This window comes from Molossus molossus, unplaced genomic scaffold (genome assembly GCF_014108415.1).
Source record: "Molossus molossus isolate mMolMol1 unplaced genomic scaffold, mMolMol1.p scaffold_m16_p_21, whole genome shotgun sequence".
Taxonomy (NCBI): Eukaryota; Metazoa; Chordata; class Mammalia; order Chiroptera; family Molossidae; genus Molossus; species Molossus molossus.
The window spans coordinates 17,256,844-17,471,695 of NW_023425357.1; the positions used below are offsets into that span (position 1 = coordinate 17,256,844).

The 214,852-nt window shown below is 45.3% G+C and overlaps 6 protein-coding genes across 6 annotated transcripts; 3 read left to right on the top strand and 3 right to left on the bottom strand.

The window, feature by feature from the left end:
- The first annotated feature begins 6,964 nt into the window (after window positions 1-6,964).
- On the top strand, window positions 6,965-52,352 carry LOC118638718 (b(0,+)-type amino acid transporter 1-like). Its single transcript, XM_036274850.1, has 13 exons — window positions 6,965-7,051; window positions 9,468-9,615; window positions 9,893-10,135; window positions 10,376-10,501; window positions 10,734-10,833; window positions 11,562-11,606; window positions 12,097-12,220; window positions 12,989-13,092; window positions 17,065-17,161; window positions 18,274-18,423; window positions 22,253-22,427; window positions 24,347-24,450; window positions 52,301-52,352. Exons 1-12 carry the CDS (start codon window positions 6,965-6,967, stop codon window positions 24,409-24,411), a joined length of 1,464 nt encoding a protein of 487 aa, XP_036130743.1. The 3' UTR covers window positions 24,412-24,450; window positions 52,301-52,352.
- On the top strand, window positions 41,909-57,543 carry LOC118638717 (b(0,+)-type amino acid transporter 1). The gene is made up of 12 exons (XM_036274849.1): window positions 41,909-41,995; window positions 44,732-44,879; window positions 45,157-45,399; window positions 45,640-45,765; window positions 45,994-46,093; window positions 46,822-46,866; window positions 47,347-47,470; window positions 48,232-48,335; window positions 52,301-52,397; window positions 53,770-53,919; window positions 55,401-55,575; window positions 57,479-57,543. Exons 1-12 carry the CDS (start codon window positions 41,909-41,911, stop codon window positions 57,541-57,543), a joined length of 1,464 nt encoding a protein of 487 aa, XP_036130742.1.
- A 3,888-nt stretch (window positions 57,544-61,431) lies between these two features.
- TDRD12 (tudor domain containing 12) lies at window positions 61,432-133,399 on the bottom strand. Its single transcript, XM_036275378.1, is given in 33 exon segments — window positions 61,432-61,523; window positions 61,950-62,016; window positions 62,095-62,248; window positions 62,331-62,444; window positions 62,536-62,596; window positions 63,642-63,751; window positions 65,881-66,053; window positions 67,895-67,987; window positions 69,989-70,199; window positions 70,948-71,135; window positions 80,395-80,494; window positions 83,527-83,747; window positions 83,867-84,006; window positions 85,519-85,636; window positions 86,119-86,247; window positions 86,488-86,679; window positions 87,606-87,644; window positions 87,647-87,738; window positions 88,219-88,375; window positions 90,209-90,394; window positions 92,560-92,667; window positions 93,007-93,067; window positions 95,510-95,590; window positions 99,985-100,061; window positions 100,696-100,793; window positions 112,565-112,657; window positions 113,605-113,794; window positions 116,033-116,118; window positions 117,354-117,409; window positions 120,596-120,715; window positions 122,754-122,890; window positions 125,381-125,539; window positions 133,373-133,399. Coding segments are annotated over 33 exon segments (3,927 nt in total). The 5' UTR covers window positions 133,397-133,399.
- A 4,612-nt stretch (window positions 133,400-138,011) lies between these two features.
- On the bottom strand, window positions 138,012-145,000 carry NUDT19 (nudix hydrolase 19). The gene is made up of 3 exons (XM_036275283.1): window positions 144,257-145,000; window positions 139,801-140,008; window positions 138,012-138,914 (listed from the first exon to the last, which is right to left on the bottom strand). The coding sequence occupies exons 1-3, from the start codon at window positions 144,968-144,970 to the stop codon at window positions 138,709-138,711; spliced, it is 1,128 nt and encodes a 375-aa protein (XP_036131176.1). The 5' UTR covers window positions 144,971-145,000; the 3' UTR covers window positions 138,012-138,708.
- An 11,271-nt stretch (window positions 145,001-156,271) lies between these two features.
- On the bottom strand, window positions 156,272-158,308 carry LOC118639074 (regulator of G protein signaling 9 binding protein). The gene has a single exon (XM_036275273.1). It carries the CDS (start codon window positions 157,863-157,865, stop codon window positions 157,158-157,160), a length of 708 nt encoding a protein of 235 aa, XP_036131166.1. The 5' UTR covers window positions 157,866-158,308; the 3' UTR covers window positions 156,272-157,157.
- Window positions 158,309-158,916: 608 nt separating this feature from the next.
- On the top strand, window positions 158,917-211,974 carry ANKRD27 (ankyrin repeat domain 27). Its single transcript, XM_036274769.1, has 29 exons — window positions 158,917-159,034; window positions 165,512-165,643; window positions 170,763-170,873; window positions 173,144-173,300; window positions 173,917-174,071; window positions 174,422-174,481; window positions 174,566-174,619; window positions 174,719-174,784; window positions 174,872-174,948; window positions 175,912-176,033; window positions 177,668-177,746; window positions 178,496-178,628; window positions 183,620-183,712; window positions 184,758-184,885; window positions 185,425-185,507; window positions 186,837-186,952; window positions 187,361-187,453; window positions 188,867-189,064; window positions 191,165-191,224; window positions 191,324-191,440; window positions 192,708-192,752; window positions 194,316-194,438; window positions 203,309-203,506; window positions 204,878-204,997; window positions 206,025-206,186; window positions 207,526-207,637; window positions 208,652-208,730; window positions 208,917-208,989; window positions 210,328-211,974. The coding sequence occupies exons 2-29, from the start codon at window positions 165,542-165,544 to the stop codon at window positions 210,559-210,561; spliced, it is 3,150 nt and encodes a 1,049-aa protein (XP_036130662.1). The 5' UTR covers window positions 158,917-159,034; window positions 165,512-165,541; the 3' UTR covers window positions 210,562-211,974.
- The last annotated feature ends 2,878 nt before the right edge of the window (window positions 211,975-214,852 follow it).

The window sequence follows — 214,852 nt, forward strand, 5'->3', positions numbered from 1 at the left end:
GTGTTTCCCAGTATTTTTGTCTTTTCCAAAGGACCCTGCCTTCTCGTGATGTGCCCAAAGTAGGACAACCAGTTGATGTATCTCATATCGATGTTTCTCTCTTCCTCCCTCTCTAAAAAATCAATTTAAAAAAATCCTTCCCTGACCCAAAGTTATGAATTATCTCCTAGGGGCTTAGTGTTGTTTTCACATTTCAGTCTATATGGCACTAAGAGGAATATAACGTGAGCCAGACTGTGCTCACCTGCAAGTGGAGACAGCAGCCAAGAAATCCCCAGAAGGGGGAGACTCGGAAGGGCAGCAGCGGAAGGAGGAGGACAGACACCAAGAGCACAGATGTGTCATTAGAGACCAAGGCCAAGCTCAGCCCACCCCCGTGTTCCTAATCGCTGTATGAATGTGAAGTTTGGACAATGAAGGAGGCTGATAGGAAAGAAGTCGGTTTATTTAAAATAGGGTGTTGGAGTCCAGCCGGTGTGGCTCAGTGGTTGAGCGTCGACTCATGCACCAGGAGGTCGCTGGTTCGATTCCCAGTCAGGGTACATGTCCAGGTTGTGGGCCCGATCCCCAGTGGGGGGCATGCAGGAGGCGGCCAATCAGTGTTCCCTCTCATTGATGTTTCTATTTCTCTCCCTCTCACTTCCTCCTCTCTAAAATCAATAAAGGGGAAAAAATAATAAAATAAAATATGGTGTTGGAGGAGGGTTCTGTGGATACCCTCGACTGCCAGAAAGATGAATAAGCAGTTCCAAGAGCAAATGAAACGTGAAACTTCACTGAAGGCAAAGATGACAAAACTGAAGTTGTCCAGAGAAAAAACCTGCCAGCTCCGGGGGGAGGAAGGAGGCATTACTAGCTGCCCCGCTGGGGGTGGGGGCAGCCGGGACTGCGACCCTGCCTGACTTACCCGCCTCTTCTCAGGCTGTGCACCTGCAGAGCCTGAGTCCCCGAGGATCCGCAGGAGACTCCGCTCACTCCATGGTGCCCCCGCAGCCCACACAGCCCTCCCTCCCTGTCTCTCCACCTGAACGTGGGTGAACATTTCACCATGCAAGAGGCCACTGTTCTCTAGAGCTTCCAGGAGAGGGCGAGGTATGTTCACCCCTGGTCGGCAGGCCCGGTCAGCCTAGTGGAGGCCAAGCCTCTGTGGAGGGAGTGCTCCCAGGTCCCAGGACAAACCGGCTTGCCCTGGGTGTGGACTGCTGCTGGGCAACAGGAGGCATCCTTGGTGGGGTCCCGGGGAGCGCATGCTGGGCCAGGCAAGGCTGACATGGAGAAACCGCTGATCGCATTCAAAACCAATGCTGGGAAGGAGCAAGGTGAGTCCCCTGTGAGGAATAAGTGCATTAGTGTTAAAGAAAAGGCTTCTGCCTGGAAGAGCCTTTGCAATCCAAGTAGAACTGTTATAGGCGAGGGCCCAGTGTCCTGGCTGGCGGGGGAGGAGGCGGGGAGGGGTTTGAGGGAACCTGAGGGCAGGGAGGGCAGATGTCGCCTTGCAGGCCCCTCCAGCTTGTCCCCTGCCTCAGCCAGCCATCTGTGGCTGCTCTGTAGGGGCCCTGTGATGCCCAGGGTAGATGCAGGCTTTTCAAAGTGGGACCAGCAGAATGGGCAGAAGGCAGGAGAGAAATAAGTGGACCCCAGAGATTTAAAAGACTGGACCCTGAGATGAGCCAGCACCAGAGCTCAGCAGAGAGAGAGGAAAAGGGGAGGGAGAGAGAGGGGGAGTGAGAGAGGAGAGAGGGAGGAAGAGAGGAGACAGGGAGGGAGGAATGGGGCAGAAAGAGATTGAGAGAAAGAAAAAATGAGACAGAGAGAGGATAGAAGAGCAGGGGAGAGCCTCAGGGTGGGCTCCCCAGGCCTCAAAGGCTCCCAACCCCGTTTCCCATCATGCAGAGCTTGTGAACTGTCCAACATAGACTGGTTGTCCCCCTCAGTTCAGAGATGACCGGGTGACCATCACCTCAACTCCTCAGCAGCTGGGCTCAGTGGGAGGGTTACCTTCACGCGGAACACAGGCACACTCCTACACACTCCTAGACTGACACCTGGGTCACTCCGGGCAACCCTCAGGTTCTGCACAGCTTCCCATTGGCAGTAAAGGCTCCTCAGGTTCCTGGGCCCCACGTTCCACGCTGCCCATGGAGAGCCAGCCCCTGCCCACCCTCTGCACCAGCCTGGCTACTGCCTGGCCCTCTGGCGCTGCCTACACCAAGCAGCCCTGCCTGGGCTCTCTCCTGTTGCTTCTTCAATCCTCAGCCGTTCCTGTGTCACCGTCCCCAGCTGTGAACACACGCTCTCAAAATCACCTGCACTTGGATTGTGAAATTGTTCCTGCTCGAAGTCAAGAACCCAGGAACTACAGGCTGACCTGAGGCAGTCCCGCTCCAGGCAGGTCCCTTTCTGGTAACAGTGGGACTCACATCACGTCACACACACACACCAAACTCATATAGAGAGATGATAGATAGATATAGATATAGATGATGTAGATACATAGATATAGATATAGCTATAGATAGATATAGATATAGGTATAGATATAGATATAGATGATATACATATATAGGCCGGGGTGGAGGAGTAGGAAAATGGATGCCAGGGTTCAAAAAGTACAACTTCCAATTATAAAATAAATAACTCCTGGAAATGTAATGGGCAACATGGTGACTATAGTTAGTAATACTATATTGTATATTGAGAGTTGCCAAGAGAATAGATATTAAAACTTCTCATCACACAAAAATTTTCTCACTATTGATTTGAAAGAGACTTATTGTGATGATCATTTTGCAATATATACAAATATTAAATCACGTCCTGCACCTGAAGTGAATATAATGCTGTCGATTATATCTCAAAATTAAATGGGCAAAGTTCAAAGGCAGTATCACACTGTTCCAACAGCTCCCAGAGATACATAGATTTTGATTGTTTCCCAGATGAGTTTTTAAATTGTGCTTTCCTTGCAGATTGTTTTATGGTTAGACTGTAAATCCTTGATGCTGGGAGATGTTGCTTGTTCCCCTGACTCCACAAGTTCCTCTGGTTGGAATTCAGATAAGTGAACACCTGCTACCTGGTCTTTTGCGTCCCCAGAAGCTCTGAACTACAGCCAGCACCAGTGGGAAGGAATATTAGACCCATTAAACCAGGAACAGAAGAAAGGTTAACAACTCAGAAGCAGGTCTGGATCAATTTTTTTTTTTTAATGCTCACTCAAATACATTTTTGCATTCATCCTCAGATAGAGCAGGAGCGAGAGAGGAGGAAGAGAGAGAGAGACACATCGACTGGATGCCATCCACACAACCCCAATCAGGGCCGAGGACACACTGCAACCAAGGTACATGCCCTTCATGGGAACCGAACCTGGGACTCTCTGGTCTGCGGGCAGATGCTCTAACCGCTGAGCCAAACTGGCCAGGGCTGGAACAAATTTTTTATCCTCACCCGAGGACATTTTTCCATTTTTTTGTTCAGATAGAGTGAGAGGGAGAGAGAGAGAAACATCGACGTGAAAGGGACACATCGAGTGGCTACCACACGCAGGACCCTACCAGGGCCGGGGACAAACTGCAACCCAGGTACATGCTCTTAGCGGGAACCGAACCCGGGTCTCTCGGGACTGCAGGCCGATGCTCTAACCGCTGAGCCAAAATGACCAGGGCTGGAACAAATTTTAAGTGGTGAAGGAAGGTCAGCACTGTCTGGGGTTTGACGGCCTTCATCGTGGAGTAGGGCAAAGCAGAGGACTCGAGGCCAAAAGGCTGCGAAGAACTGGATTCACACCACCACGCTGACATGCACCAAGTAAAATAGGATAAAATAAAATGCTGACGGTGTTCATATCTTCAAACCACAGGCACCTTTGCAATTGGAAAAAGCACAATTTGAAAGTGCTTCTTAAAATATTTTTTTTTCTTCATTGATTTGAGAGAGAGAGGAAGGGAGAGGGAGATAGAAACATTGATGAGAGACAACATTGCCCCACACTGGGGGGTCGGCCCCAGGAATTGAACCGGGGACCTCTTGGTGCATGGGTCGATGCTCAAACACAGAGCCACACCATCCTGGCAGTCAAGGGCTTTTTTAGCAGAAACGTTACTAATGGAGTTTATGGAAAAAAATAACATGAAACTTCTTAGGAAATTAGCTGTAAGAGGGGCTTGACCGCAATGAGGTAAAACTTCAGCTGTGTGGTAGAAGAACAAGACACAAAATAAGTCAAAGATTTTGAAGAAGATGGGGGGGAGGTGTTTTTAAAATACATTCAGATTATTTTTTTGGGGGGGAGACTTACAATAATTGGTAGAGCTCTTGTTCTATTGGGAAGGGGGGGACAATGGCTTTAAGAAAAGAAATGCCCAGCCCCAGCCAGTTTGGCTCAGCGGTCAGAGAGTCGGCCTGCCAACCTATGACTTGCGGGTTCGATACCGGTCAAGGGCACGTACCTTCATTTTGGTTCGTCCCGGGCCTTGTCGGGTCGTGAGGGAGGCAAGCAGTCAATGTGTCCCTATCACACTGATGTTTCTCTCTCGCCCTCCCACTCTATCTGAAAACAAATAGAAAAATATCCTTGAGTAAGGATTAAAAAAAAAGAAAGAAATGCCCACAATGGACCAATAATTAACTGAAATATACTTCTGACCCTCAACAGAGGATCCTCACCCCCAGATATTCCAAACTCAGGCCATGACAGAGGCACAAGAAGAGAGGGGCGCCTCTGGGCTAACTGGGCTGGCATAGACGGGTCACCTTCTGGAGTCCTTGCCGGTCCACGAGGGGCGTGCCCCTAGCAGCTGCATCATACAGATTCAGAACTTGGTGCTTTGACAGAGGCTAAATAACTCTGAAGGCACATGTCTGGGGACAGAGCGGGGGGAGGGGCTGCGGGGGTTTCCATCCACCACCACACTCTGCCTCCTCTTTTGGTTCTGTTAGAACATCAGCCCTCTGGAGGCAACCGTGACCCAGGGGTATTCTGCAGTGATTTGGCTGTGTTTGAGTGCAGCTGCCGGGGTAGCCAACACTCCGCTCTGCAGAGACTTCAGCATGCCTGTGAGCAGGTCCTGTCTCAGGCTGGCAGGTCCCCCCTGGCCTGGGCCTCTGCTCTCTGAGGAGCAGCCCATGAACGAGCATTCTGCTGGGGGCTCTGGCCTTGGCGGGCACCCTGATGAGCATGGGTCCCCTCACTGAAGGGCAGGCAACAGACTTCTAAATCCGGACCCTGACTCTGGAATAGCGAGGGTCCCACATTCTCCAGGAGAGAGACAACCCTGAGAAATCTGCCCTTCTCTCAGATTAGCCTGTTCCAAAACGCTTCCTGAATGGCCCCTGGTCACTAGCTCTGTCCTGTGACCTTTGGTCTCATCTGGATATCTGGAATGCAGTTCAATTCACCCCAACAGGAAACTGCCTGGGGGGGGGCTGTGATAGCATCAACAATGCTTCAGACTGGGGTCTCCCACCTCAACCCCCCAGGAAGGTCTTATCTGAGATAAAGGACTAGAGCCTTCACCTGAACCACCTGTGGTGGGAAGGGGTGAGTCTGCCCCCAGCTGGAGGCACAGCCGAAGCACCTCTGCCCCTCAGAGAGCCTGACCTCCAGTGTGTGCGTGGGGTGGGGGGACAGAGCTCTGTGGCCTTTCTCAGGGCCTCGGTTTCCCCATTAGGTAGGAGAGTGTGGAGCAGATGACGTTTTGTGTCCCTTTTCCACTCCACAGCGGCAAGCACAGGACAGGGCTACTTGAACAGCAGCGTGGAACTGAACCGGCCAGCAGGTGTGGGTGCGGGTGCAGGTGGGCTGGGACCTGTGGAGGCCCCATGCTGTGTCTGCAGGTGCCAAACTCTCTTGCAGCTCCAGGTGGTGCCACACCCAGTCCGTGGCCAACCTGAGTGGCAAGGACTCACCACCAGCTTGGTGGCCTCCAGGAGGAAACTCCTGGCTGAGGGGAAAACCTCTGCCCTGACTGGTGGTTCCTAGGTGTGCTGCCTGACTGTAAACAGAGCCCGTTAAGGTAATAAAAGAGTTGGTTAAAAAGGTTATTTCCTCTGGTTCCAGTCCTTAGAGAGATTTCTTCCTACAGGATGTAGCCAATTTGGGGGAATCTAGTTAAAAGAAAAACAATCATCTAGACAGAAATGAATAAAACAAAAATGTTTCTGGAGAGAAACTGGCTTGCCTCACCTTTTGGGGTGGTTTATCCAAGCTTCATTTATTTATTTTTTTAAAAGTGATTAACTATTACCTTTGTTGACCTCTGTACCTTCTGACTCCCTCCGCTCTGGGGCACAAGACATGAACATTACTGCAGACGGGCACGCATCCTCGTGGGCAGCTTCCTGGGCTCTGCAAAATCACAGAGGTAAGATGATGCCCCTCTCCTGGCAAGGACTGGGAGGGACTTGATTTCGAGAAAGGACATAGGACATCAGCTAGTGAACGCGTGTACCGGGTTTCTGCAGCATTTTTTCCACTTCTTGCATCCTTCAATGGAAAACATCCGCATGGCGGCAGTTATGTGCCTTCATCGGGGGAAGTAATGAGAAAAACATTCGACTAAAATAAAACCTTGGACTAAGTATACTCCATGTTGACTACTAGATACAATGTATCTTTTTACTTTGGGAATAAATGAAGTGGGACCATGGTGGCAGTGGCTTTCCAAGCATGTCAGTGCTGTGGTTAGGAACCCAGAGGTGAGGCATCTGCCAGGGAGGTCCAGTTCCCAAGGCCTGAACGGCAGTCATGCAAACGTGTTATTCAGTGGCCTGAGCCAATGATCCCTAAGGGGTCGACACCTTACTCTCCTGAAACAGTAGCTAATAATTTGATTTGGAGTCCGGTCCCACTGCCCAAGTGCGTTAGCAGAGCCTGGCCGTGCCCTTGGCACCGTCTGCTGGAGCATTTGCTCAACAGTCCATTGCCCTCCTCGCAGCCTCCTAGAACGGGCAGGAGGAAACGATGGAGGAGACGAGCCTGAGAAAAAGGACAGGGGATCAGAAGTCCATCCAGAGTAATGAGCCCAAGACCACCAGTCTCCAAAGGGAGGTAAGGCGGTCCTTCTGGGCGGGCACTCTGGGAGGGTGTGTTCATGGGGAGCAGCCTGGGAAGTCCCTGCTGACCTCTGACTTGCAAAGAGGGTCTCTAAAGGAAAAAAAATTTTTTTGAACTTAACATCCCTCCCTGCTGATAGCAAGCTCAGCATTTTCCTGTGAAGGTAATCCATGCATTCTGTGCACTGGGCAAGCCTGGAGGAGCTGGCGTTCGCTCAGCCCGATGTCCTCTTCAGGGACGGTCAAAGTGGACCTTGTGTTTGAGTCCCCTCTGTTAGCGTCTTCCCCAAATATCTGTCCCACTAGATCCAGCGATATGAAATTCTCACGCCTGCTTACTGAGTGTAGCTGGGGTGCCATAGGTGAGCCCCCTGAAATGGAACACAATAAGGGCTAGACTCAGGGGAGCTTGCAGCCTTGGGGGCCCAGGGCTGTGCAAGATACAGGTGGCACGAGGGGTGGGGGAGTAAGGGCAGAAAGCAGCTGGACACTCCACCCTGAGCAGCCCTAGTCCACACTGAGCTGGGAGCTCCAGCTTAGGCTCACAGGATGAAGAGTGAACAAGATTAGGATGGGATTCCAGAGCCCAATGAATAGGCTGAGCCCTGGACCGAGGCTCAGAGAGTGGGGGCTCCCCCACCTGGCAGTACATGGGACAGAGAGAGGAGGGATCTGAGGATTGACAAGAGGGGTGGCCTGGGATCTTGGGTCCCCAAGAGTCAGCTGATAGGCAGCAACAGCCTCCCTTTCAGCCATAAAAAGCACAACCGAGTTAACCCCCAGTGAGTCCTAAACTCAGGAATTTGGGGTGAATGCAAACCTCAGCAGGAAGAAGATTCTGCAGGACTCCAAGGTTGGTGAGCCAACCTCCATTCGAGGAGGGCAGCTGAGACACACGACTCTGGGGGCTCACCCTGGCCCTGAGGCCAGAATGGAAGCTGACTCTGCTCCTCGGGACCCCTCCTTCAAATGTGTGTCCCTGGGTGGCAGCTTTGTTCTATGGGCTCTCACCCTGAGCGCTGCCTCTCCAGACAGGCAAACACAGCCCTGTTCACCTGGGGCTCCAGAGACAAGGAAGGTGGCTTCTGAGGGTTGATGTTAAAAGCAGGGGCGTGAATCAGACATATTCTTCCTTAAAAAAGTGTTTTTCTTACTTGATCCATGTGTAATTAACACACAGTAAAATGTACAGATCTTCAGTGTTCAGTTTGATGGGTTTTGACAAACTGATCACCCCCAGAAAGTTCCCCCTTACCCCTTACCCCGCGGGCCCCACCCTGAGCTCTGTGCCTGCAGATTAGTTTTGCCTGTTCTGGAACTTCACAGGAATGGAACCAAGCGCCGTGTGCCTGAGCTGGGTCTTGCTGGTAGGAAGCACATGACCTATAAAATGACATCAGAGTCCGGCCATGTGGCTCAGTGGCTGAGCATCGTCCCATGCACCAAGAAGTCACCAGTTCAATTCCCAGTCAGAGAACATGCCCAGGTGTGGGCCTGCAGGAGGCGGCCAATCAGTTTTCTCTCTCATCAATGTTTTTCTCTCCCTCTCCCTTCCTCTCTCTCTAAAAATCAATAAAGAAAATGATGATGATAATAAGTAAAAGGGCATCAGAGAAATTTCACAGCCCCCCGGTGTCTCTGTCCTGGGAGCCTCCATTGCTCCCTCCCATCCATCCTGTGATACCCCTAACCGAGGCTCCAACCCTGATTTTGCTATCATTTCTTGGGGTGAAGCTTTGTTCTGCTCTGCCCGGTTATTAGGCATGTCCCAGAGCCGCCTTCTTTTTTTTTTAAATTTGTCAATTACAGTTGACATTCACATTATTTTAAGTTTCTGGTGTACAGTCTAGTGGTTAGACATTTCTATAGTTTACGAGGTGATTCCGCAGCATAAGTCTGGTACCCACCTGGCACCGTAGACAGTTGTTACAATATAATTGACTATATGCTGTATTTGACATCCCCGGGACTATTTTGTAACTCACTGCAATATGTGTAGTTCTTAGCACCTAGAGCCTTTGTTGTTGGGGACTGTTTGCTAAATCAGCCTTTACCATCAGACCCTCTGGTCAGGGCAGCGAGGGCAGTACTGGGACCTGCACCAGGTCTGCCCGCACTGGCCAAATGACCCTGGGCAGGAGCATTACCTTTCTGAGCCTCTGTTTTGTCTTCTGTGAAATGGGTGTGACATGGTGTTCCTGCCTCACGAGGCTGTTGTGAGGGTTAATGGACTCTAGGAGCAAAGCTCCAGCAGCAGCATCCGGGTGTCCTGCAGCAGCCCGGCGAAAGCACCTGGGAGAGGGCTTCCTTGGGGCTGTGCTGACCCCAGGGAGGAAGGAAGTGGGCTCCAGCTGGCCATCGGGCTGGATCCGGTGCAGCATCAACTCTCCTCTCCTTCCTCTACATCCCAGGTGGGCCTGCTCAGTGGCATCTGCATCATCGTGGGCACCATCATCGGCTCCGGGATCTTCATTTCCCCCAAGTCTGTGCTCAGCAACACGGAAGCTGTGGGGCCCTGCCTCATCATATGGGCGGCGTGTGGGATTCTTGCAACACTGGGTAACAAAGATGCTGCTTCCGGGCCCGGTGTCCTGTTGAATGTGGGGCCAGGCTATCTGAGCACTGTTCTGTGCCCGAGCCTTGCTGCTGCTGGGTCCCCTTCAACGCTGATAAATAGGAGTCAATCAGGCTACACCCAAATGTCCAATGGCAAGAACTCAGTCAGATGAGAGCACCATGGTGGACCTGTGAGCATGGGCCACAGAGGGGGGAAGGGCTCCCTCCATCTGGCCACACCTCACCTGGGTGCTGGGGGCCCCTCCTATCTGTGTTCCAGGTGCTCTGTGCTTTGCGGAGCTTGGTACGACGATCACCAAGTCGGGAGGCGAATACCCTTACCTGATGGAGGCCTTTGGCCCCATCCCTGCCTATCTCTTTTCCTGGACCAGCCTGTTCATCCTAAAGCCCTCATCCTTTGCCATCATCTGTCTCAGCTTCTCTGAGTACGCGGCGGCGCCTTTGTACACAGGCTGCAAGCCTCCCGAAATCGTTGTCAAGTGTCTGGCTGCTGCTGCCATCTGTGAGTACGCTCGTCTGGGACCTCCGGCGGGAGTCCGGAAAGGCCGGGCACAGATGAGGACACTTTTGTCTTCCCTGCTCCTCCACGTGGGAGCTGTCAGGGCGGGTGGCTCTGGCTGAGCACTCTCGGGCTTCAAAATCATCATGAGAGGAGGTTGGGGGGATGGAGAGGAGCCTCCCTCCTTCCAGGCTTGAGAATGGAGGTGTTGAGCCCTGACCCAGCACGTTGTGTCCCTTTCAGGGCTCATCATCATGGTGAATGCGCTGAGTGTGCGGCTGGGCAGCTACGTCCAGAACGTGTTCACAGCGGCCAAGCTGGTGATCGTGGCCATCATCATCATCAGCGGACTCATCCTCCTGGCCCAAGGTGACCTACTCGGGAAGGGGTGGCCCTGCAGGCACTTGCCTCCTGTCCATCAGGAGGTCTGACTGAGGAGCGTGTCTCGAAAGCAAAACTCAACAGAAAGACTCCCTAGTGTCCCAGCGTTTGCGAGTTTGTGTAATAACCTGAGGTCCTACATCTTCTTTCACACGGAAATAATGCCATGTCCCACCCTGGTCAGAAGACACCCACTATTTGCTGTCTGACTTCATTACAGGAAATACGAAGAACTTTGAAAATTCTTTTGAGGGCACAAAACTGTCCGCGGGCGCCATCGGGCTGGCATTTTATAATGGACTCTGGGCGTACGACGGATGGTAAGGCGGCCAAAGGTGGCGTGTCTGCGTGGGGGTTTCTTAGGCTGTCATCACTGAAACTGGGTGGACAGCAATGGCTTCTCCTTTCTGGGCTTTGCTGGGACCCTAAAATTCACCTTCACGTCTCCCTCCTGTTCTCCTGGGACCACAGACACACCTGCCCCTTTCCCATCCCTCTTGTGGCACTCGCCCTTGACGCAGTGGCCTGCAAGCAGGCCCTGGTGGGGCCCCATACCAGAAGCTTCTGCAGAAACACACAGGCTCCGCCCATCTGGAGGGAGTCAGGGCAGCCCCGGCACTCGACAAGGCGAAGATATTCAGCAACACTTCTATCTCTCCCTCGAAAGGACGAGGTTTCCTAGATGAGATTCCATTTAGGCCCTTTAAGGAAGAAGCGGGGCCGTGCACCGTGCTGTCTTTCCCTCCCATACAGCTGCTCAGGTCTCATTCTCTTTTCAAAGAACTTTCCATTTTTTCAAAGCACCTTGGGGACGTACTACTGCCGGTAATTCTTGAAAATTCGCGTGATTCCGGTGGAGGGCAAAGACTTAGTGACTGGGAAATGAGCAGATCTTGTAGCCCCGCCGTCAGGGCTCCTTCTAGGGAAATGCCACGGAATTCCCGCAGGAGTTCCCTATGGTGCAGGGTCTGAAATGAGGCCAACATCTATTGTGTTGTATTTCACAATCTCAGCAAGTCAGGTTACCTTGTGACTTTCCTTTCTGTAGGAATCAACTCAATTACATCACAGAAGAACTCAGAAACCCTTTCAGGTGAGAAGAGCAGTTAGGGCAGGAGGCTGTGGGCTGGCAGCTTATTTCTCTTCTTCCAAGAAAAAGGGGAGCTGCTTCCTCCTGTTATCCCAGTCCCCCTACCGGACGCCGAGTGGTTTCCTATAAGCTCATGTTCACTCGTTAGACTTGGGTTGGGTTGGGTTTGAGTAGTGGAATGGTTGCTGAGAGGAAGAACTCCAACTTGATCTCTGGCTTATTTTGCCTGCAAACAATTCAATTGTCCTGCCTGGGAGTCAGAGAGAGGGAGAGTTCTTTCTCATTTGAAGACGGCACAGGTGCCGCTGGGACTGTGCTGTTTCACTAGTCGCCCGCTGCCTGGGCCTCAGGGGCAGCTGTGTCCCCAGCCCAACAGGGAGCAGACGGAGGGCTGGCCAGGACAGGTGGGAAGAAAAGACCTGATGAAAACACTTGTGAGTCTCAAGGGATGCTCTGATCTGACCCTGGGCCCCCGGGGTTCCCACCCTCCCAGAAACCTGCCCCTGGCTATCATCATTGGGATCACGCTAGTGACAGTGTGCTACATCCTCATGAATGTTTCCTACTTCACTGTGATGACAGCAACCGAGCTCCTGCAGTCACCGGCAGTGGCCGTGGTGAGTGCCCAGGGCTCTGGGGAAGGGTGCTGCGTTCTGTGGGAAGGGACAGGCAAGCTATACATGCTGAAGCTGAAGACCCTCACAGGGGAGGAGGGACGTCATCTGGGAGGTGGTGTCCAGAGAGAACAGGTTAGGGCAGCACCTTTAAAGACCCACCTGAGCCATGCTGGAAGGTACCCACACACACACACACAGCAGGGCCCTGGGGGCAGGGCTGGGGCTTTGACAGACAAGTATAAGGGAGAGAAATGCAAGGGATCCACTGAAGGAGGGAGTTGTAATAATACATTGTGAGTAAGGAGGGAAGGGAAGACTGTGTGAGGGACAGTGGAAGAGGTGTGCGGGATCCATGTGCTGGAGGCCTCGTAGAGTTGGGGTACGACAGGAAACCAACTAGAAACAGACGCTGAGGTGACAATGATGGGGAGCATGGGGAGATGACTTCACCCAGCTGCGGCGGGAGGGAGAACAGGTCATTCTGAAATAGGGGCCAGGGTGTCCAAATGATCTGCTGATGACTGAGAATTAGAGAGAGGAGGAGGAGAGATTTCTGAGACCATCAAAGTTGCGGGGACACTCTGGAGAGCAGAGAAGAGGCCCAGTTGACCCCTCCAGAGGGGCTCATCCCTTTTCTTCTCCAGGAGTCAGGGCTGCGCGCACCTCGGGGGTGGGGGCCGGGCCCCCATGGCACAGCTGCTTTCGTGGGACCCCTGGCTCTCAGAGGCCACGCGAGACCTTCAGGACTCATCTCGCTTCTCTCCCCAGACATTTGGTGACCGTGTTCTCTATCCGGCCTCTTGGGTGGTTCCCCTCTTTGTGGCGTTCTCCACCATCGGTGCCGCGAATGGGTCCTGCTTCACAGCCGGCAGGTAGGGGACCCGGACACTCATCCCCGGGACAGGGGCACCAGAGATGATTTCACACCCAAGGAAGACAGCCTCGGGGCCCACATCCTCAGGGCTCTGCAGGCTAAACCCCTCAGGGTACAAGCAGAAACCTGAGGTCCAGGGAGGGGAGCAGAAAGCGTGGGCCAGCTGGCACACTGTCCCTGGACGGCCCACCGGAGAGAGGCCCTGGGTTTCTCCAGCACTAGGCAGTCTGGTGACACAGGGTGAGCAAGGCATTGGGGCGCATGTAGTACTTTTCACCTTGTACTTCTTTCCCACCTAATGATAGTTCTTGAACATGGTCTCCTGTTCATTTATACACAGTCTAGACCCGGGGATGGGCAGACTTTTCCTTAAAGGGCCAGGCAGTGAGCATTTAGTCTTGCAGGCCATTCCAGTCTGCACAACTGCTCAGCTCTGCTTTGCAGACTGAAAGCAAAGAGAGGTTATGATTGGCACAAACCCAAGGTCGCAAAGAGTTTCTCTTCTGCTTTATCCTAGAAGTGTTACAGGTTTGTCTTTTACATTCAGGTATATGACCCATTTTGTTTTATCCTCACCCGAGGACATTTTTTGATATTTTGTTCAGATAGAGTGAGAGGGAGAGAGAGAGAGAGAAACATCGACGTGAAAGTGACACATCGAGTGGTTGCCACCCACACGACCCAACCAGGGCTGGGGACAAACTGCAACCAAGGTACGTGCCCTTAGCGGGAACCGAACCCGGGTCTCTCCGGACCGCAGGCTGACGCTCTAACAGCTGAGCCAAACCGGCCAGGGCATATGACCCATTTTGAGTTCATTTGAGATAGTTCTGTATTGGGGATTGGAGAGGGATTTATGCTATACTTGGTTATGTTGGATATAATTTTTGAGGGGTCAAATTTAAGTTCTTAAATCTGGTTTTCAGTGTTCTATCTCACACAGACACGCCTTCTTCTCTCCATCCAGGAACACCCACCTGCTTTCTCCCAGAAGTTTGGTGTAGCTCTTTGACCAATCTGGAATATATATATATATATATATATATATATATATATATATATATTTATATATTTATATTTATATTTATATTTATATATTTTTTTGAATCCTCACTCAAGGATACTTTCCCCCCATTTATTTTCAGATAGAGTGGGAGAGAGACAAGGAGAGAGAGAGACAGTGACATGAGAGAGACACATTGATTGGTTGCCTCCTGCACGACCTGGGCCAGGGCTGGGGACTGAACCAAGGTACGTGCCCTTGACCAGAATCGAACCTGCGACTCTTTGTTCCGTGGTCCGATGCTCTAACCGCCCAGCCAAATCGGCCAGGGCTATCTGGAATATATTTAATGTGAGGCATAGATCTCACTGCCCCCACCCCAAACCTTTACCTGTCGTCCAGTATTTCTTCCTGAATAGTTTACCCTTTCCCCGACTGGGCTGAAATGCCACCATCAGCGTTCCCAATGTACGTGGTTCACTTCGTCCCATGTACAGGTCTCTTCCTGACTATTATCACACTTAGACACCCCGCAGCTTCAGTCAGGGTAAATCTGGTAGGACCGGTGTGCCCATGTCAGACTGCTCCCTGACTGTTTGGCATTCCAGATGCACTTGCAACATCTTGTCCAGTCCCGAAAGTCCCACTTGAATTCATAGATCGATTTGTGGAGATCTGAGGGGATTTGAAGAGTGAATTCACGGCACCTTCCTGAGTGCGAGTGTCCCAGCTCCCTCTAGCAGCTCCTTTCCTCCCACTTTCACTGACTGTTCTGGGAATTAACTGGAGACCATGTTTATATCTTTTCAAAGTTCCTCCGTGAAGTTTTGAATAGATGGTCCTTTTTGGCCTTTGTTTTCCTGACTTCTAATTTTACTGGGTTGTAGTCAGAGTATGTGCCCTTCATGCCATCACTTCCCTTGTAAATTTTAAGATTTCCCTTGTGGCTTCCTGCAATTTTGGTAAATATTTCCTATGGTCTTGGAAATAACGGGTATTCTATTATCTTCTTCTAGATTGTTGTAAAAATCAAGGTTGTTCCTTGGCTGTTGAAATCTCCCACTGTCATAGTTGTCCATTTTTGCTTTTCAAGAAATGTTATGTATCTTCTTGGTAGGCTGTCCCCCTTTTCAGTATGAACTCTTCGCTCTCTTTGCCTTAAATGCTATTCTGTCTGATGTTGTACTGCTCGATGAGCCTCCTTTAGGCTGCGGTTCCTGGTAACATGTCCCACACCTCTCATCTGCAGCCTCTCAGGGTTCCATCACCATGGCTTGTGTCTCTTTCACCAAACCCCACTCTAACCGGGCCAGGTGCATCGTGCCACATTTAATGTGATTACTGATACAGCTAGATTCACGTCTAACAAATTCTTTAAGTATTCCTCGTTTAAAAAATATATTATCCTGATTTATTACGCATCAAATTATCTTTATTCCTTTTCTCTTCTACTGATGTGGAAGTTACAGTTCTATTCTTTCAGCAATCACCCTTAAATTTTCACATGAGTACCTAACAGAGTAACAGAATCTCAATCCTCTTCCCTCCTACGAAGGCTCTGCCTCGCATATCATCTAGTGCATCAGCTACATGGTGTTTATAAACCCATTCCTCCATACAGAGCTCATGACAAACGTTAAAAATCCCATACTTATACACATACATGTCTTACTGCTGTTTTTAACATTGCTTCTTCAACCATTAACGACTGCATTCAGTTACTTTTTGTGTTCTAGTTTTTTAAAAGTTTCCAAAGAGGATTGAAGAATAGTAAATGTCTCCTAGCTATTATTCACCTAAAAATGTATTGATTTTGAATGATAGCTTCGCTATAGAGATTTTTAATCTGAAAATCCACTTACCTGTTCACTGAAGAAGTGATTTTCATGAGATGTCTGCTTATTGTTCTGATTGTCCTAATTTTGTAGTTGTTTTAAATTCACTAGCTTAAAATTAATTTCCCCCACCCAGCCGGTGTGGCTTAGTGGTTGAGCGATGACCCATGCACCAAGAGGTCGCTGGTTCAATTCCCGGTCAGGGTACATGTCCAGGTTGTGGGCCCTATCCCCCGTGGGGGCCATGCAGGAGGTGGCCTATCGATGTTCTTTCTCATGGATGTTTCTATCTCTCCCTCACCCTTCCTCTGTCTCTACAATCAATAAAGGAGAAAAATTGCCCCCCCTCACCCCCTGGAGCATGCTTATATCTGAGTATATTTCTATTTTTCTAGAACTGGGTTCAATCTGAACCCTCTGCCACCTCTGGGAAAGCTCTTCTCTCAATTCACCTGACCCCTGCCAGTGTATTTGAGCTTCTTCCTGTTTCCTCTCTCAGCTCCATCCACTTTCCATTTCTCTGTGCTTCATGCTTAGTCTCGTTTTTCACTTGTATCTGTCTGTTGTCGATTGCATTTTTAATTACAGCAACATTCTCTCTTTGGGAAATGGTTTAGCTCTTCTTCCTTCTCCTCTAACATTTTACATCCAGTGTCAGATCTGAGCCATCAGGAGTCCGTGGGTGGAACCAGGCCGTTGTTTGCATCTGCTGACTTACCCTGACTTTGCCTGACTTCCTTCAACATGGAAGTTCTGGATTTAGAGAGTGCAAGGCCCTTCTGTGTTTGCTTCTGTCAGGTGTTCCAAGCACTGGGGTCACCTGGCCCTGGACTACCTTTTACATTTATTTCTTGTGCAACTTTCAGGACTCAGCTAAGGTAGCTCCTCTTTGAAAGAGCCTCCCCCAGCCACCCCTGCCCTTTCCCCAGGTTAGGTGACGCACCTGCACGGGATGCGGTTCTCTCGCTCATGTCTCCAAATTCCCCCACCTCCAGAGGCCAGCCCCTGCCTGAGCACATCAGGGTCACAACTCAGTCCTTCCCTGTGGCCTCGGTAGTATAGCCGAGAACACACCTGCCCAGCGATGGTGCAGCGGCCTGCATGCTAATCCACTGGCTTCCATGTTTTCCAGACTCGTTTATGTTGCAGGCCGAGAAGGCCACATGCTCAAAGTGCTCTCGTACATTAGTGTCAAGCGCCTGACGCCAGCCCCTGCCATCATCTTTTATGTAAGTATAAATTCTGCCATGAAAACACCCCCTTAAAGGCAGAGGGTCCCTAATTTGTTTGCTGCAGTAAACCTGTGTGGCTAAGCCCAGTGGTTTCCAAATGACTCAGGTTCGCTTAGTCCTCGAACTGACAGTATATAAAAAAAGCCCAAGGCCTTGGCCGGGTGGCGGGTTAGACCATCATCCTGCTATGCCAAGGTTGAGGATTTGATACCTGGTCAGGGCACCTACAAGAATCAACCAATGAATGCATAAATAAGTGGAACCACAAATCAATGTTTCTAAAATCAATCGATAAATAAAAAGAAACAGCAACAAAAAAGCCCAAGACAATTCAAACAATTTACTCAACCTCTGGCTCTTTGCTCTGAATTTGTCTGAGAGATACCTTTGCACCTTCCAAGCTGTACCCTCTATGCATCTTTCATGTACATCTGTATGCCCTGGGTCCCTGGTAATAAACCACAAACTTATGGGGAAGGAGAGTCAGGCATTTTACAAGGAGGCTACTGGCAACAGCGTCCCATGACGGCCCAGTAATTTAGAAGCCGTGGGATCCTTACACAGTAATGGCCCTTTGACCGCTTCTCAGTGGGGGATAGGCCTTGGTTGTGTGCGACAGTCTTGGGTGCCCCCAAAGTATCCTCCTAGCCTCAAGGCCAGACTCCTCCTCCACCCCCAGAGGAGAACTACTGTTCTCTGTCAACCTGCTCCCTTTGAAGATGAAGAAACAGCAAGGTGCAGGTATTGCAGGTGAAGACCAGAACTAGACAGCCTGCGTTTCAGAGCCCAGGGCCCTTCCCCATGAGGAAAACTCTCTGGGAGGAAAATTCATCCTCAGGAAGCTGATGCAATATACACACCTTTACATTTTATTTCCTGCTTAAAATCACCACTTCAAAGAATCACCGATTTCCCAAATCCTTTCCATCAGGCCTCAAAGAGAACACCCGTCATAGCCAGTCCAGCCTAACCCCCAAAACAATGGGGTACAGTTCTCTCCCACCCTGAAGTTTTTATCCACAGGGAAAACTGCTTCTTCGGTCTTGGGAAGGGACAAGGATGGTGTTTTTATGTACTAGTGACCTAAGAATTCTTCCTCTTTCTCCTAGGGTATCATAGCCACTATTTACATCATCCCTGGTGATATCAACTCATTAGTCAACTACGTCAGTTTTGCTGCGTGGTTCTTTTATGGCCTGACAGTTCTGGGGCTGATCGTGATGAGGTTCACGAGGAAAGACCTGGAAAGGCCTATCAAGGTAGGTTAGTGCCCCAAATGGTACATGTGCCTTTGACTTCTTGAAATGAAGGACAGGTCACTATTTTAAACTCCAAGGGTATGCTGTTTCCAACGCTACTCTTCTCTGGAATAATGTGGTTTTTGTTAATCCTCTCCCGAGGACATTTTTCCATTAGTTTTTAGAGTGTGGAAGAGAAGGAGGGAGTGAGTGAGAGAGAGAAACATAAACGTCAGACACATCGATTGGTTGCCTCCTGCATGACCCCGACAGGACCTGGAGATCGAACCTGCAACCCAGGTATGTGCCCTTGACCAGGAATCAAACCTGAGATCCTTCAGTGCCCAGGCCAGTGCTCCAACCATTGAGCCACACAGGCCACGACTGGAATAACATGTTTTAAAGTGGAGTTTGCTCTTCATTTCATATAGTTTATGATCCAGGTAGCTATCTAATTATTAGGTTGCTAAGTTCTCAAGAATACCTGTGGCCTGTCTAATCTGAGCAAGATATCCGGTTCTGACAGTTCTAGTATCTATCAAGCACAGGCTTTTCATAGACTGAGGGAGACTTCAGAATTCTGGCCCCAGACCCAATCCTGTGCTCGCGACCACAAATAGTCACATCTGCACTATTTGGGCCCCCTCCCACCTCCCTGCATGGCCCCAGGAATCCATAGCTGGCAGACTGAACTCCCCCGGCCCTGAACCTACTGATGGACCAGAGACACAGAAGTAGGACAATCAGACACTTGGTGCCCCTGATGTGACGCCAAAGGAAGGCAGCGCCAGCTCCCCAGTGTTCTCGCCTCCAGCTCTTCCCACCAGCTTAAGGAAATTCGAGGGATCAGAACAGCAAGTTACCAGGCAAAGGTGGAATTAAAGCGTTGCATAGAGCCCTGGCTGGTTTGGCTCAGCGGTTAGAGCGTCGGCCTGCGGTCCGGAGAGACCCTGGTTCGGTTCCCGCTAAGGGCACGTACCTCGGTTGCAGTTTGTCCCTGGCCCTGGTTGGTCGTGTGGGTGGCAGCCACTTGATGTGTCCCTTCACGTCGATGTTTCTCTCTCTCTCCCTTCCTCTCTCTCCCTCCCACTCTATCTGTACAAAAAATGGAAAAATATCCTCGGGTGAGGATTAAAAAAAAAACAAAAAAACGTTGCATAGAGACTTCCGGTCAAGATGACGGCGTAGGGAAACGCAGTATCGCGTCCTCCCACAACCACATCAAAGTTACAACTAAACTACAGAACAACCATCATTCAAAACCACCTAAAATCAAGCTGAATGGAAGTCCTACAACTACAAAGTTAAAGAAGCCACATTGAGACTGGTAGGAGGGCGGAGGCAGATGGGCTGGTCCCACACCCACATGTGGTGGATAAAAATCAGAAGGATACCTCGGCTGCGAAGGTCCTCCCTGAGGACTGAGGGGTCACCATCCTACACCAGGCACCCCGCCCAGGGTTCCAGTGCCAGGAAGAAAAGGCCCTATAACTTCTGCCTGGGAAAAACCAGCGGGAACTGAGGCTCAGGGAGGCTGAGGCGGCTGGGGCCCCAGGCAGCTCCTCTTAAAGGGCCCACATATGTACTTATTGGACGCACTCCCTCTAAGCTCCTAGGGGAAGCAGCTCCAGGGGCGCCAGAGACCTACATGGAAAAACTGAGCTGTTTGACATTGGAGCGAGGGCTGGAGAGGGGCTTTCACCGGGACAAACTGCTGTCAGAGGCCTTTGTTCCTTTGGTGAGCCCTTCCCTGCTGTGGCAGCAACCTGGCTCATACGGGTTGCCCTGCCCTGTTGATTCCCTGAGGCCCTGCCCCAATCAACTTTCAGCCCACCCAGGCTGTTGCCAGTTGTTTAACCATAGGATTGACCTGTCTTGGATCCTGCTTCAGGTTTTCCTAAATTCTTTCAAACAAGCAGCATCTGGTCTCAGCGAGCCCCATACCTCTCATTAAGTAATACACAGAAACAAACACAGGGAGGCAGCCAAAATGAGGAGACAAAGAAACATGTCCCAAATAAAAGAACAGAAAAAATCTCCAGGAAAAGAACTAAGTGAAATGGAGATAAGTAACCTAACAGATGCTGAGTTCAAAATACTGTTTATAAGGATGCTCAATGAACTTAGTGAGAACCTAAGTGAACTTAGTGAGGGCCTCAAGAGCATAAAAAAGGACCAGTCAGAAATGAAGGAGGCACTAACTGAAATAAAGAAAAATTTACACAGATTCAATAGTAGAGTAGGTAAAGCCAAGAAGCAAAACATCGATTTGGAATATCAGGAAGCACAAAACACCCAATCAGAATAACAAAAAGAAAAAAGAATTCAAAAAAATGAGGATAGCGTAAGGAGCCTCTGGGACAACTTTAAGCGTGCCAACATTCGCATCTTGGGGGTGCCCGAAGGAGAAGAGAGAGAACAAGAAATCAAAAAACTATTTGAAACAATTATGGCAGAAAACTTCCCTAACTTGGTGAAGGGAACAGACATACAAGTCCAGGAAGCACAGAGAGTCCCAAACAAGATGAACCCCAAGAGGCCCACACCAAGACACATCATCATCAAAATGCAAAAGGTTCAAGACAAAGAGAGAATCTTAAAGGCAGCAAGAGAAAAGCAGTTAGTTACCTACAAGGGAGTTCCCATAAGACTGTCAGCTAATTTCTCAAAAGAAACTTTGCAGGCCAGAAGGGAGTGGCAAGAAATATTCAGAGTGATAAAAAGCAAGAACCTACAACCAAGATTACTCTATCCTCAAAGCTGTCATTTAGAATCGATGGCCATATAAAGAGCTTCCCAGACAAGAAAAAGTAAAAGGAGTTCATCACCACCAAACCATTATTATATGAAATGTTGAAGGGTCTTTTTGAAGAAAAAGATAAACTATATGAACAAGCAAAATGGCAATGAATACATATCTATCAACAATGGAATCTACAAACAAAATGAACAGGCAGAACAGAAACATTCTCCTAGATACAGAGAACATTTTGTTGGTTGTCAGATGGGAGGGGGTTTGGGGGAATGGGTGAAAGAGGTGAAGGGATTAAGAAGTACAAATTGGTAGCTAGGCTGACAAACCTCAAAGACAAGGGGGTTGGAGGATAGGAAGAAATAAACCAAAGAACTTATATGCATAACCAATGAACACAGAAAACAGTGTGGGAAAAGGCGGGAAGGGGGCGGGAGTGGAAAGGAGGGGGTCGATGGGGGAAAAATGAGGAACATTTATAATACTTTCAACAATAAAGATTAAAAAAATAAATTAAAAAAAATAAAAACATTGTATAGGGCCCTGCCGGTGTGGCTCAGTGGTTGAGCGTTGACCCATGCACCAAGAGGTCACCGGTTCAATTCCTAGGCAGGGCACATGCCCAGGTTGTGGGCCTGATTCCCAGTGGGGGGCATGCAGGAGGCGGCCAATCAATATTCTTTTTCATCGAAGTTTCTCTCTGTCTCTCTCCCCTTTCCTCTCTAAAATCAAATCAATTAAAAAACAACCACATTGCATAGGTTAAATTCCTGACACAAATCCACGACCAGATAAAAACAGAAGGGAGTAAACATGTTAAAAACAAAGTCCTCACCGGTTAGAGATGTATACTGAATATGTTGTAGGTAAAATGATACGAAGTCTGCCATTTTCTTTGTATTCTAGGGAAACAGAAAAAAAAAAGGTAGATGGGGAAAAATTGGCAAAATTACTTAAATAATATTGAAATTGGAGGAGAGGGGGCATGGAGTTCTTTAATTATTCTTTCTGTATCAATGTTTTGGTTTTGCATAAACGATTTCCAAGAGAAAGTGAACGCACACGGCCAAGTTATGACACCTGTCGCTTTGCCTACAGGTGCCCATCCTCATCCCCATCGTGGTGACCCTTATATCTGTGTTTTTGGTTTTGGCCCCAATCATCAGCCAGCCCGCATGGGAGTATCTCTACTGCGTGATATTTATACTCAGCGGCATTATCTTTTACTTCCTTTTGGTCCACTACAAGTTCCGATGGGCGCAGAAAATCTCAAGTAAGTGTCCACAGAGGGAGGTGAAGCCGACAGGCTCGGCATCCGGCAGCCACGCCTGTCCGGGCTCTGACAGGCTGTCCGGGATCTCAGGAGACCCCTGCCCCTCAGTGTCACAGCTGAGGGCCCACCTGGGGCCTCCTCCTTTGTTTCATCAATTACTGTAACACATAGGCAGGGAAAGCACCATCTTGTTTACATAAACTTGACCACTGTAATCATTTTTAAGTACACAGTTCAGTAGTGTTCGTCTGTCCCCACTGTTGGGCATCATCTCCGGAGAACTCCTCTCTTTTGCCGGATACACAGACAGCATCTGGGAGGGTCAGCAGCAGCCCAAAGATGCCCCAAAAGCAAGAGTTGAGACAAGGGCCCGAGCCATCGATGCCAAGGCTGCAGCTTGCTTTCCACTCTGCAGTCCTGGCTCCTCATCGAGCTGAGAGACAGCTGTTTAAAGGTTTAGCTAGACAGCCACTTCCACTTTGAAAAGTCAGCAGTGGCTCCGAAGTACATGGAGGACTCTGCAGGCCACCTGTGTGGATCCACAGTGTCCCCTGCATGGCACACCCACTGCAGGGAGCTCCATCTAGAAAGCCTCCCGGGCCCCGCACGACCTCCCCAGGCCCGTCTCCTGCTCTCCCTCTTCCTGCACCACAAGCTCCTAGAAAGCAGGAATCCTCTGCAGCCATATACAACAGCCACTTACTCTTATTGAATAACTGTGATTAAAAATCTGCCTCTTCCTTTCTCCTTCAGCTGGTCTGAACAGGGACGTACACCCTCCCTCAGGCACTCCTACGTGGTGCCTAGGCGCAGGCAACCTAGGCAGACGTACAGGGTAGGAAAGAGCGCAACCCAGTGGGAAGGGGAGGCTGCCCTGAGACCTTGTTTAGACTGAGCCAGCAGGGACTGGCTGGGGGCCTCTCCCCAGTGCTGCCAGGTCCAGGTCCTCTCTCAGCCCCATTTTCTCACCCGTGCAGTCAGGTCACTGCTTACCTGACACAGGTGTCATAAGCAAGAGAGCATGTGTTTCATGTTGATTAACAAAGCGAAACCAGAAACTAAATAGAGCTTTATTATTTCCACCAAGGACTTTTTTCCTTTCCTGAAACAGCTCAGCCCACCCCAACCTCTTTGCTTCAATCTAACCCTAAGCTGACAGCGCCCTAGAAAGGAAAGACGGTTTATTACCCTAAGAACAGCAGCTGCTTTATCCCCTGCCTCTGAAAATAAACTTGGATCTCATCACACTGACAGTCTAGCCAAGATGATGTAGAACCTAAGGTACAAGATATGTCTTTTCCCCCACCGTTCCTTTATTTTTTTATTGACTTTATTGGGGTGACATTGGTTAACTCGAAAACTATACAGGTTTCAGGTGTACAATTCTACAATACACCATCTGGATATTGGGTGTTCACCACCCCAAACTGCCTCCTTCCATCCCCATGTATCCCCCCTTTACCCTCTTCTACCTACTCCCCCAAATACGTCTTATTTCATATTTAGCCAAGCTCCTCCCTACAAAAACCGGTAAGAAGTTGGAATTGAGCAGGTGAAAAAAAGTGAACAGTTGCGTTTTAAACAAGGTGAAGTCTTCATGACTTCAGACTAAATATTCAACTCTAGGTTAGTGGTCAACACATACGTATAATTGAGTCATTTATATTTTTCCTATAAATTGGTGACAATAAAACATTTAGCAGGTTCCTAATGCTTTATGGGAAATAATTTGTGCCCAAAGAACCACTGTGGTTGCCAGGATGGTTCTGACGAGCTCCAACCACTGCGTCCCCTGAGCGCCGGCCTAACGGGACACAGCACGGGTGACAACAGCACGGGTGACAACAGCACTGCTCACTGACAGCACGCAGAGCTAACTTACCTGGTGTCCTGACTGCGCCCTCTGACTCTCCCCACAGGGCCTCTCACCATACACTTTCAGATGCTGATGGAAGTGGTCCCAGCAGAGGAGGCTCCAGAGTAATGTGTCTCCTGCAACAGGTCCAGCTGCGGTGGCTGTTTTGTAAGCAATATTAGTAGTTATTTCCTCCTGATGTTTTCTTTTTTTTTTTTTTATCCTCACCAAAGGACTTTTTTTCCATTTTTTTTGTTCAGATAGAGTGGGAGGAAAGAGAGGAAGAGAGAGAGAGAAACATCGACGTGAAAGGGACACATCGAGTGGTTGCCACCTGCACGACCAATCAGGGCCGGGGACAAACCGCAACCGAGGTACGTGCCCTTAGTGGGAACTGAACCCGGGTCTCTCTGGACCACAGGTCGAAGCTCTAACTGCTGAGCCAAACCGGTCAGGGCTCCTGATATTTTCTTAAGAAAAAAAAAATGTATTGAGATGTCTGTAATACCACCTTTGTCGTCCCTGTCTTTTTCCCCGCCTTCTATGAGAACATTTTATTCCTTGAGAAGTGGACATTTTTACTTTCCTGCCTTCAGTTTGTTACACACTACAATGTACTTTGCAAGGAAGGCTGCTTAACAAGGCAGCTGAGGCAGACAAGAGACTGTTGGATGCTCCGGGCAGAGACTAACACCCTGGCCTTGCAGGAGGGGCTGGGGCTCAGGAGCTGGAGGACAGAGGGAGGGGAGCAGAGGCAAGAACTCAGGAGCGGAGGAGGGGCTTTGGGCCTGGGGTTTGGGGTGGGCAGTGAGGCCAGACCGGTCCACGGAGACCTTGGACTGCTCAGAAGGGGGCACCTGTTCCGATTCGTCATGCAGGTGTCCGGTCAGAGCAGGACCCGTTCCACTCTTTCTTGACCCTGGGGAGGCTTTATCTGGCTGGAGAAAGGTCCTGGTCAAGCTGAAAGTGACCCCAGGCACACAGCGATCAGACACGACCCAGGAGCTCGAACGGCCCCGCTGCCTTTGGTACCACTGAGCAGCAGTCCTGGGGAGGACTGAGTGGACAGAGCAGGTTGGGGCACAATTTTGGGTTTTGGGGTGTGAGTTTGGCGTGAGAGCAGGTGAGAGGCTGTCTGTCTGCAGTTTTTCATCTCGGTCTCTGAGAAGAAGGGGAGACGCCACCCTTTCCCAAAAGTTTCCTTCTCTTTAGAGTGGTGAGGTTATCGAACTCTAAAGAGAAAGGAGACACTTCTGAATTCTGTTGGTTTTGATTGATTTATTGCACAAATGTACTTTCAGTGCGCATCCCTGCGCTGCTTGTTGAGAACTGGGATGGCAAACAGATGTAGTGACAGCCCACGTGCGCTCGGAAGAGAACAACTGGGCCAGACCCGAGCCCCGAGTTTCCAGAGCCAGTAGGTCTCTGCCCAGAGGAAACCTTAGAGCCCATGCGAACACGGCCTCCCTCTTCTACAGATTTTATGACGTCTAAATATTGATCATTTCTGATGAAAATAGCCCAAAGTGAAATGTGCTATAAGCATAAAATATACACCATAATTTGAAGACTTAGCATGAAAAAAAGAATGTAAAATATCTCACTAGTAATTTTTTGTTGTTACGTACCCGAGGAGATTTTTCCATTGATTTTTAGATAGAGTGGAAGAGGGAGGGGGGAAGAGAGAGAGAAAGAGAGAGAGAGAGAGAGAGAGAGAGAGAGAGAGAGAGAGCGACGTTGATTGGTTGCCTCCTGCATGACCCTGACCAGGGCCAAGGGATTGAACCTGCAACCCAGGTATGTGCCCTTGACTGGAATCTAACCCGTGACCCTTCAGTTTGAGGGCTGATGCTCTAACTGCTGAGGTAAACTGGCCAGGGCTCACTAGTGATTTTTAGGTTGGTTTTATGTTGAGATAACATTTTGTATCTACTGGGTTAAATAATTAAAATTGATTTCACTTTTTTTCACTTTTAATAAAATGTGGCCACTAGGGATGTTTACATTACATAATTACATACATATGTGTATTTGGTGTGCCATTGAGTTGGGCCCGACTCCCTGTGGATGAGTGATGTCCTCACAGCCCTGCTCAGCTCCGGTGGGCTCAGGCGAGTGGAGTCTTTTATGGAGTCGATCCACCTCGTGTTCGGTCTTCCTCTTTCCCTGCTGCCTTGTGTTTCCCAGTATTTTTGTCTTTTCCAAAGGACCCTGCCTTCTCGTGATGTGCCCAAAGTAGGACAACCAGTTGATGTATCTCATATCGATGTTTCTCTCTTCTTCCCTCTCTAAAAATCAATAAAAAAAAATCCTTCCCTGACCCAAAGTTATGAATTATCTTCTAGGAGCTAAGTGTTGTTTTCACATTTCAGTCTATATGGCACTAAGAGGAATATAACGTGAGCCAGACTGTGCTCACCTGCAAGTGGAGACAGCAGCCAAGAAATCCCCAGAAGGGGGAGACTCGGAAGGGCAGCAGCGGAAGGAGGAGGACAGACACCAAGAGCACAGATGTGTCATTAGAGACCAAGGCCAAGCTCAGCCCACCCCCGTGTTCCTAATCGCTGTATGAATGTGAAGTTTGGACAATGAAGGAGGCTGATAGGAAAGAAGTCGGTTTATTTAAAATAGGGTGTTGGAGTCCAGCCGGTGTGGCTCAGTGGTTGAGCGTCGACTCATGCACCAGGAGGTCGCTGGTTCGATTCCCAGTCAGGGTACATGCCCAGGTTGTGGGCCCAATCCCCAGTGGGGGGCATGCAGGAGGCGGCCAATCAGTGTTCCCTCTCATTGATGTTTCTATTTCTCTCCCTCTCACTTCCTCCTCTCTAAAATCAATAAAGGAAAAAAAATAATAAAATAAAATATGGTGTTGGAGGAGGGCACTATGGATACCCTGGACTGCCAGAAAGATGAACAAGCAGTTCCAAGACCAAATGAAGCCTGAAACATTGCTGGAGGCAAAGATGACAAAACTGAAGTTGTCCAGAGAAAAATCCTGCCAGCTCCGGGGGGAGGAAAGAGGCATTACTAGCTGCCCCACTCGAGGTGGGGAAAGCCGGGACTGCGACCCAGCCTGACTTACCCGCCTCTCCTCAGGCTGTGCACCTGCAGAGCCTGAGCCCCCGAGGATCCGCAGGAGACTCCGCTCACTCCGTGGTGCCCCCGCAGCCCACACAGCCCTCCCTCACCGTCTCCTCTCCACCTGAATGTGGGTGAACATTTCACCATGCAAGGGGCCACTGTTCCCTAGTGCTTCCAGGAGAGGGCGAGGTATGTTCATCCTGGGTCGGCAAGCCCCGGGGCAGCCTAGTGGGGGCCAAGCCTCTGTGGAGGGAGTGCTCCCAGGTCCCAGGACAAACCGGCTTGCCCTGGGTGTGGACTGCTGCTGGGCAACAGGGGGCATCCTTGGTGGGGTCCCGGGGAGCGCATGCTGGGCCAGGCAAGGCTGACATGGAGAAACCGCTGGTCGCATTCAAAACCAGTGCTGGGAAGGAGCAAGGTGAGCCCCCTGTGAGGAATAAGTGCATTAGTGTCAAAGGAAAGGCTTCTGCCTGGAAGAGCCTTTGCAATCCAAGTAGAACTGTTATAGGCGAGGGCCCAGTGTCCTGGCTGGCGGGGGAGGAGGCGGGGAGGGATTTGAGGGAACCCGAGGGCAGGGAGGGCTCCAGCTTGTCCCCTGCCTCAGCCAGCCATCTGTGGCTGCTCTGTAGGGGCCCTGTGATGCCCAGGGTAGATGCAGGCTTTTCAAAGTGGGACCAGCAGAATGGGCAGAAGGCAGGAGAGAAATAAGTGGACCCCAGAGATTTAAAAGACTGGACCCTGAGATGAGCCAGCACCAGAGCTCAGCAGAGAGAGAGGAAAAAGGAGGGGAGAGAGAGGGGGAATGAGAGAGGAGAGAGGGAGGAAGAGAGGAGAGAGGGAGGGAGGGATGGGGCAGAAAGAGATTGAGAGAAAGAAAAAATGAGACAGAGAGAGGATAGAAGAGCAGGGGAGAGCCTCAGGGTGGGCTCCCCAGGCCTCGAAGGCTCCCAACCCCGTTTCCCATCATGCAGAGCTTGTGAACTGTCCGACATGGACTGGCTGTCCCCCTCAGTTCAGAGATGACCGGGTGACCATCACCTCAACTCCTCAGCAACTGGGCTCAGTGGGAGGGTTACCTTCACGCGGAACACAGGCACACTCCTAGACTGACACCTGGGTCACTCCGGGCAACCCTCAGGTTCTGCACAGCTTCCCATTGGCAGTAAAGGCTCCTCAGGTTCCTGGGCCCCACGTTCCACGCTGCCCATGGAGAGCCAGCCCCTGCCCACCCTCTGCACCAGCCTGGCTACTGCCTGGCCCTCTGGCGCTGCCTACACCAAGCAGCCCTGCCTGGGCTCTCTCCTGTTGCTTCTATCCTTAGCCGTTCCTGTGTCACCGTCCCCAGCTTTGAAACACACGCTCTCAAAATCACCTGCACTTGGATTGTGAAATTGTTCCTGCTTGAGGTCAAGAATCCAGGAACTACAGGCTGGCCTGAGGCAGACCCGATCCAGGCAGGTCCCTTTCTGGTAACAGTGGGATTCACATCACATCACACAGACACACACACACACCAAACTCATAGAGAGAGAGAGATGATAGAGATATAGATGATATAGATATATAGATATAGATATAGATATAGATATAGATATAGATATAGATATAGATAGATATACATATAGGTATAGATATATATGACATACATATATAGGCCAGGGTGGAAGAGTAGGGAAATGGATGCCAGGGTTCAAAAAGTACAACTTCCAATTATAAAATAAATAACTCCTGGGAACATAATGGGCAACATGGTGACTATAGTTAGTAATACTATATTGTATATTGAGAGTTGCCAAGAGAATAGATATTAAAACTTCTCATCACATAAAAATTTTCTCACTATTGATTTGACAGAGAAAGGGACTGACTTATTGTGATGATCATTTTGCAATATATACAAATATTAAATCACGTCCTGTACCTGAAATGAATATAACGCTGTCGACTGTATCTCAAAATTAAATGGGCAAAGTTCGAAGGTAGTATCGCACTGTTCCAACAGTTCCCAGATATATATAGATTTTGATTGTTCCCCAGATAAGAGTCTTTAACTATGCTTTCCTTGAGGATTGTTTTATGGTTAGACTGTAAATCTTTGATGCTGGGAGATGTTGCTTGTTCCCCTGACTCCACAAGTTCCTCTGGTTGGAATTCGGGTAAGTGAACACCTGCTACCTGGTCTTTTGCGTCCCCAGAAGCTTTGAACTACAGCCAGCACCAGTGGGAAGGAATATTAGACCCATTAAACCAGGAACAGAAGAAAGGTTAACAATTCAGAAGCAGGTCTGGAACAATTTTATTTTTTTATCCTCACCCGAGGATATTTTTGCATTCATCCTCAGAGAGAGCAGGAGGGAGAGAGGAGGGAGAGAGTGAAAGAAACATCGACATGAGAGAGACACATCGACTGGCTGCCACCCTCACAACCCCAACCAGGGTTGGGGACACACTGCAACTGAGGTACATGCCCTTCGTGGGAACTGAACCCAGGACTCTCTGGTCTGCGGGCCGATGCTCTAACCACTGAGCCAAACTGGCCAGGGCTGGAACAAATTTATTTTTTTTTATCCTCATCTGAGAACATTTTTCCATTTTTTTGTTCAGGTATAGTGGGAGGGAGAGAGAGAGAGAAACATCGACGTGTAAGGGACACATCGAGTGGCTGCCACACGCACGACCAACCAGGGCCGGGGACAAACTGCAACCGAGGAACGTGCCCTTAGCGGGAACTGAACCCCGGTCTCCCAGGACTGCATGCTGACGCTCTAACCACTGAGGCAAACCGGCCAGGGCCTGGAACAAATTTTAAGTGGTGAAGGAAGGTCAGTACTGTCTGGGGTCTGACAGCCTTCGTCATGGAGGAGGGCAAAGCAGAGGACTCAAGGCCAAGAGGCTGCGAAGAAATGGATTCACACCGCCAGGCTGACATGCACCACGTAAAATAGGATAAAATAAAATGCTGACGGTGTTCATATCTTCAAAAAAACAATCACCTTTGCAATTGGAAAAAGCACAATTTGAAAGTGCTTTTTAAAATATATATATTTTGGGAATTCCAAAATGGCGGCGGAGTGAATGGGAGCTACACAGACCATATCCCAGGACCAAACTGGAATTACAACTAGGGATACTGACTCAATCCTGGTAGACTGGGGAGGCATGAGACGGGGGCTGGGAGCCCACACATAGCAGCGGCCTTAGCTGTGAGCAGTGCCCTCGGGTTAAACTCCCACGCGGCTCCATAGCGCAGAGCCGGGACAGACCCTAAAATAGCCACAGCCACTCACCTTGGGCTCCGGCAGAGGGAGGGCGGACTGGACTGGAACTGGGTGGGGACACTCAGGATTTGGAGGGGGCTCAGAGCTTTTGCTGAGATGCAGTCACACAGGACGGTGGCCATCTTGCTCCTTCCCAGGGCTCTGGGGAGAGGCACAGCCACTCCCTCGGAGATTCAACCCCACCCTGTGGGCCATTGAAATGCTAATTGAGGCTCATTAACAACCAGCATCTGCCCCACCCTCAGGAAATCCCCTTATGCTGAGCACCTGAGGGAGTTTTCATTTAACTCACAAAGCAAAACTCTTCAATTGCTACTGATAGCCTCTGGGCAAAAAGTTAGAGGATAACTGTACCATCCCTGGGCTAGCAACTCTAACCAGGAAAGTAAGATTTGACAGTGGTGTTTAACGTGGGTCCTCCCTCGCTCATCCAAACCCAAGAGAGGGAGCCATAAACAGCAGAACACCAACACCCACAGGGAAAACTTGGCAGGCTCCAAAGCCCACTGTGTGATAGCCATAATGGCGAAACACAGAAACAAAAGCCAAATGAAAGAACAAGAGACCTCTACCGAAGATGAGATAAATGTGGAGCAGTTAGGCAAGTTAACAGAGCTAGAATTCAGAGCCATGATCTTGAGGAAGCTCAACAGCATGAGTAAGGACATAGAGATGTTGAAAATCAACTAATTGGAAATTAAAAACCACCAAGAAGAAATCAAGAATGACATATCAGAAATAAAGAACACATTGGAAGGTCTAAACAGCAGAGGAGAGGAAGCTGAGGACCAGATCAGTGCATTAGAAGACAGGGTAGAAAATATCAACCAATCAGAAAAACAAAAGAAAAAAATGATTAAAAAACAGGAAGACAGCTTATGAGAACTGTGGTACAATTGGAAACGTAATAATATTCGCATCATAGGAGTCCCCGAAGAGGAAGAAAATGAGCAAGGGTTAGAGAATATATACAAAGAAATAGTGACAGAAAACTTTCCTAATTTGGTGAAGGAAAAAGGCATTCAAGTTCAAGAAGCACAGAGAGACCCAAGTAAGAAGAACCCAAAGAGGTCCACACCAAGACACATAGTAATTAAAATGCCAAAAATTAAAGACAAAGACAGAATCCTAAAAGCAGCAAGAGATAAGCAACAGGTTACCTACAAAAAAATAAAACCCCATAAGGCTCTCAGCTGACTTCTCACAAGAAACACTACAGGCCAGAAGGGAATGGCATGAAGTAATCAAGGTCATGAAAAAACAAGGATCTGAATCCAAGACTACTCTACCCAGCAAGGCTGTCATTCAAAATAGAAGGTCAAATAAAGAACTTCCCAGACAAAAAAGGCTAAGGGAATACATTAGCACCAAACCAGCACTGCAAAAAACGTTAAAAGGACTGCTGTAATTAGTAGAAGTAGGAAGAAAAATAGAACCAAACTAAACAAAAATGGCAATAAATAAGTACATATCAATAATCACCGTAAATGTAAATGGACTGAATGCACCAATAAAAAGACACAGAGGAGCTGATTGTATTAGAAAGCATGACTCATCTGTATGTTGTTTACAAGAGACCCACCTCACAACAAAAGACTCACATAGGTTGAAAGTGAAGGGATGGAAAAAAATCTTCCAAGCAAACGGAAAGCAAAAAAAAAAAAGGCTGTGGTAGCAATACTCATACCAGATAAAATAGATTTCAAAATGAAGGCCATAACTAGTGACAAAGAAGGCCACTACATAATATTGAAAGGATCTATCCAACAGGAAGATATAACCTTGATAAACATATATGCACCCAATAGAGGAGCACCAAAATATATTTAAAATCTTCTGGAGGACTTCATAGAAGAAATCGACAGCAATACAATCACAGCAAGAGACTTCAACACCCCGCTGACACCATTGGATAGATCCTCTAGACAAAAAATTAGCAAGGAAACAGAGACTCTAAATGAAACACTAGACCAAATGGATTTAATAGAAATCTACAGAGAATTACACCCCAGAACTACAGAATTCACATTCCTCTCAAGTGCGCATGGGACATTCTCAAAGATAGACCACTTGATAGGACACAAACTAAATCTCTACAAGTTCAAGAAAATTGAAATCATACCAAGCATCTTCTCAGATCACAATGGCACAAAACTAGAAATCAATTGCAACAAAAAATGCAAAGACATTGGAACACATGGAGTCTAAATAGCATGTTATTAAATAATGAATGTGTTACCATGGAGATCAAGGTAGAAATTTAAAAAACTTCCTGGAAACCAATGAAAATGAACACACAACACAATATCTATGAGATGCAGCAAAAGCAGTTCTGAGAGGGAAGTTCATAGCACTACTGGCCTACCTCAAAAAACAAGAAAAATTTCTATTTGACTGTCTAACCTAAAAACTTAAAGAATTAGAAAGTAAACAAAAAGAAAACCACAGAGCAAGTAGAAGGAAGGAAATAGTAAAGATCAGAGCAGAAATAAATGACATAGAGACCAAAAAAACAATTCAAAGGATCAATGAAACAAAGAGCTGGTTTTTCGAAAAGATAAACAAGATTGATGGACCCTTAGCTAGACTCACCAAGAAACAGAGAGAGAGAACCCATATATACAAATCAGAAATGAAAGAGGAGAAGTAACAACTGACACCACAGAAATACAAAAGATCGTTAACAGCTACTATGAACAATTGTATGGCAACAAATTCAACAATCTAAGCAAAATGGACAAATTTCTAGAAACACACAGTCTCCCAAAACTGGATCAGGAAGAGATAGAAAACTTGAACAGACCAATAACAACTAAGGAAATTGAAGAAGTAATCAACACTCTCCCAGCAAACAAAAGCCCAGGCCCGGATGGCTTCACGGGGGAGTTTTACCGAATATTCAAAAAAGAACTGACACCCATTCTCCTCAAACTATTTCAAAAAATTCAAGAAGGAAGACTTCCAAACTCGTTGTATGAGGCCAGCATAATTCTAATTCCAAAACCAGAAAAAGACACTACAAAGAAAGAAAACTACAGGCCAATATCCCTGATGAACATAGACGCTAAAATCCTGAACAAAATACTAGCAAATCAGATCCAGCAATACATCAAAAAAATTATTCACCATGACCAAGTGGGATTCATCCCAGGGATGCAAGGCTGGTACAATATTCTCAAATCAATAAATGTGATACACCACATAAACAAAATGAAGAATAAAAACCACATGATCATATCAATAGATGCTGAAAAAGCATTCGACAAAATCCAGCATTCATTTCTGATAAAAACATTCAGGAATGTGGGAATAGAGGGATCATATCTTCTTTTTTTTTTTTTTATCCTCACCCGAGGACATTTTTTGTTCAGATAGAGTGGGAGGGAGAGAGAGGGAGAGAGAGAGAGAGAAACATCGACGTGAAGGGACACATCGAGTGGCTGCCACCCGCACGACCAACCAGGGCCAGGGACAAACTGCAACCGAGGTACGTGCCCTTAGCGGGAACCGAACCCGGGTCTCTCGGGACCACAGGCCGATGCTCTAACCGCTGAGCCAAACCGGCCAGGGCTTTTTTTTTTTTTTTAGAGGGATCATATCTTGACATAATAAAGGCCATATATGAAAGACCTACAGCCAACAACATACTCAGTGGGCAGAAACTAAAAGCATTTCCCTTAAGAAAAGGAACAAGACAGGGATGCCCACTTTCGCCACTCTTATTTAACATAGTACTGGAAATCTTAGCCACAGCAATCAGATGTGAAGAAAAAAATAAAAGGGATCCAAATTGGAAAGGAGGAAGTGAAACTGTCATTATTTGCAGATGACATGATATTATACATAGAAAACCATAAAGACTCCATCAAAAATCTACTAGACTTAATAAGTGAATTTGGCTAAGTAGCAGGATACAAAATTAAGGTCAAGAAATCGACGGCATTCTTATACACCAATGATGAACTCACAGAAACAAAAACTGAAAAAACAATCCCATTTACCATCGCTGCAAAAAAATTAAGATACCTAGGAATAAACTTAACTAAAGAAGTAAAGAACCGACTTCCGGTCAAGATGGCGGCGTAGGTAAACGCGGTATCGCGTCCTCCCACAACCACATCATAGTTACAACTGAACTACAGAACAACCATCATTCAAAACCGCCTGAAATCAAGCTGAATGGAAGTCCTACAACTACGAAATTAAAGCAGCAGCCACATCCAGACTGGTAGGAGGGGCGGAGGCACGAGGGGCGGGGGCGGTGGCGGTGGCGGTGCGAAGGGCTGGTCCCACACCCAAGCGTGGCGGATAAAAATCAGGAGGCTCCCGCAGCTGGGAAGGTCCTTCCTGAGGACTGAGGGGTCCCCGTCCCACACCAGATGCCCCGCTCAGGGTTCTAGTGCCAGGAAGAGAAGTCCCCATAACTTCTGGCTGGAAAAACCAGCGGGAACTGAGGCTCAGGGAAGCTGAAGCGGCTGGAGCCCCAGGCAGCTCCCTAAAGGGCCCGTGCAAGGACTTATCAGACTCTCTCCCTCTAAGCTTGGAGGGGAGGCAGCTCCAGGGGCGCAAGAGACATCCAGGGAAGAACTGAGCTGTTTGGCACTGGAGCGAGGGCTGGAGAGGGGGCTTTCTCAGGGACAAATGTGCTGTAAGAGGCCTTTGTTCCTTTGGTGAGCCCTTCCCGGGGGGCGGCAGACAGTCGCCATATCTGGGAATCCAGCAACCTGGCTCACACTGGTAGCCCCGCCCTGGTGACTCCCTGAGGCCCTGCCCCACCCCACCCAACTTTCAAGCCCACCCAAGCTGTTGCCACTTGCTTAACCATAGGATTGGCGGGTCTTGGATCCTGCTTCAGGTTTTTCCTAAATTCTTTCAAAAGAGCAGCATCTGGTCTCAGCGAGCACCATACCTCTCATTAAGTAATACACTGAAACAAACACAGGGAGGCAGCCAAAATGAGGAGACAAAGAAACAGGTCCCAAATGAAAGAACAGAACAAAACCCCAATAAAAGAACTAAGCGAAATGGAAATAAGCAACCTAACAGATACTGAGTTCAAAATACTGCTTATAAGGATGCTCAATGAACTTAGTGAGAACCTCAGTGAACTTAGGGAGGGCCTCAAGAGCATAAAAAAGGACCAGTTAGAAATCATGGATACACAGTTAGAATTGAAGGAGGCATTAACTGAAATAAAGAATAATTTACACAGCTTCAATAATAGAGTACGTGAATCCAAGGAGCAAACCATCGATTTGGAATATAAGGAAGCAAAAAATGCCCAATCAGAACAGCAAAAAGAAAAAAGAATCCAACAAAATGAGGATAGTGTAAGAAGCCTCTGGGACAACTTCAAGCGTGCCAACATTCCCATCTTGGGGGTGCCAGAAGGAGAAGATAGAGAACAAGGAATCGAAAACCTGTTTGAAACAATAATGGCAGAAAACTTTAACTTGGTGAAGGAGAGAGAGGAAGAGAGAGAGAGAGAAACATCGATGTGAAGGGACACATAGAGTGGCTGCCACCCGCACGACCAACCAGGGCCAGGGACAAACTATTACCGAGGTACGTGCCCTTAGCGGGAACCGAACCCGGGTCTAAGCTGAATTCTCAAAAGAAACTTTGCAGGCCAGAAGGGAGTGGCAAGAAATATTCAGAGTGATGAAAAGCAAGAACCTACAACCAAAATTACTCTATCCTGCAAAGCTGTCATTTAGAATCGATGGACATATAAAAAATTTTCCCAGACAAGAAAAAGTTAAAGGAGTTCATCACTACCAAACCATTATTATATGAAATGATGAAGGGTCTTTTTGAAGAAAAAGATAAAATGTATGAAAAAACAAAATGGCAATGAATACATATCTATCAACAATGGAATCTACAAACAAAATGAACAGGTAGAACAGAAACATTCTCATAGATACAGAGAACATTTTGTTGGTTGTCAGTTGGGAGGGGGGTTGAGGGAATGGGTGAAAAAGGTGAAGGGATTAAGAAGCACAAATTCACTGCTAGACTGACAAACCTCAAATGGAAAGGGGTTAAGGGGGTGGGAAAAATAAACCAAAGAACTTACATGCATAACCAATGGGCACAGACAATAGTGTGGGAAAAGGTGGGAGGGGGACAGGAGTGGGGAGGAGGGTGTCAATGGGGGAAAGATGTGGAACATCTGTAATACATTTTACATCCAACAATAAAGATTTGGAAAAAAAGAAAGAAGTAAAGAACCTATTTGCAGAAAACTACAGGTTATTGAAAAAAGAAATAGAGGAAGATATAAAAAAGTGGAAGCACATACCTTGTTCATGGATTGGAAGAATTAACATCATTAAAATGTCCATATTACCCAAAGCAATCTATAGATTCAATGCAATCCCCATCAAAATACCAACAACATATTTCACAGAACTAGAACAAATACTTCAAAAGTTCATATGGAACCAAAAAAGATCCCGAATAGCCACAGCAATCTTGAAAAAGAAGGACAAAGCAGGTGGGATCACAATACCAGATATCAGGCTATACTACAAAGCGACTGTAATCAAAACAGCCTGGTACTGGCACAAGAACAGGCATATAGACCAGTGGAACAGAACAGAGAACCCAGAAATGGACCCAAGGCAATGTGCTCAATTAATATTTGACCAAGGAGGCACAAGCATACAGTGGAGTAAAGACAGCCTCTTTAATAAATGGTGTTGGGAAAATTGGACAGCTACATGCAAAAAAATGAAACTAGGCCATCAACTTACACCATGCACAAAAATAAACTCAAAATGGATAAAAGACTTAAATGTGACCCATGAATCCATAAAAATTCTAGAAGAAAATGTAGACAACAAAATTTCAGACATCATACACAGCAGAATTTTCACTGATACATCACCTAAGGCAACAGAAACAAAGGAAAAAATGAACACATGGGACTACATCAAACTCAAAGGCGTCTGCACAGCAAAAGAAACAACCATCAAAATGGAAAGGCAACCCACTGTATGAGAGAACATCATTGCCAATGATATATCAGATAAGGGGTTAATTTCCAAAGTATATAAAATACTCATACAACTCAACAAAAGGAAGACAAAGAACCCAATTAAAAAATGGGCAGACCTGGCCGGTTTGGCGCAGCGGTTGGAGCGTCGGCCTGCGGTACTGAGAGACCCGGGTTCGGTTCCCGCTAAGGGCACGTACCTCGGTTGCAGTTTGTCCCCGGCCCTGGTTGGTCGTGCGGGTGGCAGCCACTCGATGTGTCCCTTCACATCGATGTTTCTCTCTCTCTCTCTTCCTCTCTCTCCCTCCTGCTCTCTCTGAACAAAAAATGGAAAAATGTCCTCGGGTGAGCGTAAAAAAAAAAAAAAAATGGGCAGAGGAGCTGAATAGACACCTCTCCAAACAGGATATACAAATGACCAAGACACACAGAAAGAAATGCTCAACATCACTAATCATCAGAGAGATGCAAATTCAAACAACAATGAGGTATCACCTCACACCTGTCAGAATGGCCGCCATCAACAAATCATCAAACAACAAGTGTTGGCGAGGGTGTGGAGAAAAGGGGACTCTAGTACACTGCTGGTAGAAAAGCAGACTGGTGCAGCCACTATGGAAAACAATATGGTGTTACCTCAAAAAATTAAAAATTGAACTTCCATTTGACCCAGTGATCCCACTTCTAGGAATATACCCTAAGAAGCCTGAAACACCAATCAGAAAGAATATATGTACCCCCATGTTCATAGCAGCACTATTTACAATAGCTAAGATCTGGAAACAGCCCAAGTGCCCATCAGTAGATGAATGGATAACAAAGCTGTGTACTACATATACACAATGGAGTACTATGCAGCTGTAAGAAAGAAAGATCTCTTATCCTTTGAAACAACATGGAAGGACCTGGAAAGTATTATCCTAAGTGAAACAAGCCAAGCAGAAAAAGACAAATACCACATGATCTCACTTATTTATGGAATATAATGAACATAACAGTCTGAGGAATAGGGTACACCCAGAAACATGGAAGTAGGGTACAGACTGACAACCCTCAGAGAGGGGATGGTGGGGGGAGGAAAGAGATAAACCACAGAACTTATATGCATGTACACATTACCAATGGACATGGACAACAAAGCTGGGGATGGGGCAGGGGGGGTGGTGGAGAGGAGGGTGTCAATGGGGTAAAAAAGGAGAAACATCTGTAACAAAAATAAAATTAAAATATATATATATTTTTTTTTTCTTTATTGATTTTAGAGAGAGAGGAAGGGAGAGGGAGAGAGAAACATCGATGAGATAGAACATTGCCCCACACTGGGGACCTCTTGGTGCATGGGTCGATTGAACCAGGGACCTCTTGGTGCATGGGTCGATGCTCAAACACAGAGCCACACCATCATGGCAGTCAAGGGCTTTTTTAGCAGAAACATAACTAGTGGAGTATACGGAAAAAATAACATGAAATTCCTTAGGAAATTAGCTGTAAGAAAGGTTCTACCGCAATGATGTAAAACTTCAGCTGTGTGGTAGAAGTCAAAGATTTTGAAGAAGAATGGGGGGGGGGGTGTTTTTAAAACAAATTCAGATTATTTTGGGGGTGGGGAGACTCATAATTGGTTGTACTCTCGTTCTGCTGGGGGCAGGGGGGGAGGAAGAAACATTGGCTTTAAGAAAAGAAATGCCCAGCCCGGCCAGTTTGGCTCAGCGGTCAGAGATTCGGCCTGCCAACCTATGACTTGTGGGTTCGATACCAGTCAGGGCAGGTACCTCCATTGTGGTTCGTCCCGGGCCTGGTCGGGTCGTGAGGGAGGCAACCAGTCGATGTGTCCCTCTCACACTGATGTTTCTCTCTCTCCCTCCCACTCTATCTGAAAACAAAAAAATATCCTTGAGTGAGGATTAAAAAAAAAGAAGTGCCCACAATGGACCAATTATTAACTGAAATATACTTCTGACCCTCAACAGAGGATCCTCACCCCCAGCTGTCCCAAACTCAGGCCATGGCAGAGGCACAAGAAGAGAGGGGCGCCTCTGGGCTAACTGGGCTGGCATAGACGGGTCACCTTCTGGAGTCCTTGCCGGTCCACGAGGGGCGTGCCCCTAGCAGCTGCATCATACAGATTCAGAACTTGGTGCTTTGACAGAGGCTAAATAACTCTGAAGGCACATGTCTGGGGACAGAGCGGGGGGAGGGGCTGCGGGGGTTTCCATCCACCACCACACTCTGCCTCTCTTTTGGTTTCTGTTAGAACATCAGCCCTCTGGAGGCAACCGTGACCCAGGGGTATTCCGCAGTGATTTGGCTGTGTTTGAGTGCAGCTGCGGGGGTAGCCAACACTCCGCTCCGCAGGGACTTCAGCATGCCTGTGAGCAGGTCCTGTCTCAGGCTGGCAGGTCCCCCCTGGCCTGGGCCTCTGCTCCCTGAGGAGCAGCCCACGAACGAGCATTCTGCTGGGGGCTCTGGCCTTGGCGGGCACCCTGATGAGCACGGGTCCCCTCACTGAAGGGCAGGCAACAGACTTCTAAATCCGGACCCTGACTCTGGAATAGCGAGGGTCCCACATTCTCCAGGAGAGAGACAACCCTGAGAAATCTGCCCTTCTCTCAGATTAGCCTGTTCCAAAACGCTTCCTTAATGACCCCGGGTCATTAGCTCTGTCCTGTGACCTTTGGTCTCATCTGGATATCTGGAATGCAGTTCAATTCACCCCAACGGAAAACTGCCTGGGGGGGGGGAGCTGTGATAGCATCAACAATGCTTCAGACTGGGGTCTCCCACCTCAACGCCCCAGGAAGGTCTTACCTGAGATAAAGGACTAGAGCCACCACCTGAACCACCTGTGGAGGCACAGCTGGAGCACCTCTGCCAGAGAGAGAGCCTGACCTCCAGGTGTGTGTGTGGGGTGGAGGGACAGAATTCTGTGGCCTTTCTCTCTCAGGGCCTCGGTTTCCCCATTAGGTAGGAGAGTGTGGAGCAGATGACATTTTGTGTCCCTTTTCCACTCCACAGCGGCAAGCACAGGACAGGGCTACTTGAACAGCAGCGTGGAATTGAACCGGCCAGCAGGTGCGGGTGCAGGTGGGCCAGGACCTGTGGAGGCCCCATGCTGTGTCTGCAGGTGCCAAACTCTCTTGCAGCTCCAGGTGGTGCCACACCCAGTCGGTGGCCAACCTGAGTGGCAAAGACTCACCACCAGCTTGATGGCCTCCAGGAGGAAGCTCCTGGCTGAGGGGAAAACCTCTGCCCTGACTGGTGGTTCCTAGGTGTGCTGCCTGACTGTAAACAGAGCCCATTAAGGTAATAAAAGAGTTGGTTCCAAAGTTTATTTCCTCTGGTTCCAGTCCTTAGAGAGATTTCTTCCTACAGGATGTAGCCGATTTGGGAGAATCTAGTTAAAAGGAAAACAATCATCTAGACAGAAATGAACAAAACAAAAATGTTTCTGGAGAGAAACTGGCTTGTCTCACCTTCCCCTTTTGGGGTGGTATATCCAAGCTTCATTTCTTTAAAAAAGTGATTAATTATTACCCTTGTTGACCTCTGTACCTTCTGACTTCCTCCACTCCGGGGCACAAGACATGGCCATTCCGCAGGCACGACTGCAGACGGGCACGCATCCTTGTGGGCAGCTCCCTGGGCTCTGCAAAGTCACAGAGGTAAGATGATGCCCCTTTCCTGGCCGGGACTGGGAAGGACTTGATTTCAGAAAGGACACAGGACAGGACCATCAGCTAGTGAAGGCTTGTGCCGGGTTTCTGCAGCATTTTGTTTACTTCTTGCATCCTTCAATGGAAAATATCTGCATGGCGGCTGTTATGTGCCTTCATAGTGGGAAGTAATGAGAAAAACATTTGACTAAGTATAAAATGTTGGACTAAGTATACTCCATGTGGGCTACTAGATTCAATGTATCTTTTTACTTTGGGAAAAAATGAAGTGGGACCATGGTGGCAGTGGCTTTCCAAGCATGTCAGTGCTGTGGTTAGGAACCCAGAGGTGAGGCGTCTGCCAGGGAGGCTCAGTTCCCAAGGCCTGAATGGCAGTCATGCAAACGGGTTATTTGGGGGCCTGAGCCAATTACCCCTAAGGGGTCGACACCTTACTCTCCTGAAACAGTAGCTAATAATTTGACTTGGAGTCTGGTCCCACTACCCAAGTGCGTTAGCAGAGCCTGGCCGTGCCCTTGGCACCGTCTGCTGGAGCATTTGCTCAACAGTCCATTGCCCTCCTCGCAGCCTCCTAGAACGGGCAGGAGGAAACGATGGAGGAGACGAGCCTGAGAAAAAGGACAGGGGATCAGAAGTCCATCCAGAGTAATGAGCCCAAGACCACCAGTCTCCAAAGGGAGGTAAGGCGTCCTTCTGGGCGGGCACTCTGGGAGGGTGTGTTCATGGGGAGCAGCCTGGGAAGTCCCTGCTGACCTCTGACTTGCAAAGTGGGTCTCTAAAGGAAAAAAAATTTGTCCTGGCCAGTTTGGCTCAGCGGTTAGAGCGTCGGCCTGCGGTCCTGAGAGACCCGGGTTCGGTTCCCGCTAAGGGCATGTACCTCGGTTGCAGTTTGTCCCCGGCCCTGGTTGGTCGTGCGGGTGGCAGCCACTCGATGTGTCTCTTTCACATTGATGTTTCTCTCTCTCTCTCTTCCTCTCTCTCCCTCCCACTCTGTCTGTACAAAAAATGGAAAAATGTCCTCGGGTGAGGATAAGAAAAAATAAAAAAAAAAATAAGGAAAAAAAATTTTTTTGAACTTAACATTCCTCCCTCCACATAGCAAGCTCAGCATTATCCTGTGAAGGTAATCCATGCATTCTGTGCACTGGGCAAGCCTGGAGGAGCTGGCATTTGCTCAGCCTAATTTCCTCTTCAGGGACAGTCAGAGAGGATTTGTGTTTGAGTCCCCTCTGTTAGTGTCTTCCCCAAATATCTGTCCCACTAGATCCAGCGATATGAAATTCTCATGCCTGCTTACTGAGTGTAGATGGGGTGCCATAGGTGAGCCCCCTGAAATGGAACACAATAAGGGCTAGACCTGGAGGAGCCTGCAGCCTTGGGGGCCCAGGGCTGTGCAAGATAGGGGTGGCACGAGGGGAGAGGAGTAAGGACAGAAAACAGCTGGACACTCCACCCTGAGCAGCCCTAGTCCACACTGAGCTGAGAGCTGCAGGGGGGGAGGGGGAGGATCCAGCTTAGGCTCACAGGATGAAGAGTGAGCAAGATTAGGATGGGATTCCAGAGCCCAATGAATAGGCTGAGCCCTGGACCGAGGCTCAGAGAGTGGGGGTTCCCCCACCTGGCAGTACAGGGGACAGAGAGAGGAGGGATCTGAGGATTGACAAGAGGTGTGGCCTGGGATCTCTGGTCCCCAAGAATCAGCCCATAGGCAGCAACAGCCTCCCTTTCAGCCATAAAAAGAGCACAACTGAGCTAACCCCCAATGAGTCCTAAACTCAGGAATTTGGGGTGAATGCAAACCTCAGCAGGAAGAAGATTCTGCAGGACTCCAAGGTTGGTGAGCCAACCTCCATTCGAGGAGGGCAGCTGAGACACACGACTCTGGGGGCTCACCCTGGCCCTGAGGCCAGAATGGAAGCTGACTCTGCTCCTCGGGACCCCTCCTTCAAATGTGTGTCCCTGGGTGGCAGCTTTGTTCTATGGGCTCTCACCCTGAGCGCTGCCTCTCCAGACAGGCAAACACAGCCCTGTTCACCTGGGGCTCCAGAGACCAGGCAGGTGGCTTCTGAGGGTTGATGTTAAAAGCAGGGGCGTGAATCAGACATTTTCTTCCTTTAAAAAAGTGTTTTTCTTACTTGATTCATGTATAATTAACACACAGTAAAATGTACAGATCTTCAGTGTTCAGTTTGATGGGTTTTGACAAACTGATCACCCCCAGAAAGTTCCCTCTTACCCCTTACCCCGCGGGCCCCACCCTGAGCTCTGTGCCTGCAGATTAGTTTTGCCTGTTCTGGAACTTCACAGGAATGGAACCAAGCGTCGTGTGCCTGAGCTGGGTCTTGCTGATAGGAAGCACATACCCTATAAAATGACATCAGAGTCCGGCCATGTGGCTCAGTGGTTGAGCATCGTCCCATGCTCCAAGAAGTCACCAGTTCGATTCCCAGTCAGAGCACATGCTCAGGTTGTGGGCCTGATCCCCAGAGGGGGGCATGCAGGAGGCGGACAATCAATGTTCTCTCTCATCAATGTTTTTCTCTCCCTCTCCCTTCCTTTCTCTCTAAAAATCAGTAAAGAAAATAATAATGATGATGATAATAAGTAAAAGAGCATCAGAGAAATTTCACAGCCCCCAGGTGTGTCTGTCCTGGGAGCCTCCATTGCTCCCTCCCATCCACCCTGTGATACTCTTAACCGAGGCCCCAACCCTGATTTTGCTATCATTTCTTGGGGTGAAGTTTTGTTCTGCTCTGCCCGGTTAATAGGTATGTCCCCAGAGTCACTTTTTTTTTTTAAATTTGTCAATTACAGTTGACATTCACATTATTTTAAGTTTCTGGTGTACAGCCTAGTGGTTAGACATTTCTGTAGTTTACGAGGTGATTCCGCACCATAAGTCTGGTACCCGACTGGCACCGTAGACAGTTGTTACAATATAATTCACTATATGCTGTATTTGACATCCCCAGGACTATTTTGTAACTCACTGCAATATGTGTAGTTCTTAGCACCTAGAGCCTTTCTTGTTAGGGACTGTTTGCTAAATCAGCCTTTACCATCAGACCCTCTGGTCAGGAGAGCGAGAGCAGTGCTGGGACCTGCACCAGATCTGCCCGCACTAGCCAAATAACCCTGGGCAGGAGCATTACCTTTCTGTGCCTCTGTTTTGTCTTCTGTGAAATGGGTGTGACATGGTGTTCCTGCCTCACGAGGCTGTTGTGAGGGTTAATGGACTCTAGGAGCAAAGCTCCAGCAGCAGCATCCGGGTGTCCTGCAGCAGCCCGGCGAAAGCACCTGGGAGAGGGCTTCCTTGGGGCTGTGCTGACCCCAGGGAGGGAGGAAGTCGGCTCCAGCTGGCCATCGGGCTGGATCCGGTGCAGCATCAACTCTCCTCTCCTTCCTCTACATCCCAGGTGGGCCTGCTCAGTGGCATCTGCATCATCGTGGGCACCATCATCGGCTCCGGGATCTTCATTTCCCCCAAGTCTGTGCTCAGCAACACGGAAGCTGTGGGGCCCTGCCTCATCATATGGGCGGCGTGTGGGATTCTTGCAACACTGGGTAACAAAGATGCTGCTTCCGGGCCCGGTGTCCTGTTGAATGTGGGGACAGGCTATCTGAGCACGGTTCTGTGCCCAAGCCTTGCTGCTGCTGGGTCCCCTTCAACGCTGGTAAATAGGAGTCAATCAGGCTACACCCAAATGTCCAATGGCAAGAACTCAGTCAGATGAGAGCACCATGGTGACCCCTGTGAACACGGGCCACAGAGGGGGAAGGGATCCCTACAACTGACCACACCTCACCTGGGTGCTGGGGGCCCCTCCTATCTGTGTTCCAGGTGCTCTGTGCTTTGCAGAGCTTGGTACGATGATAACCAAGTCCGGAGGCGAATACCCTTACCTGATGGAGGCCTTTGGCCCCATCCCTGCCTATCTCTTTTCCTGGACCAGCCTGTTCATCATTAAGCCCTCGTCATTTGCCATCATCTGTCTCAGCTTCTCTGAGTACGCGGCGGCACCCTTCTACGCAGGCTGCAAGCCTCCTGAAATCGTTGTCAAGTGCCTGGCTGCTGCTGCCATCTGTGAGTACGCTCGTCTGGGACCTCAGGCGGGGGTCCGGAAAGGCCGGGCACAGATGAGGACACTTTTGTCCTCCCTACTTCTCCACGTCGGAGCTGTCAGGGAGGGTGGCTCTGGCTGAGCACCCTCGGGCTTCAAAATCATCATGAGAGGAGGTTGGGGGGATGGAGAGGAGCCTCCCTCCTTCCAGGCTTGAGAATGGAGGTGTTGAGCCCTGACCCAGCACGTTGTGTCCCTTTCAGGGCTCATCACCATGGTGAATGCGCTGAGTGTGCGGCTGGGCAGCTACGTCCAGAACGTGTTCACAGCGGCCAAGCTGGTGATCGTGGCCATCATCATCATCAGCGGACTCGTCCTCCTGGCCCAAGGTGACCGTCACGGGAGGGGTGGCCCCGCAGGCACTGGCCTCCTGTCCATCAGGAGGTCTGACTGAGGAGCGTGGCTCGAAAGCAAAACTCAACAGAAAGACTCCCTAGTGTCCCAGCGTTTCCGAGTTTGTGTAATAACCTGAGGTCCTACATCTTTCACACGGAAATAATGCCACGTCCCACCCTGGTCAGAAGACACCCACTATTTGCTGTCTGGCTTCATTACAGGAAATACAAAAAACTTTGAAAATTCTTTTGAGGGCACAAAACTATCCGTGGGCGCCATCGGGCTGGCATTTTATAATGGACTCTGGGCGTACGACGGATGGTAAGGCCGCCAAAGGTGGCGTGTCTGCGTGGGGGTTTCTTAGGCTGTCATCACTGAAACTGGGTGGACAGCAATGGCTTCTCCTTTCTGGGCTTTTCTGGGACCCTAAATTCACCTTCACACCTCCCTCCTGTTCTCCTGGGACCACAGACACACCTGCCCCTTTCCCATCCCTCTCGTGGCACCCGCCCTTGACGGAGTGGCCCGCAAGCAGGCCCTGGTGGGGCCCTATACCAGAAGCTTCTGCAGAAACACACAGGCTCCGCCCATCTGGAGGGAGTCAGGGCAGCCCCGGCACTCGACAAGGCGAAGATATTCAGCAACACTTCTATCTCTCCCTCGAAAAGACCAGGTTTCCTTGATGAGATTCCGTTTAGGCCCTTTAAGGAAACAGCAGGGCCGTGCACCGTGCTGTCTTTCCCTCCCGCACAGCAGCTCAGGTCTCATTCTCTTTTCAAAGAACTTTCCATTTTTTCAAAGCACCTTGGGGACGTACTACTGCCGGTAATTCTTGAAAATTCGCGTGATTCCGGTGGAGGGCAAAGACTTAGTGACTGGGAAATGAGCAGATCTTGTAGCCCCGCCGTCAGGGCTCCTTCTGAGGGAAATGCCACGGAATTCCCGCAGGAGTTCCCTATGGTGCAGGGTCTGAAATGAGGCCAACATCTATTGTGTTGTATTTCACAATCTCAGCAAGTCAGGTTACCTTGTGACTTTCCTTTCTGTAGGAATCAACTCAATTACATCACAGAAGAACTCAGAAACCCTTTCAGGTGAGAAGAGCAGTTAGGGCAGGAGGCTGTGGGCTGGCAGCTTATTTCTCTTCTTCCAAGAAAAAGGGGAGCTGCTTCTTCCTGTTATCCCAGTCCCCCTACCGGACGCCGAGTGGTTTCCTATAAGCTCATGTTCACTCGTTTGGGTTGGGTTTGAGTAGTGGAATGGTTGCTGAGAGGAAGAACTCCAACTTGATCTCTGGCTTATTTTGCCTGCAAACAATTCAATTGTCCTGCCTGGGAGTCAGAGAGAGGGAGAGTTCTTTCTCATTTGAAGACGGCACAGGTGCCGCTGGGACTGTGCTGTTTCACTAGTCGCCCGCTGCCTGGGCCTCAGGGGCAGCTGTGTCCCCAACCCAACAGGGAGCAGACGGAGGGCTGGCCAGGGCAGGTGGGAAGAAAAGACCTGATGAAAACACTTGAATCTCTCAAGGGATGCTCTGATCTGACCCTGGGCCCCCGGGGTTTCCACCCTCCCAGAAACCTGCCCCTGGCTATCATCATCGGGATCCCGCTGGTGACAGGGTGCTACATCCTCATGAATGTTTCCTACTTCACTGTGATGACAGCAACCGAGCTCCTGCAGTCGCCGGCAGTGGCCGTGGTGAGTGCCCAGGGCTCTGGGGAAGGGTGCTGCGTTCTGTGGGGAGGGACAGGCAAGCTATACATGCTGAAGCTCAAGACCCTCACAGGGGAGGAGGGACGTCATCTGGGAGGAGGTGTCCAGAGAGAACAGGTTAGGGCAGCACCTTTAAAGACCCACCTGAGCCATGCTGGAAGGTTCCCACACACACCAGGGCTCTGGGGGCAGGGCTGGGGTTTTGACAGACAAGTATAAGGGAGAGAAATGCAAGGGATCCACTGAAGGAGGGAGTTGTAATAATACATTGTGAGTAAGGAGGGAAGGGAAGACTGTGTGAGGGGCAGTGGAAGAGGTGTGCGGGATCCATGTGCTGGAGGCCTCGTAGAGTTGGGGTACGACAGGAAACCAACTAGAAACAGACGCTGAGGTGACAATGACGGGGAGCGTGGGGAGATGACTTCACCCAGCTGCGGCGGGAGGGAGAACAGGTCATTCTGAATGAGGGGCCAGAGTGTCCAAATGATCTGCTGATGACTGAGAATTAGAGAGAGGAGGAGGAGAGATTTCTGAGACCATCAAAGTTGCGGGGACACTCTGGAGAGCAGAGAAGAGGCCCAGTTGACCCCTCCAGAGGGGCTCTTCCCTTTTCTTCTCCAAGAGTCAGGGGCTGCACGCACCTCGGGGGTGGGGGCCGGGCCCCCATGGCACAGCTGCTTTCGTGGGACCCCTGGCTCTCAGAGGCCACGCGAGACCTTCAGGACTCATCTTGCTTCTCTCCCCAGACATTTGGTGACCGTGTTCTCTATCCGGCCTCTTGGGTGGTTCCCCTCTTTGTGGCGTTCTCCACCATCGGTGCCGCGAATGGGACCTGCTTCACAGCCGGCAGGTAGGGGACCTGGACACTCATCCCTGGGACAGGGGCACCAGAGACGATTTCACACCCGAAGACATCCTCAGGGCTCACATCCTCAGGGCTCTGCAGGCTAAACCCCTCAGGGTACAAGCAGAAACCTGAGGTCCAGGGAGGGGAGCAGAAAGCGTGGGCCAGCTGGCACACTGTCCCTGGACGGCCCACCGGAGAGAGGCCCTGGGTTCCTCCAGCACTAGGCAGTCTGGTGACACAGGGTGAGCAAGGCATTGGGGCGCATGTAGTACTTTTCACCTTGTACTTCTTTCCGACCTAATGATAGTTCTTGAACATGGTCTCCTGTTCATTTATACACAGTCTAGACCCGGGGATGGGCAGACTTTTCCTTAAAGGGCCAGGCAGTGAGCATTTAGTCTTGCAGGCCATCTCAGTCTGCACAACTGCTCAGCTCTGTTTTGCAGCCTGAAAGCAAACAGAGGTTATGATTGGCACAAACCCAAGGTCGCAAAGAGTTTCTCTTCTGCTTTATCCTAGAAGTGTTACAGGTTTGTCTTTTACATTCAGGTATATGACCCATTTTGAGTTCATTTGGGATAGTTCTGTATTGGGGATTGGAGAGGGATTTATGCTATACTTGGTTATGTTGGATATAATTTTTGAGGGGTCAAATTTAAGATCTTTGCTGACTGGTTTTGAGTTTTCTATCTCACACAGACACACCTTCCTCTCTCCTTCCAGGAATATCCACCTGCTTTCTCCCAGAAGTTTGGTGTAGCTCTTTGACCAATCTGGAATGAATATATATTTTGAATCCTCACCCAAGGATACTTTTTCCCCCATTTATTTTCAGGTAGAATGGGAGAGAGAGAAGGAGAGAAAGACAGAGACAGACAGAGAGAGAGAGACAGACAGACAGACAGCGACATGAGACACACACATTGATTGGTTGCCTCCTGCACGACCTGGGCCAGGGCTGGGGACTGAACCAAGGTACGTGCCCTTGACCAGAATCGAACCTGCGACTCTTTGTTCCGTGGTCCGATGCTCTAACCGCCCAGCCAAATCGGCCAGGGCTATCTGGGATATATTTAATGTGAGACATAGATCTCACTGCCCCCACCCCAAACATTTACCTGTCGTCCAGTATTTCTTCCTGAATAGTTTACCCTTTCCCGACTGGGCTGAAATGCCACCATCAGCATTCCCAATGTATGTGGTTCACTTCGTCCCATGTACAGGTCTCTTCCTGACTATTATCACACTTAGACACCCCGCAGCTTCAGTCAGGGTAAATCTGGTAGGACCGGTGTGCCCATGTCAGACTGTTTCCTGACTGTTTGGTATTCCAGATGCACTTGCAACATCTTGTCCAGTCCCGAAAGTCCCACTTGAATTCATAGATCGATTTGTGGAGATCTGAGGGGATTTGAAGAGTGAATTCACGGCACCTTCCTGAGTGCGAGTGTCCCAGCTCCCTCTAGCAGCTCCTTTCCTCCCACTTTCACTGACTGTTCTGGGAATTAACTGGAGACCATGTTTATATCTTTTCAAAGTTCCTCCGTGAAGTTTTGAATAAATGGTCCTTTTTGGCCTTTGTTTTCCTGACTGCTAATTTTATTGGGTTGTAGTCAGAGTATGTGCCCTTCATGCCATCACTTCCCTTGTAAATTTTAAGATTTCCCTTGTGGCTTCCTGCAATTTTGGTAAATATTTCCTATGGTCTTGGAAATAACGGGTATTCTATTATCTTCTTCTAGATTGTTTTAAAAATCAAGGTTGTTCCTTGGCTGTTGAAATCTCCCACTGTCATATTGTCCATTTTTGCTTTTCAAGAAATGTTATGTATCTTCTTGGTAGGCTGTCCCCCTTTTCAGTATGAACTCTTCGCTCTCTTTGCCTTAAATGCTATTCTGTCTGATGTTGTACTGCTCGATGAGCCTCCTTCAGGCTGCGGTTCCTGGTAACATGTCCCACACCTCTCATCTGCAGCCTCTCAGGGTTCCATCACCAGGGCTTGTGTCTCTTTCACCAAACCCCACTCTAACCGGGCCAGGTGCATCGTGCCACATTTAATGTGATTACTGATACAGCTAGATTCACGTCTAACAAATTCTTTAGGTATTCCTCGTTTAAAAAATATATTATCCTGATTTATTACGCATCAAATTGTCTTTATTCCTTTTTTCTTCTACTGATGTGGAAGTTACAGTTCTATTCTTTCAGCAATCACCCTTAAATTTTCACATGAGTACCTAACAGAGTACCAGAATCTCAATCCTCTTCCCTCCTACGAAGGCTCTCCCTCGCATATCATCTAGTGCATCAGCTACACGGTGTTTATAAACCCATTCCTCCATACAGAGCTCATGACAGACATTAAAAATCCCATACTTATACACATACATGTCTTACTGCTGGTTTTTTTGTTTTTGTTTTTTTTTTAATCCTCACCCGAGGATATTTTTCCATTATTTGTACAGATAGAGTGGGAGGGAGAGAGAGGAAGGGAGAGAGAGAGAGAAACATCGACGTGAAGGGACACATCGAGTGGCTGCCACCCGCACGACCAACCAGGGCCGGGGACAAACTGCATCCGGGGTCGCGCCCTTAGCGGGAACCGAACCCGGGTCTCCTCGGACCACAGGCTGACGCTCTAACCGCTGAGCCAAACTGGCCAGGGCCTTACTGCTGTTTTTTAACATTGCTTCTTCAACCATTAACGACTGCGGTCAGTTACTTTTTGTGTTCTAGTTTTTTAAAAGTTTTCAAAGAGGACTGAAGAATAGTAAATGTCTCCTAGCTATTATTCACCTAAAAATGTATTGATTTTGAATGATAGCTTCGCTATAGAGAGTTTTAATCTGAAAATCCACTTAACTGTTCACTGAAAAAGTGATTTTCATGAGATGTCTGCTTATTGTTGTGATTGTCCTAATTTTGTAGTTGTTTTAAATTCACTAGCTTAAAATTATTTTCCCCATTCCAGCCGGTGTGGCTCAGTGGTTGAGCGATGACCCATGCACCAAGAGGTCGCTGGTTCAATTCCCGGTCAGGGTACATGTCCAGGTTGTGGGCCCTATCCCCCGTGGGGGCCATGCAGGAGGTGGCCTATCGATGTTCTTTCTCATGGATGTTTCTATCTCTCCCTCACCCTTCCTCTGTCTCTACAATCAATAAAGGAGAAAAATTGCCCCCCCTCACCCCCCAGAGCATGCTTATATCTGAGTACATTTCTATTTTTCTAGAACTGGGTTCAATCTGAACCCTCTGCCACCTCTGGGAAAGCTCTTCTCTCAATTCACCTGACCCCGGCCAGTGTATTTGAGCTTCTTCCTGTTTCCTCTCTCAGCTCCCATCCACTTTCCATTTCTCTGTGCTTCATGCTTAGTCTCGTTTTTCACTTGTATCTGTCTGTTGTCGATTGCATTTTTAATTACAGCAACATTCTCTCTTTGGGAAATGGTTTAGCTCTTCTTCCTTCTCCTCTAACATTTTACACCCAGTGTCAGATCTGAGCCATCAGGAGTCCGTGGGTGGAACCAGGCCGTTGTTTGCATCTGCTGACTTACCCTGACTTTGCCTGACTTCCTTCAACATGGAAGTTCTGGATTTAGAGAGTGCAAGGCCCTTCTGTGTTTGCTTCTGTCAGGTGTTCCAAGCACTGGAGTCACCTGGCCCTGGACTACTTTTTACATTTATTTCTTGTGCAACTTTCAGGACTCAGCTAAGGTAGCTCCTCTTTGAAAGAGCCTCCCCCAGCCACCCCAGCCCTTTCCCCAGGTTAGGTGACGCACCTGCACGGGATGCGGTTCTCTCGCTCATGTCTCCAAATTCCCCCACCTCCAGAGGCCAGCCCCTGCCTGAGCACATCAGGGTCACAACTCAGTCCTTCCCTGTGGCCTCGGTAGTATAGCCGAGAACACACCTGCCCAGCGATGGTGCAGCGGCCTGCATGCTAATCCACTGGCTTCCATGTTTTCCAGACTCGTTTATGTTGCAGGCCGAGAAGGCCACATGCTCAAAGTGCTCTCGTACATTAGTGTCAAGCGCCTGACGCCAGCCCCTGCCATCATCTTTTATGTAAGTATAAATTCTGCCATGAAAACACCCCCTTAAAGGCAGAGCGTCCCTAATTTGTTTGGTGCAGTAAACCTGTATGGCTAAGCCCAGTGCTTTCCAAATGACTCAGGTTCCCTTAGTCCTCGAACTGACAGTATATAAAAAAAGCCCAAGGCCTTGGCCGGGTGGCGGGTTAGACCATCGTCCTGCTATGCCAAGGTTGAGGATTTGATACCTGGTCAGGGCACCTACAAGAACCAACCAATGAATGCATAAATAAGTGGAACCACAAATCAATGTTTCTAAAATCAATCGATAAATAAAAAGAAACAGCGCCCTGGCCGGTTTGGCTCAGCGGTTAGAGCGTCGGCCTGCGGTCCTGAGACACCCGGGTTCGGTTCCCGATAAGGGCACGTACCTCGGTTGCAGTTTGTCCCCGGCCCTGGTCGGTTGTGCGGGTGGCAGCCACTCGATGTGTTCCTTTCACATCGATGTTTCTCTCTCTCTCTGTTCCTCCTCTCTCTCCCTCCCCCTCTACCTGAACAAAAAATGGAAAAATGTCCTAGGGTGAGGATAAAAAAAAAAAGAAACAGCAACAAAAAAGCCCAAGACAATTCAAACAATTTACTCAACCTCTGGCTCTTTGCTCTGAATTTGTCTGAGAGATACCTTTGCACCTTCCAAGCTGTACCCTCTATGCATCTTTCATGTACATCTGTATGCCCTGGGTCCCTGGTAATAAACCACAAACTTATGGGGAAGGAGAGTCGGGCATTTTACAAGGAGGCTACTGGCAACAGCGTCCCATGACGGCCCAGTAATTTAGAAGCCGTGGGATCCTTACACAGTAATGGCCCTTTGACAGCTTCTCAGTGGGGGATAGGCCTTGGTTGTGTGCGACAGTCTTGGGTGCCCCTAAACTGTCCTCCTAGCCTCAGGGCCAGACTCCTCCTCCACCCCCAGAGGAGAACCACCGTTTTCTGTCAACCTGCTCCCTTTGAAGATGAGGAAACAGCAAGGTGCAGGTATTGCAGGTGAAGACCAGAACTAGACAGCCTGCGTTTCAGAGCCCAGGGCCCTTCCCCATGAGGAAAACTCTCTGGGAGGAAAATTCATCCTCAGGAAGCTGATGCAATATACACACCTTTACATTTTATTTCCTGCTTAAAATCACCACTTCACAGAGTCAGAGATTTCCCAAGTCCTTTCCATCAGGCCTCAAAGAGAACACCCATCATAGCCAGTCCAGCCTAACCCCCAAAACAATGGGGTACAGTTCTCTCCCACCCTGAAGTTTTTATCCACAGGGAAAACTGCTTCTTCGGTCTTGGGAAGGGACAAGGATGGTGTTTTTATGTACTAGTGACCTAAGAATTCTTCCTCTTTCTCCTAGGGTATCATAGCCACTATTTACATCATCCCTGGTGATATTAACTCATTAGTCAACTACTTCAGTTTTGCTGCGTGGTTCTTTTATGGCCTGACAGTTCTGGGGCTGATCGTGATGAGGTTCACGAGGAAAGACCTGGAAAGGCCTATCAAGGTAGGTTAGTGCCCCAAATGGTACATGTGCCTTTGACTTCTTGAAATGAAGGACAGGTCACAATTTTAAACTCCAGGGGTATGCTGTTTCCAACCCTACTCTTCTCTGGAATAATGTGGTTTTTGTTAATCCTCTCCCGAGGTTATTTTTCCATTGATTTTTAGAGAGAGTGGAAGGGAAGGAATGAGTGGGGGAAAGAGAAACATCACTGTGAGGCACATCGATTGGTTGCCTCCTGCATGACCCGGACAGGACCTGGAGATCAAACCTGCAACCCAGGTATGTGCCCTTGACTGGGAATCAAACCTGAGATCCTTCAGTGCCCAGGCCAGTGCTCCAACCACTGAGCCACACAGGCCACAACTGGAATAAAATGTTTTAAAGTGAAGTTTGCTCTTCATTTCATATAGTTTATGATCCAGGTAGCCATCTAATTATTAGGTTACTAAGTTGTCAAGAATACCTGTGGCCTGTCTAATCTGAGCAAGATATCCGGTTCTGACAGTTCTAGTATCTGTCAAGCACAGGCTTTTCATAGACCGATGGGGACTTCGGAATTCTGGTCCCAGACCCAATCCTGTGCTCAGAACCATAAACAGTCACATCTGCACTGTTTGGGCCCCCTCCCACCTCCCTGCATGGCCCCAGGAATCCATTGCTGGCAGACTGAACTCCTCCCTCGGCCCTGAACCCACTGGTGGACCAGAGACACAGAAGTAGGACAATCACACTTGGTGCCCCTGATGTGACATCAAAGGGAGCCAGCACCAGCTACCCACTGTGCTCGCCTTCAGCTCCACCCACCTGCTTAAGGAAATTTGAGGGATCAGAGCAGCGAGTTACCAGGCAAAGCTGGAATTAAAACACTGCATAGTGCCCTGCCGGTTTGGCTCAGTGGTTGAGAGTTGACCCATGCACCAAGAGGTTGCCAGTTCAATTCCTGGTCAGGGTATATGCCCAGGTTGTGGGCCTGATTCCCAGTCGGGGGCATGTAGGGGGTGGCCAATCAATGTTCTTTCTCATTGAAGTTTCTCTCTCTCTCTCTCTCTCTCTCTCTCTCTCTCTCTCCCCTTTCCTCTCTAAAATCAATCAATTAAAAAACAACCACATTGCATAGGTTAAATTCCTGACACAAATCCACAACCAGATAAAAACAGAAGGGAGTAAACATGTTAAAAACAAAGTCCTAAAAAAAAACAAAAAAACAAAGTCCTCACCGGTTAGAGATGTATACTGAATATTTTGTAGGGAAAAGGACACGAAGTCTGCCATTTTCTTTGTATTCTAGGGAAACAGAAAAAAAAAAAGATGGATGGGGAAAGATTGGCAAAATTACTTAAATATTATTGAAATTGGAGGAGAGGGCGCATGGAGTTCCTTAATTCTTCTTTCTGTATCAATGTTTTGGTTTTGCATAAACGATTTCCAAGAGAAAGTGAACGCACACGGCCAAGTTATGACACCTGTCGCTTTGCCTACAGGTGCCCATCCTCATCCCCATCGTGGTGACCCTTGTATCTGTGTTTTTGGTTTTGGCCCCAATCATCAGCCAGCCCGCATGGGAGTATCTCTACTGCGTGATATTTATACTCAGCGGCATTATCTTTTACTTCCTTTTGGTCCACTACAAGTTCCGATGGGCGCAGAAAATCTCAAGTAAGTGTCCACAGAGGGAGGTGAAGCCGACAGGCTCGGCATCCGGCAGCCACGCCCGTCCGGGCTCTGACAGGCTGTCCGGGATCTCAGGAGACCCCTGCCCCTCAGTGTCACAGCTGAGGGCCCACCTGGGGCCTCCTCCTTTGTTTCATCAATTACTGTAACACATAGGCAGGGAAAGCACCATCTTGTTTACATAAACTTGACCACTGTAACCATTTTTAAGTACACAGTTCAGTAGTGTTCGTCTGTCCCCACTGTTGGGCATCATCTCCGGAGAACTCCTCTCTTTTGCCGGATACACAGACAGCATCTGGGAGGGTCAGCAGCAGCCCAAAGATGCCCCAAAAGCAAGAGTTGAGACAAGGGCCCGAGCCATCGATGCCAAGGCTGCAGCTTGCTTTCCACTCTGCAGTCCTGGCTCCTCATCGAGCTGAGAGACAGCTGTTTAAAGGTTTAGCTAGACAGCCACTTCCACTTTGAAAAGTCAGCAGTGGCTCCGAAGTACATGGAGGACTCTGCAGGCCACCTGTGTGGATCCACAGTGTCCCCTGCATGGCACACCCACTGCAGGGAGCTCCATCTAGAAAGCCTCCCGGGCCCCGCACGACCTCCCCAGGCCCGTCTCCTGCTCTCCCTCTTCCTGCACCACAAGCTCCTAGAAAGCAGGAATCCTCTGCAGCCATATACAACAGCCACTTACTCTTATTGAATAACTGTGATTAAAAATCTGCCTCTTCCTGTCTCCTTCAGCTGGTCTGAACAGGGACGTACACCCTCCCTCAGGCACTCCTACGTGGTGCCTAGGCGCAGGCAACCTAGGCAGACGTACAGGGTAGGAAAGGGCGCAACCCAGTGGGAGGGGGAGCTGCCCTGAGACCTTGTTTAGACCGAGCCAGCAGGGACTGGCTGGGGGCCTCTCCCCAGTGCTGGCAGGTCCAGGTCCTCTCTCAGCCCCATTTTCTCACCCGTGCAGTCAGGTCACTGCTTACCTGACACAGGTGTCATAAGCAAGAGAGCATGTGTTTCATGTTGATTAACAAAGCGAAACCAGAAACTAAATAGAGCTTTATTATTTCCACCAAGGACTTTTTTCCTTTCCTGAAACAGCTCAGCCCACCCCAACCTCTTTGCTTCAATCTAACCCTAAGCTGACAGCGCCCTAGAAAGGATAGACGGTTTATTACCCTAAGAACAGCAGCTGCTTTATCCCCTGCCTCTGAAAATAAACTTGGATCTCATCACACTGACAGTCTAGCCAGGATGACATAGAACCTAAGGTACAAGATATGTCTTTTCCCCCACCGTTCCTTTATTTTTTTATTGACTTTATTGGGGTGACATTGGTTAACTCGAAAACTATACAGGTTTCAGGTGTACAATTCTATAATACACCATCTGGATACTGGGTGTTCACCACCCCAAACTGCCTCCTTCCATCCCCATGAATCCCCCCTTTACCCTCTTCTACCTACTCCCCTAAATACGTCTTATTTCATATTTAGCCAAGCTCCTCCCTACAAAAACCGGTAAGAAGTTGGAATTGAGCAGGTGAAAAAAAGTGAACAGTTGCGTTTTAAACAAGGTGAAGTCTTCATGACTTCAGACTAAATATTCAACTCTAGGTTAGTGGTCAACACATACATATAATTGAGTCATTTATATTTTTCCTATAAATTGGTGACAATAAAACATTTAGCAGGTTCCTAATGCTTTATGGGAAATAATTTGTGCCCAAAGAACCACTGTGGCTGCCAGGATGGTTCTGACGAGCTCCAACCACTGCGTCCCCTGAGCGCCGGCCTAACGGGACACAGCACGGGTGACAACAGCACTGCTCACTGACAGCACGCAGAGCTAACTTACCTGGTGTCCTGACTACGCCCTCTGACTCTCCCCGCAGGGCCTCTCACCATACACCTTCAGATGCTGATGGAAGTGGTCCCAGCAGAGGAGGCTCCAGAGTAACGTGTCTCCTGCAGCAGGTCCAGCTGCGGTGGCTTTGTTTTCGTAAGCAATATTTGTAGTTATTTCTTCCTGATGTTTTCTTAAGGAAAAAAAAAAAAACTGTCCTGAGATGTCTGTAAGACTGGTATTTGTAGATAATCTTAATTTGGGGGTGGCGGGGCAAGGTGTTCTAGACAGGAGAAGTGACAGGTGGTTGCTAAGTTGGCCGGCGCAGCTGACACCAAACAGGCTGATGGCTAGGGGAGGGCTGAATAACAACGACCACCATTACAGCAGCCATGCTTTAACAAGGGGCATGTCACACCCACTTAAACAAAGGGTGCTTTTTTTCTTTTGAAATTATTTTTGTTACAGATGTTTCTCTTTTCCCTCCGCAGACACCCTCCTCCCCATCCTGTCCCCCACCAAACATTGTTGTCTATGTCCACTGGTTACGCATACATGTGTATAAGTTCTTTGGTTTATCTCATCCCTCCCCACTGCCCCCCCCCCCCAACCGAGGTTTGTCAGTCTGAACTGTACTCCTTTCTTTGTCTCTGGGTCTGTATTGTTCATCAGCTTTTTTTTGGTCATTATATTCCACAAATAAGGGAGATCACGTGGTACTTGTCTTTCTCTGATTGGCTTATTTCATTTAGCATAATACTCTCCAGGTCCCTCCATGTCATCTCAAAGGATAAGAGATCTCTCTTTCTTACAGCTGCATAGTATTCCATTGTGTATATGTACCACAGCTTTTTTATCCACTCATCTACTGATGGGCACTTTGTAAATGAACTATGAACATAGGGGTACATATATTCTTTCTGATTGGTGTTTCAGGCTTCTTAGGGTATATTCCTAGAAGTGGGATCAATGGGTCAAATGGAAACACCATATTGTTTTTCATAGTGGTTAAACCAGTCTGCATTCCCACCAGCACTGTGCTATAGTCCCCAAGGGTACTCTTTAAACTTAGTGATCAAAAAGGTACATATTTTTGTATAAAATCGGTGAATCTTTTGTTTTATTGAAAGAGACTTTTAAAATACTAAAGTACAAATGTTGACTACTTACCCTCCTCCTCCCAAGACTATTGCCACCCCCATATGTAACCTGGGGTGTACACTGCAGGCCTGCCCAGGCTGAGTGCGGAGGTCCCCACGGTGAAGCCGACCGGGAACAGGAGGGCCCTGCCATCAGCAGTCAGCATCCCGGGCTCCCTGACCCCCACACTGGCATTTTGGTCAGACCAGAAAGGAGGGTGAATAAAACTCTATTTCTCATTTGGTACTCAGGGAAAATGCTCTCTGAAAAAAATGTGAAAAGTAACATTTCTGTGAAAACACCGTGACTTTATTGATATATTTCAAAAGACATCACACAACTAAATATGTGAGTGATTTTAGAAGCATAAAGACAAAGTATTTCTACCTTGAATTTCAGAAATCTTCCCAAAACATGAACTCAGTGCATATTAACAAAACAAAAACCAATTAGTAATTATTTACATTTCACAAGTCAGTGTCCTATTTCCTATAAACACTATTCAGAACTTCAAACAGTAAACACAAATAACTGAAAACAGAAAAGAATATTAGTTTAAGGTACAGCCCTCCTCCCCTTTATTTTTAATTCTCATCCAAGGACACATTTTTTGTTTTTTATTGATTTTAGAGAGAGAAGAAGGAAGAGAGAAACATCGATGTGAGAGAAAAACACCCATCAGTTGCCGCCCATAAGAGCCCCCACTGGGGAATCAAACCTGCAACCTGAGCACATGCCCTGACTGGAAATTGAACCCACAACCTTCTGGTGTACAGGACAATGCTCCATCCGAACCACCCAGCCAGGCCTCCCATGTGTTTTCATTTAGCTGTCTGTGAACCATACACGAGTGAGCATTCTGTCATCTTTGAGAACTGGGCATGGAAAACACACACCTGTGCAGCTCTACTACTTGCCATTATTATTTGCTGTGCTTTACAAGAGACTGAAGATAACCGAGCATAAACTGCAGGCGGCCCACAAGCCCAGGGAAAGCCACTGCAGCTCAGGAGGCCTGGCCACCAACCCCAAGGCCTCCCCAGCAGCAGCAAAGGCTGTATCTATAGAAACCAACACCTCATGACATCAGAAGGGCTCTGCAGTCAAAACCTTTGTAGCAAGGACATGACTTCCTCTTTCCTGGAAAACCTGCCCCATTTAGCTACTGGAGTCAGGACAGCAGCAGGTATGTGCTCCTGACAGCTGTCCAGGCTGCACTCCGCATCCTCCCACCAGAGGGCAGCAGTCTGACCTCCCGCTACAAGCTGCTGGCACCAGAGGCCCTGACCAGCAGCACTCTGGGTACCTCCTGAGAGGCTGGGTAATGAGCAGGTCTTATTTTACAGATAAGGAAACCGAGCCACAGTGTGATCCAAACCTACACATGGGACAGCCTGGTGACAAGAGTTTACCTCTCTTTCAAATGGTGGCTTCTACCTGGGATATCCACAAACCTGAGCATCTGTGCTTTCTGATGTATAAAAAGAATAAAGACCGTGGGGCCAAGTTACAAAGTCATGCTCTAGCAATGTGCTTTTCCACCTCGAGGCAAGGCTGCCAGACTCATGCTGAAGGAAGATGTGCACAGCATTTGCAAAGTTTTCCTTTCTACCTTTTCCAATTAAAATGAAATGTCAGGCTCTGGGCATTCCCACATTTAAAAAGTAATGACAATACACATTCCTCCTGATTATCTTGTGAAACTGCGTGCCACAGTGCCAGGATGGGGTCATGAATGTTTTTAGGGTCATCACATCCAGGTGTCCTGCAGGCACCCCGCAGGTCTTTTCAGTTTCCACTAAAGGGCAACCTTTATCTTGTTAACCCAGGACTCTCCTGGTTCAGAGGTTCTTCAAAAGCAGCAGCTTACCTCCAGAAAGTCTTGGATGATCTAGCTGGTATTGCTGAGGACACCCTATTTGTTTTTTTTTTAATGTTTTTATTGATTTGTTAGAGAGAGAGGAAGGGAGAGAGAGAGAAACATCGATGAGAGAGAACATCGATTGGCCGCCTCCTGCACGCCCCCCACTGGGGATCGAGCCCACAACCCAGGCATGTGCTCTGACCAGGAATTGAACTGGGACCTCTCAGTCCACAGGTTGACGCTCAATCCACTGAGCCATACTGACTGGGCAGGCCACTCCATTTTTATCCTTGGACTATCTTCATATGAAGTAAACTTACCCAGAGTAGCTATCAATATCTTAAGAATATTATATGTACTACTAAACAGTTATATTCAATCCCAAGTAAATCATGGCTGAAAGGCTCTGTTAAGCACTGCCGAGTATGGATTTATAAGACACAAACTTCAATTTGTATGCATAAGATGTTTTTAGGAATAAACCAAATGTAGGTTTAAATGGAAAAAAATAACAACAAACAAATAGACTAGCTCCAGATAGTTCATTACCCAGATGCCTCCGGGTGCTGTCACCCAGCTGGGGTGTGTCGGGAGAGTTCACGGGAGGCGATGAGCAGGACAGCTCCCGAAGCTGGGCTTCTGTCTCTGCCCCACCTCCTTTCAGTCTCATCTTCAGCCCATTTATTTCTTATTCTTTTTAATTAGAGAGAGAGAACCACTTATTTATGCATTCACTGGTTGACTCTTGTATGTGCTCTCACCAGGGACTGAACCTGCAACCCTGGCGTATTGGGACAACGCTCCAACTGAGCACCCAGCCAGGGCCTTCAGCCATGTTTAAATCGATTCAGAATTTCTCACCATTACCAACCCAGTGCCACAAGATGACACTTAATTATAAAAAGGGTTGAGCACGACTGCTTCTCTTCTTAACGTTCAGTCCCACAGCAACGCCCACTTCTGTTCGTCTGCGGCCGCCCCTCAGGGTCAGAGCCTCCTCATTCACTCTCACTGCCGTCATCCTCTGAGGTTTGGTCGCTGTCCTCAATCACCTCTGCCACTTTGCAGGACGGGTTTTTAGAATACGTAACTAAAAGGGTTTGATATTATTTCAAAACATATGTTAACTATAGACTAATTAGCAAACCTTTTCCCTCCCATTATTTTAGTCAGTGCCAAAATAATGGGTTCTACCTCTATTTTGTGACTTATTTTATATTTTCATTATTTCGGTCTAGAAATGAGCAGGTAAAATTTGCTTACTTATAAATTTTTCTCCTAGGACAATTACCTGTAAAAGTGTTATAAGAAGGCATGTATAACCAAGAGTTGGTGCCTCCTCAAGCCAGAATAGCACCAAGATCAACCATAGGCAGAAAACCAATTCTTAAGGGCTTTTCATTAATGACCCATTTCCACAAAGGCCCCGCTCCTAAAATCAGCTGCGTGGTTATATCTACCCCGTGGCACTCCGAACCTACCCTTCTCTCTGGGGACTGAGCTAACCTCCTCTTACCCTTGGAGAAGTGGCTCTCCTCTTCACATTCTTCCCAGTGATCGAAGTCAAAAGCCACATTAGGATTCTGTGCAACAGAACAGTTTAAGTGAGAGAATAAAACAAACCCAGGTTGTTAGACCAGCCACGGTTAACTCCCACTCACCCTCTGTTTGAGTAGGCTGCACCAAGATTCCCTTCTCTGTTTCGCAAGAGTGATCACAGGCTCATCACCCTCGACCACGCACCTGCAGCCATCCTTCACTATGTTGGCTTGCAGATGCAAATCAGCCAAGTAGAATTTTTCTCCTGCCCAGGCACTAGGTTTATAAAAAGAAGTCATTTTTCCTCTAATATTATAAATTATTTCTATTTTACTTTGTAAGATTTATATAAACCTACCTGAAAATGACTCTATCTCTAAAATATTTACACTTGTAATCTTTTACATTCCTTATTTTTATCTTCAATATGACCACATCGTCCTTTTGGAACCATTTTATTTGTGGGTGGAAGCTAGAGGAAAAGAAAAGGGCTCATATCCTCACCACCACTGACGCACCAGGTAAGGAAGGAAAGGGGACTCCCCAGCGATGGGTGGACATACCTTTGCAGAGGCTCTGTAGTTTTGTTAACGGAAGCATCTGTAGTGTTTTCAGGTGAAGTTTCTGTACAAGAGTCAAATTTTCCTATAGGTTACTTATATGTAACTCCATAATGTACACATATATGTACTTTTTTGTACTTTATACAACTTTTAGCTGAGGAAGTCTTAAGAGTATAAATTTCATAGTAACCCAAGTACACAGGTACAAAGAATAATTAGAAAAATATTAAAATGCATATTACTTAGTACATCTCATAAAAACAGGCTTTGACAAATACAACAATTAAACAGCTGGAAACTAAGGTTACTCTCTGAGAAGTATCCGCACTATAATTGGTGGCCGTAGGATGCCCATGTTCAGGCTCCTCTGCTCCCTGCACCTGCTAGGACCCCAGTACAGATGGCTTCCAGAGTAGGAGGCAGGACACTCGGGAACAATGCTAAACGTAACGTTTTCTAAAGCAATGCTACTGTACTTCTCTCTCAATCTAAAATATTTGAAGCTTCCATCCAAAAATACTCCTAGCAGCTTGAATAACAATAATCAAAAACTGAAAACAACCTCAACATCTATCAATAGGTGAACTGATAAAACTGGGATAGCATAGAATACACTCAGGAATAAAAAATACCACTGCTACAGTAGTCTAGATTAATTTTGCAGACATAACGTTGAATGAAGAAGCCACAGAGTATAAACTATGTGCTTCCAATTGACCAAAACTGATGGTGACAGAAGTGGGAACAGGGGTTACTAGCAAAGCTGCAGCTCAGGAAGGCACCTGAGGACAATGCTGGGTCCTGGAAGTATTCAGTAGCTTGCCCTGGTTAATGGACATACACATGTAAAAAAATCCAGGGAGCTATGCACTTAAGATCTGTGCACTTTACTTAATGAACATCACACCCCAAATAATAAAAAGGAAAAAAGTACCCCCACCACCACCAAGAGGAAAAAACACTGGAAGCTACATAGTCAAAAACAGGGAGTTGGGTAATACCAGTTTATGTCACCTTCTATATAATTCACCTAAAACTGGAAAGCTTACACATTAGAAAATTTCTAAGAACTAATGATTTCATTAACCATCTTTTAAGTAACGAACCATGCTTCTGGTTTTCTGAGTTGGTCTCGGAGTCAGCACCTCCTCCTGCACCCCTGTCCCCTTTCTGTGTGCTCTGCAGACAGGCAGCATCTGCTGCGGCTGAAGTCATCCTGGACAGAAGAGGTGGCGGTTACCTCCGATGAGATGGGCAAAATCTGGCTCTCTCCAGGGACTTCCCAGCCAGAGAAAAAGGCAGGCAATAGATGACTGTGCTGTGCTTACCACGAGTGAGACCCACACAGGGCTTGCGATTCATTCCCAGTCGCCCAGCAGGGCAGCCACCTCTGCTCATTCTGTGCCCCCACCTTGGCACAGACAGCTGGCACCCATTATCAGATGAATGCAGTAACTCACTGACCAAAGTAAGTTCCCCTTCCAATCATTTGACTGGAGAATAGCACGCTGCCCCACTTCAAAGAGGATGAAAGGGCAGAGTAACAGCCGTCTCCTTTCCTCCCACCCTGGTCCCTCAGCTCCTCTTCCCAGAGATACCCTCCGACCAGGCTGGGTCTGGGGTCTGCTTCTAGAAAGACTTGGCATTAAAAAGCAAACACTGTCATCTGTATCTTTCTTTCTTTCTTTTTTTTTTTTTATAGAAAGGGAGGGAGAGAGAGGAAGGGAGAGAGAGAGAGAAACATCGATGTGAAGGGACACATCGAGTGGCTGCCACCCGCACGACCAACCAGGGCCGGGGACAAACTGCAACCGAAGTACGTGCCCTTAGCGGGAACCGAACCCGGGTCTCTCCGGACCGCAGGTCGACGCTCTAACTGCTGAGCCAAACCGGCCAGGGCTCATCTGTATCTTTCTATCTAACAAACATACACACACATGTATTTAAACACATGGAAACCTACTAAATTCACTTTTCTGTCCCTTGATTGTACTCAATAACCAGAGATTAGAGGGCTGTCTCCTTTCTCCAAATATTTTTAAATTGTGTTTCTCTTTTGTTTTTTGAGCAGGTAACCACATTCATATAGTTTAATAAATAAAAAAGTCTACACAGTGGAAAATCATCCCTGTTGCCCAGTCACTCGAATTCCTTCCTCATGGGTGACTACGTAATTCATTGCTTGTGCTCCCTTGGAGAAGTCAAACCTAAAGGAGCAAACTTATGCAAACACATGTGCATACCTACAGGGCAGGGTGTGTATGTCCCTAGGGGACTTGACTGACACCCATGATACTGCATCTACCGGTATGTCTCTCCCTCCTCACATTTACCAAGTGTTGACTCTCCTTCAGCAGCTGGAAACCATAGCCTTCCCCAGTGCTTTCCTGAGTTCTAGGCTCATACCTTCAACAACTTTAAACTTAACAGGTCCAAAAACAACTCAGTGTCTCCTCCTCTCCAATAGGCCAGCTACTCCCAGAAAACATCCTGTAACCGCCAACCATGCTAACATCCTCAGTTATCAGAGCCGAGTCATGCAGTCACACTTCCGTCTGTCAATCACTAAGCCCTCTGGCTTCCAGAGCTTCCAGGTCCCAAGTCTGTCCTCTCCCCCTGTCTGCTGTAAGAACAGTGCCCTTCTCCCCACTCTGACCCAGGTTACTACCAGTGTCCCAACCCAGCTCCTGAAATGGAGCCTCCTCTTCCAGGAGGGCCGCCTCTCGACCCCGGTGGTCCCTGCACTTCTCTACCAGTGTTTACAACCATAGGTGTGTGACACTCCTGAACCACCACGAATCAAGTGTGCACAGGGAGCCCTCAGCATGCTCTGCAGAGAGCTGGGGCTCAATAGTAGTTATGTTTCAGAGAAGTAATCCCTCCTGAAATCTAAGTTGCAAAGACATCTGCAAGATCCGGTTCAGAGGCCAAGCCAGGGAAGAGCTGTCTGTGCTCTTCGGTGCCGGGAGTGCTGCCCTGGGACAGGAGGAGCTGGCTCTGATCTGGGGCTGGTTTCTGAGCTCAGAAAATCCACCAAATAACACTTACGATGTCTGCACTTCTCTGTTTATGTGCTGTCAATAAAAAGCTAATACAAATTCATTCTGTAAGAGATACATAGATCAAATAACATATCTGGTATCTGTTTTAGAATACTCCACCAAAAACAAAAGTGAAGGCTGAGGTTTGGATAAAACAAGACTCCCAAAATCTTGGTAACGACTGACACTGAGTGGTGGAGACATGGACACTCACTAAACTATTCTCCTTCCAAAAAACGTCTGTACACTTGTGAGTTTCATTCGACAAAACAGCTCTTCCAAAGGGAGACAAAAGTCCACTTACAGGGTCTGGCTCGGGCTTTCTTCAACAGTGCGTATCTTTGCTCCTTCGGACAACTTTTTCAGTTGTTCTATATGTTCTGAATTATCAATGCCCATTCCCATTGACAAAATTTCAGCTCGCACATTGTAATCAATGACAGAAGTTTTCAAATTTAAAAGTTTTGTAATGTGCACCTTGAATCAAAGAAAAAAAATACATTTGCAGGAATCCAACTCTGAACTTCAAATGAATCACAAGCATGCTCGTGTGCCCTCTCCATCTGGCTCTGCACTGTCTGACGCACTTGGGCACATGCTGCAATGGGCAAGGGCCTCCCACTCACACCCAGATTGCTCATGACCACGGTCACGACAGAGCCTTCCAGAGCCAGTCCCATACTGCAGAAATAAGTCAGGTCTGGTTTGGGGCCGAGATCGGAGGCTGGAATAGAACCCCCACACGAAACCAATCTGTAATGCTGTGACCACACACAGGAGTCTTAAGACTTCTCTGACTTTTTGCTCCAGTACTTCTACCTCTCTTCACAAGGAAGACCCTAACGCTTGGAGTCTCCGGGTGCCCAGGAAGGCTCTCCGCCAAAGCCCTGGGGCCTGTCTTCTCGACAGTTTCCTCTACATGTCTTTTCTGCAACAAAAACATTCTCACCCATTTCAATTTACACAAAATTAAGTAAAACATGAAAATCTGCAATCGTTTGATTCCCGTTGATGGAAGATGAACACCAGGACTGGGTATCTCTTTCATGGCATGGAGAAGGTGAGCCAGGCTGGCACTGCCTGAGGCCCTGTCCTAAGTGAACCCTGGGAACATGTTACCGTCTGTGGCTGGGGAAAAGCCTTTCTCCGCTCACAATGGGGAGCACCTGGCCTGGGAGGAGAAGGCAGCAGGCATGGCCCCGTCTCCCCCCAGCATGCCATGGACACGGCTACACTTCAGAGCTGTGGGAGCGTACTTGCCAGAGGGTGCGTTTTCACTCTCTTACAGTTTTAAAAACTGGTCCTTAATAAAGTTTCCATTTTTTTCTCCAATAAAGAAGAACCACCATATTGAACCACGGCATCAACTAGTCATCTCGACCTCCTCTTCTAAAAATCATTTCTCCTCTTACTCTTAAATCTCATACCCAACCCAGACTCCTTTTTCAAGTTTTAAGGCATTTCTAATTTTACAAAAATAACTTACAGCAGAAGGTTTTACAAACTGAATTCCTTTAAATCTTATCAATAATCATAATGGCTAAGATTTAAGTCTAACAGAGAACACCTCTGAATTGAAAAGTAGAGTTCTTGGGGCATAGGCGGAAAGGAGATGGTGCCAGCACCAGAGGAGATGCACTGAGACCCCTTATTTGTATGTCCTTGTCTCACAGTCAGCCCACCCCACACACATCAGCTCCACAAGACAGGGGGCTGTTCACTGATGGAACCAAGTGCCCCATACAGGTCCCACCTAGCACACGGTAGGGACTCAATTACTATTTGGTAAAATGAATGAAATAGAAACTGTGAACATAATAAAACCTATTTTTGAAAGTCCAAGGACTGCGGCTCTCAATACTACCAATCACGTGCCAGGACCTGAAGCTCACTTACGACTAGGTGCACGGCTGCCCTGCGGCAGGGGGAGTCTCCCACCCCAGGCCCCCACCTGTGTGGACAGAGGCCTGTGAAACTGACTTAACCAACCAACCGACACCTGAGAAAGTGGAACAGCCAGAACTGTCAGCACCATACACTGCACAGAGCCAGGGCAATTTCCTGGAGCTCCCATCTTGGTTGTGTGTGAGTACACACATGCCTGTTAGCACTGGGTTACAATGGGAAAGATTCCTTTAAACAAAAAACCCACTATCAAATGATTACCCAAACAACATGGAAAAACCCCTTAACTCGGAGCTCCAAATAATCCTCCATTTATGTGAGGCAAAAGTTACGTAAGCAACAGGTCAGAATAATTTGAACTATTTGAGAGGCCCATTCCAACAAATTTCTTTTTAAGAAAACGGCATACTTACCATTGGATCAATCCAAACTGTATTTCCTAAAGCCAATACCACTTTTGCATCATGCAATTTTCCGATAATTTTATGATGAATGTACCTAGTAACCTGAAAAACACACTGAAGTCATTTAGTTCATAAAGCTTTAAGAAAATACCTCATTTGGTATATGCTATGTAGTTCTGCAAAAAGCTCTTCCATGCATTTCATTAGCATCTCCCAACCACCCCATGAGGTAGGTTATAGAGGCCCTCATGCCCCTTTCATCAACAAGAGGAACTAACAGTGGAGTTTATAAGGACGGAAGAGAGAGCTGAGTCCAAGAACAGGTCCATGCCTCTAGACTGCTGATACTACATGCTTCCCACTGTGGACACGTGTCCCCACCTCCTCTGTTAGCTGTCAACCTGTCTTTAAGGTATGGGTGTTTATTTCCTTGGAAGCTCAATGAGAGTGAAGTACAAGTGTCCCTGTTGCTCCGGGGGAGAAAGGCACAGTGACGAAGCTGCTCTGCACCAAGAACCCTGAACTGAGGGCCCTGGTACTCTTTTCTGTACCCTTCCTGTGCACATGGCTGTTCTCCTCCCATGAGGGCCACAGCAGATGAGACCTGTCTGAGCACTCTGTCAGGCACATTTAAAAAAAAAAAATTTTTTTCCTGCCCTGGCCGGTTTGGCTCAGTGGTTAGAGCATCGGCCTGCAGTCCGGAGAGATCCGGGTTCGGTTCCCGCTGAGGGCACATGCCTCCAGCACAGTTTGTCCCCGGCCCTGGTTGGTTGTGCAGGTGGCAGCCACTCGATGTGTCCCTTTCGCGTCAATGTTTTTCTCTCTCTCTCTCTATCTGTTCCTCTCTCCCCCTCCCACTCTGCCTGAACAAAAAATGGAAAAATGTCCTCGGGTGAGGATGATAAAAAAAAAAACGTTTTTCCTGATTTTTTAGAGAGCAAGGAAGGGAGAGGGAGAGAGAGAAACATCGATGTGGAGAGAAACATCAATCGGCTGCCTCCTGCATGCCCCCTACTGGGGAGCAAGCCCACAACCTGGGCATGTGCCCTGACTGGGAATCAAACCGGTGACTTCTTGGTACACGGGACTATGCTCAACCACTGAGCCACACTGGCCAGGCTGTCAGGCACATTTTAACTCCAGTAAAGCAGAACAGGAGGGAGCTGGCTCATCGTGATTGGATTATTTCCATCTCCCTTGAACTCTGTACATTAATTTGGAAGAACACACACAGGAAAACTTCCTCCCATTTCTACAGAAGGCTCCTCTTCAAGAAATCCTTGTGGTCGACCATCCTGACAGACCAAATATTTCTTGAGGGCAAGGACCATGGCTTTTTTGCTAATGGCCACATCCCCAGACCACATATGGCACCAGCACACAGTGGACACTCAGTAAATACTTTAGGTGAAAGAATAATATTTCTATTTAATAAAGGCTATTCTTACTGAACTCACTACAGTTAGGCTGTGTGTTCATCCTGTACTGTGAAATATTCACTTATGTATTTCCTGGATAATGTTCAACCTTGTTTTTATTTTGCCAACTATAATGGCTTATTTCATATCCTACCAGTCAGAGTATACAACATTTAACCTTCCTTTGAAGAATCAGGGCATCGCATGAACAGGACTCACTGCTCTGGTGATGAGGACTGCCTGCCCAGACTGCCTCGCATGACGAGGGCCTGCAGCCCGGCCTGGACCAAGACTACTCTTCTGTGCTCCACATCTTGGGCCACGTTGTTTTCTCTGCCCTCAATGCCTCATCCGGTCTACTTGGTGACATCCTAGTCCCCCATCCCAAAGGGCCAGAGGAAACGTCCCTTCCTTTGGGAGTTTTCCTGGACACTCTTTCCTTATCCATCCTCCCAACATCAATGGAATTACCTGGCCTCTCCAGAAAGTGGCCATCGCCTATGCCCCCCTTTGATAGGGGGACCCTTACACTGTTTCTTCTCCTTAAGCAGACAGCTCATTTATTTTACCATGACACATATTTTAACAGCAATACTCTAAATTCAAATAAACCTCAATTCTGTGTATAGTCTAGGTTAAATATATTCTAAAAGTCAACAAACTAACAAAAGCCAAAATAACTCACCTTTGGATTCCATTCAATTTCATTGTCAGCGGGTTTCACTCTACAAACAATGAACTCCACTGCCTGGGGCGGCAGAATGTGGAAATTTTCCGGGAGATGCAGCAGTTGGTCTCTCGTGACGTGTCCAGTCCTGCCTTCATCTATAAACTTAACGAGGACATTATCCTGGGCCCAAGTGTCTTCTTTTTGGCTCACCTCCAACACCTGAACTCTGAACAACAGTGGCATCAGTTTAACACACAGATTCTAAAATGGTAATAATCTTTGCCTTGACTTACCCATTAAGTGCTAAATATGTAATAAGGCCCCTAACTGCATGGCTTTACTGCATACTATAAATAAAATAACTAGAGCTGTCAAGAGCATGTAGCAATGGTTTATTTAAAGTATACTTCAGCACAAAGAGAGTAAATCCCTTTATTTGACAACACATTAAAAATTAATGAAGTACATTAAAATTTTCAAGTTCTTCAAGCTAGGCTATCAGCAAGTGGTGGCGGGTGTGGACTTTGAGGGATGTAGGTGCAAACAGGCATGTGAGTCAGACTGCCCGGGTTGGAACACTGTGCCATTTATTGAGCTGACCTTAGATGAATTACACAGCCTCACCCAGGCTCAGTTATCTGTAAAATGGGAATAATGCCACATCATTTGTTAAAGATGATGAGTTAAAGATGTATGTGTATGCAGCACACAGTGACGGCTCCGTAATGGTCAGTATGTAAATGCTACACTGTCATCCATGCTCTGTGCTCAGGGGCGTGGGGTCACAGGAGTCCCAGGTATAGAGCTGTGCCCAGGGTCTGGGGGCCATGACCCTGCCACCACCATCCTCAGAGGCAGCAGGCCTATCTTGTGAACAGTGGGCCCAGGGACCAGAGAGGAAAATGGGGATTCACTAGCAGGTAAAGTTACCTTGTACGTCACAACTTTTCAAGATGAAGTAACAGACATTCTACCTGTGAAAAAGTGTTTTTTCTGTTAATCCATACAATCCTAACTTCTCCACCTTTTCAATGGTTGTTTTATTACTGGAATCCTCAAAATACTCCTTCATTTCAGCATTAAGAGTTGCATAAAGATCCACATGTTTATCAACTATACGACCAAAGTAATTTGTTGCATTCAAAATGTAAAAGGGTATTATCTGAAACATATAAACATATACAGAAAATAAAGTCAAGCTAAATCCAAGACCTGTATGCAAAAATTAGCACCTGACCTAAGAGCCCAAAGCACATGAACAGAGATTTAAAAAAAAACTAGAGCCCTAGTCAGGGCAGGAGGCAACCAATCAATGTATCTCTCTCACATCCATGTCTTTCTCTCTCCCCCTCTCCCTCCACCCTTCCCTTCCATTCTCTCTAAAAATCAATGGAAGGGGGAAAAAAATGGCGGCGGAGTAAATGGAGCTACACAGACCATCTCCCAGGACCAAACTGGATTTACAACAAAAATAAAGATGAATTGTCAAAAAGGGGCAACCAAAAGACACCTTGGAGGACCACACAACCAGGGACATCGACTCAATCCTGGTAGGCTTGCGAGGACGCAAGAGGGGACCGGGTGCCCACGGTCCGCAGCGGCCTGGGCTGGGACCAGCAGACTCGGCTGGGACCAGAGGACTCGGCGGGAAGCTGCTGCCGCCTCGGCTGCGACCCCGGCTGAGTCCTGGGAACTCTGCTACGTGCTAAGCCCTCGGCTGGTGCCGCACGGACTCCCTGGGACCAGGGGACTCTACTGGAAGCTGCTGCCACCTCAGCAGTGTCCTGCTACCACGGCTTAGTCCTGTGGCTTCTGCTGAATGCCACGCTCTTGGCTGGTGCCACAGCCGCGGCCGCCCTTGGCTGGAACCAGCACCCTCGGGTTAAAAGTCCCAGGCGGCTCCATGACACAGAGTCTGGACAGAGGCTAAATCGGCAGCAACCACTCACCTTGGGCTCCGGCAGAGGGAAGGCAGACTGGACTGGAACTGCATGGGGACACTCGGGTTTTGGAGGGTGCTCAGAGCTTTTGCTGAGTGCAGCCACGAAGAACTGTGGTCATTTTACTCCTTCCCAGGGCCCTGGGGAGAGGGGGCAGCCCCTCCCTCAGAGATTCAACCCCACCTGGTGGCCATTGAAATGCTAATTGAGGCCCATTAACAACCAGTAGCTGCCCCACCCTCAGGAAATCCTCATAAACTGAGCACCAGAGGGAGTTTTTCAGGCAACTCAGAAACCAAGGTTCTTCAGGTGACCTCTACTAATAGCCTCCAGGCAAAAAAAGCTAGAGGAAAACTAGCATTCCTGGGGCTAGCAACACTAACCAGAAAAGCTAAGACTTGACAGTAGTGTTTAAAGTGGGTACTTCCTGGCTCATCCAAACCCAGGAGAGGGAGCCACAAACAGCAGAACACCAACACTCACAGGGAAAACTTGGCAGGCTCCAAAGCCCACTGTGATAGCCAAAATGGTGAAAAACATTAATAAAAGCCAAATGAAAGAACAAGAGACCTCTACCGAAGATGAGATAAATGAGGTGCAGTTAAGCAAGTTAACAGAACTAGAATTTAGAGCCATGATGTTGAGGAAGCTCAAAAGCATGTGTAAGGACATGAGCACCATGAGTAAAGACATAGAAATGTTGAAAATCAACCAGTTGGAAATTAAAAACCACCAAGAAGAAATGAAGAATGACATATCAGAAATGAAAAACACATTGGAAGGTCTAAAAAGCAGAGTACGGGAAGCTGAGGACCGGATCAGTGAATTAGAAGACAGGGTAGAAAACATCAACCAATCAGAAAACCAAAAGGAAAAAACGATTAAAAGCAGGAAGACAGCTTAAGAGAACTGTGGGACAACTGGAAACGGAATAATATTCGCATCATAGGAGTTCCTGAAGAAGAAAATGAGCAAGGGTTAGAGAATATATTCAAAGAAATAGTGACAGAAAATGTCCCTAATTTGGTGAAGGAAAAGGGCATTCAAGTTCAAGAAGCAGAGAGAGCCCGAAGTAAGAAGAACTCAAACAGGCCCACACCAAGACACATAGTAATCAAACTGCCGAAAATTAAAGACAAAGAATCCTAAAAGCAGCAAGAGATAAGCAACAGGTTACCTACAAAGGAAACCCCATAAGGCTCTCAGTTGACTTCTCACAAGAAACACTACAGGCCAGAAAGGAATGGCATGAAGTAATCAAGGTCGTGAAAAACAAGGATCCGAATCCAAGACTACTCTACCCAGCAAGGCTATCATTCAAAATAGAATAATGACTTTCCCAGACAAAAAAAGGCTAAGGGAATACATTAGCACCAAACCAGCACTGCAAGGAACGTTAAAAGGACTGCTATAATTAGCAGGAGAAAGGGGAAGAAAAATAGAACCAAACTAAACAAAAATGGCAATAAATAAGTACATATCAATAATCACCTTAAATGTAAATGGAGTGAATGCTCCAATAAAAAGACACAGAGTAGTTTACTGGATAAGAAAGCATGACTCATCTATATGTTGTTTACAAGAGACCCACCTCACAACAAAAGACTCACATAGATAGAAAGTGAAGGGATAAAAAAAAATCTTCCAAGCAAATGGAAAGCAAAAGAAAAAAAGCTGGGGTAGCAATACTCATATCTGATAAAATAGACTTCAAAATGAAGGCCATAACTAGAAACAAAGGCGGCCACTACATAATATTGAAAGGATCTATCCAACAGGAAGATATAACCTTGATAAACATATATGCACCCAATAGAGGAGCACCAAAATATATTAAAAATCTTCTGGAGAACTTCAAAGGAAAAATCATAGCAATACAATCATAGCAGGGGACTTCAACACACCGTTGACATCACTGGATAGATACTCTAGACAAAAAAATTAGCAAGGAAACAGAGACTCTAAATGAAGCACTAGACCAAATGGATTTAATAGATATCTACAGAGAATTACACCCCAAAACTACAGAATTCACATTCTTCTCAAGTGCACATGGGACATTCTCAAAGACAGACCACATGTTAGGGCACAAACTAAGTCTATACAAGTTCAAGAAGACTGAAATCATATCAAGCATCTTCTCAGATCACAATGGCATGAAACTAGAAATCAACTGCAAGAAGAACATACAAAGACATTTGAACACATGGAAGCTAAATAGCATGTTATTAAACAATGAATGGGTTACCGAGGAGATCAAGGACGAAATCAAAAACTTCATGGAAACCAATGAAAATGAACACACAACACAATATCTATGAGATGCAGCAAAAGCAGTTCTGAGAGGGAAGTTCATAGCACTACAGGCCTACCTCAAAAAACAAGAAAAATCTCTAATACATTATCGAACCTCACAACTTAAAGAACTAGAGAGCAAACAAAAAGAAAACCCCAGAGCAAGTAGAAGGAAGGAAATAGTAAAGATCAGAGCAGAAATAAATGACATAGAGACCAAAAACACAATTCAAAGGATCAATAAAACAAAGAGCTGGGTTTTTCGAAAAGATAAACAAGATTGATGGACCCTTAGCTAGACTCACCAAGAAACAAAGAGAGAGAACCCAAATACACAAAATCAGAAATGAAAGAGGAGAGGTAACAACTGACACCACAGAAATACAAAAGATCCTTAACAACTACTATGAACAATTATATGACAACAAATTCAACAATCTAAGTGAAATGGACAAATTTCTAAAAACACATAGTCTCCCAAAACTGGATCAGGAAGAGATAGAAAACTTGAACAGACCAATAACAACAGAAGAAATTGAAGATGTAATCAAGACTCTCCCAGCAAACAAATGCCCAGGCCCGGATGGCCTCACGCGGGAGTTTAACCGAACATTCAAAGAAGAACTAATACCCATTCTCCTCAAACTATTTCAAAAAATTCAAGAAGAAGGAAGACTTCCAAACTCGTTTTATGAAGCCAGCATAATTCTAATTCCAAAACCAGAAAAAGACACTACAAAGAAAGAAAACTACAGGCCAATATCCCTGATGAACATAGATGCCAAAATCCTGAAGAAAATACTAGCAAATCGGATCCAGCAATACACCAAAAAAATTATCCACCATGATCAAGTGGGATTCATCCCAGGGATGCAAATCAATAAATGTGATACACCACATAAATAAAATGAAGAATAAAAACCACATGATCATATCAATAGATGCCGAAAAAGCCTTCAACAAAATCCAGCAGCCACTTCTGATAAAAACGCTCAGTAGTGTGGGAATAGAGGGATCATATCTAGATATAATAAAGGCCATATATGAAAGACCTACAGCCAACATCATACTCAATGGGCAAAAATTAAAAGCATTTCCCTTAAGAACAGGAACAAGGCAAGGATGCCCACTTTCGCCACTCTTATTTAACATAGTACTGAAAATCCTAGCCACAGCAAACAGACAGGAAGAAAAAATAAAAGGGATCCAAATTGGAAAGAAGGAAGTGAAATTGTCATTATTTGCAGATGACATAATACTATACATAGAAAACCCCAAAGACTCCATCAAAAGTTTACTAGACTTAATAAATGAATTTGGCAAAGTAGCAGGATACAAAATTAACGTCAAGAAATCGATGGCATTCTTATACACCAATGATGAACTCACAGAAAGAGAAACTAAAAAAAAATCCCATTTACCATTGCGGCAAAAAAATTAAGAAACCTAGGAATAAATGTAACCAAAGAAATAAAGGACCTATTCGCAAAAAACTACAGGTCATTGAAAAAAGAAATAGAGGAAGAGATAGAAAAGTGGAAGCACATACCCTGTTCATCGTTTGGGAGAATTAACATCATTAAAATGTTTATATTACCCAAAGCAATCTATAGATTCAACGCAATCCCCATCAAAATACCAACGGCATACTTCACAGAATTAGAACAATTACTTCAAAAGTTCATATGGAACCAAAAAAGGCCTCGCATAGCCACAGCAATCTTGAAAAAGAAGAACAAAGTTGAAGGGATCACATTACCAGATTTTATATTACAAAGCCACTGTAATCAAAACAGCCTGGTACTGGCACAAGAACAGGCATATAGACCAGTGGAACAGAACAGAGAACCCAGAAATGGACCCAAGGCAATATGCTCAAATAATATTTGACAAAGGTGGCAAGAGCATACAATGGAGTAAGGATTGCCTCTTTAATAAATGGTGCTGGGAAAATTGGACAGCTGCTTGCAGAAAAATGAAACTAGACCGTCAACTTACACCCTACACAAGAATAAACTCAAAATGGATAAAAGACTTAAATGTGACTCATGAATCCATAAAAATACTAGAAGAAACTGTAGGCAACAAAATTTCAGACATCATTCACAGCAGAATTTTCACTGACGCATCACCTAAGGCAATATAAACAAAGGAGAATATGAACACATGGGACTACATCAAACTCAAAAGCTTCTGCACAGCGAAAGATACAATCATCAAAACGGAAAGGCTACCCACTGTATGGGAGAGCATAATTGCCAATGATATATCATATAAGGGGTTAATTTCCAATACATATAGAGTGCTCATACAACTCCATAAAAGGAAGACAAAGAACCCAATTAAAAAATGGGCAGAGGAGCTGAATAGACACCTCTCCAAAGAGGACATACAAATGGCTAAGAAACATATGAAGAAATGCTCATCATCACTAATCATCAGAGAGATGCAAATTAAAACAACAATGAGGTATCACCTCACACCTGTCAGAATGGCTGCCATCAACAAATCATCAAACAACAAGTGTTGGCGAGGGTGTGGAGAAAAGGGGACTCTAGTGCACTACTGGTGGGAATGCAGACTGGTGCAGCCACTATGGAAAACAATATGGTGTTACCTCAAAAAATTAAAAATTGAACTGCCATTTGACCCAGTGATTCCACTTCTAGGAATATACCCTAAAAAGCCTGAAACACCAATCAGAAAGAATATATGTACCCCCATGTTTATAGCAGCACTATTTACAATAGCTAAGATCTGGAAACAGCCCAAGTGTCCATCAGTAGACGAATGGATAAAAAAGCAGTGGTACATATACACAATGGAGTACTACGCAGCTGTAAGAAAGAAAGATCTCTTATCCTTTGAGACTACATGGAGGGACCTGGAAAGTATCATCCTAAGTGAAACAAGCCAAACAGAGAAAGACAAGTTTCATATGATCTCAGTTATTTGTGGAATATAATGAACATAACAGTCTGAAGAATGGGGTAGTCCCAGAGACGCGGAAGTGGGGTACAGACTGACAATCCCCTAAAGAGGGGGGTGGTGGGGGAGAGATAAACAGCAGACCTTATATGCATGTATGCATGAACAGTGGACATGGACAGCAAACTGGGGAGAGGGCAGGGAGGGAGGGGGAGAGGGGGAATCAGTGGGGGGAAAAGGAGAAACATCTGTAACAAAAATTAATTAATAAAAATCAATGGAAAAAATACCCTCAGGTAAAAATGAACAACAAAAAAATTTTTTAAAATAATAAACTAGGAAACTGGCCAAAAAACCAAGTACAATAAAAACATTACCATACCCACAAATAATTAGTTTCACTTTAAATCTAATGGAAGGTTTTTTTTTGGTAAATCTTTTTTTTTTTTTTGCATTTATCTTCAGATAGAGCGGGAGGGAGAGAGGGAGGAAGAGAGAGAGAGAGACATCCATGTGAGAGAGACACATGGACTGGCTGCCACCCACACGGCCCCAACCAGGGCCGGGGACAAACTACAACCGAGGTACATGCCCTTAGTGGGAACCGAACCGGGAGTCTCTTGCCCGCAGGCTGACGCTCTAACCGCTGAGCAAACCTGGCCAGGACGGTAAATCTTATTATTTTAGAACTTCATTATTAGTTATAAGTGTTCCTTTGTTTATTTTCAACTGCACTTTATAAAAATCACGTTAAAAGCCTGGCCAGTGGCCCTGGCCGGTTTGGCTCAGCGGTTAGAGCATCAGCCTGCGGTCTGGAGAGACCCAGGTTTGATTCCCGCTAAGGGCACGTACCTCGGTTGCGGTTTGTCCCCGGCCCTGGTTGGTCATGCAGGTGGCAGCCACTCGATGTGTCCCTTTCACGTCGATGTCTCTCTCTCTCTCTCTCTTCCTCTCTCTCCCTCCCACTCTATCTGAACAAAATGGAAAAATGTCCTCGGATGAGGATAAAAAAAAAAAAAGCCTGGCCAGTGTGGCTCAATGTCGTCCCATGGACTGAGAGTTCCCGGTTCAATTTCCGGTCAGGGCACATGCCCAAGTTGCAGGCTTGATCCCCAGTAAGGGAAGGGCAAGAGGCAGCTGATCAGTGTTTTTCACATTGATGTTTCTTTCTCTCTCTCTCTCTCTCTGAAAAATCAATAAAAACATTTAAAAAGGAAAGAGTGTCAGATCTCACCAAGCTGACAGCCTATAGCCCTCCTCTATGGACCCTCCAACTTCACTGCCTGCCCCTCTCCCACTCTCACTGCCAAAGAGCATTGTGCTGGTCCGCAAACACTCCACATGAACTCCTACCTCAGGGCCTTTGTATGTGCTGGTTCCTCTGCCTGGAATATTCTTCCCCAGATCTTCCTATGGCTGGATCCTTCTTATCTGGCCCTCAGTGCAGCTGACCCCTCCTCAGAGAGCCCCTCCTTGCCTGTAACTTCCAAAGGGCCCCTTGTCCCCTGGCACACTTACACACTGGACCCCCTAATATTTCATTGCATTTCATCCTCTTCATAGCATGTCTTCCCGACTCACCTGTCCACTGCCGACCAACCCTACTGGAACGTCAGCAGAAAAAGGACAGGTAACAAGTTAGTCATGGTTCCTGAGCCATTCATTCTCCAGCACCATGCAGAAAGCTGCCTTAGTAGACCCTCAGTGCTTACTCAAGCCCACCCCACTCAGGCAGGAGTTCAGCAGTCCTTCCTGCCTGGCAGGTGATCCTCTCCCAGGGAGTCTTCTCCCCTACGGTGAGAGGCCCCAGCCGTCTGGCATTCCACTCATTAGCCCAAAGGTGACGCAGTCAGTGAACAGGAGGCAGCGTGGAAGATGAGAGCAGCTCTCACTAATGTTAGGAAAAACGGGCAGGGCACAATACACACCAATAACAAAGTTTTGTAAAACGATGCACAAAGAAAAATGACAGAGAAGATAAAACGCTAATGGTGACTGTTGTAGGATCACAGGAGTAAAAGGGAGAGTTTCTCCGCCCCCACCCCCGTATTTCCCCAAATTAGAAGGCTCTATGTCGAGGACAGGGGCCTCAACAGATACAGGGTAAACCAAGTCCAGGCCTGAGCTGGCCTCAGTCTGCAGCAGTCCCCTCTGTATGCCGTGAGCACATCTAAAGACCTATAGGTTGCTAGAAAGGGGGTAGCAAAAAGCAGCTTGTGGACTGGACTCTCTCAACAGGAGAGCATGAGGCCTCCAGACAGGGTAGGGCAGTCAACTTGCCCTAATTTATCTTGTATTGTCCTAGTTCAGCACTGAAAGTACCACATGCCAGAAAACCCAAGTCCTGGGCACACTGGGAGGGACCCTTCTCACCAACCCCCTCCTCCATATGTTTTTATTCCATTCCCCCCAGTACTCATGCACATAACTAATTCAGTTTGTTATGGTCACAGGATACAAGGTAAGGATACAAAAATCAATTGTATTTCTTAACCAACTAGAAAATAAAATTTTTTTAAATCCTTACCCAAGGATGTGTTTTTATTGATTTTAGAGAGAAGAATGGAGGGAGAGAGAGGAAGGGAGAAAGAGAGAGAGAGAGAAACATTTATGTGATGGAGAAACATCAATCACCCGCCCACCACCTGGGCAAGTGCCCTGACCAGGAATCAAACTGGTGACCACAGAACGATGCTCAACCAACTGAGCCACACCAGCCAGGGCAATACAAGTGTTATTTTGAGTCACCTGGTTTGTGGTATTTGTTATAGCAGCACCAGAAAACAAGTGTAGCACAACAAATATACCTTAAAGGAAAGGAATGGTGAGAAAGGAGACGCAAACAGTAATAGAAAGGATTCAAAAGAAAGTGACAGAGTCTTAACTCGGCAATTCTATCTGCATCTCAGAATTTTCCTCAAAGAAATAATCAATGATTTTCTGAAAAGATTCAAGTAGTCACTGCATTATTTTTAATAATCCCTCGTCCCCCAAAACAACTTTCTTTTCTGAAAATATAATAAAACAATCCCCAGATTGTTGAAAGGGATATTTATCCACTTTTCCGATTTGATCTTGGTTTTCTAAATAAACTGGGGACTTTCTAATGACCAGTGCCTACTGTCAGATTAATGGTGGTAAATTAACCCTGACCACTGGAAGTCATAACTATATTCAACTAAGATTCAGTTGCTTAAAAAATATGTTCATTAAAATGACCCCTAATCATTCAACAAAACAATCTTCAACAGAACTTACTTTAATGTATCCAAATACTGGTATAGCCTGATTGGATAATTTTCTAGGCATGTCTATTTCTGGATTAATATGGTGTCGATCAGGACAGAGCCTTTTGTGTCTGAAAAAAAGTAAATGGATTTTAAAACCAGAAATAAATCTGTAAGAATGTTTACTTGAAACACTTTAAAAGACAAGTAATCAGCCCTGGCCAGTATGGTTCAGTGGTTAGCATGTCGGCCCACAGACCAAAGAGTCTCGGGTTTGATTCCCGGTGAAGGACATGTACCTGGGTTGCAGGTTCGATTCCCATGCAAGAGACAACCAATAGATGTCCCCTGCCCCTTCCACTCTAAAAATCAATGAAAACAATATCCTCCAGTGAGGATTAACAAAAATAAATAAATAAATAAATAAATAAATAAATAAAAAGTAATCATATTAAATACTTGATGACACTAACAATACATAAATACATGGAAAAGGACCCTAAAACTTAACGCTGATTTCTTTAGATATTCTTAAATTAATACATAAATGAACAAAATGGACTTCCAAAATAAAGACTCTGAATCAGAAACACATTACCATAACCCACAACACAGGCCAATTAACCTCTAAACCAGAAGTCATTCCTTAACCAAAACTTAAAAGTAGTTTCAAAAGTCAACATTCTATTTAAAGGCATAATGGAAACTGTTGATAATAACCTGTTTAATGTAACATAAATTTAAAAAGTAAACATCAACAGTTATCTTGAAATTAAAGTCAATCCAATAGATACATTATCAGACACCTACTACTCAGTCCCAGCCATCCATTTAGGTGTCAAGTAATGGCATTATGTCTGGATCAGGGAGAGAGCCCCTATGATTGTTAAGATATCCATGTTCTCCAAATTGATTTGTAAAATTAATGCAGTTGCTATCAAAATTCCAGCTTGGTTTTTTTTATTTTTTATTTTCATCCTTACCCAGGGACATTTTTGCATTTATCTTCAGATAGAGCAGGAGGGAGATGGGGGGGAAGAGAGAGAGAGAAACATCAATGTGAGAGAGACACATCGACTGGTTGCCACCCACACGACCCCAACCGGGGCCAGGGACAAACAAACCGAGGTACGTGCCCTGAGTGGGAACCAAACCCGAACTCTCTGATCCAGGGGTCGACACTCTAACCGCTGAGCCAAACCAGCCAGGGCCCCGCTGGGTTTTTTTTTCAGCAAGTTGATCAACCTGTTCTAAAATGTATCTAGAGATGCAATGGACTTACAGAAGCCAAAATGACCTTGAAGAAGAGCAAAGTTGGAGGACTTAGATACCAGATTCCAAGACTTAGGATAACATCTGCTACAGTACTTGAGAAAAAATAGACTGGTGTAAGCATAGACAAATAGACCAATGCAACAGAAACAGTTCACAAATGGACCACATATACTATCATCTGGATTATGTTAAAGGAACCAACCCAGTGACAACACAACAATGATTTCAGTAAATGCTGCTGGATCAAGGGAGTATACATTTGGAAGAAAAGTGAACAGCACCTCGTATTTCACACTGAACACAAAAACTGATGCAATATAGATTATACACATCTAAATGTCAAAGCTAAAACTAAAATTTTCTAGAGAAAAATATAAAAGACTGTCGTCATGACCTAGAGACAAACAAACAGTTCTTACATGAGGTCACAAAAACCAATAGCCATAAAATACTTCATCAATATTTAAAATGTCTGTTCATCAAAAGACTATTAAAAGAGTGAAAATGCAAACCACAGACTAGCAGAAGATATTCTCAATGCATATATCTCACAAAGCACCTTATATCTAGAATAAATAAATTAACCCTACAAACCAATAAGAAAAAGATAAAACACACCATTTAAAAATGGGGAAAAAGCCCTGGCCAGTTTGGCTCAGTGGTTAGAGCGTCGGCCCGCAGTACGAAGAGTCCCGGGTTCAGTTCCCACTAAGGGCACGTACCTCGGTTGCAGTTTGTCCCAGGTCCTGGTTGGTTGTGTGGGTGGCAGCCACTCGATGTGTCCTTTTCACGTCGATGTTTCTCTCTCTCTCTCTGTTCCTCTCTCTCCCTCCCATTCTACCTGAACAAAAAATAAAAAATATCCTCGAGTGAGGATAAAAAAAAAGGGAAAAAGACCTAAACAGGCACACCACAAAAAGAGGATGGTCTAATGTCCCACACGCATATGAAAAGACATTCAACATTGTTCATTAATAGGGAAACACAAATGAAAATCACAATAGTTTACCGCTACACCCCAGAATACTAGGTGTTGAAGAGGATACAAAGCAACTCAAACTTTCTCACACATTACTGATTAAATGGTCAACTACTTTGGAAAAGTTAAACATATGCTTATCTCATAATCCAGCAATTCCACTTCAAAGTATATACCCAAAAGAAATGGGTTCATATTTCCACAAAAACACAGGTACAAGGATGTTCATAGGAGCTTCCTACATAATAGCTAACACTGGAAACAACCCAGAGGTCCATCAAGAGAAGATGGATATGCCCTGGCCAATTTGGCTCAGCGGTTAGAGCGTCAGCCTGCGGTCCAGAGGGACCCGGGTTCGGTTCCCACTAAGGGCATATATCTCGGTTGCAGTTTGTCCCCGGCCCTGGTTGGTCTTGCGGGTGGCAGCCACTCGATGTGTCCCTTTCACGTCGATGTTTCTCTCTCTCTCTCTGTTCCTCTCTCTCCCTCCAACTCTACCTGAACAAAAAATGGAAAAATGTCCTCGGGTGAGGATAAAAAAAAAAAAAGAGAGAGAAGATGGATATATTCATCGTGATATATTCATCCAATGAAATACTGAGCCGCTAAACAAACAAACAAACAAAACACTGATAAACATAACAACATAGGTAAATGTCACAAACATTGGGTTGAATGTGAAGTAAAAAACAAACAAAAGTAATCAGTGTTGACAGGTATCAGGAGGGTGGTTACTTCCAGAGAAAGGGCAAATTGGGAAGAAGCGTGAAGGGAGCTCCAGAGCGCTTCTGCAGAGCTGGGTGGTGGTTTACATTGGGTACATACACATGTAACAAGTCATCAAGCTGCAAACTGTCCATCTATGCACTTGACTGTGTATCTCAATTATAAAAAAGAGGACTGGCTTACTTGCAAAATCCAAAAGCCTTAAGATATGGACAAAGAGGTTTTTTGGCTTTTTTATCTTCCTTGGCTTCTAGAACCCCTGCAGTAAACTGATACAGCTCTGAGGGAATCTTGGCATCTGCTCTTTCCAAGTAGCGCAGAACACCAACTGCATGGCACGCACTTCTCTCTGTCAGCAGCAAGACAGATTTGGTTCTTTTATCTCCCTGTTTTGCAGGAGAACCCTTAAAATGGGGATGAATAAAGGAAATGGATCATCCACACCAAACTGAACAATAAAACTTGGTAGATTCAGAATTTATAACACAGTGCAATATTTAAAGATAATGAAACGTAATCACACCTGTTCAGGTAAACTCTGAAAATGATCAGACATGCAATATAGGCGTCCACCAAAAATTTTGGGCGAGGAAGGAAAGCTGAAGTGAATCACACATGTGGCATCAGTGATGGCCAAGAGCGGTATGCAGTCATCAGTTAAGGCTAGAGAAAAGGATTCCAACAATTTCAAACGAGGCTAAAGTTTTACTGTACTTAAGTCTACCTAGCAATTCCAGCAACCATACTTCAATACATTTCTTTATTGCATTTTTTTCTTCATTGATTTTTCAGTGAGTGAGCGATAAAAACAATGGTGAGAGAGAACACTGATTGGCCGCCTCCTGCATGCTCCCTACTGGGGATCGGGCCCACCACCCAGGCATATGCCCTGACCAGAAATCGAACTGGCGACCTCTTGGTGCATGGGTCGACACTTAATCACTGAGCCATACCAGCCGGGCTCTTTATTGCATTTATGTTTAGATGCAAATAAACTTCATTCCCTTTTTCTTTCGAAAAAGTTTTTTATTGATTTTAGAGAGAGGAAAGGGGAGAGAAACATCAATTTGTTGTTCCACCTGCTTATGTATTCACTGGTTGATTCTTGTATGTGTCCTGGCCAGAGACTGAACCCACAACCTTGGCATATCGGGACAATGCTCTAACCAACTAAGCTATCCAGCCAGGGTTTCCCTTTTTTTTTTTTTTTTAAATATGTCACAGCCCAGTGATTACATTCCAGAGAAAAGCAGTCTCCTTTTAGCTTAGAAAAATGTCTTTTATTGCACTGGCCGGTTTGCTCAGTGGTTAGAGTATTGGTCTGCAGACCAATCAGTCAAGGGTTCGATTCCAGTCAAGGGCAGGTACTTCGGTTGTGGTTTGTCCCTGGCCCTGGTGGGGTTGTACGGGAGGCAACCAGACAATGTGTCCCTATCACATTGATGTTTCTTTCTCTTTCTCTCTGTCTCTCTCTCTCCCCCTCCCTCCCACTCTATCTGAAGAAAAATGGAAAAATATCCTCAGGTGAGGATTTAAAAAAAAAAAAAAAGTCTTTTATTGAAAATCTAGGCTGCCCGTATCTATTTTAAATGTATGTTATACATTTTTTACTTTTAAATTCCTAATATTAAATTTAACAATCATTTATATGACCTGTTTCATCACAGGCACACGTGTGTATAGAAATGAGACAGTGATCACAGTGATCCTCAAGCTGGGACTCGAGGGAGAATGTCAAGGAAGGGTTGCTGCCTAATGACCCAAGAGCCCTGGAGGACACCTAGATCCACTTGAATATTAATATTTTTTATTGATTTTTAAAGAGGAAAGGACACAGAGAGAGAAACATTGATGTGAAAGTGAAACATCAATTGGCTGCTTCCTGTACGCCCCCTACTAGGGATCGAGCCCACAACCTGGCCTGTGCCCTTACTAGGAATTGAACCGACAACCTCTTGGTGCATGGGACAACACCCACCAACTGAGCCACACCGGCCAGGGCAACATTAAAATCTTAATAGAAGTTAATTTTCATTTTGAAATTAAAATTATTAATAAATTCTCAATAAATCTGGGAAATGAGAAATTTGGAGATGAGATATATAAAAGAATTAAAAGACACAATTCCTAATAGCTCAGCCTCCTCTAAATATAAGTAGAAATTAAAACACTTACCTAATACAATATGAGAGCCAGAACTTAATTTCTTCTTCCATTGTTCTAATACACTTTTTAAATTAAAAACCATTTCCTTATGCATTTTCAAGCAAAATACTGAACTGCTTTCTACTACCTAAAGATGAAACCAAGAGGCCAGTTCACAGTCAAGAATATAAACCTGAATTTAATTGTTCTGTCAATAATTAGTATAAACCATTTAAAAGTATGTGAGGGCATTATCTCACTGATCAAATGATTCTTATAATAAAATGATTGTCAATTTAAATAAATATATTTCCAAAATGTCATTTCTTTGTGCATTAGATCCCTTTAACGCTCTGCCAAGACAAAACAAAAGCCCTGTTCCCTTTGGGGAATGTTGGCTCCAGGGAAAGGCTGTCCGACCTTCTTGGCTCCTTCCCTCAATGTCAGGCTCCTGCTACCCTTTCTCATGGGCACCACTACACTCTGTAGCAGAACCCATTCTGACTGATGTGGACCTTGTAAAATGTTGTTCCCATCAAGTATTTAACTCCCTCAGTCATTCTCTGATGACTCGAGATCCAATCGCAGTTTAAGCAAACAGTAAGAACATTTATGTGTGGAAAGGCTCACCTTACACACTATTTCAGTCTCAGCTACAGAACAGGTGAAGATCAAGGTCTTTTGTGCCTGACTTGGAATTAAGTCAAGAGTTTGGAGTAAAGTAGAGGTTTTTTCACTTTCTAGGCAAAGATGTACTACCTAGTAATGAAATACAGAATAAATGTGATTTTTAGAGTGTTCAAGGTGCTTCAGTTTTACTTTTTATAGGTTATGATTTTAATAGAAAAGAATGTATAAGAAACCAGTATAAATTTAAACTCATAATTTCAGGTTTATATATGAAATTAAAGCTATAATCTTTTCATATTAACCCAGGACACAAAAGTCACTTGCTTGTGTTCATCAGCACCCTGCCACGCCCCCATGGCGCATCCTCACCTGCTGGACGTTACCATAGAGAGCAGCCTCTTCCATGGCCGTGATCACGATGTAGGGGTCATTCATGAACTCTCTGATCAAATGTTCTATGTGTCTGTTCCAACGAACTCCAACTGCAACAATCTGATGTGGGGCAGATTCCCTTTCTTCAACTTCGATATTTTTTTTGAAGTTATCTAATATTGCAAACATCTAAAAAATTTAGTGTAATTTCATTTTTTATTCTCAAAAGAGAATGATAATTAGTTTGACAGAACATAAAAAGGTAAAGGACTGCATATTTTCTGTTTTCGTAGTGGGGAAGAACTTTACAAACATAAAAGTGAAGAAAAAAGATAAAGTGTGGCTCAGTGGACTGAGCATTGTCCCAGGGACTGAGATCCTGGTTCAAGTCCTGGTCAAGGCACATGCCTGGGTTGTGGGCTTGATCCCCAGTAGGGGGTGTGCAAGAGGCAGCCGATCCCTGTTTCTCTCCCACACTGATATTTCCTCCGTACCCGCAGGCCGACGCTCTAACCGCTGAGCCAAACCGGCCAGGGCCCACACTGATATTTCTATCTCTCTCTTCCTTCCTCTCTCTCTAAAAAAATCAATAAAACATATTTAAAATAAATAATGTCCAGAGAATTCAATGCCATATGGCCAGTAGAATAGTGACAATACAATGCCATTTATTAAAAAATGCAAGTTACAAATTAGCAGAGAAAGGTACTAACAGTGTTCATTCCTATAACACAGGAGTTATAAAAAGGAAAAAAAATACTCCAAATGGCAATAGTGATCACCTTTGAGTGTAAGATTGTGGGTGTCAAAGTTTTTCAAGTGCTCTTTTCTCAGGTTTTCTAATACAGAAATTGGTTTCATGGTCAGAAAAGTATTAATTAAATAATCTAGAAAACCTCATAGAAAAGAATTTTCGCTTTTCAAAGAGAAATACAGCACAGGGAAGAAAATTTCAGATAAATGTCTCTCTTCTTAATCACAGAAACTAAAGGGAACATTTTTTAGATTAACCAGCTTCTACCACAGAGAGACAACTTTTCTTGAAGCCTAAACACAGCGAACAGTTGAATTGTACGTACCTCTGAGTGGTGACATTTAAATGGTACCACACTTACCTGTTCGTTAGCTTCAGAGAGCAACACTTCCACCTCATTTTGGCCAAAATGAGGTGACAGAGTCTGAGCAGTAACAAGCTCTGATATTTGAGAAGTCTTAGGAGGCTATGTGGTGTTGTGACAATTACATCACCTATATTTTAAAAGGAAAAAACATTTTAGATTTTCTGCAGGTTTTTCTAACATTTGCTTTCCTAAGATTCCACATACTTCCTAGAAATGCCTTCTAATAAAGAAAAACTGTTTTTCTTCCTCAGGTGGGTGAGACAAGAACTTTACCTGCACAGCTAACAACCCCTGTGACTATCTGATTAAGTACCTGGGCTCCCCCAAGTTCTGCACAACTGAAAGACAGGGAGGGTGTTAGTCAACATCTAACAAACAACAGGTGTTCAGTAGATAGTTGATCAATGAATGAAATCACATAGTTTTCTCTTTTTTTCCACAAAGGTAAGGCCAGACCATCTATACCCACTGGTAACTGACGGGCAATCTGAACTAGTGACCGTCAGCGGCAGCTACACTGTCCATGACACGTGCAGCCCCAGGCCTGCCTGGGTAGGGTTCCGCTGTGCTCTGTAAGGAAAACCAAAGGGCTTGGAAGGATGCTTACACCCCCTTGGAAGCTTCATATTTTTGGCTTCATCTTTGTGGAGTCCAATTGTTAATAACATAGGATGGAGAGGCCTGGAGGATACGCTATAGTCTCCCAATAATTCAAAAATAAATTGGGCCTTTTTCCACCCCGGACACACGATGACTGCCAGAGGCTGCAAAGACAAATTCACATAATTTTGGACAAAAGTTAGGCATCAAACACAATATCTGTGAAGCATGTAGAACATCTTTGTCCAGAGTAAGCACTACATGAATTTTTACCATTATCATCACATAGGTCTGGAAGGTTAAAATATTTCATTAGAATGGATTTAGACACATTGACTCGGATATTCCTGGGGCTTAAACTAAGCACTTCATCATAAGTATTAATTCATCTAGTCCTTAATACACTCTCACAGGACAGGACCTATCACTACCTCATGTGACAGAGGAGGGGTCTAAGGCACAGAGGTGGTCAGCTGCCCAGAGCTGCACACGAGGTAGCAACAAGATCTGAAACCAGGCAGACTGGCTCTAGAGCTCCTTCCTAACTAAGCTCAAGGGTGAACAAACTGCTTCCTGAAAGGTTTAAAAAAGGTTAACATCTCTTCCTTAGGAGACTGAGCTTCTTACAGCACCATCTGAGCCCTGCCCTCCACTGACCCACAGGTATCTCCTGAAGGTACACAGTCTGGCAAACACCTTCCTGCACACCTGCCCTCGATTAACTGAAGACAAGCTCGAGCCTCCCTTTCCTTTCCACAGATCCAGGTGAGCGCCAGCTTCCAGGTGTCAGGCCTAAAAGCAGGCTGACCAGGGAGACGGAGAAAAAGGGCTCAGGAGACAAGACCTGGACATCCCTTCCTGGCCTAGCCAGGGTTCTATCTCCACACAAGCTGCATCCATGAACATGGGTCAGCCGCTAACTAATTGAGGGATATAAATGCATCCATTTAGTTTTATTAAATCTATACATAATGACAGCCAATGCAGATTTCCAAAGGAAAATCAGTGATTTACCTAGCACAATTAAAAACATAAAGTAGTATCTTTTCTAAAATGCAATTCTCAGGGACTTTTCGTACTGCTCTTTTTCACCCTGTAGTGAGTGGTAGAACAATCTGTAGTGTGTCCTTTGGGAGGGGATCTGAGCAAAGGCCACACCCAGTAAAGCAGATGTCACCACCCCACTATCATGTGATCCTCACACCTCATATTTCCCTCCTTTCCATCGTCCTTCTCAGCTCTTTTCAGATTCTGGCACATGGGAAAAATAAAGTGGGTTTATACACCAGTGTGGGGGTGCTATGAAACTATTTGAGAGAATAAGAGATGACAGAAAACCTACATTCTAATCTCACCTCGTGTCACACTTGTCACCTGTTAAGAATTTATACCATTAACTTTCCATAAATTTAATTTTCTCATCTATAAGATGGTGAAAATACATGGCCTAACCATTTCATGGGGTTGCCGTGACAATCAGATAAATTACACCAGTGAAAAAATTTTTTTGATCCTCACCCGAGGACATGTTTGCATTTATCTTCAGATAGAGCAGGAAGGAGAGAGGGGGAAAGAGGGAGAAACATCGATGTGAAAGAGACACATCGAGTGGCTGCCACTCACACGACGCCAACTGGGGCCGGGGACAAACTGCAACCGAGGTACATGCCCTTAGTGGGAACCGAACCCGGGTCTCTCTGGTCCACAGGCTGACAGTCTAACCGCTGAGCCAAACTGGCCAAAGCCCAGTGAAATATTTTTTGTAAACTATATATTTATCTCTAAAAGCTGGACTCAGCAGATGGCTCACAACTGGGGTGCAACAGTGAGAACAGTATGAGAAAATCAAGAACTGTGGTAGAAGTTTCTCAAAGGACAGTTTGTCCTGCCAGTTTGTACACCAAATGATTCATGCAACCTAAATTTTACCAAAGGTAGGTGTAAATTTTAAAATAAAGGTTTAATCCAATTTGTTGTAAAAATTGTCTTCAACTTACTCCGTTTCTACTTGGTAATGACTTGTAGCAGCCTCCTATTTGCAAAATCGTAAGCACTGGTGGAAGGTACAACAAAGGGTCAGTTCCACACTGAGAAATGACAACCACATCACAGCCACGTGCTATGGGAGGCCAAGAGTAAGATTCAGTGTGGCTAGGTCCCAGAAACTTATTTCTTTGAAGAGCCTACAAAAAAACATCAACAACCACAAACCACAATAAAGGAAAGAAAAAGAAAAACCCATTTACCCAACAGGTACACATGGCTCAACCTGGCATTTTCCAAGACCTAACTTTGTAAGCCCCGCTGAATCTTTTCCAGCACCCAAGTCCTGCTCGAAGATTCTTGCATTTCTAGGCTCCAAATTAAAGAATCCAACAGGCAGGCCACTAACCAACCAGAGCGAGGATGTGGCTGCTGCTCCTCTGCAAAGCTATCAAGTGCATCAGCTTCACTTGCAAATCTTTTAAAAACATGCCTTTACTTGCTTGATTTTTGTTACTGTCACTAAAACCTCTCAAATGTTCCAGTTCTGAGTTCTCCAGCCACACTGGTACTCTTTTCCAAAAGGCAGACCTCGTTAGCACCAGGATCTCCATGAAGTGCCCTCCCCAGGCCCTGAACCACCTGCAAGCAGGACTGACCCTGCTCCTCCCCTGGTATGCAGCTGTCATCCTGGGAGCTCCCTGCACCATCAACCTTTCATCTACAACTCATGCTACCTCTCATGCTGTCCTCTTCCTTGTTTACTTTCTTGCGTTGGTGGAGAACACATTTCAGTAGCTTCTTGAGAAAGGGTACGGAGGAAGTACATTTGAGACTCTGCATGCCTGAACATATCTTCCTTCTATCCTCACATTTTGATGGTTTAAGTATAGCCCTCTAAGTTAGAAATCACTTTTTATTAGGATTTTGGAGTCAGTGCTCCCCTGGTGTTACTGTGAAGTCTGAAACCGTTCTGATCCCTGATCCTGAGTGTGGGACCAGTGTCTTCTCTCTGGAATCGTTCATGGTCTCTGAACCCTGCCAGGTTAAATGCTTCACCACCACACGCCTATTGTCTTTCCCTCAGTTGTGCTGGGACTGTGGCAGGTCAATTCCTCAACCTGGAGAGTCACAGCCACTGAGTCTAGAAATTATTCATGTGTTGCTCTTAGAATTTTCTGCCCTTTTCCTTCCTTTCTAGAAATCCTATTGCAGACACTGGAGCCCAAATTAACACTCATTTTTTCTTTTCCTCCCTATTTCTCTCTCTCTGCCTTTCATTCTACTTGCTGATAGTTGACTCCATTTTCTCTCTCAAATCAACTATTGATTTTCATTTCAATAACATGATGAACTTCCAAGAACCTATTTTTTATTCTATTATTTTTCTACAGTGCCCTGTTATTATTAAATACATATACCTTATCTCTGAGGATATTTAATTTCTAATGTTTCCTTCTACTCCCTACATTGTTTATTTACTTCAGGGTTTGTTTGGGTGTTTTTTATTCCTTGGGTGATGGCTTTCCTCAAATACCCAATGATCCTTGGTTCTGTTCACCGTGGAGGAGGAATTAAAAACTGGCTAGCAGCCCTGTGGGCAGGGCAAGGCTCAGCACCGTGTGAGAGTCACAATCACCGAAGGAAGACGGGGCAGCAAGCAGACTGGGAGATTTGCACTGGGAGAATTCCAAACCGCATCATCTAAAGGTCATTCTCTAAAGCCATTCAGTTTCTCCAAAAAGAGCCTTCACTCTCCTTCCTAAGAAACTGTGGATGTTCAGAAAACAGGGCAGGAATGTCCATGACCTCAGCCCTTCCCTGCTTCCCCGGGTGTCAGGCACACTGCTGCCTATTTCTATTGCCCAAAAGCCTGTGCAAAGCTCTTGTCCACTGAAGACTTCACTGTCATTCTATTCACCCTTGTGGTTTTATCTTTTTTTTTTTTTAATATATTTTAAAATTTTTGTGTTATCAAGAAGGAAGCAGATAAATATATATAATCAATTTACTAAATGAAACCACAGGTCTATAAAGCAATTTTGAAAAGAATGCTAAGAAAGATATCAAAATCGCCCTGGCAACTTGTTTCTTCCAAGCCCCCTTCCACAGGCACATTTGAAAACTTATTTCAGAAAAGCACTTACAGTTACACAATGGTTTCTCCATAAAAGAATTAGTCACTTGTAAGAAGTTAACCTGGACTTAAGAATAAATAAGAAATTAGAAAAAAAAGCTTAAAAGAGAATTTCAAAAGCAAAGAAATTATACAAATGCAACTTCAGTAGAAGCGTTTATTGACAGTCCTTCCACACTCGGGCAGGTCGGCAGTCCTCGCTGAGTCTGGTTTTAGGAGCACTGTTACCTTTTTCAGGTCCGCCGAGAGCGGTGCCGTGTCGAGGGAGAAGCAGGGCTCCACCCTGTTCCAAAGCACAGTGGAGGGCTGCTGCGAGCCGGACTTCAACCTCTGCAACTAGAGAATATGCACGTTAGACGGTTCTGCCCTGTGGTATAAGCATCAAGTATCGAGAACTTCATGGAAATGAAAAGACAAGAGTTTGATTTCAATGTAAAAACCTAGGTATGTATGCTTATCAAAAACCACCAAAACTACCAAATGAAAGGAAGATGTTCTATTATCTCCACTCCCAAAAACCCCACAATTTTTCTAAAGGACTAATTCACTAAACAATTTATAAAAGGATGCCTTCAGGTAAAGTCTCCAATTGTAGGGGTTTCTCTTCTCATCTCAAGTTTAGACTTAAAAAATAAAGTTTTCTTTCTTTCTTTACTTTTTTAAGAGTTGTAATACCTGCTGCAGGTCAGAGAGTCCATCAGCTCTCAAAGGATCAGGATTTAAAAACTGCAGTAATCTGTAAAATAATTAAAAGAACAATCTGAAAGAAAAAAAGTGTCTATTTCTTTTAGTTAATATTTGAATTCTTCCTTGAGAGAGGTGAAGTGAACCATGTAGCCCAAGGCACAGTATGAACTTACTGCTTGTTCTGTTTTGCCTGTTCACTGTGCTACAAAGGCCACTGTGGTCATGCCAGTCCCATGCTTCCCCCACCCCCACCCTAAGCCTCAGGCTGTGGACACAGAACTGACCATCTGAGCAAGGAGAAAGACTGCATGATCACCAGGTCATTACAATCTCTAAAATGTCCATTGTGTTCTTCCTTCTTTGCTGTTTAATCTTGAATGCTTCCAACCTCCCTGGAACCCACAGAGGACTGATGCAGTATGATCAGTGGGTTCTACATAAAGGGCATTCAGCCACATAGGAGATAAGATATATCCTTGTAATATAAAACTAGAAGGCAATGGAGTTGTCTCAGGGTTAATTTACTAAGTAATACTTTAATATAATAAAAGAAAGCAATGGTCCAGCCGGTGTGGCTCAGTGGTTGAGCATCGACCCATGCATCAAGAGGTCGCTGGTTCGATTCCCGGTCAGGGTACATGCCCAGGTTGTGGCCCTTGATTCCCAGTGGGGGGCATGCAGGAGGCAGCCAATCCATGTACTCTCTCTTCAATGTTTCTATCTCTTTCTCTCCCTCTCATTTCCTTTCTCTTCTAAAATCAATAAAGGAAAAAAAAATTTTTGAATTAAGAAAAAAAAAAAGCAATGAGCTATATGGATAATGCCAGGTCTTTTGTTCCAAGGAAAATAACCCTGTAGCACCACAGCTTTTAGGAACTATAGTGGAGGGATGCCCTGGGAGGAGGATGTCAACCGAGGCGCCCCCAGATCTGTGGACGCCATGGCAGCCTTCAGAACTCCTGGCCTTGAAACAGCATAGGAGCTCCTGCTGGGTGAGACAACACTACAGGGCCACAGTGTGGCCTCTGGGAAGTTGGGGAGCCTGAATGACTGCATGGTCAACACCCTCCCCCCGAACATCCCAAGCTAATTAGTGAACAGCATGACCTATACCCACTTCTGAACTGCCTGAAATTTTGTCACTCTGGTAGCTTCAGAGTGACAAAGTTTGAAAATCATTAACACTTAAGTATAAAAACCATTTTGATAGCTTCAGAACAACCTCACTACTTAAAATGTAAGACTGTTCTTATTTTTTACTTTTCCATTGATTTTAGAGAAAGAGGAAGGGAGATAGAGAGAAACATTGATCAGTCACCTCCTGTACGCACCTGACCAGAGATTGAACCCACAACCTGGTAATGGGCCCCGACTGAGAATCAAATCCACGAGCTTTTGGAGCATGGGATGACACTCCAACCAACCGAGCCACACCAGCCAGGGCTAGAAGAGTGTTTTTAGGCTGGTATAGTAAGAAATCTTAAAAGTATTAAAATATTTTGTAGATTAAACAAGTATACAATGCCCGGCCAGCATGGCTCAGTGGTTGAGCACTGATCTTTGTACCAAGAGGTCGCCGGTTTGATTCCCGGTCAGGGCACATGCCCAGGTTATAGGTCAAACCTCCATGCAGGAGGCAGCCAATCAATGTTCCCTCTCATCAATGTCTCTCTCTTTCCTTTTCCCTTCCTCTCTCTCTAATATCAATAAACAAAAAATTTTTTAATAAAAAATAATTTAAGCCCTGGCCAGTTTGGCTCAGCAGTTGGAGTATTGGACCATGGACCAGAGAGTCCCAGGTTCGGTTCCCGCTAAGGGCACGTACCTTGGTTGCAGTTGTCCCCGGCCCTGGTTGGTCGTGCGAGTGGCAACCACTCGATGTGTCCCTTTCACGTCGATGTTTCTCTCTCTTCCTTCCTCCCTCCCGCTCTATCTGAAGATAAATGTAAGAATGTCCTCGGGCGAGGATTAAAAAATAAATAAATACATAATAATTTAAAAAGTACAAAATAAAGTTATTACTCTATTGTTAATTTGTAACTGAGTATGTCCTGACTTGGACAGGAGAAAAAAAATTTCCCCAAGTTTTGCACTGCAAATAATTAAACAGTTTCTCAAGCAGGTGATAAGCCTATTTAACATCACAAAACTAGAAAGAAAGCAAACACCAATCCATGTAAAATCAAAACCCAAAAAAGATCAACTTGATCTAATTTGTTTCATAAAATTATTTACTCCACCAAGAGAATCAGGCAGGGGAGGTAGAAAATACCTGTTTACAGTGGAAGGAAAATTAAAACAGAAAAATCTACCCTATGTAAATGAAAAAGAAAAAAAACTAACTTCAAAGCCCACAGAAGCCAGTGTATGTATATTTTTTAATGGGAATGCAGGTTTGAAATGTATAATAAAATTGTATGTAAATTCTTCCTGCTTACAATTTTATCACAACTATTTCAATAAAAAATTTAGGCCAAGAAAAAATTCGTACTTTACACAGCCATTCTTCTCATTATATTCTTTCTTCTCAGCCAGTCTAAGTGGTTTTTCATTTGACTTCTGACATAAAGCACTAGAAATAAAAAAAACATTAAAAATTCTAAACCCATTTACCCCAATCCTGAAAATATCTTTATTTCCTGGGAGAACATCTGAAAGTACCACTGAGGCTGACGGCCTTGGCGGCCCGCCAGTTCTGCCCTCCACGCAGACCGCGCACGCACCACCCCGCGCCTTCACCTGCTGCCCGAGGCCCGGCACCTCGGCGTCGGCATGCCGGCCACGCGCTCGGCCACGCGCTCCCACACGTACCTGCCGCCGCCCCACCCCGGCTCGTGGCTGGCGCAGGGCGGCCCGTTCCAGGCCTGCTCGCCGTCCTACCACCTGTACTACAGCGCACCGGCTGGCTCCTACCAGTTCTCCATGGCGCCCTGCACCAACGCGTCCACCGGTCCGGCGCTGCTCAACCCCAGCCCCCCCGAACAAGAGCGACACCGTGGAGGCCGAGGGCAGCCACAGCAACTGGCCCACCAACATGGCGCCCCTGCGCGCCTGGAGGAGGCCGTGGTGGCCCTACAGAGCGCCGGCCACTGCGCCTGCGCCCGCCGCCTGGCCGTCCCACCACGTGGTCGCGCTGGGAGGCACACAGGAAGATTCCAGAGGGAAACTGTGAATGCTTCTGATTTAGCAATGCTATGAATAAAAGAAAGATTTTTATACCCTTAAAAAATATATATTGATGACACGTTAAAGTTGACAATGGAAAGACTATCTTTATCACGGGTTGAAAGATTCAGTATTGTTAAGAGGACCATTATCTCCAAATTGATTTATAGTTTCAGTATAAGTAATCTCAAGCAAAATTTCTGCACAAAAACTCTGTGAAGAAAAAACAAAGTTGGAGGACTAATGCTATCCAATTTCAAGTAGATAAAGCTACACTAATAAGATAGTGTGGTATTGGCCTGAAGGTAGACAAACCGATTAATGATTCAGTATGGAATGTCCAAATTAGTCTTGTACACATAGGGGCTCTTTGTTTGGTAAGCGTGCTTCTAAGTTTATGTGCTGTATATGTTGATGTCCACCTCTGTTCTGTTTCCTGCTTACAATTTTCTTCTTTTGGGGCTCCTACTGAAATGTTTTGTTTTGTTTTTTGTACAACACTACAACTTTATTCTGATTTTAAATTTTTCCTAGACTATCGCCCTATGACTATTCTCATTCTCAAGGCCAGTCTCACCATGCCCACTACTAGGGTGCATGGATCCCACTGGTGCACTGCTGAGGTGTGTGGGTCCTCAGGCACCACTGCTGCCTACTACTGTGAAGTTGGGTTACAATATGTTTTAATGGTACCGCAACATGTGTTAGATTTTTAAACAAATAGCTATAGAGCATGGGAAGGTAGAGCTCCCAAGACAGACATGCTCACTACCTTTCAGTGTCCTTGCTTTGTTTATAGCACACAGTGCTCATACTTTCCCACAAAACCATGTCCATTAGAAAAAGTTAAAACCCTGAAGGAAATAATAATGATATGCAAAAAAGAATCATGATGCACATTAAATTCAGTTCCTTGCTTTTATACTGTAATAAATTTTATCATAATTTAATGACATATATAGCCAAAAAGGTTTCATTACCTTAATATAATATTTCGATGAATTATTAATTTTTAAAAGAATGGCAACTGAATAGAATTAACTATCTCTTGATCTCTTTTCTTACAGATTAGTTAACATCAAATGTACTTCTGTTTATATACATAGATGTTAATCATCTTGTAGAATGCTGAAAAAATAATTTTGTTATTTTAATTAACTGAATTTGTCAATGATTTAGAGAAAGACATGATACTGCAACTGCAAAAGTATACTTTTTTTTTTGTACATTTGTTGCAAGATGTATGCCAATATTATGTAAATGAATCATTAAATATTTAAATGATGGTATTTCAAAAATATTAGCTTCATAAAAAATAATAATAAAGTACCACTAAGGGCTGGCCAGTTTGGCTCAGTGGTTAGAGTGTCAGTACACAGACTAAAGGGTCATGGGTTTGATTCCTGATTAAGGGCATGTACCTGGCTTCCAGGTTTGATCCCCGGCCCTGGTCAGGGTCATATGAGAGGCAACCAATTGATGTGTCTTTCTCCCATCATTGTTTCTATCTCTCTCTTCCCCTCCCTCCCTTCCACTGTATCTTTAAAAAAAAAAAAAAAAAAAAAATCAATCAATGGAAAAATAGCCTGGCGTGAGGATTGACTTAAAAAAAAAAGTACCACTAAGGAACAAGTTGATCTATGTAGGTAAATTTATGTGGGGACTAGAGCTAAGCCCCTTAAGTATAAAAACCATTTGGACAGTTCGGGTACTTGCCAAAAGGAAGTAAGTCCACCACAGCCCCTCTCTCCTACTGATTTCCGCTAGGAACTCTGGATAAAGTACAAAACTATAGGAGTGAGAAGTCAAAATGTGAAAAACAACCAGAATCATGGAGAGTTTCCTAGGTTTTTACCTTCCACTATCGCTTGGTGTTGAACTGAGGATGAACCAAGACTTGGGACAGTGTAGAAGGTTATAGAAATAAAAATCTCAGAAAAACCCTCCATTTCAAGCCAGAGAACCAGGAAGAGACTTCAAGTAGAGTGTGGAAAATCCCAACTGATTTGACCTCTTTTTCTCTCCTGGTCCTGCCCAAGACCAGCTCTGATCATTGGCAACAGCAGTGTGGTCACCTAAAGCCCTGAGAGAAAACCTCCCCCAGAGGAATTGGGGAAAAGGGACCAGGTAGTCTAAAGACTGTGTGAGGACAAGCCCAATCTTTTCTTCTCTCTTATTTCTATTGCTGTTTTGCTCCATAAGTGGCCCCAATCACACAGAAGCACATGTCAGCTTCTCTGAGAGAAATCATCTACCTAGCACAGGGAGAACAGGGAGAGGGAGCATCAAGAAAATGGTGACTATGAGAAAAATCCTGGAAAAAGAGAGAGAGTCGGGGGGTGGGGGGGAAGGATCCCCTATTATTGTTTATGACCCAAAACATAAACAAGCTCACCCAGCCCTGGCCAGTTTGGCTCAGCGGTTAGAGCGTCGGCCTGCGGTCCGGAGAGACCCCGGTTCGGTTCCCGCTAAGGGCACGTACTTCGGTTGCAGTTTGTCCCCGGCCCTGGTTGGTTGTGCGGGTGGCAGCCACTCGATGTGTCCCTTCACGTCGATGTTTCTATCTCTCTCCCTTCCTCTCTCTCCCTCCCACTCTATCTGTACAAAAAATGGAAAAATATCCTCGGGTGAGGATAAAAAAAATAAATAAATAAACAAGCTCACCCAAGTTGAGCATATTCAGAACAGACCAAAGACTTGGAGACTGAGCTAACAATGCAATCACCACCCACAGAAAGAAAGACAGAACTGAGGTCTGAACCTAAAGGAGTTGTTGACCTCCCACTAAAACAAATGAACAAGAAAAACAACAAAATTAATATTCTACAGAGGATTTTAACAGAAACCAGAGCCTCACATCATAATATTCAAAAGTCCAGAATATAATCCAAAATTACTCAACATACAAAGAACCAGGAAAATCAAATCAATTATCAAGGGAAAAGATAATCAACTGGTGCCAACCTCAAGATGGCCCAGAAGTGGGAATTATCAAGCAGTGATTACAACCATGCTCCATTAGAAAAGGTCAGCACTCTTGAATAGAACAAAAGTTTTCAGCAAACAAATACAAACTATAACAAATGAAATTTTTAGAACTAAAAATATAATATGCAAAAAATTTCACTGGATAGGCTAAATAGCAGAATGAAGATGACAAAAAAAATAAGTTAACAGATAAGTAGAATTACTAATCAGAAGAATAGCAAAAAAAAGTTTTAAAAAATGAACAGATTCTCAGGTACCTTTTGGATAATATACAAAAGCTCTGACCATTTGTCTCATCAGTCTCAAAAGAAGAGGAGGAAGAGATGGGTGCAGAAAAAATATTTGTAGAGTAACTGCTGAATACACCTCAAATTCAATGAAAGACAGAAGCCTACAAATAAAGAACCCCAAACACAAGAAACGTGAGAGAAATGACACCAAGGCATATAATAATTAAACTGCTCAAAGCAGTATAAACAGAAAATCTTAAAAGCAGTCAGAGGGAAAAGATGACAATATATTTTATCCATTCACCCATCCGTTACATCAAGGCAGCTTCAATGGACCCACCTTAGGAAACAACTTTGTATGACAAGGTAACAGGAGACTCCAGAGCCACTACCAGTTTTTGGTCAATTGTACTAACCAGTTATCACAACATATTTCTTTTAAATTAATATATATTTTATCAACATTTCCAGGGCTAGTCTTTTTTCAAAATTGAATACTTCCCTATCACCAATCTTATACACTATATAAGACAATATTATACTTAAGTCTCTAGTCAATTTATACTAAATTTTCAAATCATACCTGGCTGCTGGTATATCTGGATCAGCATATATGGTTATGCCTCTTTTTGTTGGCCAGTACGCTGAAGATTCAACACACTGTTAAAAAAAAAAACACATTTTTTTATGTCAGAAAGAATATGTATGCTAGCAAAATATATATTCTTGAGGAATCAAAATTCCATGGGGCCCTGGCCAGTGAGGCTCAGTGGGTTGAGCGTCATCCCATGCACTGAAAATTCAATGAGAATTTGTCTCATAAACAGCCATCTAATTTTCAGACAACACAGACATGAAGAAACGAAGAACTGATTATGCCATTGCCATAACCACTAGATTGAAGTGTCCACATAGCAGGGAGCTGGCCTTTCAGTATTTAAAATGTCCTGTAATAACTTTCACCTGTTTTATCAAAGGGACTAGAAGGACAGGGTAGTCTTGAATATAACTATTATAGTGTTCCATAATCCCAGAATTTCACACCCTTGTTAAAATGAGGCTCAATACCTGATTTTACAGACAGGCCAGTAGGCCAAGAACAAGGAGGGAGCTGGCGTTCTTGTTCTTTTGAAACAGAGCAAACATGCAAACTGTATTTTTTCATGAATGGAACTATCATAGCCAAAGATTCTTTTAACAGAAAACATACTTTTGGTTCCTAGATTTTAAAGAAGAATATTCTAAAATTAACAGTATATAAAATTTACATTTAATGAGCATTTAAAAATACAACCTTAGGTACATCTTTTAAAGAGATGCACTGTTGTTTCTTTTCAGATATTTTTTTAGGTGAACCACTCAAGGAATCCATTTTACATTTTACAGTTTTATCTGAAAAATAAAGATAGTCATAAAGTGTTATTAATAAGTAGGAAAGATGAAAAAAATTATAATTTTAAAGTGTAATAAAAAATCTTAATACATAAAATTATTATGAAATAGGCTTTTATAGTAAATCTAACTTGAGGAAATTTAAAAATCTAGTTTCAACCCTTATTAAAAAATGCTTTTAAGAATTCCTTTAGCCCTGGCCGGTTTGGCTCAGCGGTTGGAGCGTCCGCCTGCGGTCTGGAGAGACCCCGGTTCGGTTCCCGCTAAGGGCATGTACCTCGGTTGCAGTTTGTCCCCGGCCCTGGTTGGTCGTGCGGGTGGCAGCCACTCGATGTGTCCCTTTCACATCGATGTTTCCCTCTCTCTCTCTTCCTCTCTCTCCCTCCCACTCTATCTGTACAAAAAATGGAAAAATGTCCTCGGGTGAGGATAAAAAAAAAAAAAAAAAAAAAAAGAATTCCTTTAGCCCTGGCTGGTTTGGATCAGCGGTTAGAGTGTCGGCCTATGGTCCAGAGAGACCCGGGTTCGGTTCCCGCTAAGGGCACGTACCTCGGTTGCAGTTTGTCCCCGGCCCTGGTTGGGTCGTGTGGGTGGCAACCACTCGATGTGTCCCTTTCAGGTTGATGTTTCTCTCTCTCTCTCTCTCTCCCCCTCCCACTCTATCTGAACAAAATATCGAAAAAATGTCCTCGGGTAAGGATAAAAAAAAAAAAAGAATTCCTTTACCAGCTTACTAAGAATCAAACATACTTTATTGTCATAACTTGGCACACTCTACTTTCCAAAGAGGGCCATACCATGTCTCCCAACACACGTGCTCTTCCTTTAATGTGTCTTTGACATGTCTCTCATTGAGAGATGGGCTCGACCTTCCTTTCTCGTGAGGCTGGGTGGGCTTGTAAACAACATGGAATTGGCATTATGTGACTTCTAAAGCTAGACCACAAAAATGTCATGGACTGTGATTTACTCTCCTGGCTGCTCAATTCTGAAACACAGCCATCATGATGTGAGAAAGTCCGAGTAACCACATGAAAAGGCCACTATAGGTATTTCATATGACAGCCCAAGTTGAAGTCCCCGCTAAAAGCCAGCATCAACTGCCAGACATATGACCCAATAAATCTTCAAATGAATCCAACTATTTAGTTACCACCAGTCTTCAAGCCTTCCCAGCTGAGACTTCACACACTGTGGAAGAGATAAGGCCTTAATGCTGTGCCCATACTGAATTCCTGACCACAGAATCCATGAGCATTATCAATGGTTGCTTTACACCACTAAATGTTAAAAAAATATTTGTTATATAGCAATAACTAGAATACCAATTACAACTCATTTTCAGAAATGGTTTGGGATTATAATTGTGCATCTTGCTTCTCAATAGCACAATAGATGTAAAAGGTGTCCGAAAACAGGCTGAATTTGAATAAACAGGAGATGGCAAAATTCTGAAGAAGAGTTTTTCAAATATCTTTATTCTCCAGTACTAAAGCTGACTTTTGAAAAGTGACAAAAGTTGTTTAGTGAATAATATGGATAATTAAGATGCGTGAAAAATAAGATGTGACTTCAAAAAAAATAAAAATAAAATAAATTCAACCCAGCAATCATTTATTAGAATATTACAGAGGCAAGTTTGGGAAAGTGTTTACTGTAAGTATCAATAAGAGAAACAAATTAAAATGACAAGGTAACACCAACCAGAAAGAATATATACACCTTTATGTTCACAGCAGCACTATTTACAATTGCTAAGATCTGGAAACAGCCCAAGTGTCCATCCGTAGATGAATGGATAAAAAAACTGTGGCACATTTATACAATGGAATACTATGCAGCTGTAAGAAAAAAGATCTCTTATCCTTTGAGATAACATGGAGGGACCTGGAGAGTATTGTGCTAAGTGAAATAAGCTAATCAGAGAAAGATAGTATCACATGATCTCACTTATTTGTGGAATATAGCGAACAAAATAAGCCAATTAACAAAATGACACAGAAGTAGGGATCAGACTGACAAACCTCAGAGGAGGGAGAAGAGGGAAGAGATAAACCAAAGAACTTATATGCATATATGCATAACCAATGGACATAGACAACAATACTGTGAAAGGGGGTGGGGCGTGGGAGTGGGGAGGAGGGTGTCAATGGGGGAAAAAAGAGAAACATCTATAACAAAAATAATTTTAAAAAAATAAAACTAGCCCTGGCCGGTTTGGCTCAGCGGTTAGAGCGTCGGACTGCGGACCAGAGAGTCCCAGGTTGGGTTTCCGCTAAGGGTATGTATCTCGGTTGCAGTTTGTCCCCAGCCCTGGTTGGGGTCGTGTGGGTGACAACCACTCAATGTGTCTCTCTCACATTGATGTTTCTCTTTCTCTCTTCCCCCCTCTCCCTCCCACTCTATCTGAAGATAAATGCAAAAATGTCCTCCAGTGAGAATAAAAAATAAGAAGAAGAATAAAATGACATATACCTTTCACCTCTTTAGTAACATAAATCACTGAAATCATAAATTATTTCAATGTCATCACAAATGTTTTAAAAAAAAACAAACCCCACGCAAAGGTCTGTGAAAAAGTAGAGATTCACACCTGAGGAAATGAAAATAAAACAGCAGTCTAAAAAGGACTCTAAAATAAATCTATTTAAAATACCCAAGAGATAAAAAAAAGAAATAGTATACATGAGCCCTGGCCAGTTTGGCTCAGTGGTTAGAGCGTCGGCCTGCGGTCCGGAGAGACCCGGGTTCGGTTCCCGCTAAGGGCACGTACTTCGGTTGCAGTTTGTCCCCGGCCCTGGTTGGTCGTGCGGGTGGCAGCCACTCGATGTGTCCCTTCACGTCGATGTTTCTCACTCTCTCTCCCTTCCTCTCTCTCCCTCCCACTCTATCTGTACAAAAAATGGAAAAATATCCTCGGGTGAGGATAAAAAAAAAAAAAAAAAAAAAAAAAAAGAAATAGTATACATGAAACAAAACAGATAGATATGAAAAGATAGACACACACACAAAAGAACCAATAAAACTCTAAGTAGTAAAAAATAATCATACAATTGAAAACTCAAAAGATAAATACTGGGCTAGAAGCAAAGAGAAAAATGGAAATTTAAAGAATTAAGAAAACCTCTCAGAAATCAGTTCAGAGAAATTAAAAATTCAAAACAAGCTAAAAAATTGATGACAAATGAAAAAATACTAATTTATGGATAATAAATTCAGGGAAAAATCTTTGAAAACATTAAAATTTAATACTTTTCAGAAACGTAAGTTAAACATAAATTCTGTAATTGAAAAATTCTAAGTGTTAATAAAATGAATATTGAACCATCCACTCTTAAATACATTTAAATAAACTTCAGAATATCAAGATAAAGAGAAAATCTAAAAAGTTAATTAACAGAACATACCAAGAATTTACAAAATAATTATCAACCCTGGCCGGTTTGGCTCAGCAGTTAGTTAGAGCGTGGGCACGCAGACCAAAAAGTTGTGGGTTCGATTTCGGTCAAGGGCATGTACCTCAGTTGCAGTTTGTCCCAGGCCCTGGTCAGGGTCATGTAGGAAGCAACCAGTCAATGTGTCTCTCTCACGTCAATGTTTCTCTCTCTTCCTCCCTCTCTCCTTCCTGCTCTATCTGAAAACAAATGCAAAAATGTCCTCAGGTGAGGATAAAAAAATAAAAAATAAATTTAAAAAAAGAATAATCAACTGAGTCATAGATCAGAAGAAAATTAGGTACTATCTTTTTTTTAAAAATCTTCACCCAAGGATATGTTTTTATTGGTTTTAGAAAAAGAACGACCATGGCTGGTTTGGCTCAGCGGTTAAAGCATCGGCCCGCAGTCCATAGAGACCTGGGTTTGGTTCCCTCTAAGGGCATGTACCTCGGTTGCAGTTTGTCCCTGGCCCTGGTTTGAGGTCGTGTGGTTGGCAGCCAGTCGATGTGTCTCTCATGTTAATGTTTCTCTCTCTCCCTTCCTCCCTCTCTCCCTCTCGCTCTATCTGAAGATGAATGCAAAAAAAGTGTCCTTGGGTGAGGATAAAAATAAATAAATCAATAAGTACAGAGAGAGGAACGGGGAGCAAGAGAAAGACAGAAAGAAACAACAATGTGAAAGAGAAACATCCATCAGTTGCTTCTGGCACATACCCCAACCAGGGATCAAACCCACAACCTAGGTATGTGCCCTGATCAGGAATTGAACTCAAAACCTTTTGGTGTATGGGATGATGCTCCAATCAACTGAGCCACTGGTCCAGGGCTGAAGTACTATCTTTAATGTTGAGGGAAAATAACTAAGAACCTAAAATGTTGAATCCAGCTTATTACCATATTTTAAACATATACTACTATCCACATCCCCCTATTGAAAAAACTACTAATGTATGTATTGAGGAAGAAGTAAAATAAACCAGTAGTGCAATAATACTAATAATATTAATAACCATCATTTACTTAGTGCATTACTTTGTATCAAGAAGTATTCTATATGTTCATTACAGAGTTATTTACAACAGCCAAGATTTGGAAGGAACCCAAGTACCCATCAGTAGATGAGTGGATAAAAAAGAAAGCCATGGTACCTTTATACAATTGAATATTACCTGACCATAAAAAAGAAGGAAATCTTACCTTTTGCAACAGTATACATACCTAACCACAATAAATTTACATGGCTTTTTACAAAATCATAGGTGGCACTTATAAGAGAAATGGAAACTACTACTTCTCACTTGCAGACTGAAAAAAATCCAAAAACCTGGAACACTCTACTGGTGAGGCGATGGGCAAATAAATACAATCTCCCTAGATTTCCAGTGGGGCTCCAGGATGATATGGCACCTATGGACAGGTACCTGACAATGTCTAATAAAATCAACTTTTTTTTTTAAGTAATCACACAGATATATGACACCAAATTAAGAATCTGGAACAACTTAAGGAGTCAGCAAAGATAGACAACATAAGTATAAATAAGAAAAAACACTAAAATCTCCAAAAAAGAAGAACTGAGGCAGACTGATGGATGCAGAGAACAGACTGATGGTTGTTGGAGGGGAGGGGGTTGGGAGGCTGGGTAGAGAAAGTAAAGCGATGAAGAAGTGAAGAATGGTAGTTACAGAGTGGTCACAGGGATGTTGGGTACAGCATGGGGAATATGGTCAATAACGTTGCAATGGCTGTATATGGTGCCAGATGGGAGCTGGAGGCATGGGGGGAGCACTCTGTGAAGTATGGGGTTGTCTGGCCACTATGCTATACACCTCAGGCTGGTGCAAAATGGCACTGAATGTGAACTGCAATTGAAAAATAATGTTAAGCCCTGGCCGGTTTGGCTCAGCGGTTAGAGCGTCGGCCTGTGGTCCGGAGAGACCCGGATTCGGTTCCCGCTAAGGGCATATACCTCGGTTGCAGTCTGTCCCCGGCCCTGGTTGGTCGTGCGGGTGGCAGCCACTCGATGTGTCCCTTTCACATCGATGTTTCTCTCTCTCTCTCTTCCTCTCTCTCCCTCCCACTCTATCTGTGCAAAAAATGGAAAAACGTCCTCGGGTGAGGATAAAAAAAAAAAAAAAAAAGGAAAAATAATGTTAAAATAACAACAAAATATAAAATGAAAATGGAAAAAAGAAATCTCCAAGAAGAAATAAATGCTATCTTATTTATTTACCAAGTTCACATGGTAAAACTCAATTTAACTTTCAGTTTCAGTTCTGTATAAAATGATAAAATCGCAGGAGAAATGGATGAGTCCACTATTATAGCTTAAAACTTCAAAACTACTCTATTAGAAATGAACAGACAGATGAAAATCAGTAAGGTTATAGCTGATTTCAATAGCAGAATCCCCCTCTTCTCAAGCTTAAATAAAACTTACACCAAGATAGATCACATTCAAAGCCTCAAAACACAACAAATTTATAAGAACAGCCCTGGCAGGTGGATCAGTTGGTTGGAGCATCATCCCACACACCAAAAGGTTGGGGGTTCAATCTCCAGTTAGGGTGAGTATAGGAGACAACCAATAAATGTTTCTCTCTCACATCAATGTCTCTCTCCTTCTCATCTCCCTCTCTCTCTTTTTCAACATATCCTCAGGTGAGGATTGGGGAGGAAGGTAGAGAACAAATTACACAATGTATACTCTCAGACCACAGTAGAATTAAATTAAACTCAGTAACAAAATGATAGCTGGAAAGTCCCAAAATACCTGGATATTAAACACACTTACTATAAATAATACTTGCATCAAGAATAAATCTTAAGCCTGGCTGGTGTGGTTCATTGGTTGAGCATTGACCCATGCACCAAGAGGTTGGTCCCTGGTTCGATTCCCAGTCAGGGCACATGCCCGGGATGTGGGCCTGATCCCTAGTGGGGGGCATGCAGGAGGCGGCCAACTGATGTTCTCTCATCACTGACATTTCTATCTCTCCTTTTCCCTTCCGCTCTCTCTAAAATAAATAAAGAAAAAATATTTTTAAAAAAAGAATAAATCTCTTGCCCTGGCCGGTTTGGCTCAGTAGTTAGAGTGTCGGCCTGAGGTTCAGAGAGACGCGGGTTCGGTTCCCACTAAGGGCACGTACCTTGGTTGCAGTTTGTCCCCGGCCCTGGCTTGTTGTGCGGGTGGCAGCCACTCGATGTGTCCCTTTCACGTCGATGTTTCTCTCTCTCTCTCTCTCTCTCTCTCTCTCTCTCTCTCTCTCTCTCTCTCTCTCTTCCTCTCCTTCCCTCCCACTCTATCTGAACAAAAAATGGAAAAATGTCCTCGGGTGAGGATAAAAAAAAAAAGAATAAATCTCAAGACAAATTTTAAATTATTTTTATCTAAATAAAAATAAAACTTATCAAACAGGACATGCAAATGGCTAAGAGACATATGAAGAAATGCTCAACATCACTAATCATCAGAGATGCAAATTAAAACAACAATGAGGTATCACTTCACACCTGTCAGAATGGCCGCCATCAACAAATCATCAAACAACAAGTGTTGGCGAGAGTGTAGAGAAAAGGGGACTCTAGTACACTGCTGGTGGGAATGCAGACTGGTGCAGCCACTATGGAAAACAATATGGTGTTACCTCAAAAAATTTAAAATGGAACTTCCATTTGACCCAGTGATCCCAGTTCTAGGAATATACCCTAAGAAGCCTGAAACACCAATCAGAAAGAATATATGTAACCCCATGTTTGTAGCAGCACTATTTACAATAGCTAAGATCTGAAAACAGTCCATCAGTAGACGAATGGATAAAAAAGCAGTGGTACATATACACAATGGAGTACTATGAAGCTGTAAGAAAGAAAGATCTCTTATCCTTTGAGACTACATGGAGGGACCTGGAAAGTATTATCCTAAGCGAAACAAGCCAAACAGAAAAAAACAAGTATCATATGATCTCACTTATTTGTGGAATATAATGAACATAACAGTCTGAGGAATGGGATAGTCCCAGAGACGCAGAAGTGGGGTACAGACTGACAATCCCCGGAAGAGGGGGTGGTGGGGGAGAGATAAACCACAGAACTTATATGCATGTATGCATGAACAATGAACATGAACAACAAAGCTGGGGACAGGGCAGGGAGGGTGGGGGAGGGGGAATCAGTGGGGGAAAAAGGAGAAACATCTGTAACAAAAATAAATTAATTTAAAAAAATAAAAATAAAACTTATCAAATTTTGTAGAATGGAGAGAAAGCAGTGCTTAGAGGGAAATTTATACCATTAAATGTGTATATCAGAAAAGAAGATAAAATATCAATAATATAAGCTTCCTCCCTGGCTGGGTGGCTCAGTTAGTTGAAGAATGTCCTGTGCATCAAAAAGGTTGCAAGTTAAAAAAAAAGAAAGGTTGTAGGTTTAATTCCTGGTCAGGGCACATACCTAAGTCGCAGGGCACATACCTGCATATCAGAGGCAACCAATCAATGTTTCTCTCTCCCTCTCTCTTAAAAGAATACAAGCTTCACCCTGGGTAGTTTGGCTCAACAGTTAAAAGCCTTGGCCTTGCCCTGGCCAGTTTGGCTCAGCGGTTGAGCGTCGGCCTGCGGATCAGAGAGTCCTGGGTTCGGTTTCCGCTAGGGGCATGTACCACAAAGAAAAAAAAGAGCCTTGGCCTGAGGACCAAAAGATCGCAAGTTCAATTCCCAGTCAAGGACATGTATCTGGGTTTGATCTCCAGTCCTGGTCAGGGTCATGAGGGAGGCAACCAATCAATGTGTCTCTCTCACATCGATGCCCCCCTCCTCCCTCCCACTGTATCTGAAGATAAGTGGAAAAATATCCTCAGGTGAGGATTTAAAAAAAAAAAAAGAAAGAAAGAAATTGAATCAATAATTAAGAACCAACTGAAAGCACCAAGCCTGCTGGTGAATTCTACCAAACATTTAAGGAAGAAAGTACGTATACCAATTCTCTACAGTCTCTTCCAGAAGATAGAATAAGAAATACTTCTTAACTCATTCTATGAAGCCAGCATAATTCTAATACCAAAACAAGAAAAAAAAATTACAAGAAAAGGAAACTAAAGGCCAATATCTCTCATGGACATAGATGTAAAAATCCTCAACAAAGTATTAGCAAATTGAATCCAACAATGTATAAAAAGAAATTTATACACCATGAGAAAGTGAGAGTTATCCCAGATATTGAAGGCTGGTTCAACATTAGAAAGTCCATCACATTAACAGAACAAAGAAGAAAAAATTACATGATCATATCAATAGATACAGAAAAAGCATTTGACAAAATCCAATAACTGTTCATGAGAAAAATCAAAACAAACTAGGAATAGAGAACTTCCTCAAATGGCTAAAGAATAGCTACAAAAAAAACCTACAGTTAACATACTGTAAGAGAAACTACAAGCTTTCTCACTATGTTTAGGAACAAAGCCATATAATGTTATTTGAAAGTGCACTTAAAGCAGTTGTAAATGTTATGTTACAAACGCTAGGGCAATCATCACTAAAACAAATTTTTAAAGAAATATACTGCCCTGGCCAGTGTGGTTCAGTGGATAGAGCACCAGCCCATGCACCAAAGGGTAACAGGTTTGATTCCTGGTCAAGGGCATGTACCTGGGTTGCAGGTTCCATCCCTGTCCCTGGTTCAGATGCGTGTGGGAGGCAACCAATCAATGTGTCTCTCTCACATCGATGTTTCTGTCTGTCTGTCTCTCTCCCTCTCCCTCCTGCTCTCTCTAAAAAAAAAAAAAAATTCAGTGAAAAAGAATAAAAATAATTTTTTTAAAAGAAGGAAATATCTCATATGTAATGATGAGAAACCTGAAGTTTCCCATAAAAATCAGGTACAAGGCAAAGATGTCTTCAACATCATACTGGAAGTCCTAGCTAATGCAGTAAGACAAGTAAAGGTACAGACTGGGAAGGAAGAAACAAAACTGTCTTTGTTCACAGATGAGATGATCATCTACATAGAAAATATAAAAGAACTGACCCCAGAATTCCTGAAACTAATAAGTGATTACATCAATGTAGTTGGACACGTGGTTAATATATAAAAATGTATCACTTTCCTATATACCAGCAGTAAACAAGAATTTGAAACTAAAAACACAATACCACATACATCAGCACCCCCCCAAATGAAATAGTTATAAATCTAACAAAGTATGTACAAGATCTATGTGAAGAAAACTACAAAACTGATGAAAGCAATCAAAGAACTAAATAAATGGAGAGATATTTCATGTTCATGGATAAGAAGACTCAATACTGTGAGCATGTTAGTTCTTCCCAATTTAATCTATAGATTCAATGCAATTCCAATTAAAATCCCAGCAAAATTTTGTGTGGATACTGACAGCTTGATTTTAAAGTTTATATGGATAGGCAAAAGACCAAAATAACCAACACAATATTGAAAGAGAAGAAGAAAGTTGGAGGACTGACACTACCCAACTTTTAAGAGTTATTATAAAGCTATAGTAATCAAGACAGTATTGATAAAAAAATAAAAACAAAACAAACCAAAAAAAACCCAGACAGATCAGTAAAACAGAATAGAGTCCCTTATAAATATATTCAACTGATCTTTCAGAAAGGATCAAAGACAATACAAGAAAATCTAAAAAAGAAAAGGTAGCCTTTTTAGTAAATAGTGCTGGAACAACTAGATACCTGCATATAAAAAAAATCTGTCTAGATACAGACCTAACATTTGTCAGAAAAATTAACTCAAAATGTATCGCAGACCTAAATGTAAAATGCAAATTTAGCCCAGCTGGTGTGGCTCAGAGGTTGAGCATCGACCCATTCACCAAGAGGTCACTGGTTCAATTCCCAGTCAGGGCACATGCCCAGGTTGTGGGCTTGATCCCCAGTGGGGGGCATACAGGAGACGGACAGTAGAGGTTCTCTCTCATTGATGTTGCCATCTGTCTCTTCCTCTCCCTTCCTCTCTCTCTAAAATCAATAAAGAAAAAAAAATATTTTTAATGTAAATTTATAAAACTTCTAGAGAATAACAGAGAAGAAAAATCTAAATTACCTTGGGTATAATGATGACTTTTTGGATACAACACCAAAGGCATGATCCATGAAAGAAGTAACAGATAAGCTGGACTTCATTAAATTTAAAAACTTCTGCTCTGTGACAGACACTGTTAAGGGAATGAGAAGACAAGCCATAGACAGGGAAAAATTGTTTGCAAAACACTTATCTGATAAAGAACTGTTAACCAAAATATACAAAGAACTCCTAAAACTCAACAGTAAAAAAACAAACAACCCAATTAAAAAATAATGAAAAAGCCAGCCACTTCACCAAAAAGATGGCAAATAAGCACATGAAAAGATGCTCCACATCATATATCATTAGAGAAATGCAAATTAAAACAACAATGAGATTTCCAGCAATTACACTCCTTAGTCTTTACCCAAATGTGTTGAAAACTTATGTCCACACACAAACCTGCACAAGGATGTTTATAGTAGCTTCATTCATAACTGCCAAAACCTGGAAGCAACCATGATGTCCTTCAAAAGTGAAAAGGTAAATAAACTGTGGTACATCCATTCAGTGGAATATTATTCAGTGCTAAAAAGAAATGAGTTATCAAGCCATGAAAAGACATGAAGGGATCTTTTTTTGTTGTTATTAATCCTCACCAAAGATATTTTTTGCCATTGATTTTTAGAGAGTGGAAGGGACAGGAGGAGAGCAAAGGGGAGTGGGGATAGGAGGTGAGGGAGGGAGGGAGGGAGAGAGAGAGAGAAACACTGATGTGAGAGAAACACATCGATTGGTTGCCTCCATATGTATACATACATCCAATGCAGTAGCAAAATCATGCGGGAATTACCACAGAGGATAAGCCACGCCATCAAAGATGCTGGCAGATACACCCTTGTCCAACAGTTCCAATTAATTTACTATCTTGGAGGTTCAAAATTAGACTGAGTATTTCTGCTCTCATAAAGATCTTTTTCTTATTTATATACATCCTATTACTTAAAATAAAAATCAATCATAAATACATATGTCCACTCTGAGGATAAATAATCATCACTGGTCCATATCTGGGCTGGAATAAATCAGTCCTATGTGAACAAGTGCCTGTTATGTTCCCTACATTATAGTCAAATCCTGTAAGCATGGAGTGCAAGGCAAATTATCTTTGTCAGCAAGACATCATAAATTGTTTCCATTACCACAGCCCTTCTAAACAATCCTTATAAACTTCATATCATTAAGACTGTTCTTTTATGCTGCCTATGACATGAAGCAAGCAAGCAGAACTTACCCAGGATCGTGGCCGTTGGCCCTGGGTCACCCACAGCACGCTTCGGCCATGAATGCTGGAGAGACTGTGGCAGAAAAGTTACACCATGTGACTCTGACAAGAAGAATATATTTCTGGATTAAAGCATGAAATAAAACCCAAAATACAAATGTGAATTATTTGATATACTCCTGCTCTTGCCTTTACTGTGAGGTTATAGGTGATACTGCTCCTCAGTGGGGAGCAATGTGAAGGACTAAGGAAAACTGAATGTAGAGAGAAACATGTGAAGTTGTTTCCATTGTCCATGACTGACTCTTCTCATATTTTCAGGCTAATACTAGCTCTTTTTACAAGTATCTAAAACTGTCCTGGCCGGTTTGCCTCAATGATTAGTGTCAACCTGTCAACCAAAGAGTCTCGAGATCATTTCCGGTCAAGGGCACGTACCTTGGTTGCAGTTCAATCCCTGGCCCTGGTCGGGGTCATGTGGGAAACAACCAATCGATGTGTCTCTCTCACATCGATGTTTCTCTCACCAGCGTTCTCCCTCTCCCTCCCTCCCACCCGCGTTCTCCCTCTCCCTCCCTCCCACCCGCGTTCTCCCTCTCCCTCCCTCCCACCCGCGTTCTCCCTCTCCCTCCCTCCCACCCGCGTTCTCCTTCTCCCTTCCTCCCACCCTTCTTCCCACTCTATCTGAAAATCAATGGAAAAATAGTCTCAGGTGAGGATTGAAAAAAAAAGTATCTAAAACTGTCAACAAACAAAACCTTGTTTAGGTAGTATCTTTGATTTATAAACATATGGACTTCTAAAAACATAACTCCACATTAGTAAGAAATTGAAAACAGTTTTCTCCTGTTCTCATAAAAAACAAACTAACAGCTTTAGGTCCTCAAAACTTGTAACAAATTCACTAAGATTAAAATTAAAATATTAAATTCAGAGTTCAAGTCACTGTCTCATATGAGGAAACGTCTACACAACAGCTTGTTTCAAAACACTAAGATTCCTGTAAGACAGTTTAAAATAAATATATATACAGGTGAGAAGCTACTCACTTTCCATTCCTTGAGAATCTTTTCCTTGCAAAAACATTGGCCAAAGAGTAAGTGCTGGGTTGAGTTCATTGGAAAAGGATGCTGACTTTATATTCAATCTTGGTTTCTCTAAACAATCGAGGTTTTTATTCTCCATGGGTGATACATAACAAGCGAAGTTCTTTGCAACCAGATCATCATTAACACAAACCTGTACAATTTCAAACATTGCATAAATAACACAAATATAGTCAAATGACTATTCCAAACTTAACTGCAAATTTCGATGTTCAGAAAAATTATTTTATAGAACGTAATTTGATAGAAACTGATCTTTCATTGCTACACTAGTAATGGTGAACTACATACTCTGACCAACCTTCCTGATAAAAACAATAAGAATCTGTATGAAACATAAAAACTTTTTCTTAAAAGCACTAGAAAGCTAACATGACTTTGCCAGTAAAAGATCTAGGGCGGAGGAGCAAAGACAAAATACAAATCATAAAAGGAAAAACTTGGTAAATCAGACTTTATCAAAAATTTTAAATATGAACAAACAAAATGGCAATGAATATATTATCTATCAACAACTGAATCTGCAAACAAAATGAACGAGCAGAACAGAAACATTCTCATAGACACAGAGAACATTTTGTTGGTTGCCAGAGGAGAGGGGGGTTAGGGGAATGGGTGAAAAAGGTGAAGGGTTTAAGAAGTACAAATTGGTTGTTAGACAGACAAACCTCAAAGGGAAGGGGAGTTGAGGAGTGGAAAGAAATAAACCAAAGAACTTATATGTATATATGTATAACCAATGGACACAGACAACAGTGTGGAGAAAGGCAGGAGGGGGGCGGGAGTGGGGAGGAGGGGGTCAATAGGGGAAAAGTGAGGAACAACTGTAACACATTCAACAATAAAGATAAGTTAAAAAAAAAAAAATGTCCTGGCCGGTTTTGCTCAGCGGTTAGAGCGTTGGCCTGCAGTCCGGAGAGACCCGGGTTCAGTTCCCACTAAGTGCACGTACCTTGGTTGCAGTTTGTCCCCGGCCCTGGTTGGGTCATGTGGGTGGCAATCACTCAATGTGTCCCTTTCACGTAGATGTTTCTCTCTCTCTCTCTCTTCCTCCCACTCTATCTGAACAAAATACCAAAAAATGTCCTTGGGTGAGGAAGGAAGGAAGGAAGGAAGGAAGGAAGGAAGGGAGGGAGGGAGGGAGGGAGGGAGGGAGGGAGGGAGGGAGGAATGGATGGATACTAACTAAATAAAAATATATAATTTCTGCAGCATTCTTGCTAAAAATTTAGAACCTCAATCTAATCATGAGAAAACATTAAACAAACCCAAATTGAGTGACATTCTACAAAAATAACTAGCCAGTACTCTTCCTAAGTGTCAAGGTCTTAAAAGATGAGGAGAGACTGAAGAACTGCCTCAACAGACTGAGGAGACTAAAGAGACATAACAAGAAGATGCCACGTGGGATCTTCGATCAGATCCTAACACAGAGAAAGAAAATTAGTGAGAAAACTGGCACAATTCAAATAAGGTCTGTAGATTTTCTAAAAATAGTATTTTATCAGTGTTAACTTTCTGGTTTTAATCACTACACCACTGCTTTGTATGGTTAACATTAGGGGAACATAGGTAAAGCACATACAAATCTCGGCACTATTTTTACCTTTTGTCTGTAATTGTACAATTATTTCAAACTAAAATTTTTAAATAAATTCATGGTTTAGATGACCTCTGCGGGCCCCAAGCAGCCTAGACAGCACCTCCATCTACCTCCACACAAGTGCAGAGCTGCACCCTGGACCTCCCTTCACAGAGCTGACCAGACAACTGTTAACAGCTTGTAACTGCAGGGGGAAAGCAGGGAGCCACACCAAATATGTATATTTATAAAAACTATGTTCTCTTATAAGAAAATAACATTTCATATTCATCACTGTAGAATAATTTCTTGTCCATTACTAAATAAAATGCTGTCTAAATAAAACACTAAATTATTAACTACTAACTTCTGCTCTAAGCCAGACCTTGAAAGATTAAGAAAATTTCTATGATGTGTAAATGATATTATTTCCCTTGGTGTTTATTCTTTATTAAAATAAAAATTTTAAGTAATAATATATACACACACACACACACACACACATATATATATATTTTATCCTCACCCGACGACATTTTTCCATTTTTTTGTTCAGAAAGAGTGGGAGGGAGAGAGAGAGAGAGAGAAACATCAATGTGAAAGGGACACATCGAGTGGCTGCCACCCGCATGACCCAACCAGGGTCAGGGACAAACTGCAATCAAGGTACATGCCCTTAGCGGGAACCGAACCCGGGTCTCTCTGGACCGCAGGCCGACGCTCCAACCATGGAGCCAAACCGGCCAGGGCAGTAGAAAGATATTTTAAAAATACAACTGTTTCACTTACTTTTTCATTTTTTATAGTTACATAAAGATAAACCTCAAAAGTGTCTTCTTCCACAGCACATAATTTGGCTTCCACCTGGGTAGTTGCTGAGTGGCATAAATGAAAACATAAATTAGCTGGTATTAAAAGTATACTTGAAACCACTTGACTAGTTTCCAGCTATTAATCCCTGCTAACCACTTCCGATTACCCAGCACCACAATGTGCGCACCTCAGGTGGGCTTGAATCAAGAGGGTCTGGGGGTGGGTAAGTCAAGGTGAAGGCTCTCCTGGCCTGGAGTCAGCCTTATATCCTCTGTCCCCATCCACAGCATCCTCCTCCTGCCACCCTATGAACACCTTCTCGAGCCCAGTGACTCACAAATCATCTCCTGTCAGTCTTTCATCTGAGTCCACCCTCCAAATGCCCATGGAGCAGAGCTTTTAACTATTCTCTGATAGACATACTAATCCAGACAGCAGCTCCATGTTTGGGCACCTATCGGACACTATGCTAAGTCCTTCACTCGTACCATAAAGATCACTGTACAGGGACAGAGACCAGGCTCAGAGAAGGCTCCACAGAAGTAGCAGGGCAGTATTCAAACCTAAGCACTCTGTCTCTTCCAAACCTCTGTCTGCCAACATTCCCCAATGGGCTGGCTCACAAGGACCAAAAACTCCAAAACCAGCGACCCCCACACCCAATCTGCTACTTCTCAAAGCATCTCGCTGTCCCTTTACCCAGAGAGTGAGGATGCAGAGGAGAGGGGCCAGGACCCCAACAGGTACAGGCAGGCATTTCACACCCACTACTCCTCAAAACAGCCCTAAGGTAACACAGTCATTTGGCTCTTAAATGCCAGGGTTTAGGACAGAAGCCACAAATGCAACTCTCTGTTACAGTCAACAACATAAAGAGAACACACTACATAGGTGCTCTGAGACATTCTATACATCTTAAAGTAGCAATAATGACACACAATAAATTATGCTTCTCACCAACTGTTGGTTTAGTGAAGTGCACATAAAGTTCATTTTGCAGTCCTTCAGCTTCTATGTAAACTAAGAGATGGGCATTGTTTTTGTGTAAGGGTCCCTTTTCCAACAGCCCCTTTCTAACTTCACCTGCCAATTACTGATGTCCACATCCACCCACAAAATTCCAGAGCTGCAGAATGACTGTGACATTGGGGTGGAAGAAGCTCCAGGTAACTTATGAACCCATACAAGGAGGGTCAAACAGCTCAGCATGCACATCTCAAACCCTTTCCCCAACCGAAGGTTAAACCACGTGGCTGTCAGTTCAAAGCAAGCGACAGCACTCACACACTTGCCTTACCTTTCAGAATGTTTTGAAAGTATTGAATAGCTGCAGTGTCCCACTTCTTGGCGGATCTGGAATAGTGAAGAGATTCAACTTCATTAAACAAAAATCAGAGATTAGTACACTAACATTATTTTGTAAACTATACATTGGGTATTTCCGACATCACATGTTGGCACATGATGCAGGCAATGGGGAGTGTGGCTGTGCCTCTGCTCTGGGTGATGACCCCAGCTGGACGCAACAGGCTCCTCACCACTGCCGCCTGCACCTGTGCAGAGACTCGCTAAGAATGGGTCTAGCATCGTCTGTCCCTACACCACTGTCCCCAGTTACCTCAGACACATCTGCCTCCAAACCAGAACACAAGCTCCCTGGGGCAAGGACACTGCGTGTGCAATGTTCAGCACTGGCTGGCACAGAGCAAGGGCTCCAAACGTGTTGGTCAAACCAACATCCTAAGAGTGGCCACTGTCTCATGCAACCTCACTCAGCCGGCACCCTCTCACTGTTGCCCATTTTCTATAATCTTGCCTTTTCCTATGCTTTGGAAAGAAAATTGCAAAACACTTCTAGTCAGGATGGTGGTGCAGGTAAACACAATACTCACCTGCTCCCACAACCATATCAAAATTCCAACTAAATTACAGAACAACCATCATTCAGAACAGCCTGAAATCTCACTCAAACAGAAGTCCTACAACTAAGAACATATAGAAGCCACACTGAGACTGGTAGGAGGCACCGGTAGAGAAGGAACTGGCTGGTCCTACACCCACGTGAGGCAGATAAAAATCAGTAGGGAGAGATATCTCAGCTGCAGAGGTACCCCTGAGGAGTGAAGGGTCCCAGCCCCACACGAGGCTCCCCAGCCCAGGGTTCCAGTGGCAGGAAAAGAAGTCCCCATACTTCTGGCTGTAAAAACCAGTGGGGACTGAGGCTGAGGGAGAAAGAAGGCTTCTAGAGTCCCAGGCAGTTCCTCTTAAAGGGCCCACGCACAGACTTATTCAGACTCACTCCTTCTGAGCTCCAGTGCTAGGGCAGCACCTTGAAAAGCACCAGAGACACATGGGGAGGAACTGAATTGTCTGTCATGGGGCAAGAGCCAGAAGGGCAGCTTTCTCCCAGACAAAGATGCAGGCAGAGGCGTTGTTCCTTTATGAGCCCTACCCCTTAGGGAGGGGGTGGGCATATCTGAGCCTCCATCAACCTGGCTCAAACTGTTTGCCCCACCCAGGTGATTCCCTGAGGCCCTACCCCACCCAACTTTCAGGCCCACCCAAGCTGTTTCCAGTGGCTTTTCCCTACGAATAGCCTGTCTTGGGCTCATGCTTCAGGGTTTCCTAAAGTCTCTCAAACAAGCAGCATCTGGCCTCAGCCATTATGCAAAAATAAAAAGGCCTGATGATATTCCATGTTGTGTGGGGAAAGCAGCACTTCATATACCCTAATTATAGAAATATATATCTCTAGTACTTCTAAAGGGAAATTTGATAAAATCTATAAAATCTGTAATATGCATATTGAGACACATTCTAGATGAAGGGCACATGTCCAAGAAGGGATCAAAACCCAGTAAGATCACTTACTTAAAGCCCTTCACCTACACTGAGGGTATCCTAGGGCTGGGGTGTGTCCAAGGCTGGGCAGGTTCCAGCAGAGCCCTGTGTGCTGGGAAAGGGGTAAGGCAGCGGGGAAGCAGACTGCCTCTGAGGGAGCGGTGGGTGTGGACAGGTGGGCACCCAAGTCATCCCAGGAAGGGTAGCAGCTGGCTGATCTGAAAGAGGGACAGGGGAGGAGGGAGGGTTGTGGAGCAGCCTGGCAGAGTACAATGGCCTCAGCAGAAACAAGCTGGTTTGATATATTCTTAGTGCAGATTCCAAAGCCAGCCACAAGAGTGATGCATTTACCATCTCAAGGGAACTGTAGGTGATGGGAGTTGGAGAAGTGGGGATGGGAGGGTCTCCATAGATCCCACAACAAAGGTAGCTTCCAAGTTCAGAGAGCCCAATACAGCATTACCAGGATGTGCAAGCAGAGCAAGCTGAGTCAGAACTGTGCTGTTTCTGTAGCTTTTCTTCCCACAATACCACAGGAGGGTGAGGGGGGTAGTCCCAGGTGGGACAATGGTGCTGCCCCTAGGGCCTCTGGTAGTGCAGTGCTTGTTCAACACAGCAAAGGTCACAGCCATACCCCCAACACAGTACTGACCAATGCAGGGACTTGTCCTATACAAACACTGGCAATGGAGCCAAATACTGGGAGGGAAGACAAAGATGGGGCACATATGTATGTGTGTACACACGTGTATACATCTCTACATCTATATGTTTATATAGACGTATCTATATTCCGATGGAAATGTAAAGTGCAAAATAATTTGGAAACAATCTAACTGGCTGTCAAAAGAGGAATGATTAATTAAATACAGCAAGTATGCCATTGTACTCACCTATGAAAAAGACTGAAAGTCGAAGAGAGTACAAAGGACTTCAACACACATTAAGTTAAATTTGCAAGTAAAACAGTATGTTCTAATTTTCATTAAAAGCTCCATGTATATGAATGTGTGTAAAAGCAGTGAAAAAGGCTCTTGTTCAGAGCCTAAACAAGTCAAGAAGCCTCCCAGGAGGGAGGAATTGGGGCTGGAGAAAAATGCAATGGACTTCTTTTTTTTTTTTTTTCTTTTATCCTCACCCGAGGACATTTTTCCACTTTTTTGTTGTTGTTGTTCAGATAAGGTGGGAGGGGGAGAGAGAGAGAGAGAGAAACATTGACAGGAAAGGGACACATCGAGTGGTTGCCACCTGCACGACTCAACCAGGGTCAGGGACAAACTGCAAATGAGGTAGGAGCCCTTAGCGGGAACCGAACCCAGGTCTCTCTGGATCACAGGCTGACACTCTAACCGCTGAACCTAACTGGCCAGGGCGCAATGGAGTTTTTTTAATGATCCTACATATTGTTACTCTTTGCAGTTATTACTTTTTGTAAGTTAAAATTTAAAAAAACCTGAAAAGCACAGAGATCAGGCCCTACTCTAAACCCCTCAAATTGCAGCCTCTGAAAATGGGGCTGCCCAGGGAATTGTGCTCACAACCAAGTTTGACACACGCAGACTCAGAAAAGACCTCCTGAAGAAAAAAGATACCTGTGGAATCACTTAGCACTTCTTAAGAGAAATTAATTTCATATATACATCATATACTCAGTTAAGATTTTCACTAATGATTCAACATGTCAGAAGCTATACTTACACAATTTTAGCACTGTCTTCACAGAAGTCGATATGTAACGTAACAGGTTTTATGCAGTACAGCCTGAATTTTTTTGCTCTGTAGGGAAGCTGCATAAACGTTTCTACTGCAACTCGGATGCTTTAACAGTGAAACAGAAACAGTTCAATTATAAAGAAAAAGTATATATATAACATTTCTTTAAAGTTCACCAATATAGTTAATACACAACATAAAAACAAAACCCAGTTCTTTCTGTTTCTAATATAGCCACCAACAGCAAGATACACTTGGAGATATTTGTCCAAGGTGATGAAAACTGGTTCTTGGTGGGGTGGGGGTAGAGGGATCTCCCTCTTTTTATGTATAAAGCACAGGTAAACAGCACATACACAGATATTCAGTATAACTCTGATGTTAAAATTTCATGGCATGGGAGTCGGGAGAAATTAAGAAAAATAATGTGAGGCTGCTTACATTGAAAAACACTGGCTAATGATGATTAAACCTGGGAAGTAAATTCTATTTAAGATTTTTAAGTATCAGCCCTGGCCAGGTAGCTCAGTTGGTTAGAGCTTCATCCTGACACGCCAAGGTTGCGGATCTGATTCGTGGTCAGAGTACATATGAGTCAACCAATGAATGCAGAAGTGGAACAAATCAGTGTCTCTCCCTCCTTCTCTCTTTAAAATCAATCAATAAAAATTTTTTTAAAGATTTTTAAGTATAAATTTCAATACACAATGAGAATCACCTTCAAGTTTCTGTAAATGAGCAGATGTTTTAATAATTAGTGTTTAACAACTTTGCACAGAATAGCTAAAAGACTGAGATTTGATAATTGCTCAACATTTTGATTTCCCTTCTTTCAGGTAAACAACAGATTTTAACATACCGTTTCGACCCTGGCCAATTTGGCTCAGCAGTTAGAGCATTGGCATGCAGACCAGAGAGGCCCAGGTTCAGTTCCTGCTAAGGGCACTTACCTAGGTTGCAGTTTGTCCCCGAGCCCCGGGTGGGGACATGTGGGTGGGAACCAGTCGATGTGTCTTTCTCTCATCGATGTTTCTCGCCCCCCCACCCCCACCCCGCTCTATCTGAAGATACATGCAAAAATGTCCTTGAGTGAGGATAAAAAAAAAAAAACATACCCTTTCAACATAAACCGGTCATGGAGATGCCATGTGGGCAGTCTAGGCACCTTCTGTCTCAGTTTAGTAAACAGTGGCTGCATTTACTGCCCCTCAAGGCCTCCTTGTGCTCTGTTTAATCATATGATTCTCTTGCCCAAAACAAACGAAACTTAAAACTCCAAATACTAAAAGAAAATATCCCCAGCTCTGGCCAGTTTGGCTCAGCGGTTATAGTGTCGGCCTGTGGTCCAGAGTGACCTAGGTTTGGTTCCCGCTAAGGGCACATACCTCAGTTGCAGTTTGTCCCCGGCCCTGGTTGGTTGTGTGGGAGGCAGCCACTCGATGTGTCCCTTTCACATCGATGTTTCTCTCTCTCTCTCCCTCCCACTCTATCTGAACAAAAAAATGGAAAAATGTCCATTGGATGATTAAAAAAATAAAAAGGAAATATCCCCAAATAGTTCAACACAATAGTTATTTTTGTAATAATTATGGTTATAAAGGTGCAGAACCACAGCTACAAATACATCCTTTTTCTTAAACATCTGCAAATTCCCAATGTCTGCTAAGCCCTTCTGCCATGACATTCTTAAGACAGTTCAATAAGCTCAACCTCTTACTGCAGCTTAAGTCTACTTGGTATTACTCTTTTGGAACATGAGTTCTCAGATTTATTTATTAAACTGATATCCTCTTACTCTGGGATAGGAAACCATGGAAAAATGACCACAAACACTTGATGACAGTATTTTCTAATGAACTGTGACATGTGGTCCTGGAATCGGTGAGGGTGGTTCTGGCCAGGAGCACCTAGGAGATGCAGAGCACCTGCCCTTTCCAGGAAGGAAGGTGGAGGAGGGCTGGAGCCTAAATTCTGACTACTTGTTCCTACTCTCTACCATGTAGAACTGGAACCTGAAGCTTAAAACTATACAAAACCTCCAGCTTACAACCTCTATCACCTTACTCTGAAAACTGACACTCTCCTTTAAAACTGACATTTGTCTCCTTAAAGAGCATAAGGCAAAAAAAAAATTCATACGTACTCTTTCGATTTCACTGGAATGTACTTGGCAAAATCCACAAGGAAACATTCCGCCAGGTAATGGTCCGCAGAACACACAATTGACTTAATAACAGCCCTGCACCAGCACTTGAGTTCCTGACAATAAACCACACAAACCTACAAAATGAAAAAAAAAACTTCAGTGTTAATATCTCTAGCCATATAATGGGAGAACCAAAAAATTCTCTCAAAATCATCTCAACCTACATTTCACCTTTCAGAAGAGGAAAGAGATTCGAGGAGGCCGACCCTGCCCAAGCTAAACACTGCTCGTCTGTGAAAGAACCTCAGTAAACAAGAACACTGGACTCCTGGATTCTATTTCATTCTCTTTCGTACTATAATCCTTTTGACTGCTTAACTAACAACAATTTAAAGAAAGGCTTCTTAAATAAAAACTTAGAAATGATTGGCATTCCTCTTTTGACAGCCAAATCATTGTTTCCAAATCATTTTGCACTTTACATTTCCGTGATGTGGGTTTTCGTGTTTTGTTTACTGCCAGCACCTAGAATAGTGTTTGGCCTGTACTAAATCTTAAAAAACTACTTGTTGAGTGACTGAACAAATAAATGCCTGCAGCCCTGGCTGACTGGCTCAGTTGGTTGGAGTGATGTCCCAGGCACCATAAGGTTGCAGGTTCAATCCCCGCTCAGGGCGCATAAGGGAGGCAAGTGATCAACATCTCTCTCACACAACAATGTTTCTCTCCGCCTCCTTACCCCCTTCCTCTTTCTCTAAAAATTAACTTAAACAAATATCTTCAGATGAAGATTAAAAAAATAATACTTTTGAAAAAATAAATGCCTGCGGCCCCCTTTTAGGAAAACTACCCTGCTGAATGCTGAATTGACAGTCCTTGGCATCCTGACTGTCCCACAGGACTGCTGGGCCACAGGTGACTCAACAGCAATCCACGGACAGGCAAAGCGAATATATGTTGACCACAGGCTTATAAAGTGGCCCAGTGGGGACAGCTGTGCCCAACAGGAAAGAAGTGGGCCAATGGAATATCCTGCTCTAGGGAACTGAAGTTGGGAAATATTGTGCAGTCATTCTGAAAGAAACAAGTTCTTGACAGCCTCACATAATTCAAAACTCAAATAATTCAAGACATACTCTGCCAAAGAATGGAGATTATTTCTGTTTAGTTCTTTAGTCAAAGTAACTTGTAGAAGTGGTATGAACAGTTAATAATTCACACAGCCAGTTAACTTAGAAATGGTGGAATACAAAGATTTCCCAAAAATGGGATGTTAAGCATCAAGAACAATGATTATCACTAATAAATGTATTACAAGCCATGAGTTCAATACAGTACTCAGGTTATCCAGAATGTGGAATATTAAAAACAAAAACGGCCCTGGCCAGTTTGGCTCAGCGGTTAGAGCGTCGGCCTGCGGTCCTGAGAGACCCGGGTTCGGTTCCCGCTAAGGGCACGTACCTCGGTTGCAGTTTGTCCCCGGCCCTGGTCGGTTGTGCGGGTGGCAGCCACTCGATGTGTCCCTTCACATCGATGTTTCTCTCTCTCTGTTCCTCTCTCTCCCTCCCACTCTATCTGTACAAAAAATGGAAAAATGTCCTCGGGTAAGGATAAAAAAAAAAAATGAAAAAATATTTTAAATTTTTTTCTTTATTGATTTTAGAGAGAGAGGAAGGGAGAGGGAGAGAGAGAAATATCGATGATAGAGAACACCAATTGGCTGCCTCCTGCTTGCCCCCCACTGGGGATTGGGCCCACGGCCTGGGCATGTGCCCTGACTGGAAATCAAACTGGGGACCTTTTGGTGCGTGGGTTGATGTTCAACCACTGAGCCACACCGGTTGGTCACGTAGAGTATTTTAAAAAGACAGTTGACCTAGTTTCATTTCTTAAACAAGTCAATGGTCTGGGAAAAAAATTAATGTTATTAATGATGATTTTTTTTTTTTTTGGTATGTGCCCCTAGCGGAAACTGAACCCGGGACTCTCTGGTCCACAGGTCAATGCTCCAACCACTGAGCCAAACTGGCCAGGGCATTAATGATGATTTTTAAAAGGAAAAGGAGTTAAAATTATTTCTAATTTTTCTCATAAAGAGTTTATAAATCTTTTCCTATCATGCTAGAAAAATTCAAACTTTTATGAGAAATAACTGATCTGTAGACAGGATCACACGACAGGACTGGGAGTTGAGGCTGCAAGAAAGGAAGGAGGGGCAATAATTTAGAGTAAGGAAAATCAAGAAGCACGGGTTGGCCGAAATCATGAGCAAACCAAGAGGGAGGCATCCACCCTCCACTGAAAATCCCCACGCCCTCTTTGCTGAAGTGCCAACATCTGTGATAGATCGAGAATAACCCCTCTAGTCCCCAGCCCCAGGAGGATGGCCTCAATGCCTGAATTTACATGACACTAAATCTCCTGCTGCCCCATGTGAACCTTATACAACAACTGCCCTTTCCATGATTAGACTAAATCTTGTGCAACCAAAAGCACTTAACGAAAGGCAATGATTACAAACAACTAGAATACTCCAAAAGCTTTTATCATGTTAGTTGCCAAAATATTCTCTACTTTGAGGAATATTTCAAGACATAGTACTTAAAGTACATTTAAATACATACCTGTCCTTCTTCCAACATTAATGGTTTTATTTCTATGTCTTGACGCATACTATTATAGAAGTCATTCATGGCACTATTTAGTTTTTGATAGTCAACTTCATGATCTAAAAACGGACTACATCCTTTAATAATAACCCAGAAGCAACCTGGATCTTCAATCTGTAAAAATTTTTAAAGACAAACAAAACAATGCATGATTTAAAAGTAGAACCATAAAATAATAAACTTTAGAATCACAACGACTGTTTCTAATTTAAATGATCTAACAAATTCTTTTTTTTTTGTTCAGGTAGAGTGGGAGGGAGAGAGAGGAACAGAGAGAGAGAGAAACATCAATGTGAAAGGAACACATCGAGTGGCTGCCACCCGCACGACCGACCAGGGCCGGGGACAAACTGCAACCGAGGTACGCGCCCTTAGCGGGAACCGAACCCGGGTCTCTCAGGACCGCAGATCGACGCTCTAACCGCTGAGCCAAAACGGCCAGGGCTGATCTAACAAATTCTTGATAAGCACCGTCTTAAATGGTCAGACCAAAGATATAAGACCCTCAATATATATGTATATCAAATCATCATGTTGTACACTTTAAACTTACACAATGTTATATATTAATTACATTTCAGTAAAGCTTAAAAAAAAAAAAAAGACACAAAGATAAAATCCTAAACATGTCGCCAATAATAAGTAATTCTTAATTATGTGTTGTGATTCCGAAAGCAGAGATCAATGTCCTTGAGCTCCTGCATTTTTGTTTTTTTTATCCTCACCCGAGGACATTTTTTCGTTTTTTGTTCAGATAGACTGGGAGGGAGAGAGTGGAAGAGAGAGAGAGAGAAACATCAATGTGAAAGGGACACATCGAGTGGTTGCCTCCCACATGACCCAACCAGGGCCGGGGACAAACTGCAACCGAGGTACATGCCCTTAGCGGGAACCGAACCCGGGTCTCTCTGGACCGCAGGCTGACGCTCCAACCGCTGAGCCAAACCGGCCAGGCCGAGCTCCTGCATTTTGAAAATATCCAAAAGATACAAAAGCAACATTCAGAACAATGTTTTCAGTATCCTATGTCTTTCATTACAAAAAAAAAGAAAATATGCATTCTACTCCCATTAAAAGAAATGATGGCCTTGGCCAGTTTGACTCAGAAGTTAGAGCATCAGTCCACAGACTGAACAGTCTCAGGTTTGATTCCCAGTCAAGGGTATATACCTGGGTTTCAAGTTTGATCCCTGGCCCCTTCAGGGTCCTGTGGAAGGCAACAAATCGATGTGTCTCTTTCACATCGATGTTTTTCTCTCTCCTTCCCTTCCATTCTATCTTAAAAAAAAAAGTCAATGGAAAAATACCCTCCAGTGAGAATTAACCAAAAAAAAGAAATAAACAATGGCAGATGAACCAAATCAAATGCAAATTATTACTTACAGGGGAAGCCAGAAATGAGAAATGGGGTGGAAAGAACAGCCATGAAAGTAAGACTTCTCTGAATGTATCTTGTTATCTTAGAAACTAAGATTTTCATTGTTAAAGGTACAAATATAAAACGAAAAGTTAGATTTAAATTGAAAGTATTAATAGGAACTCATTTATGTATTTATTTCATGTGTTTATTTCCTAATCCTGCTTGCTGAAAGGGCCTAAAAGCAATCACATCCCAAGATTTAGGTACCAGGTAGCAGGAATACAGACAGGTGTTTGCAGTAGTGTTCTTTCTGTTTATACACTGCTTTCCCGAGAACCCTCTGCAGTCCCGGTGGTGCGAAACAGCTGCAGACTCAAGGACAAAGCCATGATGTCTGATGTTTGAAGAGCTGGAGAACAGAGTATGGGCCTGACAGAGCAGCTGTCAACTAAAGGGAGAAATTCTGAAGGAGAGCCACCGAGGGAAAGCCCTAAAGTCTGCATCAGAAAATCCCTCAAAATCCTTGGCAGAACTTGAACTGCGCAGGTGAAACTCCAGGGAGTCCAGAACAAAGCAACACTGGAAGGCTGAAAGAAATAGCTTCGGCCCTGGCCGGTTTGGCTCAGCGGTTAGAGCGTCAGCCTGCAGTCCGGAGAGACCCGGGTTCGGTTCCCGCTAAGGGCATGTATCTCGGTTGCAGTTTGTCCCCGGCCCTGGTTGGTCGTGCGGGTGGCAGCCACTCGATGTGTCCCTTTCACATCGATGTTTCTCTCTCTCTCTCTCTCTTCCTCCCTCTCCCTCCTACTCTATCTGTGCAAAAAATGGAAAAATGTCCTCGGGTGAGGATAAAAAAAAAAAAAAAGAAATAGCTTCGTCCGGCCAGTATTGCTCAGTGGTTGAGCATCGATCCATTCACCAGGAGTTCGCCGGTTAGATTCCTGGTCAGGACACATGCCGGGGTTGTGGGCCCAATCCCCAGTGGGCATGAAGGAGGTGGCCAATCAGTGTTCTCTATCATTGATGTTTCTCTCTCTCCCTCTCCCTTCCTCTCTCTTTAAAATCAATAAAGAAGAAAATTTTAAATACTCCACGGTTTTTCTTTTTTGTTTTTGTTTTTAATATTCCACATTCTCTCACTTTCTCTCTCAAATCAATAAAGGAAAAAAAATTTTTTTTAAAGAAATACAGTTTCATAGCTGCAGAACTCTTGGCACACAGACTCGTCCCAGCCTCTCCACTAAAAGTCTACCCAAACTCTAGCATGGCTTCCAGCAGCATAAGGCTGTGTCCCTGGAATAACCCATGCTCTCTAAAATGCCTGCCCAGGGAAACGCAAAGCTGCCAGAAGAATTTATTGTAGCCAACCCCTGACAAAGGTCCTTTACCTCTCTTTACTAAAGGGGTTACAGTTGTGAATACCTTCCTGTCCCTTTGATATGTATGTTAACCCTAAAACCAGCTCAAATTGGCCTTACCCTGATTCTAATTAGATACTCGGTAGTTTTTCAGGGACAACAGAACAAAATCTAAGTCATACAGCCAAAGCAAGGGCAAAGGTGAAAAAGTTGACCTTCAATTAACACCCAGAACCAAAGTCCCTCCCTGACTCAGGACCCAAAGAGCTGGGACTTGACTGGAACTGATCACAAGAATCCTTTTGTTGTCCAAAAAGATCCGGGGCTGAAGCCCTCTAACTGAAACCTGCCCCACCAGCACTTCTGCATACTAGCCCATCCTTCCCTAAATTCTACCCCAAACCCTCCATGGGGAGACAAATTTCAGTCTTGCCTCCTGTCTCCTCGTCAGTTGACCTCTAAATAAAGCCTTTTCTTTTCTCAAAAGCTGATGTCATAGTATTGGCTTTTATGCGTATGGGTGGCAAGCCCTTGCTAAGTAATATAGATGCTTCTCCTACTGCTCAAGAGGAAGTCTTTTCTCAGGATCCTCAAGCCATACCTTTGAAATGTAATCATCAGGAAGAACAAAGCTTCCACCAACACCTACAAGAATGGATAAGATTTGTAAAACTGACACTATCAAGTGCAGATGAGGATACAGAGCAACTAGGACTCTTACACATTTCTGATAGGAATGCAAAATGGTAGTTACTTTGGAAAACAGTTTCTCATAAAATTAAACATACAGGGAATCCCAGCCTACTTACCCATGAACTTGTGTTTACACAAAAACCTGTATGTAAAGTTTATAGCAGTTCTATTTATAATCTCTGAAAATGAGAAATTCAAATGACCCGCAACTGGTGACTGTATAAATTTTTTCTTATACATACAATGGAATACTACTCAGCAATACAAAGAAACTGACCCATGCCACAACATAAATGAATCTCAAATGCATTATACTAAGTCAAAGAAGTCAGACTCAAAGGCTACATGCTACTGTATGACTGATATGCACAATTCCATTTTATGACACTCTGGAAAAGACAAAACCAGTAGGGACAGAAAAGAGATCAGCAATTGTGAAGGGGAGAGATACAAGAAAGAAATGAGCACAAAGTAATTTGGGGGAATGATGAAACTTCTGTATTTGATTATGGTGGTGATTACATGACTACATGCAGTTTTCAAATATTCTCAAAATATTTCACAGAATTCTACGTGAAAAAGTACTAGTCATACAGGTCCGACTCCCTTAGAAGGGGAACAAACAAGGTAGCCTGAGAACAGCCCTTAAGCATTAAGCCCCCAGGACAATCAGGTTCTGACCAGAATCAAATACATCTAGGCCTCAGTTGTGTTTCAGCTCCAGGCCTAGAAAAGCAGCAAAACCAGACAAGGGATATCAAGGCTGACCTCAGGACCAGATGCATTTACTAATGACCCTCTGCCCTGGCACCGACCAATGAGTACAGACTATGACCCTGAAAGGACACACTGGAAAGCTGAGACCTCCAGATAAATACCCTCAAGATGGAGGACTCAGCACCGCTCTATGGAACACACCATGCCTTTTCCCACCCCCTTCCTCCAGGTACATTTTCCTTGTCTCTGTCTTCTAAGCATCAAGGGCCCTTCTTTTGCCTCTGTAACTTGTTTCCTGAGCTCACTTCTTCTACCTCTTGACTTTCTAAATAAAGTTTTTCTTATAGCCCCGGCCAGTTTGGCTCAGTGGTTAGAGCGTTGGCCTGCGGCCCAGAGAGACCCGGGTTCGGTTCCCGCTAAGGGCACGTACCTCGGTTGCAGTTTGTCCCCGGCCCTGGCTGGTCGTGTAGGTGGCAGCCACTCAATGTGTCCCTTTCACGTCAATGTTTCTCTCTCTCTCTCTCCCTTCCTCTCTCTCCCTCCCATTCTGTCTGAACAAAACTGGAAAAATGTCCTCAGGTGAGGATTAAATAAATAGATAAATAAATAAATAAATAAACTTTTTCTTATAGTCTTGGCTCTGAATTCTTTCTAAGTCAGAACGCAAATATTGAATTTGCTGAACCAAGGTCTAGTCTTTCTCTGTCAGCTTAACACCTGGTGCCATTTCACCACCAACAGAATCTATCTGACACAAGAACTAAGTATTTCACATCCTTAAATCAATAGGATTTCACTGAAGTATGTTCTTTATTATTTCTCAGAAATAGTAACTCATCTTTCCTACATGTTATTTCCCTCTACTTTTATTTCCCTGGGTAACTATGTAATAAGTGTCTCTGTTCCTACATTCAGTAATGTGTGTGTGTAAAGTGTAATTTGTAACATGAACTGCATTCTTCTAATCTTCATGCTCAATTTTCTTTAGTATATGGTATTTCCATAATTAAATTCAGATATTTTAGTCATACTCACACTTTCCAACATCAATTGTAAAACTAAAATGTTAATTTTTAAATGTTATGAAAATTCCGGATTAAACAGTGGGCCCACTTATATTCTCATGAGAGGTCCTTAGACAGCTACTGCTTCAATCTCAACAGGGCCTCCTATAGGCCAAGCAACACGCTGGTAAACAGCTCTAGCAGGAAAACTACTCTTGAAATGTTATTTGTGAATTCCATCGAAGCCAGCAAAATAGTTTTTTGCCACTTTAGTCAGGTTACAGCCTAAAGCTTTTAAAACTTCACCCCATGTTTGTAAGAGCCTATTTAGTTTTTTCCTACCACCCCTCCTGGCACAAGCTGTCCACTTGAAGAGTTCATGTCTAGCTGTTCTGAAATGAAACAGTCTTGTCCACTAGCACAGTTTGACTGTAGGAACCAACAGCCCTGGGATTTCCTGGTGGTGATCACCTTTGTTTCCGAGACTGACCTGGCTAATCATTTTCTCTTCTGGCCCCTCTAGCAAGCCCGTGCAACACCCTACTCAAGTCTCACTGAACTCTGCTAACTCATTTTGACACAACTGCATGTTGCTTGGGATGCTTTCTTAATATATACTTTTTCTTAAAAATATGTTTTTATTGATTCTTTGAGAGAGAGAGATAGAAACATGCATGTGGGAGAGAAACATAGATCAGCTGTCTCCTGCATGCCTCCTACTAGGGAACAAGCCTGAAACCCAGGCATGTGCCCTGACTAGGAATTGAACCCGAACCTCTCAGTCCATGGGATAATTCAATCCATTGAGCCACACCAGCCAGAGAAAACTTTAAACTTTTTAATAAAATTTAATTGTGGAAAAATATACAGAAAATTTACCATATTTAAGTATGCAGTTCAATGGCATTAAGTACGTTCACAGTGTTACCCACCATCATCACCATTCATCTCCAGAACTCTCATCCTGCAAAACTGAAACACTGTACCCATTAAACAATAACTCCCCATTCCCTCCTAGCAAACACCATTCTGTCTCTGTGAATTGGACCACTCTAGGAATCTCATATGAGTGGAATCATACAGTATTTGTCCTTTTGTATTCAGCTTACTTCATTTAGCATGCTGTTCTCAAGGTTTATCCATGTTGTAGCCTGTAGAATTTCCTTCCTTTTAAAAGCTGAATAATGTCCTAGCTGGTTTGGCTCAGCGGTTGGAGTGTCAGCCCACAGACCAGAGAGTCCTGGGTTTGGTTCCTGCTTAGGGCATGTACCTTGGTTGCAGTTTGTCCCTGGTCCCAGCTGGGGTCATGTAGGAGGCAACCACTTGATGCGTCTCTCTCACATTGATGTTTCTCTCTCTCTCTCTTCCTCCCTCTCTCCCTCCTGCTCTATCTGAAAATAAATGCAAAAAATAAAATAAAATAAATTAAATCTGTTTAAAAGCTGAATAATATTCCATGGTATGTATATTCCAAATGGTGCTTATCCAGTCATCTACTGACAGACACTTGGGGGAAATATTTCATCCATGTAAAAGCAAAATTAATCAGGAGAACTACAACTCCTACTTGCACCACACTTGGGAAAATGAATACTCCTGTATTGTCTAGAAAGTTTGTTCAGTGGGGGCAAGATAAGAGCAGGAACTGGGGCAGACCAAAGCTGAGGGTGTAGATAAAAGGGTTCCTCAGTCCAATTCAAAGAGAGGGGTTCCCAGGCCGGAGGCAGTAAAAGTCCAGCTCCTCCTGCCAGAGTTCTGCCCTGATGGACTGGCATGTTGCAGCACTGTACCCCTGGAAGAGCCCTATCTTCCTAAGGAGAAACTAAACTAGCCTACTTAGGACTGCTGGTAGAAAGAAGTTTGCCAGATGGGTCTGAAACCCCTAAAAGTCTCAGAGCAAATCCTCTGAAAGAGTCAGCTGCTTCAAACGTTTGTGAATCTCAACTCATATAAATAACACGACATAAAATAGGAAAGTTTGGTGTTTTAACAATCCCATCATTTGCTATGGCCCTCTCTTCAACCCACTGAAATATGATTTCTTTTTAAAATCGTATTTATATTTCCTTTTTCCCAATAACCAAAACCCACCCCTTTGCTCTGGTTTGTAAGCTCCTTCCTTTAAATAACACGGTGAACACAGCACGCCTTCCCAACCGTCTCTTGCATCAGCCAGGAACACTCACCTGACTCAAAGACAAGAAAATGAAGCTGTCCACCCCGCTCAGCAGGCTTCACACGGGGCAAGTCCCCCAACCCTGACCACTCCTGCTCCAAGGATCCAGGCCTCGAGGCGCCCGCGAGGGCAGGGAGTGGTTGTCTGAGTCCCGAGGAGCTAGCAGGCAGGAGTCCACATGTGTGGGGGGTGGGTTGGGGGGAAGGGAGGCACAGGTCAACCCCGCCCCTGTCCAACGGGGGTGGTGACCCACTAGAGAGAACCCATGTCAGGGAAAAGAACAGGTCAGGGTCCCCGTGCCCACCGACCTGGGGCCTGCAGGCGCCCTCAAAGAGCGCGGACCCGGCGGGGTGCGTGGGAGAACAGTTCGTGCCTCCCCCTAACGTTCTGGAGTTAGCAAACCCAGGCCACGCAGTTCAATCTGAATGTCGGAGAAATAACGAGTTACGTTTTACGCTAGATCTCAAATAGTGCATCGGACAGCGCTGCGCTAACAGGTCGGGCTGTTCTGCTTGAAGAAGCCGGGATCTATCCGGCACCCCCTGCCCGCGGTCGAAGACCGGCGTCCCGAGCCCGGCGGACCTGCACCGGGAGGGTCGGGGTGGGTCAACCGCCCGGCCCGGGGGCTTCGCGCTCGCTCACCTTCAGCACCAGGACCTCGAGCATCTTCCCCGCGTCTCGCAGCCGGCCCGCGGGCTCGCCCCGGGACGACAGGTACCGTCGCAGCCGCGCCCCTTTCCGGCCTCCCGTCGCTAGTCACTGGGGGTAAACTTTAGGGTCGAAAGTTGAGTCTTGTAGTACCCGCCTCCGCCCTCCGTGGGGGCCGCGCCTCCTCCCCACTTTGCCGCCACGGGCTTCGCGCGCCCAGCCCGGCCCCCCAGGTCCCCAGCCCGCGACGCACCACAGGCGACGCGCTCGGTCCTCCAACCCAGACGCCGCCGCCGGCGCGCTTGGGGCTCCGGCACCGCACCCCTGCCGCCCGACGCCCGCCGTCTCAGGCCTCGAGCCTTCCAGAAACGCGTGGTGCGCCAACGGCGAGCACAACGGTCGGCGCCCGGCGCACTGCGCCCCTACGCAGGGGGAGGAGCTGCGCCGCAAAAGCGCGGAGGCCTCAGGGGTCAGGCATCACGTGGTCCAAGGACGCTGGGGGTTCCGGTTGTCCTGGAGCTCCGAGGGCCCAGGGACGCCCACGCGCACCGTCTTACCCATCCCGAGGGGCACAGTTCCTGATTGAGGGCCATTAAGCCCTTCCCTCCGACTCCTTCTTAACCATTCTTCACCTCCCGTCCTTGGGATGAGGGAGAGTCACCAGTAGCCACTGGTGCCTGGTGCTTCCGAGCCTCCAGGCAGCATCCCACCACCCCCAATCCTTCTTCTTTCTGGGAAGGTCCTCGGTCCTGATTTTCGTCCCACCTGGCCCTTAACCAGCAGGGTACCCCAAGTCTTGGTCAGAGCATTCTTGTCACCATCAGAGGTTACAAACTACAGCCTCATGAGCCGGGTTCTTCCCCAGCCATGTATTTTGTTATTGTTAAGGCACCACAGAGTTCTCCTGACTTTGAACACGTGGAAGCCTGTTTTATCACCTGAAAATTGGGACTCAGAGAGTGGGTCTCAGAATTAGGTGAGGTCATACTATATGAAACAAAGGACACCCAAGGGGCACTCAGGGAGGGTTAGCTTTTATTACTACCTCAGCAATAAGCCAACAAACACTTGAATAAGCCAACAAACAAGAAAAGAGGTGAAAGAATATTTCTTAAATATTGAAGGAACCATGGCTAAAAAAGGTGATGGGCCTCAGTGTTTTTGCAGATGAATTCTTTAATATTTCAGTTTTGAAAAAATCATTTCCTAAGCCCCAATACTGGAACCAACACGAAGGCAACAGATTGCACCACATTATAGGAGCACACCAGTTTGTGGGGTCATATATTTTGGAAACAGTGCTCACGTAACCATCCCCATTTCACAAGATCAAGCAAACACGGAGGTACAGTCTCAGGCAGGAGATTTGGAAAGAGGTGTGTTGACTCTCAGCCAGGAGGAATGCAGGTTTAGTTCACTTGTTGCTGAATTGGGCTAACCAGGCCTCATTCCCAACAGTCATCTGGCAGGGCCAGCTCACCTGACAGCTCCAGATCTTGTCAAAAGAGATGGGAAACCACCAAATCTGATTTAAATGGCAGGTTCCAGAGACAGTTCCCAAGCTCCAAAGAAGATGCGGAAAACAGCCTTCTCCCAGCTCTTAGTGTGGGGGTCAATGTTTCTTTCTTTTGACTGGAACCCATGCTACAATATGGTGCTTTCCAAACTTTTTCACAACACAGCTCACAGAAAATGGAAATATTTATACATCACACTGGAGTGAAGACTCAGGACTGTTGAAATGGGAACTCACTACCCAGGGGCTCCAGCCACCTAGTCCCCTTAAGGCTGAAAGGGGTCAGTATCTGTTCTTGGAAGCAGTCCCCCCAAACCCAACAAGCAGTGGAAAGCATTTTTAAAGAAATTACCCCAAAATAAATAAGCCATGGGATGTCATGTACAGCAGGGTAACTATAGTTAATAATACTGTATTGCATATCTGAAAGTTGCTAAGAGAGGAAATCTTCAAAGTTTTCATCATAAGAAAAAAAAATGTAACTATGTATGGTGAGGGATGTTAATTGAACTTTTGTGGAGACCGTTTCAAAATATATACAACTATTGAGTCACTGAAACATCAATGAGAGAGACATCAATCAGCTGCCTCCTGCACACTCCCTACTGGGGATCAAGCCAGCAATTCAGGCATATGCCCTGACTGGGAATTGAACTGGGACCTCTCAGTCCATGGGACAACGTTCAACCTACTGAGCCACCCTGGCCAAGCCAAGTTAAACTTTTTAAACAAAGACCTAATAATACAAGGGTGGGCAAAAAGTAGATTTACAGTTGTATGTGAAAGTTTATCCTTATATTATTGTTTACTTATTTATTATTGCATTATTTGTTGTCATTATTGTTTTGGGGTTTTTTTTTCTATCCGAGGACATTTTTCCATTTTTTTGTTCAGATAGAGTGGGAGGGAGAGAGAAACATCGATGTGAAAGGGACACATCGAGTGGCTACCACCCGCACGACCAACCAGGGCCTGGGACAAACTGCAACCGAGGAACGGGCCCTTAGCGGGAACCAAACCCAGTCTCTCTGGACTGCAGGCCGATGCTCTAACCGCTGAGCCATACTGGCCAGGGCTCTTTCTGAGTTTTTAACTGCAGTTTCAAGAGACTGTACAATATCACAGAAAACAAGTTTTCCTGGCTCTGCCCTGGACAAGATAATATGGAGTAGGGATACCAGCATGAGCAGGAAGGTGGCTAGGAAGAGGAACAGGGATACGGAATCAGCTTTCTGCTTCTGTACCTGAGGCTGAGGTAGATTCAATATATGAGGTAAGAAAGACCACATGGTAATTGCCAGAAACATTAGCAAGCTGTGCTCTAAAACAACATTTTTACCTCATTAGGTCAGCCCTGTTACTTTGGGCTGGAGAAGTCAGGATAGCACCGCAGGTAGAGGAAGTTATGTGACAGTCTCCCAAAAGGAAATCTTGGAAAGAGAAAAAGTTCATTCAGATTAAAAAAAAAAAAAAAAGATCTTTATGAAGAAAAACCAGTCATATTCCTTTCTTACTACATCTAAAATCACCCACTGAGCCATCTAACTCCAGCTAAGGGCAGAGGGCTAGGAGTGTTGGGAAAGCCAGTGAATTGCATGGTCTCTTGACCTTCCCTCAGCTGCATAAAAATGAGCCTTGGTACCCTGGCCGGTTTGCTCAGTGGTTAGAGCGTTGGCCCGCAGATCAGAGAGACCCAGGTTTGGTTCCCACTAAGGGCACATACCTCGGTTACAGTTTTACCCAGCCCCGGATGGGGTTGTGTGGGTGGCAACCACTCGACGTGTCTCTCCCACATCAATGTTTCTCTCTCTCCCTTCCACCCTATTTGAAGAGAAATACAAAAATGTCCTTGGGTGAGAATGGAAAAAAAAAATGAGCCTTGGGCCTGAAACACTTTATCAAAAGGTAGAGTACTCATAGCCTGTAGTAGACTAGACACCTTGTGTGGAAATCTTTCCGTTTCAGACTCAATGTGTGTCCTTTGCTCTTCTGCTTAAGCATGTGTATCATACGGCACCTGGCCAACCCCAAGACTGTGTCTGTCCCCTGTGGAGCAGAGATGAGGTCCTTCTACTGAAGCAAGAGGGCTACATGCAGGTCTTGTGTTGGGCAGGGAGGGGACCTGCCAGCCATGGGGGAACGAATGCACACTACTAGAGTTGATCTTGCTCTGCCTCTTCTCTATGTGAGTAAAGCGTTGTTTCATTTAATGTTTCTCTGTGTTATGGTTTCCCTGGAGACTACATTGCCAAGATGCAGTGGGCAGAAGTGTTCAGATATCTGCTTTTGGTGACAGGCAACAGATATCACTTGCTTGACAATGAGTCAGGTTCTGCTCTTGGCTGTGGCACTAGCTATGCGAATCTGTTTCTCAGTTTTGTCACCAGCGAAACTGTGGTGTTCACTGAGGTCTCTTCCAGCTAAATAATATTCCATTTTCTGTAAGAATAAAAGAATATTATGCTCAAGGCCAGCAGTCAGTAAGAACTTTTATAGATTCAGAAGCCAGATGAAATGCTAAGTTTCCATGGGTCTCAAAATTTACATATTGTAATCATTTTCTGAAGAAAATAGATTTTAGCATAGCCAGTGTGACTCAATGGACTGAGCATCGTCCCAGGGACTGAGAGGTCCCGGTTCAATTCCTGGTCGGGGCACATGTCTGGGTTGCGAGCTCAACCCCCAGTGGGGGGGGGGGGGAGTGCAGAAAGCAGCCAATCAATGTTGTTCTCCCACATCGATGTTTCTATCTCTCTCTTCCTCTCTCTCTAAAAGTCAATAAAATAGATTTTATTCTAAATCAGTTTATCAACCTTAGCCAGATAATTCCTGGCTGTGGGCGGTTGTCCAATGTATTGTGGGATATTCAATTGCATCCCTGTCCTCTTCCCACTAGATAGTAATAGCATCTCACTCTCAGTTGTGACAACCAACAATGTTTTCAAACATTGCCAACCGTCTACTGACGAGCAAAAGTGTCCTGGGATTGAGAAACACTGATCTACATATATTCCTCTAATCAGGTTTAAATAATACACATAAACTTAATTCATCAATACGTGCATTTTATGTAGAAAATGTAACACATTGTTTGAAAAATGAAACGTTTTATGATGCATAATACAAAGATCTTAAATACAATTGGTGTCTTAACCATTTTCCATCTTTAATCAATAAATATTATTCCCCTTAAAAGGTGAAAAATTACCCATATTAAAAATAACCTCTTTATTTCATTAACTAGCCTCCAGAGTAAAAATAGTTACGGCTTTTGAAATGGCTTCATATTTCTTTAAAATATTAACTAAGACAAATTTCCAATTTGGTAAACCTATTATATAATACCATTTGATTTTAATCATCAAGGTAAAGACATAACAAAAAAATAATGACATTGTCACTAAAAGGTTGTCTAAGTCTGTTGTTCATCATGTAATCAGACACCCTTAAATTAACTCGAGCAGAAAGTCTAAGGAATTCATGGATCAATCTCCTCAGCACATCAAGGAAAGTGCTAATACACTTAAGTGCTAATACACTTAAATAAACAGAACAGCTTATTTAAACTTTTGATAATAAAACAATACAGAAGTGAAAAACCTTGTTAAATTCTTCTCATTTCAATAACATTTATACTGCATAAAAATGAGCCTTCTGTGACACTGTAAGTTTTAAATAAAATAAGCAAGAGAGCACCATAATACTCTTGAAATATAAAAGACTGTACAATAACTTTTACAGGCACAAAGTTCCTTAAGTTCCAAGCAAGTCTAGTTGTCCCTAATTATTTATTAGGACAACTTCAAGCAATACACTACAAATGGCTCTTACTTACTACATAGGTCTTAGGATAAACATGTTTATATTCTGACTGAACAGTCACGTGGATACTATAAACATGGCTACTGTGTATAACTACTCGGTGAAATTTCTTGCCTTCCTTCATGATTTCTTCAGTCTTTTTTTCAGTGGACAAAAGATTTTCTAAGAAGTTTGAATCTTCTAAGTACAGCTCATCTCCTGAAAAATAGTATTTTAATTCCACAAAGTGTTATTTTATAAAACAGACCAATATATTAGTGACATATAAATCAGTTTTTAAAAATTGATTTCATGTGCTTCAAACTGAGATAACCCTAATTTTATGAGCTTACTTCAACTTCGTGTGTGTGTGTGTGTGTGTGTGTGTGTGTGTTTAATACCTATACTCCCTAGCTTTCCATTTCCCAGCAAAGAATTTTCCTTGGGCATATAAATATTTATGACTGGCATTATTTTCATCATAAACTATAACTTTTATATAGTTCATGACTCTCTTTATCCTAGTCAATATTAATATTGGCCTTGCCCATATATTTTTGGTATTTCAGTGTGGACTGCTTTAATAATTTTAAGATTAAGTTAGATAAATTATCATTTATACATCAAAATTGCTAAGTTTTCCCACTGTAGGATAAGTAACAAATATTACCACTCTCGTGAGAACTGAGACAGGTAGCCATAAGGAAGACAGGTCACAAAGCCTCACGCTAAACTGCCACAAGACCTCTATCCTATACATGCCCAACAATAACAGACCACCAACAAACTCCCTAATTAAAAAACCTGACAATTTACAAGTTCTTATAATTCAAAATTAAAATATAAAAAGTGAGATAATATGAAAGAACTTTGTCCATGTCTAGGAAATAAACATAAATGTGTACGTGTGTATATAAAGTAACTTATTCAGAACTTGTGGTTATAATACTATGGATATTTTACAGACTTTGAACTTATTTAATTAATGCCATTGTAGTGTGTAAAACAGACTACAAACTGTGTCTTTGTGTGGGGCAATGCTGCCATAAAGCCCAGTGAATTAAATGTGAATACTAACAAAAGCATTGATGCCTCATTGATTTACCTGGTAAAAGCGAGATCTGCCCATCCGCAGTTAATAACGTGATTGGCAACCATCTTTCCACCCCTTCTAATACATGATCCAAACAAAATTTGTGCAAGTCGGAGAGAGAGGCAAAGTTTGCAAGTCTTCTTATTTCATAGAACTGTGGGGGTGCCAACCAAATTTCTTTTGATATGAAATTATCAGTTGCCTCTAACGGAGATGACCACTGTGGAAGACAAAGGTAGGGTTTACTAAGGTTTACTCCATAGATAATACAAGATTTGAGATCATCAGATCAGTACCTGAGATCTAACTGAAGATATAAAGATAATTCATTAATATGCTTTGCTAAATTCCTCTGAGGCAACACGAAAAGCTTCAGTAAAGAAAGCTGAGTTGATCCTCAGAAGGTAAAGTAGTTCTGGTTATTCCAACAGGAACCAAGACTCTGAAGTATAAACTCATGGCAGCAGATTGATAATTTAGTGCCTATTTGTTCCTCCCATAGATGCCTTGCCTAGGCCCTGAGGACGTGGTAATAGACAAGACAAAGCTCTCTCAAGCCCTGGGGGGCCTTCAGCAACCAAAATACAGCATGATGTGTACCACATGTTATAATGGGGGTAAAGAGTCAGAGAACCCGGCTGGTGTGGCTAAGTGGTTGAGCATCACCCATGTACCAAGAGGTCACTGGTTCGATTCCCAGTTGTGGGCCCGATCCCCAGTGGGGGGCATGCAGGAGGCAGCCAATCGATATTCCCTCTCATCGATGTTTCTATCTTTCTTTTCCTCTCCCTTCCTTTCTCTCTAAAATAATAAAGAAAAAAAAATTAAAAGAAAAAAGTCAGAGCAGTAGGAGTTTTAAGGTCAAGAGGCATAATTCAGTCTATAGTCCCAGGAATGTAATAATAGCAGGGCATCAACCAGCCAGTGTTTGCCCATTTAACTTAAGTGGCCTAAGTGCTGTGATGTACCTCCTTCCCGAGCCTTCCTTCCACACATATACGGGTAAAAATAGCTGATTCAATGAATATGGAATAACTCCAAAAGGTCTTTGTTTAACTGGTTTACTATATATCCACTTATACTGGGGAAAACCAATTCCCATGCCCAAACCCAAGGCGTTGAAATTGACTTCTGCCTTGGATGTCTGGCACGTATGGCTCAGTGGATTGAGTGTCCTCCCATGCACTGAGATCCCGGTTCAATTCCCGGTCAGGGCACATGCCTGGGTTGCAGCCTCAATCCCCAGTAGGTGGCCTGCAGGAGGCAGTCAATTGACATTTCTCTCTCACAAGGATGTTTCTTTTTCTCTCTCTAAAAAGTCAATAAAAAACATATTTTTTAAAACATTGATTTCTGCCTTGGATAACTAGAGGCCAAAGGTATATAAGTTAGTATGTGCTTAAACACCCCCTAATAAACCTGTTAAATCTTCAGTCTATAGGGCCCAGAAATCTGCTTAACAAGCATCCCAGATTATTCTGAAGTTGGCTGCATTTTGTAAACAAAACTTGGGTGTCAAAGAACCATCCAATCTTTAAGTTATTTACAAAGATTCTGCTTTGCCAGTTTGAGTTCAGTGACAATAATCAAGATGAAGGGTTAAACAATAGGCATCAGCCCACTTAATTCAATCTGTTCAGGTTAGTCCAGACCCATAGGTTAAAAGAACTTATTCTTTATAGGTTACTTGTTACTAGTAAAGCACTACTCAAATTTTACTTTATGTAAGATATTTCCAGTCCTTAGGTCAACTCTGCATACTGTCGTTTTACAGATGAAGAAACTGAAGCAGCTACCCTATTTAAAAAATCTGGGCAGGGTTGGGGGGATGGGCTGGATCTAAATTTCATTCTGTTTCCACTAGGTTTCAGAATCTTGGCACTAATGACACTTTAGACCAGATAATTCTTTATTTTGAGAGGTTGTCCTGTGCACTAAAGGATACCTGGGCTCTGCCCAGTAGAAGCCAGCAGAAGTCCCTGAGTTGTGGCAACCAAAAATGTCTCCAGACATTGCCAAATGTGCATGGGGGTGGAGTGGGCGAATCCCCTACTGAGAACCACTAGACTAGACCAGGTTAAGAATTATTTATGGAACATCCTCTTCTAGCCATGAGTGCTATATTCCCTTTCCCCAACATAATGTAAAAAATAGGTAAGTGGACAAAATCTACAAACCACTATTTTGAACACAGAAAGATGCAGAATTATAATATGTGAGAAAAGAAAAACAAATGAGGTGAACTCAGTAGAGTTCCAAGAGTTGCCAAGTCTTCTTTCCTAAAGGTAATCCCCAGACTGCACTGTGAGGGAGAACCTCATTAGAGTGTGGATTCTCACTGACTTGAGACAAAGGCCAGAGTTTGGAAAGACCATACAGGCAAGAATTTAAAAACAATGTACTCGAGTCCAATCGGTGTGGCTCAGTGGTTGAGCATCGACCAATGTACCAAGAGGGCACCAGTTCGATTCCTGGTCAGGACACATGCTCGGGTTGTGGGCCAGATCTCCAGTGGGGGCATGTAGGAGGCAGCCAATCGATGTTTCTCTCTCTCTCTCTAAAACAAAGGGGAAAAGAAAAAAGAAAAACAATGTACTGGAGAGGGGGGATCTACACAAGGTAGACCTCCAGAAATATGTATGGGGTGCCCTTGAGTCTTCACTAAACACTAATCTACATATGCATAAAGTGAAACCCACATGACACTGGAAAAACAATGATTCCTAAGAACAGTTACCTGAGAGCTTTAAGACTAACAATTCCGCCCTGGCCGGTTTGGATCAGCGGTTAGAGCGTCCGCCTGCGGTCCGGAGGGGCCCGGGTTCGGTTCCCGCTAAGGGCATGTACCTTGGTTGCAGTTTGTTCCCGGCCCTGGTTGGTCGTGCGGGTGGCAGCCACTCGATGTGTCCCTTTCACATCGATGTTTCCCTCTCTCTCTCTCTTCCTCTCTCTCCCTCCCACTCTGTACAAAAAATGGAAAAATGTCCTCGGATGAGGATTAAAAAAAAAAGACTAACAATTCCAGGGCTCACCTAAAGCCAGGAATATTTCAAATTCCCTCAATGGAGAGACCTCAAAAGGGTTATACATTAAAAGTGCAGCTATTAGCCCTGGCCGGTTTGGCTCAGTGGTTAGAGCAGCGGCCTGCGGTCCAGAGAGACCCGGGTTCGGTTTCCACTAAGGGCACGAATCTCGGTTGCAGTTTGTCCCCGGCCCTGGTTGGGTCATGTGGGTGGCAGCCACTCGATGTGTACCTTTCATGTCGATGTTTCTCTCTCTCTCTCCCTCCCATTCTATGTGAACAAAAACTGAAAAAATGTCCTCGGGTGAGGATAAAAAAATAAAAAATAAAAGTGCAGCTATTAGCCCTAGAATAAACACTATCATAAACCTACCCTAGAACCACTTAAAAAACAAACTTCAAAAGGATCATGTTAGTTTGCAATAGCTTAAATTCCTGCCAGGAAAATTCCAACAATCCTTAAAGGAATGTGACAATGCCCTGGCATGCATGGCTCAGTTGGCTGAGCATATAATCCCATGCACCAAAAGGCCACCAGTTTGATTCCAGGTCAGGTTTCCAGCACGATCCCCAGGAGGAGGCATGCAGGAGGTGGCCAATTGTTGTTTCTCTCTCATATGGATGTGTATCTCTCTCCTCCTCCCTGTCTAAAATCAATAAAAACTTACTATTTTTTAAAGGGTATATGACAAAATCCAGTACGCAACTAAAAATCACAACATCCAACATCCAATAAAAAACTGGAAGACACCCTTGGCTGGTGTGGCTCAGCAGGTGAGCAATGACCCAAGCACCAAGAGGTCGCTGGTTCGATTCCCACTCGGTAAATGCCCAGGTAGTGGGCCCGATCCTCAGTGGGGGCAGCCAAATGATGTTCTCTCTCATGGATGCTTCTATCTCTCCCATCCTCTGTCTCTAAAAATCAATAAAGAAAAGAGAGAGAAACAATCGATGTGAGTAACACATCGATGGGTTGCCTCCCGCAGGACCCCGACCAGGGCCGGAGATCAAACCTACAACCCAGGTACATGCCCTTCACGGGTAATCTATCCTGAGTCGGATGCTCTAATGGCTGAACCAAAACTGCCAGGGCTGAATTTTAAAATATTTAAATCATGTAAAGTATGCTCCCTGAGGAAACAGAATTAAACTGTTGTGGAGGTGAAATGGCTTGATGTATGCAAAGTGCTTGATGTATGCAAAGTGCTTAGGAGGGAGCCTGGGGCCTAAAAGGCGGTCTGCCCCGCTCCTGGGGTCTCCACACTGGCTCTGCCCCGGCAGCCGCGTGCGGAGACCGAGCTGAGGCCTCGGGACTGCGACGCCGGGGAAAACACCGGTTTGGGCCTGCAGGGCTGGGGGGTCGGACCGCTGGGGTCCCAAGCCCGCTCAGTCACTTACTGGCCTGCACGGCCCTTACGCGGCCGGGGTCCCGTGAGCAGGCCCTACCTGGTAGCCCACCACCTCGGCCAAGTCTGGGTAGACCGGCGGCGGCTCCCGCAGGCAGCACAGGAAGAAGGTCGTGTCGAAGCGGCGGCCGCCGGGGCGCCTGAACGGCGTGAGCCAGGTGCTCCAGTCGTGCAGCGCCCAGATGTCAGGGGTGCAGTCGAGGTGCTCACACAGGTGCAGGAAGTGGTGCGGGTCGCGGCGCACGCGGTCGCGCCAGGCGGCCAGGCCCTCCTGCTGCGGGAGGGCGCGGCCCGGCTCCCGCGCGGCGGCCCGCGAGGCCCGGGGCCGCAGCAGCAGCACGCCCGCCTCCTCGAAGGTCTCGCGGATGGCGCAGATGCGGAAGGCCACGTCATCCGGCAGCGCCGCACCGTCCTCCGCGGCGGTGTCGGACACCGCGGCGGGCAGCACCGGGAAGGTGGGACGCGGGCGTGGCGTGGGGCCCAGGCCCAAGCGCGGCGGCCTGTGGTGCGGCGCGAAGAGGCGCAGCCAGTCTGCCGAGCGGTCTGCCGCGTCCACCACGCCGCCTGGGAAGACGTGCGCCCCGGGCAAGAAGCCCTGCTGTGAGGAGCGCTGCAGCAGCAGCAGCCGGAAGCCCTCGGCTGGCAGCGGGGCCACCGACGGGGCGGCGGGGCTTGGGTGCATCCAGCCTGTCGCCAGCACCAAGGTGGCCGCCCGCCGCCAGCTGCTTGAGCCCGACTGCAGGAAGCCGTTCATGGTTCCGGCTCCGGGTCCTGGCGCGGCAGGCGCTCCAACGCACCAACCCTACGACCCCCCAGCGGTCTCCCTGGGCGAGGCCCGAGGCCTGGGTCTCTTAGGTCGAACCGGGCGCTCTGTCAGCCGGGGCTGGCGGACTTTCCCAGGTGGCTTCCTGTATGAGGGGCGTGGTGCCGGCGTGATGGGGCGTGAGCAAGCTCCGCCTCCAGGGCCCTGTTCCCAGGCTGGTCACTCAGTGGGCAAGGGCTGTCACAACCGCCTTAAAGGAGAACCGCACAATCCTCACTCAGGACACTGGACCAAGAGCAGGAATGCTTATGGGAGCAAGTGACCTGCTGGGGTGAGAGTGTGATGCAAATCCAGGCTGGTGATGTTACTGGAAAGGGGACCTGGCCCTGAGCGGGTCTGCCTGTGGACAGCCGGCCAGGCGGTAGTGTGTGGGTTCTTGGCTTCCTGCAGGAAAAATTTCAGGAGTCCAGGTGAATTTTAGAGGACGTTCATTAAAGCTGGGTACAATGGCCCTGTCCGGTTTTGCTCAGCCTAGAGTGTGGGCTGGGCGTCCAAAGAGTTCCCTGTTGGTTCCCGTCAAGGGCACGCACCTTGGTTGCAGTTTGTCCCCAGCCCTGGTCAGGGTGGTGCAGCAGGCAACCAATCCTTGTGTCTCTCCCCACATAGCTGTTTCTCTCTCTCTCTCTCTCTCTCTCTCTCTCTCTCTCTCTCTCTCCCCCTCCCTCCCTCCCTCCTTCCCACTCTATCTGAAAATAAATGGAAAGATATTCTCTGGTGAGGATTAAATAAAAAAAAAGCTGGGTCCAATGGAACAAGGAAGGGCTGGGGAAATGAGCCTAAGCTGGGCTGCTTTGGCTCACTAAAAAAATCAGAGAAAAGGGGACCTTGGAGAGAAATTCTGGGTCTCAGCCCTGGAGGACCTACCACTGCCCATTGCTGCTCTGGTTGCAAACCTCCTAGAGTCCCTTGGAATTTAGGAGATGCATACCTATGAGGAAAGGGAGAGCTGCCCTGGACCTTCATTTTGAGGGCTGGGCACTTAGGGAAGGGACTCAATAGACTATTCATCAGCTTTATGCGAATATACCAAAATTAGAGTTATTCTGTTTTTTTATTAATCCTCATCTGAGGATATTTTTTTCCTTTTTTTTTTTAAGAGAACAAAGGGAGAGAGGAGGTGAGAGAGAGAAACATGGATGTGAGAGAGACACATCGATGGTTGCCCCTCCCGCACACACCCCTACCAGGCTGGGGATCCAACCAGCAAGGTACGTGCCCTTGGACCAGGAATCAAACCCATGACCCTTTGATCCGAGGGCCAACGCTGTAACCACAGAGCCACATCGGCTAGGGAAAGAGTATTCTCTTCATCTGTCCTTGGGTGTGGTTGGCAAATGACACTAATTGGATTTCTGCTATCTGTGTCCCTGAGTAGGGTGATTTAAGCTATTTACCCTCTGGTTGGGGAGGAACAGTGCAAACCATTTACTCTTTTTTTGTGTGTGTGGTACATGCCCCTGGCGGGAACCGAATCCAGGACTCTCTGGTCCGCAGGCTGACGCTCACCCGCTGAGCCAAACTGGCCAGGGCACCATTTACTCTTAAGTATCCCTGGTTTAGGGAAGATAGGATTCACTGGATGGCTGTAAACTGCAATTTATCTGTCTCTGTTTCCCTATTCTGCTTGTCTTGGCTTACTAGCCTGTCTCAGCGACACTTTCCTGACCAAAGCCTGAGAACTGGGACTTTTTCCCTTAAACCCTGGGTTGACACAAGGGTGTCTCCTTTTCTTGGCAGTGGGGGGAGGAGAGTAGAGGGGGGTTCCTAGGGGCAGGTATCTGCGCTTTGCAGGTTCACATGAACCCCACCAATGAGAAACTGATGGATGAACCAGCTGCAATATCATAAATTTTCCACTGCACAGCCTGAGTGTGAAAGATTACCTCCTCAGGGTTATCTGCCTTGTGTCGTGGACACACTGTCAGTGCTCCTGGAATCACCTTAAGCATCTTAGGTAATTTGAATATTTCTACTTTCATGAGAGATGTTTAATCCAGGCCTAGAGATGGGAATTTCTGCTTCACATTTTTAGTGGCTACAACACTCTCAACTCCAAGAGAAACATTACTCTCTCCTGGATGCCCCCCTACTGGAGATCAAGCCCACAACCTGGGCATGTGCCCTGACCAGGAATTGAATTGGGACTCTCAGTCCATGAGAGGATGCTCAATCCACTGAGCCACACCAGCTGGGCTAGAACCTGTAATTTTTTTTTTAACAGTCCCCTACTCCCAAGGGGTTCCAGCGCTATGAATCATAGGAAGCTATAAAAGGTCACAGTGACATGATCAAATTCATCCTTCAAAGGTCATCCTGGCAGCAGTGTGTTGACTCAATTAAATGGGGCTCAACTGCGGGCCCATGGAATGTGCTAGACAAGAAATAATGAGGTCCTGAACTAGGAGAGGAGGTGAGGTGGGAATAAGGGAATGATTTAAAGAGTATTTAGGAGACAGGCTTGCTGTAATGTAGTAACTGGTTGAACATGCAGAGCAAGGGAGAGGAAGGAGTTAAGGTTCTAGCTTGGGAGACTGAAGTAACTGTCCTTCAATCCTAGGAGTAATAATACTAATATTTACTGTGTGTGAGGCACTAAGAACTTTGTAAGGATTAGCCGTATAATCCTCAAAAACCCTGTAAGGTGGAAATAGCTACTGCCATTTCACTGATGAGAAGTCATTCACAGAGGGGTTAAGTATCTTTAAAAAAGGATACACTCTTCACTGTAAAAATAATACCATGGTTCTGTAGGTATATATGTTTATTTCTAAGTCAGGTAGTTTTCTCAAAGGGGGTCACTCCTGAGTGAGATGGACAAGTCCTGGAGTACATAGCAAACTGATGCACTTCGATTAGATCTTAACCAGTGCAGGACAGTCTCCAGAACTGCACACTGCCATGTGGGACTTGGGTGGCTCTATGATGATGCAATCCCACTTTATGTATGTATCCAGAGATCACATACTGAGAACCTGTTATCTGAACTGTGGCCAAGAACCAGAACAGATGCAAAGAATGGAGCCTGCGCAGCAAAAGAAATACAAATATATTCAAATCTAATAAGCTCTACTCACAGGGAAAACTGGTTTATAAATACATTACTTGTCTATTGCTGTTAAATTCTTCTAAAACTTGGTGGCTTAAAACTACTATAAATATTGCCCTGGCTGGTTTGGCTCAGCAGTTAGAGCATCAGCCCGAGGACCAAAGGGTCACGGGTTTGATTCCTGGTCAAGGGCACGTACCTGGGTTGTGGATTCCTGGTTAAGGGCATGTATCTGGGTTGCAGGTACGATCCTCAGCCCTATTCGGGAGGCAACCAATTGATGTGTCTCTCACATCGATCTTTCTCTCTCTTTCTCTCCCTCCCTCTCTTCTACTGTATCTAAAAATCAATGAAAAAATATCCTCAGGTGAGGATTAACAAAATAATAATATTAAATATTTACTATCTCACAGTTTCTCAAAATCAGGAATTCAAGAGCATCTTAGCTGAGTGGTTCTGACTTGGTATCTCCCATGAGACTGTGGTCAGCAAGTCAGCTGGGACTTGACTGGGAACTGAAGAGTCATTTCTACAATGCCTCAATCACATGGCTATCAATTTGACATACTTTCTGTCCATATTTATACTTTTATTATGACAAACATACCAGAAATCTAAGACATAAAAAACTGGAAGCCCTGGCTGGTTTGGCTCAGGGGTTAGAGCGCAGGCCATGGACCAATGAATTGTGGGTTCAATTCCGGTTCTGGTCGGGTCGTGAGGGAGGCAACCAGTCTACGTGGCTCTCACATCGATGTTTCTGTCTCTCTCCCACCCTCCCACTCTATCTGATGATAAATAGCAAAAAAAAGTATCCTCAGGTGAGAAATAAAAAATAACTGGCCCTGGTCAGTTTGGCTCAGAGGTTGAGCATCAGCCTGTGGACCAGAGAGTCCCGGGTTCAGTTCCCGCTAGGGGCAGGTAGCACAAAAATAAATGAATGAATGAATGAATGAATGAATGAATGAATGGAAAATTTATCTGCAATGCCTGTCACAAAGGATTAAGTATTAGAAAAAATGGAAAAGGGCAAACCTCCAACAGTGTAGAAAAACGGGACAGAAATCGGATAAGTAGTTGCCAGAACCTGGGGTGGGAGAAAACTTTTTGGGGGTGATGGAAACATTCCATATCTTGACTAGGGTGGTGGTTACATGATAGTATACATTTCTCAAAACTCAAAACTCCACACCTAAGAATGGTGAATGTTGGTGTATTTAAATTATACTTTAATAAGTTTGACTTCATAAATGTATGGATTTCAACCTCTACATCAACCTGAATTTCCCTCTGTAGCTTTGACCTTTTTGTTACATACCTTCTCTCGTTTGACAAGTTTATCTAGTTTTAATCTTCAAATTGACTTTTAGCAGACTTCACCTATGTTATAGAAAGTAAAATGTTTTAATATATATTGTTTTGGCAAACATCCCATTTTTCAGACTCCTAAAGTAGCATGATAACAGCGGTGGCAGCCAACATTTATTGAGCCCTGTGCCTGGAAAAAGCCATCTCCACATTCCTATGAAGACTACCCTGTTATTACTACCACTGGAAAGGCAATTGAGCCCTGGCTAGTGTGACTCGGTTGGTTGGGCATCGTCCTGTGCACTGAACGGTTGCTGGTTCGGTTCCTGGTCAGGACACCCAAAAAAAAAAAAAGGGCAACTGAGGTCAGAGAGATTTTAGAACTTCTTTAAGGAGATCAGATCAGGTATACCTTACTCCACAGGTAGTGCTCTTAACCTCTGTGCTCTTCTGTCTTGATACCATATTTCAAAGAATGCTTCTGATTCTCTGGGGTAAGATTCCAGAAGTGTTTTGCCTTGCTTTTGGGAAGAAGGTTCTGAAATTGTTTCACATAGAGACCCTAACTGTAAAAATATATTTTTTATTGATTTTTTTAGAGAAAGAGGAAGGGAGAGAGAGAAACATCAATGTGAGAAAGAAACATCCATTGGCTGCCTCCTGCATGCCCCACACTGGGGATCGAGCCGGCAACCGGGGTAGAGCATGTACCCTGACCAGGAATCGAACTGGGACCTTTCGGTCCATGGGATAGCACTCAATCCGGAGCCACACCGGCTGGGCAAAAAAATATATTTCAATAACAATAACATTTTCTAGGTGATAAGAGCATTCACATTTTTATTGTAAAAACAATATAATGACACTAAATAAAAATATTGGAAAAAACACCATTCATAATCCCACCACCTTAACAAATATTTTCATTTCTGTGTATTTCCTTGTAGATCTTCTCTATATGCCTAAAACATACATACAAGCAGGGGACATTCAACTTTACATTCTGGCAACAACACATTAAAGGGGGTCTTCAAAATCATTTTGCCAACAGGAGCCCTCACTTGCTTTATTTACATTTTGTCATATAAGCCTCAGATGTATACAGTTCTAAACGTACACACCAAAGAACAAGGATGCCCAAGATCTCATAGTATTACAATGAAAACACTCAGAATCCTCTGAGTGAAAGAAAAATGCTTTACCAGAAATCCATTTACTCCTCATGGACACAGGGCTGCAGCATGTGGTCAGTCCCTGCTCTTTTGGTCTGTTCCTAAGAGCCAAGGAAACAGTATTTGAATATGACTTTGATCTGTGTTGACCACAGCCACAGATCCTTCATGTGGAGAACTACTTTTTTTTTTTTTTTTTATCCTCACCCGAGGACATTTTTTTCTATTTTTTGTTCAGATAGAGTGTGGGAGGGATAGAGAGAGAGAGAGAAACATCAACGTGAAAGGGATATGTCGAGAGGTCGCCACCCACACGACCCAACCAGGTCCGGGGACAAACTGCAACCGAGGTACATGCCCTTAGCGGGAACCTAACCCGGGTCTCTCAGGACCGCAGGCCGACGCTCTAACCGCTGAGCCAAACCGGCCAGGGCTGGAGACCTACTTTTCATCCCAGATTCCTTACTGCATTAAAAGAGGAGTACAAAAAAATAAAAAGTATAATCATATTTTAGAACAATACTTAGAGATTTATAATCCTGGAGTATTTCTGAACACCTCTTTATGTAATTAAATCTTTGAAGGGTAAATATATTGATCAGGACATTCACTTCAATTCAAATGTGCATGAAGAAGATAAGGAATATTTTTTTAAATCACAACAGTTGATAGCCGAATTATTTGAGTTGCCTTTTCTGATTAAGTTATAAATGCTAAATGTTATCTTTAATTTTTACTTATTAATAAGCATTTGAGTTAAAAGCATCATTCAGACAGTAGACACAAAGCTTGAATCTGATGTTGATACTGGACAAAACGGTCTGTTACCACCTGTCACCACTAAGTCAATAAGTAGAGACAAGGTCGAATCTTTTGTGAGTGTTGACTCGAATTTTCGGCAACAGGAGAGAGTAGTAGGTATGGCATCATAAAAAACTGCTCTACGCCCTGGCCAGTTTGGCTCAGTGGTTGAGCATCGGCCTGTGGTCCAGAGAGACCTGGGTTCGGTTCCTGCTAAGGGCACGTACCTTAGTTGCAGTTTGTCCCCGGCCCCGGTTGGGGCTGTGAGGGAGGCAGCCACTCAATGTGTCCCTTTCACGTCGATGTTTCTCTCTCTCTCTCTCCCACTCTATCTGAACAAAATATTGAAAAATGTCCTCGGGTGAGGATAAAAAAACAAACTGCTCTAACATCTTCTGCCAGTTGACTGATGATATAGGGATAGGGAAGAAAAGCTACATGCATTGGAGGAGGGTACAGCAGGATGAGGGCTGTAGGGTATGTGGTCAGCGTGTCTACTCCCAGGATCTTAAAGTCTGATAACAAGGCAGTTAATCCTTTTATGATGTCAGTTTAGCCCATTCCTGGAATCAGAGGATGGACAGTATTCCTGGGAAAACTGCGGGAGGGGTCAGTGTCCTGCACACAGTAACCAGGTCAGAGTGTACCTTCTTTGATTAAGAAAGAACACACATGATTTATAATATCTATAAACATTGTTAGTGCCTTACCATTCCCTCTCTACTCCTATCAATGTCACATACAAAACAATCCATGCTGCACTCATGTTCCCCCACATCAGGCAGCCAATGTAGTTACAGTTCTGAGGGTACCAGGTTACTTACAGAATGGGATTCTCCCAGCCTTCTGGACAAATGACAGGTTTTCTGTAATTGCCCAGAATCAGTTTAGGTGGTCCAACTACTGGATACAATAAACTGTTCAATAAATACTAGGCTTTCTTGAACTCAGACTTAGAGTCTGAATTTAAATTCCTAATCTACGTACTATAAATAAGTAGTATTTACACAAATTTGTGTTTAAGTCCATCCACTAGTTCTGATATGGACTAAAATCACAGTAAGCACGCTTCATTCTGATTTTTAAAATTCATACGGCATTTTACCAACAGACTAATTTTAGACAATAACCACCAAACTGGAAGATTCCATTTCAATATGCACCAAAACCAACAACACACACACACACACACACACACACACACACACACACAAACAAAATAACCCTTTCTGGTTTAACTGCATTCTATTAAATGTTTTAACTTCTGAAAGGGACCTTTGAGTTAATGAGGACCCTCCCTTTCACACATGAGGGACGTGAGGCACAGGGAGGTCAGTAACTTGTCTGAGGTACTTGGAGAGAGAGGCAGAGCCCCTGCCACCTGCAGCAGGTCAGATCTTGCTGGAGGAGGCATGCCCTCAAAGAGCACAGAGGGCTGTCCTACAGCACTTGATTTCTCAGACTCATACTCTGGAGCTCGCACCCTCAACAAGCATTCAATACAGAACAAAGAACTACATTCTGAAAAATAACCAAATAGCTAAAAACATATCAATGTGCACATTGAAAAGGAAAATGCAGCATTATCAGGGTCCTGAGGCAAACCAGAACTCTTCAATCAGAACTACTTTTTAGTCATTCGACATCACACATCTCATATGTAGCTTACTGTAAACGTTAGGTAAATCATGACGTTTACGCTCTACTTTTATTTACCAAAAATATTTTCCCTTGTGGCATTTAAAAAGTATAAGTTCTTAGAACACATTAAAAAAAAATTTTGCCAGCAGGCATTAATCATTAATAGTTGTGTGTTGTGGTTTGTTTTTTTTTTTAAACTAATAGCAATAGTTCAAAGTTCCCATAAGTGTCTTGACATTCCAAGTTCTTGTCTTCTCAGTATCACAGAAAGCAGTGCTGTTTTTCCCAAAAGAGAAGCCAGGAATGTTTCCTTTCTACAAGTATTGAACTTCACAAAAGATTTGACTTTGAAAGTAAAGATCTATCCTTTAAATTGTACCTTTAATTTGGGAAAGTAGATATTCTCTGCCATAGACTTTACCACTGACCTCTTCATATATATCCTGTATTAAACATGTTGCAGTTTTTTCTATCACTTGTATCATGGTATAAGACCATGCCAAAAAAATTTTTTTAAATCAGTAACTTATATCAAACATCTAAATTAAATGAGGCTTCTACAAGAAATCAATTTCTTGAATTATATGTAGAAATGAGAGCAGAGAGAAAAGAAAGAATAACCTGTTGCTCAAGCAGCAAGTCATTTTGCAAAAGTTCTATTAGGCAATGTTAGAACTACAAATAATGCCAAGTATTCCTAACGTTTAAAATTTTTAAACTCAGAGTTGTTTAGGCTAACAAGTCTACAGCATAAATATGTTTATTGTAATTGAACTTTTTTTGCAACATTTTATCACTAATTTCAGTGAGTAGAGAGGACTCTTAGAATTCGGTACACATCTGATTGCTCATATAAGTGAATACCCAAGGATCTGCCAAGTGGATGGAAAGAGTAACAAAGAAATTGGTTTGTCCCAGTTGCTCTCTATGGATCACACAACTTCTGATGGGTTGTTTTCAAACAGGTTCTGCTGAACAACTTGTTTTTCATGGACAAAACACCTTGATAAGAACAGAGAGTCACACCCTGGCCAGTGAGGCTCAGTGGGTTGGGTGATGTCCTGTGCATCAAGAGGTTGCTGGTTCCATTCCCAGTCCCTGGTTTTGGGCTCAATCCCCAGTAGGGGGTGTGGAGGAAGCAGCTGATCGATGTTGTGATGTTTCTCTCTCTCCCTCTCCCTTCCTCTCTCTTGAAAAATCATTAAACTATTCTTAAAAAAAAAAAAAAAAGAACAGAGAGTTACAGTATCATAGTCTTAGAAAGAGAAGAATCTATTTAGGGCTTGGTTTGGGGGATATTTTCCAACACTGGGTCACAAAATACCCCAGTCTCCTCTTGCCTGAGATGAGACTTTGGGGAAGGTGACAGAGATTCCATGTTGTGTTGTGTATGGGAAGAGGAAGAGAGGAGTTAGAAAACGTTCTGTGTCATCTCTGAAGGTACCCTGGGCCACCCAGGCTGGATGAGGCAGAAGAAGTTCCTTTTGGTTTTTTTTTTTTTTTCTTTATTGATGTTAGAGAGAGAGAGAGGAGAGGGAGAGAGAGATAGAAACATCGATGATAGAGAACATCAATTGGCTGCCTTCTGCATGCCTCCCACTGGGGATTGGGCCCACAACCTGGGCATGTGCCCTGACCGGGAATTGAACTGGCAACCTCCTGGTGCATGGGTTGACACTCAACCACTGAGTCACACTGGCCAGGCAGAAGTTCCTTTTGTTTAGTTATTGTCATAAAACTTTTAATTGGCTAACCCCCGCCAGTGTGGCTCAGTGGTGAGAGCATTGACCCTCGCATCGAAGGGTCTTGGGCTCCATTCTCTGCCAAGTGCACATAATCTGGGTTGCCGGTTCAATCCTCAACCCTGGTCAGGGTGCATGCAGGAGGCAACCAATTGATGCGTCTCTCTCATATCAATGTTTCTCTTTCTCTCCCCCTCCTTCCCTCTCTTCCATTCTCTCTAAAAATCAATGGAAAAAATATCCTTGGGTGAGGATTTAAAAAAAAAAATGTAATCGGTTTAAGACCTTGTCTTTTAAAACCATTATCACAGACACATGCAAACACCTCATCTCCTAAATTAATGGAACCTGTGTGCTAAGGAGGCGTGGCAGTGGGCTGGGCTGGGAGGTTCCTCTTTAGTTAGGACTGGGTGCCCAAACACCCAGTTAAGACTGCTATTTGCCTCTGCCACTTGGCCCTCCAAGTTGCCCTTGTGAAATATTGCCAATTCCCTCCTCTTGGTCCCTTTTCTCACTACTGGGGTAAAAAAGACAAAAAAAAAAAAAAAAAATCTTTGTCATTTTGAGCCAAACCAAAGCCTCTGAATTTTATTCCAAATTATTACCTTTAGGGAGTTAAATGCATCTTTTTTCTCAACAGATACTCTCTCTGCAACAAAGGCAGCCCTGCTCAGGCAAATTCCAGCTTGAGACCCAGGGTTTTTCTACATTTCCTTATTTATTGACCAAGTGAGGCAAGGGCCACTTAACTTCTGTCATCTACACCAGTGGTTCTAGTACTTTTTGCTATGCCTTCAAGATCAATTTAAAAATAAGATGCAAATGTATATTTAGTTACCAAAATAGAAAAGTAAAGAGTGCTATGTTTGCCCTGGCTGGTTTGGCTCAGTGGTTGGAGCGTTGGCCTACGGACCAAAGAGTCCCAGGTTCCGTTCCTGCTAGGGGCACCTACCAAAAAAAAAAGTGCTGTGTTTGACTCATTGACATGCAAATTTGTAGCCAAATGACCTTTAGAAAAATAACCAGCTTTGATAGTACACAATGTGGTTATGTGATTTTTCTTTAAAATGAATGTTATTATTTATTTTAATCCTCACCTGAAGATATTTTTCCATTTATTTTCAGACAGAATGGAAGGGAAAAAAAGGGAGAGGAACATCCATGCGAAAGAGGCACATCAACTGGTTGCCTCCAACAAGAGGCCAACCAGGGCCAGGACAGAACCACAATTGAGGGACGTGCCCTTGACCGGAATCTAACCCGTGACTGACTTTGGTCCACGGGCCGAGGCTCTAACCACTGAGCAAACCGTCCACAGATTGATTGCAATTTTTTAAATACTTCTTAAATTCCAAGTTAAAACTGTTATATTCTCTGTGTGCCAGCGATGCCACTATACCCCCTCAGGGGGCAGTGTTGGGGTAGAGAGCTGTGCAGTTCCTTCCAAAGCCAGCTCTCCTACTGGCTGGCAAGCAAATTCCAAGGGACAGATAGGATTAAGGACTCTAAAGAGGATTCAGTAGCCCTCCCCCAAAGGAGGATCAAAAACCCTGGTCTAGTTCTGGAACAAAAACAAACCAAAGCGAAGGAGAAAGTCCCTATTTATATAGCATGGGGCCCTTCCGTTTGCACCCCTAGGGGGAGGGGGGATCCTTTTAAATAGGCACTGTGCGCAGTGGCTCCAACCCCCTGAGGGAAGGTTCTATGCCCTTCTCTGGTTTCCTAATCAGAGTCAGACCCTGGAGGGAGGGCACGACCCCAAACCTCTTCTAGCTGCTTTTGGTGACTAATGGATAAACTGCCAAGAAGTGCAATCGTGTGCCATAGAGTAATCACTTTGCATGAACTTCTATTTGTACTCTCCTAAATTTAGGCCCTAAAGGATTAAGGTAATAATAATATTAGGGGGGGAAAAAACTGCTTATATCCTGTTACAATTTGCCTCTTGTCCAGGAAGAAACAGTCCCCCTCTCCACACTTCATCACCCCCCTTTTCAAACTGTCCCACGTAGAGAGTGGGAGTTGCCAGTAGAGGTGGTTGCACCAAGCTCGGACTCAGTGTAAACACGCCCCAGCAGCACACGCGGTAACCCATTAACTCAGAGGAATCTGGGGTCACTGTGGACGGTTTTCTATTAATAGCAGATAAAGCTCCTGCATACATTACCGGTAATGCCCTGCTGGCCCGCACAAAATTAACTCCTCCCCGGCCAGCAAGAGGCACCACATTCTGCTGGTAGATGTGTGCTTGAAACATGCGTGTACGCCTACACACACGGGGTTTTAGAACCGCTTCCCTTAAACATGCCAGATTCCACTCCCATCCCGAGTCCTGGTGATAGGGTCATTGCAGAAGAGGGGTGTCTCTGAGAGAAGAGCCGTGGCGGCGGCAGGCGGTCCGGTGTCCGTCAGCTCAGCTTTGCCACGCACACCGCCAGGGCCACGGCTACCAGCAACACAGCGCTGAAAACGGTGGCAGCCAGAGCTTTGCTCGGATCGCAGGGCCCTGTGCGCTCTTCTACGGACACAAAGCCCGCCGAAGAGGCACCAGCACTGTACAGGAGCTCCGCGCCCGCCGCCTGCCGGGCTTGCACCGTCCAGCGCGGCACGTTCACCTTCATCTCCATGTCGTGAATCATCTTGCCCACCTGAAGGATCTCCCGCTCCAGCTCGCGCAGGTCGTCCACGTCGAAGTCGCGCTCCGCCTCGTGCCGCAGGGTGCGGACGCTCAGGGCGCGCGCCGCTACGGCTGCCGCACCGCCCGCCACACCCGTGCGCACGAGCGGCCGTCGCGGCGCGTGCAGCGGGAACGCGGTGCCCAGCGCCAGCGCGCGCCGCATGTCGGCTTCCAGCAGGTCCAGGCAACCGGAAAACGCTACCCAGAGGCGCTCGAACTCTGCGCGCTCCTCGGCGCCCAGGCCCTTGTCTCGCAGCGCGGTCGTCAGCGGGGCACCGGTAGCCACCGCCAGCTCCTGCGCCTTCTGGCGCGTCTTCTGCAGCTCCTCACGCAGGTTCTGCGAGTCTGCCGAGCCGCCGACGGTCAGCACCAGGTGGTGGAAGCATGCGGTCGCCTTGTTGAGAGCGTCCAGCAGCGCCTTGCACTCCTCCGTCGCCATGGCGGTGCGCTCCGGAATCTGGCCGCCTGTGCCCCTCTCGGTCTCAGACCCTCAGCGCGGCCGAACAAGGCCAACCCCGACTGCGGCCCCGGGTCGGGCCGCTGGCACCCGCCTCATGCTTCAAGACTAGCTCCGCGCTGCAGTGCTGTCGACGGAGCCCGCTGGGGTCTTGCGACGTGCACCTCTGAGGACCGGGCCTGGAGAAGGAGCTCCGTTAGCGGCTTCCCGTCCCCTCGTCCATCCTTTCAGATACGCTGCGAATCACACGCTGAGTCTCTGCACCGCCTTGGCCTCCACGGTGGCCCCTTGGGAAGGCCGCGCTGCGGCCCCCATCCTCCTCTGGTGCCGTCCTCGGGGCTAGCCCTCGAGCTGCGCGCTCCGCCTTAGCCGCTGCCAAGGGCGGCCGGGTCGTGTTTCTTAGGATCCACCCACCCCCGCCCGTCCTCGCGGTGCGTTTCCATCTCCTGGACAAGGGATAGGCGGGGCCCCGCGAGGGAAGGTCACGTGTGGGTCCCTCATCTCGCCTCACCCCACTGCAGTTCTGGAATATTAGCGCTTGGTAGATCTAACCTTCTATTTTACGTATGGGGAAACTGAGATCCAGGTAAAAAGAGAGGGGACTGGGTCACTCGACATTCATGCAACTGAGGGGACTAGAACCTAGGGACCTGCTAGCGACAAGAGTGGTGTACTTTCTAGGACTGGACACCTCCGTCCTCCAAAGCTAGCAGTAAAGGGCAATCCATGGGGCAGTATGGCTCCCGAGTCTCTCTATCTCGGTCCAGCCCACCTTCCAGAGACCGAGCTTGGACCCCTTCCCTAGTGTCACAGCTGCTCGCGACCCCGCCCTCTCCCGTTCCGGGCACGCGCAGTCCGCGGCTCTAGGCTGGTCCAGCCAGAGTAGGAAGCGCAGTGCACCGCCTGAGCCCCGCCCCCTGGCTGGTCGGACTTAATGATTGCTCTATGTGAACGTCACTCTGGATAAGGACGGCCGCTCATTGGACTGACTCGAGATTGAGGAGCGGCTCCGCCCAACGGTGGAGTAAGAGGGTGGGCGGTTGAGTGGGGCCGCACTCTGGGGTTGTGGTCCATGAGGCCGGTGCTTAGGGGCCGAGAGGTGTCGCCGCCGCTCTGGGAAACGCAGGGAGTGAAACTATGTAGCCTTTAAAGTAAGTGTCCTCTCTCCAGTCTGTCCCCGTGTCTCCTTTCCCTCGGGACGGCTGCGCCTCGGGGCCCAGAGGCCGGACGAGGCCCGGAGCGGGAAGGGGGAGGTGCTCTTTCCTCCGCCGACGCCTCAAGGCTCCCCAGGCTGGGACAGTGGCCCCAGTGCGACCCCCCAGGCCCTGACCTCTCGCCGGATGGACTGCCCTGCCCGCGCTCTTCCGGTCCCGTCTGCAGTGGGACTCGTTCTGCCTCTCCTTTCCGGGGTGGGGTGGGGTAGGGAAGAATGCACCCTTTGACCCCTGCGGCTCGGGGAGGGGTCAGCGGGTCCGGGGTCTCCAGAGTTCAGAGTTGGGGGCAGTGGACGGGACCTTCGCACCTGGACTGAGTGGCCTCCCGGGTTTGCGGGTGGCCTGGCTGTGGATGGGGGTCAAGGGCTTTGAGCCGGGCTCTTGTGGTCCCTGGGTAGTAGGGTGATGAAGGTGAAAGGGAGGGAAAAGGGAATCCCTGCCTGCTTCTGGAGGGGCGGGGTCTCCTTGTCTTGCTGGGTAAAGATTACTCCAGGAAAACTCTTAAGCACCAAGAGATATTCTGGACTTTGGGTCTGTTCAGTTCTTTTTGTTGGAAGTGGACTGCACAGGGGCATTAGAGCTAGGCCGTGTCCTTCTGTATGCCTCAAGGTGCTGGGGACCTGGGCACTTGGGGCCTTTGCAAAGAAACGGGAGGAAGTGTCGAGTCCATCAAGGACTTAGGACGTTCAAGAAACGAGAGATAAGGTAGACTAGAGGGACTACTAGTTTACAGCCAGCTGGGATTTTCCAAGTTTATGGGTTTCCTGGAGGTAGGGCCCTATTTAAGTAATGCCCCGTGGCACTGGCATTAGAGAAGAGCAGTGGACCATTAGCATAGAAGTCCTGGTGACCTCTCGCCTCCTGGTGTTGAGGCACTGTGAAGGGTCCAGTGGGCTGGGCCTCAGGGCTTGCTCTCACTCAGCAATCTGTACTTTAATCCATTGATTTAGTGGCCATTTGTGGCGAGGGCTCAGGTTCTCTTAGCCTTGGCCATTCCTTGCGGTGAAAAGTGGGCTCCTTGACAAAGGAAGAGTAGTTTTCAGGACAAAACGGTAGGAGGGAGAGCTCATCTCTTTGGGGAATTGTGGGGACAGCAGAACGAATGAGGCTGCAGAGGTAAGCGGGAAGTCAGATATGATAGGCCCTTAATGCCAAGCAGAGGAGTTGAGAGTTCATCTAGTAGGGAGTGAAGAGGAAGTCCTTAAGGAATCCTGCACAGACCTCAGTGTTGGAAAGATTACTTTGTGTTCTTCTGGGTGAAGAGGTTTGAGTGACATCAGGAAGCAGAGTCTGTAGACATTCAAGGGGAAAGGGCAGTATGGGAGCTGGAACAGATACTTCTGACTAACCCTGGTGGCAAGAAAGCAACTGGGGCTGTGAAGTTGGGTAGACACTTTGGGTGAGCTCTCCCAGCCTTGGCTTGTCACATGAAATAATCCTGCAGGGCAGTGTTGCTGGGGGAGTGAGCTGTAGTATTTGCCTAGGGCCTGCGGTCAGGCCTTGATTGTGCCTCCTTGTGGCTCTTGGATTGTGTTGCCCTCATGAGTGCAGCTGCTAGGTCTCTGGTATTCACGTGTCTGTGCAGTTAGTGTGTCTGTCTAGGCTCTCCCTCTGTATGAGCTGCCAGGATTAGGTTGGGTTCAGTAACTTCATCTTCTCCCAAAGGAGCAGAGGAAATGTGGCCATGTGATGATAGATATCAGACCTAGAAAGGATTTTACACCTAAAGAATCCAGACCTGGTTTGTCCTGAGGTTGCTTCCACATCTGAGAGACACTGAGAAGTGGCCCTTGGAGCTCTTGCTTTTCTGCCCAAGATACTGGCAAGGAGATGGGTGCTGGTGACTCCACCTGCAATCCAGGAGTAGGGTGACGGAGTGGCATTCTGTGGAGCAGTTGTGCTTCTCCAAACTTTCCTGCTCCCTTGGTGGTCATACCCCTTTCCAGCCATGAGGGCTTCTCTCTCTCTGTGACCCTCCACAGTTCAGCTGTCACTGTGTTTAGCCAGCTCTGAGGACACTGTTTCTGTCTTTAGCCATGCCTGTATGGCCGCCTAGGGCCAGTCCCTCACTCTTCCCTGGATATGAGCATTGGATTTTCAGCTCCAGGGAGAGATGATCCCTCCCTGGGACCTTGAGCTTCCTGTAATACCCCACTATTATTTTGTTCAAGTGGTAGAACAGTTAACATGCCTACAGTGAGCCAGGCAGCCAGGTACAGGCTGGGTGCTTCGAAGAGGAGCTTTGAGAAAAATATGTATAGGCCAGAAGGACACAAGTGACAGTAACATCATAGATTATATCATCTGTTGGTTCCATTTGATGTTAAACATAGATGAATAGAAAGTTTTAACTTTTCTTACTGAATCCCAAATTAAACCAGCTGTAGAATATTGCTCATCCGTTGGAAAATATGCCTGGTCAGGGTCTTGGTCAGGTCCCTGGAAGGGTGGGAACAGCCACAGCAGTGAGATTTTAGCAGGGAGTTCATCTCTGGGAGGCACAGGCTTTCCTATTCTGGATTCTGCTGAGCCAGGCTGCACGCTGTCACCAGCTGTCCCTGACCAGCCAGAGTGATCCAGGCTGGCAAGACGGTTGAAGACCACAAAACCACAAGTGTGCACACCACCTCCTGAAATACCTGGTACTGGTTTGAGGTCTTTCCTGGCTGTCTGATCACAGAGTAACTTTAGATAATTCATGTTCAGGGGTATTTGATCTCTGACTAACTTTACTAGATTTTCTGTAAATTAACCCATTATTTGAGCTTAGGCAGGGGTGCAGTTTTTTAATGAGTTTTATAAGAGAATTCATTCTTTTTAGTTTTACAAGGAAAAAGTCAGTTTACTTTGCATGGTATATATATATATTGAGATATATATATATATATATATATATATATATATATATATATATATATGTATTTTTAATCCTCACCCGAGGATTTTTTTTTTCTATTTATCTGCAGATAAAGTGAAAGGGAGGTAGAGGGAGAGAGAGAGAAACATCGATGTGAGAGGGACACATCAACTGGTTGCCTCCCACATGACCTGGACCAGGGCCAGGGATGAACTGCAACAGGGCCGACACTCTACCTCTGAGCCAATCCAGCCAGGGCTGCAGGATATTTTAAAATATAAAACTTATGCCCAGCTGGTGTGGCTCAGTGGTTGAGCATCGACCCATGCACCAACAGGTCGCCAGTTTGATTCCCACCCAGGGCACATGCCCAGGTTGTAGGCCAAATCCCCCGTGTGGGGTATGCAGGAGGCAGCCAATCGATGTTCTCTCTCATCGATGTTTCTATCTTTCTCTCCTATTCCCTTCTCTCTCTAAAATTGATAAAGAAAAATAAATTTTTTTTTTTTTATCCTCACCCGAGGACCTTTTTGCATTTATCTTCAGATAGAGTGGGAGGGAGGGAGGGTGGAAGAGAGAGAGAAACATCCATGTGAGAGAGACATATTGAGTGGTTGCCACCCACACAACCCCAGCCAGGGCGGGGCCAAACTGCAACCAAGGTATATGCCCTTAGCTGGAACCGAACCCGGGACTCTGATCCGCAGGCCAACTATCTAACCGCTGAGCAAAACTGGCCAGGGCAAGAAGAAGAAATTTTTTTTTTTTTTTAATTTCTTTTTTCCTTTATTGATTTTACAGAGAGAGAGAGCGTGAGAGGGGGAGAGAGATGGAAACATCAATGAGAGAGAACATTGATTGGCCGCCTCCTGCATGCCCCCCATTGGGGATCAGGCCCACACCCTGGGCATGTGTCCTGACCGGGAATCAAACCAGCGACCTCTTGGTGCATGGGTCGACGCTCAACCACTGAGCCACACCAGTTGGACAAGAAATTTTTTTAATAAATAAAATAACATATAAAACTTACTCCTGCAAGTAAACTAGTCAGGGTATTAAATATTATTTTAAGCATTTACCTCTATGTAGGAATTCATCTCTGGCATTAAGTACCGGATTGTATGTGATTTATTACATGTTGTTAAATCTGGGACAGAGAGGTTGAGAACAGTGCTCTCTGACTTTCTTCTGGACAGAGGGTTCAGTCATTGGCAACTAGGAGGTCTGATGTCCAAGAGAAAGCAGATGGCTTAGGACTGAAAAACAGTAAGCTCCATCCCATTCACCAGCAATAGTTGCTAAGAGTCTTATGTGTTTACACAGTTCATGCATTTGAACTGAATGTTTGTTTTTGGTTAATCCTCACCTAAAGATTTTTTTCCCATTGATTTTTAGATAGAGTGGAAGGGAAGGAGGAGAGAGAGAGAGAGAAACATCTGTGTGAGAGACACATATAGATTGGTTGCCTCCTGCATGACCCTGACTGGGGCCGAGGATCAAACTTGCAACCCAAGTACGTGCCCTTAACCAGAAGTCGAACCCAAGACCCTTTGGTCTGAGAGCTGACGCTCAAACATTCAGTTCAGCCAAACCAGCCAGGGCTGAAAATGTTTTGATGTAACATTGAGGACCCTTCTCTTACCTTGCTGCCCTCTCTCACCTGCTCTGTTTGGATTCTTCTTATTTCCCAGGACTCATATTCTCATCGAATCAAAAAAAAGTTTACTCGGGTTTTCTGTGCCTCCTGAACCTTTCACCTTGCTGGTCCCTACCAGGATGCCTTCCCCACTTCTTGCCCCCAATCTCCTCCCTGCTGTTCTGGTCTCTATCTGGTCCTCATTTTTCCCTGCACTGTTCAGAGTTTGTTTTATTCTTCCGGTGCACATTCCTTGCCTTCCAGCCAGGTTATCAGTTTCTCCATCAAAGCCAGCCCTTGTTACCTTCATCTCTGGGGCAGAGGTATTAGTGTTCTGCCAGCATATTGCCCGAAGAGCATGGATATCCCATCGCAGCTTTAGTCTGGCCACATCATATCCTGTTTCTCATGGGGTTTTTGTCCAAGGCATCTTTACTTTTGTACTCTGCCATGTAGAACCAACCATGTCAGGAACCTGGAAGAATTTTGTTTTCTTGTGACTGTCCCAGCAAAATTATATTTTTCAATTGGTCTGGTAAGGTCTCATAAAAGGATTATCTGGGCTCTGGTAATAATAGAATTTGATTATTCACATACCTAAATTGTTGCAGAGCTGTCTGTGGGGTCTAGGAAGGGATTATATGTAGCTGTTTGCATGCTGGGCCCTTCTCCCTAAGCAAATTTGCAGGGAGCTCAGGGGCCTCCTTCAAGCTGTCTCTGTTAGCTACAGCCAGGACATCTGTGGTGGGACCAGACTGAGGGGATTCCCTGTGGGGCCAGTGTGGCTGTCTGTCAGGGGAGCTTTTCCTTTGGGGAAAATGAAGTGTGAATCCTTGCATCTATGGCTATAACCCCTAATCCAAGCATATTTATTTTACATGATGGGTGTAGTGGTTAGAGGGATAGGTGTTAGAATAAATTCTGACATCTGTGTGTAACCTCGAGTTGGCCTACTGAACCTCAGTTCCTTCATCTATGGCAAGGGGGTAATGATACCTATAGTTATTGTGAGCATTGGTTATTGTTAGTTACCCATAGTTATCAGGAGCATTAAAATGGGATGAGGATGTATAGAAGTAACCACAGTGGCTGGACCAAGGATGCTCTCAAATGGTGGTTGTTTTTATCATTAATTATAAGGGAGATAATTCATAATATGCTTAATGTATACTATGGTTTTTTTCGCAAGGAAGCACATTGGAATATTGTTACATAGTGAGAAAATAATTCAGTTTTCACTCATATTTCACTCATCTGATTATATTAAGGATAACTTTACTTGATGCTCCTTAATAATTGCTCGTTTTTTCTTTTTATTTTATTTATTTATTTTTAATCTTTACCTGAGGCTGTTTTTCAATTGATTTTTAAAGAGAGTGGAAGGGAAGAGTTAGAGAGAGAGAGAAACATCAATGTGAGAGAGACATATGGATTGGTTGCCTCCTGCATGATCGTGATAACGGCCGGGAATCAAACCTATAATCCAGGTACGTGCCCTTGACTAGAATTGAACCTGAGACCCATGGGCCGACACTCTGATTGCTGAGCCAAACCGGCCAGGGTTCATTCTTCTCTCTCTCTTTTTTTTTTATCCTCGCCCGAGGACATTTTTACATTTATCTTCAGACAGAGCAGGCGGGAGAGAGGGAAGAAAAGAGAGAGAAACATCCATGTGAGAGACACACATCGACTGGCTGCCACCCGCACAACCCCAACCTGGGCCAGGGACAAACTGCAACCAAGGTACGTGCCCTTAGCGGGAACCGAACCCGGGACGCTCTTGTCCGCGGACCAACGCTCCAACCTCTGAGCCAGACTGGCCAGGGCTCAGGAATTGTTTTTAGAAAATGCCAGATCAAGACTTTCATGTGTTATATAAATCTGACAGTGTCATTCACTGCCTTTTCCTCCCTTGTCCCAGGAGTCTCGCTTTGCCCCATCTGAAGTCCATATGGCTCTTTATGATGAAGATCTCCAGAAAAATCCTTTCTACCTGGCTCTTCAAAAGTGGCGTCCTGATTTGTGCAACAAGGTGGCCCAAATCCATGGCATTGTAAGTGCTTCAATCCTGAGGGTTGTCCTTTCCCTTTAGGTGTGGACCAAGCAGTGCTGGCAAGGCCAGAAATATAGTAGACATTGGCTAAGTATAGAGGGAGTCAGCTACAAACCCACTCCGTGTAACAGACCCCAAACCGTGCTCGGTATGTGAACGAGTATCAGCCCAGGCTGTAATCTTTCCTCTGACCTCTCAGTCATGTTGACACAGGTCTCACGGAATCCACCACTGTTTCTTTTGTTTCCATGTTGACCATGAGGGCTTCTCGAGGACATTCCTCTTCAGGGCCCCATGAGTCCTGGTGTGTGAGGTTGGTGCTCACTCCCATAGAATAAGAGAACCTGTGAACACATTCACATGTCGCTTTCACAGGCATTTCGTACAGGGAAAGAACTGTGGTGAAAGAACATTTATAGCCCTGGCCGGTTTGGCTCAGCGGTTAGAGTGTCCGCCTGCGGTCCGGAGAGGCCCGGGTTCGGTTCCCGCTAAGGGCATGTACCTCGGTTGCAGTTTGTCCCCGGCCCTGGTTGGTCGTGCGGGTGGCAGCCACTCGATGTGTCCCTTTCACATCGATGTTTCCCTCTCTCTCTCTTCCTCTCTCTCCCTCCCACTCTGTCTGTACAAAAAATGGAAAAATATCCTTGGATGAGGATTAAAAAAAAAAGAACATTTATAATAGAGGCCACAACCTTAACCGCCTTCACAGGCAGTCAGGTAACGCAAATGTGGGTAAGAAAAACCATAGCCTGTTGGGGGGCCGTGTTGCCTGGCGAGAAAGTAGGCCCCACACCGCAAGTCTGTCTGGTTCTGAGGTTGTTGTACACAGCACAGCAGGACACAGTGTGTGGTTGCCTCTGTGCCCCCCTGCCTAAGGAGTCTTCGGTTTCTTTCTGTGTGTTGTCCTCTTCTCACACTGTGTTCCTGCTTTTCTTCCACGGGTGTGGCTTTACTCCGGTATGTCAGGGGGCTGCAGACTTGAACCAAAGGAGAAGTTGGTTTAGCCCAATAGTGTCAGGTTCTCAGATGCCTTTCTGGGAAATTGGAACTGACTTTCATCCCACCCGATCCAACTCTAGGCCATCAGAAGCCTGATTTCTTTTATCTTTTTTTTTCTTTCTAAGTGTTTACTGATTTTTTTAGAGAAGAAGGGAAAGAGAAACATCAATGTGAGGGAGAAACATCATTCGGCTGTCTCCTGCACGCCCCCTGCTGGGGATCGAGCCTGCAACCTAGGTATGTGCCCTGACTGGGAATTGAACTGGGACCTCTTAGTCCATGGGATGATGCTCAGTTCACTGAGCCACACCAGCTGGGCAGAAGTCCCTTCCGATCTTTATGATTAGTTTTGTGATTCATACATTTTTCCCAGAGTTTTCTTACTCTGGATTTTAGAAGTCATAAAAGTTCATTATAAAAACAATTGGAGAATACAGCTGTTGCCAAAGAAGAAAATAAAATCTCATGAAAGCTCACCAAAGACATTCATTGTTATCTATTCATTTCACACTAGTTATTAAATGCTACTCTAGGCAAGGCACTATGTTTGCTGCTGGAAATTCAGCAAAAAATATGAATGTACATCATCATCTTTACCCTTATGGAGCTTAAATTCTAGTGGGAGAGATGGTCATACTCTGGGCAAATATATATGAATTATAGCTGTGGTAAATGTCACAGAGAAAAAGTACAGGATGCAAAGCAATCATGTTAATTTGGGTTTTTTTGTTGTTGTTAATCCTTACCTGCAGAGATTTTATACATATATATATATAATTTTCTATATATGTATGTAAATATATGTGTGTGTATATATATATATTTTATAAAGAGAGAGTGGGAGGGAGGGGAAAGAGAAAGAAACATCAATATGAGAGAGACACAGCAATTGGTTGGCCTCCTGCATGCCTCCTGACCGGAGCCGAGGATTGCACCTGCAACCCAGGTACATGCCTGGGACCATGATCGAGCCCGTAACCCTTTGTTCCTCAGGCTGATGCTCTAACTACTAAGCCACACCAGCCAGGGTGAATTTGGGAAATATTTCCTTCCCATCTTTGTTTTATAATATTTTATAAATAACATATGTTAACTTTCTCATACTTTTTTTTTTGGTACGTGCCCCTAGCGGGAACCGAACCCAGGACTCTCCGGTCCGCAGGCCAATGCTCCAACCGCTGAGCCAGACCAGCCAGGGCGTTTCTCATACTTTTTAAAAATGCCACACTATGGCCTTGGCCGGGTGGCTCATGTAATTGGAGTGTCATCCCGTACACTAAAAGGTTGTCGGTTTGATCCCCAGTTAGGATGCAAATGGGGAAGGAACATAACAGTAAGCCAATGTCTCATCATTGGCTGTTGTTGTTTTTTTAAGATTTTGTATTGATTTTTAGAGAGGAAGGGAGAGGGAGGGAGAGAGAACATTGATGTGAAAGTATAACATCAGTTGGCTACCTCCTGTCCGCTTCCCACTGTGCATGTGCCTCAACTGGGAATCAAATCAGCGACCTGCTGCATGAGAGGATACTCAACCAACTTAGCCATACCAGACAGGAAAGGATTATATTTTTGAATGATAGGAACTCTTTTTAAAAAACATAACCACAGTGCCATTATCACAGCTAAAAAATTCCTCAATAGCCCTGTCCAAGTGGCTTGGTTAGAGCATCATCCTGTGCAGCAAAAGGCGGTTTCAATTCCCAGTCAGGGCACGTTTGGGAAGCAACCAACCAATCGATATTTCTCTCTCCTTTCCTCTCTAAAATCAGTTTTTAATTTTTTTTTTTATCCTCACCCGAGGACATTTTTGCATTTATCTTCAGATAGAGAGGGAGGGAGAGAGGGAGGAAGAGAGAGAGAGAGAAACATCGATGCGAGAAAGATACATTGACTGGTTGCCACTCACATAACCCCAACTGGGGCTGGGGTCAAACTGCAGCCAAGGTACATGCCCTTAGCGGGAACTGAACCCGGGTCTCTCTGGTCCACAGGCCGATGCTCTAACCGCTGAGCCAAACCAGCCAGGGCAGTTTTTAAAAGAACTCTTTAGCCCTGGTCGGTTTGGCTCGCGGTTAGAGTGTCAGCCTGCGGTTCAGAGAGACCCGGGTTGGATTCCCGCTAAGGGCACTTAACTCGGTTGCAGTTTGTCCCTGGTCCTGTTTGGGTCGTGCGGGAGGCAGCCACTCAATGTGTCCCTTTCACGTCGATGTTTCTCTCTCTCTCTCTTCCTTTCTTCCTCCCACTCTATCTGAACAAAAAATGGAAAAATGTCCTTGGGTGAGGATAAAAAAAAAAGAACTCTTTAGCCCTGGCTGGTTTTGCTTAGTGGTTAGAGCATCGGCCTGCGGACCAAGGAGTCCCATGTTCAGTTCTGGCCAAGGCCACGTACCTCGGTTGCGGTTTGTCCCTGACCCATGCGGAGGGCAACCAGTCGATGTGTATCTCTCACGTCGATGTTTTCTCTCTCTCTCTCTCTCTTCCTCCCTCCCTCCCTCCTTCCCACTTTATCTGAAGATAAATGGAAAAATATCCTTGGTTGAGGATTAAAAAAATAAATATGTGAATAAAAGAACTCTTTAAAAAATATCCATCAATAATTCTTCAGTATCATCTAATATGTAATCACTGTTCAAATTTCCTAAACCGTCTCATAATTTTGTTTTATAATTGGTTTGTTCAAATCAGGATTCAAAGGAGATCCACACATTATATTGGATTGATAGATCTTTTAAATCTCTTTTTCTTCTAACTTTATTGAGCTAAACTGAAGTACACTAAACTGCACATACTTAATGTGCAACCTTAAGTTTCTTTTTAATTTGTTCTTCTCATTTCCTCTCTTTCTTTGCAGTTCATTTATCCAGGTCATTTATACTGTAGAGCTTCCCGCATTCTGGCTTTCGCCAGTTTTAATCCCATGGTGGTGTTTAACATGGTACTCTGATCTCTGTGTTTCCTGAAATTGGTAGTTAAATCCAGATCTTAATCTGATTCAGTCTTGATTATTTGAGGCAGGGCAAGGCCACTTCAGAGACAGAGTAAGTTCATCCATCAGTAAGTGCCCCCCTTTCCTCCTGCGAGGGGCTGGTGTTTCCATGGGAAGGTAGACACACTGCTCTTTCTGACCGGCCTGAGGAAGCTCCTGAGGACTCCTGCTCCCAAAGGCTCCAGACTCCCAGGGTGTCTTTGCAGAGGAAACAGCAGCAGGTGCTGGGCAGTGCTTCCAGGAGGCAGCAAGATGGGGCAGTGGTCAGGAAGGCGGCAGGAGTCTCAGTCATGGCTCTGCCACTCACTGGCTGTGTGACCCTGGGCAAGTTACTTAACTCCTTTGAGCCTGTTTCCTCTTCTGCACAGTGGGGATAGAAGCCATTTGCTCTATGCTGGGCTGCTTTAGGAGATGGGGCTCTGAAGGACTTAGCTGCCCATGGTCATCTTCCTTCTGGGTACCCTTGAGTCAGAGGCCTCTGAAACGTGAGTCCCTGTTGAGTCAAACTCCTTCTCGTTGCTGCTTTGAGCTGAGAAACTTGTGTCCAGAAAGCGAGATGGCCACTGTCGGACTAAAAATTCAGGTTTCAGATCGCACCTGCCCCAAAGACAGGTTCTGGCACCCTGAGACATCTCTAGTGGAGGTGACAGCTTGTGATAGGAAGCTGAGTTTTTGCAGCTAGTGTCACAAACTGGAATCACATCTGGGCTTAGAAACAAGCATGGAAAAAAGACGGGAAGGAAACGCTGTTCATGTGCAGTGCTTATCATTTAGGTGGTGGGAGTAGGTGTGACTTTTTAGGTTCACTTTTCTGTACTTTTCAAACTATCCCTCTCTTCATCTGGAATCGTTCCTGAGCCAGTTAAAGATTGATTGGGGCACCTGTTCTATCTGTGGGGAGGAACCCCAAGGGTGTGAGAGTAAGCCTCCTTCCTCTGCCTGGGCTCCCCACAATGACAACACACTGAGCCAGCTGGCATCAACTGCTGCCATGTTGGCAAGTGACCCCAGGCCTTCTCTCTGCCAGTAGGTCCTCACAGCACTTCCAGCTGGAATGTGCTCTGATACAGCCTGTTCTGCCGAAGTTGTAATTGACACATCTCTCTAATATTCACCCTAATTCGTTTCTTCCAGGTCTTAGTACCCTGCAAAGGAAGCCTGACAAACAGTGTTCAGTCTACTTGTCAATTTGAGTCCTATATTTTGACACCAGTGGAAGAACACTTTCAGACCTTAAATGGAAAGGTATTCATTTCTTTGTAGATCAACCGGGCTTGCTCACTCAGTGTTTGGGTGGGGTGGAGGGTGGAGGACCCGGCTTGTCACCCTTTCAGATCTACGTTAATGCTGGCTTTGGCACACACAGCCCTGTGGGGTGGGGCTGAGGGAAGAGGGGATGGTGGTGCTGAGCAGGGCCCTGCATCGGCCCGGGAGAGTGAGGAGGGGCTGAGTGTCTCTCCCTCGGCCCATGGGGTTTCTGCCCGTGAGTTGGGGTATCCCTGGAACTCCTGCCCCTTGAGGTCCTGTCAGAGTAAGCTCTTTTATCTCTGTGACATCGAAAGCTCATTGGTTTCTTGGCCACAAATTGGAGATCAGGGATGAGTTTTTAATTTTTTAAAAACTTGGTTTTGAAATCATCTCAAGGCTACTTAGAAAGTTTCAGTCAAGCCCTGGCCGGTTTCACTCAGTGGTTAGAGCATTAGCCTGCGGTCCAGAGAGACCCGGGTTCGGTTCCTGCTAAGGGCACGTACCTCGGTTGCAGTTTGTCCCTGGCCCTGGTTGGGTCGTGTGGGTGGCAACCACTTGATGTGTCCCTTTCTCGTCGATGTTTCTCTCTCTCTCTCCCTCCCACTCTATCTGAACAAAATATCAAAAAATGTCCTCGGGTGAGGATGAAAAAAAAAAGTTTCAGTCAAGTACAAAGAGCTCTCATATACCCTTCTCCTAGACTGGTGAACTATTAACATGTTGGGCACGTTTATTTTATCACTATGTATAATACACATTACTGTTACTTTTTCTGAACCTTTTTCAGGAAAAGTTCCAGACACTATGTTCCTTTGCTGCAAAACAACTCAGTCTGTATTTCCTGCATAACTGGAGTGCAGTGATCACACTCAGAATATTTGACATTGGTAGGATACTGTCTTCCAATGCACTGTTCATGCACAAAATATGCTAATTACACTAACACTCCTTTTAGATCCAGCATCACAGACTGCGTTTTTTAGTTTTCTTCCTTTGGAAAAGGCCCTCAGTCTGTCTCTGACTCTCGTGACATTGACATTTTGTTTTCTGTGTGGGCTCCCTCAGTGTGGGTCCTCTGATGTTTCCTCATGATTAGATTAGCAGTCATGCATGTTTGGTAGAAATGCTTTCGAAGGGTGTTTTATCTTTCTCAGTGTATCACATCAGGGGCACATGATGCCAGCCTATCTCATTGTCAGTGTTAACTTTGGGATATGCATTTTCTTGTTTTTTTAAGTGTAAACGGGTAGGTTCTGATAGAGGGAGGTACCATTCCTAGTTAGGACTTGTTCAGTCTCCCGTGGTCAGGGGAGAGGGCCACAGTTCCTTCTCACTAGTGTTGGTACAGCTTGGCCTCTCCGATCCGACCCGGCAGCCAGGGCTCATGGGCACTGTGTGGAGGAGACAAGGCATGGGGGATGGGGTGACCTGGATGCCGGCTTGGGGGTCAGTAGCCCTGTGGCTCACAAGGCATGCCACTATTTTCCTGCCAGCGATCTGCTCACCACAGCTGCCAGACCCTTGTTAGTACTATTTTTCTCTTTGGGGTACCCAAATCTACAAACAGAGCACAGCTGTCAGGCTTAGCTGTTAGGTCTGCCCTGGGCACCCCGGCCATGGCCAGAGTGGTGAGCTGCGAAGGGGACTGCAGTGTCATTGTCCAGCCCCATCATGTTGAAAACCGGACATTTGGACACTTTGCGCTTTTGTTCAAATGGGAGAGCCTTTCTGCTCGTCCCTTCCTGAAGGGTGCAGGTGTCTGCTGCTCTAAGACTGCTTAGTGCTGCTGCTTTTTTTTCTTTATTGATTTTTAGAGGAAGAGAGAGAGAGAGAGAAATCGAAACATCGATTGGCTGCCTCCTGCATGCTCCCCACTGGGGATCGAGCCCACAACCTGGGCAGGTGCCCTGACCGGGAATCAAACTGGTGACCTCTTGGTGCATGGGTCTATGCTCAACCACTGAGCCACACTGGCCGGGCCAGCCTAGTGCTTCTTCTATTGCAGCATTTAAAAAGGATAAGTATGGTATTGTAGCCACAACTGCCAGGTGAACAAAGGGGAAAGAAAAACATTTTAGTTTCAAAAAGCAAAATAGAAGAGTAGTCGTCTCCTGGCTGGGTAGCTCAGTTGGTTAGAACATCGTCCATATACACCAAGGCTGTGGATTCGATATCCAGTCAGGACACATACAAGAATCAACTAATGAATGTATAAATGTGTGGATATGCATAAATCTATTTGTACAGTGATGGTTCTCTTGTTCTAGGACGTCTTTATACAAGGAAACAGGATTAAATTAGGAGCTGGTTTTGCCTGTCTTCTCTCAGTCCCCATTCTCTTTGAGGAAACGTTCTACAATGAAAAAGAAGAAAGTTTCAGCCTACTATGTATAGCCCATCCTTTGGAAAAGAGAGAGAGTTCAGGTATTCTTCGAGATAACCGCTTTCTCATGATTTAAAGAATGTGTTTGTTGAACTTCCTCTTGACGTAACTGTTACAAACAACTTGTAAAATATTCAGGAGCTCACTAGAAAGCTGCATAATTCCCCACAGAACTTAATCGAAAAGTCATCTTGAGCTAAGGTGCGGACTAGGCTGCTGTGTATGGCTGCACAGTTTGGCTATTCCACAATTCCAGGAGGCATCAATTCACATAGACCTCAGTGTGATTGTCGCCCCCTGGAGTTGTGCAAAGTGGTAGCCCTGGCTTTGTCTCTGGGCCTCAGTGTCAACTGCACTCTGGGGCTCTCATTATAAGGAATCAGGGCTCTTCCCCAGAGCCTCACAGGTCATGCCCATGGTCCTAAATAGTCCAGGTTTTGTCCCAGAAAAGGATTTCAAGAGGACCAGGCTCTCTGGACCCTGGGTTGTCCTGTAACTGGGCTACCCTTGGGCAGTCACTTGAAATAAGGTTATCCTTTTCTTCCCCCTGGAAGATGGGGCCCCAAACCCTGGGGAAGCAGGGCAAAGGATATGGCACGTCCCCTGTTAGGAAACAGTGAAAGCTGCAGTCAGCCTGACCCTCTGTCTCTTTTTCAGAAGAGCCTTCAACACCCTCAGATACCTTTTCCCTGAAAACCATCGACGATGTGAGAGAGTTTTTGGGAAGACACTCTGAGAGATTTGACAAGAACATTGCCTCTTTCCAGCGAACATTCAGAGAATGTGAAAGAAAGAGCCTCCGTCATCACATAGTCAGTAGCTGTGTCTTGCTTTGCCAGGCGTGCCGGTCTCAGGCCAGTGTAGAGCCCTGGGATCCCTCCCAGTTTACTCTGAAGCTTTACTGTCGGGAGTTTTGTTGAAATGTGTCTTTCTAACTATAGAAGTAGTACAAGCCACTTTAGAAAGGTTGAAAATCACAGCGAAGTATGAAAATGAATATCATCTGTGTTAACTCCAAGACGTTTTTGTTTCTATTCCTGATGCATGTACACCTAAAAAATTACATTCTATGGAGTGTTCTCTTCACTCCAGGACATGTTGCATGTCCTGAGTTTTGGGTTCCGGCCTCAGATGACCAGCGTGACCTGTCTCTGTCCCACAGGACGCGGTGAATGCCCTCTACACCAAATGCCTCCAGCACCTTCTGAGGGACTCTCACCTGGTAAGCAGCAGGCCTTTCAACAGAGAGAATTGCCGTTTGCCCACCTGCAGAGCCAAGCTCTCTAACTGTACTTCTGTCTTCTAGAAAGTGCTTGCCAGGCACGAGGCCCAGATGAACCTGATGAAGCAGGCGGTAGAGGTAAGAGGCCAGGGCGGTGCGGGCAGAGTAGGCAGCAGTGCTGCGGGCTCTCCTTGCTGCCCCACCCAACACCCTGAACTGGGGTTGTTGATTTCACAGATGTACGTCCAGCATGATATTTATGACCTGATCTTTAAATATGTGGGGACCATGGAGGCAAGTGAGGTAGGTTCTAAATTTTCATCACCCAGGATGGAAGTCTTATCCTGTGCTTTCTAGGAAATTTGAAGCTTCGTTAAAATCTGTTGTTAGGATGCTGCCTTTAACAAAATCACAAGAAGCCTTCAAGATCTTCAGCAGAAAGATATTGGTGTGAAACCTGAGTTCAGGTAAGGGTTTGCCCTGCAGCAGCTCGGCATCCTCACAGGCAGGGGCACCGTTTCTCCCAGAAGCAGGGCCCCCGGCTCAGTGGCAGCAGGCTGATTTGTCTTGGTTCGTACTGAGGAGTGCAGTTGTTTGTGACCAGAGATAAAGGGCGGACATCGGCAGATGGCTGTTTCGTAGCTAACACCCTCCAGCACCTGTCTGCCCAGGTGCCAGCCTGGTAGGAGCTAGAGGGCTGTGGTTCCCCACGGTTGGTCTCTAGGTGGGCATGTAACTCACTCAGGTGGGTTCTGCAGGAGATTATCTCCCCTCATCTGCCCATCGGAGGGAACCCTGCCACAGAGACACTTCCTTTTGAATTAATTCAAGTTTCATTGGGATTAAAAAAAAAATGTCTAAAGTGTTTGTTTAAACTGCTTTTTTTCCCCTTTGGGCTGTTTCAATCTGGGTCTAAGGACTTGATTTTTTTTCCCCTAATTTTCTGGTGCTGCTGTATCACTGGGCAACCTGAATGAGACATTTGAAGCTATTGTGTTTTGCCACTGTCAAGTCAGATGGCTTCTGAATTTCTGATTTTAGTTTTCAGTACTTATGGTTTGTTATAGGAAATGTAAATCAGCCCTGGCTGGTGTGGCTCAGTGGATAGAGCCTTGGCCTGTGCACCATAGGGTCTCAGGTTCAATTCCTGGTCAAGGGCACGTTACCTAGGTTGGAGATTTGATCCCCGGCCCTAGTCAGGGCACATGCAGGAGGCAACCAGTCATTGTGTCTCTTTCACATCAATGTTTCTCTCTGTCTCTCTCTCCTCCTCCCTCCCTTCCACTCTCTCTAAAGTTCAGTGGAAAAATACATCCTTGGGTGAGGATTAACAACAACAAAAAAGAAATGTAAATTGGGGGGTATATTATTAGACCAGAGAAGAAGGGCCCTCACAATGTGCTTTTGTCACTTGCCAAATTATTTTACAGCTTCAACATACCTCGTGCAAAGAGAGAACTGGCTCAGCTGAACAAATGTACCTCCCCACAACAGAAGTTGGTTTGTTTGCGAAAGGTGGTGCAGCTAATTACACAGTCTCCTAGCCAGAGAGGTTTGTGCTGGGGAAGGGGCCTGGCAGGGGGGTAGATGCATCCATCCAAATGCAAAAGTCTATTAAGGAGCAGTGCTGTCTTGACCCTACAAAGGCTGGTGTGTACAGTCCAGCCTCCCGGCATGAGCGCCCCGGGTCTGTTCTGATGAGCAGATGCCTGCTGATGGGGGTGGGGGTAGGTGTGTCATGTTTAGGGTAAGAAAATGGTGGCAGAGGGACAACAGCCTTAAAAATGAGCCAAGCTGGTGGTAGATATGTGGGGATTCAACCATTACTTAGACTGTTCCCCATTTTGTATATGTTTAAATTTTTCCATTATAAAAAATATAACACAAAGTCAAGAAAAAACTAATGAGGAGGCAGATTTGTGTATGCAGATAGGTAATGACCTTCAAAGGCTATTAACCGAAATAAACAGGAGTGTGTGGTATACTTGAGCAGCACTGCAGTGAGGGGCGTGGCTGTAGATCCATTTGTATGGTGTTGAGTTCATAGATGGTCTCCAGAAAGATGCAGGAAAGCAATAGCAGTACCGCTGGGAAAGAAGACTGGGCTGCAGGGATAGGGGAGGGACAGTCACAGTTTGCTCTACTGTACGGTTTGAATTTTTAAACGTGTAAATGGATTGCACAAAATTTCAAAGTAAAAAAAAAAAATCAACCCTGACCAGAGTGGCTCAGTTGGATGAGCGTTGTCCCATGCACCAAGAAGTTGCTGGTTTGATTTCCAGTCAGGGCACATGCCTGAGTTTCAGGCTCAGTCCCAGTGAGGGGTTGCAGGAGGCAGCTGACCCATGTTTCTCTCTCTCCTTCTCCCTCTCTCTCTCTCTAAAAAAAGAAAAACTGTTTAAAATAAAATAGCCCAGCCAGTGTGGCTCAGTGGTTGAGCATCGACCCATGCACCAGGAGGTTGCCGGTTCGATTCCCAATAAGGGCACATGCCCAGGTTGTGGGCCCATTCCCCAGTGGGGGGTATGCAGGAGGCGGCCAATCAATGTTCTCTCTCGTCAGTGTTTTCTTTCCCCTTCCCTTCCTCTCTCTCTCTCAAAATAAATAAAGAAAAAAGTAATTAAATAAAATAGGCCTGGCCAGAGTGGCTCAGTTGGTTGAGCGTCATCCTGTGCACCGAAAGGTTGCAGGTTCGATCCCTGGTCGGAGCATGTACAATTGATGTTTCTCACATTGATGTTTCTCTCTCTCTCTCTCTCTCTGTCTCCCCCTCTCCCTTTCTCTCTAAGCATGTTCTCAGGTAAGGATTTTAAAAAAAAAAAAGCTACTGTCAGCATTAGACTCCACAGTGTGTAAAACAAATGATCCCAGGAGAGAGGCTGTCAGCAGTGGCTCTGGGCACACCTTTGCTTTGTGTCCACTGTCACTGACCTTCCTAGAAGGTGGCAAGGGGTGGTCTGCTTAGAATTCCCTTCTTTCGTAGAGATTCTGGGAATGCTAGACATTTGTGTTTCCCTCGAATCTAACATTTATTCAGGACACTGTAAAGGAAACTGCAATTGAATTTCTCCGAGATGTGTAATCTTACTGGATTGTGGTTCTGTGGGTTGACTGGTGTGGGGAGTTGATATGATTGTTGGTCTGTTCGAGTGTCATGATGGCTTTGAACGTGTTTCCTCCTTGCAGTTAACTTGGAGACTATGTGTGCTGATGATCTGCTATCAGTCCTGTTATATTTGCTTGTGAAAACAGAGATACCTAATTGGTAATATTTTTTGTTGAAATACTTTTCAAAATAGCAGCACTGTACTGTGGTGGTTTTAGTATAACTCTAGGAAATTGAGCACCTCTCATGAGTCAGGTGCTGATCCTGCCCCACCTTCATTCAGGACGGGGTGGTTCTCATCCTATTTAAGATGGGAAATTGAGGCCCAGAGAGCTTATGTTTCTCATTCTGGAGCACGCAGCTAGTGGGGCTGAGCAGAAAGCTGTATGGCCCCAAAGATCATCTTCACACAGGAACCCACAGCTCACATTACAATAATCAGCTTTCTCAAAAATAGCCTATTTCAGCCCTGGCCCGTGTGGTTCAGTTAGTTGGGCATCATACTGGGCACTAAGAGGTTACTGATTCAATTCCTAGTCAGGGCACATGCCCAGGTTTCAGGCTCCATCCCCGGTAGGGTTATGCAGGAGGCAGCCAATTGATGTTTTGCTCTCACATTAATGTTTCTCTTCTGTGTGTCTCTGTCTCTCTCTCTCCCTCTCCCTTTCTCTCTATAAATTAATAAAAAATCTTTATAAAAATAAATGAAAATAAAATATAGCCTATTCCAGGAAAAGAACAAATAGTTTTACTTATTTTCCTAATTGCACACACTGAATAGAGAGCAAGGGGGTAGCAGTCGTTGTTCCTAGGAGCTAACCAACTTTAGTCACCCAAGCCAATAGCATTGTTTCTGCAAGTGTTAATTGTGTACAACAATGAAACCTTTTTTTTTTTCCTTTTGTTAGGATGGCAAATTTGAGTTATATCAAAAATTTCAGATTTAGCAACTCCACAAAAGATGAATTGGGATACTGCCTGACCTCAATTGAAGCTGCAATAGAATATATTCGGCAAGGAAGCCTTTCTGTTAAACCTCTGGTAAGATCCCCTCTTCCTCTGGCCTTTCTTTGGGGGGTTGTCATGGCACCTTTGATAAGGTTCTGAGGTTGGTGTGGAGGCAGGGGATTCTTTTTCTCTTTTCTTTTTTGTAATTTGTTTTTATTGATTACGGAGAGAGGAAGGGAGAAAGAGGTAGAAACATCTGTGAGAGAGAAACATTGATCAGCTGCCTCTTGCATACCCCCTACTGGGGATCGAGGCCAAAACCTGGGCATGTGCCCTGACCAGGAATTAAACCAGTGACTTCATATATGTGATGACGCTCAACCAGTTGAGCCACACTGGCCAGGCAAGGGAGGGGATTCTTTTTTTTTTTCATCCTCAGCCGAGGACAGTTCTGCATGTATCTTCAGATACAGCAAGAGGGAGAAAGAGAGAGAGAGAGAGAAACATCTATGTAAGAGAGACACATCGACTAGTTGCCACCTGCACAACCCCAACCGGGGCCAGGGACAAACTGCAATGGAGGTACGTGCCCTTAGTGGGAACTGAACCCAAGACTCTCTGGTCCGCAGGCCAACACTCTAACCGCTGAGCCAAACCTGCCAGAGCATGTGTACTTTATATGAAGTTATATTGTATACAGCATTTTATGTTGTTTTTTCCCAAAACAATAGTTTTATTTTTTCTGATTGTAAGACTAATATTTATTTATAAACAATATTTGCTATCTATAAAGATACCGCGAAGAAAACAAAAAGCTCTTATAAACTTGCTGGCTGGGGGTAACTTTTATTAATATTTGGGTATATGTCTTTTTTCTGTGCCATACAATTATATCGTTAACCAAAATTTGAGACTATGCTGCCATTATTGGCACGTGGCCCGACAGCATCGCGGTGCTTGCTAAAGAACTGAGTTCTGCTCTTGTCTGGGTTTTGATCTGATTTCCCACATATGTATGGTGAAATCAGAGGCTGTCCAGTCTAGCTCACCTCGGATGTGGCTGGCGGTGACTCTTGTGAGAGGTGTTTCTGACTGAGGGGGAATCACTCACATCTGAGGAGGAACGCACATGCGCTCCCCGTGCACAGGTGTCTGCGGAACCAGTGCCACTCACTCCCATGGCAAGGGAGTGAGATTTCTGAGTTCGAAAACCGTCCTCCATGAGGTGCTAGGAATATGGGTGTTTTCCTTTTAGCTGATCCTGGTTAAATATTTTATTTTCTTTTTCTTTCAATTTCACCTTGGATTGGTTTCAGATGTACAGTATAGCAGTTAGACAATCATATACTTTCCATAATGTTCCCCTCGCTATTTCCAATACCCACCTGGCACCATACATAGTTATTATGGTACTGTTGACTATTTTCCCTGTGTTGTAATTCACATTCCCATGGCCATTTTGTAAATACCAGTCTGTACTTAGTCCCTTCACCAAGACCCCAAACACCCTTCCCTCTGGCAACCACCAGTCCACTCTCTGTGTTTATGAGTTTGTTTCCATTTTGTTTGTTTGTTTATTTTGTTCTTTAGCTTTCACATATAAGTGAAATTATATGATATCGTGCCCATCAATAGACAAGTGGATAAAAAAATGGTGGTACATATATACAGTGGACTATTTCTCAGCTATAAAAATCTTACCATTTGCAACAGCACGACTGGACCTAGAAGATATTATGCTCAGTGATATAAGTCAGTCTAAGAATATTTCCCATGGTGCCGGCAGTGGTGTGCTGGGAGGGCCTGCCCTTCAGGTCTTTCCCCTTCAGGTCTTTCCCTCACGTTGGTTGGAGAGATCATTCCCTTCCTGGCTCTACCACCCTGCAGAGAAACTGCTTGAAGCTCCTTGATGGGGCCAGGAGCTCCCTCGTCACCTGGAGGGAAGTGTCCACCTCTGGAAGGTGCTCCTGTCCCCGTGCTGCCTCCATACTGTACTGTGGCCATCCTGCTTTCTTAGTTTCCACGTAGGCAGGAAGGCCAACCCTTTACGCCCTTTGGCCAGAGTGTAAGGAAGTGGCTGCCCAAACAGTGTCAGTTGAATTTCCACACCTACTTTTTTTTCATCCTCACCTGAGGATATGTTTTTTTTCTTTGATTCTAGAAAGAGAGAGGAAGGGAGAGGGAGAGAAACATCCATGTGAGAGAGAAACATTGATCAGTTGCTCTTGTACATGCCCCAACTATGGATCAAACCTGCAGCTTAGGTATATGCCCTGACTGGAATTGAACCCTCGACGCTTGGATGCACGGGACAACGCTCCAACCAGCTGAGCCACACTGGCCAGGCCTCCACGCCTACTTTTACTTCAGAAAATATTTCAAGCAGTGGGGGTGGGGGACAGGTGGAGGTGGAAGAGGGTAAAGGGGGATAAATGGTGATGGAAAAAGAATAATAACGGGGAAAAAAAATACTCCAAGTGGGATTGGGGGAGTGTTTGAGGAGTGGCCCCTCTTGTGCTGGTTTGAGTCCACACTTCTGTTTGCGGTTGGGCAAGTCTGCTTGACTCTCTACCCCTCCACCTTCCTGTCTACACTGGGGATAATGCTGTATGTTTCATCCCTTGTTGGGTGGTTACAAAAAGCAAACAATATTCAGAAGCACCTTTTTGAATTGAGATGATTCTGGTGCCTTTAGTTGCTCTTCTAATACCCCTGCATCTGGGTGTCTTTGTATCCTGATCTCTGGTGCTCTGCATGGATGGACAAGGGGATGTGGAACACAGCCCCGAGTGCTCCTCTAGACAAGGGTGGCTGACCCTGCCTTTGGGATGGGAGGTGTTTGGATCCATCAGGTGGTGGGGCAAGGTGTGCATCATCCTTATGGCTTTCGTGTAGCCTGTCCCTTGGTCTTGAGTGGGTTGGGCCTGAGAGATGCTCTTCACTTGATTGGCAGAGCAGGTGTCGTGGCTTCCTTATCTTTGTGATGCCAGCGCTGGGATTCCATCTGGGTATTGCCTCTGCCTTAGCTGCCTACTGGGCTCTTTGCAGTAGTGCAGTTCCCTCTGGGAATGTTTGAGGCTGCTGTTGTGTTTTGGTGTCATCCATTTTCTGGGGAAAGAGCCCAAGAGTATCCCCACACTGTAGGTGAGGTTTCTGAACAGCATAAAAGACTAAATATTAATAAATTAAATTGTTTTGCCCTTGACTTTTTGTTTTATCCTCACCCGGGGACATTTTTGCATTTATCTTCAGATAGAGAGGGAGGAAGAGAAAGAGAAACATCGATGTGAGAGAGACACATCGAGTGGTCGCCACCCACACGACCCCAACCAGGGCCGGAATAAATTGCAACCGAGGTACATGCCCTGAGTGGGAACCAAACCCGGGACTCTCTGGTCAACGGGCTGACGCTCTAACCGCTGAGCCAGGGCCTCTTGACTTTTTATCGAATGTAGTTGCTGAGAAATTTTCTCCCCAAGATAGAATCATACTTCAAATGACCATAAACATTCTTTAAGCATAAAGACTTAAATAAAGACTTTTAGCTTCTTGAAAATAAACATTAGTAGGTGAGTCTAGTTTTACTTTTGTGGACAAAAAAGCCAGAGGAGAGAACCCTGAAAGGATCTGTATCCTTCTCTGCTCTAGCCTTGCAGGCTCTGGTCTTTCTCACTTTGCTGGGTTTCTACAAAAATAGCGTTGACCCTGTTCCCAAATAGGTCTCATCTGATATGCTGTTTCTTCTGGTAGCTCATTCTTCCCTGAAGATTCAGCCCTAGAAGACTTGTCTCTCTTCATCACTGCCCTTCAAACAGTTACCCAGAGTGGAGGAAAGAACCCTGAATTTATCTGAACAGTAATGTCTTTGCTGTATCTCTGACCCTAAGCTGCTCAGCTATAAATCACGGAGTAAAACAGGTTATTAGAGCTTTATAGAGCTTATAGCAGCTGGGAGCCAAAGTGGCTCTAATTCTGAGGTTTTGGTGTTTGTTTGCCAAGTTAAACCTCTGAGGGCAGTCAGTGTGGGAGAACCTCACGCCCCAGAAATGGTTCGTTCCCCGAGACGCTGTCAGCTCTGTCTTTAGTTGGACCTGTAAGTGAGAATGTAGAGAGGCCTTTCCTACCATTTAGGCTGGGTGGTGAGTTCTTCTGGCAGCAGCTGGCTGGAAAAATATTCCCTTTACCACCCACCAAGACTCTTTTTAAGGAAGTTAATTTGTTGTTAGATAATTTAATTGCAGTTGCTCACCTGAGCATTAAAGTGTCCTGCTATAAATTATTTCATAAAGTAAAAAGGTAAAGTGGAGATTAAAGGTAATGGAAGGAGACTTGACTTGGAGTGGTGAACACACAATACAATATACAGATGATATAGTGTAGAATTATACACCTGAAACCTATATAATCTTGTTGACCAATGTCACCCCAATAAATTCAGTAAAAAAGAGAAGAAATAAGGATGTATTTTTAGAATTTTGTATCTAGGGAATCATAACTTGCACTGTGAAGACCTGACTTTATTAATTGGGGTAAAGCCCAATATCTTATTGGACTTTGGGCCAGTGGCCATATTGTTTGCTATTTTAATAAGTATGTTCAAAAAGTAAGACCCCTCTCTCTTCTGCTGGTTGACATTGGGAAATCTAGACTGTGCTGTCAGATGGTTTTCCTGCCTGTGGGCTACAGATAAAGTGGTGGGATAGGGCCATACAGGCTAACACAGAAGTTTGAGGGGAGGTGGAGGCCAGGCTAGTCCGGGTTCCCATCTGGAGGAGGACCATGTGTGCGTGCAACATTCCACACTTAGATGGCACCTTCCACACGCATGCACAGCCAGCGTGCCACTGCTCTCCCGGATCCCCATGGGAAACGGTTGTCAGAGCTACCACTTCCTGGACAGATAGACAGGAAGCCCTTCTCCCAGCCCGATGGGCGTCAGCTCTGGCTCAGTGAGAGGGGAGCGAGGCACTGCTGACCCTGTTCTAGGGAGACGGCAGGGATGGTTCCCGGAGTCCTCTCTTTTGAAAGAGCTGCACTGACATTCATCACGTGTGATAAAATGAACTGTTGGGGTTTTCCTACAGGAGTCTGAGGGATTTGGTGACAGACTGTTCCTTAAGCAGAGAATGAGCTTACTGTCTCAGATGACTTCAACCCCTATTGACTGCCTGTTCAAGGTAAGACAGCGAGAAGTCTTTCTCTGTGATGAGCACTCCATCTTCCAGCCTCTCTAGCATCTCTGCAGAATCCACAGGGTGGTCTGCGTAAACACTGAAGTCCACCTTGTGCTAAGAGTGAGTGGTAGGCGTGCAGAGGTTTTACATGTGGGATCAGCATGCATGCTCTTCTCCATAGCATGTGTGGTGCATGGAACCCTTTGCCCCAACTGTCCTCCTTTCTCCACTCAGCAAAACACAGTTTGTCCTAGGGCAGCTCAGTGGCACCTCACTGATGGACCCCGCAGAGCTGATGCCTCTTCTCAGCTCCAGGAGCCCCGTTCACAGGTGTCTGTGTGCTTATGCACTGGGCTGGGGGCCCACTGCCTGGAGCTGGTTTGATCGTGTGGCAGCACAGTCACGCAGCTCCCTGCTCAGGTCTAATCAACCACTAGGAGACTGTGGACGTGCCCTCCTGGGCAGTCAGCGAGGACTAGGTGAGGCGGATCTCCCCGAAAGGCCACCTGGAGCCAGAATGGTTTCCCTGGAGGCCCAGAGCGCCTCCTGGGATAACGTGCTCCCCAGGACAGGTTCTCCCTGGGTGAGCCCTGCACATTGGGTTGTTGATGGGGTCTCCCACCGGTTGTAGCTGTTTCCTCCCCCACAAGCCAAGGCTCAATCAGATATAAGAGAACAGGACCAAGGCTTGTTCTAGCGGGGTGTCAAGGGTCCACACTGAGATTCTGGACATGCTGCTTCCCTACTCCTGTTGCTTTGGGAGTTTTGTAATGTTGTTTTAATTATGGAGAACTTCTTACATTTACAGATTACAAAAGTAAAAGAGTAGTGTAATGAACAAACCCCATGCAGCCATCTCCCAACCTCAGTTCACCCTGACCCCCACCGACTTTCCCCAGCCACCCCGATCATTTTGAAATGAGTCCCAGAGAGCAGATCAGTTCATCCATACATACATAAGTGTCTCTGCAAGGACGCTCAACAAGTTCAGGCCTTAAAAAGCAAATAATTTCTCAATGTTGATAGTGTCTTTGATGTCCCCTTTCAGCACATTGCTTCAGGTAACCAAAAAGAGGTGGAGAGACTTCTGAGCCAAGAAGACCAGGATAAAGATGCCATCCAAAAGATGTGTCACCCTCTGTGCTTCTGTGATGACTGTGAGAAACTTGTCTCTGGGTAAGAGGGTCCTCGTGGAGACTGAGTATGCCAGCAAGCAGGGTCCTCAGGGCCTCGGTGGACCTTTAATGCTTCTTTGCCATGCGGTTTTGAATGAGGCACTTATTCTGGCTGTGTTCAGCTTCCTCTCCTGTAAAGTGGGGACACTGATCTCTGCCTCTTTAGAGCATCAGATGGAATAAAAGTCATAGGTACTTGGCACGCCACTGGGCTGGATACCAGAGTAGGCAAGTGAGTGTAGGGTGGGAGGAATGTCCACTTCCCCCAGTAACGCTTTTGATCTCCCCTTAACCTTGTCAGACTTTTGCTGGGTATCAGTGCCTAGAGGTGGGGCAGCGGGAAGGGACACTGGAGCTAGATGCCTCAGGTTCTTGCCCTGTGAGCAGGGGCTGGATTCTCTCTAGGACTCTATAGGAGGGGCCCAGTTTGGATTACACCCTGAGGTCTGTCTTCCAGTCCCAAGACCCTGGCACAGTCAGGAGAAGGCTTTGCCTTGCCGTTCCTAGGGTGTCTTTTTCTCTATTTTTTCTCTGTTTTAGGAGGCTGAATGATCCCTCAGTTGTCACTCCATTCTCCAGAGATGACAGGGGTCATACACCACTCCATGTGGCAGCCCTCTGTGGTATGTGGTCTTGGGTTGGCCTCTGGGGGATGTCAAGGCAAAGGGATGGAGTCAAGGATGGCCCAGCAGAGGCCTGAGGCCTGGCAGACTGGGTGTGGTGGAGTTGGGGTGGTGGAAGGGGCTGCATCATGGGCCCACCCCAGCTGGTTTCGCTGGCAGAGAAGAATAGCAGACGTTCCACAGGCCTTCCCAGGCTGCTCCTGGGCTGAAATAGCACTTATACATGCTCTCACTGTGTGAACACCTATGCAACCCTGGGTTGGTGGTCCAGGGAGGGCATACCTGAGTCCCAGCAGTGAGAATGGTCTTAAGGTTAGGGTTCTTATAGCCTGCTTTTATTGATTTTTTTTTTAGAGAAAGAGATAGAAACATCAATGTGAGAAACATCAATCATTGCCCCCTACTGGGGTTTGAGCTCACAACCCAGGCATGTGCCCTGACCGAGAATCAAACCCTACCCCTCAGTCCATGGGACAACACTCAACCCATTGAGCCACACCAGCCAGGCTTATATCCTGCTTTTAAATAATAACTTGACTGTTGCCCTGGCTGGTTTGGCTAAGCAGTTGGAGCATTAGCTCTTGGACCAAAGGGTCATGGGTTTGATTCCCAGTCAAGGGCATGTAGCTGGGTTGCAGGTTTGGTCCCTGGCCCCAGTCGGGGTTGTTCAGGAAGCAACCAATCGATATGTCTCTCTCACATTGATTTTTTTCTCTCTCCCTCCATCTCTCCCAATGGATCAATGGAAAAATATCCTTGGGTGAGGATTAGCAAAAAAATATATAAATAACTTTATGTCTCTTAAAGTGCATATTCAAAGTAGAAAACACAGACTTCTCCAGTATCACCTGCCATCCTTTTGTCTCCCAGAGATAATTTTGATGTATGAGTATCTGGAGTTTTCTCATGCTTGTGTGTGTGTATGAGTATAAAACGTAAGATGTTGTGGGGGGGTCACACTATTCTGTTCTGTGCTTTTGTCACTTGGCAATACATAAGAACATTTTTCCTTGTCAATATTTTTTAATGGCTACATACAATTCCATTCTATGAATTGATGAACCATGGAATCTTCCATGGGCGTCTAAGGCCTTTTCCCACTACCTTCTGTTGCTAAGAAGTGCATTGGAGCTGAATCTCCTCTAAGAGCCACCCAAAGTACCGGAAATCTCCAGTCTCACTTGACTTTGGCTCGGGTTCCTCTCAAGCAGAAAAGTACCTCCTGGCATGTCTCATGTCAGGGAATCAGGGTAAAATAATGCGGCTTCATGCTGAGGGTTTGAAAAGTCTCTTCTCTTTCCTTCTCCATTGTACAGTCCTGTTTTGCAGGGCAGGCATCCCTCATTGACCTCCTGGTCTCCAGAGGCGCTGTGGTGAACGCCACTGACTATCACGGGTCAACCCCACTTCATCTGGCGTGTCAGAAGGGCTATCAGAGTGTGACGGTGAGCAGGGTCTGACGGTGCTCCCCAGTGCACATGCTTGGATGAGCTGGGCCCCAAATGTTGACTCTCCAGTCGTGCTGGCTCCTCTGGCTGTGTGGTGGCTGCACAGGAGGGGCTGCGGTCTGAGGCTCCTCCAGCCCTAGACAAAACTCTGAGGTCTCAATCTGAAGTGTCCTGATAATCGGGGGTGGAGGGGTGGGGCTGTAGACTTTTCTTCTTTAATCTCTAAACTTTCTGTAAGGAAGGATGAGAGTGATGATCTCATGTGTCTGTAGAATGGGTAAATAAGATTGAAAATGGAAATAAGGGACCCCCCTGATAAGACTGCAGGCCATGCTTCCTGGGGGAGCCTGGGCCTGCCCTTGTGGTCTTGCTGCTGTTCACCTGCCTTCTCCTCCCCTTTGGAAGCTGCTACTGTTGCACTACAAGGCCAGCGCTGACGTGCAGGACAACAATGGCAACACGCCACTCCACCTGGCCTGCGCGCACGGCCACGAAGATGTAAGTGGTACTTGCTGTCCTGGCTCTGTTTACCCTTTCCCGTGAAGAAATGAGAGTTTCTCATTAGTTTAGTGTAGTATTTTGTGTTGATAATTATTGGAAGATTCCGTGTATCGTTTTTGGTTTTTTTTGCTTGTTTTTTTATAATCCTCACTCAAGGATAGTTTTCCATTTATCTTCAGATAGAGTGGGGGAGGCATGGAGAAAGAGAAACATCAGTGTGAGAGGGAACATCAGTTGTTCCTCCTGCATGACCCCCACCAGGGTTGGGGACCGAACCTCAACCGAGGTACATGCCCTTGACCAGAATCGAACCTGCAACTCTTTGGTCCGCGGGCTGACACTCTAACCGCTGAGCCAAACTGGCCAGGGAGTGTGTCATTTAAAAATTTGAAGTTTATTATAGATGTTATGTTGAATAACAAACCTTGAAACTTAATTGCTCATTATCTCTCATAAAATTATTTTTATTCATCCCTGCTACCATCTGATTCTTACCTTTGTTCATAATTCAGTTTCTACATTTTGCTTTTTTATGGTAATATCAAGGAATTTTATAATTTCCATTTTCACTTAGTATTTAGCTGTGTGTTATTTTTTTTAACCCTTCTCTCCAGAGTAACATGCAGGTAGATTTATACACATGTAGGGTTGCGGCTGGGTTAGGTGGATGTGCAAACACGAGATCATACCGCATACATTTTTATGCAAGTTGCTTTCCTAACATAACAATACATTGTAGGACCCTCCAGGTCAGTGAATGTAGACCTAGCCCATCTTCCATCGCTGCAGTAACCAGTTGTGTGTTCTTTGTAAGTGCTCCCAAGACTGTCCCTTGGTTCAGGGAGTCGTGACAACACCATGAAGTATTGTCTGCCAGGGCAGCTCACTGGGGCACTCAGGACACATTTTGTTGGAGGCTGGTCATGTAAACACCATCTGCCTGGCATGTACCAAAATTCCAGACTCCCAGGAAGAAAGGTATTCAGCATAAACCACAGTGTTGTACAGATAGGTTAGGCACAGTGAGCCCCTCTTGTCAGGTAGGGGACTGTAGACACACTCCCCAAATCCAGGCTCCCAAGGACTACTGCAAGTCAAGGGCCAGCCTTACAGTCAGGCCTCTGAAGGAATCGTGGTCTCAGGCCTGTTGTGGTCATTCCTTTCTGCACATGGATACATCACAGTTTATTCAGCCATTTCTTGTTGATGGACATTTGAGTTCTTCTGAGAAAGTGATGTGTCCTGATCGAGTGACCTGGAACCATTGGGTTCTAACACTCTGTTACTGCACACTGGTTTGGTTAGTGGAACCTTGATTGAACCATGACCTGGACCGAGGCTGTGGAGTACACAGGTGTTACCTGAGGCTTGGCTATGTGTTAATGGTGGCATTCTCCAATTTCTTTGCAGTGTGTGAAGGCTTTGGTCTACTATGACGTGCAGTCGTGCAGACTGGATATTGGTAATGAGAAAGGAGACACGCCCCTCCACATAGCTGCCCGCTGGGGCTACCAAGGCATCATAGAGACGTTGCTACAAAACGGAGCTTCCACAGAAATCCAGAACAGACTGAAGGAAACGCCCCTCAAGTGTGCGTTAAACTCAAAGGTATGTATTTTTTTTTCTTTTGTATCTTGGAGAAGGAATATGACTTACCAAAAAACAAAAATCAATGTCTGCAGATTAGGTCTTGGCCATGCTGGACAAACTGCATTAGTGCCTGAGGGCAAGACTTGGCCCGTTCCCTCTCTGCTGCTTTGGGACCTGGTTGTTAATGGATTTTACTTATTTATATCAGTTTCAGTTTTTATTTGTGTTGTTCCAAGAGCTAGTCCCAGCAGAGTTTGCCTCGGCCTGAGTGCTGTTGGTTTATGAGCACGTGGAGTGGGCGAAAACAGGTGGCTGCTTTGACCAGCAGAAGCAGAGGGAGGGACAAGGAGGAGTAAGAGTCAGAGGTCTGTGTTCTTTCACTTCATCCTGGGCTCCTAAAAACCTTAGCCTGATTTGGCCAATTTTGAACATTGGTTATTTCTCCTTTCATAGGTGATTTGTTAATCAACAACTTACCCTTTCCTGGGAGTCATGTCTGGGAGCATGCCGTTTTTGGCAACGTGTGGAAGCGCTCACTTCATGAGTGGGTGGACTGGGGCCTTGGAGAGCAGTTCTGCATGCCTGGTCTCCTGGCGGGCTGCAGGCATGCCTCCAGGGAAGCATGTCCGGCTCCTGGCCAGAGGAAGCAGAGAGCCGTGTGCAGTGGGAGTCCCAGGTCTGATGTGTCTAGAACATCACTGATCTGTAGCCCACACAACGTTTTAATGCAGGTCTCCAGTTGTCTCCCTCTGCACAGGCCCCGTTTCTGCCCTTTAATGTTTTACCAGCTTCCTTTTACAGTTTCCAACTCTCTTATAGGGAGGTCTTTCAGTTTGTTTGTGTCATCTAGGAGTAGCACAGTTTTTCAAACACTGGATTGAGGTATGACTGACATACACAAAGCTGCCCATGTTCATTTATTTTTTATGTATTTTATTTATTTATTTTTATCCTTGCCCGAGGACACCTTTTTCCATATTTTGTTCAGATAGAGTAGGAGAGAGAGAGAGGGAGAGAGAGAGAGAGAAACATCGACGTGAAAGGTACACACTGAGTGGCTGCCACCTGCACGACCAACCAGGGCCAGGGACAAACTACAACCGAAGTACGTGCCCTTAGCGGGAATGGAACCCGGGTCTCTCTGGACCGCAGGCCGACGCTCTAACCGCTGAGCCAAACCGGCCAGGGCCAAAGATGCCCGTGTTTAATGCACAGCACACCGTGGAGACACTGCAGGTTCGGTCCCAGACCACTGCCAGGAAGTAGATCATGTTCCTTTTGCTGGTGGAGAGTCTCTTCTTCAGTGAGCAAAAAATTGCAACCTCTGTGAAGTGCAGTAAAGCAAAGCGCGGTGGAATGAGGTGCCTGTGCGCAACATGATGGGTTTGCAGGTGTGTTCACACCTGTGAGACTACCACCACGACCTGTGCTAGAAATACATCCATAACCTCCAAAAGTTTCTTCTCCTCTTTGTTTTTATGTTTGTGTGTGTGTGTGTGTGACAAGAACACTAAGTTCTCCAGTAGGACAGTTTTTGAAGGTGACATCCCTGTTCCTGATCCCAGGGGGCCCGAGCCATTCTGCCTGTGCACTCACAGGGTCTCTGCTTTGTAGTGGCCACAGCTGATGGGACTGGGCAGTGTCGGGAGGAGCTGAGGGCTCCTCTGCCCCTGCATCTTCTACCACAGGCCCCTTCCCAAAGGAGGTCTGCAGAGGGAAGGAGACAGCTGTCTGCCTGGGTCTGCTCTGGGCCACTGGGGGATGCCAGTGACAAGGCCACACTTGATTCCTGTGGACAAAGAACCTGGGGGCTGGTTGAGGCAGCCTTTAGGCCCCTTCTGTGGCTGGGCCTCTCGTGGCCTCTGAGCTGGTTCATGGGAAGCTGCAGCTGCTCCTGTCGGGCAGCAGGGGCGATGGTGTGGCAGAAGGAACCCAGACTTAATCAGTGTGATCCTGAGGGAGTGCCCACCCCGTCCAGGCCTTGGCTTCTGTCTCTCTAAGGGTGTGGCTGAGCTGTCTGCCCTTCCAAGGAGATAGGCAGTCAGTGGGGTGTTATGGGTGATGATGCTTTGGTGACCCATTTCATTCAGTACTTTGCTGTCCCCTTTGTCCTCTTAGATTCTGTCTGTAATGGAAGCTCGTCACCTGTCCTTTGAAAGGGGGCGGCAGTCTTCAGAGGTAAGTAGACAGGACTGCATTCCTTTGGCCCTGTTTATGACCAGGATGTCCTCTCTGTCCCTCACCTGTCTCTGCTCTCGTTGGGCTTCCTTGCTACAGGTCCCTGCGTCACCTCCTCAACATTCCATGGATTCTATCAGCCAGGGGTCCTCTGCCTCCAGCTTCTCTGTGTCCACCGGCTCCAGACAAGGGAAGCCCAAGAAAGACTACAGAGAGGTGAGGACCTCAGATGGGAGGGAGGAGGAAGGCTGCGTGGCCCTGTGTTGTGGCGCTGGTTAGAGTCAGGGGCCTGAAGGGGGCCACCCGTTGGCCTGCTCACCATTCCTGGGACAGCCCCCTCTGCTGTGACGGAGGTCAGTGCCGTGGAGAGGAGCCCAGACTGTTCTCATCCTGCTTGCTCTTCGCAGTCTTCTCCCTAAGCGGCTCTTTGATTTGTGGATAATGTATATATGTGGGGGAGAGAGAGAATATCCTAAGGAAAGTACAAGTAAAGTCACCTGTAGGTCCACTGATACAAGATCATTTTACAAAGCATTTTGTCTGCCCTTACCTCCCACTCCGGGAGCACCCGATAACCCGAGGTGGGTCCTTCCTGCTTCCTGCAGTTTCCATGGACATTGATATGTACTCACACATTGCGCTTTGTGCAGGCTGATTGACAGTCTGGTTGTTGTTCTTCCACTTCATCTGTCTTAGAGCTCGTTCATGTCAGCTCACAGAGCAGACCACTGCATGGCTGTGCCACAGTCCTCAGCTCCTTCCCCTGTGGAGGGGGGGCGCTCGCCGACTCTGCCCAAGACCCCTCCTCCCGTTACCCCTGAGCCCTGACCTGCTCTTGGAGGACCCAACAAGCTTAGCATGATACAGAAGCACAGCAAAGAAAACTAAGAGACACGCTCCAGGATCTAACAGAGACCTGGGATCGTTCATGGGATGGGGCTTCCCCTTATGTACTCTCAGCGAACAGGTAATGAGAGCTGAGCATATGTCTTCTGAAGGGTGGCCAGCCTCCTAAGGGGTGCTTGTGCTTCAGGGTGGCCATCATCTCACTTGGCCACATCAGTAGCAGTGTCATTCCATGGACCTGACTCGGTAACGGAGGCAGTGCACACGAGCACCCCCAGGATGTCCTGCCGGAGCAGTTGTAGGGATATGTTGGCCAGATACTAAACCAAGACTCCACGAATTAAGAGACAAGTGAAATCTACTAGGTTTTCAGAATGGTGTTTTTATTTATTTATTTTCTTATTTATTGACTTTAGAAAGAGAGGAAAGGAGAGAGAGAGAGAAAGGAAACATCAATTTGTTCCACTTATTTGTACATTCATCGATTGATTCTTGTATGTGTTCAGACCAGGGATGGAACCCACAACCTTGGTGTATTGGGACGATGCTCTAACCAACTGAGCTACCTGGCCAGAGCTGCTTATTTTTATTATTTTATTAAAATTATTTTTCTGACATTCTTTTTCCTTTTATTAAGGTAGAAAAACTTTTAAGAGCTGTTGCTGATGGAGATCTAGAGATGGTGAGTTTGTGGCGGTGCATTTTAACACACCCACTCTCGGTGTGGAACACTGTACTGTCTGGTCCTTGCTGCTCTGCTCCCGTTCACATGGAAGGCGTGCACTTACTGAGTGTTGGTAATGGCGGTGTGCTGTTTCCTCCCCAAGTAGTGAGGGCAGTGGACATAGAGCCGCACGGGGCGCGTATCCCTGCCTCTTAGACATTCAGATCCTGGGAGAGTGGTGAGACTGGCAAGAGACCAGCCCACATCCAGCCCAGAGTGTGGGCTCCGAGCCTGGGCCTGCTAGGCGGGAGCAAGGAGAGCAGACGGGGTTATGGGTGAAGAGTGGGTGGTGGAGGCACGGGCAGAGCCCGGAGGGTGTCAGTGTGACCCTGCAGAGTTGTGAACAACCGGCACTCCTGGGCCAGGAGGTGCAGGTCTGAGCCTTGGGGCTCCAAGGACTTACAACAGGTGCCCGGGTGACAGTGGTGCCGACTGACACCGGGTGGGAACCTGTTGAGGACGTCCTGGCAGGAGGGAAGGTGTCTGGCCTAACCCTCGGTATCAGGTGACAGGGACCCTCTCTGAGGAGATCCCTGGAGAGTGGAGCCAGCCTTCCTGAGATTCCCGCAGGCAGTTGCCCTGGCTTGCTTTTGGCTTCTTGAAAGGGATTTGTTTTGTCTTCTACTTTAAAAGAAGTAAATTAGGTACATGCTTAGCAAATTAGCTCTAAGTCATATTACAAGTGAGTTTTATCATGATGTGTGTTTCAAGAGTGCTTTTCACTACTGAGTGTGAGGCGGTGGCCAGAAATTGCTGGGATCTGATTGTAACCGCCTCTGAGATAGTAAGAATTTGAGCGTAGTTACTGGTGTGTTAGACTTTGCCCAGAGGCTTCTGTTAATCCGTCGGACTGACCCAGTGTTCTCTGGGGGAAGCGAAGGGGGACTTCGTTAGGCCAAGAGCCACAGGGTGAGCCAGTAGCATAGCCTGTGTGGAGAAGACATTACCACTGTCCCTGTGTTGTGACATACCTGCTCTTCCTTCTGTGGGTGGGTGAGGGGGCTGAGGCCACTCTTGAAGGAGGTGAGCAGAGACGAACTGCCCAGTGCCCTGGAGTCCCATCCAAACTAATGTACACATACGATCGCTTCCAACCCCTGCCTGGGGCCACCTGCCCTCACCTCCTGCCCCCAGTCTGTCTCAGCTAGCCTGGGGTGAGGCCCCTGGGTCAGGGCCTTGGGATTCCCACCCTGACCAGGGGCTGCTATCTGGGCCATGAGGGACCTGGAGAAGAGAAGCTTGGGGTCGAAGAGGGCTTCCTGGATCCCGTCGTCAGCCCTCGCAGGCACCTGCCCTTTCCCTCAGTGCTTCGAGCCAGGCCGAGGTGCACATCGCCATGAAGAGCATTTAGAAAGGCTTGAGCATGTGTGAACCTTTGTGAGCAGCAGCTGCCATTTTTTAGTTACGTGGTTGAAGAATAGGCCCTGGTTTGGGAGCGGTCAGAGAGAGAGTTGATGCCGTGGCTCATAAAGGAGCTGAGGATGAGTTAAGTTCCTGTTTCTCTTCACGGTGCAACCCCAGGTGCGTTACCTTTTGGAGTGGACAGAGGAGGACCTGGATGATGCTGAGGACACTGTCAGCGCTGCAGACCTTGAATTTTGTCACCCCTTGTGCCAGTGCCCAAAATGTGCTCCAGCTCAAAAGGTTTGGCTTTGCTTTTGTGGTTGAGGGTGGTGAGGCGGGACCGTTCCTCATTTCCCCTTGAGGAAGTTGTCAGCTTCCCAGCCAGCCCATTTCTGAGTGGCTGGTAGTGGGTATCCCTGAAATGCAGGGGGTTAGTTCGCTCTTCGGGGAGAGAAGCTGACGCTAGTACAGGGCCTGGCATAGGCGGCCTGCTTCCTGAACAGGCAAGTCAGTGAGCAGGGACCTCGTGTGCTTAGTGTGTGCGGCTCCCTGGGCCCGAGTCAAAGGCAGAAGTTCACACACAGACACACCCAGGATCTCCGTTCATGGGGCTGTCTTCCCCCAGGGAGGCTGCACTCAGGTCTGTTGCCACTGCCTTTGCTCACATTGGTTCATCCTCTGTGGCAGACACATCCCCTGTGTAATCCAGTTCCCCCATGTGGTAACAGCTTGCAAACCCATAGAACAGTATTACAACCAGCATATGGACACAGTCCGTCCACCTTATTCAGATATCCTGTGTAACCTGTGCTCGTGTGTGCTGTGTGTGTGTGTGCACGCACACGTGTGTTTATTTCTAACCAGTTTTATCACATGTGCAGCTTTGTGTGTCCACCACCACATTCAAGATACAGAACAGTTCACTCACCACGAGAAGAATCACTCATGTTGCCCTTTTATGACCACACACATCTCTCTCTCTCACCCCCATCCCAACATCCACTAATCTGTTGTCCACTTCAAAAATGATACACATGTAATCATCGACATACAGCCTTTTGGGATTGGCTTTGCTCACCAGCATGACTCCAAGTTGTTGCATGTCGGTAACAGTTTGTTCCTTTATAGTTGAGCAGTAGTTCGTGGTACATATGTGCCAGTTGGTTTAACCATTCACCTGTTGAAGGGCATGTGGGTTGTTTCTGGATGTGGGAAATTACAAATTAAGCCGCTTTGTACTTTTGTGTGCAAGTTTTTGTGAGAACACACGGGCCCAAGAATGTAGTCGCTGACTCACATGATAATTACATGGTAATTCAATGGTTAGTTTTGTAAAGAACTGACAGACTTTTCCAGACTGGTTGTACCATTTTACATTACCACCAGTTTCTCCGCATCCTCACTGGCATTTGGTGTTGTCACAATTTTTTATTTTAGCCATTCTGATAAGTGTATAGCACTGTTCTCACTGTGGTTGTAGTTTGCATTCCTACTGAGTGATGACATTGAACCTCTTTTTATGTGATTATCTGCCATCTGTTTATAGTCTTCATGTGAAATGTCTGCTCATTTCCTGTGCCCACATTCTTACTGTTTTTTCTCTTTAAAAAAAATTCACTGATTCTAAAGAGAGAGCAAGAGAGAGAGAGAGAGAGAGAGACATTGATTTGTTGTTCCACCTATTTATGCATTCATGGTTGATTCTTGTATGTGCCCTGACCAGGGATCCAACCCACAACCTTGTGTATCAGGACGACTCTAACCAACTGATCTACTCTGTCAAGACTGGACTGTTTTCTTTTTTCTCTGTACTGTTGAGTTTTCCAAGTTCTTTATATATTCTAGATTCTAGCTCTTTGTCAGATTCATGGTTTGCAAATATTTTCTTTTCTCTCTTTGCCTCTAGCTTCTTCTCATGGGTTTTCATAAAGTTTCTAATTTAGAAGTCCAGTTTATCAATTTTTCCTTTTGTAGATTGTGCCTTTGAGGTTAAGTGTAAGAACTCTTTGCTTAGCCCTAGATTTCAAAGCTTTTTCTCCTGTTTTTTTTTCCCTAAAAGTTTTATAATTTTACATTTAACAGTTAAGTCTCTGATCTACTTTGAGTTAAACTTTATACAGGGTATGAGGTTTGAGTTGCAGTTTATTTTTTTCCCTATGGATGTCCACTTGCTCCAGCACCTTTTCTTAAAAGGACATCCTTCCTATACCGACTTGCTTTTGGACCTCATTTGACTGTGTATGGTGTGGGTCTGTTTCTGAGCTGTCTGTTCTGTTCCACTGACCTGTGTGTCCGTCTCTCCCTCCACCAGTGCCATGCTGTCTTGATCACTGCAGCTATATAGTAAGCCTTAATATTGAGTAAAGTGATTCTTCCACATTTATTCTTCTTTTCCAGGATTGTTTTAGCTATTCTAGGGCCTGTGCCTTTTCATATAAATATTAGAATAAGCTTGTCTATGTCTACAAAAAAACCTTGCTAGAATTTTTATAGGAATTGCATTAAAACTATAGATCGATTTGGAGAGAAATAACATCTTTACTATGTTGAGTCTTTATGAACATGGTATAGCTCTAAAGTATTTAGGCCTTCTATGATGTTTTCATCAACATTTCGTGATTTTCAGCATATAGATTCTGTTTTGTTAAATGGATACCTAGGTATTTCATTTTGTTTTGTGCACTGTGAGTAGCATTGTGTGCATAGTATGCGCTCGTGTTCTAGCTCTCCAACTCAGTGTGTGTTCCATACTAAGGACATTAATTTAACTTTACAAAATAGGTATAGTGCCCAGCCAGTGTGGCTCAGTGGATTGAGTGTTGTCCCGTGGACTGAGAGGTCCCGATTTGATTCCTGGTCAGGGCACATGCCCAGGTTGCAAGCTTGATCCTCAGTAGGGGGCATGCAGGAGGCAGCCGATCAATGTTTCTCTATCACATTGATGTTTCTATCTCTCTCTCCCTTCCTCTCTAAAAAAATTAATAAAAACATATTTTAGCCCTGGCCAATTTGGCTCAGCGGTTAGAGTGTCGGCCCACAGACCAGAGAGGCCCGGATTTGGTTCCCACTAAGGGCACATACCTCAGTTGTGGTTGTCCCCAGCCCCAGTTGGGGTCGTGTGGGTGGCGGCCACTTGATCACTCGATGTGTCCCACACTGATGTCCCCCCCCACCATGTCCCTTTGTCCCTCCCTCCCTTGCACTCTCTCTAAAATTCAATGGAACCCAGCCAGTTTGGCTCAGTAGTGGAGCATTGACCCATGCACCAAGAGGTCACTGGTTCGATTCCCGGTCAGGGCATGTGCCCAGGTTGTGGACCAAATCCCCAGTGCAGGGCATGCAGGAGGCGGCCAGTTCTCTCTCATCAATGTTTCCATCTCTCTCTCTCACTTTCCCTTTCTCTCTCTCTAAAATCAAAAAGAAAAAAAAATGTTTTTTTAATCAATGGAAAATATATCCTCAGGTAAGGATTAACCAAAAAGAAGAAAAAAAGTTTCACCATGGGTTTCTCTAACCTAAGAATACTGAAATGACTATATTTTTCATTCACATGTAGCTTGCTGCAGGGTAATGTGTCTTTCTCTCTCTCTCCCTCCCTCTCCTTTCCTCTTTCTCTAAAATAAATAAAATAAAAATAAGAAAGCTTTATGTTCTCTTCTCATTTAAAAACTCTTATCTTTTTCTCTCTTTGTAATTTCTCAAAAAGACACAAATCTAAGTTGCTTCATTTCTGTGCCTAAATTAAAACTTCCCCCAAACCCCATTCTCTTCTATCCCACTGGTGTATTTAAAGGTTTTTTGTAAACCCTTAACTGATGTATAATTTACCTACAATAAAATATAGCAGGTCCATAAATAACAGCATTTCAACATAACACTAATCAGATGCTGTAGGAACTTAATTCTTCTTTACATCAGTGAGCCGATGGTAAAATTGGTTTTGTTTTATGTCATTTTGCTTAACATCGCAAAACTTATTGACAATGTTAAGTGACTTACTGTATATCCATGTGAAGAATACAATTTGGGCCTTGGCTGGTTTGGCTCAGCGGAAAGAGCGTCGGCCCGTGGACCAGAGAGTCCTGGGTTCGGTTTCTGCTAAGGGCACGTACCTTGGTTGCAGTTTGCCCCTGACCCCATGGGGTTGTGTGGGTGGCAGCCAGTCGATGTGTCTCTCTCACGTCGATGTTTCTCTCTCTCTTCCTCCCTCTCTCCTTCCCTCTCTATCTGAAGATAAATGCAAAAATGTCGTCCGGTAAGGATAAAAACATTTTTTTTTTTTTATTTATTTTTAAAGAATACAATTTGGTGAGTTCTTACAGTTGTGTGTGTACACCCATGAAGACATCACCACAATCAAAATAGAGCATCTGGCCCTGACCCACAGACCAAAGGGGTCACCAGTTCAATTCACAGTCAAGGGCATGTATCTGGGTTGCAGGTTTGATCCCTGGCCCTGGTCAGGGCACCTGAGAGAGGCAGCCAATTAATGTGTCTTTCTCACATCAATGTTTCTTTCTTTCTCTCTCTCTCTCTCTCTCTCTCTCTCTCTCTCTCTCTCTCCCCCTCCCCTCTCTCCCTCCCCATTTCCCTTCCACTCTCTAAAAATCAATGGAAAAAATATCCTCAGGTGAAGATTAAAACAAAATAAAAATACAGAGCATCTGCATCATCACCAGAGTTTCCTCATGCTGCCCAAGCACAGACAGTTTGCAGATACACATATTGCAGACATAACCACTGATCTGCTCTCCATCATTACAGACTCATTGGCATTTTCTAGAATTGTGTGTGAATGGAACTGTACGTACACCCTTTGGAGTCTGGCTTTCATTCCTCAGCAGAATGTTTTTGAGGTCCACATTGCATCAGTGGCTCATTCCTTTTGTACTGCTGGGTAGCATTTTGTTGAATATACCATAATTTGTTTGTCTAATCACCTGTTGATGGACATGTGAGTGGTTTCCTGTTTTTGTTTTTGTGAATAAAGCTACTATGAATGTTTGTGTACAAGTCTTTGTATAAATATGTTTACTTGGATAAATACCTAGGAGTATAATTGCCAGCTCATACAGTTAAGTGTATGTTGAACTTTGTAAGAAACAGATTTTCATAGTAATTATAGCATTTTAAAAATTAATTTATTTAAATTTTTATTATTTTTATTTAGAGAGAGAGGAAGGGAGAGAGAGATAGAAACATCTATGTGAAAGAGAAACATTGATCAGCTGCCTCCTGCACGACCCCTACTGGGAGTCGAGCCTGAAACTGGGGCATATGCCCTGGCCAGGAATCAAACAGGGACCTCTCAGTCCATGGACGACACTCAGTCCACTGAGGCACACTGGCCAGGCTAATGATAGCATTTTTATTCCAACCAGCAGCATGCAAGAGTTCTAGTTGTCCCATATCCTTGTCAGCACTTAGTATTTTTACTTTTTAACTTTAGCCATCATCTTGATAAGTATGCACTAGTATTTCATTGTTTTCCCCCTACTTAATTTGTTTGTTTGTTTTAATTTGAGATACAATTTGCATGCAGTAAAATTTACCCTTTAAATTTAGCTTACTTAGCTCGGCCATTGAGGCTCAGTGGTTGAGCATCGACCCATCCATCAAGAGATCACTGGTTCAATCCCTGGTCAGGGCACATACCCAGGTTGTGGGCCTGATCCCCAGTGTGGGGCATGCAGGAGGCAGCCAATTGATGTTCTTTTTCATCAATGTTTCTTTTTTTTTTCTATCCTCACCCGAGGACATTTTTCCATTGTTTGTACAGACAGAGTGGGAGGGAGAGAGAGGAAGAGAGAGAGAGGGAAACATCAATGTGAAAGGGACACATCGAGTGGCTGCCACCCGCACGACCAACCAGGGCCGGGGACAAACTGCAACCGAGGTACATGCCCTTAGCGGGAACCGAACCCGGGTCTCTCCGGACCACAGGCGGACGCTCTAACCGCTGAGCCAAACTGGCCAGGGCTCATCATTGTTTCTATCTCTCTCTCCCTCTCCCTTCATTTCTCTCTAAAAGTCAATAAAGAAACAAAAATTGAGCTTACTTAGTTTTTTAAGCAGTGACATTTTTAATCATCAGAAAGTTAACTAATAACCAAAGTTTTAATCCCTATCAGTCACATAAAAGTGACATACTAATTCCACTCTCAAAATGTGTGATTCAAATTCACAATTTGTATGTTTTTAGTTATAGGGTTTATAAATCAGTTTTTTACCCTTTTAATTATAGATTGATTATTCTATATCCACATGATTGATTTTAACACCAATATGAATAATAAAGTAATTTCATGATAGAAATGAAGATGAACTATGGAGATAAGTAGTAAACAATTTTATGAGGTTTGAAAAATGAAGTCAAGGTCTCATAACCACCAGCAGCACAGTGAAGATACAGAATATCTCTGTCACCCCAGAATATTCTCTCCTGCCCCTCTGTAGTTATCCCCATACCTGTCCCATCCCAGCAATCAACGATCTTTTTTCTGATCTTTTGATTCTGTCATTCCTGATTTTGATTTGCTTTTCCCTGGTAACTAAAGATGTAATTTTATGTGCTTATTAACTGACCATTCACCTGCCTTCTTTTCAAATCTTTTTCCTTTTTTTTTAATCCTCACCCGAGAACACTTTTCCAGTTTTTATATAGACAGAGCAGGAGGGAGAGAGAGGAGGAGAGAGAGGAAGAGAGAGAGAGAGAGAAACATCGACGTGAAAGGGACACATCAAGTAGCTGCCACCCACGCGACCCAACCAGGGCCGGGGACAAACTGCAACCGAGGTACGTGCAAACGAACCCGGGTCTCTCTGGACCACAGGCCAACACTCTAACCACTGAGCAAAACCGGCCAGGGCTTTTTTCCTATTTTTTTAAGAGTTAGATTGTGTTATTGAGTTGTAGGAGGGTTTTTTTGTTTTTTGTTTTAATTCTAGTTGGTATTAGTCCTTTGTCAGATATACATATTGTAAACATTTTCTCCCATTTGGTGAGTTCTTTTTTTTTTTTTGGTCAATATTTTATTTATTTTCTTGAAAGGTAATTCTTAGTAAGTTATTAATATAATGTATCAAACATTTCCAGCTCGACCATTGTGGCTCAGTGGACTGAATGTCATCCATCGACTGAGAGGTCCCGATTTGATTCCTGGTCAGGGCACATACTGGGGCTCGATCCCCAGTAGGAGACGTGCGGGAGGCAGCTGATCAGTGTTTCTCTCTCACATCGATGTTTCTATCTCTCCCTTCCTCTCTCTCTTAAAAAAAATAAATAAATAAAAACATATTTTAAAATAAATAAATAAATAAAATTTTTTAGAATGAGCAGTTAACTATTTACAGATATTGCCATTCTTCCAGAAATTATGGGAGATAGTTTAACTGAATTCAGGAAAAAAACGATGCTGATTTCTTTGTGAAGTTTTCCTCCCTTTAGCCTAATACATGTCAACACATCAGCACATCTCTAGAGATAGAGTATGTTTTCAGGGTCTCAATCTTGGGCTCTGGAGTTGAAGTTGGGTTTGAATATTATATCCTCCATTTACAAACTGTTTGACTTTGGACATGGTACTTAACATCTCAGGACTCAGCTTCTCTTTTTATGATTTTTTTTTTTTTTATCCTCACCCGAGGACATTTTTCCATTTTTTGTTCAGATAGAGCGGGAGGGAGAGAGAGGAAGAGAGAGAGAGAGGGAAACATCGATGTGAAGGGACACATCTAGTGGCTGCCACCCGCACAACCAACCAGGGCCGGGGACAAACTGCAACCGAGGTACGTGCCGCCCTTAGCGGGAACTGAACCTGGGTCTCTCTGCACCGCAGGCCGATGCTCCAACCGCTGAGCCAAACCGGCCAGGGATCAGGACTCAGCTTCTTTATCTTCTTGTGAGCTCCAGTAAATTTAAAAGGCTTTTAAATTATTTTTCACATAGCATTTTTATAGCAAGAGGGCTTTCAAGTTGTCTGTGCCATAAAATTGCCACAATTAGATTCTCTCTGTTTGGTCTGCTCATCCATATGAATGTATTGCTTATAACTTTATTTAGTCTGATGAAATCAATCTTCATAGGGACAGATCTATCTGAATTTTGACTGATGTTCTTAAAGTGTTCTACAAGATCAGCGCAGAACTTGTAAGCTTTTTTAAGCACATACAGGACCACAGTGTCACAGTATCCTATGTCTTTAATAGCCTTAGCCAGCTGCTCAGTTCTGTCCACAATGATGCTATGAGGTGTGAGCACATATTCCACATCCTCATAATAGTGCTGTGGGTATGTGAACAAATTCAAGTCACACCTGGCCTGTCGTCCACAGTCACTATGCTTTGTCCAGTCTGGAGCCTCCTCACTGCTCCCGACCATGTTTCTCCCAGGGAACGTTCATTTTCTTAATTGTCTCTGTTAGAGAGCAAAGATTTGCCATTTTTAAGCCTCGTTTATCAAAGTTTTCTTTTATGTTTTTGCTTTGTGTCTTATCTGAGAAATCGTTGCTTATCCCAGTGTTGCAAAGATTTTCTTCTGTGTTCAAGTTTTATAGTTGTAGCTTTGACGTTTAGGTCTTTGGTGCATTTTAGTTTTTGTGTTTGGTGTGAGATAAGGGTTGCTATGCAGCTTTTCCATATATGGATGCCCAGTTCCAGCATCATCTGTTGAACAGACTTTTTCTTCCCTGTTGAACTACCTTGGCATAATGGTATTATTTTAGGGGTTGCTTTCTTTTTTTTTTTTTTAATCCCCACCTGAGAGGATTCCATCTATCTTCAAATAAGAGTGGGAGGGAGGGAGGAGAGAGAGAGAGAGAAACATCAATGCGAGAGAAACACATTGATTGGTTTCCTCCCACATGACCCTGACCAGGGCCAAGGACAAACTGCAACTGAGGTATGTGCTCTTGATCGGAATCGAACCCATAATTCCTGGTCCTCGGGGTGACATTCAAACTGCTAAGCCACACTGGCCATGGCAGGGGTTGCTTTCTTGAAAAATGGAAGTGAATATTTTGACTTCCTTACCTTTCTAAAGTAGTTGGAATTCACCTGTGGCTGCCTGATTCTGGATGCCACCCTGAGCTCGAATTTTGCCAAGGGACTGGGGGGGGCCTGTTTTCTTAAATACTAATGACGTTTCTATTTCCGTCCCCTGCACTTATTAGAAGCTGGCAAAGATTCCTGCCAGTGGGCTTGGTGTGAATGTGACCCACCAGGATGGCTCCTCCCCACTGCACATTGCTGCCCTGCACGGCCGGGCGGACCTCGTGCCCCTCCTTCTGAAGCATGGTGCCAATGTAGGTGCCAGAAACGCCAACCAAGCGGTCCCACTCCATCTGGCCTGCCAGCAAGGCCACTTTCAGGTACGGTTGTCTTGGGCAAAATGTCAGGGCATTTGCTTTAGGTTCGAACCTCACTTGGGAATGCCACAGAGGGGCAGGGGTCTGACAGCTTGCCTAGAGGACTGGAACGCTTCCTCCCAGCCCCGAGATTCTGAGGTGCACATGGATGTAGAACTGGACACAACGAGTCCAAGGCCGCCTGTCACTACTCAAGCAAATTAAGCAGTCAGGGTTGAATCATATATGAGCGTTTATTCCAACAGTGCCAGCAGTATGGGAGAGCAGTCGGTTATCCTGTAAATCTGCTCTAACATCCGCTTTAGTTGGCTGATTAAGATAAATAAGAAAGGGGCTGCATGCAAAGGGGGTGGGGGACAGGGTAATGGCGTCAGGGTCTCTGCTCCATGTGTCTTCTTCCAGGATCTTAAAGTCTGATAACAAGGTAGTTAATTTTCTATGATGTTAAAAACAGCTCCGCCCATTCCTGGGACTGGAGAAGGTCAGCATTCCTGAAGCAAACTCCCAGAGGGGTCAGGGTCCAGGCGCAGCAACAAGTCAGAGCGTGTCCTCTCCTGTTCTCAAAATGTATTTTCTGAGTACTGGGCTCATCTGGGCTCTGGGGCATCTTGTCTTTTTATAGCCCTGTTGTCTTCTCGCAGCGCATCCTCGCATCTCAGGGTCTGTAAGAAACCTCTTATCTATAGTCAGTGAGGTGAATAGTCATTACACGCTGGGGTCCTATTCCTGTTCCGTGCCCTTCCTCCATCCCGTGGACTACTCAGCAACAGAGCACAGAATTCTGATGCCCCTCCCACTGCCATTCACATCTGGGTGGCACCAAGGCTGTCATTCTGATCCTGACCCCAGCAGGAGCTCTCTGGGCTTAGGTGTTGGTCCTAGAGGGCTCCAGCTGCGTTTAGCGCCTTGACGTTTCCACAGCCCTGGGTCCCTGCCAATCAGTTGGCACTTTGTAGAGTAGAGCGCAACCCTCTGGAGGAAGGCCAGGAGACAACTTTTTTCAGGTCCCATTTTTTTTTTTTAATCCTCACCCGAGGACATTTTTTGATATTTTGTTCAGATAGAGTGGGAGGGGGAGAGAGAGAGAGAAACATCGACGTGAAAGGGACACATCGAGTGGCTGCCACCCACACAACCCAGCCAGGGCCGGGGACAAACTGCAACCGAGGCACATGCCCTTAGCGGGGACCGAACCCGGGTCTCACGAGACCACAGGCCGATGCTCTAACCGCTGAGCCAAACCGGCCAGGGCCCCATTTTTCATTTTGAAAATTATCTGTATTTTTTTATTTTCCCATATTAGTTCTAATGTAAGCTTTTTAAAGTCAGGAACCAATTTTAATTAAGGTTGAAAATTGTTATTCTCTGGGCTAGGTGGTGAAGTATCTATTAGATTCCAACGCAAAACCCGATAAAAAGGATGTAAGTGGAAACACACCCCTCATTTATGCCTGTTCCAGTGGCCACCATGAAGTCGCAGCACTGCTGCTACAGGTAAGGGTCCCCCAGCCCAGGAGCTGCTGGCACCGGTCAGGTGCTGAGGCCCTGGCAGGGCTCTGAAGGTGGGTGGGGCTGGCCCTTTGCTTTAAGCTGCCACTGGGGAGAGAAGCTTTGCACGGAATTTCCATACGGTGGTTCTGTGATGGGAAGTGGTCTCAGCGTCTGTGCGGGATACAGAAGGACAGACACTGCTTTCTAAAGGTTTGGATCTTGCTTCATTTACCTGTTGGGGAAAGTTGAACTGTTACCTTTAGTGTGAACTGAATGCCCTTTGTCATCTCTTTCTGTCTCTTGATAAAGATTTTATGTGTTGATTGTAAAATGAAGAATTTCTAAAGAAGCAGGGGAAAACCAACTTGCCTGTCATAACCCTATTCCTGAAAGGCCAGAGCATATTGGTGGATGTGGAAAATGGGCATAATTTAGATCTGTATTGTTTTCTGTCTTATTTTACTTAAGGTAGAAAATTGTTTATTAAAATCTCAGTTTTTAATGGTTACCTAACTATGGATGTACCATATAGTGTTTAACTGTTCCTGATTTATACATTTAAGTGACGGCTATTTTTTTTCTGCCATACTGATAAATGCTGCAATGAATATCTGTGTGTATAAATCTTTTTTTCTCAGTATTTTTTTTTTCCCCACCTGAGAACATTTTTCCATTTTTTTGTTCAGACAGAGCAGGAGGGAGAGAGAGGAAGAGAGAGAGAGAAAGAAACATCGATGTGAAGGGACACATCAGGTGGCTGCCACCCACACGACCAACCAGGGCCGGGGACAAACCACAACCGAGGTACGCGCCCTTAGCAGAAACCGAACCCGGGTCTCTCTGTACCACAGGCCGACGCTCCAACTGCTGAGCCAAACCGGCCAGGGCTCTCAGTATTATTTTAACCCCAACGTTTTAAGGAAAATGTCAGACCTACAGAAAAGTTGAAAGAATTTTACAGTGAACACCCATCTAGATTCTGCATTAATAGCCTTTAGCATTCCTTTTGATTATCGGTTTCTCTTTCTAGCACGGGGCCTCCCTCAATGTCTCCAACAATAAGGGCAACACCGCACTGCACGAGGCTGTGATGCAAAAGCATGTCTTCGTGGTGGAGCTGCTGCTGCTGCACGGAGCTTCGGTTCAGCTCCTGAACAAAAGGCAGTGCACAGCCATAGACTGTGCTGAGCAGGTGAGTGGGAGGGCATCCCCTGCGCCTTCACAGCTCTTTGGATAATCCCGTGTTTAAACCAGTTCTGAAACTGCAGTAGCCAGACCTTTGAAATGCTGTGAAGTCTCCCAGTGTGGTTGAATTACCTGGTCCTTGGTTACCTGGTCAGAAGTGGGCTGCCCAGGAGCCAGGAGTCAGTCCTTCAGGCGTAGTTTTCAAAGGCCTGAGTCGAGTGCTCCTCCCACCAACTTCAGGTCTGGGTCTTGGTCTGGCCCCTGATGAGCCACCAGGGAAGTAGCGACTTTAGACAGCATTCTGGTCTCACCCCCCTTGCACTGGGAATACACCTGTGGTCTTAGCAGCACGACGAAGAAAATGTGTTCATCTGGTGGCTTTGAAACTCCTTGAATTCTGCATGGAGGATTGTGATGACCAGTGTACCACTCTCAGTGCCGAGATGTTCCTGTTTTCGTGGTGAATCTTTATCTAGTGTTGTACTCAGGTAGATAGCTGGAAGGCTGTTAAATTACACTACTGACATGTTAAGGTCAGATAAAGCCAACCTACTCATAGGGAGTTTCAAACATCTCTTAACAGTATTAAAATGTTTTATTCTATTCGGTTTTTTGTTGTTGTTAATCCTCACCTGAGGATATTTTTCCATAGATTTTTTTAGAGAAGGTGGTGGCAGTAGAAACATCCATGTGAGAGAGACACATTGATTAATTGCCTCCCACACGACCCAGACTGGGGCCGGGGATCGAACCTGCAACCCAGGTACGTGCCCTTGACCAGGAGTCGAACCCCAGATCCTTCAGTCTGCAGGCGGATACTCTAACTACTGAGCCAAACCAGCCAGGGCAAAGTATTTTAAACTTTCAATTTAGTACTTTCTCAAACAATGATACCGAGGAATGTGTTTATTGAGTACTTACTATGTGCTGGCCCCTCAATAACCTCTTGATAACCCTAAATTATAGATCCTAATGTTCTCAGCCTGACTGCACAGAGCAGTGAAATACCCAGCCCTGAATATCTAGCTGAGGGTGGAACCAGACTGCTCTTAACCACTAGGCTTTACGGCCTCAAATTTTTTATCTGTAGTTGCTTCTTTTTTTTAACATACTTTTTATGTTTTATCTTCAGACAGAGTGGAAGAGAGAGAGAGAAGCATTGATGTGAGAAAGATACATCGATTGGTTGCCACCCACACGACCCCAGTGGGGCTGGGGACACTTCAACTGAGATATGTGCCCTTGGCTGGAATTGAACCTGGGACTCTTTGGTCTGCAGGCCAACGCTCTAACTGCTGAGAAAGAATTTAAAATATTACTGTTAACTTTTCCCTTTCAAATTGTAGAATTCAAAAATAATGGAATTACTTCAAGTAGTACCAAGCTGTGTGGCCACGTTAGATGACCTTGGCGAAACAGACCACAAGGAATACGTTACTGTTAAGATCAGGAAAAAATGTAAGAACTTATATTCTTTCTATCATTCTCCACTTGAGTTTATTTGGAAGTTCATGAGTAGTTGCTGGTTTTCATTTCATTATAAATGTAAAATATAATTATAATCGTGATTGGGGAGTGGGATTAGGCACCGAAGAAATGTGTGTTACCTCCTAATTTATCAGGTATTTCAATACTAGTTTTCTGGTTGGTTATGATGATGTCTCTCAGCATTACCTGGAAGGTCAGGCCTCCACTCACCAACTGGAGAGGAGGAGCAACCTCTGGTAGTTTCTTTCATGCCTCATGTTCCAAAGCCAGTCCTTTTTCTAAGTATTTCCTAAACATCAGGGTAAATGCTATCTTTAAATAAATTTTTTTGTTTGTTTTTTTGTATCCTCACCCGAGGACATTTTTTCATTTTTTGTTCAGATAGAGCGGGAGGAAGAGAGAGAGAGAGAAACATCGACATGAAAGGGACACATCAAGTGGCTGCCATCCACACGACCCAATCAGGGCCGGGGACAAACTGCAACTGAAGTACATGCCCTTAGCGGGAACCGAACCCGGGTCTCTCTGGACCGCAGGCCGATGCTGTAACCGTTGAGCCAAACAGGCCAGGGCTTTAAATAATTTTTTTGGTTGATGGTAATGAGAGCAACATTTGCCAAACAGGTAGGGCTGAAGTATTCTTTTTCTTTTTGTTTAAGTTGTTATAGTTTAGATGTTTTTGTTTTAATTACAACATGAGTTTGCAGTGTGTTTAGATGAGTAAACCCACGCACATATCTGGATAATCCCGAGGCTGTCTCACTATGATTGACTGTGGCTGGGGAGTATCCGTGTATTAAGGATTTATCTTTGTTTCATGAGGATTTACATTGTAATAGATAAATATGTTTCTTTAAGCACATGCAGTGCTTAATTTTCAAATTTTTGTTAAAGTGAGAAAATTGAAAGGTATCTATTCCATTATTTTAAAATAATTCTTAAACTATTTTGGAAGTTTTCAGATGTTTATCTTTTTATCTACAGGGAATTCAAAAATGTATAATTTACAAGATGAACCTTTTACAAGACAGTTTTACTTTGTCCACTCAGTTGGTCAGTTTAAGTAAGTATAAAATTTGAGTTGATTTCTGTGCCATTGACCCTACCTTTACTGAAAACAGAAGCAAAGGATGTGCAGCTAGAATGGGTTATAGACAAGGATTTTCTCATCAAATGCTGCCACCTTGTGGTCAAACACAGTGTTTTGCACCCTATCCCAAACATTAAATTAGTTTGTTTTGGGTTTCAGGGGAAGGACTTCAAGGGAGATTATGGCAAGAGATAAAAGTGCCCCTAATTTAACTGAAGATTCTTTGCATGAGGTGAGTTATTAAACACTGGATTATAATCATATTTTTTGAAGCTTGGCTTTTTCAAAACTAATCCTTGGTAAACACATTTCTAATTTTATTATTCCTTCACTCTAAGAGTTAATTACAATGAAAACTCTTTAGTGGAATGGTCAAGAGTGTAGACGTCATTTTTTTTTATATTTAACAATACATTTCTGAGCTGAGAAAGGGAAGTGGGGGAAAGTGGAAAATAGTTATACACATGGAAAGACATTGCAGTTCATGGTGTGCAGACTTGGTGAAGTATCTCAGCTTCCACTCTCTAAGCAAATTTGCTAACTTTTTAATCACTGATGCAAGGAAGAAAATTAGCTTGTATATAAATGGGTAAAACATTTCTCTCAACATGGTATAGTTTCTCATATGAACAGTTCTGTGTGTGGCCATCTTCCTACACACTATGTAGTCATTCACTTATAAAAAGCCTGCTTTACATTCTGTGGTGCTGTTAGGGGACTCCGAAATTGGACCTTTCTCATTGCTACTTGCCAATATAATACGTGGCTATTGATGGAAATTTGAATTTATAGAATATGTGGCATAGGCTTGTTGGGACAAATATACAACTGTTCTCAATCTTTGTTTTAGAAAATTAAAGTGATTTTTGTTAACATAACTAATTTTGATTTCATATTTAATCTTTCTTGGCTTTGCTAATAGACCTGCTGCTTGGTGGGGAACTGGCAAACTTTGAAATCTGTGTGGGTTCGGTCAAGTGCTAGCTTTTCCTTTGCTGGCTATGGGACTTCAGGCAGATAGCTTACTTGGCTGATCCTGGTTCCTCAGCTGTGGAACGGGGATCACAATGGCACCCACTTGTGCCCTGGCCGGTTTGGCTCAGCGGTTAGAGCGTCGGCCTGCGGTCCTGAGAGACCCGGGTTCGGTTCCCGCTAAGGGCATGTACCTCGGTTGCAGTTTGTCCCCGGCCCTGGTGGGTTGTGCGGGTGGCAGCCACTCGATGTGTTCCTTTCACATCGATGTTTCTCTCTCTCTCTCTGTTCCTCTCTCTCCCTCCCACTCTACCTGAACAAAGAATGGAAAAATGTCCTCAGGTGAGGATAAAAAAAAAACAATGGCACACACTTGTTAGAATTGTAAAGATTAAATGCACAAACAGGTACAGCATTTGTGCTGTGTCTGACACATGGAGCATATACATGTCAGACTATCACAACAGGGATGTTACAGTTGAAAGTATGTCTGAACAGTTCTGGGCACATTGAGCAATCCAGAGGAGCTGCTGTTGTCGTGGTGGCTATTCAAAGTACAGTGTACATGTGAACTGTTTGAATTGTACCTTCTCTTTAGCCAGGGAGACAAAAAGTCACACAGAAACAGAAGAACCTGTCAGACCAGAGCAGATCTCAGAGTGCTAACAAAGAAGACACTGCTCAGCCCGAGAGGCCTGGACCGAAACAGACTGCCCCTGGGAACAGGCGGATGCTCCGCAGACACACTGCCGACGACGCAGCTGTTTTGAAGGGCCTAGAGCCTGCTGGCAACCCAACCACTCCCCAAGAAGCTAGCAGTTCCCAGTTCTAACAGTAATAAGGAGTTAAATTTGCTGCCAAGAAATGAGTCCCTAACAAGAAGATACCAAGGATGAATAAATACACCTTAGAACTAAATGTACTTTCTGTTTGGCTTGAGAGAAAGCAGAAAGTTCCGGAAAGCTTTTCTGTGGCTGGAAGAATACAGCAAAGAAAATGATCACCATTTCATTCTTCTTCAGAGCTAATGAATGCCCTTGAAAAGGAATAGACAAAAATTTCAGTGGTGTCAGATCCTTAAGACCAGGGTATATGCTTCTTAAAACACTTGTGATTGGTTTAGAGAGAGAGAGAAAAAAAACATGGATTTGTTGTTCCACTTGTTTATGCATTCATTGGTTGCTTCTTGTATGTGTCCTGACCAGAGATGGAACCCGCAACCTTGGCGTAGTGGGACAGTGCTTGAACCAACTGAGCAACCCAGCTAGTGCTGTTTCTTCATAAATATTAGGGTTCCTAGGTTACAGTGAGAGGTTTCATCACCAGATTCTGACCTCCTCCTACTGAAAGGTGCTAAACCTTTGTGACATATATAAATTGACAAACCACAAGGATGAGCTGGGATGAGCTGAAGAGAACCAATTTAGGTTTTATGTACTGTGGAGGTCTGGCAGAAATGTTACATTTGAATGAAGAAAATGGGGCCTGGAAAATGTTCCTTTGAAAAGCAACACTTGAATCCAAAGATGCCTAAATGCCATTTTGATGTTCATTTAGTGAAAAAGGACATATATGTACGACCTGTTCTACACTATGTCTGTGGGAAAAGGTGGGTATGGTTTTTCTTACAACAAAGTACAGGTATTTGATCAGCACACACATACACCTGTAGCAGTGTCTTTAGAAACATCCCTTTCCATTAAGAGCCTTCGCTGAAATGTCACACTTGAGGGATGGTTGTAATAGAGTGGATTTGGCACATCTTTTCTTAGGATTTTTTTTTTTGGTTTTTTTTAGAGAGAGAACGATTTGTTCCACTTATTTATGCTTTCATTCGTTGAATCTTTTATGTGCCCTGACTGGAGATCGAACCCTCAACCTTCACGTGTGGGGACGATGTTGTAACCAACTGAGCTACCTGGCCAGGGATCTTTTCTTCAGTCTTTTGATTCAGATTCAAAACTTACAGCACAAACCAGGTCAAAGTAACTTTGAGTTAAAATTTAATGCCATTCCTTTTTATGAATTTCTATAAATTATACTTATTTTTTTGTTATTACTTGGTCTACATCCACAAACATGGGTTTGTCCTGAGTACATTTTCAAATAACTTTGTAATAGGAAAATGGTTTTGTGCATGTTCTTAGAAATACTTGTGTGTGTACAGAAGGGAGGGGCTGATTATTTTTCTACAAAGTAATTTATGATTTCTAATTTTCTAATGTGCCTTGGGTATGTGCCAAATGATGGAAAAGAAACAGTAAACTTTATGATTCTTGAGTGTGTTACGGTGTACTTTTTTTAATTAATATTTCGCTATGGAGCTACGTGTTTCTAAGCCTCTCTGCTATAAAATGTGCTTTGTGTGTGGGAATCCCCCCCCCATTGGATGGATATGTTTTTTTTTCTTCCTTTATTGATTTTAGAGAGAGGAATGGAGAGGGAGAGATAGAAACATCGATGAAAGAGAACATCGATTGGCCGCCTCCTGCATGCCCCCCACTGGGGATCAGGCCCACAACCTGGGCATGTGCCCTGATCAGGAATCAAACCGGCGATCTCTTGGTGTGTGGGTCAACACTCAACCACTGAGCCACACCAGTCAGGCTGGATGGATATACATTTTATTTTCCAGTTATAGATGTGACTGAGAATGAAATGTAAACTGGACCATTCAGAGCAGATCATTACCCATCTCCCCTGACTAGGGCTGACTGTACATTAGACAGTGTCTGGGGCCCACTAGTTTTCTTTTAAAATCAGAAAATTAATATATTACAGCTTCTTAGCCTACACAGGAAATAAGAACTGTTGCTTTGCCAATTTGATCATTTTTTTCATCCTTTTCCCCACTTTTTTAGTATGTTTTTATTGCCCAGCCACATGATGGAGCATCATCCCAGGGACTGAGAGGTCCAGGTTTGATTCCTAGTCAGGGAACATGACCGGGTTGTGGGCTCGATCCCTAGTAGGGGGCATGCAGGAGGCAGCCAATCAATGTTTCTATTTATCTCTTCCTGTCTCTCAAAAAATCAATATATTTTTTATCGATTTTTTAGAGAGAGAGAAAGGAAGAAAGAGAAACATCGATGTGAGAGAGAATCATTGATCAGCTGCCTCCTACATGCCCCTTATTGGGGATCAAGCCCACAATCTGGGCATGTACCCTGACTAGGAATGGAACCGGGATCTCCCAGTCCCTGGGACAACGGTCAGTCCACTGAGCCACACCACCTGGGCTCCCCACTTTTGAACAAAACAACTCATTGACTTAAGTTGCTATGGTTCTCGATCATACTAATTAAGAAACCACATCCTGTGTAGTTTTATCAGCAGTCATTTTCAATATGCAGAGGTACCATCAAGATTTTTAATTTTCGCCCTGGCCAGTTTGGCTCAGCGGTTGAGAGTCAGCCTGCGGACAAGAGAGTCCCGGGTTCAGTTCCCGCTAGGGGCACATACTACAGGAAAAAAAAAAAAGATTTTTAATTTTCTTTTGGTTAATCCTCACCCAAGGATATTTTTTCCATTGATTTTTAGAGAGAGTGGGAGGGAGGAAGGGGGGGGGGAGAGAGAGAGAGAGAGAGAAACACTACTGTGAAAGAGACACATCAGTTGGTTGCCTCCCGTATGCGCCCTAACCAGAGCCAGGGATCAAACCTGCAACCCAGGTACCTACCCTTGATCAGGAAACAAATCCACACCATGTACAAGCCGACACTGTAGCCACTGAGCACACTGTCCAGGGCCCACCAACTTTTTTTTAAATGTTTTATTTTTAGAGATAGAGGGAGAGAAGGAGAAACATCGATAGTAGACCAAAACACTGATTGGCTGCTTCCTGCACACCCCCTACAGGGGATCAAGCCTGCAACCCTGGCATGTGCCCTGACCAGAAACTAACCGGCAACCTTTCAATGCACGGGAGGAAGCTCAACCAAGTCACACTGGCCATGGCAGTACCACCAAAATTCTTGGGTGGGACAATTAATTTTGAAAACTCATGCATTCCCCTATTTAACTTTAATAATTGCCCTGGCAGGCAGAATTGTCAAACGAGGAAATCAGGCTGAGAGAAATAAGGGGCCTAATCTGCTTTCACTATCAGAGCTGGGGACAAGGCACGACTGGCGGTGGTTGGTGGTATCATCCGAATTGGCAGTTTCCAGCTTGGTGTATCCTTTACCTGGAGGTATAAATACCCTGAATGGGGCTGTCAATCTTAGGCGAGGACTTTCATTTTGAGCTACTCTGGCAATCAGCTGGGTGAGCCATCTGAAGTGATTTACCTTGATTGTATTTAAAAACACTTGTTTTTTTTCTCCAGTTGCTTTCCCCACTTAAAACTAAACTTGATTTGACAACTCAGAAATTGCTAATGCCCAAATTTCAATGTTGAAAGTTTTGAATTCAAAGTATTGTCAGTTTAGAATAACCACTCCCTAAACCAAAATGTATTTCACCCTTACTGTCTTCAAGAACTTCTATCCTTGTATTCAGAACCACTTGCCATTCTCATGTGTCTTTGAAGCACAAGAGTGACAATCTTTTTGTTGTTTTTGATTCCTTACCTGAGGATATTTTTCTACTTATTATCAGATAGAGTGGGAGGGAGGGAGGGAGAGAGACAGAGAGAAACATCAATGTGATAGAGCCACACTGACTGGTTGCCTCCCACAGGACCCGACCAGGGCCGGGGACAAACCGCAACTAAGACACGCGCCCCTGACTGAAATCGAACCCACAACTCATTGGTCTGTAGGCCAACACTCCAACCACTGAGCCAAACTGGCCAGGGCGTTTTGTTTTTTTTTAATTTTTTTTCTTTATTCATTTGAGAGAGAGGGGAAGGAAGAGGGAGATAGAAACATCGATGAGAGAGAACACTGATTGGCTGCCTCCTGCATGCCCCCCACTGGGGATCAGGCCCACAAGCTGGGCATGTGCCCTGACCAGGAATCGAACGGTGACCTCTTGGTGCATGGGTCAATGCTCAACCACTGAGCCACACCAGCTGGGCATGATGTAAGTATGTTTAAAGATTGTGACTCTTGCCAGGCCGATGTGGCTTAGTAGTTGAGCATCGACCCATGCACTAAGAGGTCACTGGTTTGATTCAATAA

Excerpts from the sequence above, each read along its gene's own strand:
- NUDT19 (XM_036275283.1), bottom strand. The coding sequence starts at position 144,970 with ATGAACGGCTTCCTGCAGTCGGGCTCAAGCAGCTGGCGGCGGGCGGCC. Across the intron at positions 140,009-144,256 it reads CCGAGGTGGTGGGCTACCAG|TGGTCATCTCCGTTAGAGGC; the intron begins GTAGGGCCTGCT and ends TGTCTTCCACAG. Across the intron at positions 138,915-139,800 it reads GCAGATCTCGCTTTTACCAG|GAGATGAGCTGTACTTAGAA; the intron begins GTAAATCAATGA and ends ACTATTTTTCAG.
- LOC118638718 (XM_036274850.1), top strand. The coding sequence starts at position 6,965 with ATGGAGGAGACGAGCCTGAGAAAAAGGACAGGGGATCAGAAGTCCATC. Across the intron at positions 7,052-9,467 it reads CCACCAGTCTCCAAAGGGAG|GTGGGCCTGCTCAGTGGCAT; the intron begins GTAAGGCGGTCC and ends TCTACATCCCAG. Across the intron at positions 10,834-11,561 it reads CTCTGGGCGTACGACGGATG|GAATCAACTCAATTACATCA; the intron begins GTAAGGCGGCCA and ends TCCTTTCTGTAG.
- LOC118639074 (XM_036275273.1), bottom strand. The coding sequence starts at position 157,865 with ATGGCGACGGAGGAGTGCAAGGCGCTGCTGGACGCTCTCAACAAGGCG.
- LOC118638717 (XM_036274849.1), top strand. The coding sequence starts at position 41,909 with ATGGAGGAGACGAGCCTGAGAAAAAGGACAGGGGATCAGAAGTCCATC. Across the intron at positions 45,766-45,993 it reads ACTCGTCCTCCTGGCCCAAG|GAAATACAAAAAACTTTGAA; the intron begins GTGACCGTCACG and ends GCTTCATTACAG. Across the intron at positions 47,471-48,231 it reads AGTCGCCGGCAGTGGCCGTG|ACATTTGGTGACCGTGTTCT; the intron begins GTGAGTGCCCAG and ends TTCTCTCCCCAG.
- ANKRD27 (XM_036274769.1), top strand. The coding sequence starts at position 165,542 with ATGGCTCTTTATGATGAAGATCTCCAGAAAAATCCTTTCTACCTGGCT. Across the intron at positions 173,301-173,916 it reads GGAAAAGAGAGAGAGTTCAG|AAGAGCCTTCAACACCCTCA; the intron begins GTATTCTTCGAG and ends TCTCTTTTTCAG. Across the intron at positions 184,886-185,424 it reads TGTGAGAAACTTGTCTCTGG|GAGGCTGAATGATCCCTCAG; the intron begins GTAAGAGGGTCC and ends TCTCTGTTTTAG.